Raw genomic sequence first — 279,542 nt, forward strand, 5'->3', positions numbered from 1 at the left:
TTCGTGCTTGAACACAGGGCCCCAGACAGGTCACAATGGACCCAGAGCCCAGATCTCTAAAAGCAACTGCAGAGAAAGGAGATGTTCCTGCCCGGGGACTTGCAGGGGTCTCCAGTGTGTGGGAGGCGGTGGAAGCACAGAACTGGGCTTTGCCGACTCTTAACCTGCAGTTTCACGAAGCCCCCATTCAGTGCCTCAGTTTCTCCTTCCCGAGTTCCAATATGCCTGTCTGCAGGAAAGCAGGTTAGCAGGGCTACTCTGCTCGCACATTTCCACCTTACCCCGAGCAGGTCCTCGAGGGTTTGCAGCTACTCACGCTTGCGTGCACGGGCGCAGACCCCGGCCCTCACCCGGCCTCTCCCTCCTGAATCCTCCGGCTCTGTCGGCCCCAGGTCCCTCTCGCCCACAGCGCTACCCCTAAAGGTGGTGTGTACCCTGGAGCGGGATTCTGGGGTGAAGTGGGGCGGAGAGGGCATCCAGGATTAAGACGTCGGGAAGCGCTTTCCCACCTCTGCTGGAGGTAGACACTGCGCAACCAAGCAGATCAGTTAGCTCTTCTCTGGAGACTTCAGGACCGCTTACGCGCCACCGCCGAGAGGCAGAGGAATGGACTGGATGACCTTCCTACACCCGCCATCCCCCCACTCTCACCCCGACTCCCTGGCGTTTTTCCCTCTCCTAAGGCTGCGTCACCCACGCCTCCTGCCGAGCTGGGTGGGTGTCTCAGCTCCCTCCAGGGCGGGTTTCAGGGAATGCAGTGGGGAGGGCAGAGCGGTTGCTACCTCCTAGGTTGCCCTTTCGCCGAATCTGGCACCTAGTTGTGCAAATGAGGCCGGGCTTTTTGCATTTCATGCTAATGAGCAGGTCCCTGAAGAAGTGCCTTTCTCTCCTGGCGGGAGTCCCTGCTCTCATTCCGGCTTACGCCAGCGCCAGTGTTGAACTCTCAGTGGTCTTCTGGGAGAGGGGACTATTTATTACAGTATGCCCTCAGAGTCTGACACCTTTTTCCCTCTGGGCAGTTGGCAGTCTGCCTAGTTGGCTTGCCCTTCCCAGACAAGATCAGGGAAAGAGGCCCCGCTCTAATCACCCCCTGCCCTTAACAAAATGAAGCCAAAGAGGCTTGCCCAGTCCAATGGTCAGGTTTCCTAAGGGTCAGCAGACCGCACACCTTTATCCATCACCATCCTCTAACCCCTACCTCTGGGTTGAACTTTTTTCTAGAACATACTCATAAAGGGGGGCAGGTAACATGCACCATCAGGGCAAAGCATCCCTGAGCTTGGGGCCACCTAAGGCATCCAGACTCCTCTGCAGGACACCAGGGGACTCTGACATCCCTATCAGAGATGCTCACTGTTGGTCTGAGTGCAGGAGGTAAGGAGGGAGGCAGGACCCACAAAGAAGGCAAAGGAAGCCGTGAAATCATCTTTAACTCCAAGCCTCAGCTCTGACATTACCTCCTCAGGGTGGCCTTCTTTCAGCAAGTATTTAGTTAAGTATTACAGTACCTACTAAGTGCCAAAGTGCTGAGGACACCGTACTGGGTCACGCCGGGGTCTGTAATCTCAGAGGACTTGGCCCAGCCTGGGTTTATGTCTCTATTTATGGCAATGAAATGGTTGTATTCCCCTCTAGGCTCTATGTTCCTTGAAGACAGAGGCTATGTCCATCTTGCTCATCAATTTGCCACATAGTAAGTAGGTGCTTAATAAATCTGTTAGATGAATAAATAATCTCAGGTAGACAAGGGGAATGGGAGGGGTAAGAAATTCCTTTCTCTGGGTCTCAGCAGGTCTGTGTCTAAAACCTCCTCTGATTTTAGAGGTGAACCCCCATATAGACCCTGCTCCACCAGCCCTTTCAGCCCACTCCCGTTTACCCCTCCCTCAAGTCTGGATGGCTCCCTCGGGAACTGAGAGAATCCTCCCGTTGGTGATGCTCTCTGCTCAGCAATGACACACTGTCCCATTTAGTCACCGCACAGCTTTGGGAGTTGGCGGCTGGGTGGGTGTTGAGAGCTGGGTAGTATTTTTTAGATAGGGAAACTGAGGCTCCAGGAAATGATGAAATTACTTAAGTGACTGCCCAAACTACGAGGCCCTGTCTCCAACGGCCCTGGCCCACAGCTCCTCCAGGACAGTCCTACCGGCACAACAAGGAGCGTACTCAAGAGGGACCAGAAAAGGGAAAGAGAGGCTGAAGACTTAAAACCCCACATTTGAGCAAGACTTATGCTCAGCTGTGCCCTCTTTAGAAAATGCAAGCACTTCTAAGAGAACTAACCCTTTGAGGCCCTAACTCTCCTCAGAACACATTTACCAACTCCCATCGTCAGGTGTGGGATTCCCTGATCGCTCAGTTGGGAAAGAATCCGCCTGCAATGCAGGAGACCCTGGTTCGATTCCTGGGTCAGGAAGATCCGCTGGAGAAGGGATAGGCTACCCACTGCAGGATTCTTGGGCTTCCCTTGTGGCTCAGATGGTAAAGAATCTGCCTGCAATGCAGGAGACCTGGGTTTGATCCGTGGTTTTGGAAGATCCGCTGGAGAAGGGAAAGGCTACCTACTCCAGTATTCTGGCCTGGAGAATTCCACGCATGGAGTCACAAAGAGTCAGACACAACTGAGCGACTTTCACTTCCACGTTCATTGTCAGCATGCCTGCTACCAGGGCAAGGAAAAGAGGTGAGACAGAGAAAGAAGACTGGCTGAAGGGGCGCTGTTGTTGCTAGCGAGTTACTCAGGTGTGTCCAACTCTTTGAGGACCCCATGGACTGTAGCCAGCCAGGCTTCTCCATCCATGGGATTTCCCAGGCAAGAATACTGGAGTGGGTGGCCATTTCCTTCTCCAGGGGATCTTCCCAAACCAGGGATCGAACCTGAGTCTCCTGCATTGCAAGTCGATCCTCTACTGCCTATCCACTGCAGAAGTCTGGATGGAGGGGCAGAAAACACCAAATGACTCTCCTTCATAGCTGGACTTCCTGGGGGGAGAGGAAGCCTTAGTAATCTTTATTGCATGCCAAAGACCCCAGAAAGAATGAGTTGTGTCAGATGCTTTCAGACCAGTTTTCTTACCCTCTCTGGGTCTTGAACATCTATGCGTATGAAGCAGAAGGTACCTACCTTGCCATCTCATTCATGAGGGTCAGTGGGACAACTGAGTTAAGAGGGCTTTGCAAACTGCCTGGACATTTTCAAAGCCACGCTGGGGCTGAAAAAAAAAGGCCACCTGGGCTTTACCATGCTCCACCCTCCCTCCTCGAGTTTCCTTTGTAGCTCAGTTGGTAAAGAATCCGCCTATAGTGCAGGAGACCCGGGTTTGATTCCTGGTGTGGGAAGATCCCCTGGAGAAGGAAATGGCAACCCACTCCAGTAATTCTTGCCTGAAGAATCCCATGGACTGTAGCCTGCCAGGCTCCTCTGTCCTTGGGGTCGCAAGAGTCAGTCATGACTTAGAGACTAAACCACCAACCACCACCCTCCCTCCTCATTGCACCTCAGACCAGGTTCTGCTTATCCAGACTTCCTGGCCAGGGTGAACAGGCTTCAGCCAGAAAGGGCTAGCTGACCTTGTTGGCTGGAGCCCTAATCCTCTCCAGATCGGCCGGTGGCTTGCCACCGGCCCATCTGCCCATACGCAGGTCCCAGTGACCATTTGTGGCTGTGATTAACGGTGTGCAAGGGGTGGCGATGGTCCTGAGCAGAACTTGAAGTGATTTACTTCAGTCTCCCAGCCCCTTCCAGCTCCACTCCTCCCCTCTGCTGACATCCCTACCAGCAGTGGCCCCATTCAGATCTTCTCTCTAGCAGCCTCTCCTGGCTCTCTACTGCTTGGCTCTGGGGCTACGAGGGTACCTAGGCTCATCAGACCCCCAAAGGGCTCAGGGTTGAGGTGCAGCCCCATTACTCTGTACTTGCCCTTCCCAAAGAACGCTTCTAGTCCCCTCTTCCTGAAGGAAAACTAGATGGGGCTTCCAGAACCTGTGAAGATGTGGGTGCCAAGGATGAATCTTGTGAGCATCTCCCAACACTGAGGGAACAGGAGATCACAGTCAGGCAGCGGTTGTCCCAGCAACAGGAAGTACTCAGGTTTGCAGGACTTCCAACCCAACTTTCCCTGGACTGACATATATGAAATCAGGGGGATGGACAATACGACTTCCTGTGGGAAGGCTGGGAGCTGGATAGATACCCCAAAAGAAATGTCCTTGGTCCTGATAAGAGCAGCTCCTATAATGGACCAGAAAATATACAAATTCCATGAAACATAAAAGCTCATATGAAGCATCCCACTTCCCCAGCTTAAAATTGGAGAAGACAATGGGAAGGACCAGAAAATACACAAATTCCATGAAAACTAAAAGCTCATATGAAGCATCCCAGCTTAAAATTGGAGGAAACAATGGGAAGAGAGGCAGCGACCTTTCTTAACCCTGTCTGAGGGCGAGGACTGGCCTTTCTCCTCTTGTGCAAGTCCACACCCCACCCCCATCCCTGGTGACCACTACCAGTCCCCTGACCTCAGCCTCACTCAGGTCGAAATGACCATAGAGGGGGCGGAGTCAGTCTGGTGTCCTTTGAAGGTAAAAGAGGAATCCAAGAATTCAGGGGGGTCATCTAGGGGCTCCCAGAAAAAGGGACCCTGGGCTGCTGGTTCCCATGCTGGAGCCCGAGGCCCCTCTCACAAGCAAGGCTGAGGCCCAGAGGTTACCGCGGGACGCTGTTAGGTTTATTCCAGGGTGAGCGGGTGCTCGGGGGGAGCAGCAGGGATGGCCGAGGTCACCTGTTGACATGGTGCCCAGGGGTGGCCAAAGGTTCTGCGGGGCCCTGCAGGGCCTGAATCTCTGGTTGGTTGGGAAGCTCCACCTTCTGCCCCAGCCCAAGGTAGGGGAGGCAGTCACTGATGGAGCAGTTTCCGTAGTTCGCAGGGCTCGGTGATGGGCATCGAGCAGGCCTGATTCTCACACACATAGGCGGTGGCCCGGTCTTCTATCCGCCGAAGGGTATTCAGGAAGGGCAGCTGGCGGGACAGGAAGCTCGAGGGGTCCCCATCAGCCAGAATCAGCACCTGGGAGAGCGGCAGAGAGAGTCACCCGGGGCCACCCAGACACCAGCAGGACCCACTGGTGGGTTTCTTCTCCAAGCCTTCAGAGGAGCCAGAGATACTGGGGAGCTGAGGAAGTGAGGGGAGGCTGAGAGTGGGGCTGGGCTCAGAGACCAAACCTTGTTAGGGATGTAGATGGAGTGGACACACTGCAACAGAGCCTTGGTATCCTTGGCCTGAGGGTCTCCACAGATCACAATCTAGCCAGAACAGAAAGGTTAACTCCAGTGACTGATGCCAAGAGGCTGGGTCCAGACCTAACAGGCCCTCCCCATCCTCCTGCCACCCACCCTATATGCCTAAGAAGAAATGGGGACTCAGCATCCCCCAGATCAGCGGCCAGGAGGCTGCATCAGATTCACTGCTCAGCAGGTGAGAGCACGCACACATACACACACACACAAATGAGAAGACACTACGTGGCAGGGTCATATGTGCATGGGACATGCACACGTGGGCAGAGACACCAGCACACATGCATAAGACTTGATACACTGGAAGACACACAAACACAGAGACAGCCGCACACAGGGAGACACAGTCATCACATATACACAGAGCAGATGCCCACAGAGAGGCAGACACCAGACACACACATACACACATAAACACACACACACAGAGGCACAGATACACCGGCAAACACACATATATAAGCAGGCAAGCCTAAACATGGGGCGTACACATACAACCAGGCAATCATGTACTGGTGAACACTCACCCCAGCACACACTGAAAGGCAGGCACACAGTCACACACCTCCAGAGCTACACAAATCCAGACGCACACACACAGCAACAACACACATAGGGACACACACCCAGAGGCACATACCTGCACACACTACACCGCTGACCCAACTATAGCGACACACAGAGGCATACAGACACACATTTCAGCAACCACAGGGATCCACGTTTAACCCTCTGCTCGGAGAACCCTCCTCATAGGAACTCACAAGGGCACCTGCTCGTGATGGAGACCTGCCTCAGACACATACAGACTCTTCTGCCTGAAAAAAAGCAGCCTTACAGACATTCCCTCGGAGACACACATCACACAGGGCTACACACTCGGGGATCTGAGCTCTGGGGACAGCCCCAGGAACTCCACTCCATGCCTCCATTGCAACCCCAGCTTCCCTTCCACCCTGGGTCCCAGGCCAAGGGCCCCACCTGCTTGAGGGTCTGCTGGTGGGCTGAGAGGGCGCGGACCATCTCAGGCAGTGCCACGGGCACACGGCGCATGCGCTCAGAGAAGGCGGTCAACAGGCACACACACTTGTCCATCCAGTCCTTGTGGCCCGTGAAACCGTGCAGCCGAAGCAGGTTGTGGGCCGACACGGAGTTGGCACTGGGCTCCGCACCATCCTGGTCTGCAGGGGACAGGGAGGGAGGGTCACTGGGTCCCAGGACCCTGGAACACGACTGCTGCCAGGATGGCAGGGGGATGGGGTGGAGGAGTCCCTGCCCACCAGTTCCTGCCCCAGGTCTGAGAATGAGTGCCAGGCCCAGCAGTGACTGGCCCTTTGCACCCTCACATGCATCCTCAACTCCACCTGCCCACACTGCGCTGTTGCTCCCCAGGGTCCTGCATCTCCCGACTGAAACCTCCACCCAGCCACCAACTGCCCTTCCTTCCGACTTCCTCACCTCCCACTTCTAATCCACTGTGAATCTGCAGGGTCTGTGACCAGAATAGATCCAACCTGGCCACTTCTCCCATCTTGTACTTCTGCCTTGTCTGGACCTTCGCCATCACTTGCCTGGACTGACCACCACTAATGGCTCCCTACCTAGCCTCCTTGTTTCCCCATCCCTTCTCTACTGTCGGTCAGAGTGACACTCTGAGATCTGCACCAGAGCAGATTGCAACCAACTCGAAACTCACCAGAGCCCTCTACTCCTTGCCACATTTGTAAGACCCTGCGGGGGTCCAGCCCCCCGGGCACCCTCCCCTCATGCTGGCCTCTGCCCCTCTGTCCTCCAGGACACAAGCTGCCCATTCAGAGCTTCTCAGGGGCTGCTCCTTCCACCTGAAATCCCTCTCCTGCTCCCGCAGGACCACATGGCTCTGTCTTGCCCTCCAGTCCTTGGTTAAATGACACCTGTACAGGTTTAATTTGACTTCCCTGCTGAGTTGGGCCCTACCGTTGTCCTGTCAGGGCCCGTTCAGTCATTCAGTTAACATTTATTGAGCACCTAATTACATACCAGATGTGCAGGAGATCCTGGGGGTACAGCAGTGACAACATTCTGACCCCAAGACACTTAAGTCTGGGTGCCGTTAACAGACTAGATGCATCAGGTGATGCTCAATGCCACTGAGAAAAGTCAGGAACGGGGTACACAGTGGGCAGCTCCTACTTCTCCACGGCACCCTCAATTTTAACTATGCATCTGTGTGTGCGATTTTGCTTTAAATAGTACCGTCTGTGCACTGGCTCCCTTACTACCTAGGAAGCCTTATGACAGTAGGGATGAAGCTGGCCTTGTTTAGTCTATCTAGGCATGTCAGTTACCGTCACTAAGCATGCTCACAGAACAGCTACATTAATCTCCGTGTCAACCATGTAAGGAAATGCCACCATTAGCTCCATTTAGCATATTAAGAATCTGAGGCTCTGAAATGTAAAGAGACCAGTTCAAAGTCACTCAGTGCTAAAGATGTAAGCCTAAGAGGGCCTGGGCCCTGTCCTTGCCAGCTCTTCACCACCACACTGCACTTACTCCTCCCCCAGGAAAAACCAAGCCCGATGGGGTCCAGTACCCCAGGCCAGCTCCACACCCTCACTGACCGTCCTTCAGACGCAGCGGCAGGCCAGCCCCCAGCTCGGCCTCACTGCAGAAGTAGCCGCCGCCCCGGGAGTCCCAGAAGAGCCTGTCCTGTGTGTCCTGCAGCCGCAGAGCCCACTCGAGCCATGCACTCTCCTGTGAGGCCTCGTATAAGTCCAGCAGGCCCCTCACCACGAAGGCGTAGTCCTCCAGGAAGCCCCAGCATGGCGGGTTGCTAGGGGGACAGGCATTGGGGACAGGCCAGGAAGAAAGGCACTTTCACAGAAGAGGCCCTTTTCACATGCTTTTATTTAACCCTCAAAACCTAGCTCTTGGGTAGGTCCTGTTAGCCCATTTCTCAGATGAGCAAATGGTCTCAAGGAGGGTAAGAGCTCACAGTGGGCAGCAAGCAGAACCAGGACTAGCACCTACCCAGAGGGGAGCAGAGGGGCAGAGAGAGGCCTGGGCTGCCTAGGGAGGCAGGCCTTCCCAGGTGGCCCGGTACCCTACCTGTGCTCCACAGTCCCACCAGCGCCTGCATAGCAGGTCCGCATCAGGCGGCCACTGGCCACGTCAAACATGTGCCGCTTCAGGAACTTGGCACCGTTGATGGCATAGCTGACCACCCTCTCCTGGCCCAGAACAGCCCCCGTCACAGCGAAGCCAGACACCATCAGTCCTGGAGAAAGGAGACACAGGGGGTTGTGATCCTGGCCGGGCCCCCCCCCGGGATGTCTATCCCAACCCCCCAAGCTCTGACATCTCCCTGGAGCAACAGGGCAAGTGCCTGAGTTTAAGCTCCAGAGAAAGGCAGGGCTGGGCTCCTGTCTCTGTGTGACCTTGGGTGGATTACTATAGGCTTCAGTTGGCTCATTTGTAAATTAAGGACAGTAAACCTGACAAAGAAAAAATTAATATTCACCAGGTGCCTGGCATACATAAGGGCCCTTGGGAAGGGGAATTCAATATATGGATCAGGCCTCAGACACACCACCTCACCGTTCCAGGCAGCCAGCATCTTGCTGTCCAAGTGTGGCTTCGGCCGATGTTTCCGGGCCTGGAAGAGCTTCTCGAGACCTGAATTGAGTAAGGTTCGTACGGCCTCCACGTCCAGGCCAAAGCGGGCGGCAGTCAGCTCCAGCGAATACCGGACGGTCAGCACGTTCTGGCCCTGCAGCTCCCCCTTGGGGTCCTGAGAAAGACAGCTCCTGTCCAAGGGAGTCCACCGGCCTGTGTGGTTTCAAGACCTCTCCTGTGATCTCAGCAGTCCTCACCTGACTGGGGCTGATGTTGCCAGCCTCCGTGAGTCCATAGTGCTTCATGAGGAGCTGGCCTGAGGTCAGAGGCTCAGTGGCACCCAGAACAGGCTCAGGGAGGAGATGCTGGACCTCTTTGACAGTCCACACGTAGAAGGCGCCCTCTTTGGGCCGCATACCCCGCTCCGGTGGGGAGTCTGCGTCCTCTGCACTATAGAAGCCTCCAGACTGTAGGGAGGGGAGACTTGGCTGGCCCCTCTCTTCAAGGCAGTGGAGGCCCCGAGCCCTCCCACAGCCAGACCCGCCTGCCTCAGTGGACACACACCCGGTGACTCAGGTTCCGAGCAACATACTGCAGGATACCTTTGGCAACTTCGGAGTAGAACTCGTCACCAGAGATCTGAGTAGGGAGGAAGGAGGCTATAAGCAGAGGTCTTTAGGTACGAGGTGGGCAGTAAGTGTTCTCCCACGGGGGCAAGGAGGGAGGCTGGATAGTGAACATGAGACTGAATCAGGGGTGAAGTTAAGGGGGAGCTATAGGTCACCAGGAAGGCCCTGGAAGGGGCAGCCAAGGGTAGGTGGACAGGCCGGGTCTCCGCTCAGGGCTGGGGTCAGGGGTCACCTGGAAGGCTTGTGAATAGGCCACCGTGAGCTGTGCCTGGTCATACAGCATCTTCTCAAAGTGGGGAACGTGCCACTGGCGGTCCGTGGAGTAGCGGTGGAAGCCCTGCGCCAGGAGGGACACAGGGCTGGAGGCGACCCCAGCCACTGCCCCCACCCCGCTACCGCCTGCCCCCCCACCTCACCTGCCCCACGTGGTCTCGGATACCCCCGTTGGCCATCATCTTCAGGGTATGCAAGGCCATCTGCTGGGCCCGAGAGCCATCCTGGGTTAGCCGGTGGCTGAGCCAGTAGGAGAACAGGAAACTCAGGATCACTGCGGACACCAAGAATACGCAGGTTAGAGAATAGGAAGGGCAGGGGGCCGAGATGTGGGTGATCAGGACTTTGGCCAGGTGAAGGTTAGGGGTTTACTCAATAGGCAGTCTCTCTGGATAGGCTAGGTCAACCCAGAGGACAGATGATAATCACCAAGGTCAGCATCAGAGAGAGTCCCTGCTAAGACCAAAAGTCAGAGCTTCACTAGATAGCTACTGACAGGCAGGATGGGGTTAGGCGGTCACTGGCCAGACAGGAGAGTGGGAAGTTAATAACCGAGACAGGAGTCAGAAGAGATCATTGACTAGGGTCGGCTTCGGAAGGCCAGGCCAGGGCTGGAGTGGGCATGGGGCAGGGGGCATCGACCTGGTGTGGGGAACTTGGGGGCCTCGGCAAAGCCACCATACTCCTCATCATAGCCCTCATCCAGCTGCTGGAAGCAGCGGCTGTTCATGGTGGCAGCGGAAGGTGGCAGCTGGCGGTCACCCATGCTGATCGCCGACCGAGCCAGCAGAGCCGTGGTGACCCGCTGACTGTTCTCTAGCAGGGTGCTCTTGTTCTGTTTCCACTGCGGGAGGCAGGGGCAGACCTGGAGGTCAGCATGGGGTGAGGGCCCCTTGCTTCCCTCACCCTTGACCCCGGCCCCCTCTATTCCCCAGTGCCTACCCACCTGGTCCCGTATCCTCATCAACACCGTGCGGAAGCCAACTCGGGTCAAGCCATCCTCAGGGGGAAAGTAGGTGCCCCCCACAAAGGGCTGTAGGTTGGGAGTCAACCACACACTCATGGGCCAGCCCCCACCACTGCTGGTGGCCTGGCAGAGAGAGGGCAAGGGTGAGGGGAGCAGCCCCATGTACACGGGCAACCACCCAACCAAGGGAAGACCACTCACCTGCACAAAGGTCATATACACCTTGTCCACGTCAGGCCGCTCCTCCCGGTCCACCTTCACGCTGACAAAGTCCTCACTGAGCAGGCGGCCAATCTCCTCATTCTGGAAGGACTCCTCTTCCATCATGTGGCACCAGTGGCAGGTGGAGTACCCCACTGGAATAGGGCCATGGGGGCCCGGGAGGACCAGTGGCTGGTCAGAGAGGGGCGGCCAAAGGACTCCAGCTGGGCCTATGATGCCCTAGCATCTAGTTTCCTGGAGGGCCCCAGGCCCAAAGGAGCCACCCCCTATCTACCACCACTCCCCTGCACCCATCCCTGGAATGGTGGATGCAGTACCTGAAAGAAAAATTGGCTTGTTTTCTTTCTTGGCCTTGTCGAAGGCTTCCTGTCCCCAGGGGTACCTAAGGCCAGTAGAGTGGGGCATCACTCACTAGCTCCGGAGGGGGCCAGTAAGAAGATTGAGGATCTAGCTGCCCAGGAGGGCATCAGGAGAGGACTCACCAGTCCACAGGGTTGTAGGCATGTTGCAGGAGGTATGGTGACTTCTCATTGATCAGGCGGTTGGGGACCTTCGGGGGCGTGGACTGAGAGCAGTTAGTCCGGCTCCCCTTCCCTCCAGCAGGCATGGACACTGAACTACTGACCGTCACACTTCGGTCCTTGTCCCGGGAGGAGCTACCCCTGGTGTAGGCAGGTAGGTCAGGCAAGTCAGACCAGGAGTCTCCACTGCTTCCACCTACACCCAGCCCAGAGGCCCACCTGACCACCGTGGAACTCTCCCAGAACCCCCTGCTCCCAGCCCAACCCACCTTTCTGAACCACGGGGGAGACCGTGGCCTTTGTGCTCCCCCTTGTGTTTTTGGGGGGGTGAAGAAAGGTGGTTCATTGGGGGCTCCCTGCCAGGTTAGTCTCCCCCAACCTCTCCGACCTGGTGGTGGGAACGATGATGACTGTGAAGTCAGGGCGAGTCACAATGGGTGGAATGGTCCTTCAGGCTCCATTCTCTCCCCTCACCGGGCCCCACCCAGGGTGACTGTGCTGGAGGTATTTCTGGCGTGCCTGCCTGGGTATATGATCTGGGCAGGAAGGCTGCTGGCTGCTGTGTGTAGGACTGGGCCAGATGAGGGGCAAGGAGAAGAAATTCATTTGGCATCAGGGACTCCCTCACTCAACATCCATCCAGTGGGCACTTCCGTGGGGCCAGGTCCTGTGCCAGACCCCCATGACCCTCAAAGAATCAGTAGCTGGCTCTGATCTCAGGGAGCTCAGCCTGGGAGGGCAGCATGGGCGGGGCAGGCCTAAGTAATGACAGGCCCTTGCAGCATCGAGGGCTGTGACAAGCCAGCCCAGGGTGCTGTTGGACAAGGACCCTTGGCCCAGCACTGGGGTTCAAGGAAGGCTTCCTGGAGATGGTGTCAGAACAGAGTTCCTGGGGCAAGCGAGCCCTGCAGCTGGAGGGGAGGGAGGGAGGAGAGGATTACTGTCTGAGCCCGGTCGGAGGAGCTGGCCCTAGTCTTGGGGGAAGGCAGGCATGGGGTGGGGAGGTGACCGGGCAGGCACAGGGGACCAGCGCCAGGACAACTGACCGCAGGGCTCCGCAGGCACCGGGTGCTGAAGCGTGCTCCTCTGCCGCCCGTACCTGTAGCTCAAGGCGAGGACTGGCCCGGCCCCGGGCAGCAGGAAGCCGCGGCGCCGGCACCGTAAGGCCCGCGCGCCCAGCATGGCGGCTGGTGGCGGTCGGCCCGGACGCTGCGGACAGGAAGGGAGGGCGGGAGGGGAGCTGCGACGGGCAGGCCCAGGCACCGAACCGGCCGCGGGAGTGTCTTCGCCGAAAAGGCCGGCAGCAGGCTGGTCTCTGAGCGCCGCTCGGTGGCCGATCACGGGACTGCAGACCGTATACTCGGGGCTTAGGCGGACACTGCTGCTGCTAAGTCGCTTCAGTCGTGTCCGACTCTGTGCGACCCCATAGACGGCAGCGCCTAGGAGGACACAGGTCTGTGCAAAAAACTGGGTGGACTCGATAGGACATAAATCAGGGCCTGCGGGGAGGTAACCCTCTTATGGAGAATATGGAGGCTGTGAGGATGCCAGGGCCGTGGAAAGCCAGAGCCTCCGGTCATTTTGTCCCAACTTTGTCCGTTTTACAAAGGAGAAATGAGGTGAGAGGCAAAAGGCGTGCCTTTTCCAGGCCATCCAAACTGGGAGCTTCGCCTTTGCTCTGCCCCCTCACCTGAAGGTCCTGCTCAAACCCCACCCCCTCAGGAAGCCTTCCCTGAATAATAATACTGAACCAACTTTCAGGTGTTATCAGGTATTCTATGAGTCTCATTTACTACCCTTAGTCAACATTTATTGAGTGCCCATGAGACAGTCTGCTAGGTACAACAGTGGGCAGAGAGAGACCAAGCCATCCCATCCTTGTGTTACTCACAGTCTGATGAGCAAGGCAAAAACTAATCCAACAGCTATACAGATTAATGTACAACCACCCACTGTGAGACGTGCCATGACTAGGTATCACAAGGGAAACTGGTCTGGTGGGAGAGAGGAGGGGGAGGGCCTTCCTAAGGAAATCACATTTGTGTAGCAGCCTTCGAAGAACAAGAGGATGCAATCTGGAAAGGGCTTGGGGGACTTGCTGGGGAAGCAGGGGAACAGATGTGCAAAGGCCCTGTGGCACAGCAGTGAGGCAGGGCTGAGGTGCTGCAGAAGCCAGCACAGAGAGGCGCCGATGAGGTGGTGATGTAGACAGGGAGGAGGGCAGAGGCCAGGTTTTGAACTGTGAGCAGGAGTTTGGTTACTGATGAGAGCAGAAGAAACCTGTGGAAGGGCTTTAGTCGAGGGAGTGACCTTGCATTTTCGAAAGGTCCCTCCAGCTTTCTGATGGTGAATGGACTGTAAAGAGGCATGAGTGGAAGCAGAAGGGTTCAAAGGCCATAGCAGGACCCAGAGGAGAGCTCTGGGAGGTCTGCACTATGCCAAGGTAGAGATGGAGGGAAGGTGGTAGACTTGAGGTCAGCAGAAAAGGAAACATCATCAGGATTGCCTATTGGGGGCGGTGTCAAGAGTGAAGTGCAGAATGGGGCTGGTACTGAGAAGGAAGGGGGGGCACTAGGAGATGGTCAGGTTGGGGGCTCAAGAGGTCCTATTTGGATGTGTTGGTTTGAGATGACCTAGAGATGTATGTATGAAGATGACAGGCTCAGGAATGCAGAGGAGGAGTTGGTGGGAACGAGGAAGCAGAGTGGGTGTTCAGTGCAGAGACGGTGTGGGCACAGAAGAGATCACCCAGGGTGACCGCAGGGAGAGGCTCGGGCTCATACTTGGCCTTGACGAACTCAAGACACAGAGGGTCGTGGGAAAACCAGGAGAGGGTGTTGTCTCAAAGGGACAGAGTGGCAGGGAGGGAGAGTCAGACTTCAGAGAAGCTGACTGGGATGGGACCAAAAAAGGTCCAGTAGCTTCAGCAACGTGGAAGCCATTGGTGGACATAGCAGATGTGTTCCAGGAGGTGAGGCTGACAGGAGCAGGCTCAGGAGGGAGGGGAAAGAGGACATAGAGATGATGGGCACTTGATGTGAGGGGAGAGATGGAAAGACACTCTCAAGAGGGATGAGATTAATTATGACAAATACCATGGGAAGGATTCAGCTGAGAGAAAGCTTTTGATGACCTGGAGGAGAGAGATCGCTGAGAAACTGGGATAGTGGGGTGATGGAAGTATCCGCAGGTGGGAGACCCTGGTGTGCATGCTTCCTGGAAGGAATGAGGTCAAGATCAGAGAACAGGAAGTCTGCCTTTAATGTGGAGGAATCTGGGATGATGACAAGCCCCAAAATGTGACCAGATGTGGGAGCAGCTGAGAGGTCAAGGGGTGGTGAGGTGAGGTCATCGTCTTGGATAGTGGAGTCATACAAGATTGAGCAAGATTTGGGTGAGAAGACCATGAGCCAAGGCTGGAGCATGGCAAGAATGAGGTGGAGCACAGCCCCCTGTGGGAGGAGGCAGGATGCCCAGTGGTTCTAACCTCCAAGGCGGGAGGGGTCTGCCAGGCAGAAGATGGTCCAGAGCAAGATAAGGAGCCAGATTACCAACTTCCTCTTGGTGGGAGGCAAAATAGCACCCCTTGGGAATCCTCACATAAGTGGTGTCCACAGGGAGAGCCAGTTAACAAGAGGAGACCCAGGTTGAGGAAGGGTGAAAGGTGGGTCAGTGACCAAGAAGGATGGAGATCTCCCAGATTTGTGCAGAAGACAGATGGGTCTGGGTACTGCCTGGCAAAACCAGGAATGACGGATGTAGCAGATTCATTCCTCAAGGTGAGTCTCTGAATTGGGTGGACCCTGGGCTGAATTGGACACTGGCCTGGGAGGAACCACACAACCACTTCATGAGTAAGGAACTCTTGTCCTCATCTGACAAATAAGGAAATGGAGGCACAGTCATAGAGAAGTTATTTACTCAAGGTCAAAGGGCATAACCACTTATTACAAGTGATTAAGTGGAAACCTTAGAGCAGCTTTGAACGCTGTCAGTCCCGCTCCTAAGCAGATGCTCTTGTCCACCCTGTCTGAAACAGCTACAGTAGGGCTGCCTCCCTCCAGAAAGCAAAGCAGCTCCTTTCCCCACCCCTACCTTAGGAAGAAGACCAGCACTGTATCCTCCCTCAACTTTGCTGTTTCTGGCCTATGGAAGGACATTTTACCTTAGGCCCCCAAAAGGCCTGAGGCCTGCAGGGCCAGCCCCTGAGCACTGAAGACCACACCAGTGCCCGTGGTTGGGGGGAGCATTGAGTAGAAAAAGAATGAGGGTGACTATGGTGGCCCTCAGGATAAGGTAATAGGTTCTGCTCCTCCCCCGGTTTCTGATCTACACCAGTGCCCTAGGAGGGGTCATGTTTGAAACTGAGTTTTTTGCCAGTCCTGGTGAAGAGAGGAGAGAAGAACCAGATTTAAGGTGGGTCAGTAAAACAAAGGATTGTGGGGACTCCTGGACCGGGCTTGCCCCTGTGGGTTCTGAGCTCCTGGAGACTGTGCACTTAGCAATTCTTGAGTCCCTCCCGAGATGAGCCCTGTGCTTTGTCCACAGCAGCCAGTCAATATTTGTGAATATTGGGGCCCAGCATGGGAGCTCAGAGCAGAGGAGCCAGGTCCCCTGACTTGGAATCCCAGCCCTACTCTGCCAGCTCTGTGACTTTAAGCATACTGCTTAACCTCTCTGAACCTCACCTATAAAGAAGGAGCAGGGCCAAGGGCTTTGCCCTTGGTCGAATGCTCTGCTGCTCCCATTTTTGTATTCTTAACCCAATTTTGAACAAGGGACCCCACATTTTTACTTTGCACTAATTATGTAGCTGGTCCTGAATGGGAGTAATATTATCTACCTCAGAATACTGATGCAAGGATTAAACGAAATAATCGGTCTAAGGTGCTTAGTACATAATGATTGTGCAAGGGAACAACTGCCTATTGTCCTTTGCTTCTAGATTATTCCCCACGCCTCTGTGTGATAAATGGATGAAATGATCGAATGACTGAGAGAGAGTCTCAGGAGCATGGACAAGCGAAGGTGCTAGGCTGAGGGGGCTGTATGGGAAGTGGGAGCGTTTTTGTGCCCCACATTGTGGAGCAGTCGTTTCCAGGGTAGCCAGTGATTCAAGCTGTGGTCCAGACCTGGCCGCCACGCCTGGCAAAAAGTCCACTTGGGGAGAGCTGAGGACAGGGATTCCAGTCTTTATTACGGGGCGTGGTCTCTGCCCCAGAGAAGTCTGCAGCTCCGGGAGCTGCAAAGCGTCTGCGGAAGGTGGGGGCAAAGTCCAGACCGGTCTCTGGGCGGAGTCTCAGCCTTCCTTCCTTCCCGGGGCGGGTCCTGGCGTGGAAGCTCCGCCCCGCCCCGCGCCAGGGGGCGGGGCCCAGTTGTTATTAGCTCAGGGAGGGGGCGGGGCATCGCGAGCACGCGCCGGCAGCCGGGGGCGGGGCTGTTGCTCAAAGGAAGGGGTTGGTATCCGTCAGAGGGGTCTGGTTGAGCGGTCCGGCGGAGCCCGAGGTGGGCAGCAGAGGCTGCGGCAGGCTCCCGGAGGGCGGCGGCGTGAAGGCGCGGGCTTGGGGGAAGACGCTGACCGAGGCAGGGAGGGTCACGCCGGCCGGCACGCTGCTGAGCGGGAGGGGCAGGGAGGCACTGTAGGTCATGGAGCCAAAGGGCGCCGCGATCGGCCCGCCGGCCGTCAGGCTCAACGCTGGGGATCCTGTGCGCATCTGGTTCAGAGTCCGGCTGCTTTGCTCGCCCCCGCCGAACGGGTTGGTGGGGGATGGAGTGCTGAGACCTGCGGAACGAGGGTGGGTTGGGGGACTTGGAGCGGGCCAAGGGGACATAGTCCTAAGTGGGGAGGGGGCTAGAGGGGGCAAAGTAGCAAGATCTCGGGTCTTAGAAATAGGAAAAAAAAAAAAAAAGAGCTAAGATTTTAAGGCAGGGGTTGGGCTCTGAAGGGAGAAACAGAAAGAGCAGGGGACCCTAGTATGGAGACCCAGTAGGGACAAGGGAGTGTCCTACCTGTTAGAAAGGGGTTCCGGGTCTTTACAGCCTGGGGCACCTTGACTAATGAGTCAAGGTTGACCAGGGAGGAGGCTGAGGGGCCCAGGAAGGACTCAGGAGTCCGGCGTGCTGGGGTGTCCCTGCTGGACGGGGCTAGTGCTTCCCCGAGTACATCCAGGTCAAAGGCATCTGGCTCCTTTGTGCCATTTTGCTTTACACTGGGGGTGTGGTCTCCAAACAGGTCCAGCTCTGGAATAGAAATGACAGGGCTTGTTGGTAGGGAGAGTGAGTGGTCACTCTGTGAGAGGAAGAAGGCTGAGGCCAGTGCTGGGGGCCCATCTTTCCCCACATTTGCAGTCATTCCCTGCCTCCTGCTTACCCACAGGACTGCTGGGCTTCCCAGAGGGCAGAGCCTGGGTGCATTCTAGCCCTTCCTTGGACTCTGTGGATACTGGAGGCTTGGCCAATGGGTCAAAGGTGGAAGAACCATCTAACGCTAGCCAAGGAGAAAAAGGAAGATGAGATGGGCTGGCAGAAAGGGCAAGCACTGGGCTGGTCCCTTTCCAGGCAAGTTGCCCTCTTAGCACAGGATCTCTTGCCCTTTGGCACTGGAGAGAGGGGGGCCCAGAAGTCCTCCAGCCCCTCACCCATACCCTTTGACCCTCCACTTACCAGGTGTGTTGAAGGTCTCTACCAGGTTCCCCCAGGGGTTGGCTCCATTGTTGGGGAGTTTGTGGGGGGTGGAGTTCTGTGCCCAGAAGTCTGTGGTTGGTGGTCCAGCAGGCAGCACTGGGGTCCGGCCCCAGGGCTCAGAGGAGGAGAGCACAGGAGGCAAGTCCCAGGGCTGGCTCTGGGACATGATACTTCCTGAAGGAACTGGAGACCAGGGGTCTGCCGAAGGCCCCCATGATGAGCCACTGGGCTCTGTGTTAGACCTGAGACCTGAAATGGGGATAGCACAGATGTGACCCCAAGCCACTCGGACCCCCAGTCCAGAGCCTTCCCAGTTACCTAGACCAATTTGGGAGGACAAGGGCCCATTTCACATATGGGATACAGACTCAGGACCACCCAGTGAGCTGAAGCCCATATTCAGCAAGTTCATCCTAGGATTCTGGACCTCCAGGCATGGGCAGCTCAGGCCGCATTCCCAGTCAGGGACAGGCTGGGCCAGGAAACTCAGGGTGACCAGAAGCAACAAGAGAACATTTCTGAGTTTCCCAAAAGCTGAGATCCTTAGAGGTGTCCCCTCCCTCACTCCAACTGCAAGGCACAGAGGAAGCTGAGGCTCAGAGAAGTGAATGACGTGCCTAATGGCCCTCAGCTGTGGGGAAGGAATGCCAGCAGGTGTCTGGGGGGAAGGGGCTCTCGGGGGCCAGCCTGGGAGCCCTTTGCAGCCCTGCATGCCCACCTGGGATGTCCCATGGGTCAGCAGAGCAGTGTGTGGAGGGCAGGGTTGAAGCTGATGCGAAGATGTCCACCAAGTCGAGGCTGGAGGACTGTTGGGGGGAGAGGCAGCCATGCTCAAGAGAAGGTGGGGCCCAGAGGAAGGGCAGGCCCTGACCTGTCATCCTCACTCCAGCTCATTCTTCTTTACTCGTTCCACAAACATCTATTAATGATCCCTTGGCTCTGCAGAGCGCTTTCCCGTTTATAAAATGTTTCCTCATCCGTTTAGTGTCTGATTTTCCTAACAACCTGCATTGTGATTAGGGAAGGTTGTTGGGGTTCCCATTTTACAGATGTGCTAGCTTGGGCTAAGAGGGCAATTGCCCAAGTCACACAGCCAGGGAGAGGGAGAGCTGGGATGGAAGGCAAGCCTGCCTGACCCCTTCCTTGGCTGTCCTGCCCCTCAGCCCATCAGTGGTAAGACACATTTTATGATAAGCCTACTTCCCTAAGCCCATGTCCGAAAGAAATTTGCCACCGTGAACATTGGCTGAAAGAGTACAGAGACATCCCAAGGGTAGCATGAGCAGTTTTGGAGGGTAGCCTTGCTACCAGCAGCTACACGCTCTTCCACCTTGGACAATATGTGTATGAGCCCAAGATGTTTTCAGTACCATATACCAGCGGCTACTCTCAGACTTGATCCACAGTATCACATGCTCCTAGAATGTCAGAGTTGGAACTGTCCAACTGGCACACTTGAATGGAGGAGGAAACTGAGGCAAGACAATGACATGCCCTGAGTTGTAAAGTAAATGGCAGCAAATACAGAATCCAAACCCGACATCTCACATCAGGATGTTTTGCATCCCACTTTGCCACCAGCTGAGTCACCAGCCCATGAAGGATGGGACCTCAGTCTGCTACATCCCCTCTACCCTTATTTTCACTGAATAAACATTAAATGGTGCTTACTATATACCAAGCACTGTTCTATACTCTTTATCAATATTTAACCCTCTACCTGAGACTCCTCTACCTGGCTGGTTTTCAGCTTCTCCTCTTCCTCTCTCTCTTCTCTTTCAGGCTCTCTGTCCCAACGACGATGGGCTCCAGCTCCAGCACCATTGGCCCCAGGTGAGTCATCTCCCTGCCAGGACCTCACCTCCTGCAGAAGGCACCAGAGTAATGAAAACTTGAGCTGCCCGTTCTAGACTTGAGGGGACCTGAGCTAGAGTCAAGAAGAGTGCAGGCTGGGAGGCGCCCTGAGGTCAGGGGCAGCAGGACCACCGCAGGGAGGTGGAAGAGACTGGTCAGTACCCGCGTAGCACCTCCACCAGCACCTCACCAGCACCGCCGCCAGCACCTCACCAGCACCTCACCAGCACCAGCATGGGTGGCTTAGCCTACTACCTTCTCCTGTTCCTGCCGGCTCAGGTGCAGAGCCAGCTGCAGTTGCAAGTCCTCATCTCTGTGGGAGGTTGGGGGGACCGGCTGCGAGGGAGGAAGAGAGGGGTGAACTGGGCCCAGTGCTCCTATCTGGGCCAAAAGGCAACATCGCCCTGTGCAGGAAAGCCCACCCTGAGTGGCTGTGGGCAGCCTGCCCCGAGACAGCAGTGTGAGTGTAGTCTGCTCCCTGCCTGGAGCTGGATCTGAGATGCAGTTTAAAAAGAAGAGTCATCCTCTCCTGGGACCCTGAGTGCTCCCCAGGCCCTGCTGTGTGAGTCCTGCCAGGTCTGCCTGGATCCACAGAGGCGATGGCAGAGAGGAGGCTGTCAGGTAGGCTGTCCCTGGACCCCCACAAGAATAGCTGATGGGGGCAGCATATTTCTGTATCTCCTAGGAAGGTGTCTGCCAGCACACTCACCCCCTCCCCTCCATGAGGTGATGGCAGGCCCATGTGACAAACAGGCACTGCCAACCCACCACGCACACACTACCCCTTCCAGGCCCAGTCAGAGAGGACCCCACTCCCAGGGTGAGGAGTCGGACCCCAATCCCAGTAACCCAGCCCAAGGGACACAGGCCCTATGCTGTCCTTGGGAGCAGGACTAGGGCTTTGGGGCCCAGAGTAGGGAAGCCCAAGAATCTAAGGTGTGAGGCATCCAGGCACCCATCCCTCCTCCAGTCCCCCTCACCCCATCCCCCAGGAGCCCCAGGAGGGGCCTCACCTTCTCAGCCTCCTCTCGGCTCATGGCCAAGGCTAGCTGTAGCTGCAGCTCCTCTTCTCCCGATGTCTGGGGCCGGGCCTGCTCCAGGTCTGAGGTGTAGCGGGGGGATGAGGAGGAGGCTGCAACGACCAGCCACCCATCGTGGCTTCTGTAACCATGCAGGTCTTCATGGGCTCCCCTACCGCCCCCCTTGCCAGGAAGCTAAAGCTCAGAGAGGGAAACTGAGGGGGAGAGCAGCAACTGGCAGACTCGGGCCCCAAGGGGTCAAGCAGTGTGCTTGGCACTTTCTGCAGGGCTTCCACTTCACCCCAATAAAAGATTCCAATCCTTCCTCTACAGAGGTGCAGCAGCTCTGAGGGGTACCTGGCCAAGGTCCTGCAGCAAGTTGAACCCAGGTCCCCTGATTCAAGTTCCTGGACTCTTCCAGCTGTGCCCCATCCAGCTCAGGGTCAAGTGTGGTGGGAGGGCAAGAGGTGGCACTCAGTCAAGGTCACAGCTCTCCAAGCCCTCAGCACATTGTTAAGGAAAGCCATTCTGAGTGCCCTCAGATCAGGGAAGTGCCCCTCTTCTCGGGGAGGAGAGTGGAGTAGGCAGCTGCCCCAGTTTTCAAGAGCAGTGCCCTTGAGCTGGGGGTTCAAGAGGAATGCGACTCTGCAGCACCGTGTGCTGCCTGTCTGAGCACAGGGTTGAGGGCACTCCTGGGCTTGGTCTCATTTAGTCCTCAAATTGGACAGTGGAGACAGATTAGTTCATCCCTACTTTAAAGATGAGGAAACTGAAGTTCAGAGAGCTGGCTGGCAGAGATCTCACGGCTTGGAAGGGGCAGAATAAGGACTGAGCCTATGCTTCTGCCTCCACCCCGCTACCAGGAGTTAACAGTAACAAACCTACAATAAATAACACTGTTGTTCACGTTGACTTGTTGGGCACCTGCTGTGTGCGGGCGTGTTACCCTCTTTATCTCACGGAATCTTCAGACCCTCCTCCAAGTGGGGGATTCTTATCTACAGCTGGGGCCACAGAGCTAGAGTCAGAACTCGGGCTGCCTCCCTGTCCCCAGCCATGCCCTGGACTCACAGTTGTAGGAGGATGGGGACCCACGGGCACGGCTGAAGCCCAGCTGCCCGCTGCCGATGCCCGTGCCCTCCAGTGCCATGCGCTCCTTGGTCTTGAGGGCATGGGTGCGCTCCTGCCGAAGGCGCTCTTCGTCCTTGAGCAGGGCCATCACCTGCTTGACCTTCTCGCGCACGTTCACGCCCTGGTCTTTGCCATCGCGGTCGACGTACTGGAAGTCTTTGAGTGTCTGGATGGTGTAGAGGTTCTCGCGGCACTGGTGGGCCACCCGCTCAGAGCCCGTCTTGAGCAGGTAATCCAGCAGCGTCAGCGCCTTGTACACGTGCCGCCAGTTCTTGCCACTGTCATTGAGCCGCCGCCACAGCATGCCCATGACCTCGGCAAAGGCCACCGTGTTGAAGGTCAGGTCGGCAATCTCGGACATGAGCGAGCTAGGTGGACCCCAGGGGTCATTGCTGGTGGCCTCGCGCACCTTGATCTCCGCCTCTGAATAGTTGTGCACGATGTTTTTCACCTGGCGCCGCAGCGCTGACGTCGTCATGGCCGAGGACTCGGAGACGGGCGGCCCCTGCCCCAGCCGGAGGTGGAGGGCCGAGGGCCACTGTCGCGAGGTCACGGTCTCCAAGGGTGCGCCGCTGTGCTCTCAGCAGGGCAGCTGTGTCCTTGGCTTCCACATGGGTCTGAGGAAGAGAGGGTCTGGAGCTCAGAGCTAATGGCCCACCTCGCTGGCCCTACTCAGCCAGCAAGGTGGGCCTGGCCCACCAGGCCTGGCCTGGGTGTCCCTGCTGCCAGGAACAGCCTTTGGCAGGCACTTATTTTTCTTATTTTACTTATTATTCAGGAGGTACTTTTATCTTTGTGTGCTTATTAGTCTTCACAATCACACCTACAAAGATATTATTTTTATTCAAAGATGGGGAACAAGTCGGAGAAGAATTAAATGACTTGTCCAAGATCACAGAGCTGGGGAATGCAGAGCCAGGATTAACCCAGGCAGATATGTTCCACAGCCTTTGGCCTTAGTCAGGGACACAAAAGTAAGCCCCAAGGAATGCCTGCTTGCTTTGCTTGTACCTTGCTAACTCTCCTGTTTCTGCTGGGATTGGGCTTAAGACTGATCCTTCCAGCTTCTCCATCCTCACTTTCCTCTGTTTTTATATCATTTATTTTTGTAGCTTGATTCATTCAACACCAATTTCCTGGGGACTTCTCTAAGCCAGGCACTATGGCAAGTGTAGAGTACAAGTCTTGGCCCACCCATGTCCTGTTGAGGGTACAGGCAATCACAGTCCAACATGGGAGGGCAGAGGAACACAGGAATACTCAAGCTAGGAAAATCAAGAGAGCTTTCCCAGAGAAGGTGATGATTGAGCTGAGATCTGAGATTCAAAGGGAAGAGTGAGGAGGAATGAGGCAGCAAGGCAAGGAAGGAGCATCTGGGGGAGGCTGCCTCCAAAAAGGACCCACTGTACACACTGAGGCCAGAGAGGGGTATGGCATGCCCACAGTCACCCGTAGGTGGCTTAGCTGGCACTAACACGTACAGATCAGGAGACAAATGCAGTACTTATTGTCAGCATCACCAGTTTTGTAATTAATTCACCTGATTGCTTTATTGTCTCAGTCCTACCTTCTCAGCCAAAATGAAATGACCTGAGGGCAAGGTCAGTCTGGGTTTCCCAAACCCCCAAGGCCCTGGGCCCATGACAGACCTCTGATCTCCCAGCTGAGGAACGGTTAGGGCCAGCCCACTGCCCTCCCCACAACCTCAGGACCAGGCCCGAGACAGAGGAAGTCTCTTCTAGGACCCCACCAGAAACCAAAACCCAAATCCCCTCCCCTTGCCACCACTGTCCCTCTGGAATGAACACACACACACACTATCACAATGGCTGGACCTGGCCTCCACCCAAACCCCTCAGCACCACCCATGGAGACTGTACTTCTCAACTCTTCCCTGGGACTCAGCAGGAGTTGGAAGATCCCCACCCCCACCCCACAACAAACAACTCTCCCTCCAGCCAGCCCTGCCAGCCTAAAACAAACCTCCCCTCCCCAACCAACCTCAACTCTCCAGCCAGCCCTGCCAACCTGGGCACCGTTCAAAGTCTTCGGAGTTTTCATCAGGACCAGTTGTGCTTGGGAGAGCCTGGGCCCAAAGCACAGGGCCCTGTGTGAGCACAGGCAGGACAGAAAGCATTGGCTGAGGATGGGCTTACCTTCAGTCTGCTGTCTTTCTATCCCAGCGACAGGCCTTCTTTGAGGATGCCCTGGCCAGCACTCGTTTAATGCCTGCCCTCCCCCTCACTAGTGACTCAAACCTGTCTTTACCTCCCCAACCTGTGGGCTGGCAGGTGGCAAGAGTCAAGATGAGAAATAATTGTGCCCTAGAGCCTGCCTGAGTACAAGCCTCTCCCAGGGCTGGCCACTGAAACCAGGAGAACCAGTCGGGCATCCTGACTGCACCAGGAGCCCTGGCCCTCCTGCTTGGCCGGGGGTAGTGGGAGGGGACCCTCTGTGTGGGCCCTGTGGCTCTGCTTGAACTTTCCTCCTAGGAGGTGGGAATGGACGCGCCTTCTCTGCACATTTCTGCCAGAGCGAGCGGGGCTAAGGGAGGAATCAGAAATACCAGGAGGCTCCACCCCCACTGAAGTTTGAGGGGAAGCGGTAGGGAAGAAGAGAAGGCAGGGTGAGGCCCAGGGAGCAAGAAAGGGAGGGGGAAGGAGAGGAAGGACCTCAGGAGGGGGTGGCTGGGAGGGCTGCCAGCAGTGTTACAAGCAAAGGGTTTTATCGAACACAGTATGCCCAGAAATAAAAGGGAGTGAAACAGAAACCCAGCAGCTGATAAGGTGGTGGCAGTAGCAGCGGCAGCAGCCAGGCAGCCTAGTATGGAGTTACCGCAGTGACCTTGAGCCAGACCCTGTCAGGTGGAAGGAAGGACACTGAGAAGCCCAGGCGGAGCAGCCAATTCAGAGATGGGGGGAGGCAGGAGGTCACAGGAGAAGGGCCAGCAGGGGGCAGGGCAGGCCACAGGGGCTAGAGCATCCGCTCTCTCCCGTGTCTGGGGTACCAAGAACTTTACAGGCAGACAGGAGCCTGCTCTTCTCAGGGCCCACAGCAGTGGGGGATCTGTCAGGACTAAGGAAGCAGATGGCATTCCCAGAGAGTGGATCCAGAGAGATGGAAAGAACCCAGATATGTTGAGTCATGTGCATGAGTTTGTCAAAGCCTGTGTGTGTCCCCATGGGCCAGCACCCCCTCCCGTCCTCTGCTGAGGCAGCCCCTTCCCACCAGGTGCCGCTTGAGTAGGGCAGGGAGTGGCAGTGCCCTAACCCTTGCTGCAGTGAGTGGAGTGAGTGCTAGCTCTAAGCTTAAGTCAGCCCAAAGGTAGATGTGTCCTGGGGGCACTGGAGTTGGGGGTGGGGGGATGTCCTGAGGCTAGAGCTGCAACAGAGGCTGAGAAGAAGCCGTGGAAGGAGTCTGTGGGGAATGCCACCCAAGATGTTGGTCCCGGGATGGGGAGCCAGCCCTGGGAGGCCCCCTTCCTGAGGAGGGGTGGGAGTAGGGGGCGATGCCTCCAGATTCCTCTGTTGTCACCCTGCCCTCTTCATCCTTCTCCCTCAGACCTGGAAGGGAGATTAAGCCCCCAGCTTTCCATACCAGGCACCACCAGAGCTTACCTCCAATGCAGCCTCCTTTGGCCCCAGCCCGTGGGCCACCGGCAGCCTCTGCAGTGACCCTCCAAGCCTGCGCAGCAGAAGGACGGCACAGCCTCGGGAGTATCCCCAGAGCCATCCACCACGGACCCTCGTCCCGAAGACCCACCGTCTCCCAGGAGGTGCAGACCCCTCAGAAGGGTGGCTCAGGGTCCACAGAAGGGGCTAATGCCCTGCCTCCCACCTACTTGTTTCCTGGACGCCTAACCGGCAGGCAGCACTCAGGAAGAAAGTTGCTCAGCTGGCCAGGCAGGTCTGCCTCAGCAGTAACAGGACACAGGAGGAAGCGCAGGGCGTGTTAACCCCTTCCTGCTGACCAGGCAGGCAGCACCTTCAGAGGTGGAAAGGCTGCCTGCCAGGGACAGATCTCGCGCCAGTGCTGGGGACTCACCCCCACTCTGCAGTGAGTTAACCCTTCTTCTGCCTCCTCAGGGGAAACTAGGGGTGGGGAGGGGAGGCTGCAACACCCACTCCCCCCCCACCCTTCCTCCTCTGGGCCAGGACCACCATTCCCTGGGGCTGGCCCTTTGGTGGGCTACTGCCTTGTTTGGTTTTCCGTCTGGTCCTTGCGGCCACCCTGAAGGAGGCATCAGGACTTTAGGCACAGCGCCCTCTCTGCATCTCTCACATGGGGTCAGGCTCAGAGTGCCCTGCTCTCTCCAAACCTGCCATATCTTGACTGGAGGACGCCTGAGGCCCATGAGGTCCTCATCAGAAGCATCAAATGCAAAACCAGGTGGGTAGGAGACGGTAGCCACTCTTCGGGTCTCCCCCCACCCCCTGTGCTGCATCAGCATTTAAGGCAGTGAGACCACCATTAGCAAAACTGTTCTTCAAACTCTGGGAGCCTGGAGCCCACTCTGCACAGGAAGCCTAGCTCAGATTGATTATTATTGACAGAGAAGAATTTACGGTGCTGAGTCTGAGCTGGAGCTGACAAGATGCTGCTTAGCAAGAGTCATCTCTCATCCACTTCATATTTCTCTGAGCAAGGGAGGGAGCAGAAAGTTAAGAGACTGTTTTTAAAGCAGAAAAAAAAAAAAAAAAAAGCTCAAAGAGGCCAGGTGGTTTGACATGAGGAGGGGATAAGCAGGCTAGAATCCAGAATAACCTCTGGCTGATGACAAAGGGATCTGGCCTTTAGGGTTTAAGAGTGCAGTATGATCCTCACAATCCTCGGGGCTTGGGATGAGGCCTTTGGACCCAGCAGAAGTGCGTGGACCTCAGGGACCCAGGTCCCATGGGGTCTGGTTCTCCTCCTAGTCGTACACTGTGTCACACGTGGTGATGACATTTTGGGAAGACCTGGCTCCAGGAAGCACACTCCCAAAAGTGTGAGCCAACGAAGGCCAGAGGCAGGGGCCACAAGCGGTGATGCTCTCTGCGCTGTCACCTCGCTTCACTCCTTGTCCTGCTGCCCACTTGCTCTTCCACCGCTCCTCCCGCACCGCCCCTTCCCCCCTCCTGCTGGATGGCTCCAGGAACTGAGGAGGGGATCTGAGGGCAGGCGGGACACAGGAGGACCACGAGCTGACTTCATCAAGACCTTAATTCAAGACACAGAGGCATAAGGGAGGTGGTAGGAACATAAGGTTCTTTATTGATTTGTTTGTTAAGCAGTTTCCTGGGAGGCAACTCAGGCATGTGGGTCAGGTGCTGAGACGCAAAGGCTCCTCAGCATTCTTTTGGGAGTTGAGTTCATCAGCCAGGGCCAGCAGGTCGGTCACCAGGGCATCCAGCAGCCCATAGACCTGGAACGATGGGGTGAACATCATAGGCAAAGGCTTGCTCTATGGAAAGCACCTGCACAGGGGAGCGTCCCCACCCTGAGCGACAGCTGAAGAGGGGAGAGAACTAAAGTTGTAGAGATAAAACTGAAGTTTCTGTACAACTTTTGTTTTTGCAAATAGTTTTGTTTTTTTAAACAGTCTGGGGTGGAATCCTGTACTGCCCCTTGGACATATGGGGACATAAGGTTCAAGGGGCGACTCCAGGGAGGCCCAGGGAGCAGTGCCCATTTAGTCCTTCCGGGTGACCCAATTCTACCCTGGCCACCTGGAGACCAACCTTCCTTTCAGTAAGATCGCAGATCCATGTACTGAAATGTCTCCAAGTCTGTACCCTCTAGTGAGGCTGTACCATATAAGCCTCAGTAAGTTGATTCTTAATTCCCAAGAGCTAAGTAAGAGTCTACTCCATGAGTCCTCAGAGCCCTATGATTTCTTTCTAGACCCCATGGACCTTCACAAATCTCAGTGATGTTATCAGAAGCAAATGGAGCTTTGGATTAAATGTGATCAAATGCACAATGCAATCCCAGTTACTCAGCTGTCCACACCAGAAGAAGACAAAGCATTGCCATTAGACTCCTTGACATATCTTACGTGGCTTTGTGGATCTCCCTTCCAAAACCAACAACAGTGACAAAAAGAACAGAACACAACATCTAGGTGAATCCCTAAGGACCTACTGCTTAAGAACATGCTTTATGATAAGTTCTCTCCAGTGTTTCAAAACCCTTACAGCTGCTGGGAATTCCCTCTACGTGGCGCTCACCCAAGGAAGAGATCTCTCAAGACACACCAAAGACGGAGAAGAAGAGGGAGCAACAGAAGGGAAAGGCTTTTGCTCTGCGCCCCCAGCATCTATTTCCAAAGAGCAGCCAGAATGATCTAAAGCATGAATCGGACCGTATTCCTCTGTTCAAAACAGTGTATCCTCACAATGGCCTGCAAAGCCCCACATGACCCAAGAGTCTCTCTCTTGGTGGACTCTCTGCCCTCTCTGCCTCTTCTTGGCCCACTCCCTCTTCTACCCACGCCATTCTCCTACATATCCACATGGCCACTCCTCACTTCTCTTCAAGTCTCTGTTCAGTGTCACCTTCCAGTGAGGCCCACCTACCCCCACCTGGGCTGTCCCTATCCCCTAGCCCTGGCTGCTCTCTTTTTCCCATAGTGCTCATCACCTAACATACCACGTTTGTTACTTATTCATGAGGTCTGTCTTGAATACTAGAATGCCCTTCACAAGGGCAGCTTTGCTTCCATCACAGATGCAGTAGGCACTTATTGTTTGTGGGATAAACAGAGTGAGCCAGGGAGTGAGGGAGCAGAGGTCGGTATGTAGGGCAGGTGTGAGTGACGGGAGGGCTGAGTGCCAGGTTCTTTCCCTCACCTCAGTGTGCAGCCTGTGGGTATATTTCTCCATGACCAGGGGATCTATGGGTTCCTGAGATGGGATGATGCTGTCAGGGGCAGGCTCGTCCAAGGAAAGCCTATCCCGACTTAAAGATTTTGCCGGCTTCTTGTCATCCTTTGTTTTATGCTTCTTGCTGTTTAAACGGTCCTGCTTGGAGAGACACAGGCATGCCCAGCCTTCAGTAGCTCCTGAGGGAGGTCCGGGACCTTTTCAAGAGCAGCTCTGAGGGGAGCAGGGGCATCACGCTGGAGTGACCGCCCACTTTCCGCAGCCCCTCCTAGCCCTTCCCCAGCCCCAACCCCAGGCCCAGAACGTGTGCCACATGCCTCTTTCCCAGGTGACAGCTTGGCTCCTTTTTTATCTTCTTTGTCTCTGATTCCAAACTGCTTCTTTTCCTGGGATGCCCCTTTCCGGTCCTCCTTTCCCACTTTCCCGGAAGTCACCTTCACTTCTGTGACAGGAGGTGATTTTCGATCTAAGGGAAGTGAATGGAAGACAAATAGCCTGTGGCCTAGCTGACCCCACAGGCAGGAGCTGGGATAGCAAAGGGCCCTGGGACAGCCGTGTTCAAGCTGTTTGAGAGAATCCCCACCAATGGGAGCAAGGCCCTGGGTCAAGTGCATGACTGTAGGGCACCGGGGAGGGGCCCAGGCTCTAGTCCCAACTCCACCATTCTACCACGTACAGGATGGCAAGTCATCTCGCCTCTCTGGGACTCCACCTGTAAAACATGGGGGCTGCACTAAGGTGATTGTTAATGTTGCTTCTAGGTCCCAACTGCTGGCAGCAGATAAAAAGCAAGAGGCCTACGCCATGGACCAACCTCACAGAGGTTCCACCAGAAGCACACAAATGGCTAAGGCACCACTGCCGCCGGGGCAGAGGGATGGGAAAGACTAGGCAGAGGTGCACAGTGTCTGACCTTGCTCTTCTGGCATGTCCAGGTAGAGGGTCTCCTTCTCAGGCAGGCCCAGCAGAGCCCTCAGCCACAGGGAATGGCTTACCAGGCTGTCAATCAGATCTCGCCACAGCTGCAAACTAGACAGCAAGACATATCGGAGAAAAGCCATCACCGCTCATTTGCCCTTGAATCTGTAGAGGCTTGGTCCTTCTCTTCTAAGACACTGGTACCAGGAACTGCTATGGAAAAATGCCTCTGTCCAGCCAGCATCTTCACTGGCCCCTGTGCAATAGCTGGGATAGGGATCGGGCTTTCCTTGGTGGCAGCCAAGAAAAAGTGGCCTGGGGATAAGTGGACTGGGCCTAGGTCAGTCTTGAATTAACTCCAGCTTGAAACCATTCCCACTCCAGCTTGGATCCATTCCCACTGGAGGGGCTAGACCTGCACAAGATTTGCAGGATGAAGCTCCTGGAAATGTGTTCTGAGGGCCTTGCAGAAGGGCCCCAAGCCTATCCAAGCAAGTTCTAAACAGGTGATGGGAAGGCTGGCAACGAACTGAGGCTTTTCATGGAACAGCCCCTCTTCTCACTGTCCTCTGCTATTTTACCTGGTCACGTATCTGCTCATCGAGAAGAAACAAGGAAAGAAGCGGGGAGAACATCAAGGTGCTCACTCTGATATGATTCCTTCCCAGAGGTTGGCCGGCACAGGGAAATAAGCTGTATGGGATGCTGTGGCAGCTGCCAGAGCATAAAGGGTCTGCAGAATTTTTCAGCAACCTGACCTCAAAGAGAGCTCAGCCCCCTTAAGTCCTGGGACTGCCTGCCCAGAACCCCTGGCCAGATGCCGCAAGGGGAAGGCATGGACGCAGTTTTCCTGGTGGGGGTACCTACCACATCTGGTACAGGAAGTCAGGGTGCAATGGCCGCGGTTCCTGGCACAGCTCCAGGGCTGCTTTGTTGAGCCTGATTAGGGCGTCTTCTCTCTGGTTCTCCTCAGGGAGTGCCATCACTGCCTGGCAGGTCAGAGGTACCATGGGCAACCAAGGATACCAAGGGTTCCCGCATCTTCTACCAACAGGTGTGGGGTAGTGAGGGCAGGGGGCCAGGAGGGGATGCAGCCATGGAGAGTCTGCCTGGGTGCCTTCTGTGGGAGTCTGTGCCCTCCCTTGGAAATCTGTACCCCATGAATCCCTTTCCAAGGGTCAGAGAAGGAGCTCCTCCTGCACCACAGTGGCCAAGGCACCCAAGATAAAGAGATGACTGAGAGATTGCTTTATCTGGGTCCTCAGAAGGTTGTTTCTCTGCCCATGGGGATGGAAGGGGCTGCAGAAGCATGGGCACCTGGCTGTGCCAGGGCTGGGAGGCACCTTTCTGAAGTCTTCCAGGCAGAGATTCCACTCTGGCAGGGGAAGGCCATCCAGTTCCCAGGGGCTCCTGATGCTCTCTGGATCCGGGCTCCCCTCCACCAGGATCTCCTCCATGATGCTCTTCCGCTGAGAATGCCTGACCCCTAGCCCAGTCTTCTGGGGCCCAACATGATCCTGGGAGTCCTTGAGGGCCTCAGTCTCCTGCCGGGGCAGTTGAGGGTCTAACGTTGGGCCCTTAAGGTGTGCAGAAGACTCGATCTTCACTGAGGTCTCCTCCGAGTAGGCTGGCGGGGTTGCAGCAGCCTGGGCCCTGGGGCTGAGGTGCCCCTCCTCGCCGGGCCGGGCCTCCTCAGCCTTGAGGGGCAGCATCATGTACTGGCGCCACAGACTGTGCAGATGTTGCACCACCTGGTGCTGGTAATGCAGCTGCAGCAGAGGCAAGGGGAGGCTTGTTGGGGCGGGGGGAGGCTGCGACATGAGGCACCCGGAGCCTGTGCCAGCCTGCTCTAGCTTCTGGTTCCCTCGAGGAGTGCTGATGGAGGAGGCAGGAGGAAGCTGGCAGGAGCTGCTGGGCTCACAGGGCTCCCCACTTCCCTTTCAACCTGAGCACCTCCAACTTAAGGCTTCTTATACATTTGGGCTTCCGAGGAAGATTGAGTTTGAATAAGAAGATTTTGAAGCTCTGTTATCACCTAGCATTCACTTATAGTAGCTAAGTCATCTTGGGCAAATTACTTAACCTCCCTGGGCCTCAGTTTCTTCCATGTAAAATGAAGATAGAAAAAGTACCCATCTCATAGGACTGCTGTGGAAAAACAGAGTTACTCAAGTTTCTCAGAACAGATCCTGGCACACAAAGGGTTTGCTATTACTTTCTCCCAGGGGAAGCACAAACATGGGCAGAGGCCAGCGCTGGGCCTGTACCTGAGGATTCCTATGGTGGAACAAGTCCTCCTCAGTGACAGAGGCATCCACAGGTGACTGTGTGCGCTCGGGGGTCAGGATCCCCCTCAGAAGCTCCTGCAGCATGTTCTCCACAATGGTGACTGCTTCATGGGAGGCCAGCTTGCTCTGGGGAAAGGGACCATGTTGCATCCTCAAGGGGAGGCAGAGCCCCAGAACTGTCTGCCTTCCTGTCGACAGAGTTCTTGCCATTGTCTGTCTGTCTGTCTGTCTCTCTCTCTCTCTCTCACACACACACACACACACACACACACACACACACACACACACACACACACACGTACTCTCCTGTTAACAGACTCAAACCCCCTGGTTCTCCCCAAAGATCCTTGTTCCCTGAAAGAGGCTGAAAGGATCCAGAGGAAGGGACAGACCCAGAAAAGTTGTTCTTTCACGAGGCCAAGAGGCCACACAGTCAGCATTTCCCCCAGATAAGGAGGAAGGGCAAGGCTCAGGGACCACCTTGTTGAGAGCATGACTTAGCCACATGGTCATTGTTATAGAAAATAGTGGAGAGGCATCTCATCAGAGAGGCTGGCCTGATAGTCAGCAGTAAAGCAGACGTTACATTTGTCAAAATCACCTTTGTTCACGAGGGGTTGAGCCCAGCTGAAGTAGCTGGCTTGTGTTTGGGGGCCACAGTGAATTAAAAAAAAGCACATCTTTCTGCAGAATCCCACAGAGCGCAGCACCAGATGGCCAGGCTGCAAACCTGATGGGCCAGCACATTCCCACTTCCCCCCTCACACTCCCTCCTGGTGCCTGGCTCACTAGTTAGCGTTCTGTCTGGTTTTGTCTGGTTTTGAAGTCTTGCAAGTTAAATGCACCTCCACTGGATAGTACCAGACAACAGTGTCTACACTTACGCAAGTACTTCCACTCAGTCTGCATTTTAAGGGCCAGTCTCATTTCTTTCTAATGAAGTAGGGCCACGCACGGTAGAGCTCAAAGCTGCCCCTTCTCTTGCCTGCTCACCTATGTTTTACATCACAAACCCCCATGTTTTACATCACAAACCCCTGAGCAGTGGTTTTGTTTTATTTTAAGAGTATCTGTTTTTTAAAAGTTCACCTCTAGGGCTGGAAGTAACAAGATCCCTGCAGGCAGTGCCAGGAAGAACACTATGTTAACCTAAGGAGTGTCCACAGGGGCTAAGATCTGGCGTCCCTTACCTCTAATAACTTCCTCTCATCCCGAAAAATGTCCTGGGCCAAGGAGACTGCATGGAGGTTGACCTGCAGGAGAGCACCTCCTAATAGGGTAGGGTGGGTTCCAAATTCCCAACACTCCCTGAAGATCCCAGCATTCAAAGATTTGAAGAAAAAGGTAAAGTTTTTAGTTTTTCCAGGCAGAATTACACCTGAGAGGGACAGAGACAGGTTTTTCACCAGGTGGGAACCGCTGAGCCCCAGGCCTGTGTGTGGAAAGTTAACTAAGCCTTGGTTAGGGTGACCGACTGTCCTGGCTTGTGAAGAACTGAGGGCGTTCTTGGGATGTGGGTCTCTAGCCTCAGGCCTGCGTATATGGGCAACTGTTTCTGCCCCTGGTGGCTCACTCGCGCGTTCTCAGGTGCTCTACCATTCCCCCAGCTGATGGGAACAGGAGACGGCACACTTCATGGAAGACATGGGATGGACAGGTGGGAAGAGGGGCTCACGCTTGCAGGGCCTGGGCATGAGCGAGACTTGGGCTGTAGGAGGGCTAAGTGGGCAGCTTCCCCCAGGTACCTTCCCGATTGTTGAAGTAAAACCTCTGCATCCTATTCCTCTTCAGGTCTTGGAAAGAGTCCCACTGTGACCGCCGCCGCCAGTCGTACCAAACGGCCACTGTGCCATTATTGACCACAGTCAGTTCTGAAGATGTTTTCTCCCCTTCTAGAGTTTCAAAGGTCAAGCGGACAGCAATTCCAACATGCCTCTGGGGAGAGAGGAGGTCTGAGAGATATCCTGGCCTAGGGTGAACAACTCAGCCCGGTTTGTCAGGACCTTCCTGGGTTTGGCACTGGAAGTCTCCTGCCCTGGGCTTCCAGGGCCTGGCCACTCTCAAACACATAGGCATCATACACCAAAAGTGGCTGTCTCTGCCATCAACAGTAAGAGGAGGAGATAAAACAGATTTTATATCTGATGAACATCTCTACTCCTTAACATCTGAAGAATAGTTTAAGTGGGCCTTAGGAAATATTACTATGAACTACACTGTGGAGGTGATGGAATTCCAGATGAGCTATTTCAAATCCTAAAAGATGCTGCTGCTAAAATGCTGTACTCGATATGCCAACAAATTTGGAAAAATTCAGCAGTGGCCATGGGACTGGAAAATGTGTTTTTATTCCAATCCCAAAGAAAGGCAATGCCGAAGAATATTCAAATTAGTGTACAACTGCACTCATTTCACATGCTAGCAAGGTAATGCTCAAAATCCTTCAAGCTAGGCTTCAGCAGTATGAGAATTTTCAAATGTACAAGTTGAGTTTAGAAAAGGCAGAGGAACCACAGATCAAATTGCTAACATTCTTGGGATCACAGAGAAAGTAAGGGAATTCCAGAAAAACATCTACTTCTGCCTCTTTGACTATGCAAAAGCCTTTGTGTGGATCACAACAAACTATGGAAAATTCTTAAAGAGATGGGAATATCAGACCACCTTACCTGTCTCCTGAGAAACCTGTATGCAGGTGAAGAAGCAACATTTAGAAATGAACATGGAACAATAGTGCAAGTTAAGTCACGTTAGTTGTGTACAACTCTGTGGGACCTGATGGACTGTAGTTTGCTAGATTCCTCTGTCCCTGGATTTTCCAGGCAAGAATACTGGAGTGGGTTGCCATTTCCTTCTCCAGAGGATCTTCCCAACCCAGGGGTTGAACCCAGGTCTCTTATGTCTCCTGCACTGGCAGGTGGGTTCTTTACCACTAGTGCCACCTGGGAAGTCCAGACTGGTTCCAAATTGTGAAAAGAGTATGGTAAGGCTATATATTGTCACCCTGCTTATTTAACTTCTATGCGGAGTACACCATGTGAAATGCTGGGCTGGATGACTCACAAGCTGGAATCAAGATTCCTGGGAGAAATATCAACAACCTCAGATATGCAGATACCACTCTAATGGCAGAAACAGAAGAGGAACTGAAGAGCCTCTTAATGAGGGTGAAAGAGGAGAGTGAAAAAGCTGGCTCAAAACTCAGCATTCAAAAAACTTTGAGATCATGGCATCTGTTTCCATCACTTCATGGCAAATAGAAGGGGGAAAAGTGGAAACTGACAAATTTTATTTTCTTGGGCTTCAAAGTCACTGTGGACAGTGACTGCAGCCATGAAATTAAGACACTTGCTCCTTGGAAGAAAAGCTATGATAAAACTAGACAGTGTATTAAAAAGCAGAGACATCACTTTGCTGACAAAGGTCTGTCTAGTCAAATCTATGGTTTTTACAGTATTGTTTTTACAGTAGTCATGTATGGATGTGAGAGTTGGACCATAAAGAAGGTTGAGCATCAAAGAATTGATGCTTTCAAACTGTGGTGCTGGAGAAGATTCTTGAGAGTCCCTTGGACTACAAGGGCATCCAACCAGTCAATCCTGAAGGAAATCAACCCTGAAATTCATTAGAAGGACTGATGTTGAAGCTGAAGCTCCAATACTTTGGCCACTTGATGCAAAGAGCTGACTCATTGGAAAAGACCCTGAGGCTGGGAAAGACTGAAGGTGAAGGAGAAGGGGGCGGTAAAGGATGAGATAGTTAGATAGCATCACAGACTCAATGGACACGAATCTGAGCAAACTCCTGGAGACAGTGAAGGGCAGCGAAGCCTGGAGTGCTGCAGTCCATGGGGTCACACACAACCTAGGGACTGAACAATAAACAATGACAAAGCCATTCCTGTTTGAGAAGGTTTGCTGATTTACATGCTTGGGGACTAGGTACAAACTGGGTGGCTTGTGACATTCTCTTTTCAGACTTGTGACTTTATTCTGGCTCAAGTTAATGTTGCTGTTAACATTTTCAAACATATGCTGAAGGCGAGATCAGATAAAAATGCAAATAGGAGAATATTCAGGCTCTTGTGACTGCCACAGTCACCTTGAGACTGCCTCACGAGGGAGGCCCTTCCAGCAGGTGGGTGAGGGTGAAGGCAGTTTTACCTTGTCCTCTGAATTACTGCCTCGGATCCAGCAGGCTGGCTTCCCACAGAACAGCAGAGAAGGGCCAAGAACAGGCATAGGAACCACATCAGGGTAATTGGCCAATAAGTCTCTGTAAGACAATCCAATGATGTATTTTTCCTAAGCCTGCCCCAGTCTTGCCACATGGAGCCCATGGAGATGGCTGCCAGAAAACGTGGAGATGTGCCCGGCTCTGCCCTCCAGCGGAGCATCATCAGCTCCATCCTGCTCCATTTCTGCAATGGGAGGTTCTTGGACATAAGAAGAGACTCTTCATGCAGAGGCACACAGCATCAGGGGAGTCTGGAGGGGCCCCATTTATGAGCAAAGGAATGTCTAGGAAAACCCCCTTAGGAGTTGGTTGCTGGAAGAGAGGAGATGGTGGTAGTACAGTAAGCACAGGCGTTCCTCCGAATGGGCTGGAGGAGGGGGTGACAGCCATGAGCAAGAGGCTGGGGTGGAGGCACTCAGGTTCCAGGAGGGAAGCCTGCCTTAGGATACTTGCAGGTGCTGGGGAAGCCACACTCTCCAACCGCTCTCCCTCAGGCCCAGGGCCCAACTCACAAGTGCACTGTGTCTTCAGAGGAGCTCTCCAAGCTCCTTTCAAACACTGAATAGTCTTCTACCGTAACAGTGGAGAAAGGCCGCCCTTTGCCCACCACCTCCAGGCCATCAATATCCTCAGAGAGACGGAGAAAGGAAAGGTTATTTGAGTGAAGACAGGCCCCATCCTGAGGGGCTTCAGACGAGGCACAGAGGCCTTACCAACCTGCTGGCTAAAATTCAGCTCTGCCATGATGCTCTGCAGCTCCTTGCGTCGGCAGGCCAGAAACAGACTCCGATCCCAGGTGTAGCGGTACCACGCATCCTTCTGGGATGGCAACCCTAGAGCAGGGTCCAAGAACCCCAAGCACAGGCTGCTGCCATGCCCCCTCCCTACCCATGTTCAAGGGCTCTGAGAGTACCCATCCCAGCACCACTGCTGGGAGAGCTGAAAACACAGCTTCCTCCTCCAGGCCCCACACCTACTGCCTCAGCAGCCCTTCACAGGACTCCGGCAAAACCAGCTTCCAGACCGTCAAATTTTTGGATTATAATAAAAATAACAATAGCAGCTACCTTTTATTGTGTTTAACAATGAGTCAGAACCTCTTAATACACACCATGTCTCATTTAACCCTCTCACAACCCCATGAATGGGAAGCTGAGGACCAGAGAGGTTAAATAACTCACTGGTGTTCACAAATTCAACACAGCTGGGACCTGAACCCAGGTGGGCTGGCAGCCTTTAAAGCAGTGCTGACCATTAAAAATACAATGCAAACAACAAATGCAAGCCATGAATATGTAATCAAAATTTTCCAGATGCCACATTTAAACAGGTAAAGAGAAACAGTAATATATTAACCCAGTATATTAAAAATACTATCATTTCAACATGTAATCAATATGAAAATTATTAATAAAATCTATTTTTCCAAACTGATCTTCAAAACCCAGTGTGTAGTTTACACTCACGGCACGTCTCAGCTCAGACCAGCCACATTCCAGGTGCTCAGCAGAGGAGGCTCAGCGCAGTTAAGGACAGTGACGCCCTAGAGCTGGGCCCCTCCCACCACTGCTCCCGTGGTCTTACTGGAGGGGACTGGACCACCACACCAGAACCCTGATCTCTTACCCCCAAGGCCAGTCTCCTTTACATCCCATTCCTCACCCATCTCTGCCTGGATGGACCAGGGCTTCTTGATCTGAGTGATTGGCTCCACGAGGCCATGCTGAGTTTTTGTCTTTGTCATTACCAGACCCGTCATTTCGTCTCCCACGTATTCCAGTTGACTCCAGAACCCACTGGTCAATTTGCAGCCCTGTCAATGGAGGACAGATGAGTCAGACTATCTGAGCACATTTGAGAGAGGCAGGTGGGAGGCCTGGGAAGACAAGAGCTCTACAGACTACAGTTGCTCCCTCTGGGGGATTCAGGCTGCCCTGAGAACAGAGAAGAAGCACAACTTTCTTATTTGCAGGCTGCCGTGTTATATGTTGACCTGGCCCCAGAGAGGGCAAGTTGGTCCAGGCACTGAGATACCAGAGCACATCATGATGCCCTGGGGAGACTGAAAGCTGGAGCCTCAGGTTTTAGGAGACAAAACCACAACAAAGACTATTCTAATAACGTAGTACCTGTGATATCTTTCTCCTCAAACTAACGGTGACCACCACAGGCCAAATTATTTATCTGGCCAGTCCCTGAATGACAAGTAATAGAACCAGTAATAGAATTTAGTAAAGACCTTGAGGGTTTAACAAAGCTTTGTACTGGATAGATTTTTTTTGTCCCCAGCTGTCCAGACCCCTCCCACAGGGTGCACTGTTCTTACCTTCCCATCAGACCGTGTTGCCAGCATTCGGTCAAGGAGCTCCCGTTCCTCCTGGATCTGTCTGTACGCCTCCCCTGTGTGCATCAGCAGCTCGCTGACTGGCTTCTTCAGCCGTTCTAAAGAGAGCCAAGAATGCAATCCCACCACCAAATCCAAACAAGTAGGGGCCTGAGCTCTCTGAACTGATTAGCTCCAGTCACTGGGCTGATTTCATGACCCACTAAGTACAGGAAGCAGTTGGGAGGACTCAGCATAAGCCTGAATCCAGGCTCTGTGGGTGAAGGGGGAGAAAAACACAGCAGCAGAGCCTCAGTGCTAGGTGAGGCCAAGCAGGCGTCCTGTCCACTCTGCTCACCACTGAGAGCTTCCTGCTGCTTCTTCCGAAGGGCTATGTTGCGCTGCCAGTTTTTCAGAAAGTTGTGCTGCACAGGCGGGACCCAGGGAGGATGTGCCTTCTCTTCTTTTGGGGCTTCCTGCTTTGGCTCTTCTTCAGTTGAGATGAGGGTCATCAGACAGGGTGGGGTGTGTATCAGCTCAGCCAGCTGAAAAGAGCAATGTGAGTGTGGAGGGCCAGGGAAGGTGTGGCAGCGGGGCTGAGCAGACTTCTCCAGGCCTAAATCCATGCTGTCCTCCCTTTCTGCCGAGTCCCTCCTCTCCAGGACCACAAGGTAGCAAGTGACAGAAAGCAAATCACAGAACCAGGGGCGCTGTCAGTCCCTTCCCACCCAGAACGGGAAGATTGTGGTCAACGTCCTTTCCTGTGTCTGTCCTCCTCCCAGCTGCAGTTGACACCCGCACCTGCTGCATGATGGCACCATTTTTATTGGCCCCCAGGCCTTTTAACACCTGAGAGATTCTCTGCCTGGAACCAGGAAGCTAAAGGAACTGAGAGAGAGAAGTGCTGCATGATGAGAAAGCTGGGAAGACCGTCTCTCCGTGTGGCCCTGGGAGCTGTGGGGAGCCACCTTCCTCCACCATGTGGACGGAGGAGGGGAAATAAAGCTGGGGTGCAGACAGCGGTGGCGGAGGGGGTGGGCTTAGTCTGAAGAGAGGCAGACACACTCTCGCCTTTGGGTTCCTCCAGGCTCTTGTCTCCTTATAGTGAATTCCTGACTTCTGCTGAAGCTAGCTTACGTAGGCTTCACTATTTGGGGGGAAGGGTCACTTATCACCTCAAATTCTGTAACCCCAGTCCTGCTGGACTCTGCCAGGTGGTAACACTGCCATGACCTCAGTGATTTCTCTCCCTCCGACGGCTCTGTACAAACCAACCTGGGTGTTCCCTCGAGCAATTGCAATTCTCTTAAAGTCCTGGAGACTCCCCAGGATGTGGTGGGGCAGGATCTGGTCACTGCCATGGAAGATGTCACCTGGTCCTGGAAGCAAAAAGAAGAGGCAGGAAGGCAAGCTATAGCCAGCTGGTGCTCCGACAGGGCCCCACATTCTCTCCAGGATGACTCATGAACTCTGATGCCAGTGCACACCAGAGTAGTCCAGGGGCTTTGTGGCCGCATCTGGAGTAGCAGGATGTGCTACTAAGTGTGAGACCTTCCTCCTATGATCCTTGGGTTTGGGTTTACGGATGATGTATCTCTGGGTAATTACATGTTTATCTTCTGTTTCAATAAGGCGAGGAAGATGTTGCTAAAAAGAAATGAGACAGAGATTTCACATGAGATCAAAGGGAGGGAAAAAGCCACCCTTCTCCTCTATCCTAATTCTTGGTGGAATTCCTGAAGGCAGACAAATTTGTTTCTCTAGATCTGTCCACATGTTCTGTTGAGGAAATGCCTTTGTAACAGCTATGAGACTTATTAACATCCTGGGGAAAAAATAAAAACTTCTCATGCCTCCAGATGGTTCAGGTGAGAAGTAGCTCACTTTCCCAGGAGAAGGATGGGGTTCTCCGTATCTGTAACTCATTTTCCCTTCTGTGAAAGGCAGATGGCCTCACGCGCCTCTATGGGAAGCACATGACTTCATACCTTCATTTCTCTGTGGTTCTGTATGAATCTTAGGAATGTTAATAGGACATAGTAAATTCCATTGGATGCAAAAGTGAACAGATTCGTGTTTGATGGATTCTTGCATGGAATCAGACATTCCCTCTGAGTAGGGAGGCATGGGACAGGCAATGGACATGGTTGACGTTCTAGACCACCCAGGTGGCAAGGAGAGGTTCCTGCAGCAAAGGATCCCTGGACTTCATCCTTACCTTCCTCAAGTCTTCCTTCTTAATGGCTAAGGCAAGAATGTCATCTCCTTGTAGCACATTGCTAACAGGTTCAGGTTCTTCCTGAATTGGGGGTGTGGGCTGTTCAGGCACCTTTGCCCGCTTCTTTTCTGAAGAGGAGCAGATAATACAAGTGTTTAAAAATAGATATTTTTATATTCCATGGTGGGGAGGGCGGCCAAAGCTGGACACCTGGATGGACAGCAGAGGCTGCCAAGGTGACCCGGGCAGCACTTTGCTGGGGTGACAGGAGTGCTGGGGTGATGGGAGCGCTGGGTGACGGGAGCGCTGGGGTGATGGGAGTGCTGGGGTGATGGGAACACTGGGGTGACGGGAGGGCTGGGGTGACGGGAGCGCTGCGGGGAGTGCTGCGAGGAGTGCTGGGTGATGGGAGCGCTGGGGTGACAGGGGTGCTGGGGTGACGGGTGTTCTGGGGTGACGGGAGTGCTGGGTGATGGGAGCGCTGGGGTGACAGGGGTGCTGGGGTGCTGGGGTGACGGGTTTCTGGGGTGACGGGAGTGCTGGGTGACGGGAGCGCTGGGGTGACGGGAGCGAGTGCTGGGGTGACGGCAGCGTGGGGTGACGGGAGCGCGGGGTGACGGGAGTTCTCTCTTGTAGGTCCACGCCCACCCCCCAAACGGTGGCTGAGGCTTTGTAGCTGAAACTGAGATCAGAAGTTCTTTCACTCTACGCTGTGCTACTTATAGCTGGACAGCCTTGAGTACATTTGGTCTCAGTTTTCTTTTGTAAAAAGAGAAAACTTGAACTAAATAAGTGGCTCCCAAACGTTAGTTAAATGTCTGCCTCAGAATCTCTTGGGAAGTTTTACAAATACAGCTTCCTAGCTCCTGACTCCCTAGGTGACTCTGATGCAGTGCTCTGGGACAACTAGACATTTTCTCAGTCTCCTCCCCGCAGTGATGGTACTGTCCATTCTTCTGGGTGAAGGCACTAGGTTTCCTAAGACACTGATAAAAATTTGGATGCCCTGGGAAAAGCAGAACATTCACCACTGGCCATTCACATCACATTCTTCCATTTAATAAATACTGTTAAAACATCTTCTCCTGAGAAATCTGTATGCAGGTCAAGAAGCAACAGTTAGAACTGGACATGGAACAACAGACTGGTTCCAAATAGGGAAAGGAGTACATCAAGCCTGTATATTGTCACCCTGCTTATTTAACTTATATGCAGAGTACATCATGTGAAATGCCAGGCTGAAGCACAAACTGGAATCAAGATTTCTGGGAGAAATATCAATAACCACAGATACGCAGATGACACCACCCTTATGGCAGAAAGCATAGAAGAACTAAACAGCTTCTTGATGAAAGTGAAAGAGGAAAGCAAAAAAGTTGACTGAAAACTCAACATTCAGAAATCTAAGATCATGCATCCGGTCCCATCATTTCATGGCAAATAGATGGGGAAACAATGGAAACAGTTTTATTTCTAGTTTTATTGGAAAGCCTCTTGGCTTTCTTTATTTTGGGGGGCTCCAAAATCACTGCAGATGTTGACTGCATCTGAGTGATTAAAAGACACTTGCTCCTTGGAAGAAAAGCTATGACCAACCTAGACAGCATATTAAAAAGCAGAGACATTGCTTTACCAACAAAGGTCCATCTAGTCAAAGCTATGGTTTTTCCAGTAGTCATGTATGGATGTGAGAGTTGGACTATAAAGAAAGCTGAGCGCCAAAGAATTGATGTTTTTGAACTGTGGTGCTGGAGAAGACTCTTGAGAGTACGTTGGACTGCAAGGAGATCCAACCAGTCCATCCTAAAGGAAATCAATCCTGAATATTCACTGGAAAGACTGATGCTGAAACTAAAGCTCCAATATTTTGGCCACCTGATGTGAAGAACCGACTCATTTGAAAAGACCCAGATGCTAGGAAAGTTTGAAGGCGGGAGGAGAAGGGGACAACAGAGGATGAGATGGTTACATGGCATCACCGACGCGATGGACATGAGTTTGAGTAGGCTCCGGGAGTTGGCGATGGACAGGGAGGCCTGGTGTGCCACAGTCCATGGGGTCGCAGAGTCAGACACGACTGAGTGACTGAACTGAACTGATACGCCGGCCACTGTGCTAGGCTTTGGGGATATAAGGCAAAGTCTTAAGCTTCAAAGAGCACATCCCTATGGGAGGCAAGACTGTGAAACAGACTCAACTAGGGTGACTGTGGGAGCATCTGGGGGCCTCAGTCCAGTGTGTGGAGTGGTCACGGAGGGCTTCCTCAGGAGGTAATTAACTGAGAGCTGAGGGATAATGAGAGGCAAGGGAAGGGAAGTGGAGGATAGGAATTCCCAAGAGCGCAGCATGACGAGGCCTAGAGGTGAGAAGGGATAGAGCACACATCTGACACTCAAAGCGTGTGTTTTCAAATAGCTGGAGGTGCAGGGAGGCGGGAAGTAGGAAGCAGTACTGGGACAGAGAAGTAGCAGCCATATCACGAAGAACTTAGTGAGCCACGTGAAGGGCTTCAGTTTGTACCTTGTGGGCCACAGGATGGCAAGGAGTGGATTAGTGGGTACAAGGATGAGCACAAGATCACTTAGGAGGCTACTGCAGAGGAAGTGATTAGGATACAGTTCCTGGCAAAGGAAAAAGTGGAGAGATCTGAACCTGTATCTCTCATGCGCCAGAGCGTAGGACTGAGGGTGCATGGCACAGAAGCAAGTTACTCCCCAGTGAGGACAACTCCCTGCCTTCCTTCTACAGAGGAGGCTTAACAGTCAAATGCATCTCTTTTTTCTGGCTGGTATCCTCTTGTGTGCTGCCCTCTGGTTCAGAAAGTTTTGAAATAAGAACCTACAATCAAGAGAAAAACCTAAAGCACTGCCTTTAAGGACTTTAAAACACAACTTGGTTTTGTCCATTGTTTCTCATGGTATTCTAATTTTTAAGAAGCAGTGTCATTAAAACATCAAGGTAGGTGTTTTGGTTACCATCATCAAACTACTTTTTAGAAAATGCCCACACACTCAGTGGCCATAAAAACCCAAGCCAGAATCAATTGAAATATATTAATAACTCTGAACTTTGCATATTGGCCAGAGTCCATCTCTGCAGCAACGGGGTCAGTAGACACTCAGGAGCACCTACCAGCCAAGCCACATGGACCTGCACACACAGACACACAAGGGGCAGAGTGGCTTGGCCACAGGTTCTGGTCCCGCCCCCAGCAGATGTGGAGCTCCGTCCACCTCTGCAGAAGGAAGGCCTGGAGTGTGCCGTCTCTCCTTCACCTCTCCCTTCTACCCAAAGTACCAAAGGTGGTGATAGCCCAAGAGAATTGGTACCAGCTGAAGACCTGCTTTTATAGATATTTTGGTATTATTTATATTCTCCAGAAAATTTGCTTCCTCTATCACTCTGGCTGGTTCTACATCTTCTCAGGAGATTAAGCATCTCCAGATAGGTGTTTTTTTTTAACTGTTCAGTTCAGTCGCTCAGTCGTGTCAAACTCTTTGCAACCCCATGAACCACAGCATGCCAGGCCTCCCTGTCCATCACCAACTCCCGGAGTCCACCCAAACCCATGTCCATTGAGTTGGAGATGCCATCCAGCCATCTCATCCTCTGTCATCCCCTTCTCCTCCTGCCCTCAATCTTTCCAAGCATCAGGGTCTTTTCAAATGAGTCAGCTCTTCATATCAGGTGGCCAAAGTATTGGAGTTTCAGCTTCAACATCACTCCTTCCAATAAACACCCAGGACTGATCTCCTTTAGGATGGACTGGCTGGATCTCCTTGCAGTCCAAGGGACTCTCAAGAGTCTTCTGCAGCACCACAGTTCAAAAGCATCAGTTCTTCGGCACTAGCTTTCTTTATATTCCAACCCTCACATCCATACGCTGGAAAAACCAAAGGCTTGACTAGACGGACCTTTGTTGACAAAGTAATGTCTCTGCTTTTTAATATGCTGTCTAGATTGGTCATAACTTTCCTTCCAAGGAGTAAGCATTTTTTTTTTTACTGATGGGTATATAATTACCATGTACCGATTTACAAACTTTCAACATTGCTAAAGATTTCTGAAGTAGAGTGTATGCTGTGCTATTGCAGACAGTCAGGGAATGGTGTGTTCTAGTTAATATTCATAGAAATATACATTTACATGTATACATTTTAAACTTCAATTCACCCTAGAGAATATGCATGTATAGCAAGTAACTTCTATGTACTACAAATTAGAGAAGATGGTATTAAAAGGTGAAGATATGGCTCCTTCTCTTGAGAAACTGAAAGCACCAGCAGACACACACACATACCAATCACAACATGAGAGCCTAAATCAGTGAGACAAACAATAGCTTCGGTTCCACAGCAAAGAAGGAACAGGTGGCTGTAGATGGTAAAGTTAGGACTCTAAGGAAAGTTTCGGAAGAGCAGCTACAGGGGTCAGAGGCAGCTTCACAGGTTAAGTTAGACCCTGAAGGTTCAGAAGCCTTCGCATAGGCAGAGCAGCAGAAGTATTTCGGGGGAGATCACGACCAGAGCAAAGGCGGAGGTGGGCTGAGCGTGGCATATGTGAGGCGCGGTGACACAGAAGGCCTGCGGGTGACATTGGGGATGAAAGGGAAACCAAGGCAGCACCTCTGTAAACTAAGTCTGGAGCGTCTGATCGTTCTCTGTCGGCAAGGAGGAGGTTTGGTTCAGAAGAGCGAGTTGATGAGAGCGGCACTTCAGAGACTCATTCGGCGAGGGTAGGCCAGGAAGACAGGAGAGGCAGAGACAAGCTGGGGCAGACAGGCAGGAAGGGCAGTCCTGTGGGGGTCATGCCAGCACCTGAAACGCGGTTTCCACGGGGTTGAAGCATGTCTCCTACTGAACCTGTGGAGGCCCAGCTGGTTCCAGTTCTTTGGTCCAGAAACCCAAGCTGAATGGGGGCTCCTGATAAGACACACAGCGGGCACTTCACCCATGTCCTGATAGCTGTGAGAGGATTAGAGACCAGCCCCCTTGTACAGGGAAGTCAGGTGACACCTCAGCTGAGCTAGCCCAGGCAGCGGGAAGCAAGGTTCTCAGGTGGGTAGGAGGTGCAAGGTTGGGAGAGGGGAAGGAAGGAGCTATGGAGGGAAAAGAAACCTGGGCTCTCAGTCTTTCTGCTTCCTGTTTCATCTAAATGCTATTCTTTATTAGTGTTGATTCAGGTCTTTGGGAAATTCTGACCTCACAGTTGCACTGGAGGAACCGAGGGGCTATCCATACCAAGGCTGAGCTTTAATTGATGGTGGAGAGGCATCTGGGAGTCTGGGAGATTTCCCAGTTTCTTAGCAACAAGAGCAAGGAGAAACCTAGAAGTCAAAAGGGCTCAGGTCCCTAAACAGGTTTTGCTTGCCTTTTGCTATAATTCAGATTGTGGAGAAACATAACAAAAGATTACAGTTGGTGATTAACTTTATTATATTGGAAGGGGTAGGAGGGAGTATGGCCCAACTACATTAGAGGCTTTTCCTCAGGTATTTAGAAGGGAAAAGTTACCTTACATGCTTTTTTTCTTTCCTCACCTTAATGCATATTCTTAAATCAAGGTCTGGCCACAGGACTGGAAAAGTCAGTTTTCATTCCAATCCCAAAGAAAGGCAATGCCAAAGAATGCTCAAACTACCACACAATTGCACTCTACTGTAATTTACCGCTAGTAAAGTAATGCTCAAAATTCTCCAAGCCAGGCTTCAGCAATACGTGAACCGTGAAAATTCAGATGTTCAAGCTGGTTTTAGAAAAGGCAGAGGAACCAGAGATCAAATTGCCAACCTCCGCTGGATCATTGAAAAAGCAAGAGAGTTCCAGAAAAACATCTATTTCTACTTTATTGACTATGCCAAAGCCTTTGACTATGTGGATCACAATAAACTGTGGAAAATTCTGAAAGAGATGGGAATACCAGACCACCTGACCTGCCTCTTGAGAAACCTGTATGCAGGTCAGGAAGCAACAGTTAGAACTGGACATGGAACAACAGACTGGCTCCAAATAGGGAAAGGAGTACATCAAGGCTGTATATTGTCACCCTGCTTAAAAATAGCTGTGAAAAGAAGAGAGGCGAAAAGCAAATGAGAAAAGGAAAGATATAAGCATCTGAATGCAGAGTTCCAAAGAATAGCAAGAAGAGATAAGAAAGCCTTCTTCAGTGATCAATGCAAAGAAATAGAGGAAAACAACAGAATGGGGAAGACTAGAGAACTTTTCAAGAAAATTAGAGATACCAAGGGAACATTTCATGCAAAGATGGGCTCGATTAAGGACAGAAATGGTATGGACCTAACAGAAGCAGAAGATATTAAGAAGAGGTGGCAAGAATACTTGGAAGAACTGTATAAAAAAGATCTTCACGACCCAGATAATCATGATTATGTGATCACTAATCTAGAGCCAGACATCTAGGAAAGTGGTCAAGTGGGCCTTAGAAAGCATCACTATGAACAAAGCTAGTAGAGGTGATGGAATTCCAGTTGAGTTGTTTCAAATCCTGAAAGATGATGCTGTGAAAGTGCTGCACTCACTATGCCAACAAATTTGGAAAACTCAGCAGTGGCCACAGGACTGGAAAAGCTCAGTTTTAATTCCAATCCCAAAGAAAGGCAATGCCAAAGAATGCTCAAACTACCACACAATTGCACTCATCTCACACACTAGTAAAGTAATGCTCAAAATTCTCCAAGCCAGGCTTCAGCAATATGTGAACCGTGAACTCCCTGATGTTCAAGCTGGTTTTAGAAAAGGCAGGGGAACCAGAGATCAAATTGCCAACATCTGCTGGATCACTGAAAAAGCAAGAGAGTTCCAGAAAAACATCTATTTCTGCTTTATTGACTATGCCAAAGCCTTTGACTGTGTGGATCACAATAAACTGTGGAAAATTCTGAAAGAGATGGGAATACCAGACCACTTGACCTGCCTCTTGAGAAACCTGTATGCAGGTCAGGAAGCAACAGTTAGAACTGGACATGGAACAACAGACTGGTTCCAAACAGGAAAAGGAGTGCGTCAAGGCTGTATATTGTCACCCTGCTTATTTAACTTATATGTAGAGTAGATCATGAGAAACGCTGGGCTGAAAGCAACACAAGCTGGAATCAAGATTTCCAGGAGAAATATCAATAACCTCAGATATGCAGATGAAACCACCCTTATGGCAGAAAGTGAAGAGGAGCTAAAAAGCCTCTTGATGAAAGTGAAAGAGGAGAGTGAAAAAGTTGGCTTAAAGCTCAACATTCAGAAAACGAAGATCATGGCATCCGGTCCCATCACTTCATGGGAAATAGATGGGGAAACAGTGGAAACAGTGTCAGACTTTATTTCTGGGGGCTCCAAAATCACTGCAGATGGTGACTGCAGTCATGAAATTAAAAGACGCTTACTCCTTGGAAGAAAAGTTATGACCAATCTAGATAGTATATTCAAAAGTAGAGACATTACTTTGCCAACTAAGGTCCATCTAGTCAAGGCTATGGTTTTTCCTGTGGTCATGTATGGATGTGAGAGTTGGACTGTGAAGAAGGCTGAGTGCCGAAGAATTGATGCTTTTGAACTGTGGTGTTGGAGAAGACTCTTGAGAGTCCCTTGGACTGCAAGGAGATCCAACCAGTCCATTCTGAAGGAGATCAGCCCTGGGATTTCTTTGGAGGGAACGATGCTAAAGCTGAAACCCCAGTACTCTGGCCATCTCATGAGAAGAGTTGACTCATTGGAAAAGACTCTAATGCTGGGAGGGATTGGGGGCAGGAGGAGAAGGGGATGACCGAGGATGAGATGGCTGGATGGCATCACGGACTCGATGGACATGAGTCTGAGTGAACTCCGGGAGATGGTGATGAACAGGGAGGCCTGGCGTGCTGCAATTCATGGGGTCACACGCAAAGAGTCGGACACGACTGAGCGACTGAATTGAACTGAAATCAAGGTCTAGTTTTTAAAATTATGTTTCTGACTTAAAATTTTTTTATTGAAATATAGTTGATTTACAATGTGGTGTTAGTTTCAGGTGTACAACACAGTGTTCAGTTATATGCACACACATATATATAATATATATAATCTATTTTTTTCAGATTCCTTTCCCTTATAACATATTATAAAATATTGAGTATAGTTCCTTGGGATATATAGTAGGCTCAAATGCTGTTCAACAAACAAAATTTCCTCTTACTAAAAATAAATATACAGTGAACAAAATCTGTCCTTGATTTGTTTACAGTAGAAAGTTCAAATCTGATATGATTCCCAGAAACTAGGTAAGCAGGAGGCAGTAACTAGGAAAGCCCTTGACTGCCCTTGGGAAAGAAGACAAGTTATTTTTCTCTTTCTTTCCTGTTAAAACGTGCTATTATGAAAGAGCATCTCAGTGTAGCCTAGAGTGGACTACTATGTTATAAAAAAGCATTAAAGAAAACCATTCTTTCCAGGCCTCCCAGGGAATCCTACTGACTCCAGGCTCGCCCCCTCTTCACACTGACCTTGTATATCATGATTTATGACTAGCAATTGTCAAGATAAAAATCATCTTTTTCAGAAAACTTTCCCCTCTAATTCTTACATGCAGAGTATATCGTGTGAAATGCTGGGCTGGATAAAGCTGGAATCAAGATTTTGAGGAGAAATATCAAGAACCTCAGATATGTAGATGATACCACCCTAATGGCAGAAAGTAAAGATGAACTAAAGAGCCTCTTGATGAAGGTGAAAGAGGGGAGTGAAAGAGCTGGCTTAAAACTCAACATTCAAAAAACTAAGATGATGGCATCTGGTCCCATCACTTCATGGCAAATAGATGGGGAAAAAATGGAAACAGTGACTGATGAAGACTTGAGAGTCCCTTGGACTGCAAGGAGATCAAATCAGTCAATCCTAAAGGAAATCAACCCTGAATATTCACTGGAAGGACTAATGCTGAAGCTGAAACTCCACTACTTTAGCCACCTGATGTGAAAAGCTGACTCACTGGAAAAGACCCTGATGCTGGGAAAGACTGAGAGGGCAGGAGGAAAAGGGGGCAACATAAGTTGAGATGCTTGGATGGCATCACCAACTCAACGGACATGAGTTTGAACAAACGCCAGGAGATAGTGAAGGATGGGAAGCCTGGAATGTTGCAGTCCATGGGGTCGCAAAGAGTCAGAAATGACTGAGCAACTGAACAACAAGGGCTGGCTCAGGTGCTCTGATCCCCCTTAATACCTATGGGCACTCATATTACAACCTTTATACTTGACTGGTTTCTCCACCTCGGTTTCCTGAGGACTGGGGTCCCGCAGTTACTACCAATAGTCCTGTTGCGCAGCACAGTGCCCACACCCAGCAGACCCTGGATAAATGCAAACAGCAAAAGAAGACTGAAGAGGAGGTGGGTTGTACATGGGAACATGTCCATGGCAGTCAGCCTGCTATCAAGGCACCCAGGGGTCCTCCCACTTGCAACCAGAGGAAGCAGAGGCCAGGAATCAGGCATGTCCAGTGACGTCTTCAGGGTAAACAAGCGGTTGGTTTAGTCTCTAAGTCCGACTTGCAACCCCATGGACTGTAGCCTTCCAGGCTCCTCTGCCCATGGGATTTTGCAGGCAAGAATACTTCAGTGGGTTGCCATTTCCTTCTCCATAAACAAGCAGAACAGGGGTTTAAACATGTGGCTAGAAAGGTCACATGGTGGGAAAGGTGGTCAAAAACAAAACTGGCCAAGTTAAGCATTTCTTCTGGTTTCCAGTAAGGCTCTTAGGTGACACCTCCCAGAGAATCCCACGAAGGTTATTGGTTTCACCATCTTAACAGGTTTCTTGCATTCTGTCCTGAGTTTCTTTTCCCAAGGACCCCATGTCCTGGCCCTTCTACTCTTAAACTCTTTCCTGGATCTTCTGCACCCCACCAAGGCAAAGGTCTCCACCTTCTACGTCCCAACCTAAGATACTGTTCTAAGTCTTCTATGTCTTCCTTCCCAAGGTCATCCCCCGGACAACTGATCCCTGAGACGTCTGTCTGTAGCCTGCTTCCTTTGTCCCCATCTTCAAGGCCCTGTGCCCTGTATCTCCCTTCCCTGAGGTTCTCTTGCCTTGTACACCATCCCCAGGGCCCCATCAAAGGTATGGGGCACGCCGTCCCCGTACCCCCTTCCGGCATGATCGTTACCTCCATCCTGGGGTCACCCCCATCCTCCAGGCCCCGTGTCGTGAATCCCAAGAACCCTTGCCCCTGTAAGGGCTTTCCTGAGCTCCCAAGGCAGCCAGCGCCAACCTTTCACGCTCTCTGGGGCCTCCAAGAATCTGTTTGTAGGTATTCTGAGGCGGGAATCCTTCTTTAAAGACTTCATGGTGCCGCCCGGACGGCGGAGAGCGTGGCCCAGAGCCGCGGGGACCGGGAAAAATAAGGCTGTACGGCAGCCCCCGCGACCCTGCGGGCGACCACCCGCCCGCCGGCAGCAGCCGGGGCGTCCATAGCAACCAGCGCCCCGCGCGAGGGCGCTCACCCACCGAACAGCTTGGGCGGAGACTGCTTGGAAGCCACCTTTTTCATGGTGCCGAACCTATACGCCCGCCGCCGGCCAGCTCCTTATGTGCCCTCCCCGAGAACGCCCCCAACCAGGACCGTGACGTCACATGCGGCGCCGGCGAGCGCCGAGACGTCACTAGCCAGACGGGCGGGGCGGAGCCAGGCCGGGAGGGAGGGTGGGGAGGGGGCGGGGGAAGAAAAGGAGGAGGCAATAAGTAACCACACCACGCCCCTCCCCGCCCTTTCCCGCTGCCCCTGCAGACGCCCACCGCCGCCTGCAGCCCGGCTCCCTCCGCGCTCCCGCTGTCTCTCGGCCCCGCCGCACTATCGCAGCCGGATCGATGATCCTTTCGCTCCGTGCTGAAAACCCCCGATGGCTTCTCGTGGACTTCAGTAGTCCAGTGGCCCCTGCCTGTCCTCTAACTTGCGCCTGGTGGCCTTCCCCACACACTACTTACCAGACAAGTCAAGTTTTACGCAGATTTGAGGACTTGGGGCTTTCTCACACTGTTTCTGTGCCTGGAGATGCTGCCCTTGACCCACCCCTACTCCCAATTTAAAGTAGCCCTTTCTATTGTCTCAGTTTTATAAATGTACCCAGTATATATTTTTTCCCTAATGCATTCTGGAATTACTGTGTTTAAGTGGTTGGCCGCTGTCTGTAAGAATATAAACGCAGTGAGAAGTGGGGCTGGCTTGTCCTTTGTCCCCATCCTAACTCAAAGTTTAGCAGATAGCAGTGGCTCAGAAACTGTGGAATAATGAAGGGGCTCTAGAGCAAGACAGAACCGGATTCCAGTCTTAGCTCTTCTTGTCTATTAGCTGTGTGATCTTAGGCCAGTCTCTTGACCTCTGTGAGCTATAGTTTTCTCAAGTAAGATGGTGGTCATAATACCTCCTATACAGGGTCACTGTAAGGATTAACTGACAGTATGCATTTAAACTGCCCTACACAGTACCCTCCATAAACTGTAGGGATGTCTCAGTCAACTCTCAAAATCATTCTGGGGTTGCGAGGAGATGATCTTTGTACCCATTTTACAGATGGAAAAACTGAGATCCACAGAAGAAGAGAACATAAAATCACTGAACCAACCAGAAGCACAATTCAGACCTGGTTCTCCCAAGGCTAAGCCTCTTCGGACATTTCTGAGCTTTGCTGCAGTCTGCCCCAGCAGAGGAAGAGCTAGGAAGAATGCCAGGTCAATGGATCAATCCCTGGGCTCCCTATGTGTTCTTCATTACTGGGACTCTTCCAGGGGCATGACTTCTTCTCCATGCCCCTCTAGACCTTTCCTCTGCTTATGATTGACACGTCCTCCATGGGCAGCTCCTCCTGTCCGGTTCTCTGAGGCCTAGGCACCAACCTTCTTCCAACCTCCAGGGAGTCCCCAGTTCAGTTTACTTTATGAACATTTACTAAATGTTTATGATACTCCCAGCTGGGGACTGTGTCATCTGGGTCTTCCAGGAAACAGACACAGATGGAGATAGGAGTGCAAGAGGTTTATTGTGAAGAGGGTAGGGGAGGAAGCAGGACCAGGCTGGGAGAGCCTCAGGCTGTGTTGCAGAGCTGACAAAGTCTTGGCCAACCCAGTGTGGACATCTGCGAAACGAATGTTCATTCAGAGGTTGTCGGCTAACTGCCTTCCTTGCAGGAGAACAGCAAGCTCTTTCTTGGAGGGAGATAGGAGGAGCTCACATCCACGGGTACCACTGGAACTCTGGGATATGAAGGAAAGTACACAACTCTTGTTCTTAGGAGCTCAGGGTCCACAACACAAGTACTTGTGAAACTGATCCATGTGCTCAGCTTCTGGAAGGTCCTGGGACTTTGGGAAGTTACACAGCTTGTGGTAGCCTGGCTGGGAGTGGAACAGAGGCCTGGGAGCTGTTCAGGGAGAGTAAAGTGTAGATTGAAGGAGAGGAGAAGAAGGGACATGGTCAGACAGGTACACAGCCTGGCAAGGCTCTGCCCCCAGCCCATGAGTGACACTGGGCAGGTGCCTCCCCGCTCTGTGCCTGCATATCACCATCCTCATCATAAAGTCATCAGGCAGATGTGAGCTGCTTAAACTTTAAAAACTCTGATCAAAGTTGGGAACCTTCTCTCCAAGAAATGTACATTTTATTTTTAAAATTGTGGTAAAACACATGTATTAAAAGTCACCATGTTAATGAACACAGTTCAGTGGCACTTAGTAGATTCACAATGTCGTGCAATCATCACCATTTTCTAGTTCCAGAACTTTTCCCTTGTCCCCAAAGAAACTCTATCCAGTCACTTCCCATTCCTCCCCATTCCCTACCCACTGGCAACCACTAATTTACTTTGTCTTTTTTATTTGCCTATTCTAGGTATTTCCTATTAATGGAATGGTAAAATATTTGGCCTTTCCTGTCTGCCGATTTTTCCTAGGCATAATGTTTTTAAAGTTCCATCAAAGTTGTGGCAATTCATTCCATTTTGTGGTTGGATAATATTTCATTGTATAGATATACCACATGTTGTTTATTCATTCATCTGCACACTTGGTTTTGCACATGATTTTTGCACTCAGTTCTAGAGATTCTCTAAAGTTCATTCACACGGCCCTGGTGTGGGGTGGACTGCGTTCAGGGTGCTTTAGAAACAGAGTTGGGTCCTCTGAAAGTGGGTTTCCAACTCTAATGTATGTACTCATGGGCTAAGGATTAATCACAACTTGGGAAAGGCAGGATATAAAAGCTAGGAGAGCCTTCTTAGGGGAGTAGTGTTTGAGGCAGGCAGGTCAGGGGGCAGGCATTCCACGGGAAGACACAGCAGGACCCAATCCCGAGGGGATAAAGCGCTCTTCAGGGAACAGTGTCATTTTAGCCACTGCAGTCTTCTCCTAGCACGGCAACTCTGAGCAACCTCCTCAAGCCTGGGGAGGATGAGGTGGCTGGGTCGACAGAGAATATGGCATCAATTGTCACCTCACAGCTGTTTATTTCCTTGAAGCCAGGTGCCAGACCTGTCCTCAGCTACTCTTTGCAGAGGCTAAACAGCCTTCCTAAATAATAGTCTGTTTTCTCCACAGGTTGCAGCATCCCTTTCTAGGGACCATCCCCCAAAGCCTGAGGCTGCAGGGGTCTGTCTGAAGCCCCTCGCATCAAGCTCAATCCCTTCAGGTCTGGCTCCTTCCTCCTAGTCCATCCTAATACTTGTCTTACTTCCGCATATACGCCTGGCCCTTTCCCTTATCATTGTTGTTGTTATTTAGTTGCTAAGTTGTGTCTGACTTTTTGCGACCCCATGGGCTATAGCCCGCCAGACTCCTGTGTCCATGGGATTTCCCAGGCTAGAAGATTGGAGAGAGATCTTCCCAACCCAGGGATCGAACCCGCATCTCCTGATTGGCAGGCAGATTCTTCACCACTGAGCCACACAGGAAACCCATCATCTGCATTGCCCTCCTCCTTACATCTGGCCATGTCCTCACACACCTGGCTCACTCTCACATCAGCCTTATTCTCCTTGAAATCTGGCTGACTCCTTAAATGACATATCACACCACTCCCCTACTTAGTAGAAACTTGCTCAGATAACACGCAGCAGGAATATTAAATACTCTTTGGCCCTGAAGTTGGGCCATAGCTGGACACTTTCCAGAATGAACTGACTTCAACCTCAGGAATGATGCTCAGACTCTGGGCACCACCTCAGGCTCAAACTGCTCTTCCCCTCTTCTGGGGAAGGACACAGGGTGAATGTTTTGCAGGCCACATAGAACAGGAATTTAGAGTAAAACGTGGGTTTACATCTCAACATTGCTCCATCCTAGGCTGTCCCTCTCCCCTTTAGGGTGGGACAGTGCCAGTCTCACAGTGTGGATCTCACAGTCTCATCCTCTAATGGCTCACCCCATTTTGCTCCTAGAATCCTTATCCCACCTTCTGTATGGTCTCTGTCTGCTCCCACTAAAGTATGAGGTCCAAGGGAGCAGCAGCTTCACCTCGCAGGTTCAGGGATGTATCCCAGTTCCTGGAGTGGTGTCTGGTATGTCAACAGAGGATAGGGGTAGGGGAAGCCTGGGGAAACTTCAGTGGGTTCATGGTAGCTGCCTTCCAATACCTGTGGGGCTGGAAGAGAACCTGGTTTCTCTGGTTTCTCAAAGGCAAAGCTGTAAACCACAATGACGCATCCCTGGGGGGTTAGCAGCACAATGTGCCTGAGAACCAGAGCGCCCTCCTGGTACGGAGACCCCAGGGCGAAAACCCTGGGACCATCTGCCTGGACTGCTGTTGAGGGCGTGTCCAAGATGGGTGGGTATCAAGTTCTGGGCTCTGGACCAAGGCTGTCTCCCAAAAGGAAGGCTCTCTGTCTGAGCTCCCCTCCTTTCTCCTTGTCCAATCAGGAGAAGGCTGCTTGCTGAGGCCCAGGGAACTGACTCCCATTGCGGCCTTCTTTCTCTAGACTGTGGGAGTAGTTGTGGAATTGCCCCCATTCCATCACTGAGGACACCATTCCAGGGGCACATGGCCTAGAGCTGGGGTGGCGGCAGATGATGTGGGAGAATGCTGAATTAACAGTCCCGAGTTCCTTTCTAACTGTGCGACCGAGGCACTGTGCCTCCCCTGAGTCTCATCTACTGTCTTTAACAGAAGGGGCTCAATAATGCCTTCATCAACTTCCCAGGATCAATGCAAGAGAAAAAACAAGTGGGTAAGTACCCTGAAAAGGGTACAGATGAAAGGGATTCAAGTTAAGGACCAGAACACTCAAATCCACTAGATAATTTCTCTCTTAGTGTGGTAAGCAACATAATGGCTTCCCAGAGATGTCCACATATCTTTGTTGGAAGCTGTGAATTTGTTATCTTATGAGACAAAAAGGACTCTGCAGATGTGAGTAAGGATTTTGAGACAGGGGGACTTTCATGAATTATCCAGATAGGCCCCATGGAATCACAAGTGTCCTTGTAAGAGGCAGGCAGGAGGGTCAGAGTCAGAGAAGGAGACGTGAAGATGAAAGGAGAGGTCAGAGTGATGTGGCCAGAAGCCAAGGAAGGCCACCATCCTTTGGAGCTGGAAAAGGCAGAGAACAGATTCTGTCCTAGAGCCTTCAGAGGAACACAGCTCTGCTCACATCTAATTTTAGCCATTTCAGACTTCTGACCTCCAGAGCTATCAGATAATCAATTTGCATTAACAGAGGAAAACAACACAATGGGACAGACTAGAGCTCTCTTCAGAAAATTGGAGATATGAAGGGAATATTTCATGCAAAAATGGGCACAAAAAGGACAGAAATGGCAAGGACCTAACAGAAGCAGAAGAGATTAAGAAGAGGTGGCAAGAATACACAGAAAAACTGTGCAAAAAAGGTCTTAATGAACTGGATAACCATGATAGTGTGGTCATTCATCTAGAGCCAGACATCCTGGAGTGTGAAGTCAAGGACGCATCATTTGCCGAACTATGAACAAAGCTAGTGGAGGTGATGGAATTCCAGTTGAGCTGTTTCAGATCCTAAAAGATGATGCTGTTAAAGTGCTGCACTCAATATGTCAGCAAATTTGGAAAACTCAGCAGTAGCCATAGGACTGGAAAAGGTCAGTTTTCATTCCAATCCCAAAGAAGGGCAATGCCAAAGAATGCTCAAACTAGTGTACAACTGTGATGCATTTCACATGCTAGCAAGGTAATGCTCAAAAGCCTTCAAGCTAAACTTCAACCGTATGTGAACTGAGAACTTCCAGATGTACACAAGCTGGAATTAGAAAAGGCAGATGAGCCAGAGATCAACTTGCTAACATCTGTTGGATCATAGAGAAAGCAAGGGAATTTCAGAAAAACATCTACTTCTGCTTCATTGACTATGTTAATGCTTTTGACTGTGTGGATCACAACAAACTCTGGAAAAATTTTCAAGAGATGGGAATGTGAGACCACCTTACCTGCCTCCTCAAAGACCTATATGCCGATCAAGAAGCAACGGAACTGGACATGGGACAACAGACTGGTTCCAAATTGGGAAAGGAGTATGTCAAGGCCATATATTGTCACCCTGGTTATTTAACTTGTATGCAGAGTACGTCATACAAAATGTTGGACTGTTTGAAGCACAAGCTGAAATCAAGATTGCTGAGACAAATATCAACAACCTCAGTTATGCAGATGATATCACCCTAATGGCAGAAAGTGAAGAGGAACTAAAGAGGCTCTTGATAAGGGTGAAAGAGGAGAGTGAAAAAGCTGGCTTAAAACTCAACATTCAAAAAACTAAGATGATGGCATCTGGTCCCATCACTTCATGGCAAATAGATGGGGAAATAACGGAAACAGTAGAAGATTTTATTTTCTTGGGGTCCAAAATCACTATAGATGGTGACTTCAGTCATGAAATTAAAAGACACTTGCTCCTTGGAAGAAAAGCTATGACAAACCCTAGACAGCGTATTAAAAAGCAGAGATATCACTTTGCTGACAAAGGTCCGTCTTAGTCAAAGCTATGGTTTTTCCAGTAGTCATGTATGGATGTGAGAGTTTGGACCATAAAGAAGGCTGAGTGCAGAAGAAGCAATACTTTCAAACTATGGTGTTGAAGAAGACTCTTGAGAGTCCCTTGGACAGCAAGGAGATCCAACCAGTCCATCCTAAAGGAAATCAACCCTGAATATTCATTAGAAGGACTGATGCTGAAACTAAAGTTCCAATACTTTGGCTACCTGATGCAAAGAGCTGACTCACTGGAAAAGACTCTGATGCTGGGAAAGATTGAGGGCAGGAGGAAAAGGGGGCATCAGAGAATAAGATGGCTGGATGGCATCACCAACTCAGGGGACATGAGTTTAAGAAAGCTCTAGGAGATAAGGAAGCTGGGCTGCTGTTCATGGGGCTGCAAAGAGTCAGACATGATTTAGTGATTGAATAACAGCAATAGTAAGTTAATATAGACAAAGTCATCTACACACTGTTTAAATCTGATTCTCTGACTTTTTTTCAATGTTCCTTCTCATTCAATGAAAGCATCTGTGGCTACCAAGTTAGCTCAGCCCTCCCATGTTATCGAAGTCTTCTAAGCTTTCTATGTATAATACTTTATGCATACTGACTTGTTTTATAAGATTGAGCTATAATTCACATAAAATTTTACATAAAATTCATCATTTAAAGTGTACAATTCAGTGGTTTTTACTATATTCACAAGAGTGTGCCACCATCATCACGATCTAGTTCTAGAACGTTTCCATCAAACCAAAAAGAAACCTGTATCCATCAGCAGTCACTCTCCACTCCCCTGCCTTCAGCCCCCAGGAAACACTCATCTGTTTTCTGTCTCTGGATTTGCCTATTCTGTACATTTTACATACAGGAAATCATACAATATGTGGCCTTTTGTGTCTGGCTTCTTTCACACAGCATATTTTCAGGGTTAAATCCACATAGCACGTGTAAGTATTTTATCTCTTTTCATGGGTACATAACATTTCACTGTAGTTACATACCAAGCTTTATTGATCCATTTATCAGCTGATGAGCGTCTGAATTATTTCCTTGTGGCTATTGTGAATAACATTGCTATGAACCTTTATTTGTGTACATGTTTTTGTGTGGACATATGTTCTCAACTCTCTGGGATATATACCTAGAAGTGGAATTGTTGGGTCACACAGTAACTCTCTATTTAACTTTTTGAGTAACTGCCAGACGGTTTTTCACAGCAGCTGCATGATTTTGCATTCCCACCAGCAGTGTGTGAGGGTTCTAGTTTTCCCATGTACTTGCCAACATTTTCCTTTTCTAAAATTTTAACTGCTTTAGTGAATGTGAAGTGGTATCTCATTATGGTTTTGATTTGTATATCCTTAATTGCTGATAACACTGGGCAGCTTTTAATGTGCTTATTGTCCATTTGTATATCTCCTTTGGAGAAATGTCTATTTACATCTTTTGCCCATTTTGGGGGGGGGGTGGGTAGGCTATGCTGTTTGTTTATTGCAGCATGTAAGCTTTCTCTAGTTGCTCAGGGGGGTCAGTTGCCCCTGACACGGGGGAATCTTAGCTCCCTGACCAGGGATCAGCTCTGTGTTCCCTGCATTGGAAGATGGACTCATAACCACTGGACAACCAGGGAAGTCCCCTCTGTCCACTTTTTCGGGTTGTCTTTTGGTTGTTGAGTTGTAGGACTTCTTGATATATTCCGGATATTAGACCCTTTTCAGATATATGGTTTGCAGATATTTTCTCCCATTCTGTAGGTTTTCTTTTCACTTTCTTTTAAAAATTTATGCTTATTTATTAAGTCTTAGTTGTGGCATGCGGGATCTTTGGTCTTAGTTGTGGCACACGGGATCTTCAGCTGTGGCATGTGAACGCTTAGCTGTAGCTTGTGGGATCTAGTTCCGTGACCAGGGATCAAACCCAGGCTCCTTGCTTTGGGAGGTCAGAGCCTTAGCCACTGGACCACCAGGGGAGTCCCTTTTTATTTTCTTGATCGTGTCCTCTGAGACACAAAATTTTTAAATTTTGATGAAATCCAGTTTATATCTTTTCTTTGGTTTGTTTCAGCTATGTGTTCCTAACTTCTTGAAAATTTACAAAAAACAAGTGAGGTAGAGATTATCTTTAGCACCCCCATTTTACAGATGAAGAAATTAGGGTACAGAAGAGGGAAGCACTGCCTGAGATCAAGCAGCTAACAGGTGGCAGAGCTGAACACACACGTTCATGCTCTGGGTCCCCAGGCGGGAAGACCTCACTGCTCCCCTGCTCAATCTCAGTTTGAGGAAGAGGATCCTTAATTATTCTTGGACCATCAAGACTTGCTCAAGATTAGGCTAGCCAGGCTGACAGTTTTCATGGTTCCATCTTTTATTGTTCATGAATTAATCTGAAGGGTAAGTGCGAGGGGAGGGGTCCTCAGGCAGGGCATGTCTACGGCAGCTTCCCCAGTACTGTGAAGCAGCCTCTGTGAGCCCAGGCCCTGCCCACCTTGCCCTCCATCGGGACTGCCAAGGCCTCAGACGGAGGATCTTGCCCCTCACTTTGGTCCTAATCAAAGTAAGAAAGTTCAGCCAAGAAAGTGAGGCCTATGTAAGCTGGTCAGGTTCAACGGCGGGGGGAAGTCCCATGCTGAGTCAGGGACAGCAGGAATGGAGGTAAGGAGACCCAAGGTCTCAGAGGAGTGAGCAGTGGGCACCAGGAACGACCTAATCCAGAGGCGGGGGCAAAGGAAAGATATGCTCTGGTGGAAGTGTCTCCCAGGTGTCAGAGCCTGGGAGGCAAGTAAGGACAGCGCCACCTGCATAGGTAGCCACCTGAGGAGTGGGGCCATTCCTGACTGACCTGCTGGGGGAGGGCAAGGAGCACTGGTCTGAGGAGTCACCTAATGAGGGGCCTTCCTTCTGCTCGAGTGACACTGCATGGAGGCGGTCAGTTTGCCCTGTGACCTACATCCACCTGAACGGTAGCAAGTTCTACACTGGGCCAGAGGGGATTTTCCAGAAACCCAGGGCTACCTACTGACAAGTTTCAGCATCACAAAGAAATGACAGGCATTCCTTCTGTCTTGTCAGGAATCAAGAATTCTTGCTTGGAACCTCTTTCCCTAGGGCTAGCATGCCCAAGGAGAAGGCAATGGCACCCCACTCCAGTACTCTTGCCTGGAAAATCCCATGGATGGAGAAGCCTGGTAGGCTGCAGTCCATGGGGTCACTAAGAGTCGGGTTCACTTTCACTTTCATGCATTGGAGAAGGAAATGGCAACCCACTCCAGTGTTCTTGCCTGGAGAATCCCAGGGACGGGGAAGCCTGGTGGGCTGCCGTCTATGGGGTCACACAGAGTCGGACACAACTGAAGTGACTTAGCAGCAGCATGCCCAAGGCCCTGTAAATCACAATGAAAACCCTAATAGTAATAACTACATTTGGCAAATGTGCATTTTGTGCCAGGAACTGCACTAGGCTCTTTCCATCCATCCATCCATCATCTCCAACCCTATTAAAACCCTGACTAAGGTGTGATCCCTGCTTGCCAAGGTGAGGAAATGGAAGCTCACAGACTGAGTGACTTAACTAAGGCCACCAGCTAGTAATGACACTGTCCCCTCACAGAGGCATTGCTGTGGCAGCCTCTCAGGCCATAGCCCAGGAGCCGGACTACCACCCAATCTTACCCCCACCCCCGAGGAAGTAGGAAGAAGGGGCTGCTGCTCAGGCTGGATATGAAACGGGGGCTGCCCCAATAAAAAGGGGCAGGGTTAATTGGTTTCAACAGACACAGTGGCCAAGGACCGTGGCCTCCTCTCACTTACTACTCAGAGAGCCCAGCACAGGGAGCAACCTCTGACACTGGCTGGTCCAGGGCTTCTGAAATATGTCTGAGCATCAGGTTCACTGGAGAGTGTTTAAAAATACAGATCCCTGGATACAGAGATTTGGATTCTATAGATCTTAGGGAAGCCTAAGAATGTGCGTGGAGCCTCTGGTATTTCTGATGCAGAGCCAGGTTTGACAGCCTGGGGCTGGTCCAATCCCTTCATTAAAGTCAAGAAAACGGATCTCAGTTGAGGGAAGTCTTACAGGTAAGAAGCAGAACAGTGGAGATTTGGTCCCAGGAAGACACACCCTCAACATTAGATGGGTCTCCTGGGAGGAGAAAAGCCAACTTGAAAGTTGACCATATCTCTGGAGCTTGGAACTGACAGAAAAAGTCCCAGGGCAGAAGATAGACTCGATATATAAATATTTGAATTTTCTAGAAAACTCACTTTCCAAAAAGCAAAATCTACGCAAGATAAAAAGGACAACATGGTGGAAGTAATACTTGCAGCAAATATGACAAAGAGTTAATATACTTGTAATTATTTATGTAACTATTTATTTACATTAACTATGTAAATATTTCAACCTGATCAGGAAATCATCAAGGCTAAATAAGCAACTGGCTAAATAGAAATAAGCAATGAGCTTAAATGTGCACAGAACACACTAGTCAGTAAACAAATATTAAATGGAGGGGCTTCTCTGGTGGTCCAGTGACTAAGACTCTGCACTGCAGATGCAGGGGCCTCAAGTCTGATCCCTGGTCACATGCCACAGCTAAGACCTAGTATAGCCAAAACATTTGTTTACAAACAAATACTGAATGGAGAACATTTGATCTGGCCAGAAAACTTTAAAATGTAAATTGAAACAAGGTACCATTATGACACATTAGACTATTTTTTAAACTATATTTGTATATATGTACATACATTGTAAATAGAATAGGATTTGGAAAGAGTTGTTTTCTGATTGCCTCTTAATATCTATTTTTACCACCCCCCCCTTTTTTTTTAATTAACCAAGCCCTTCTATTATGGGGAATGGTGAGGAAGCAGCAACATGCTTACTACCTGGAATGCAGACATGATGGCTGGAGCTCCAGAGACTACATTAGACCATGTGGAGACCTTAGGGATGGTTGCTATGAAACAAGGATACAGTGTATAGAGTTAGAAGCCTGGATTCTTCGTGAACAACAGCCTTGGGTCCACTAGGCTAGCCCTGAAATGTTTTGTCCAGACGTCTTCTCTGTGGAAGAAGAAGACAAGCTTAAGCTTAGGTTATTTTCTGCTATGTGCAGTTGAACCTAAACTTATCTGATACATGTATCAACCTCTGTAGAAGTAGAAAGGTGACTATACTATGGTAATGTTTACATTTATTATTATTATCGTTTTACATTTAGAATATATTCATGTATTATGTATGTAAGTATCTGTTTTGGAGCCTCAGTGAACTCAGCTTGCCTATCACCTCCTAGTGATGTGACCTGGGGCAGTCAATTTGAGCCTGTCTGCTCATCTGTAAAGTGGGCATGATAACAACAACATTTATCTCACTGGGTTGTTGTGGTGCTTAAATGAATTAATGCAGATAAAATTCTTGCACCATGCCTGGCTTACAGCTATTACTGTACTACATTATGCTATCACATTACGGCAGATCCAACCAGAAAAACCTAGGACATATTGTTGAGTAAAAGAAACAGGTTGCAAAGCTGGCACATGAGTATGATCCCTTTTGTGAAAAATTATTTTTATTTCTACATAGATATGTATATCAAGAGATGTCTCGTGGGATGGTTGGCCAAATGTTGTAGTGGTAATTCCTAGATAGTAGAAGTTTTGCTTTCTTCTATATGGTTGAAAAAAATCGTTATTATTTTTTGAGCAGGAAAATTTCTAAAAAAAAGAAAAGTCCCTTGGAAAACAATATAACAACTCATACCAAGAATCATTAAAGCATCCATACCCTTTGACCCAATCACTCTTGGGAATTGATCTGAGGAAATAATTCAAGTGCAGGAAGAAGCTATATCCATAAAACCATGTACTACAATATGATTTGTAATAGAGAAAAATGGGGAACCATTTAAATGACATATTAGGGTAATACTACAATTATTCGCTTACGGGAACACTGTGCAACAATTAAAATCAGTAAGAGGATGACCATGTAACCATATGGGAAAATGCTTATGACAGACTGAGAGGGAAAAGGAGCAGAATGCAAAGTTAGGTCTGTGTCAGGAGCACAACTAGGCGAGAGTCTTGGATGCATTTGCATGAGGACTGGGAGAGAACACAGACACAGCTGAGTTTGCTGGGACCACTGACTGTGGACATTTTTTTTTCACTTAAAATTCTGACTGTTTCTATACTGTTCTTTGTATAATTTTTAAAATTGGCTTTGGGACTTCCCTGGCAGTCCAATGGTTAAGACCTTGCGCTTCCAATACAGGGGTGCAGGTTCGATCCCTAGTCAGGGAACTAAGAAGCCACATGCCACGGGCCAAGAAAACAAAACAAAAATGGAAAAACTGGCTTCAAAAATCCCCTCAGGGAAAACAAAGGAAAGCAGGAAGAAGAAGAGAGGATGGAGAAGATGATTCTCCCAGAAGTGGGGTCTGGATGAGGAGTTCAGAGGCAATCTGAACACAAAGGCACAGTTTCAGCTGGGTCTTCTACCAGGGTGGAAGTGATCAGGTGGAACAAAACAGTTGCCCGAGTTAGGGAGACAGTACCTTAGCTGATACTAACGTCAGAATTAATAGTGCTCTCCAGACTGAAATCCTCTGGAAAAACTGATCATGCTTGCCATTGATGACCAGTGAGCTGGCAAGGGCGTGAACTGCCAGGCCTCCTGGAATGCGGTTTGGCACTGTGTATCCAAATGAAGGATGCGAATCTCCTTGGAATCAGCAATCCCACTCCTTGGGATTTAGCCTAAATGTAAGGAAATGATTGAGCCAGTGTATAAAAATATTTACACAAGACATTCATTATAAATGAATTCATTATAAAGTTTATAAAAGTAAAAAAGTAAACCTTCTGCTTCACTGAAAAGAAACTGGAAAGCTAACTTTGGGGATGACCATGCCGCGGTGCACTAAGAAGCTACACTAAAAATTGGGGTGTAGATATGAATTTGACAAAATGCCCACCACATCTGAGGGAGAATAAGAAGGCAACGAAAGCAAGGTGTATGTTATCCCCTTTTCGTAAGACTTTATTTAAAGATGTTCATTCGCATATAAGCATCTCTGCTAAGATACACACCAAGATCTAAAAGTAGTTAACCTCTGAATGGTGGGACTACAAATGGGGTCAAGCAGTACAGCCCAACTGTAATAAGCAGCCCCAAGTCTCCTGGTTTAAACAGAGAGTGTTACCACCCCCTCCTGCTCCTATTTGCTGTGGTTGGCCACTCCTCTGCCCAACATCTTCTCCACTCTAGGACCCAGGGGAATGCAAGGGCCTCTATTTTAACACTGCAGGTCTCTGTGGTGGAAGTGTTAGGGGAAGCACACTGGCCGAAACAGCCCTCCCTGGCCAGGCATCACAGTAACCGTTAGAATGAACTGTTCTATGACAGGAGGTCCTGGTAAGGACCGCGGAACTAATAAGCCACCACCAACTTCGAGAGTTCAGGAAAGGTCAAAAAGGGACACCGCATGTCCGACCACCTCCCAGAATCCTCCTCACTGGCATCCATCTTGGCTGAACAAGGCGTGCACTCAGGAAGGACTCTGAGTCAGAATGATTGGCTAAAGACAACCTGGACACTAATCCCATCACCATAAACCCCGAGACTGCATGCCACTGTGGCAGAGCAGTTCTCTGGGTTCCCTGCTGCTCTCCGCCTGGGTGCCCTTTCCCAATAAAACCTCTTGCTTCGTCAGCACATGTGTCTCCTCAGACAATTCATTTCTGAGTGTTAGACAAGAGCCCAGTTTCGGGCCCTGGAAGGGGTCCCCCTTCCTGCAACAGGAGGAGATGGTGGACCACCCACTGGCTCTTACAATCTGTGTTGGGCAAGTTTCCTGGCCCTTCCCAGGTTCAACAGAGCAGGAATATATACTCGTAAATATTTTGAACAATAAAACAAGTTACCATGTAAGTTATTTCATCCTTGTCTTAGCACATTCAGGCCGCTAAAACAAAAATACCATAGCCTGGGTAGCGTAAAGAACAAACGTTTATTTCTCATAGTTCTGAAGACTGGGAAGTCCAAGATCAAGGCGCCAGGAGATTTGGTGAGGGCTCGATTCCTGGTACATAGCCATCTGTCTTCCCTCCATGTCATCGCATGGTGGAAGAGGCCAGGGAGCTCTCTTTCATAAGCACATTAATCCCTTTCATGAGGGCTCTATCCTCATGACCTAATTACATCCCAAAGTGTTGTCCCTGAAGACCATGCCTCCAGGGATGAAGTTTCCACGTATGGATTCGGGAGGAACATGAACATTCAGTTTACAGCAATCCCATTACTTAAAAGTCCTTTCTTTGCAGGATGCAGTTCCTTTCCAGGAAGTGGATGGTCTCTCACAGATGGGACACGTGGGTTCTCCAGCAGGGAAAACACAGAAACTGAGACCAAGCACCAAGGCAGAGACGCCAGCTTTAAGCCTGCGGCAGAGGGGCCAGAGAGAGCTCAGGATTTTGGCTAGTTTAAGAGACAGGTCAGTTAACCTGACCCATGGTCAGAATAAAACGACAATGTGACAGAAAGTTCTAAATGTCCAGAAGTGTTACACCAGGTCTGCTACCTTACTGCTTATATGACTTGGGTCAACTTAGATGGCCTCTTCAAATGTCCCCATATATAAAATGCAAGTCAAAACAGCTGTCCGGCTTACCTTACTTGGTTGTCAATGAGGGTGCTGGTGCCTAAAGCTGCCAGCACTCCAGGTGGGGAAGGTTGGTCCTGCAAGCTGTAACCACACTCACACACACACACACCACATTTCTCTAACTCCTCTCATCACCTCATCATCCGAGTAGTTTGTTCACCCTTCTTATTTGTATCCAAATGCCTTTCAACAAGGCTTCCCTGGTGGCTCAGACAGTAAAGCGTCTGCCTGCAATGTGGGAGACCCGGGTTCGATCCCTGGGTCGGGAATATCCCCTGGAGAAGGCAATGGCAATCCAGCAGAAGCCTCCACATGCAGGAGGAGAACCCCTCTGATGAATGACCCTGAGAAGGCCTGGATGCAGAGGCAAGGACCGCACTCCACTTGGCCATGTCTGGAACTAGCCTCATTTCCCTTGTTTCTCCAGATCCCCAACTCTCATAATGGAAGGCAGGACAGGATGGGGTTTCTCAGCCTGGCCTGACTACTAGAGCCACGATTGAAAATGAGATTCCTGGCCTCCACCTTCTGGAGACTCTGATTCACATGGAGATGGGGGGGTGGGGGCTGAATCACAGAAAGTGATCTGTGCCATCCCCACTGGACTCCCATTCAGCCCCTTTGCACAGGCCTCGTGAGGTGCCCCCGCAGGGAGGGCCCAGGCACCTCAGGTGGCACGAGCCCTGGCAGCGGGGAGAAACCCGAGCGGGCCCAGGTTATCTGATGGCACACCTGCACTGGCCCCGTGCTCGCGTCTTGAATGTCACGATCAGGGGAAGGCTCTGGAAGAGGCTCCCGGGCAGAACGCACAGGTCGCTGTGCAAGCTATGCTGGGGTCTGAGGAGGTAGCAGGAAAAAGGCATTTCTCCTTTTCCGCTGTCAGTCCCTCAGAACCAAAGGCACCGCAGGCTTCCCCAGCTCCTCTGAACACATTCACTGATAGCCCTGGAGTTTCTCTCTTTATGTCTGTCAACATGGTGGTTAGTGCCTTGAGGGCTGGGTTAGTCTTACTCCTCTCTGCTCAGTGCTGGCACACAGTTAGTGCTTGCTGAATGTTTCATGAATAAAGGAGAGGTGGTAACACTTACCATGCTACCACAGGTCAAAAAAACCTGATACTCGCACCCACTAGGCACACGGGAAATGCATGTGCTCACCTCTGAGGGGTGGGGAAACCCCACCCCTAGTCACCCAGCTAGAGGCTGAGCTTTGCATGCCCTGATTTGCGAGGGTACTAAATTACCTTTGGCAACAGGGAACCCTTTGACATGATAAATTATTTGCCTCTTCACAGGAAATACCTTCCTCTCCACTAGCCTCCCCACACTGCATCGAATTATTAGGTTAAGAGTATCTGCCCTTAAAAAAAGAAAAGGAAAGCTTTTTTTTATGGACACATGCCAGTTATTGAATGTAGATGGAATGATAGTCAGAAATTTACATTTTGCAACTTCCAACCTAACTACTGATTTAGGCAAGGATAATCGATAAAAGCTAAGACCACAGCCACATGATGAGGTTCAGGAAGGAATCTCAGCTCTACACTGATCCTCAAGCCCCCAAATCAGGATCCTACACTCCACTGAAGCCCAGACAAAGGAGAGGACCACAGTTAAGACAGGCTCCAGACAGGCTTATTAGGTTATTTAAATAAAATCAGGTGACCATTTCTGCAGGTAAAAGGCCAGGGGAGAATTACCAGGCTCTGATCTTTCCTGAATTCTCCCCTCCCCTTTCCCTCTCAGCTCCCTGCATCTTCACTCTTTCAAGGGAAGGGCTGCAGTGGGGAGGGAGAAGCCTGGGGAGCACTCTGGAAGATCCGAGGCTCCTGACATCCATGCATACCCTGGCCGCCCAAAGAGTTGAGGCAAGTCTTGCTCTGATCTTTCCCATTGTTCTCAGAGTCCAGCAGGCTGCAGTGCTGGACACCCATGTCCTGTCCTGTCCTGTTGGGGCAGGAAGCCTGAGAGCTCTACTTCTCAGAATCTTCTGTCACCCAGGATTTGTTTAGAGTCTACTGATGAGAGGTACCCACAGAAACCACTGCCCCTTCTTTGGAGTAATGCTTCTCTGGCAGTGGTGGGTGCACTTGATGACAGTCCCCAGGCCAGAAAAGTCCTCCCATCCGCCTCACTGTAGCCATTCCCCTGGGGATGCCAGGGCTGGGCAGTGGTCAGAACCAGGACAGCACCTGCCAGTGGCGATGTCTGCAGTCACCCCAGCCCCCAAAGCCTACCTGCAGAGTCCTGGCTGCAGAACATGTGGCTCTCCTCCGGGGGCTATCCTCTGGGCACGGAAGAGGGGGTTCTCTGCTGCCAGGCCTCTTGGAGCCGAGATAGAAGGGACAGCAACAGAGAGTCCAGCACAGCCAGCCCCTCCCAGGAACACCGAAGACCCCTGCAACAAGAGGCCTGGCTGTGACTGCCCCCTCTTACTAGTTTCAATCCTCACCCTCTGCCAATGCCAAGGCCCTGGCACCAGAGGCCCTTCCTTGTCAATCTTTCTCACTTCTCTCTGGTCTGCAGATGTGTAGTCAGGGTTCCCTGGGGTACCTAACCACTGTCTCCACAACACACCTGTGATCCAGCAGCAACAGGCCCTGCTCCTGTAGCTCCTTCACCTCCTTGCTGGCTCCAAACAGGTCCCACAGGGTCAGCTGGGGCTCAAACTGCTGCCAATGCTGGGAAAACAAGAAGGGGCAGAGGTGCAGGAACCACAAGGTGGGGAGCGGGCAGGGGCTATTCTAGGCCACCCGCCTGGGGGTATAGTGAGGGGTGGCTCCAGTCCAGCACAGAGATCTTAGAAACTGACTATCACATACACCAGGACCAGGTCAATGGGTCAGCAGGGAGGTGGGCTCCTTCACTCCTATTCCACGTCCAAACCAAATCTGACTCCCCGCCAGGCCAGGTCTTCCTTTGCTCATTCCCCTCCCTGTTCTGGTCAGAGTATGGCCAACCCTAGTTGGAGCTCTCACTGGAAAAGACCCCGATGATGGAAAAGGTTGAAGGCAAAAGATGAAGGGGGTGGCAGAAGATGAGATGGTTAGATAGCATCACCAACTCAATAGACAACATGAATTTGAGCAAACTCCAGGAGATAGCAGAGGACAGAGGAGCCTGGCACGCTACAGTCCTTGGGGTTGGAGTCAGACGTGACTTAGCAACTCAACAACAAGTCCAGGTTCTATGGCTCTGATTTCATCTAGAGCAGTTCTGGGCTTCACTGATCTTTATTGCATTTACTATCTGGGCTTTTAGCTCTGCTTAAAAAACATTTGAAAATTCTTAATCTAGCCAATTCCCTTGGATGGCTGAGAAAGTTAATATTCAGAGGTGAAAGGATGTGTGCCTAAGGGTGCAGTAGATGGGGACTAGAGCCCAGGTCTCTGTAGCCCTGGTCGAGGGTTCTCACCATCGCCTTCCCACCCAGTGCTCCCACCCATCAGGTCTCAGCTAGACCAAGGCCCTACCTCTAGCTGCCAGTGCCAGAGGAATGGGAGGGTGTGTGTGTGTGTGTATAGAAGAGAGAGTGAGACAGAGTGATTCTTACCAGGTAAGACAGACCTCTTACCTGGTGAGTGATGCCCACGTCTGTGCGCAGCCCCATGGCCAAAACTTCCTCCAGCCTGAAAGAAAAACCAATAGGGGGTCTTGGAGAGGAGACTTATACTTCTCCCATTCTTCAGACTCTAGTTGGGATATGTGTATGGGGGATTTATGAGGATCACACAGCATGGGACAGGGTGGCGGAAGGGCAAGGCAGAAAACAAAGATGTGTAGGTGGGTGGTTCTCGGGGTACAGGGGAAGCCTGGGTGAAATGCCCTCAAGCGCTCACAGCTCCAGCTCACTCAGAGGGATGCGCCTCCGGGTGCCGTGACCAAACAGCATCACCTCCTTCATCCAGCTGTCAGGCTCTAGGGTCTGGATCCGAGCCTCTCGGGTGTGGCCCCCGGCCCCCTGGGGTATAAATTGCCCATGGGCCCCTGACAACATAAAAAGGTTAACAGCAGCTAACACTGTGTGTTTGCTAGATGTTAAGTCAGTGGTTCTCAAAGCGCGGCCTCTGGACCAACAGCATTTCATATGCTAGAAATGTAAATCCTCAGGCCCTGTCCAATTCCAGAAATTCCAGAATTTGGTTGGGATTCAGTTAGGTTTTAACAAGCGGTCCAAGTAATTCTGATGCATGCTAAAGATCAAGAACCACAGTGCCAGGTACTATCCCACGCGCCTCAAAACACATACGTAAGAGCTCTACAAAGTAGGTAGTACTTTTTGCCACACTTTACATATGAGGAAACAGAGGGCCGGGGAGGTTAAGTGGCGCAAGAGCACACAGCCATGACTCTGCTCTCCTGAGTCATCCCATCTGTGGTTCACGGCACTCACCAGGCCCAACGCCAAGGTACTGACCACACCGCCAGTAAGTCCAATTGTGGGTACTAAGCGCCCCCTGTCGGGAGGAAGGGAACAGTCAATGGAGAAGGAAGTAGGTGGGCCGATCCCTGTTCAGGTAAGAGGCACCTGGTTACAATGTCCCACCATCTCAGGCCTTGGAAGCACCCTTCTCCCCAAAGGGCCACAACTGCACTGTCACGCCTTAGCCCGCCCAGGCCCCACCTTCAGCTTTAGGACTTACATTCCGGGCAAAGTTGGAGACCTCATACTGGCGAAAGCCAGCCTCCCGCAGGACTGCCCGTCCCTCCTGGTACATCTCAGCAGCCAGTTCGGGGTCCGGGGCAGGAAGGGCACCCTGCTGCACCTGGGTGAAGAGTGTGGTGCCCCGCTCCAGGGACAGCTGGTAGAGGGACACGTGGTCATCACAGCAGCGCAGCAGTTCCTGCAGCTGCCTGAGCCACGGCCCCACCTGCTGTGCCGGCAGCCCTAGCATCAGGTCCACAGAAACACGCCCTGGGAAGAGGCGCTGGGCCTCCGCCAGGGTCTGCAGAGCGTCCCTGGCCGAGTGTGTCCTCCCCAGCAGCTGGAGCTCAGCGTCATCTAGAGACTGGAGAGAGAGAGGGTGGAGTAAAAGCATGCAGACCAGCTCAGAGGGAGACAGAAACACCTGGCTGGACTTACTGAAGACACAGATCCATGGGAAAACCCAGGACATGGCAGGGAGCCGGAAGGTGGATGGTCAAGCCAGTAGCAAGGGTACCATTCACTAAAGGGCTACCATGTGCAAAGCATTCTTAGGCAATATCTAATTTATGCCTGGAACCCTCCAACAATAGCTCCATTTTACAGATGACAAACTGGAGTTCATTAAGTAGCTGGCCCAAGGTCAAACAATGGTGAAGTCAGACCTGGAAATTAGGATTGTCCAACTCCAAAGCCAACAATCTTTTTTTGATTTTACTTTTTATTTTGAAATTTTCAAACTTATAGAGAAGTTGCAGTTAACATTTTTGCCACTTTTGCTTTGTCTCTCTCTAAATATGTGCCAAGTTGCTTCAGTTGTGTCCAAGTCTTTCCAACACTATGGACCGTAGCCAGTCAGGTTCCTCTGTCCATCGGATTCCCCAGGCAAGAATACTGGAGTGGGCTGCCATACCCTCCTCCAGGGGGTCTTCCTGACCCAAGGATCAAACTCGTGTCTCTTACATCTGCTGCATCGGCAGGCGAGTTCTCTACCACTAGCACCACCTCGGGAGCCCCCTCTCTAAATACACACACATATTATTATTACGTTGAATTTTTTGAGAGTAAGTTATAGACCATGCTGTCTAAAAGAACCATGTGGGATGGCAAAAATGTTCTGTAATTGCAGTGTCCAATATAATAGATACTAACCACATGTAGTTGTTTACATTTTAGAAGTTAATTAAATTTAAATACTCACATTCTAAGTGTTTCCTAGCATGAGGTCAGTGGCAACTATACTGGTCAGTGAAGATTCAGAACATTTTAGTAGAATATGGTAGCCACTGCTCACAGGCTAGTAGGCACTCGTAATATCGTTATCTAAATGTAAAAAACATTTCTTAAGAATAAGGACATTCCCTTACACAGCCACAATCTAATTACAGAGTTCAGGAAATGTAACATGGACACAATCCCCTTATCTAACACACAATCTTATTCAAAGTTGGCCAATTGTCCCTAAACATCTGTTGTAGTGATTTCCTCGTCCCACCCCAATTCAGTATTCAATCAGGGGTCACACATGCATGCAGCTGTCACTGTCTCTTTAGTCTCCTTTAGTTGAGATCCTCATCCTGCCTTTGTCATTTATGATACTGACATTTTTGAACAGTACAGGTCAGTTGTTTTAAAAACTGCCTCTTAGGGAATTCCCTGGCAGTCCAGCGGTTAGGACTTGGCGTTTTCACTGACAGGGGCCCAGGTTCAAAATCCCTGGTCAGAAAACTAAGACTCCACAAACTACACATTGTGGCCAAACCCCACCCCCTCCAAAATCTCTTAATTAGTCCTAGAGATCTCCTGTACATCACTGTGTTTATAGTCAGCAACACTGTACTGTACATTAAAAAGTTAACAGGGTAGATCGATCTCATGCTATCTGTTCTTATCCATACGTGTACAAAGTCTCTTAGGTGTCCTGATGTTTTCTCACAATTAGATTCAAGATATGTAAGTATTTGGAGGCCAGAAGAAATGGTATGTCCCTTTCAATATGTCCCATAATGAAAAAGCCCTGACCCCAAACTCTTTGGTAAGTGGTACACATACTTGAAATGGGTGTGTGTGGAGTCGGGGTGGGGATACTGGCTATAGAAATACCAAGGGCCAACCTGAGAGGAACACATTTCTCTCCCCACTTAAAACCCTTCAGTGACTCCCTTGTCACCACTAGGCAAAACTGCAAGTTTCCTAGTCTGGTGCTGAAGACTTCTGGGCCCCAGCTTGCAACTTTGTCCCCAGCCTCTCCAGTCACGAGGAATGGCTCAAAGGTCCTCCCAAACAGGCAAGCTCTTCCAAATCCGGTCTTTCCCCCTCAACACCCTCCTCTGATGGACTCCTCTTCCTTATTCAAACATCACCTTCTTCAGGAAGGTTTCCATGATTTTGTCAGACTGACATGCCCTTCAGGCCATACTCCTGAAAGCCTTTTGTAGAGACCCCATTCACAAGCAGACTTTATCATGCTGCAGTGATCTGACCACCTGTCTGCCTCCTTCTGTGTCTCCAGTCAGGTAGTAAATCTTTCAAGCATCTACTATGTGCCAGGAATTGTAGTGGCTGCTTGTAATACCGGGATGAACAAAAAGGCACGCATGATCCCTGCCTATTAGGGCTTGTAGTCTAGCATTCAAACAGACAAGTAGGTGTCATCACACACTTTTCAGTGCCTACAGGGCCCTGGCACAAAGGAGGAGCTCCACAAATATTTGCCCTATGAGTGAATGTGACTGGATGAGAGACATCCTGGATGTCCCAGGATAAGGTGGGTGAGATGGGTTACCTGGAGGCCAATGGACAGCCTGTTGACTCCTGCTGCCCCAAATGCTGCCAGCCTGGAGCCTGAGGCCGAAGTGGGGTTGGCCTCCAGTGTGACTTCAGAGTCTGCAGGCAGGTGAGTTGCCTGGGCCACTGCCTCCAGGACAGCTGCCACAGTATGGGGGCTGGCCAGACTGGGGGTACCCCCACCAAAGAACACAGACTCCACTCTAGGGAAAGAGAATGGAGATGAAGACATGGCGGAGCCCTCCAGGATGCCTGCAACCTGTTCCGCTGCCCTACACAATTCCCAAGACCCTGCCCCCAGTACCCACCGTCGCACTCCGCTGAGTCTCAGCAGCGTCTGAGCCTCGGTCACCAGACAGCGCCTCAGAGCAGCCTCGTCCACACCACGGGGGATGTACTTGTTGAAGTTGCAGTAACTACAGCGCTTCTCGCAGTAGGGCCACTGGGGGTAGGGGGCATGTGAACCGGATGAGAGGTGACCCTGGGCTGCCCCGGCCATTTCCAGGGTTCAGTCGCACACACCCCCATCCTGATTCCGCGGTCCGTCAACCTCTTAGCCACACAACTCTCCAAGGGGATTAGTAAGTCCACTTCAGTAGGAGAAAACTGAGGTTCAGAAGGGAAATCACTTGCCAAGGTCAACGAGATTGTGCACACCAGAGACTTCAGTTCTCCGGGCCAAGACCTTTCCCCGCCAGGGAACAGGTCCCAGACCTCGTCTCGGGCCGGTGAAGGACGGCAGGCGGGCCCGCGGCGTGACAAGCGCCACGGGGGCCCGCGGCCCTGCGCTCCCGCCACCCCGCCTCCCCTCCCCACTCACGTGGACGTAAAGCGCGGCGCGCCGGCTCCCGGGCGCAGGGCTCTGGGTGTTGGGTCCTCCCGCGTCCTCCGCGCGGCGGCGCCTCTGAGCCATCTTGGCGGCCTTCACCCAGCCGCGGGCCTGGGACCGCGGGAGGGCCATGGCGCCCGCTTGGCTGAGCGGCCCGTCGCGCGGGTCAGGACGCGAGCCCGAGAAGCCCGGGGTAGGGCTTACGGTGCGCGCAGAGCCGGGCGGGGCGGGGGTGGGGGTAGCGGAGCGGCCCCCCCGGCGGAGGGACTGGGGCTGCGTGGCCGCGCCCTTTGACGGAGCACCGCGCTAAGGGCTCGGGGGCGTAGCGCCACCTGCTGGGCACCGACGCCCTCACCGCAGCCGCCCTGCCGTCCTTTCTCTGGCGGCTGGAGGTGTAGTGGGGCAGCTCCGCACTTGGCACCACATCGCGAGCGAGTTCCTGGATCGATCCAGGACCTGTTAGTTCGTTCAGTAGGTTTCTTCACGTTTTATGTGCCTGGCTCAGAGTTTCGGCGCTGAGGACATCCAGATGCATAAGATTAGGGCGAAGTGCAGGTACACGAGACAGAGGAGACGTAAACCAACAAGCGACAACAGGCAACCGATTTAATTCAGCACCTCCTGGACGCCAGGCCAGTGTGCTTCGTGCTGTGAGGTTGGTCTGTTACAAGGGCTGTGGAATCAGTGGGGGAGGAGAGGGCACTTGGACTGAAGGCTGCAGGGGCAGAAAATCCCTGCTTGGTCAGGAGTGTAGGCTGTCACCAGGGTTGGGCCAACCCCAGGCATCTGCTGTGAGGAGAGTCAGAGATGATGTATGTGGGACAGATAGGGTTCAGAAGAAGGGCTGGACAATCAGACACCCGAAGAACTGTCCCAGGAAGTGGAAAGACCATGGGCTTTGGAATCAGGCAGCTGGGTTCTAATTCCAGCTGTGTAAATTTGGGCAAGACACTGAACTTACTGAGTTTTCCGTTTCAGCCTTTGTGAAGTGGGGCTAATGCCTGCTTGACTGTGTTCTTGGGAAGATTTCAACAGGAAATGTTGGATGTATCTGGATGTGGATGTGTCTGTATGTATACAGTGACTGGCACTCTAAACACCCTAAATTTATGTTCATTTTCTAAAAAGTAAAGATGAGGCTGCTGCTGCTGCTGGGAGCAAACAATGGGAGATAAGGCTTGCAAGCAGAAGGAACTTTTCCTTCTGTCTCTGAACTAGAAATCGACGTGCTTAGCTGTTTTTTATTTCTTGGCTCAAGCTACAGCTTGCTTTATCCTGCTTTAACTGCCCATTAAGGAAGCCCTGGTTTCACTGACTAAGAAAAAAGATAAAAATTGGTTTGGTTGGGAGGGATGGGGGGGTAGGGGGGTGTAGAATGATAGTTAAAGGGTATAGAGTTTATTTTTAAGAGGTGATGAACATTTTTTATGTTGACTTTGTAGATCAGTGCACATATCTGTGAATATACTAAAACCATTGAATGTAACACTTTAAATGGGTGAATTGGGTAGTAGGTGAATTATAACTCAATAAAGCTATTTAAAAAATACTTCTTGCTGCACTAATCTGGCAACAATGTGAAAAAGAAATGTGTGCTGATATCTAATTGTGTTAGATTAGATAACACCCTAATTGTGTTGATATCTCAAAGGGATGAGCGAGGATTAAATGAAGTAGATAATGCACACCAAAGTGCTTAGCACCATTGTTGACAAGGAATAGGAGTTTTAAAGTGCTTTGGGTCTCTTCCCTTCTCCATCCTGTAGCAGCTGCAAAGAGAGCACACCAGCAAGAGACCAGCCAAAGTAAACAGAGAAGCTCTTTATGCCAGATCATAGAGCAGACGTGGGGAATGTGGGAGAAGGGCAGGGAGGAAGGATCTTCTCCCTTTATTCACAGGTTTAGATGTTGCTCCATCTGCTCCCGAAGTTTGAATTTCTGGATCTAGAGGAAAGAGAAGGAAGTGAGAATTAGGCAAGCTAGCTAGGGTGTCCAAGCCCTGCTGGTTTGCCTGCGACTGAAGAGTTTCTCAGGCTAAAGCCAGGAAAGTTCAGGGCAAACCAGGATGAGCCGACAAACTTGTGACCCAGCTGCCAGCCTCTCAACAGACTCTGGCTCATCACTCTGGGAGGCTCAGGCAGGGCCACCTGACCTTCTGCACCTGGGCTCCAACTTCCCTGCCCCTCCCTAGTCTCCTTACATACCTTTCCTGAGACGGTGAGGGGGTAGTTTGTGACAAAAACGATGTACCGGGGAATCTTGAAGTGGGAGATCTGCAGGCCAGAGGGGGATAAAGCATGAGGTTGGGCAGGGTCACGGTGGGCAGTGGGCTGACAGGTTGGCAGGTAGAGGTTATTAGAGAACTGAGCAACACGGTGATGCTTGGGGTGAATTGAGGCTCCCACCTTCCCTTTGCAGAAAGCCTTGATCTCCTCTGCCGTGGTCTTCTCCCCTTCCTTGAGCCGAATGCAGGCACAGATTTCCTCCCCCATGCGGTCATCCTTCACTCCCACCACCTTCCAGAGTCAGAGACAGATATCAGACATCCCCATCTGTGTCCCCTGCTCTTGGGCTCTCACCTGGGCTGGGTGCCTCACCTGCACTTCCTGAACCTGTGGGTGTGTGTGAAAGAAGTCCTCGAGCTCGGCGGGGTAGATATTCTCGCCGCCACGGATGATCATATCCTTAGACCGGCCCACAATCTTGCAGAAGCCCTGCTCATCCATCGTGGCGATGTCTCTGCAAGGAAAGCCCAGGAGCGGCCTCTGACATCTGCCTCGTCCGGCTGGCTCACTCACTCTCTCCCAAACACTTAGGAAACACCTACTGTATGTCTTACGCGACTCTAGACTCTGGGACATATGTCACAAACAAGACATTACCTGGATCATACGGGAGGAACTATCTCACATAGAAGGCAGACCAAACTAAGTAAACCCATACCTATAGCATATTTCTCTCTCTCTCGCTCTCTCTCTAAACATATCTATGCATACACCTTTTGGGGCTGGCTTCTTACCATTCAGGTTTCAGCCCAAACATTTCCACCTGAGAGAAGCCTCCTCTGATCACCAAAGAGAAAAGAATCTCCCTTCTCCACCACAGCCACTCTCTCTCCTGTGATCCTGTCTTATTAGTTGTGTTTATGAATGTAGGAAATGATCTTGACTGTATCTGTCTCCCTCCATCAGACATGTGGGAAGTAATAGCAGGATCCTCCCCTTTGCTTTCCCCTGGACCACCAGTGTTTAGAACAGTACTAGCACATGGCGGGTGCATAATTAGAATTTGTTGAATTAAATGACTGCCTGAATCTAGGCTCAGATTTTGCAGGCACTACCCTAGGAGTTCTCATCTGTACTGTGTTTGGTCCTTCCAGGAGCCCTATTTGGAGAATATGATCATCCTCATTTTATACATTTTTGAAACTAAGTCTCCGAGATGTGAAGGGGCTATCTTGACAACTGGTTCTCCCAGTTCTAGTTCAGTGTTCCCAACTCAGCCTCAGGACCCCCAGCTTCCCCTTGGCAGCCGACCGCTCCACCCTGCCCTGCCTTCTCACCCCGTCCGGTACCACTTGTCCTGTCCAATTGCTTCCTCGGTCTTCCGGGGCTCACCCCAGTAGCCCAGCATGACGCAGTACCCTCGGATGCACAGCTCTCCAGGTGTGTGCAGCTCTGTCAGCGTCCCCGTCTCCATGTTCACAATCTGGGCCTGGGACCAGGCAGCTTCAGGCTGGGGCCTCCCACCCTCTCACTTCAGGATGAGGGGCCTCAGGAATGGGGAGAGCTTTGCCTTCTTTCCCCCTATAATGAAGCCCCCTGGCTCTGCCCATCCCCAAGGAATGGAGACGCAGGCTGAGTAGATCTTTCACCAGTTGGGTACCTGAGCTGGACATGAAAGAACAGCTGAGGCCCAAGTCAGGAGGTGCTGAGCAAACAGAGTGGGTGGGAGCTGCTCAGAGAAGGAGGCCAGAAGGGGGGCCAGGCCAGCTAAAGAATTATAAACTGTGCAGAAGGAAGGGAGTCTCCTCTTACTTCCCACTAAGCAGTAAATAAAGAAGCCAAAGAGGGTGGCAGAGCAGGGCCACGTGAACAGGAGAGGCGGCAGACAGGCAGAATCTGAAAGCCTGGTTGAGAAATGAGCCATAACTGTTGGGCAAGGAAAGCTTAGCGCCTGTGCCTCGTGTCTGCATCTGTGAAATGGGGAGAACCGCACCCGGCCTGTCTGCCTCACAGGCGGGCCTCTCAGTGAGTGACACATGGGAGGGACTGGTGTCAGTGCACACTCACTTTAGGGAGGAGAGAGGTTGGCCCCAGGGGAAGCACACTGGCAGTAATCCCAGAGGGGCAAGGTCCAAGGCGGGAGGGGAAACAAGGAATGCTGGCATAAGCACCAGCACTGTAGGCTGGGAATTTGAGAGTGAAAGGTGCTCTGGGTCAGTCTTCAAGATGCAAGGGACTCCCAGAGCGAGAAGCTATTTGGGAAACTGTTTATGCCAAGCACAAAGAGCAAATCTGCTGAAATGAGGTTGGAGGTGGAGGGGAGAAGGCTATGGGAGAGAAAGAGCTGTGTAGGAAAAATCTCTGTGCTCTGGCTCCTCTATGAGGCTGTTCTGGCTGCCCCAAAACAGACAGTGGGCTTGGCAAAAACACACCTCAGACAGGAAGGGAGGCTGCAGAGAAGTTCAGCTGGCAGCTGGCCACTGTTCCAGCTCTTCCCAGTTCAGGCCTCAGCCCACAGAGAAAGCCCCAGGCCAGGCCCAGGAAGACCTCGTGGCTGGGGGCTCTCAGTGTCTGGAGTGAGCTGTTTGGATCTCTTATTTGAAAGCAATAAATGTCCCAGGGGCCGCACCCAGGTGAGTGGTGGGGGGGGGGGGGTGTCTGGGGCCCACCTCTGTGTGAGGCATGACTCTGCCCACACTTTCTGCCTTCTGCTCCACAGTGTCCTCGGTGAAGTTCATGAAGGTCACGGGGCTGTTCTCTGTGGTTCCATAAGCCACCTAGAGGAGCCAGAAAGGGTGTTTGGAACAGAGCCTGGGGAGCAGAAGGATGGGGAAGTTACTTTGAGGGAAGGACCTGGGGTGGGGAGTGGGTTGTGGGGGATGGAAGCAGTTGAACAGTGGGAAAAGAGGCATATTTGGCAGAGGTCAGGGGTCAGGAGGCAAAGGCACTGGATATAGAATCAGACTAGCTCAGCTAGCAGGGGGCCCAGGTCTGAAATAAAATTGAGACCAGGGAAGCCATTCTCTTCCAGCCAGGCTCTCACTCTTCCCGGTTGCTTGCAACAACCACATGGTTTAGCCTGTGGCTCCCAGTTACCAACATCTCAGCTTCCCCACCCCATCCTCAGGCTGTCTTAACACCCCCTTCCTGATTTCAGGCTATAGCATCCCCTGCCCCTTCTTTCCAAGCTGAAGAATCCATAAATTTGATGAGAAAGCCAGCCCGCCTTGGCCCAGATGGGAGCTACACAGATACCAGCCACCTACCCCTACCCTGCCCCATCCACTAGAAACCCAGGATAAATGCCTGGTCTTGGGGTAGGGTGCCCCCCCCCCCTTCAAATTCTGGAAAGTTTCCTGTAAATTTGTTTTGCTCAAAATAAAAATACAGCCAACGCAAGGGTTTACAAAGCCAGTGGCACACACCCTAGCCCCCCTTCTAGTGGTTGGAACATCCTGAGCAACAGAAAACCAGCAGTCAGCCTTGGAGGAATACCACAAGACAGTGTTCTGGCCCAAGTATGACCCCCATCCAGAGGCAACGGCTGAAAGGGGCTTAGGAGACGGCAGGCTTCCGCACCTGAGTGCTGGATGAAGGGAGAGGGGCTGGTTAGGTTCCTTCCAGCCAGCAAATACACCAGACCTCTGTTCGTCCCGCAGCCCTACCCTACCCTCAATTTCCTCTGTGTTAGCGGGCATGAATCACGCATAGCTGGGGTCTGGCAAGACTTGGGGTCTGGTTCCTCCTCTCACCCCCCAACACAGACAAGAACTCCTACCAGTCAGCCCAGAGCTTGCCTTGGGGCCAGAGCTGTGACTCTTCCTGCCCACCCTCCTGTTTCCATCGTGGCTCAAGGAGACACACAGAGACCCAGTTGGCCGGGGTAGGCCAGCCCGCAGGACCTGGGGTCGTGAAGCCTGAGCTGTCGGGACCCAGCCCTCTCACCCACCCTTACAGTCCTGGGGCCACTGCCCAGGGGTGGCTTCTGCCAAGTACACCTTGGCGCCACTCTGGCCACCGCCCTGAGAGAACCACCCCCCACAAAGGGTCCTGACCACCGCAGGGTGGGGTGGGTATGAGGAGATGTGGACATTTTAGGGAGATTAAGGAGGGGGGAAGACAGCGCCACCGTGCCTGTGGTCTTTAGGAGTTTGCCGAGGCCTGTGGGTCATCCCCTCGCCCCAGTTCCCACTTTTCTGGTTGCCTTCAGTCGTGGCAAAGGGATACAGGGGGTGCAGGGGACAGAAAGCCAGCCTGAGGCTGGGAGAGAGAGGCCAGGGCCAGTCGAGGGCGGGGAGGAGCTCCACCTCTTGAGAGCAGCTGGAGCGGGGAGCCCGACTCCAGGGTGGCTCTCACGCTCCGCCGGCGCCGCACAAGAGCCCCATTAAAGCGCCGCCGGCCTGCGACCGCGGCGAGACTCGCGTCCGGCCGTCCGGCCCTGCTTCCTCCCTCGCTGCGTCCCGGGCACGCGGCCGAGGGCGTCTGGGGGGAGGCGTGGAGGCACGGACTTGAGCAAACAAATAAGTTCAGGGGCTGCCCCCCTCCCCGACTCGGGAGTAAACTCCGGGTCCTGGACACACCCATACCCTCCCCCGCCCCGGGCGGAGAGGAGGTCGGGGTGGGGAGGGAGCGGGGTCCGAGGGCAGGGAGACAGGGGCCCGAGCTAGGGGCCGCGTTTAGGGGACAGTGCGGCCCCCCGCAGAGTCCCCAGGGTGGGAGGGCCCTTCCCCGTGGAGGGCAGGGGCGCAGCTCTGGGCGGGAGGGAGTTAACCCGGTGGCCTCCGGCTCCACGTAGGAGCTGGCTCTGGCTGCCGGCTGCGGTCAGGGCCACCATATAAATAGGGCGGGAGACCGAGCGCCGAGGACTTGCCGCTGCCCCCTGCCTCGGCCCCAGACGTCCCGGCCATGGCCCGCCTGGTGCTCCTGCTCAGCCTCAGCCTGGGCCTCCTGGCCAGCCTGCTGCCTGCGCTGGCCGCCTGCCCCCAGAACTGCCACTGCCACAGCGACCTGCAGCACGTCATCTGCGACAAGGTGGGGCTGCAGAAGATCCCCAAGGTGTCGGAGAAGACCAAGCTGCTTAACCTACAGCGCAACAACTTCCCCGTGCTGGCAGCCAACTCATTCCGGGCCATGCCCAACCTCGTGTCGCTGCACCTGCAGCACTGTCAGATCCGCGAGGTGGCCGCTGGCGCCTTCCGAGGCCTCAAGCAGCTCATCTACCTGTACCTGTCCCATAACGACATCCGCGTGCTGCGTGCTGGTGCCTTTGACGACCTGACCGAGCTCACCTACCTCTACCTGGACCACAATAAGGTGACAGAGCTGCCCCGGGGGCTGCTCTCCCCTCTGGTCAACCTTTTCATCCTGCAGCTCAACAACAACAAGATCCGAGAGCTGCGCTCAGGCGCCTTCCAGGGCGCCAAGGACCTGCGCTGGCTCTACCTGTCGGAAAACTCACTCAGTTCCCTGCAGCCCGGTGCTCTGGACGACGTGGAAAACCTCGCCAAGTTCTACCTGGACAGGAACCAGCTGTCCAGCTACCCCTCAGCTGCTCTGAGCAAGCTGAGGGTGGTGGAGGAGCTGAAGCTGTCCCACAATCCCCTGAAAAGCATTCCCGACAATGCCTTCCAGTCCTTCGGCAGATACCTGGAGACGCTCTGGCTGGACAACACCAACCTGGAGAAGGTGAGCTCCTGGTTGTGGGGGCTGTGCCCTGGCTCCTTCTTCACTGACAGGAGGCCCAGGGATCCAGGGCCACAGCTGGGCACCATCCCCTCTCCCCTAAAATTGCCTCTTCCTGTGGCTGTCTCCAAGATGTGGAGCTCTGTCCTCATCTTATCACTGCTGCTGCTGCTAAGTCGCTTCAGTTGTGTCTGACTCTGTGCTACCCCATAGACAGCAGCCCACCAGGCTCCCCTGTCCTTGGGATTCTCCAGACAAGAATACTGGAGTGGGTTGCGATTTCCTTCTCCAATGCACGCATGCATGCTAAGTCGCTCCAGTCTTCTTGTCACATCCCCACCCCAAATCCTGCCCTGCTGTCCCTGTCCCTAGTCTCAGCCACTGCCCTCCTAGGATTCCTCCTTATAAACAGAGCCAAGCTATCCTGGCCCCACCAATGGCCCCCAGGAGGCATATCCAGGGCCCTCAACACCCCTGCTGTGCGCAGAAGCCACCTCTTCCTGTTGGGCCTTCCACCCCTCCTCTGCTGTTTTTTTCCTGCCTCCAGTAAACCTACCACCCCATAAAGGGAGGTTTGTTTATTGAGAAGCCTTCCAGAGGAGCTGGGCAAATCAGGCCCACAAAGAGACCCTGTTCCTGGTGGGGAGTGTGCATGAGTGCTAAGGTGGAGTAGGGGCCTGGGGAGTGAGCAGGGCGCACATAACTGAGGAAGACCGCCTCCATGCCTCCCAGAGGCCCTGGTGGATCCCCCACCCCACCCCCAGTCCACACACATACATTCCACTGCATTCTCAGGGCCATTTCAGCTGAGTGGGGACCATGGATGAGGGTCCTGCCCCAGGTTGCAGGCATGGCATCCATGGGTTCCATGAAGGGGAAAAGGCAAGAGCCACTCACTACTGTCAACCTTCAGCACAAGGACCCTAGGTGTCTCCTCCCCACAGGAAAGATTGGCCATGCCTCACTGTGCCCCAGACCACTCACTGCCCTTTGCCCACCCTGGTCACCAGACCCATCTCCTGACTTTGTCCTCCTCAGTACTTGGTCTCCTTTGATGCCCAGTGCCTGGCCAGATGCTGCTGCCTTGGGACAGGGTGGAATCCCTTCTTGGGACTAGAAAATTGCTCTGGCACAGAGGCTTCCCCAGGAGGTTGGGCCGGGAACAGGGTAAGGTGGGAAGACGGTCATCAGAGCAGTCTGATTACCAGGGAGCTTCACACCCTTCCCTGGACCGCAGGCACAGAAATGAGGGCAGAATCGTACCTGGATGGCAACCAGCCTTCGTCTGGGCGGACAGAGCCTGCCCGAGCCTGCCCTTCTTCAGCCCCGAACACTCCCCAGCTGAAGTCACAGTCCCCTGTGGCCCATTATTGCCAGCGTGGCCTTTCAGTGGGAAGTAGAGCGGGGAAGCAGGGGCTCATTTGGGGCAGGCGAGGCCAGGCAGGAACCGTGACGTCTGGGCCAAGATGTGGGCACCAATAGAATGTTTCCTCTGGAGCCAGCCAGCCTGGCCCAAGACTCCACCAAGGTGGCTCCACAAATAGTGCCTGGCAGGCAGTGAGGGAGTAGGGAGGACAAAGCTGGGGGACATACAGGACCCTGGGGCCTGTGGGGAGCCTGGGCCCACTGCCCATCCCACCAAACACTGACCAGCTTCACTCTGTGCCAGCTTGGGCCGCTGGGGCCAAACTCTGGCTGCCTCCCCAGTCCCAGTGTTTGCACAGGGAGCACGGTGCCAGAGGAAGAGGAGCTGGATGTGGCCCTGCAGCTACTGTTGACTCCCTAGTGCCACCCTGAGCAAGGGACTTAACCTTGCCCCGCAATCTACATATTGAAAAGTAAAACTACCTAGCTCCACAGACTGAATGGATTAGATCACTTGAGAAAACTGGGTCACGCTGTGAACCTGCTCCAGGTGCCACTGCCTGCACTCAGGGGTGGACCCTGCCCCATGGGAGCATAGAGCTGGGAGAGGCCAGACACTGAGACTGAGCTGCTCACTCACACCCACCCTGCTCCCCAGTTTTCTGACGGTGCCTTCCTGGGTGTGACCACGCTGAAACATGTCCATCTGGAGAACAACCGCCTGCACCAGCTGCCCTCCAACTTCCCCTTTGACAGCCTGGAGACCCTCACCCTCACCAACAACCCCTGGAAGTGTACCTGCCAGCTCCGGGGCCTTCGGAGGTGAGAGGGCCCCAGTAGTACCCCTAGAGGCCATCCTCGTGTGATGGAGTGGAGACATACTGACCCTGCCCTAAGACATCCTAGGCATATGTCCTAGATTTGCTCCCTAAGAGGTGTGGGACGCTGGGCATTCCCCCATTTGTAAAACGAAGATGACAGTTCCAGACTACCCTAAAGCAAAGTCACCCTGACCCCGTGGTTCACTGTCCTTACCCCCAATACTCTTACATCTCTTCCCCAACCCCAGCAACTCTCTGTCTCTCCAGGTGGCTGGAAGCTAAGACCTCTCGCCCTGATGCCACTTGTGCATCGCCCGCCAAGTTCAGGGGCCAGCACATTCGTGACACGGATGCCTTCCGCGGCTGCAAGTTCCCCACTAAGAGGTCCAAGAAAGCCGGCCGCCATTAAACAGGTGGGGTCCAGTGGGCATGGCCCCCATTCTCTCTCTGGAGGCTCTGGAATTGAGGAGGGTATCCCAAGATACTTCCATTTTTACAGGGAAAGGAGGGGAGGACTGGGGCTCCCTCCTCTAAGGGGGAAAACGATACTTCCTAGGACTCCCACCATTCTCTCCAAACATCGTCTAGACTGTTGCCGTCCTGACACCAGTCCTTGCCTCACCACAGGTCCTGACCCAGCCAGTCCTGGTGACTGGCCTCTGCCTTCTGCCGGAGAAACTACTGATCCTCTCACCTCTGACTCCCATCTTCTCTCAACACCCTCTGCTGATACATAGATCTGTTCACATCTAGACATGTCCTGGCAGGGTACCCGGGCACTCCAGCACAAACCCAGCTCCACTTGAGGCTGAGAGCTCCAGCATGCCTGGCCTCACGGCCACAGCTCCTCTCAGAGAAGCTGTTGCTAAGACCCCCAAGTCCTTTAGGACCAGAATAGGGTGACCATCAGGATGGCCACCCTTCCAGAATCCTTCTCTCGATTTCCCTTTCCCTGTCATTCGGAAACAAACATCAGATCCTTGCCCTACCCCTTGCTTCTAGGAAGGGTCTGAAGCCCCTACCCTCAACTCCGCCAGCCCCCACCTGCCAGGACACTGGTGCTTTGCCACACATCCTCCCATGCTGCATTTCTTCCCCAGATTTCTATAAATATAAATTTATGTATGTATAATATTTACTCCCCTGTCACCTGTCTTTGTGACTTGAGAGCTGTTGATGAGGTCAGACTGCAGTTTCTCACATCTGCTTTCTAGAATGAAGGCCAGCTGAAGGGTCTTCCTTGGAGACCCAGGCTGGACTCCTCGACACATCCAGCAATCTGTTCTTGCCCAGCCCTGGCCTGGCCCCCACCCCAGCCCCTGCCTCTGCTTACCACTAGCTCCTTCATGTTCAGCTTGTTGATGATGGCTCTGATCAGCTCTGGGGGTGCAGGAGACCCAGCAATCACACCTGAATCAGAGAGAGGGCTGACACAGCTCCCACCTTCTCCAGGTTCAGTAGACTCCCATTCACCTGTAGCCCTTTTTAGGAAATAACATTCCCTTTGCTTCCCGACCCTGGAACTTGTTTCTAGACCTGGCAGCTGTCCTTAGGCTGATGTCTAGGCAGCTGGTCTTAGGCTGATGTCTAGGGACACTGGGGATTTCCCTCCCTCCCACCCATGTTTAGTGGCCTTTTTGCCCCTAAATGAAAGATTGGGCACCTATGTAGCTCACTAGGCTAGTCCTGGCCTCACCACTCTTGGCCCCATCCCACCTCCACGTATGGTTGAGATGTCGTAACTGGAGAAGTCTGGTTGGTTCAGAACGTCCACGAACATTGTAGGGGTCCCATACAGGAAGGAGCCTCTGTATAAGGGAGGTGCATCTCAAAATCAGGCTTGGAAGTAGAGGGGAACTTCCTCCTCTCACCCACCAGACTCTAACCCTCTAGTAAGGGCCACAGCTGCACTGTGGGATATAAGCAGAAGCTCCTTGGAGGGAGGGACTGGTCTCCTGAGAATCTCCCACTACCCCATCTCCATTTCTCCTGATTGGAGGGTGGAGACGGCTTGGAAAGGAATCAGGGCCCAGGAGTGAGGAACAGGAGGATCTTATCGGCCCACAGATAGGGGCTCACTGATGCCCACCTTTCTCTGCTGATGGCTTCCAGCGTCTTCTTGCCCTCAAAGACTGGAGAGCACAGGATAAGGGTGACACCATGCATCAAGCTCACCATTGTGCCCCCCACAGAACCCAGGCAGTGGTACAGGGGGCTGGGCAGGACCACCCGCGACTCCTCTGGCGTCTGGAGATGGAAGCAGGAACTGGGTCTACTGTGGGGCCAGAAGCCCTGCTCCTCTAGCCAGAAGGGGGAACCCAGCAAGCCCCCACCCCTGCAGGGTGCCAGGAAGCCCTTGCTGGGCCAGCACCCCCTCACCTTCTGGTGCAGTCTCAGGCGCTGTCCTATCATGTTGGCGTTGTTGACAATGTTGTAATGGGAGAGCGTAGCCCCCTTGGGGCTGCCGGTTGTCCCCTGACAAGACAAGAAGCTGATAGCTTGGCCTCTTTCATCCCATCTCCTTCCCACCCTGGGCCACGGCAGGGAAGGGCACTGGACTGGAAGTCAGGAGATGGAGATTGTTGCCTTAGATCCACCTATTCACTCAGTACATATTTACAGAGATTTGCCTTGTGCCTGCACGGTGCCAGGTGTTAGGATTCAGAAATGTGGCAGAGAAGGTCCATTCTCAGGCCACTGATAAGGTGGCTCAGAGGCTCACCAGCAGATGGCCTCTCTGGGCCTCAGTTTCCCCATCTGCCAAATGAGGGGCTCTGACCTGTGGTGACTCAGCACATCTGCCCCTGTGCTTGGGGCAAGAGGGCCAGGGGAGAGGAGCATGTGACAAGGACTCTAGTTGCTGATGTTTTCCAGGGCAGAGGGGACAGCGAGGGCAGGCCCCAGGAGACGAGTGCTCTCCTGATCTCTGCCCTGATCTCTGCTGCCTCCTTGTTCTCAGGGGCAGGTCACAGGGTAGGCAGGTGTTAGCATGCCAGCCTGGGTTCAGGACCTGGAGATCTCTGCCGTACCGAGGTGAACTGGATGTTGATGGGGTCATGGCAGGACAGGAACTGCTGGGTGTGCCGGAGCCGGGTCAGATTTTGCTCTTGACTGCCAGCTGCCACCACCTCATCCAGGAGCAGCGTCCCTGGCAGATGGGCATCCACCGAGATGACTGTGGTCAGATCCGGAAGCCTGGCGGTGGGGAGCATGACAGGAGGGATGGCCCCCAGAGATGAGTAAGGAGTGAACGGCCCAAGATATGGGATGATGTACCCCTCCCGACCCGGGACACCCCCACCTCTGACTCTTCAAGGCCCCTGGCTGGGCCTTCTCCACCTCTGGACAGATCTGCTTCAGGATGTTGTAGTAATGCTGAGTCTTGAATTGCTTGGGAAATACAAGGGCTTTGCAGCCCACCTGTAGAAGGGCAGCCCCCCGCCACGGTCAGCAGGAAGCCCCAGCCTGGGAATGTGGTGGAGTCCTGACAGTTGCTCTCCCTCCCATACACTGACATCGAAATACACACAGCCGCCACCCCCAACACACACACTGGCCTGTCTGACCAACCATCCCCTCCTCCCGCCCACTGCCTGAAGAAGGACAGACTCAGGGTGTCACCTGTGCATGCCCCCACCCCTCTCAGCCTTCTGTGACAGCTGGAAGCCCCCTGTGCTAGGTACTAGCTGGCTTCCCCCACAGTACCCAAGGAATGCGCCCACCTTCTTGAGGGCATACTCCAGCTCCATAGCCTGGTACGCTGGATTCACAGATACCTGGTGGAGACAGTGAGGGTACGTCACGTGTCCTGGGCAGATGCTGTCCCACTTGCAGCCCCTCCACCCTCAGAGGCAGCACCCTGTACCTTCAGGCTTCCTTAGTGGGCTTCAGGAGAAAGCACTAGCTGGTCTGAAACCAGCCAGGCACTGGTGTGATTCTGGGGCCAAGGGTCCAGGGAGCTCCCCTGAATGATGCCCTCCCCCCTGCGTACCCAGCTATGCCAGGCAATCCCCTCCTCACCAGAATGATGCCAGCCTGGGCTGTGGCCAGCTGCATGAGTACCCATGCATAGGAGTTGGGCCCCCACATGCCCAGCCGGTCACCCTTGCGGAGGCCGATACTCAAGAGCCCAGAAGCAGCTTTATCCACCTGGAATAAACAGAAGGGGAACAGAAGAGTGAGATGTAGGTGAGCAGAAAGGAGCCCATGACTCTGACTTTAGCCTTTGGCCCAGGGGTTCACACCAGAACCACGTGGGAATGAGGGACAGGCAGATACGCAGGCCTGAGATCTGGAGGGGGATTTGGGGACATGCATAGTTACACAGTGTCCCAGGAACAACTGACGCAGGAGGCACCTGGACCACCTCTGCCTCAGCCCTGCCCCCCACTCCTGATATTCTCAGGCAGCCCCAGCATGCTGCCCCATAGCCGGGCACCACCCTTGCAGCTCCACCAAGCTTGGCACCTGGGGGCCAGCACCTGCCCACTTTGAAGGTTCAGAGTCAGGACCCACCTCCTCCTTGAGTTGGGCAAAGGTCAACCTGATGTTTTCATGGTGGACAACCAAGGCCTCCTGGTCTGGGATCCTCTGTGCTGTGGCATCCAGGCACTGCCCCACAGTCTTGTTACTAAGGTGCAATCCGACATGGCCCTGGACATAGCTGAAGCCTCCGACGGGCAAGGGGACGGTGTGATCCAGCTCTCCAGAACTGTGGGAAAAGGGGCTATGGGTTCAACTACACCAAGCCAGGCCTCCCTGGAACCAAAGGCTGGCACATCGTGCTAGGTTGCATACAACGTGTGCAGGAAACTCCAGAAACTGTCTGATCTGCCCCATTGCCAGGGACCCATTTAACTTAGGAGCTACTTTGCCCTTGGGAAATCAAAACCTGGAGGCTGACTTCTGTCCCTAATCGGAGAGAAGGTTCTTCTCCCCGCCCTTCTCCTCAGTTTCCACTGAGTGCCAAGCGTCTGGAGCCTTGGTATCCAAACCCTAGAAAGGGATACTAAGGTCAGTCATGCTGAGAGGTAGCCTGGGAGGGCTGGGAATGGCCTCATTCTAGACACCACCTCCTCCTGGTAAAAAGACCCCTGCGTATCTGTCAAAACCCACAGAATGATCTAACACAAGGACTAAACCCTGATGTAAACTTGGACCACAGTCAACAATAATGTACCATGCGTGCATGTTTGCTGAGTCGCTTCAGTCTAGCCTGACTCTTTGCGACCCTATGAACTGTAGCGTGCCAGGCTCCTCTGTCCGTGAGATTCTCCAGGCAAGAATACCGGAGTCAGTTGTTGCGCCCTCCCTCCAGGGATCTTCCTGACTCAGGGATTGAACCTGTGTCTCTTACACTGGTGGGCAGGTTCTTTACCACTAGCACCACCTGGGAAGTCAATAATGTCCCATACTAGTTCACTAATTGTAATGTACCATACTAATGCAGATGTTAATATTAGAGAAACAGTGCCAGGGATGGGTCAGGGGTGGGCCTAACGAACTCTATGTATGATCTACTCAGTTATTCTGTAACTAAAACTGTAATGAATTATTAAAACAATTATTATTTTTTTAATTTTAAAAAAAAGGTCCCCAGAAGTCTAAGTATCATAAGCTTAGGCCTGCTTATGCCCATTTGCCAGAGCTGGGTGACAGGTGCTGGGCTCCCATCCAGGCCCAGAGAAGTATATGACAGCTCTCAGACCCTGTTCTTATCTGAGAGGGCACGCTCCAGATCCAGGCTTTCCAGACCACCCCATCAGGGTGGTGTGGGCCCTGGGGACCCTTCCTGATGATTCAGTCCTACAGTTGCTGAGCTGAAAAGGCCAATCCTAACCGCCACTGATTGGCTGCTTCTGGCTTATGGGGGAGAATTTCAGGACAGAATAAAGTATGCAGGGCAGAGGGGAGCAAAATTGGGCTTCCCTATAAATGAGAGGAGACCTCACGTCACATGAGGGTGTGTCCCGGTGCAGGCTGATGGGTAGGTTGTCCTGACTTCAATAAAGATGAGTCACAAACTGGAGAGCTTGGGGCCTTTGGTCTCATCCCAGGTGTGCCGCTGGCTGGGTGGGAGATTGTCACAAACACCTTCGGTGTCCCTTGCCATGTGTCCTCAGCACATTTCTAGTTTCACTGATAGGGCAGTTTCTTGAGGTTCTGTCCTCAGTGACTCCCTCAAGTTTCTCCTTCTGTGGCTGGGCAGTTCTGGGAGGCATCAAGCCTGGAGGGCATGGGTAAGACCCTGGTTGCCCACAAACACCCCAAATTGACTTCTTGTCTCCTCTCCATATTCCCTCACTCCTGCTTCCCAAGATCACAAATAAACCACCTGCACTCACGTACTTGTTCTCAAGAAAATCCAAGTGAAGATATCTGTGTTTTCTCCTCTCTGGGCCTCACCTCCCCACCTATAAAGTCTGAGGACTTGGATCAGTGGTTATCCTCAAAGGGATGCTATCTAGATCACCTTCCTGGGCAATCTTCTCAAAGACTGTAGTGAGCCACCTAAGCCAGCTGGTTTCCTCAGGTGTGCTAGGACAGAAAACAGCCAGAAGTCACAGGCCTCTGAAGCCCTGCAAGCCCCCACATTCTACCACTCAGGCTGGCAGACCTAAATAACTACTGAGGTAGTTCCTCACAGTCGCCATAACACCCCTCAAAAGAGACTGTGTACCCACATCCTTCCCTCACAGGCATAATGTGGAGGGTGCCCATTTTTGCCCACTGGGAAACAGATGTGCTCCTTTCTTGGGTTTGCCAAAGTGATCAGTGTAAGAGCAAGTATGTAGAGAAAACCTGCTTAGGAAGAAAGTCAACACAGAGAGATGGAAAGGCAGACAAAGACAGAAACAGACAGGAAGACCCAGGATAGACTTAATCTTGAGCTTGTCGAGTGCCTAGATACAGTCTACCTGCCTCTGGACTTTTCACTGTCACCAGTCAATAAAGTCCCTCTTTGAATTTAAGCTATTTGGTGAGGGGAGAGAGGAGCTGAATTCCATTTACAACAACATGGATGAATCCAAAGGACATTATGCTTACGGGAAATAAGCCGGAAGCAGAAAGTCTAATGTTGCATGATCTTACTTATGTATGTAATCTAAAATGTGAACAAACATTTAAGCTGGTCTGAGTTGGGTTTCTGTTGCTTACAACTGGTGAATCCAAACTAAATACATCTTTTGCATTCAGTGGTTCACCACTGCCCTTGAAGCCTTGGCAAGCCACGTCCCAACAGCCCAGGATCTGGATTAGAAGGCAGAAAAACACAGACTTCAGCCAGTTCAATGGTCTTGTTGTCAACAAAGCATTAAAAATGGGGAGTGGGGGGATCTGTTTCACAACACGGATCCCCTTATTCTCAGAATGTGCCAGAGTCCTGTTTGGTGCGGAATATGATTTTCTACACACTCACTATGGTTTTCAGTGGCCTCTGGGAATGTCTAGCTGACAAATCAACAGGTTGAGGTATGTGCACCTCTCTGGTGGCTCAGACAGTAAAGAATCTGCCTGCAGTGTGGGAGACCTGGGTTCGATCCCTGGGTTGGGAAGATCCCCTGGAGGAGGGCATGGCAACCCACTCCAGTATTCTTGCCTGGAGAATCCCCCAGAGGAGCCTGGTGGGCTATAGTCCATGGGTTTGCAAAGAGTCAGACACAACTGAGGGACTAAGCACAGCTTCCCCAAATGTAGTTCAGAAGTGTATTATCTCCTTTATCTTCACGGCGGCTCTGATAGGTGGAATGACAGAGACTCCCAGTAGCCCCTTCTCCCTTAATAATACACCCTCAGATGTTTACCTGGCCATAGCCATGTGGAATAGACACCACATTTCCAAGCTTCCCCAGTAGGTGGTCTGGGTGAAGAATCAAGTCTGGCCAATAGGATTTAAGCAGAGGTTGTGTGTATGTGTGTGCACAGCTTCGGAGAAGAGCCCTTAAAGGCAAGCACATCTCTTTTTCTTTCCTGCTGGCTGGAATGCTGCCTGTGATAGTTCTCTTGGAGCACATGGTGAGCTCGGCATCACAGAGCAACAAGACAGACGGACATGGAGCCTGACAGCAGTCTGTACCACACCAGCCACACACTGGCCGTTTCCTAGAAAAACTCCCACCTACTAAAACCATGGTGAGAAGGGGTTTCTCTGATACACACTAAGCTAATTCTAAAAAACACAGGTGGGAGTTATGAACTCTCTTTGTACAGGTAAGGAAACTGAAGTGCAAAGAGGCCAAGTGGGCTGCCTAGCTGGTAAATAGCTGAACTTGAAGTGGAGAATAGAGAATCCAGTACCACTACCCCAGCATGATAGCCTTGCCTGCCCAATTTGGGGAGAAAGGATGGGATGGGTAATTCTCTTCTCTGGGCTCTGGATTTAGTCCTTATCTGATCACTAGAGATTGTCTAATCGCAATTTCATTTTTCCACAGTTGTTTACTAATTGAAACCAAGAAACTGGGACTGGGGTAGGACAAGGTTGACGTGAAAACAGGTTGCTCCTTCAAAAGACTGAAGAGTTCGAGAAACTCAAGTCAATGCATTGCTCATAAATTTAAGAACCACCCATCATTTCAAAAGCCCAAGTGCAAACACCACTGATTCTAGTCCTCTCCTTCCTCAAACACACCCAAAACACCTCAAGCAAGAAGGGCGGCCACTTCTTTTTCCATTCTTAAACAAAGTGGCAGATACCCCATTTAAACCTGAAAAAGAAAATAGATTTGGTTTTAGGAAAAGTTGTCTGTTTGTGGAAAGTTTAAGGAGCTGGAGCAGGACGCCAGGAGTCCCAGGTGCTCCCAACTCGAATAACTAGAGTAAGTCTTTAGCTACTTGGATTGGGTGTTATAAAATGCCAAGTGGGAGTAAGGCAGCTAGGCGGGAGCTGGGAGGGAACTGGAGACAAAGCACACCCCACCTAAAGGTGTGCACAGAGAATGGGCATGTGAGAATTCAGGCCTAGATCTGCTGCCAGATCTTATTTCATAAGACAGGTTAGGAAACAAGGATTATTTTAAAAAATAATTGTTTTGTTTGGCAACTAATGGGTCCACTGTTTTGTCTTCAGTGCCTCACAGGGCCTGGAATGTAAGAAGTGCTCAAATGAATAACCAAATGCATGAATGATAAATAATGCACATAACCCAATTAAAAAATAAGCAAAGGACTTGAATAGACATTTTTCCAAAGAAGACCTATGAATGGCCAACAAGCACATGAAATGTAAACTGAAACCACGATTAAATAGCACTTTGAGACCAGTCCTGGGTGTTCATTGGAAGGACTGATGCTGAGGCTGAAACTCCAATACTTTGGCCACCTCATGCGAAGAGTTGGCTCACTGGAAAAGACCCTGATGCTGGGAGGGATTGAGGGCAGGAGGAGAAGGGGACGACAGATGCTGAGATGGCTGGATGGCATCACTGACTCGATGCACATGAGTTTGGGTGGGCTCCAGGAGTTGGTGATGGACAGGGAGGCCTGGCGTGCTGCAATTCATGGCGTTGCAAGGAGTAGGACACGACTGAGCGACTGAACTGAACTGAACCGAACTGTACCCACAGGAAGGTATAAACAAAAAACAGCATAACAAATTTGGGGAGCATGTGGAGAAACTGGAACTCTTTTGCATTGCTGATGGGAATGTAAAATGGTGCAGCTGCTGTGGAAAACATTTTTGGTGGTTCTCCAAAGAGTTAAACACAGAGTTAACATTTGACCTGGCAATTGTACTCTTAGGCAGATACCCAAAAGAAGTGAAAACAAGTTTTCAAAGATTTGTACACAAATGTTTAGAGCAGTACTATCCACAATAGTCAAAAAGTGAAAAGAACCTAAATATCCAGCAATGCATAAGTGGATAAACAAAATGGGGAATATCTCTACAATGGAATATTATTTGACCATAAGAAGGAATGAAATACTGATACATGCTACAACATGGATGAACCTCGAAAATACTGTAGTAAGTGAAAGAAGCCAGACACAGAAAATCACATGTAGTATAATTCCATTTATGTCATGTTGAGGTTAGGCAAATCTGTAGAGACAAAAAGTAGAGTAAGTGGTTGCTTAGGGCAGAGGGGATGGGAGGATAGAGAGGTGATAGCTAAGGGTGTGACTTACACATATCCATAAACAATAAAAATGATTGTACACTTAAAAATAATGTACAAAATTCTATTCCTAGGTATACAGCCAAAAGAAATCATACATGTGTCCACCAAAAGACAGGATATTTGCATTTGTATCTCCAGTATGGAAACTACCTACTTAACAGTAGAATAGGTAAATAAATGGTGATGATTATTTACAATGTTATATAGCAATGAGAACAAATGAACTATGACTACACCCAAAGATATGAATGAAACTCATTAAAAACTGTTAAATGAAAGAAGCCAGAGAGGAAAAGGTGTATACTGTCTGATTCCATGTAAACGCACAAAACAGGCAAAACCATTTTCTACGCTGTTAGAAGTCGAGAGAGTGGCTAAGGAGGTTCTGGTTCTATGGGTGTGTTCAATTTATCAAAAATTTATCAAACAAGTCCGTAAAATATGTGTACTTTCCTGAACCTATGTTATATTTCAACACAAAGTTAATCAGCTGGCTCAGCGGTAAAGAACCCGCCTGCCAACGCAGAAGATGCTGGAGACCTAGTTTCGATCCCTGGGTTGGGAAGATCCCCTGGAGACGAAAATGGCAATCCATTCCAGGATTCTTGCCTGGGAACTTCCAAGGACAGAGGAGCCTGGTGGGCTACAGTCCGTGGGGTCACGAAGAGCCGAACACAATTGAGTGAGCACAATGGTGCACAATGAAGTTGAAAAGAAGAGCTCTCTAGAGCTTAAACCAGTGTTGACAGAAACGCAATTCATAAACTAAATTTAGCAACTGACTATGGTATTTACCATCCTGTCAGAAAGATAAAAGCAGCATGTATTGCTTCTGTGCAAAACACGTGCATACATTAATACTGGGCAAGCCAAGCAAACACATCTGTTTGTGATTTCCATCTTAGAAACTGCTCAAGAAAATAAATAAGCTCACTTTTGAATGTAGCAGTTTTCCTTTCTGAGAGTTCCAACAGATGAGAAAGCAGTTCTGTGTCCTCTGTGGAGTTCCTGTTACCCCGTGACTGCTGGCCCAGGCAACTGGTTTCCTACATGGATGCATGTTCCCTACATTCAGCAGAATAGAGCAGATCAGGACACACTGCTTACTATTTAGAATGTGGCTTACCGGAGGCAAAGCTTTGGCCTTGCTCCAGTGGGAAAACAGGATCCACCAAAGAATTGTCTACTTGCAGATATAATTTACAGGAATGTCTGTAGAGATGTTTAATGACAAGTGGGGAGTGTACTGATTCTGTTTATGAAAAAGATGGGCATGCTCAGTGAAGAAGGGCAGAGACGGGTAAATTTCCTGAAGGGCAGAGAACTTAAGAAAGTGAAAAAACAGTGAGCATGTCCCCTGTAATGCTGTCAGGCAAATCATCCCAAGTGTGCGTATCCCTGTCTTACAAATGGAGAAACGAGAGAGAAGTTAAGCAGCTTGTCCAAGATGCCACCATAAAAGGTGGTTTAAAAAAAGCCTCATTATTCAATCACAAACAGCTTTCCACAAAAAAGACAAGTGATATTGACACAGGAAACACAACAATAGCCCAATCTGCCACAAATGCACAGAAGAAAGAAGACAAGTGCCCAGTAAGCAAGATGTCCATGTCCCAGAGCAAAACAACCATGAGCGATCAGCAGAGATGGAACATATCAATAGTATGATGTCTGTGATTTATTTTCAAATGGTGACCAAAACTATGTGCGTGTGTGTTTATAAACGGTATCTATAAAAAGGATAATTTTTTATTAATGAGGCAAGAGATTCATTTTCTTCAGTTCCCCTACCTGGGTGGGTGCCAACCCTGGGCCTCTTTTGGTATGTACTGTTCTTTACGCTGCAGCCCATCCACAGCCTCATTTGAGGTTGTGCAGGACCGGGCAGCAGACCTGAAGCTAATGGCGCCACAGGCCCATGGAGAACCACCCCCATTTACTTCCCACCTTCCAGCCCTGAAGCACACACTGGCTCTTTTCCATGACTTACTTGTGCTATCTGATTCATCTTTGCTGCCTCTGAACCCATCTTTCCAGCTCACTTCTAGTACCAAGCACATTGGCTTTGCACGCTAACTCAGTCCCCTGGTTACAGTCACCTGTGCACTGCTGTTGGCCCTCCCCAGTGTAGCCTAGCCTTCCAGCAGTACCTGGTCCAAAAACACGGTCTGCTTAGCTCAGGGAACTTCTGTGAGCAACTGCAGCACTCTGTGACACTCCAAGGCAGATGACCAAAGTCAGGGCCAGAGGCTCTATAAGCACCAAGGATTACAGGTCCTGACAGGGTCAGGCAGAGACCACAGGCAGAGCTGGATGCTGAAGGAGCCGTGGAGGCAGGGATGACCACGCCACCTGAGTACATAGGTATGAGGATATACTTGGGAGAGAAGCAGTTTGTCTTGCCTCGTATTACATATTACTTGCTGGGTAGAGGTTTCTGGGATCTGGGCCAGGAGCTTGCAGGTGAACCCTGTCCCTATCAGAAGCTGGAATAACCCCAGGTCTTGCGCAAGTCCTCTTAATGCTTTCAGAAGCCACCAAGGAAGCATGGTGACTAGATGTGAGGGGTCCATGGACACAGGAACAGCCCCCACACTGAGGCCGACCACTGTTGCCCTGGGCAAGGTGCCATGCCAGCCACCAGCAAGAAAGCTTTAATAAATAGTCTGCTTCTGTTTGAAGTCATGGACTGGCTTCTGCTCCTCCCCTTACAGGCATCTGATGCCAGTCTGGTTCCTGCGCTCTAAGAAAAAAATAAATCATCAACAAAGCTAAAAGACAGCAACTGCCTGGGTTTACAAATTTCATTTTATATATAGGAGACAAAAGATTCACATTTAGCCTGTATTAAAGCGGAAAAAAAATCCCACAAATCAATAAGGACAAGTAATCTAACACAATAAATGGGCAAAGAATATGAATATTCACAGAATACATTTCAAAAGACACCCAATCTCACTGGTAATCAGGGAAATGTAAATCAACCCACAGTAAGAACACTTTAGCTTCCCCACCAGAGTGGCAAACACGTTCTCGTTCAGGAATACTTAGTATTCGTGAGGCTGTGGGGAAACAGCAGCTCTCAGCTGCTTCTGGTGATCATAGCAGCACAGCCTCTCCAGAGTAATTTCTAGAAAAGCTGAAAATGCCAACCCTCTAACGTGGGAATTGCACTGCTGGAGATGTTGTCATATAATGGATTTGTAAACATCAGGAAGAAAGAATTACCTATATCTATAGGTGTCGGTGTAAACAGATCTCAAAACATACTTTTGGGTGAAAACAGAAGGGCACCGTGATATAATTTTTGCAAAAATTATAAAAGCATAAGTATTGTTTATGGATAAAAAACAAAGAGCATGTATTGCTTGCTTGACATGATTCTAAGTGCTTTACAAATGATACGCTATTCTGTTTATGGATTCAGAGACATGTTAAAAGCAAAAAATGTGCTCTGACATGACGTACATTAAATTTATGACAGTAGTTCTCTGGTGAGGGGTGAGTAGGAGGAGGCTTACAAAACAGACATCAACTTGATCCATAATATTTATTTATAGTTTTGTGTAACAAGTATGGCTATATTTTGGAAAAGGCAATGGCACCCCACTCCAGTACTCTTGCCTGGAGAATCCCATGGACGGAGGAGCCTGGTAGGCTACAGTCCATGGGGTCGGGAAGACTTTCACTTTCACTTTCATGCATTGGAGAAGGAAATGGCAACCCACTCCAGTATTCTTGCCTACAGAATCCCAGGGATGGGGTAGCCTGGTGGGCTGATGTCTATGGGGTTGCACAGAGTCAGACATGACTGAAGCGACTTAGCAGCAGCCGCATGGCTATATTTTAATTTGAAGTGGTAGGTACACAGGTGCTTGTTATTTGATCATATGATCATGTTAAAAAATTTTTTTTCCATGTGAAGTTTTTAAGAAAAATAAATATAAGAGGCTTGATAATCTTCTAAGAAGGGTACTTCAATGTTCAAAAGATAGAACAACTTGCTGGCAGGGACAGAATGATCCACTGGACCCGTTGTATAAAGGGCTAGGACCAGATGAACTTGAATGCAAACAGGAAGGGCCCCCAAGCTGCCCGTGATGCTCATGCGGCATCCTCCTGGGCAAGCCTCAGTCCTCAGTCAATGTGCTCACCCTTGTGGGAGACACAGTTCCAGCTAAATGTGCAAGTAGCTCTAGCTCATGGCAAGTGAGGGGCAGGCTCTCCTCTTCCATCTCGCTTGCTCATCACCCCAAGATTCATTATTCAACCCAGCAGCCCCTGGACTGACCCACACACCATGGGGGCTGCATTCTTACAGGTGTAGAGGGGCTCCTTTCGCTATTTGCAGAAAGACACTAGGCTGGTGGTTGATCTGGGAATAGAGATGGCAGATGCTTGTGAAGGAGGGAACAACTTTTAACCTGTAATATGTATTTTACCCTGAAAGAAAGTTAAAATGTTTATGTACCCATGAAGATGAGTGCCACATTTACACCAGCTACAACATGCAACCTAGTGTTTAAGAAAATGAAGGTGCTGTTGTGACCGATAAAAATCCAGAGAGCACTAGTGAACGGTCATTTTCGTAATTGATGGCCATTTTACTGCACAGTGGCCACCAAGAGCACAAGAATGACTATAATGTTAAAAGGTCCTCAGCAAAAAATAGGAATTTCAACCTATCTCTTAAGGGAAAAACACCCTTCAAAATAGATCACAGACTTACATGTAAAACGTTACAACTGAAAACATTTAGAGGGACTTCCCTGGTGGTTCAGTGGTCAAGAATCTGCCTTCCAATGCAGGGGATGTGGATTTGAGCCCTGGTCAGGGAACTAAGGCCATGCACTACAACTGTTGAGCCAGTCTACCACAACTACAGAGAAGTCTGTGTGCCGCAATGAAAACCAACAGGCAGATTTCCCTGCTAGTACAGTGGATAGGAATCCTCCCCAATGCACGGGACACCAGTTCAATCCCTGGCTTAGGAAGAGCCCACATGCCACAGAGCTACTAAGTCTGTGCACCACAACTACTGAAGCCTGCGTGCTCTAGGACCCTCGAGCCACAACTACTGAGCTACACACCACAACTACTGAGCCCACATGTTGCAAATACTGAAGCTTGTGTGCCTAGAGCGTGCGCTCTGCAGCAAGAGAAACCACTGCAATAAGACGACGACGCATCGCAACCAACAGTAGCTCCCTCTCACCGCAACTAGAGAAAGCTCACGTACGGCAACAAAGCCCCAGTGCAGCCAAAAATAAGCAGACAAATTAATTAATTATTTTTTAAAATCTAGAGAAAAACATGGGAGAAAGGCTTCAGGATCTAGGGGTAGGCAATAAATTTTTAAACTTGACACTATATGCACCACCCATAAACTTAATCAACTAATTTCAGCAAAATTAAAAATTTCCGCTCTATGAAAGATCCTGTTAAAGAGGACGACAGGATGAGCTACAGAGTGGGAGAAAATATTGGCAAGCCACAAATCTGACAAAAGACTAGTATCCAGAATGCATAAAGAACTCTGGAAATTCAATAGTAAAAAACCAACAATTCAACTAGAAAGTGGGCAAAGACATAAAGAGATATGTCACCAAAAAGGATATACAAGTGGCAAATAAGCACATGAAAAGTTATTCAATATCATTCAGTTCAGTTCAGTCGCTCAGTCGTGTCCGACTCTTTGCGACCCCAGGAATCGCAGCACGCCAGGCCTCCCTGTCCATCACCAACTCCGGAGTTCACTCAGACTCACGTCCATCGAGTCAGTGATGCCATCCAGCCTTCTCATCCTTTGTTGTCCCCTTCTCCTCCTGCCCCCAATCCCTCCCAGTATCAGAGTCTTTTCCAATGAGTCAACTCTTCGCATGAGGTGGCCGAAGTACTGGAGTTGCAGCTTTAGCATCATTCCTTCCCAAGAAATCCCAGGGCTGATCTCCTTCAGAATGGACTGGTTGGATCTCCTTGCAGTCCAAGGGACTCTCAAGAGTCTTCTCCAACACCACAGTTCAAAAGCATCAATTCTTTGGCGCTCAGCCTTCTTCACAGTCCAACTCTCACATCCATACATGACCACTGGAAAAATCGTAGCCTTGACTAGATGGACCTTAGTTGGCAAAGTAATGTCTCTGCTTTTGAATATGCTATCTAGGTTGGTCATAACTTTCCTTCCAAGGAGTAAGCGTCTTTTAATTTCATGGCTGCAGTCACCATCTGCAGTGATTTTGGAGCCCCAAAAAATAAAGTCTGACACTGTTTCCCCTGTTTCCCCATCTATTTCCCATGAAGTGATGGGACCAGATGCCATGATCTTCATTTTCTGAATGTTGAGCTTTAAGCCAACTTTTTCACTAGCCATTAGGAAATGCATATTAAAAATACAATAAGATATCACTATACACCTATTGGAATGACAAAAATTAAAAACAGTGGCAACACCAAATACTGATAAGGATGCTAATCACTCATACATTGTTGGTGAGAATGTAAAATGCTACAGTCATCCTAGAAAACAGACAACTAAACACGCAACTACCATACAAGCCAGCAATTGAGCTGCTGACAATTATCCCAAAGAAATACATCTAGCTGGCCCCCTGTATCCACAGGTTCCATACGCAGATGTGGAACAGTAGATAGGGAGAGCTGACTGCACTATTGCCATGTTGTATAAAGGACCTGACCACCACAGATTTGGGGATTTGCGGGGGTCCTGGAACCAATCTCCTGGGGATACTGAGGAGAACTATAAGCAATTATGTTCCCAGAGAAATGAAGACTTATTTACAATCACACAAAACCCTGTACATGAATGCATATAGCAGCCTTATTTGAAAACACTGGAAACACCCCCAAACGTCCATCAGTGGGTGAATGGTTAAACCAGCTGTGCATCCATATCAAAGAATACTATTTAACGATTAAAAAAGGAACTACTGATACACAAAACAACCTGAATGAATCTCCAGAAATTATGCTGAGTGAAAAAACCAGTCTCAAAAGACTGTATACTGTATGACTCCATTACATAACCTCTTGAAATGACAAAATCCAATTAATGGAGAACAGAAAACAGACTGTGAGAGGCCCTAAGGAGGGGTGGAAGTGGGAAAGAAGTAGGCGTGGCTGTAACAGAGACACCTGAAGGATCCTTGTAGTGGTGACGCTGTATCAGTGTGAATATCCTGGCTGCGCTTCTGTACTACAGTTTTACGAGATGCTATCACTGGGGAAGCTATATGAGATCTGTTTGTGTTATTTCTTACCACTGCATGTGAATGTACAATTATCTCAAAATAAAATGTTTGATTAAAAAAAACAGTTCTCAGATGATAAAATATTGAGGACCGCAAAGTGAAACGGGGCTGCCCAGTTCAGTGGGCCTAGAAGTCACACTGTCTGCACCACTCTCTGCTGGGACAATCCCTGGGCACATTTGTTACACCTATTCTGAGGACCCCACTTCTCAGCCTACCTTTCTGTTGCTACACCCAAGAGGTGAAATATTGGGCACAGGAGATCATGTCCTTTTCCCCATGGTTATGAAGGAAAGCTAAACTGTTTAATGTATAACACACGCTTTCATGAATTTTTTTTTTCAAGATCAATAGTCACTTCTCCCCAAAGCAAGCCTTGGTTTTTGAGCAAAAGAAACTAGACACAAGAGTATACATTCTAAGATTCAAGAATAGACAAAATTAATCTACAAAGATTATAAATCAGAATAGTGATAATCTCTGGTTGGGGGTGGGAACTGACTGGAAAGAGGCACTAGAGAAATTTCTCGAGCTGTGCTGTCTCTACGACAGCCCAGTCACATGGGGCTCTGGAACACTTGAAGCATGACTAGTCTGAATTGAAGCATTCTGCAAGTGTTAAATACACACAAGATTCAGAAGACTTCATGAAATAAAGAATATTAAATACCTCCTTAGCAATTTTTACATGATTGATTGCATGTTGAAATGATACCTTGGCTCTACTAAGTTAAAGAAAATATATCATTAAACTTATTGCCTATTTCTTATTACTTTTTAAAATATGCCTACTGAAAAACATAACACTCCATATGTGGCTCACATTCTATTTCTACTGAATAGCAGTGTTTTATAGTTATGGACAAGTTTTATATCTTGGGGTGCTGAGTAATGGGTGTATACATTTGTTAATATTCATCAAACTGCACACTATGATTTATACATTTTATAGTTTTGGGGAAGTCCCATGATCTTTCCACCACCCAACATAACCTTCCTGATGGAGTCTACAGCTTAACAAAGAATACAGATTATAAAGAACCCCAAAGTGGTAAGAGCTACAACCAAGATTTTGAGCAGGGCACTCTATATTGGTGGAAGCTTCCATTTTTAACTCAAATAAAACTGATAGTGTATGTGTGTTTGTGTGTATGTAGAGAAAGTAAACAGGAAATTATTATTTGAGTCCAGTGAACTCAAGAAGACAGAGGGCATTTTCGAAAGCCTGAAATACTCAGGGACGGGAGGCATCTATGCTGCAGATTTTCCACTGGGCCACTGTTCCGAGCTACTGGGGAAAGCACACAGAAGCCAAGGGTGAAGGCTGATTCAGAACACTTGCCCTTGGTGGCATCACTAAGGTACATACATGGTTTGAAAAAGAAAGTGAAAGTGTTAGTCACTCAGTCATGCTCAACTCTTTGTGACTCCCATGGACTGTAGTCCACTAGTCTTCTCTGTCCATGGAAGTCTCCAGGCAAAAATACTGGAGTGGGTAGCCATTTCCTTCTCCAGGGTATCTTTCCAATCCCGGGATCAAACCAACATCTCTTGCATTGCAGGCAGATTTTTTACCATCTGAGCCACCAGGAAAACCCCACATACAAGGTTTAGATTTTTGCTTTCTAGGGTCAAATCCCTCAATGTTTTCTGTTCACTCACAGAGGGCTAGAGAAAACCAGAGAGTCCAGAGGTTAGGATGAGTTCGTAAGGGTTCAAGCACAATTAAGATTTCATATAAGTTTGAAGGCTTCGAACTTCGACCACAGCCCTCTTGGATTCGGGGATCCAAGCCTCAAAGCCCAGCCTCCCTAGAAATCACAAAATGTCCACAGAAATATTGTAAAGTGCTTCTAGTCCAAGTGGTCTATTCTACAAAGAAACCATGGTCCAGAGAGGTTGAGGGACTTGCCTAAAGCGATACTGAACTAAGCCATGCTAAGGCTGGGTTTGCTTTCCTGCCACCTGACTCCTAAACTGAAAAACACATACATGCCAATGAGAGTCACAGAACGTGCTTTCCAAACTGGAAAAACAGCTTGTTTATTTCTAAGGGAGAGGCACCTGGCAGAGTTAGTGGTACCCGTCATTTATCAGGACAGTCCGCTAGCAAAGGCCCCTTCAAGAGATGAAACTATATTCTGTACTTGGGTTTGTTCAGCATTTAATCGGGGGTGGGGGAAAGCAGCCCTTTATACTAACACTCAGCATAAGCATGGATAGGTCTGCCAACACAGAGCAGCCACAGCTTGGTTAAGCAGTTGCCTCTGCGAGAACTGTCTTCCTCCTACTCTCCAGGCAAGGCTCTAACGTGTGGACCTTGGGTCATTGTAGGAATGTGCAAAGCCACTGTTTCATAAGTATTATCTGTATCACAGTCTCATCAATGCTGTGGGTTGAAAATCTTAGTGCTAGGCTGTGGGTTATGGATTTTCTTATGTGACCTCCTTTAATTCTCACAACAAGTACAAAACAAAACTTACGCAAAACAAAAGTCTTAAGTTCAACTTGGTCCCAAAGCAAGAAAGTGATTCTTTTGAACTCAGATCTGTCTGGTTCCAAAGTCTTTGTAGATTGAATAAATAAATAATGTGGGGATGCTGGGAGGGCTTCATACCCAGGGTTTAAAGAGTTCAAGCACAGGCAAGGGTTTATACAAGTATATAGGCTTCATCCTTCAAACCACAGCTCTGTTACTGGAGGGATAAGACTCAAATTCCAACTTCTTTAGGAAGTCTAACCTAATCCCATTCCCACCTATCAGATTCTTCCCTGCTTTGATTGAGCACCCTTACTGCCTTGAATCAGTGGGTCTGTGATCCTTATCTGCAGATCCCTTTTAGGCAAAGAAGTATCTGGAAACAAGTTTACTTATCCTTGTATCCCCCACTGGGCCTCCACAGTAGATTGCATACCGATTGCATGTAAGGCAGGAGACTTAACTAAAACCATTGCGTACCATTCACTGATTACAATGTCCAGTGTCCAAGTTTATAGTTTATTTTCTATTATTACATTTAGACTGGAGTAATGAGTAGGGATATCATTTCTAATACTTTGTTAATCATCTTCGGTAGATTATGAGAAGAGCATATTTTTGTATATTGATTTCTACCCAAAATAATTCCTAGCTTAATATAATCCCCTGATACAGGGACATCATTTTATAGCCTCCACTACCAGTCCCACCTGATTACAGTCATCCCTCTGGAGGGTGTTCCATGAAGTCCACTCACACCCTTGCCCCAACCACCGGCCCTGAGTCACTGGAGGCACCCCGCCACCCCCACTGACGGTCACACCCAATTCTGAGAGGCTTGAGCCGTGGTTCTCTCTGTCTTCACCACCTCTGAGTGCTTCCAACACCCCAGATGCAGTTGCCTCTCAGGCAGCCCCAGGCCAGTTTTAGAGGTCTGAAGGAAACCTGCTTATCATAGGTTCACCAGGAATCAGCAAGGATTTTGTCCTCCAAGGGTGCCTGAAGCTCCAAATTAGATCATCTGCCTTCCCTGGGGAAGCAGGTATGTGGACAAGGGGAAGGAGTTGGTAGTTCAGGAGGTTTGGAGAGCAATGAACAGTTTCTTCTTTCCTTCTGGAAAAAAGACGCTGGACAGCCCTGACTTGGGTGAATAAGGGATTGTCCAGCAGATCCAAGGGCTAGACTTGGGCCTGGCAGAGGCTGACATCTTGGTAACTAGCCATGAGAGAGAACCAGAGGCAAGCAAGAGGACACTTTCTTGAGGGACTCCGCTCCTACCTTCAAATCACTTGAAATGTCTACACAGACCCCATCTGGAGGTTCTCAGGGACCGACCCTGCCCCCCAAACAAAGACTGAGAAGAGCAAGCCTTTGTCAGTACAGCAAGCAGCAGCGTTAGTGACAAACTCCACGTAGGCTCCGAGGTTAGGTAACGTACTTAAAGTCATGTAGCAAGTAGGCAGAGGAGCCAGGGCTATAACCCAAAGCAGTTTAGCTTCAAAGTTCTTGCTTTTTCCTAACAGGCCAAACTGGGGATCTGATAAGTAACAGGCATGGCGTGTTGGTCAGCAAGAAAGCAGTCTAGGGTTTCCCTGGTGGTCCAGTGGTTAAGAATCCGCCTTGAAATGCAGGGGACACGGGTTTGATCCCTGCTCCGGGAAGATTCCACATGCTATGGAGCAACTAAGCCTGTGCACCACATCTACTGAGCCTGTGTTCTAGACTCTGTGAACCGCAACTACTGAGCCCATGTGTTGCAACTACTGAAGCCCGTGAGCCTACAGCCCATGCTCTGGCCAATAAAAGAAGCCACCACAATGGGAAGCCTGGCACGCTGCAACTAGAGAGTAGCCGCCACTTGTGGCAACTAGAGAAAGCCAGTGTGCAGCAACGAAGACCCAGTACAAAAAATAAATAAACAAATCCTAGAAAGAAAGAAAGCAGGTTGTATGTGACCAGATCAGAAACAGCAAAGTACAGAAGTCCAGGAGCTTTTCACACCATGGCACCTAGAACTGTGAGTAGTAATCATGCTGACTTATCTTCTCCCTCACTGGACTACAACTTCCTGGAAGACTGAGTTTGCTGGCTTTTGTAACAACAGCATCCACCTTGGCTTGGCATGGTGTAAGCGCTCAGGAATATCTGTTGAATGCTTGAGACTCTTGAGGATTTCTTAAGGGCAAAGTAGGAACAAAATCAGGTTAAACCACCACAGTCAGTAGGTAACGCCTTAAGCACAAGGCAGTGGCAGGCATGGAAGGGAATTAGGCCAAATGCTAAGGCAATCTTTCTCTCCATGGATCTCCTCCTGACAGTCAGAATTTCTCTGAGGCCTGGTGCCCCTAATCCTCGATTGTAAGCCTGAGGCAGGCATGAGGTCTGCTTTATTTATGCATAAAGTCAAAGGTCAGGAAGGATGCCATGCGGTCAAAGGTGGCCTGACCTAGCATCGTGAAACATGTTCGCTTTGGAGAGTAAATAAGGAAAGCCCTCACAGTCTAAGGAGCATCCTGAAGACCAGAGGTGAGGCTTGGAGGCTACAAGCTAGCCATGGCAGAGCTTGCCTAGGGAGGCACCGGGGGGTAGTGAGTGACCAAGCTAGAGGAGAATTGTTTTCTTCATCAGAATCCCATCTGCTGACGCGCCTTGAGCCACTGGGTTTCCCCAGGCAATTAGGCCTGGTGACCCGAAAGCACGGCATATGCTTTCCATCTTCAGAAACCAGCATGTTCAAAACACTGTGATCTTGGAACTCCAGCCCAAGAAGAGTCTGCCGTCTCCCTCCAACTTCCCTCCTCCTCCTTTTGTTTTTTTAAACAAGCAGTTCTCTCAGACAAGAAACCTCTTCCGGCTTCTAGTCCCTTTTCCATGCCCAGGCCTACACTCCACCTGGTGTTCAAAGCTGTGTCCTGACCCCAGCCCTAGTATGTGGCCTAGCTGGGTGGCAGGGCAGACTCATCGGTGCCCAGGCCTCCCTCTGCTGGGTGCTGAAGGTAAAAGCCACCACTGACCACATCAGTGGGAGCCCAGTTCTGCTTCATCAACACAGTTTCACAACTGCAGACTTACACGGAGGTACCATTAACTTACTTCACTGTTGCAGAGCACATCCTCCACCTGCCAGCCCCCATCCTACCCTCTGCATTGAGGATAGAAGAAAACAGACCCAGTAGGTAGGAAGGAGCCAAGCAGTGTTAGCAGTTGGGGAGAAGAGCAGACACTGCAGAGCTTAGTGGCCTGGGGTGGACAATACGGGGTGGGAGGTCCCCAAGTTTATCAGTGAAAGGGGTCTAGCTCAGAGCCAGTGTCCTGGGGACTGAGCGCAGGCCTTGCCCTTGCCCCTCCCCCTCAGGACAGGCTGCTAGAGGCCCCACTTCTGGTCATCAGTGTGCCCACCAATGGAAGAGCCTAAAGCCCCGGACCAGAGCCCAGAGTCAGTGCAGGGTCCCTGACAGCCACCAGCTGCAGCCACCAGTCTGCGTGGGCAGGCCAGCATTTCCTGTTGCCTGAGTGCCAGGTGCGGGGGTACCTTCTCCTTGGCGTGCGCCACCCGGAGGTGGGGCAGCCGAGGACCTCCCAGCCTGAGCGCGATCGACCCCCAGAGAGGCTCTGAAGGATCCCCAAGACCCCCTCCCAGGGGACTGACCCGTCCCTCTCCTCCAGGGCCGCGTACCTGAGAGGACGGACGCCCCACAACCTCGCTTCCTGCCAAGACCGGGAGAGGCCGACCCGGGCCCCCAGCACCCTCGGGCTCCGGGCGCACAGCCTTGCGACGCGCAGCATCCCAACGTAGACAGCCATGGCTCGCGACGCCCGCGTCCCGGCCAGAGAAAACTTTTAAAGTGCGCCGAGGCGGGGCGAGCGCGGAGCGGGCGGGGAGGCGGGAGGGTCGCCTCTGCCTATGGGTTTCAGAGGACTCGGTGCCGGGCGGGCGGGGCGGAGCGAGGCGAGGCCGAGAGAGGCATGGAGGAAGAGCCTGTTCGCGGGCCACCTTCCCCTGGACCCGCAGCCCTCCCCCTCCTACCCCCACTCTCGAAGAATTGCCCTGGTTTCCCTCCGGATCGGGCGTCCACGGCCGCTGCCCAAGGCAGGTCTCCCTTCCCAACCACCCGGGGCCTGGGTTTGGAGGCGCAAGACTTTGTTGATTTCGTAGAGGGGCAGCCAGCTGCGCGGCGAGGTCAGACCCGGCCACCGCCCCCCGCCCTGACCCGGCCACCCCCCCTCTCCCGTCCGCGAGCCGTGTTGGCGCGGGGGGGGGGGTCACGTGTTGGCCTACCCCCCTGCCCGCCCCGGGTTGCAGGCCTGAAGCCAGGGGAGCCCGCGTTCCCAGCGATGCCAGCTGGAGGAGAGGGCCCGCGGCGGAGGGGAGGTAGCTGGGACAAAGGGTGCAGAGCCCCCGGCGGGCCCAAGTACTGGCTGAGGATAGATGTCAGCTTCAGAAGGGGCTCGGGTTGGTACCCCCACATCCCAAGCGTCAGTCTCCCATCTCTGCTCCCCGTGGCCTCGGGCATTGGAACCTGTGCCCCATGCTGTTCCAAAGTGTGAATGTAAAGTAAACCTCTCTCTCCAGGCCCTCCCTGAGGCCTTGGAGACCCAGATGCAGGTGCAGAATGCCCAGAAGATGAGTGGCCATCTCTGGACCTGGCGAGGCAAAGAGGCATTGGGCACCAAGGTGGCACATGTGCCAGGTCAGCACGTGTGCCAGATCCGCAGTGTCTCGGTGTAGCCATGACCCTTCCTCCGGAGGAGCGGGAGAACACTGGGGGAAAGGCCCTGGCAGGGTGACCTACCTGCTCCTGACCCAGAGGTGGGGATATACACTGGGCCAGGAAGAACTGGTGGCTGAGGGTGGGACTTGGCCTAAGACCTTTATTTTTAGTTGGGAACTTTGGCTCAATTGGGGTTGTGAGAAGGAGACTACACTGCTCCTCTTCATGATCCTGAGGGTGACTTCAGAACCCCCTGAAATCCTGGCTCCTGGAGAGGGTCCCCACGTTTCAGTGATATAGGGATGGTGCAGGAAGAAAGACAAAGGGGCACAGAGTATAATGAGCTGGACTTGCAAGGACATGTCTTCCTCACAGACTCACTCACAGACTCTGCTGGCTCAGCCCAAGGAATGTGGGGCCCTAGGGAGTATCCCAAGTCTGGGTACTAAGCCCTACTTGGCAGGCTCTGCTACTAGCTTGCTGGGTGACCCTGGGCAAGTCATTTCTCCTTTCTGGACCTGTGAAGTGGAGAGTAGCTAGTGACCTTGCAGGCCCTTGAAATTTCCTGGCTAGTCTGAGAGTCCTAGGGGGAAGGGTCGGATGAGTTCCTTCCTGAACTTTGCTCCAGCCTCCTCTTTGCATACACTGGGCTTTCCTGACTTCCCAGACAGATGTGGAATCACAGCCACCAATTTCAAGATGTACCTCCCCAGGCTAGACTCTTCAAGGATGTTATCTCTGCCCTCGCAATCAACCTACTGAGAATAGGAATGCCTTGGAAGGTGTCTCTATTTTTATGGATAAAGAAATTGAGACCCAGAGAGGTTCAGCTACTTGCCCAAGATCAAAGTGGGCACAACAAGCACTGGCCAAGGCTCTGTCTATACTCAGTGTGAGGCTTTGGGCAAGTCACAGGGCCTTTCCAGCCTCAGTCATCTTTAAAATGGGAATAATACCAGCCTCACCCAGAGGGCCAGGGTAGTCACTGAGTACAGTAACAGAGACAGTTTTCACTGTTGGGTAGTTTCTTCTTCCATCTTCTTCCTCCTGTGTCTACACTCTGACACCTTCCTCTGCATGAGGTTTATTGCAAACTTTTGAGGGGGAGGAGGAATTACTTTTCATCTCTGCAAAGCCTTGAGACCTGTGGTAGGCACGAGTTCCAAGGAAGGTGAGGAGGGTTGGGGGAAAGGAATACGGAAATGCCTGATGCAAGAGTTTCTGAGTCCAGGAAGCAAATCATGGTGATCAGAATTCTTCGGTCACATGGAGGGAGTAGTGAGCAAGGGAGCTGGGCACCTTGGTCATTGAGGCCCTCCAACTTTCTTCCTTTTTCCTTCAACCAGCTCAGTTCTTCATAGCTCCCCAAGGGGAGCTTTTTGCCTGATCCGAGCATATCTGCTTTGTGCTGCATGTGACTTGCATGATTTATGAAGCTTGTGATTTTGCTCATGCCATTGGCTGTCCTGAGAAAGCCCTATTCCTTCCTCTTTGTCAATTCCCTCCCCTTCCTGTGCTTCAAAATCGGTCTCACACTGTAAACACCATTTATTGATTAAAAAAAAAATTCTTAGCATCAACCTATGAAAAAGTCCAGAAGACTTAATTGAAGTTAGGAAATAGAATGTAAATGCTACAAACCTTGGAAGTCACTCTTGACAGCAGCTGAGAGGTAAGAAATAGGAGATGGAAGTGGAGGCAGATATTCTTACCTTATAAACTGAGGTGTCAGGGAATCCTGTTTATTGATAATGGAACATGAAATCAAGGAGTATGTCATTTAAAGTTACAAAGCAACAGTGTATGTACAAAAATAGCAATAAAACTATATTAGAAGGACTTGAGAAAAGATGAGAGTGAAAATTCTTACCTCTTAAACAGAAAATCAAGAAATGGCTGAATAAGTATATTGTTTAGAGATAAATAATAGAAGATAAAACAGAAACAATTACAATAATGCAGATGGTTCCCTTTGGACTTGAATAGACATTTCTCTAAAGAAGATGTATGAATGGCCAATAGGCACATGAAAAGGTACTAAACATCACTGGTCATTGCTGCTGCTGCTGCTGCTAAGTTGCTTCAGTCGTATTCAACTCTGTGTGACCCCATAGACAGCATTGCTGCTGCTGCTGCTGCTGCTAAGTCGTTTCAGTCGTGTCCAACTCTGTGTGACCCCATAGACGGCAGCCCACCAGGCTCTCCTGGGATTCTCCAGGCAAGAACACTGGAGTGGGTTGCCATTTCCTTCTCCAATGCGTGAAAGTAAAAAGTGAAAGTGAAGTTGCTCAGTTGTGTCAGACTCTTAGCGATCCCATGGGCTGCAGCCTACCAGGCTCCTCCATCCATGGGATTTTCCAGGTAAGAGTACTGGAGTGGGGTGCCATTGCCTTCTCTGATAGACGGCATTAGGGAAAAACAAATCAAAACCACAGTGAGTTACTGCCTCACATCCATTAGGATAGCTTCTATCAAAAAGCTAGAACAAGTTTTAGCATATAGGGAAATTGGAACAATCGCTGGTAGGATTGTAAAATGGTGCAGTGGATGTGGAAACCAGTATGGCAATTCCTCCAAAAATTAAGAACAATTACCACATAATCTAACAATTCTGCTTCTGGTGAAAAAGTGAAAGTGAAAGTCACTCAGTCCTGCCTGACTCTTTGTGAACCCACGGACTAAACAGTCCATGGAATTCTCCAGGCAAGGATACTGGAGTGGGTAGCCTTTCCCTTCTCCAGGGGATCTTCCCAACCTAGGAATCAACCCAGGTCTCCTGCATTGCAGGCGGATTCTTTACCAGCTGAGCCACAAGGGAAGCCCTCTACTTCTGGGTATGCACCCCAAATAATTGAAAGTAGGGACTCTAGAGAAGGAAATGGCAACCCACTCCAGTGTTCTTGCCTGGAGAATCCCAGGGATGGGGGAGCCTGGTGGGCTGCCACCTATGGGGTCGCACAGAGTTGGACATGACTGAAGCGACTTAGCAGCAGCAGCAGCAGCAGCAGCAGCAGCAGCAGCAGGGGCTCTAGAAGATGTTTCTACATTAGTATTTAGTGCAGCATTAGTCACGACAGCCAAAAGGCAGAAACACCCCCAAATGTCCATGGACGGGTGGATAAACAAACTGTGGTGTGTAAAACAGAACATTATTCAGCCTTATAAAGAAAGGAAATTCTGGGACTTCCCTGGTAGTCCAGTGGCTAAGATTCCGTGCTGTCAGCGCAGGAAGTCTGGGTTCGATCCCTGGCCAGGGAACTAGATCCCATATGCTGCAACTAGGAGTTCTCATGCTACAACTAAAAGATTCTGCAGGCTGCAATGAAGACCCAAGATTACACGTGCCACAAAGACCCAGCACAGCCAAATAAATACATAAGTAAATAAATATTTTTTTTAAAAAAAGGAAATTCTGATTCATGCTACCAGAATTATCCTTGTAGCAATATTTAAGGTATGCTAAGTATGATAACTGAAGTGTCCCTGGTGGTTCAGAGGTTAAGAACCTGCCTGTCAGTGCAGGAGATGCAGGTTTGATCCTGGGTTGGGAAGATCCCTTGGAGAAGGACATGGCAACCCACTCCAGTATTCTTGCCTGGAAAATCCCATGAACAGAGAAGCCTGGCAGGCTCTATGGTGTTGCAAAGAGTTGGACACAGCTTAATGACTGCACAACAAGTATGATAAGGACAATTACTTATGATTTCACTTACATAAGGAATCTACAGTAGTCAGATTCAATGAGACAGGAAGTAGAATGATGGTTGCCAGGGGCTGTGTGGAATGGGACGAAGGACTTATGGGTACTGGGTTTTAGTTTGGGAAGATGGAAAACTTCAGGAGATGGGTGGTGGTGATGGTTACACCAACAACTTGAATATACTACTACTTTTTGATAAAAAGCCTTTCTCTTTTTTTTCCTAAGACAGTGTACATGTTTTCTCTTAATAATTTTGTTGTTGTTGTTGTTAACAGCCCAAGGGAAGCATCCTGACTAGATCATTTACAGAGCCCAGCGTGTTTCCTGAGGTTCCCACTGAGTACCAAAGTGTTACATAGGTACTGTAGTTGGCCTCGGGAGAATCTGGCTCTGCTGCTTTCACTCTCAATGACCTTGAGCAAAGTTCTTTCCTCTGCTGTAGTTTTTCAAAGCTCTCTGTTGTAAATGACTGTTTCCAAGTAGTATATGAAAAATGTCTTTTTCAAAGAGATTTCTTCCCCATAAGACTGAGAAGGGAACCATCTAATGTGAGATGCAGCAATCATGAAGGAAAGGTGGGGGAAAAAGGAGAGACTACTGACAGCTACATAAAGAGGAAAGAGGAGGATGAGAAAGGAGTTTTAATCTTGAAAGAAAAGATGACAGTGACTTGATAAATCATGGTTATATTCTGCCAATCAGATCCAGTAGCCAATACCAAAAACAAGGCAAAGCAAACAAAAAACAGTTAGCAAGAACTGTGCTAAAAACAATGCTTCTGATTTTCAAACTGAAAGTGAAAATAAGGAACTCATTCTGAACTGCTGTATAAAGCAAAAATTATTTTGATCACAACTAATAGTTGATGGCAGACACAGACATTTGTGATCTTAGATAATCAGTATTTTCTTGCTGACAGCTCAGAATTGAAAAAACGAAAGAAACTGCAGTTCCAGCAGTTGCCAAAATTTGTGAAAGCTTTGCTTTCAAAAAGAATATAGGACAAAAATCTTTCTTTAGATGATGTAATTTTTAACTTTTCTTGGGTCAAAGTCAAGAGCTAAAGTTATCTGTTAAGCCTTGAGTAAGACCCAATATTATCAAACCAAATCTAATTTATCTTCTTCCACTCAATCATTGGTTCAACAGATATTCACTGACTGCCCATTCAGTTCAGTTTAGTTCAGTCGCTCAGTCGTGTCCGACTCTTTGCAACCCCATGAATTGCAGCACGCCAGGCCTCCCTGTCCATCACCAACTCCTGGAGTTCACTCAGACTCACGTCCATCGAGTCAGTGATGCCATCCAGACAACTCATGCTCTGTTGTCCCCTTCTCCTCCTGCCCCCAATCCCTCCAAGCATCAGGGTCTTTTTCCAATGAGTCAACTCTTCGCATGAGGTGGCCAAGGTATTGGAGTTTCAGCCTCAGCATCAGTCCTTCCAATGAACACCCAGGACTGGTTTCCTTTAGGATGGACTGGTTGGATCTCCTTGCAGTCCAAGGGACTCTCAAGAGTCTTCTCCAACACCACAGTTCAAAAGCATCAATTCTTTGGCGCTCAGCTTTCTTCACAGTCTTCACAGTCCAACTCTCACATCCATACAAGACCACTGGAAAAACCATAGCCTTGACTAGACGGACCTTTGTTGGCAAAGTAATGTCTCTGCTTTTGAATATGCTGTCTAGGTTGGTCATAACTTTCCTTCCAGGGAGTAAGTGTCTTTTAATTTCATGGCTGCAGTCACCATCTGCAGTGATTTTGGAGCCCCCCAAAATAAAGTCTGACACTGTTTCCCATTAGATACTGCCAAGTGTGGGCTCTCAGGCTGCAGATATGAATAAGACAGGGTTCTACCCCCAGGGAACTCACTGTCTAGTAGAGAACATCACCTCTGAAACTGATGGTGGTATGTGATATGGCCAGTGCCGTGAGAGAAGGGCGCAGGGGACAGGCACTACTCTAAGTGTGTCACCAAAGGTCACTGAGAGGTCTGAGCTGAGTGGGTAGTGTATTGGTTTGGAAATGGCAACCCACTCCAGTACTCTTGCTTAGAAAATTCCATGGATGGAGGAGCCTGGTGGGCTACAGTCCATGGGGTCGCAAAGAATCGGACACGACTGAGCGACTTCACTTTACTTTACTTCCTAATACTACTGGAATAAATTACCAAGTTTAATGGCTAAAAGCAACAGAAATTTATTCTCTTACAGCTCTGGAGGTCAGTCTGAAGTGAGTCTTATGGAGTAAAACCAAGGTGTTGGCAGGGCTAGTTCTTTCCGGATATTCCGGGAAGAATTGTTCCTTGTATCTTTCAGCTTCTGTTGGCTCCAGGCTTCACTCTCATCTCTGCCTCCTTAGTCACATTGCCTCGTTCCCTTCTATGTTCAGTCTCGCTCTGCCTTATAAGAACACTTGTGATTTCCTAAATAATCTCGCTGTCGCAAGATCTTTAATTTGATTATATCTGAAAAGTCTCATTTGCCATATAAGGTAGCATATTCACAGGTTCCAGGGATTAGGGCATGGATAACTTTGGGAGCCATTATGCAGCCCACCCCAGACAGGACTGGAAGGGGAAACTGTGGACGGTGGGATATAATAGGGGCAGAATCTATAAACAGGGGTATGGAGAAAATATATGTGAAGACAGGGAGCATGTACATTCTGGAAGTTGTTAGTATTGCTATGGGACTGCATTTTTGGGAGTCGTGGGAGGCAAGGCAGGGCCTATAAGAGAGGTAGGCAGAGTGTATAATGGTTATGGATTTTATTTCCAGCATGCTTTTAGCTAGCATGTGGTATGTGGTAGGTACTCAATATATCTTGAGTGATTTGAGTCAAACAAATGACTCAAATTATATTCTTAGCATGCCTACTATATATAGTAGGAGATATAAATAGAAAAAGAATCTCCATTTGGTGGTATTCAAACCCTATGACCAAGAAATGAGGCCTTTCAAGGCCTAGGCAGTATGTCAGGATGCTTCCAAATGCTGGTACCATGACCCAAGCTAATCCCTCTTCCACTCTCATTGGAGAGGCAGTATAATCCCTGATGGTTTCATCATGGCAGTTCCAGGCATCACACACAGACAGAATCAGCAGAGAAGCATAGCATAGCCTTTGATCAGCAAGGACAGCCTTTCTTTTGAGCTCTCCAGCAGACTCCCTGGGGTTCAATCATTGTTATCCCTGCCAACAATTCTAATGCAAAGGGCAAGGGGAAGCCATAGGGCATCAGTGGAAAGAGATCACTTTTGGTTGGGGTAATCAGACAAGGATTTCTGGAGGAGGTGGCATCTAGACTGGGCCTTGAAGGATGAAAAAATGATGGTAGTGGAGAGGAAGGAAGGGATATTTTAAGTTGAATGGCATGAGCAAGGAGGAGGAGGTGGGAACATGCAAGAGTTGGTTGGTTTTATAGGAATTATTTTTCAAGTGTCTTCTAGGGAAATTTGTCTGAGAACTTTGTGTATTTTTTCTAAATTAATCCTTATTGAAAACATAGCTTCCTCTATAGATGGAAATCTATGATGAGGAAATCCAGGATTGGAGAGATTATGTGATGTATCCAAAGTTGGCAGAACCAGGACTTGATCTCAACTTTGTCTCCAACCTATAGTGATTTTATTAATTCATTCATTATTTATTTATAGTAAACTTTTCTTCATTGTAATTTATTACAAAATTATAATACATGCACCTTGTAACAGATGTTCAAGGTAAGTAAGGTTAAAAATCTGGATTTCTATACCTTTCCCAAGCTCTTACACAACATGAAGATTTATGTAAAGGTCTTCCTTGGTGACTCAGATGGTAAAGAGTCCATCTACAATGCAGGAGACCCAGATTTGATACCTGGGTGGGGAGGATCCCCTGGAGAAAGGAATAGCAGCCCACTCCAGTATTCCTGCCTGGAGAATCCTATGGACAGAAGAGCCTGGCAGGCTACAGTCCATGGGGTCGCAAAGAGTCAGACATAACTGAGCAACTAAGCTAAGCACAGACATACGTAAATGTTTCTTCACCTCTCCCTTTATGTATTTTTCCCCAAAATGAAATCATGCTGGACAACTGATGAAATCTGAGTAAGGTCCATAGACTGATAATAGTATTGGTCAGCGCTAAATTGTTGATTTTTATAACTATCCTGTGCTTATATGAGTTCTACTTGTACCTGAGAGAGACACAAGTGATGTATTTATGGATAAAGGGTATCACATCGGCAACATACTCTTAAGTACTTCAGAAATATGTAGATGTTTCTGTAGTAAAATGTTAACAGTTGGAAAATTTGGGTGAAGGGTATCCAGGAATTCTTTCTTCTATCCTTGCAACTTTTCTGTAAGTCTGAAATAAGGTCAAAATTTTAAAATGCTATGCCATGACTCTAGTGACTTCCATTTTTTGCTTGAGCATATACAACAAATATTTTTTTCCAGGTCAGTACATGTAGTTCTATGCATTCTTTTTATTTTTATTTATTTTTTTTAAAATGCACTCTTTTTAATGACTGCATAATATTCCACAGTGAGGTTCCATTGTACAAATACATTCTAATTTGTTCAGCTCTCCCCTTTTGATGGATTTGACTATAAATACAATGTTAATTTTATATTAAGAACTGTATCTGTTTCTAGACTCTCTATGTTGTTCCACTGACACCTGCCCATGACAATGCTATACTGTTCTGAGTTTTCTTACAACACTAATATATGGTCGGGCAGAACCCGAATGAGTATTTTTTCATTTCATGAAGCGCTTTTGGCAATTCTCATGCATCTACCCTTTGATCTGAATTAGAATTTTTTCGTCTTAAAATGTTTTAGGGATTTCTAATTACAGTTGCTTTAAATTTGAAGTTTACTTTGGGACAGACTCATTTATAAGAACATAAACGTCTCTCTCTACACGTGGAAGTATTTAAAGCAAATCTATGTAAATAAGTAAACTATATAAACAAAGATCATGAGCCTTAAAAAGTACACTGGGGCCTCCAACCTTCAAGGGCACTCTGAGTCTGCCTTATTTTCCAATCCACCTCCGGCTGTGGGGCAACACATGAAAGCTGCCTCGGAAAGGTTCACGCCGCTGCATGGTGCCATTCAGCTCGTTCTTGTGTGTGTCTCTCTGTGGGTCCTTGACACACTTTCCCACTTTATTATCCCCATTTGACAGAAGGAGAAACAGAAGCTTGGAGAGCTGGAGCGACCTGCCAGGATTGTGCTGGACATAGCAGCAGCAGCAGCACTGGCCTGATGCCCAGGGAAGCCGCTGCCTCCTGTCCTGGGCCTGACCTTTGGCCTCTCAAGGGCTGTGCTACCTGTGGCAGTTGTTCAAACAGCCTCAATATCCTGGTACAAGATGGCACTTCATTTGATGGGATGCAGCACAAGGCCAGTCTCGTTCCCAGGGAAACAGCTGCCAACAGATGGCAGGCTTCACTTTCTCATGAAGCTGTGGGTTTCCAGCCTCAGAGAGTGAAGAAGTCTTTTTCAAAGTGAAAAGCTGCAATCAGTTCCTCACTCTGCTGCTGTGTGTGGCATCTCTGCCTGTCTGAATCTGACCCATTGTTCAAAGCCCAACTTAAATGTCACTTCCTCCCATGGAGACTTTTCTGATTTTATCCTTTCTCCCAGGTTCCCCTCTCTGACATACTAGGTATGATCATAGACCACCAGACTCCTCTGTCCACGGAATTCTCCAGGGAGTGTGTTGCCATTGCCTTCTCCAGGGGATCTTCCCAGCCTAGGGACTGAACCCAGGTCTCTCACATTGCAGGCAGATTCTTTACCATCTGAGCCACCAGAGAAGCCCAGGTATGACTCATCTTCCTCCAAATACACTCACTTGCTGTGACTGTCCTTAGAGTTAAATAGTTGACCTCTCTGAGCCTTAATTATTAATCCTTTTGTAAAGTGGAAATAATATCTGCCTTGTAAGGCAAAAGTTAAAAGAAATAATACATGTAATATACGTATAGTCCTAGACACACAGAATGCTCTTACATATGTTGGTCTGATGTTATCACACTCAAATGTACACCTACAGATTCACAGACAGATTTTACCTGTGTGTGTTAAGGCTCTTATTCTTTTTTCCTTCTATAATAATTATTTGTGTAGGTTCCCAGAGTAGGGGTAGAGAAATAGGGTGTAGTGAAAAGAAATAGGATTTGGAATTAAAAATTTGGGTCTTCCCCTCAAACATCTGTGTGACTGAGGTCAAGTTACTTCTCCCAAGTTACTTTCTTCATAAAAGAGAGCTAACAATAATGTGTTTCAGAGTTTCCTCATGTACATTATCAAACTAAGAACGGATGCTCAAAGGCTTTAGAGACTGCCAAGTGCTAATGCATTGTTACCCAATTGCCCTTGTCTGTTTCCCAGAAGCCCAGAGCACAGGGCCTTGTTGGGGATGAGAAGAGGTGCACATAATGATTGCTAAACGAGTAGGCCTTAGCATTGACTTCATTCAGTCTTTGTAGGTCCCCTCGGAGAGAAATTTTAATATGTCCATTTCAAAGATAAGCAAACTGAGATCTGCAGTGGGTAAAGTGCCTCATTCATTTATTCAACAGACCCCTGAATGAGCAATTACCTTGAATCAGATTCTGGGGAGGGATACAAAGACGAAATCCCTGCCATCCATCACAAGCCAGAGTGGAGGAAAGAGACATAAAGGAAAGTATAACACCAGGTGGATTATGAGTGATAGCCAGTATTTGTTGGGTACTTACTAAGTGCCAGACCCTGTCATATGTACTTTGCTCCTTCGGTCCTATCAGCCAGGGACCATTACTATGCACATTTCTCATGTATCCGTAGATTAATGGTGATTGCTTAAGGACTCATAAACCTCAGGGAAGTTTCCTGAAGGACTAGGAATTAACTAGACAGAGAAGGTGGTGGGGAAGGCAGGGCCATTTCTGGGGAGGGAAATGTGTGGAGACCATCTATTGGAAGCCTCCACAGCATCACAGGCAGGGGCCAGAGCTGGTCAGGAGGCTGCAGGAGCATGCTGGACTCAATGCAGAAGTGAGAGAGGCCCATATCCTACACGCAGCTATCTGAAGGGTTTTAAGCAAAGGAGAGACTTGGCTAAATGTTTAGAAAGATCAGCTGGGCAGCTGGGTTGGGGGTGGATGGGAGGGAGAGAGATTCAGAGTAGTAATTCAGGCTCAAGTTGATGGTAGCCTGGACAAGGGCTTGGGGCAGTGAGGAGATGAGAGAGGCAAAGTTTTCTGGAAGATGATAGTTTGGGGATTGTTAAATAAAGGACAAAGAGTAATTTTGAAGAACACTCAGTTTCTGCTCCTAATCCAAGATGGGGGAGATCTGGTGAGGTAAATTTTGGATGGAGCCAAGGTCTTCTGGCCCCCCAGTCTGTTCGCCTCCTGACAGTACCAGCGACGACTGCCTGGGAGCGCGCCCTCCGGGCACCAGGGAACGTGGCTGCTTTAACAGGCAGCGGAATTTGAAGCCTGAACCGCATTCCCCTCCTCCCCCGACCCCGCTCCTCCGCCTCCCCCTCCTCCGCTCCTCCCCGCGCGCTCCTCCGCGCCCCCTCCCCCCTCGCCGCCACCGGCGCTGGCGGCGACAGCGGGGCGCCATCCTGGGCGCCAGAGGGCGCTCCCTCACACGCTCAGACCCCTCTGGCCCAGCGCGTCTCAGTGGCCGCGGAAGGTGACGTGGACACGGAAGTGGTCGTCGTCGCGGTGGCACCGGTGGGAGCAGGGCGCGGGGCTTAGAGTGCGGCCAGCAGGCGGACGGGAGGCGGCGGTCTCGCACCTGCAGTGGCGGAGGGGGCAGGTGTTGTCGGTTGGGTGCGAGTCCGGTGAGCTGACGAGCGGCTTCTCAGCGCTTCCCTTGCCCGTCAGTACCCCGCAGCTGGGTCCCGTTTAGCCGGCGTCACCATGACCAAGGCCGGTAGCAAGGGCGGGAACCTCCGCGACAAGCTGGACGGCAACGAGCTGGACCTGAGCCTCAGCGACCTGAATGAGGTCCCGGTCAAGGAGCTGGTCAGTACAGTCCCGCAAGGCCCAGGCGCCCACCCGCGACTGGCGCTGACCCCTGCTGCGTAGGTCACCTCCTTTCCCATGCCTCAGTTTCCATGGCTTAGAACAGGTCGGGGGAGTGGGACTAAGTCCCCGGGGAGGCCGCGTCCGGCTCCAGTTTCTTCCTGGGATGTACACGTGTCACTTGGGCGCAATTCCAGATGGGAAGGAGCTGCTTGTCTGGCTATGGACTTTTTAAGGGTGAGGAGTGAATTTCGTCCGCCCCCACCCACCCCCATTCCTGAGGCTTTCACAGCGTTCAGCTCCGTGCACTACCCAAAGTGGGAGCTGTTGGAGCGTTTGCTGGATGTATTCGGAGAATGAATGAACAAATGAATGAATGACTCGGTCCGAGTAGGCCTCCGGGTACTCCTGGGTGTGGCCCAGAAGCTGACTTTTCTAGGAAGTCAGCAATCCCAGCTTGCGGCCCCAGCCCTGAGGCGTCCTTCCACGAAGAGAGTGAAATCTCACTGCTTGGTTGGCAAAGTTTTCCCAACTCTGAAACTGGCGGGAATATGCGCCTCTGTGGCTCACCCCTCCACCCACCTACTCTCACATCCCCAACTGGGAAACAAGCCTGAGGCCCCAGGGACATTACAAGACTAGTTTGTTGCCAAAGTGGAGTTGGATGGTATATCCCTGCTATGCCCACCTGGTTCCCTACCCACATCCCCCACCAGTAGCCTCACTTTGGATGACCTACACTTTCCTCACTGCCTTTAATGAATTACATTTACCTTTGGCACTTGGCCCAGTTTACCCTCCACCTTGGCTGTAATATGGAGGTTAGAATGGGGTTCCTAGTTCATCTATCAACTTCACTGTGTAATAGCTGAGTGCCCTTGGCAAGCTAGTTAACCTTTAAGCCTAGATTTCCTCATTTATAAAATGGTGATAATTGTTCCCATCTCATAGGATTGTTGGGAGAATTAAATAAGATTGTAATGTAAAATACATGGGAGGTAGCAAATACTGATGCATGTGGCTATTACTGAGGTGTTCTTCCCACTGTAATATCTCAAACGTTTTAGGTGGTCAAACCTCCTTCTTGGGACTTTCTCACATTTAGAAAGTGCGTGTTGGCCCCGTGTCCTTAACTGTATATTTGCCTTCTTCCCCATGTTTCAGCCTGGCCTTAGGACTGATGTCCCAAATCATTTACCCCAGGCATCTGGTTGGTGCAGCACCACCCCTCAGAGACAGAAGGGTCAGTTTTGCTGAATCTTTCCAGTCTGAACCCCATGGGAAAATAGGTGGGCTAGGAGAGCCTTCTTTTCACTCTGCATTCACTCATTCATTTAGTCACAAGGGTATGTTGAGTGCCTGGAAGGTTCTGAACTGGAGAATATGGAAATCACAAAGCTATATTACACAGAGTCTCTTTCCTGAAACCTAATAAGGATGGTGCTAGAGAGAATATTAAAAGTGCTATGGAGAATTTCTAAGAACCTGTTTTTTTTCTGGGATGTTTCACAGCCACATCCTTTCTCTTTACATTCTTCTCTTGGTCATGGTTGACTGGCTTAGGTTTCCTTTCATGTCTCCAGGAACATTATACTTTAGTATTTTTTTTTAACAAGGCCTTTTCTAGTTGTGGGAACTTTCTCTGGAAAATGCTTCATTAGCAGATGTCACTGAATTGTTCCATGTGTTGATCTGACATTTTTTTCTCATTCCCTTCCTAGGCTGCCCTCCCAAAGGCCACCATACTGGATCTGTCCTGCAATAAACTGACAACTCTACCGGTAAGGCTGGCAAGCAAGCATGATTTCTTCGAGAGCCCTGATGCTTCTCCTTCCTGTCGGGGGGTGGGGGGGGGGTCATGTCATAAAATATAATTTTAGGATAGGCCTGCAGGCAGGCTACCACTAAGTTGGAGTGTGTTGCAGGTAGAGTGGGGTGGTTTGTCTCAGTGGGAAGGGAAGCAAAGTAGAGACCTCATTCTTTAAGAACAGTGGGAAAACCAGGCCACTGAAAACTAAACTCAACAGGATATTGGCTGAACTGTTTATTGGGTTCATCTTTTTTTCAGCCTTATTTTATTCCTTTGAAAAACAGTTTACTTCCTTGTTGCAGCAGAGGAGGCTACAGGCTCTTTTGTAAGTTTCTTTGCATTCCAGAGAGAAAGCTTTTCGGAATGGTCTCCTTGTGCATGTTTCGATGGGGAACAGGAGAAAGTGTGTTTTTGTAGAACTATCATCATTAGCTTCCCAATACTTGAAATACAGTTTTGTTTAGCGCATCCAACCTAATACTTTTGACTCTCCTTGAACAACTTCTCCCAGTTCTCCTTTTGCTCCACTTGTGAATCACTCAGCCCTGCTCAGCCCCTCCTGGGTCCTGGTTGGTCTCTCCTCCATGACAGTGCTCCTTCACTGGCAGGCCTAAGTTGTCATTGTCGCCTTTTCTGCCCATTATTCTGGCTTTGTCACTGCTTGCCATACTCTTCTGGCTCTGGCTCAGGGATCAAGTCTCAGAAGTTGGCAGTTTCTTCACTGGATCATTAGTCCATTTCCATCTCAGTATTCTCCTGGGCCTCACTTATCATCTATAGCATCTTCTTGCAGCTCATCGAGATTTGTTTCTAACACTGGGAAAAAGCATCTGAGATTCCACTTCTTCCAGGAGTATTTTGTATCTAGTTAAAGAAGGGAAGCAAGTCCTTGCAGCCTGCTGCAACTTTCTCAGATTGTCACTTGGTACCACCAAGTGAGTTTTTCAGTTTGAATTTGTTCAGTTGTCATGTCTTCCCCTGAAGTGTAGATCCACTGGCATTTACAGGTTCCCAGAAAACACAAATCGGAGAGGGCAGTGGCAACCCACCCCAGTGCTCTTGCCTGGAGAATCCCAGGGACGGGGGAGCCTGGTGGGCTGCCGTCTATGGGGTCGCACAGAGTCGGGCACGACTGAAGCGACTTAGCAGCAGCAGAGAACAAATGGTGCATCGTTAACTGAGGTTGGACCATCACTTCAGATGAGTGCCGAGCAAAGACTTAATGACAAGAGGGATGTTTTTAACTGTGCCAAAGAGCCAGGATATGAGTAGGATGGGCCCCAGCCTGTTTAGTCAGTCATTCAGAGAATACTCCTTGAGCATGTGTACTCAGTAATGTGCTAGGTGCTGCAAAGAACAATGCAGAAGAAAACTGGGTACACAAAGAACAGGGGCTTTCCAGGTGGCACAGTGGTTTAGAATCCAGCTGCCAATGCAGGAGATGTAGGTTTGGTTGCTGGGTAGGGAAGATCCCCTAGAGTAGGAAATGGCAAGCCACTCCAGGATTCTTGCCTGGAGAATTCAATGGACAGAGGAGCTTGGAGGACTACAGTCCATGGGGTTGCAAAGAGTTGGATGCAGCTGCATGCATGCACACAAGGAGCCCTTGATCTTTTCAGAAAATTGGATGGTCACACCATGTTTGGGCAGCTTCTATGAAAGTTGAATACAGTGTGCTGTTGACGGCAGGTCAGAGAACTGGGGGTGGAGGAACCCACACTTACGTAATGGCTACTTCCAGCTCAGCCTTTTTGCACCTGCCTCACTGCTTACCACCAGCAGTGATGCTTGCTATCTCCATTTTCATTCAAGCTGGGATAGCTGGTACAAGATAGAGTTGGGATTTGTGCATAGGTGCCTCTGAGGTGGGGGCTCCCGGACTGAGCCCAAGGCTTAGGTGTTCTTTCTTTTTTGTCCTAGTCGGATTTCTGTGGCCTCACACACCTGGTGAAGCTGGACCTGAGTAAGAACAAACTGCGGCAGCTGCCAGCGGACTTTGGCCGCCTGGTCAACCTCCAGCACCTGGACCTCCTCAACAACAGGCTGGTCACCCTGCCTGTCAGCTTTGCTCAGCTCAAGGTAACGACTCCTGGGCCCGTGTTTCATAGCCAGGTGTGGCAGAGTGCTTGGGAACTGCGGGGATGTGGCTGCGAGAGAGGCCGACAGGCACACCACTCCGTTGCCACAGCCTCAGGTGGCTTTCCCTGTAAGTGGAGCACAGAGGACTTTCTTCCTGCTCATTTTGTTCTGCTTTGAGGGACTTTTCCTGTGTGCTTGGACTTACCAGCCACTCTGCCCCATCTCTTTAGAGCCTGAAGTGGCTGGACCTGAAGGATAACCCCCTGGATCCTGTCCTGGCCAAGGTGGCAGGGGACTGCTTGGATGAAAAGCAGTGTAAGCAGTGTGCCAACAAGGTAAGCAGGAGCTCCCCAGTGGTCTCTTCACACATTGCCCTGGGATCTGCCTCTTGTTTTTCTCTGCCAGGGCACCTGTAGCTGTGTTTTTTTTAAAACACAAGCGTCTCTAAAACATGTCTACTATGAGTCTATCAGGCAAAGGCACCTTTGTTTCTCTGTTTACTCTATAATCCTAGAACAGTGCTCTCTTCTGCTCTGCTGCCATGCTTCTGTTCTTAGAAACCAGGACCTGGCATGATCCAGCACTGTACTGTTGATATTTGTTCATATGGAGCAAAAAGGTTAGGGACTGTGACCTTTCTGAGTAAAGTTATTATAGGAATCTTGATAATAAAGATGTTGTTAATATTTGTAAGTTTATGGCTGGAAACAGACACATCTTGGGCAGACTTGGCATTTGATTTCAGTTGAGTCATCTGACATAGGAGAAAGGAACTAACTGGCAGCCTGGAAGGCAAACATTTCCAATAACCTTGAAGGGGCTTTACATTGCTTCTTAAGAACAGCACTGTACCCGCCTCTCAACGATTCTAGCTGTAGTCATTTTTTCCCTGCAGCTTTAGAACCTTGCTGCTGCTTCAGCTGAGCACCAGATGACTTGGCTATATGTTTAGGGGGTGTTGTGAACAAAAAAGGATTTAACTTTAAATGCTAGATTAATGTAAGTGAAATGTGTGTATGATGGGTTCTCCGTATGAATCTCAGGAGTAATGGCCTTTCTTTTCTTACCATTAGCTCAGGACTTCTTAGATAGTCTATATCACCCATTGTTACAAGAAACCAAATGCAACATCAGTGCATCCAAGAAGCCAAGGCAACAGTTTGCCCTCAATGGGGAACAGTACGAGTGATTAGTGAAGTCCTGTTCTGCAAACTGGGCTTTAAGGGTGATGTCTGTTCTGAAGACTAACAGTGGCCACCACTGACTGTTCTTTTGTCTTACGTGCTTTCCATGTTTCATCTGGTAATCCTCATAACCCTGGGAAGTAGGTGTTACTTTTGTATCTCTGACATGAGAAACTCTGAATGTGCAACATCTTTGATTTCTTTGCTTGGTTTCATCTCGTAATCCTCATGACCCTGGGAAGTAGGTGTTACTTTTGTATCTCTGACATGAGAAACTCTGAATGTGCAACATCTTTGATTTATCCATTTATTCATTCACCTAATAATGTATTAAACCAAAGAAGATGCTGATATTCTAGTTTTTTACCTACAAAAATAACTTTTATTGAGTGTAAAGGTCTTTAGTATTCACAGATATTCACCGACAGAGCTTCTGGGAGCATGGTGCATTGTGGATGTGGTGAGAAGCCATGTTCCTGGCCCCACTGCCCAGAGCTGTCTCCTGTCCACACCTCTAGGCATGTACAGGAGTGGTGTGGGCCAATCAGAAGGAGGTTACTTGTCTCCAGGAGTTAGCTTGGTCTTGGCAGCTGTGACCCTGTAGCTACATAGTAACTGATCTATTTGGTTCATAGTAAAGCACCTTTTAAACATAATTTGTTAGTTTAGTAGAAATCGTCAGCTGCTTAGTACCTGCTGTGGACTAGGATAGGTAGACAAAATCTACCCTCCAGAGGCTCCAGAGGAGCCTCTCCCATTTTGAACAGGCTGTGTGGTCAGATAACTAACTCCTCATGTATTGTAGCCAAGCTAAAAGGGACAGCTGTTAAACATGCCAGTTCCTTACTTATCCAGCTTTTATCCAACTAAAACCAACTTCATGATTGGTACTCATATAAAATTCATAGTTCAGAGTGAGACAGGGACTTGGGCCACACCTCTCCCCATCATGCTTGACCTTCCTCCAGATCCTGTAGCTCCTTGCTGAGCAGCCATTTTTAAGTAAGTGTGACTGTTCTGGAGAGGAGTCAGACGGTGCACTGTTGGTGCTGGTCCTGGGTTACTCAGGACAGGGTTCCTGTGGCTTTAAGCCAGGTTCCTGGAGGGAGCGGCTTTTGCAGGCCTGCCGTGAGCCGAGAGATGTAGCCATGTCTGAAGTTTCCATGAAGAAAGATGTTTACGTTTGAATACATATCTAGTATTCAGTAGTGAATAGCCTAGTGCATTCATGAAACAGATAGTTGAGACAATTTGCTGTCTTAATTTAGAATGCTTTAGGTTTTCTTCTCTTAATGCAGTCAAGAAGATAAGGTAAAAAAAGCAAGGGTTTAATGAGCCCATATAATGCCTTTCTCTGAGAACTCTCCTGCCGCTGTGCACTGGAAGTAAGAGGGACAAGCTCTGGCCTAGGCCTAGGAACTCAGGAGACCTGCACTCTCTGCTGGGCTACTTTCTAGCCACATGACATCAGAGCTTGGGTTTTCTTCCTTACCTTTACAGTAGGCATCCAGTCAGGTGTTCATCATACCTGTGCCTGGAATTAGCTAAACTCTGTGCTTAACTGCAGAGCTAAGGACAATAGTCCATACCCATTTACAGTCTAGGACTGAGATGGGTAAGAAAACTCCCCGTAAGTGGGAGGAGGGGAACCTGAGGCGGCCAAAGGAGGGGTCGGACAGGAAGACATCTTAGTGAAAGTGCTATCTCTGCACCACACAAAAGTTGCTGGGAGAATTGCAAGAAGTGATTGTTAATGGCAGAACTTTTTACAGGTTCCAACTGGTATTGTGTTTCACAAGCTTTTTTTCGTGAGCTTGAGTGAACTGGGCTCATGTTTCTTCTCTGACTGAGGCTGGTGCAGTGAGGACACAGGGTAGGATTCACTCTGTTAGCTGCTTCCAGGGCTCTGGTGATCTGGGCTGCTGCAGGGAGCAGTCTCTGAGATCCCCCGCGTGAAGACAGTTACCGGAGTGGTTCAGCGCCCTCCCCTCCCTTTGCAGGTGCTGCAGCACATGAAGGCCGTGCAAGCGGAGCAGGAGCGGGAGAGGCAGCGGCGACTGGAAACAGACCGAGGTAGGTCGTCACCCCTCCTCTAGTCATCTTCCCGGTCCTCCCCCCAGCTAGCTGGTTCTCATGCTTAAGGAGCTAGGATCCGGGAGAGGAGCCCTGCAGGGCAGTAGGGAATAGTGTGGTGGTAGATGGCAGCATCTCTCCAGTCCCAGCTTCCCCACTGAGACCCACAGCCATATTCAATAGCTTGTCTTTCTGTCTGCTTAGACGGTTAGTAGGTTATCTCAAATTAAGCATGGCTAAACCAGATCCCCTTTAGTACCTCCTGTTCCCCCATAATGGGAAATCACCATCCTCATTCAAGCCTGAAATTGGGAAAGTGTCCATGATTGCTTTCTTCTGTTACTCCCGTGTCCAGTCTGTGAGCTGTGGAACCTCCAGTGCTAGTCAAGTCTCCTTCCGATAGACTGCCACAGTGCCTCCTAGCACCATGCCCTGGCTCGTACTTGTGCCCCTTCCACACAGCAGCCAGGGAGATCTTTTTAAAACATAAATCAATTCTGCTACTATTTGGCTGAACCTCTCATGGCTTCCATTTGAACTCAGAATGAAATTCAAACTCAGTAACATGGCTGACAGGGCCTGCCATACCCCGGCCTACTTGCTTCTCTGTCCTTATACCACGTGCCAGGGAGAGAGTACAGTTACCCTCAGCCACACAAGCCTCTGTTGTTGCAAAACACACCAAGTACAGTATCATCTTAGGGGCTTTGCTTGATTTCCTTTTCCCTCAGATCTTTATGTGGCTGTCTACTGGCTTCATATGGTCCCCATCTCTGCTCAGATGTTGCCTTAGGTTAACCATAACCCTTTCAGAGCCACTCAAGCTAGAATTGCCAACCCACCTGCCACTCTCTATCATGTCCTTGATTATTTCCTTTATGGCACACATCACTATCTTTTTTGACTGTTTGTTCACTTGTTTATTGTTTGTCTCCTTCTCTAGAAAGCAGATGACTTAGGCAGTAGAGCCTGACTTTTCTTCACTGCTGTATCCACGCACTTAGAACAAGGCCCGGCACACAGCAGATGCTCTGTTGGTGGCTGACTTCTGAGCCCCCTTACTGGAGGACTCCCATGGTTAGAGGGACATGTGTAGTGCTGACTGTAGGCGGGCCCGAGATCAGAACCCCTGGGTTGTGACTGTCCCTTGTACATGCTGCCTGTGTTTACTGTGACTGCTGCTGCTTTTGCCTCTGGGTGGCACATGTTCTCCTAAGGCTGGGCAGAGTGTGTTCTTGGCATTCTTGGTGCCCATTTGGAACTTGGGAGTTTGTTTACAAAGCAGTGGGAAGCTACAGTGCTAACACTACTACCATTCAGATACTTGACAGTTCAAATAGGCTTTTGAGCCCTAACAGGACATTTAACCACCATCTGTGGCATTCTGGCTTTGGAAAAATGTACTTCAGTCTTTCAGATAACTTATTTGGAAATGCATTTTTAGAAACCAGTTATTTATAAGGTGGGTGTCGTATGTAAACATACTTGAGCTGTGGAATAAATCTGAATGTTATATAGACTCCTGAGTTGAAGTCTAGAGTACCCTCTGACAAGCTGTTAGTTTTACTTTTTCAGGAAAACATTTCCAACCTTTCTAACTCTGAACCTGAATACTCACTTTTTCATCCTGCCCTCCCATGCCACATTTCTTTCCAAAGCTTGGAAAGATGAGAGTCCCATGAAATCAACACCTCCCTTCTTTCCTCTGCTCATAGTTGAGTTGTGCAAGGCTGTGAATGGCTGTGAATCACAGTTCTAAAGGAGCACCAGACTCCTCACCCATACCTTTCTTATGCCCCTCTTGCTATGTCACCCTACTCTTTCTGCTGCCTGTGGCTAGGAACCCCTTAATAAGAATCCACTGGGCAAACCCTGAGAGCAGCTTATTGTATTTTAGGGAGGGCTTACTTCCCAGAGAACAGAAAGACATGTGATCCACCACATTAGGGGAAGGGAGCTGAATCCATATTAATTACTTGGGATAGCACACTGGAGGTTTGTGAGAGAAGCCACTTTGGGGTATACTTTCTTGTAGAGGCTGAGAAGAAGTGGGAGGCCAAGCAGCGAGCTAAGGAGGCTCAAGAGCGGGAACTGCGGAAGCGGGAGAAGGCAGAAGAGAAGGAGCGCCGGAGAAAGGAGTACGACGCCCTCAAAGCGGCCAAGCGGGAGCAGGAGAAGAAACCTAAGAAGGAAACAAATCAGGCCCCAAGTAGGTTTTTCTATCAGTTGCAGGGTTCCAGGAGGGGTGTGGTGAGAGAATGGCTTAGATTTCTAGGCGTAGCTGAGTGAGCGAGCGAGCGAACAAGCTTACAGACCTTGTCAGGTACAATACTCTAAAGTCTGGGAGTAACTTGGAGGATCCACTTACAGGGAATGGGAACCCTCCTAGTGCCCTGACTGGTTTGTTTTCCCAGTGTCACGTGTTTGGATCAGATGTGGCTGAGAACATTTCCCGAACAGGGAGTTGCACTTTTTGTAAAGGTTAGATTCTAAAATCACCCAGAAAGGTGAAGATCACTTGTGGTCACATGACTGTTAGAAGATCCTCCCATCGTCCAGCAAGTGACTGGGCTCCTGAGTGTGTGGTGCTGTCTCAGTGGTGCCAGCGTGGCCTGTGATTTTCTTTCCGAGTTGGACCAGATCACTCTTTAGTGAACACAGAATTACGTGGCCTGCATTCAGGAAGCCATGTCACGTAAAAAACACATGAGCGTTTTGCCTGAGTATGCCCTGTTGGATTTGTGTAGCAATGTGGCTCCATGTGTAAGTGAGGACTATATCTTCTGGGCCAAAAGGGGCCCCTGAGGGGAAGGCACCTGAACAGGGAAGCTCTGGGGAGGGGAGGCCTGTGCCTGTCCCTGCTTGCCCCGCACTGGCTATATTAATTGCAGAGAATTTCTTTATATATCAGAAAATGGCAATCACCTGTAATCCCATTTCCAGCATTAATCACTTTTGCCAATATGTGTGTCAGGCTATTTTATATATTAGAAGTATTTATAAATTTTGAACCTGTTTCCCCAAATGGGCAGCACTCTATCCATGCTTGACACCTCCTGATAAAGCCCTGCCCTTGGCCCTAGGGGCCTGGATCATTGGCATGTTCTGGAGGAGAACTTAGGACCCTGGGGACTGTATGCTACATGAGACATCTGCATGAATGAATCCGCTTTCAATCTACTCCCTGAGATCCAAGGGACAAAGTTCATGTTTCAGTCTCTGCATAGCAAAGTTTTTAAGAGCTCAAGTCTCCTTGTAATTGTGCTCTCCTGAGGGCCTGGGGAGTTTTCATCAGAGTGGAGGGGTGTGAGTGGATGTGCACGGAGGCGGCTAGCACTGACTAGAGCGCGCCTCTCCCTAACTGCCTGAACTCTGTCTACTGTGACTCTGCCCCTCCAGAATCTAAGTCCGGCTCTCGCCCCCGTAAGCCACCACCCCGGAAACACACTCGATCCTGGGCTGTGCTGAAGCTGCTGCTGCTGCTGCTGCTGTGTGTGGCTGGCGGGCTGGTTGCTTGTCGGGTGACCGAGCTGCAGCAGCAGCCGCTCTGCACCAGTGTGAACACCATCTACGACAATGCCGTCCGGGGCCTGCGCAGCCATGACATCCTCCAGTGGGTCCTGCAGACCGATTCTCAACAGTGAGCTTGTCCTCAACACCTGCTGCCTCCCAGCCTTGGAGCTTGGATTCCTATGGAATTGGGTTCTGCTGGACACAACCTCTTTTTAGTGTCAGACCTACCTGCCATCATCAAATGGCTGCCATTTGGTACCTGAGACCTCCTCTTTGTAACACTTCTTTGTTCCTCAGTCAGGGTTCCCTGGTGGAATAAGGAGAAATAGGAGGTGTGGACAGTTACCTGCATGCTTAAAAGAATAGGCTTGGGTTAGGGAGAGAGCCTTTTCTAGTTGTTATACAAAGCTGTGTAAAGGCAAGACGCGTTTCTACTAAAGGTCAGCTGTCACTACATTTATACTTTTGTATGTCACAGACCCTTTCTTTCATTCCTCCCTGGGGAGCCAGGGCAGGTCAGGAGGCAGTGTGTTATTGGGGACTAGGGGAACACCATACTTGGCAAATCTCATCTAAATTGCGGGGGAGGGGCATACCTACTTTTTAAGGATCTCAGACATTCAGATATTTTAACAGCCATACAAAATCTTGGGCTGTGACAGGACTTCCAGATTATCCAGTCCAATGTAACACTTGTAGACAGGGAGACTGAGGCTTTCCATGACTTGCCTATGGTCTTCCAGCTAGTTTGTGGGCAGAACTGGATTCCCACCCTGGTATCTTTTTTTCCCCATCATTTTACCTTCTTTATAATGTCCTGAGTAAACAAAACTTACACAAGAATTGGGTGTCTCTTGGCTGGAGTGTAGAATCTCTCATGGGAAACAGACTTATGACCTATAAATAGAAATCTCATAGCCACAAGGGTCTTGGGCAGCTCCTGCAGTCCTGCCACAACTTACGTGGCTTCTATAAAATGGGCACAGTCCAGGCTCCTGGCATCAGTTTGAGAGCATTAATCACTTGATTGCCAATAAACAAGAAGCTGGATCCTTGCAAAGCCACATTGTCTGTGACAGCCCTATTACATAATTGGTGTGACTCAATACCACATAGGCAACCTGAAAACTAAGCTTCATAGGAGACTTGATGTTTAGCATTGATCCTAGACATCATGGAGTTTAAAAGTGGCACATTAACCACTAGCATGAGCAAGGCAGCACTGTCCACTCCCTTTATCTGCCAGAGTAAGCATTTTCTTGCTCTGTGGCCTCCTTCACCTCTTTTCACTACATCAGAAATGGCCGTCATGGTGCTCATTCACAGAATACTCGTGATTGAAAGCTCCCTGCCTTTCCCCAGGGAGATTGAGAACCTGGCATGTTCAGAGACAGCGGGGTCCAGCTTGTCAGCACTAGTGGCCCATGGATAGCACTGACGCTTGTGACTGTCCCGATAATGGAAGAAAAGACGTATTCTTTTCTCCCTCAGGGAGAACTGCTGCGTAGGCCCACAGCTTACCCAGAATCACTATACATTCCTTTATTTTTCCTCTAAGCTCCAGAGCCAGTGGTACAAATGCTTTATTAAAATTAAACACAGGACATAAGATGAGATTAAGAGAATACAGACGTTGGCACAGTGACTGGATCCCTGTTCCTTGGCTGGGTGAGGGAGCTCCGGTAGGTCGGGGGAAGGCAAGAGCACGTCCAGCCTCGTCAGGCCACCAGCTGAGGGCAGTTCACTTGTGGCCTGGAGATTTGATGCTGGGGTACTTTTGGATTTCTACGATTATTAAATACATGTCTGAGTGGTCTGTCTTTGTTCCTTTGTATTTTTGAGGGCTGCCTGGGGTAAGGGCAGGGGCAGTTCATACATGGCAGTTGACTTGCTAGGAGAGGAAGGCATCTCGGCCTCCACCCCAGGTGGGCAGGTAGACACACTATCACAAATGGCAACACCAAGGAAAGCCTGCTGTGGGCAGGACCCAGGCTTGTGCTGCAGGAGGTGCTCCTCATTCCTACACTGTAGTCATGCTGCAACGGTGGAAACCAGCTTTTCATCCTTATCCTGAGGGCTGGCTTCAGTCTGCACTGTCTAAGGAGAGATCTGGCTGCAAAGCTGTCATCTGAAGGTAGATACGCCTGGACAGCTCTGGTCCAACACGGCGCGAGGTGGCTGTCACGCCTTCCCCACGGCGCACCTTTAAGTCTGCGAGCAAATTCTGGCGTTCTTGCTCAGAAAAACACCGCTTATAAGCCTGAAAGTAGTAAATGAGCTGTTAATACCACACCACCCACAGCCATTCTTCATCTACGAACAGAGGATAGGAAACTTGTGTTGGAGGATGAGAATCTGTCCTCCCTCCCTGATCAGTGTTGACTCTAATCTCAGACCCGCACTGTGGACTTAACAAGGCATTCCTGGGCCCTCACCAGTGCTGTCCATGGAAACTGGGAGTCCACCAAGGCCCACAGCACACTGGGCAGTGACCCCTGGAAGAGCATACCTGGATCAGGATCTGTGGGGAGGGATAGGCGTCCACAATGGCACTGGCCATCTCCAGGCTGACCCGGTTCAGCTGCTGAATCTGTCTCCTCCAGACCAGTGCAAGCCCCCTGCCAGAGTGGTCCACCTTGGCCCCTCCAGCCCAGTCACTCTCCAGGCAGAAGGAGAAACTAGTTTGATCTCGGAGCTTCCTGCAAACGGTGCAGTTGAGGAGCTAAAAGTCATGCATTTGTCTGCTGCACTTGTCCCTTTAACTAGGAACTTAAAAACCTTCCTCTGACCTTGGAAGAGGTGTGTACAATGTTCCACCCAGGCAATGCTAGTTGCTTAAAAAATAACTAGATTCCCTTAAAAACAACATTTACTCCTTTTCATTAAAAGAGAAGTTACCATATTCTTGCTTACACTGAGACTGGGCTCTATTTGGGGAGGCAGTGTGCACAGGCGTAGGCACGGGGGACTGGGTGTCAGGCAATTTAGAGTCTAGCTCTGGTTCTAATTTGCTCGGAACTTTGACAAGTCAGTCTCTTCAGGCCTCAGTTCCCTCAGGTATAAAATGCAGGACTCGACTGTCTTCTCAGGTCTCATTAATTTTAAGTCCTAACGATGAACAGCCCTTGAGCTAAGTAGGCTAAATTGTTTTACAAAAGCATGTTTCATTGTGACCTGATCTGCAATGAATCCTGGTAACTTGGCCCACTGATAACCCCGTACAAATCTGCAGAACATAAACTTACACCTAAGCGAAAGTGTTAGTCGTTCAGTTGTGTTGGACTCTTTTGCAACCCCATGAACTGTACCTCTGTCCATGGAATTCTCCAGGCAAGAATACTGGAGTGGATTGCCATTCCCTTGGCAGGGGATCTTCCCGACCCAGGCAGTGAACCCAGGTCTCCCACGCTACAGGCAGATTCTTTACCATCTGAGCCACCAGGCAATCCCTACACATATAAGCTAAAGGAGAACATTTTAAAGGGACCGTGCTTGAAGGCTCCTTCCAAGAATCCCCAGGGTTAAGTCAGCTGCTTCTGCCTCAAGCTTGAGCAACAACAGACTAGCAGCAGAGCTAGGGGAAGGAGACCTCTTCTCTGGGTACCAGAATCATTGTAAAGGACAAGGCCCAGCCACTGAGCCAGGGCTCGACGGGGGGCACTCACTTGAAGGGCGCTTCAGCCACGGCCTTTGTGAACGCGCATGCCAAGTCGGCCAGCTCTTTCCAGCTCTGCACAATTTGAGCCTGGGCTTCTGTGTGCAGCTGCAGATCTACCAGTGCCTAGAAACCCCAAAGCAGGATGGGCTGGAAGAGCATGGAGAGACCAGTCTGAAACTGTTCTCCTCTCACTGTTCACTGAAGCTACACCCCAATCCCTTGGCTCCCTGTTTAGCCCTTCTTTCCTACCTAGTGCCAGGGCAGAAAGTAGTGTCCAGCAGGCATTTTACTCTTTAGCAACTCAGGTTAGATGAGAGTGGGTGCCCACGCTGATTCAGGCAACAGTTCTTACCTCTTCCATAGCTACCCTGGTCGCCATGGGCACTGCGCTGGCCTCTGGTTGTTTCTGTTGCTTCTTCTTCTCCTTGGCCTGCTCTCTACTTGCCACTCTCTGTTTCCTTCTTAGAGGATTCGGAGCGCTGGAGCAGGGGAGGAAATCAAAAGTGTACCAGCTCCAGGCTGAGCTCAGGCAGAAGAGGTGTGAGAAGGCTGGACCAGAGAGTCATAAAGGGCTAGGAGGGATGCTGTTTTGCAGAGGGACCCAGATCTGGGATGAATAAATCCACCCCTGCTGGCCCAAGAGCTGCCCCTTTTAATACTAAGTCTTGAGGACAAATCCAAACCTGAAGTGCTTCTCTGGATCCACAATCACCAGGGACAGATCTTTCCCAGCTGTCCTCGCTGTGATGTCAGTCACAAAGCTCCGAAGTGTTTCCTTCCCTTCCTCAGTGCTGCCCAGACTTCCCTGCATGGAGGGGCAGAAAGGGCATGAATGTCTGCTCCCTAGAGCCAGCCCGCTGCCTGGCCTCAGCACCCACCCCTCTGGCTGTACCCACCTGCTTGAAGTGGTAGATCATGGACATAAACACCTCTGCCAGGAGCAGCACCAGAACCATGGGCTCCTCCACCCAGCCCTCCTCGCCATCCTGTTAAAGGGAACAGACCCCCGCAAAGGGAGGCAGGTCAGCAGGTGCTCAGCACCTGAGAGAAACCCAGGCCTTCTGGGTGAATGACTTCATCCCCATTGGCCTAGTCCATTCTGCAGTATCCTTTTTCTTCTGGAATGAAATCATAGTGGCAAGAAATAGTAACCCATGATTCCGTCCCTCCCAGTCCTCAATGGTTCAACCTTGGTGTACTGCACTTTAGTAGTGAATATGAAAGGTTAGTTGAAATAGGCTGAGAAGTAACTGCCAATATTCTACGCATTTGGAATTGGGGAATGGAGGGTAGGAAACTCTTCTGAAGAATCTGGAACTAATATGTAATCTGGGCTTTGAGGGTAAATGCGAAGTATGAGCTGAGCGGCTCTTGGAAAGGAATAGGTTTTGTGTGACAAAGATAAGAATCACCAAGGAAACTTCGGTCTGTGAGAGCACTTCTCTTTCACCACACTAAGGCATAGTCAAACAAAGCCAAGGTCACGTAACAGTCCATAATCCTACAGTGCAGCATTAACCAATCTGAAATGGCAGCACTACCCCAGATGGAGAAACTGAGTAAAGGCTGTTGTTATACACGGGATGGCGCTGTCCCTTGTAGTTTCCTTGCACCCTGCCCACACCTTGAAAAACAGCCCTTTATTAAACCCTCCTCAAGTTTATACTGAGTGTGCCATCTGCTTTCCAGGTAGGGCCTTGACTGAGATATAGCCTTTAGGATAAAAGCATACTTATCTTGTAAAACTGAAGGAGGAGGAGAGACAGCAGTCAGAAAACCCCTACCTCAGAGGGCCCAGCCCTTCTCCTCCACGTGAGGCTGCAAGGCACAGCCTGCGCCTCTATCACACAGCAACAATCCATGGACTGCAGGGCTCCAAGGAGCTGACCCCCACCTCCCATCTGTAAGAGCGCTGCAACAGATGGGAAAGGGACTGTCAGCGGGACCCAGAAAGCAGTTTACCCAGCAGGAGAGAAAGATAGATGTCGGTAGGACCTGGATCCAGCAGCACAACGATGTGCTTTAAGCACTCCTCTGGCCTCTGAGCTTTCAGCCTGTTAACCAGGGCTGTCTTCTTCTTCCTTTCCTGTTGCCTCTGGGTGCTCTCCTTCTGGCTTGCTCGTCCCCACTGCTGGCATCCCTGTGCACTGCTCTTCTGGACCTTCTGACTATACTTGCGTCTCTTCTGAGGCAGGGGCACCTCAGCATTTGTTTTGGTTATTGTCAAGCTGTTGCTCTGGACGGTGCAGGTAGTTTGGTAGGCTGGCAGCTGATGGCATGGATTGTCTACCACAGGGTCCTTGTTACTTGATGCATGCCTCTCTGAGGTACCACAGAGGGGAATATCACGGATCTTTGTAAATGGCTGTTTTTGCCAGTCACGTGTCACTCTTTCATTATTTTGATGATCCAAAACCCTTTCAAATGGGGAGCTGGATTTTTTAGGGCTCAGCTGTTTGTGAGTCAAAAACTTACAAATAAGCCTCTCAGCCAGGGGCATAAATTCCTCCTCATTCTCACTTCCACTGCTTAGCACACTGACTGGCTCTGTTTGTATGACAGTTTCAGCGGCCTCTGGAACAAGTGGTGGATCTTTCAATTTTGGTGACGGACAGGAGGCCTCAGAATCTGAGATGTCAACCACTACAATCTTCTCATCCTCCTGAGGCTGCCTCCTCTTTACTGAAGATGGTTTATTCTTCAGAAAAGCAAATGTTGGCAGCTCCTCAGAGTCACTCTCACTGGAATCCAGTGAGAGTGATGACTTCTTTACAGCCATCAGTATGTGCAATCAGGTTAATTCCCTGCAATGGAAAGAGAGATGAGACACAGGCTGTAGCAATGAATTCAGTCCAGTTGTCGTGCTCTATGGCCAAGCTTTATGGAAATAAATGATATACAGAGAAATGAAGAAACAGAGAAATAGGACGTGGTCCAATACGATGAATCTGGAACTCAGAACAGCTATGTCTGTAGTCTAACAGGAACCCTCCTCACATCCCTGTGAGGTATAAACAAAGTGGAGGTTACTATTAAAAAATGTGAATGAGCTAGGAACAAGACCCAATACTATCTCTTTACTGATCTCTGCATGTAAGATGGAGATTTCAAGAGTCATTCTTTTTTTTAACTGAGATAATCACTCACATACCATAAAATTCTGTCTTTTTACAATGTACACAATTCAGCAGTTTTCAGTATATTTGCAAGGTTGTATCACCATCACTACTATCTAATTCCAGAACACTTTCATCATCTCAAAAAGAAATCCCATAGCCATTAGGCAGTCAGTCCATTTCCCCTTCCCTGGAGTCCCTGGCAACCGTAAACCTACTCCTGTCTCTACAAATCTACTAGGTATTCTAGATAGTTCACAGAAATGGAGTCCTAAGTATGTGAACTCCGGTGACTTAGCATGTTTTCGAGGTTCACGCATGTTGTAGCATGTGTCAGGACTTCATTGCTTTCTATAGCTGAGTAGCACTTCACTCCATTTATGTGCCACATTTTGTCTATCCATTCACCTGGTGGACATTCTGTTTGATTCCATTTTTGACCATTACGAATGCTTCCATGAACATTCACCTCCTAGTTTTTGTGGGGATGCTTTCCGTTCTCTTACAGAAATATCTAGGGTCGCCATTGATGGGTGGTGCGCAAGACAATCTTAACATACTAACACTGCAGGATGAGCCATGTAACCTGTCCTGGCCATGCTTTTTCAGTAAAACAGGGATAGTCACATTACCTACTTTACAACGATGTGAGAAGGTAAAAAAAATTTTTTTTAGTAATTCATCTATAGAGCTTAGTACTATATCTGGCACGCAGGAAGTGCTCTATAAAGCTGAACGACTAGGGAGGGACCTCCCTATCCCCGCTCAGGCCTTGGTTAAAGTGTTAGTCACTCAGTCAGTCGTTTCTGACTCTTTGCGACCCCATGAACTGTGTAGCCTGCTAGGCTCCTCTGTCCATGGAATTCTCCAGGCAAGAATACTTGAGTAGGTGCCATTCCTTTCTCCAGGGGCTCTTCCGAACCCAGGGATCGAACTCGGTTCTCCTGCATCACGGGCAGTTTCTTTACCGTCTGAGGCGTCAACCTCGGTAACTGGCAAAATGCGGGTATCGGATAAGCAACGCCCTGCTGAGCTCGCTCCACGTCTCTCCCGCAGGCACACGGCGGACAGGTCGTCCACACGCGGCGGCAAAGGCCGCGGCCACCAAGCCCCAGCAGACCCTGGCTCAGGAAGTAGGCCCTGCGCCGCCGGCCCACCAGCAGCCCAGCAGCGCTCACCAGCAACTTGTCGCGCCACTCTTTCGTCTGCCACGCAGGACCCGGAAATAGATCTCCCGGTAGCGGAAGCACAACTCTAACACCGGAAGCGGGAGTACGTAAAACATGGCGTTGGCGGTGCTGGCGTGGAGGACCCGGACTTCTGGTAATCGGACGCCGTGGCCGTTGCGGGTCGAGGGGTAGAAGTGCAGTGGAGACCTTGCAGGGAGCCTGAGGGTGGAGGCGGTACCCCGTGGAGGAGCCTGGGGCAAGGAGGAGACTGGGGAAAATGTGCGGGGCAGTCGTTGATCACGTGACATCTGGGGCGTGGAGCACGTGACCTTACCTGGACTGGCTGGCTCTTACAGTTTCTCTTGCTGTTATTTGCGGCCTCCTCTATCTGGGTTTCTTTAGACCCCTTCATCTACAAAAATAGGTTGCTATCGTTGGCACATAGGCGCTCAAAAAGTTAATCCATTCGTTCAGTAGATTGTGGTCTGCATTTGTGCCAGACACTGGTAGTTGTTGAGGGTTGCTGAAGACAGTCTCTAGCCCCAGGAAAGTTACTTGTAATAGATAAACCAGTAAATAAGCACATAAATAAAATTGTGAATCATTACAGGTGCTGTGACCGAGAGGGAAAAATGTGTCTGTGTCTTTTCTTTTAGGTTGGGTAGTCAGGGAAGCCCTCTGAGGAGGTAACATATAAGTTAAGACCTTAAGGATGGTAGGAGGCCTGGTTTTGCAAGAGAGTGAGGGGCTAGAGAATGATTTGATCCAATTTTCCATTTTGAGGAGGAAGCTCTTGCTCCTCTGTGAGCTTAAAAGGAGTAGGAATAGAAATGAGGAAGGCAGATGGGAAGTAGTAGCAATAGACCTGATGAAAGATGGTTTAATCAGGATGTTGGTGTCAGTGAACTTGGAGGGGAATGGGTGGGTTTGAGATCTGTTTTGGAGATAGAATCCAGAGCTTGCTGATGGACTCCCTCCATACCTGAGGTTAGCAAAGGGAAGGAATCTACAATGACTCTTTGACTTCTGCCTGACCAGCTGTGTAGGTGATAGCATCATTTTCTTTGAGGAGGATGGGGTATAGGGTGAAGGGGAAAGATTTGTGAATGAGATAAGGTAGGTAAAGCCAAAGTCCAGTTTCTTAACTTTAGTGAGTGAACAAATGTAGAGGTGTTTAAAGGTAGGTAGATCCTGATGCTGGGCGTTTAATATGTTGTCTCTCTTAAGTCCTTATCTCTGGCCTTTTGTCCCAGCTAGTCTCTGTTCTAATTAAAACTTCAGAAACCTAGGTTTTAGAAACTATGAACTGACAGGCTCCAGGGTCGCACAGGGCTTCTCTAAAGACTCTGGCATGACCCTGATTAACACAGCTGTATCTGGAGACCTGAATGCAAGGATTCCCAATCCTGGGCTTGTCCTGGCAAGGGCTTGTGCCTAGCACAGGACTTCCATCCTGGTCAGCATGAATTTTAGTTCACTTTCCTTTTTAAAATAAATACCATTGAGCACTTTGGAATGAGTATGGAGAGGTCAGAGTAACAAGGGCATGGTTATCAATCAGTCTTCTCTATGCTTAATGGGCTTGCCAGACAAAGGGATCGGCCTTCTGAACTGCGCAGGGGCCTGTAGGAGCCACCCTCAGAGAGGCTGCCCTTTTTGTTTACAAGTATCTGGTGTGCTATGGATGGGTGGGTGGCTGAGAGAGTGGTGGGTGAGGTCAAAGCAGGAGCCTGTCTCTGGTGTTCTGTTGTTGGGCTGTGTGGTCTGGCCCCTGCACAGTGCATGGACTCCTGAGGGCGTAATGGTGAGAGGCTGAAACAGGCAGCTCTGTGGCGTCCTCTTGCTGGCTTCTGTTTCTGTGGTTTTGTTTCTCCTCAGTAGGACTGCATGTGTCAAAACCCAGGACACATGGTATTTTTTTTTTTTCCATGAGTATTTTACTCCCTCCCCCAAACCCTAGGCCGCACACACAACTCATGTAGCGCTTACACTGTGGACAATACAAGGACTTCAGACATTCCCTGAAAACCCACACAGTCACGTGGCATTTCTGCTCATACATCTTCACTTACCCTGAAAATGCCCCCTGCCGCCTCTCAGCTTAGCAAATGGCCCACTGAGGCAAAGAACGAGAATCTCCTGGGAAGCCTCTCTGTTTGAACAGCATTTCTGTTCTCTGTGCAGTTACAGCCCTGCTGAGCCCTCCTCAGGCTGCAGCTCTTGCTGTCAGATATGCATCCAAGAAGACAGGTGGCAGCTCCAAGAACCTTGGTGGAAAGTCTCCAGGCAAACGCTTTGGCATCAAGAAAATGGAGGGTAAGGGTATGGCCTGCCTTCCACTTCCCACTTAGCAACCTCCCTTGCTGCCCTGGTATTCCTCTGAAGAGCAGGCAAACCATACAGGTGCCTAGCCCTGTACTCTCCATGTTGCTTACCAGAACATTTAGTTCCAAATTAAAGAAGCAGATAAGACCTGAAGCAAGGTGGAGGGGCTGAGGATGAGCAAATAGGTGGGAACCTTGGCCATGTGACTAGAGTGGAGGTTCCCAGGGAGGGGTTGTGGGCTGCTTGTGTCAGACCCTCTGGGAGTTGGTCCTTTCCAGGGCCGGGTCTAGAGGCTGGTATGCAGCATTTGGGCCAGGAAAAGTGGGGGCTACTGTGTTTTCTTAGCAGCTTGCTGTCTGCCTCATTGTTGGCACCCAGAGGCAGTGCACTTGTGGACTTCTCTTCTAGGTCACTATGTTCATGCTGGCAACATCCTTGCTACTCAGCGCCACTTCCGCTGGCATCCAGGTGCCCATGTAAGTTGCTTTCTGCTTCCTTCCACCCCCACTTTTTCTTCACCTCTCCATGCTCCTGAGCACAGTAATTATAACAGTTGCATCTGTTGGGTGCATACCAAACGCCAAGCATCACGCTGATTCCTGGGCCTGCATTATCTTATTTCATCTTTACTCCCATCCTGAGGGTAGGTAGGTATCATCTGTATTTTATAGGTGGGATGCCAAAAACTTAGAAAGGGGCTCCTGGGGTAGCGACAGAGCTGGGATTTGAACCAGGTCTGCTGACTCCCAGGTCACTTTTTTGCCTAACCCCCATTTCTTGGAAGAGGAGATTTCTAGTGATTTAAGATAATTTTTTAATCTTGAGAAACTAATTTCAGTTTTTTCATTTTTAAGAATTCCTCCTTTGCATAAAGTTGTTATTAGGTCCCTGAAAGACAACTTGAATTTAATAAAATAGGATTCAGTATATGGGCCAGAAATTAGGTCCATACCAGGCAGGAATTTCAGCGTCAGCAAGTTGGTATCACTTGCTAAGGCAGGAAAGTTCTGTAACACAGATCTATGCTCTGTTCTTTACATTGTTTAAAATGTTAGTTTAGCTTCTTCTGTGCTCTATTCCCTCCTCCCTTCTTACCTCTGTTTTGGCAATTTCAGTAGGCACAGAAAGACTGATGGTAGCCTATAATTATTTCAGAAATGCTACTTTGTATGTGAATTGACTGTATGTGTAGTAACTTTTTTTTTTAAGAACTCGAGACATTCAGTATGTGGCTATGTTCATTTTTAGTTCTACTAAAATAACAACAACAGTAATAAAAACTAATATGTTTTGACCTGGGCAGTATTTTAAGCTCTTTCTGATTATTAATTTTAATTTCATTCTCAAGATGACCCTATGAAGTAGTTAATATTTATCCATATTTTACAGTTGAAAAAAGTGAGACACAGTGAAGTAAATTAACTTGCTCAGATCACACCGTAGTAAGTCGTAGTGCTGGGATTTGAACCAGAGTCTGTTCTTTTAATTTGAGAGATGCTGAATAATGCAGGACTGCCTGGATAAAACTTGCCACAAATCTAATCTCAAGTTCGATAAATGAAAAAAAGCTAAGATATGTATAGTTAATAATATGTATATATTTAATAAACAGTTTATTTTAATCTCTTCGCTCATATTTCTCACCTGAAAATCAGATTTAGACATAGTACGTACTTCACAAGGTGAGAATTAAGTGAGTTAATGTGTATAATAGTGGTTGGAATAGTGCTTACACACAGTAAGTATGACACAGTATTAGCTTTTATCATTGAGTGAGTGAGTGAAGTCTCTCAGTCGTGTCCGACTCTTTGCAACCCCATGGACTGTAGCCTACCAAGCTCCTCTGTCCATGGGATTTTCCAGGCAATAGTACTAGAGTGGATTGCCATTTCCTTCTCCAGGGGATCTTCCCGACCCAGGGATCGAACCTGGACGCTTTACCGTCTGAGCCACCAGGGAAGTCCCAACATTTATCATTACTTTTGTTTAATTAGTATATGCATTATTTATATAGCTTTGAGCCTAAACTTCACCATATAGATGAAAATGTTGCATCAAACTAGTGTTATGGTAAGCCTCCCAGAAGGAGGCTCCCAGGAGCAGTGATTAGACCTTTTCCTGGGCCTGGTTTGGGCATCTGTCCAGTGTGGCTTCTGGCTACCTGTACAGATAGAAGTCCAGGCATTACCCTCAGGGACTGAATAACCACTAGGATTGGCCATTACCAAGCCCACAGGGAAAGGGAGCCTTGGATGGAGCTTTCTGAACCCTCCCTTTCGGCCCCAGAGCCTGAATCTTTGTGAAGAATCTATCCTAGAGCCCTGGGATGGGCCCCCCTGGCTGTCCAACTGACTACTCCGTGTGTTGCAGGTGGGGCTGGGAAAGAAGAAATGCCTGTATGCCCTGGAGGAGGGGGTAGTCCGCTACACTAAGGAGGTCTACGTGCCCAATCCCAGCAACTCGGAGGCTGTGGATCTGGTCACCAGGCTGCCCGAAGGGGCTGTGCTCTACAAGACTTTTGTCCACGTGGTTCCTGCCAAGCCTGAGGGCACCTTCAAACTGGTAGCTATGCTTTGACCTCCTGGTTGAGGCCTTTGGAGGCCAGGTGACAGGAGAGGATGGTACCAGACGTCATCAAGAGTTGGAGTGATGACAAGGCCTCCCAGTGAAGGAGTCTGCTTGGCGGTGACTGCAGGAGACTCTGAAGTGACTGGTGGAAGCCCTTTGGGAGACGTGATCTGGGGCCAACAATAAAGTTAGCTAGTGTCAAGTTTCTGCTATTTGGGGACAAACCTGGATGGAGCGGCATATTGATCTGTTTATTCATGTTCTCAAGTGTACACAGGGGAATGAGAAGAGGGGACTCCAGAGGAAGGACTTTCCTTCTTCCACAAGGAAGAGGAGAGCTTGTACTTGAGGGTGTACAAGCTCCTGGATCCCACAGAAGTCAGGTTGCGGAAAGAGTGGGTAGGAGGGGCCAAGGGGCCAATAGAGAAACCCAGTGTGGTCCTGTTCTTTCCTGGATCCTTCCCCTCCTGGATCCCACAGAAGTCAGGCTGCGAAAGAGTGGGTAGGAGGGGCTAAAGGGCCAATAGAGAAACCCAGTGTGGTCCTGTTCTTTCCTGGAGCCACATTCAGAGGGAACTGGGGCAGTAACCCTAGAAATGGTCACGTGGCAGATCCCTTCCTGCCTGTGTGGGTCTAGGGCAGAGAGGCCCCATCTGGCCTGGAATACTGAGGTCCTTCCAGGGATGAGGAAGATACATCACTGGATACGATTCCAGGGATGAGACAGATTGGATGACAAATGAGCTGCTTTCTTCTCACCCAGAGACACACCACACTGGCATTGCTTTCTGATTCTTGGTGTATCAAAAACTGTAAACTACAGCAAAGAATCTGCCCTCAGTAATACTCATTCTGGTCCTAGAGTGGGCTGAGAGCAGGCCTTCATTGTCAACCCAAGACCTTTAAAATCTTGGCTTGAGTGGAAGGGTGAAGAAGGAAGTCTCAGTGGGGAGGGACAGTCATCCTGGGTATTAGAGGCAGGCGATGTTGGCTGCAGTCCCAGACAGAACTTGCACAGTTAGTGGCTTCTTCCCAAGGACTATTCTCTGCCCTGAAGGCAGGAGCTTCAGGGGTAGAGGGCAGAGAAGTCTTCATTCTGAAGGTCTGCTTTGGATTTGTCGCCTTGATTCTCAGGGCATGGCCCCAGATTTCCTACCTCCTGCAAAAGTGACCCAGGGTATGTTGAGGTCTTATGCTAAGGCCCAGCTGGAGGAGATTGCTGGGAGCATCTCCATAGGCTTGGTGCTGTCCCTGCCAGTACCTTGGAGAAGCAGGAAGGGGCAAGATGGAAGAAGTGCTCCCTCCTATAGTGTTTCCCTGAGCAAGCAGTTGGCTGCTTCCTGTGGTGGTTGAGCAGAGCCCTGGTTGGGTGATGGTGCAGATATGACCTTAGGGCCTCCTTATAGCTGGATGGCAGCTGGGAGAAGTAGAGCAAAGATATTACCCCTTTCCTGACAATCCCATCTGCACCCCCACCCACACACACTCCTATTCCTTCTTTGGCTTTTGCTTTCTGTATCTCCTTTCCTCCAGTGATGGTCCTTCCTGGAGACAAGTTGAATCTTAGAGCTCTTGTCTCCATGGAAACTTTTCCTGCCCAGGCTAAATCACTTACCTGGACTAGGATCTGCCATCCTTTACCAAAGAGGTGAAGTGGAACCTCTAGCCTCTAGCCAAATCCTAGGCTCTCTATCTGTGATCTTTCCTTGTCCCAGGGGCTCCTATTAGGCATTTACATACAATTAAAAAGTAATAAGGAAAAAATGCTGAGTTCTCCAGGGCACTCAAGGGTGGGAGGACTGAACATTAACCTCCCTGTGGGCCCAGAGCCAAAAGCACTGTGCAGTCAGTCAGCTGGAGCATCTGCTGCTGCTGGTCCTCTGGAACACTCAGTGGGACAGGGAAGCTGGCTCCCACAGGGGTAGCTGGTAGCTGCTTTGCAAGCCCACCACCCTGAGGATAGCCCTGTGACTGAGGGAGCCAGGCAGGCTTGCACAGCTGTTCTCCAGCTGCCATCTGGGCCCTTCCCACCAGGATGAACCTCAGATCAGAGAGCCACACACCCTTGTCTCCAAGAAGTCTCTCTACACTTCCTCCCCTCCTTCCTCTGGCCACTAGGTCCTGGCACACACTTCTCCCCCGCACCCCCCCCCCCCCCACACACACACAAATCCCAAGTGGCAGCCCCGAGGGTCCTATCTCACCTGCATCCCCTGGGCCTCGGCACCTTTCCACTGCCTGGACCTTGGTGGGGTGGTCCCATGGTGCTAAGGGGAGAGGTGTATCCTAGGAACCATGAAAGATGACTCAGAGTGAAGCTCAGGGTTTAGGGTCAGTGAGCAAGAGAGCAGAACCCAAACCTATTTTGTCCCCAGGCCCCTCCCCCCATCTTGTTCGTTCTCTTCCTCCACCAGTCCAAAGCACAAAGCCCAGACCCTCAGCATTTTGGAAATGCACTCAGGTATAAATTCTACTGTTTTCTAGCCACAAGCTCATTCATTCACAATTTGGCAGCCAGCTCTGATGACACTTGTGGGAAAGTCAGAGAATACCTGTCCTTACCTCTCCATCTTCTCTGTCTGATGTTCAGAGTTGGGGTTGGAACTGGGGAGGCTGCAGGTCCGAAGATGTCTTTTGCTTTTTGTACCCAGCATCCCATGTGGTGCCCCGTACTCGGGAAGAAGGCTGACAGCACAGTAGCCACCACCCGCAGAAGTTAGTTCTGGGCTTCCCCTTGGGAGCTAGGGAGAGTGTGGGCCTCCAACTGCTTGGAGAGCTGGGAGGACCATTGTTTTCACCAGCAGCTCCCAGTACAGGGTCCTGTTGCCAAAGTGGCTGGGGAGTGAGCTGGCCAGGATGTTGTTAACCTTTTCGACACTACTTCCTTGGCCCAGAGGGAACCCAGACTGGAAGATCAGTGTCCATAGAATAGACCCAGAGGCCCCGTCCATACTGAGCAGAGAGCGCGGATGCCCTTTTGTGGTGATTGGGGTAGGAGGCCCTGAAGGTAAGGGGTTAGTGGGTAGGCATGTTTACATATTGGTTGGGGCTCCAAAAGAATTGATGAGAGCAGGGGATGGGGCAGCTCTGGGGCTTTGTGGGTACAGCCACTCAGCAGGATGGTCATGATAAACACCAGCATGGGACTTCTCCCGCAGAGCCAACAGACATCGGGTTCAGCCTGGGGCTGGCCTGCACGAACCCATCTCACGTCCCCAGACTGTAATTCTACTCCAGAAGTTGGGTAGGAATGACCTGCTGGGACCAGGACCAGCTTCCCGTGCATGGGAAACTGGGGGTGGGTGGAGGCGGGGGGTGGGCAGGCAGCTCCCTTTCTGCCGCTGTGTCCATTTCCTATGGCAGAGATTTGTGAGGACAGAGCAGCTATATCCTGTCTTCCTTCAGCCCAGGAAAGGAGTAATGTGTGTAAGGGCGTTTACAGAGGACAGAATTGGAGGAGAAAGGGCTTGTGGCAGGGGCAGGCACCCTTAGAAATTCAGTCAGGGGAGGGAGGGCTCAAGCGTCTGAAGTTAGACTCCTGGCACCCAGCCTCTAGAACTCAGCAGGGAAGGGACCTCAGGGTTCATATACCAACTGTACACAGCATTCTTCCCAAGTGGCTTGCTCTTGGTGACCCTACAGATGAAGAGGCTGGACTTCTGGCCTCTGCTGGGGGGCCAAGGGTGCATCTGCTCCAACTCTGTGACTTGGGACAGCAAGAGGTACTCACCACTGGCCACAACTAAGGCTAGGAGACTGTTCTCCATGGTAACCTCTGCACGGGGAGCAGCTTGGCAGAGGCGTGCCAAGAAAGGGCACTTTCTTAAACAATCTTAGGGACAGCCACAAGACAGGCTTCCCCTGCACCCCGACAACCCACCATCCCCACAGGGCCAACCCCCAACCCAGGAACCCCGATCCAGAGGAACAGCTTCATTCAGAGCCAGCGTGTCTGTGAGCAGCCTTCTAGGTTCTCAGCTTCCGCCCCTGATCTGTACCATGCCAGGACCTAGGGTCCCATAGATGAAACTCTACTCTGCAGGCCTGGCAGCCATGAGGGTCCCTCAAAAACCTGCAGAAGGGGTTGGCAGGAACAGGCTAGGCTTCTGCTAACCTCAGAAGACAGCCAGGGCAGCTCCACTCACCCAGATCTATGCACCTCTCAGTTGGGATCACCTCCCAGCCCTACTCTGCCCCGCCCCCTGCTTCCCAGTGGCCCAGCTAACAGGGCGACAGATGCCAATTGGCTGTCCTCTGGTCTTTGCTTCCATCTCTAATGGAATAGAAGTGGCCATGATTGTCCTGGAAACCAGGCACAAAACAGAAAGACTTCCCAGTTTCTTTCCCTCCAAAGGGATTCTTGTGCAGCTCTGGGGGCCCTGCCACCTTCCCCCACCACACTTCCACCTGGCTGTTACCCTAATTTTGACGCCAGGGGTCCAACCAGGGGAATATTTCAAAGCCTCAAAAAGCTCAAGCCTTGGGGCTGAGCTATCCCTACAGAAGGATGAGGGTGGAGAACAGCCGGCCAGGAGTTTAGTCAGAGAAGCTGCACTCAAACTTGCCTCAGTGACCTGGGCAGGGGAGAGGACTGGGGAGGCCCTCCGAACCTGTCGGGAGTCATGAAGCCTACTCCTGGTCCCGCATTGCTTCTAACTCAAGGGGCCAAGACAAACCAGCCAGATCCGTGGATGTGGGGGACTTCTGGTTCTGCCAGCCTGCAAGTTAGAATTGCCAGGGGGAGCTCTGAACCCATACCAGTGTTGAGCTGCCGCCTCAGACTGGCTAACTCAGAACCCTCAGTTTGGATCGCCGTCCACTGAGCTAAGCTCAAAATGTTCACAGCAGGTGACGGGGTAACCCGGACTTGGTGTAATTGGACAGGAGTGGCAGGGGCTGAAACAGGACACGTCCCACCTAAGTTCCAAAAAATAAGACTCTTTAAACAGTTGTGCCAGTCCAACGACAGCATAGCCACAGCCTGGCCTGTGCGCCTTTAGCAGAGTCTAAATGCTGCTTGTCCCTGATACTCTATACTTAGTTATTACACGGTTTTTAATAGAGCTAAAGGTTGATGTATAACCAAACCTTTTAGAGAACCAAATCAGAGCTTCAGATGTTCACTAGGAGCCAGAAAAAAGCAATCATCTCAGCCGTTGAACCCAAACACTATTTCCTCGCAGCTCCTGCTGTGACCTTCTTCCTCTTTACCTGCCTTAGCAGCGTGAGAAGTGTACTGACAAGAGTGCCGTGGAGCCCTCCTGCCTGCTTCTGAAGCCTGCAGCCACCACCTGATAGCTTTGACTTTGGGTTCATTTCACTTTCCTGGCCTGCTAAACATTGCCTGCCTCAACGAGTTGTGAGGATTAAATGACGTACTCCACGCAAGGTCAGTGCAGTGGCTGAACAGACGGAAAATCCCACCACTGCCACTGGTGGGCAGTGGTGCCCTCTCCTGGCAGCTTTGAAAACTTGACATATGGCAGCCTGGGTTCAAACTGAGCCCTTTGTTTCCCAGGCTGAGCTGACTGGGCCAGCATGACTGGATAGGGTGATTTTAAAGGTTCTGAGAAGACTTCACCCTTCTTCCCACCTTAAGCTGTGAAGGACTGATACTGAGCCATGGCTGACAATGGCAGGAAAGTAGGAAGGGAGAAAGGGCTTGAGAATAGGGGGGAGGCTGGACCAACCTTTCCAATATGGCCCTCCTAGGTCCTAAGGCAGCGGCTAAGAACCCATGCAACTGCTGCTCCTGCTTCTGAAGGGGGCAGTGGTAGCCACCGGGTCCTGGCTGGAAGTGGCTGCCTCTGTTCTTGAGGTTGCCCATGCATATGGGCAGGAAACAGAGCAAAGGCTTCTGGGATGGGCCCTGGTGACGCCAAAGACGGAGAAGTCAGCCTCTGCCTTGGCCTGGCAGCAAGGGAGGAAGTGCTGGGTCAGGACCCTGAAGAACTGAACTGGCTCACCTGGTGGCCCACTGGGTGGCAATGAGGAAGTCTCTGAGCCTCTCTGGGCCTGTTTACCCCTCATAAAAGAGGGATCTGGATTATGGGTTCTTGTGTCCCTTCTGGCTCTTGGGTGGACTTTAAACTGTTCTCACTCTGGGGCAATTAAGACCCTCCACCTTCTGCCAAAGTACCAGCCAAAACTTTTAGAAGACAGCCCAGCAGTGCTGGCTCTCTGACACCCAGGAGGAAAAACACAGAGGCTCTGCTGAGAGAGAGAGAGATATATTTCTTCTGTTGCATATTTCAGGCTTCACACTGCGCTTCAGGCACAATGCTGCTCCAGGTTCTTCTGAGAGCCCTGGAGGAGTCTTCTTCCCATGTCGCTCCTGCGGGCTCACCACTCCAGGGCAGAAGCCCAGGCCCTGCTTGCAGTTCTGGGTACCTGGGAGACTGCAGTGGTCTCAGCAGGCCTGGTGCCCTGTCTTTCCCGTCAAGGGGCAGGGTGTGCTGGAAAGCCCTAGGGCCAGCCCCGCCCCCTCTTTTATGGTCCCCTGGCTACAAGAGGAGAGGCTGACCCATTAGAGCCCAGCTCTGCAGTGCTGCTCTGATCAGAGCCTGACGCAGCACTTGCAGCCCCACAGAGCCTCAGAGGTGAGCACCACAGGCCAAAGCTGGGCGGTGAGGCCCTAGAGAGTGAGGCAAGCCCAGCCTCCTCCAGAGCAGCAGCAGATGGGCTTGTCTGGCCCCTGCTCCCCAGAGCCTTGGCCCACTTCCTGGGGCTGCTCTGGGCCCTATTGCACATCTTTTGTTTCCAGTTCATTCCCCACCACCCATTTTTCTTAAAAAAAAAAAAAATTAGAGGAGAAGGTGAGGAAGCTGGAGCCCTTCTCCCCATGTTCCTGCTAACATCTGGTCCCCAGCAGAGCCATTTCAGTGGTAAATACTATGCCCACCTTCCCTGCCATCTGTGGGTTCTTGATGGCTGACATGGGTGTACAGCCTGGGCCTCTGGTTGTTGCCTGTGAGGGAGACAGCCCTCCGTCATCTGTAAGGTGCAATTTCCCGGGTCTTCCGTAGGCGCTGGCTGGCACCCTGCTACCTGAGTCGCCCATCTGCTTTGACAGGCCCCAGCTCCGATTTGGGGTCCGGGGACAGAGAGCTCCAGCTGGTCAGTCTGCAGAGCTCCAGGGAGGGACAGGCGGAGGGGCCCATGGCACACACTCCGGCCACAGACCAGAAGCTGCTTAGTTCCCCATCTGTCCAGGCCTCCAGCGCCGGGCCCGTGAGTTCTGCATGTAGTCGGGCAGCCTCCTCCGCGGGCTCTGGCTGAGGCAGGTTCAGGATGCCACTCAGGCCCTGGAAACTCTGTTCCATATATTCGTTGTGGGGTGGCCCAGCGTGCAGCCAGCTGGCATCATCTGGGGGTGCAGAGCAGGAGTAAGCATGCCCCACCCGAACGATCTCACGAAGGCCAGACCCTGGGAATCAGGTCTGGGCACCCCAGTCAGTCCTGTCCTAACTCTACCACTGAGTCGCCTCTTGCTGAGTGACTAGGCTAATCCACAGAACTTTCTGTGCTTGTAAAACTTTAGTTTTATAAAATCAAGACAGTAATCCCTTAATTCCTAACTTGAGGATTAAATAAAACAGTGGGTTCAAGGTACTTTAGGAAGTAGGGTTACTTTCTGATCATGGTCTGGTGTGTGTCGCCCATGCCCCTTTCCAACCCCCTCCAGTGGTCTCCAGAGCCCTCAGAAGCCTAGGACTCAGGCATTCAGGCTGCGGGCCCTGCTTACTCTGCCGGCCGTCCTTTCCACCGCCTTTGGCATCCGACTCCCCTCCACCCTCCATTCTACTCATGCACCAGACACCTGCTAACTGTGTTCCCTCAGTTTAGGATATCCTTCACTGTCAATAAAAATCAGCTCCTCCAAGACTCAGCTCCAATAGCACTTGCTGTCAGGCTTGCCTCCACCACCCCACCCTTCGTCTCCTCCATCAGACTGTGTGTGAGTCCTGGGAGAGCAGGGCTGCCTGTTCTGATCTGCCACAGCCACTGCCCTGCCCTGGACCCGGTCCTCTTCTGGGTTACCTCTGCTCTGACCCAGCTTCTCAGTGACGGGACATGGCGGGAGGAAGAAAACATCTACCTACTTACTGAACACCTACTGTGTACCAGCCACTTTTACCCAGATATTCACCACAATAGCCCCCAGAAGGCAGTCACTTGTACTGGGCCCCCTGCAGGAATCTACAGCCTACGCCCAGTTTAGAGTCTGTCTCCTAGCCTCAGCTATGTGACCTTCTCCACCTGGCTGCCAATGGACTGGGAAGATGACCACCATCAGATCTGCTGTCCTAAGAATGTGGAACTTGTGGATTGAGGAGCCCTGGTCAGTCTCCATTGCACTGAGAGGCCATGTATTGAGAAGCCTGAGGCTGATAGAGAGAGCAGGATGAGGGACAGGGTGGCCCCAGAGACAGAAAGCACATCTGAGTCCCAGTGGGACCTGAGTCATTTCCTGAGTTCTGTCGGGGAGAGGCCCACATTTTTCCAATAATTTCCCCCTTTCCCCTGGAGCAATCTGAGTGGATCTATGTTCCACGTACCCAGGAGGTCTCTAACAATTGTATTTCTCTTACTTTACATGTAATAAGACTGAGGCTCAGGAAGGCCAAGTAATTTGCCAAGAATAAAAGCCCAATTAAAGTGTCAGAGCTGTGTTCTAAAGCCAGGTCTGCCAGCCTGGGAAGCGTGATGCCAGAGTGCAGGGCTCTGGGATGGTCAAAGCCACAATCTGCTACCTTCCCCTACTCTGATGGTTAGCTTCTTGGGATCACCTGTCTGCATATCCTGCCTGACTCCTGGGTATCATTTGGGAACTAGATACTTACCTTTCCTGAGAGGTAGTTTGCGGTTGAAGGTCAAGGGCAGCACGAGGAAGCGGGTCTCACCCAGAGGTTCCCAGAACTGAAGCAGTCGAACAGTCCAGGCCCCTGGCCGCAAGGGCCGGCTCAGTGGGGGTTTGTACTGCGTGACCTCCGTCTCCGCGTCTACCGCGATGTCATAAGATGCGGCCACCACGTAGGTGGGGTCGATCCACACCACGGTGACTGTGAGGTTGGGGCCCCGGGCCCAGCGCTGCATGGCCACAGGCTCGTCCAGCGGCCCCAGCAACCCCCCAAAGTTCCGGAAGAGACGCTCTTTGGGGTCCCACTCGGTGCCAACCTGTAGGGAAGGAGGTAGCTGGGGAGGCGCCGAAGGAGAGTCCTCCTCTCTACCTGCTGCCCCCTCTAACTCCTGTGGGACATCAGGCCAGTCACTGTCTCTTTCTGGTCCTCAGTCTCCCCTCTGCAAAATTATGGGCTCAGACTGGGATTGTTAACATCTCTACAAGCTCTGAGATTCATTCCAGGCTCCTGTTCTGACCTGCTCTGAAGTGTTGGGGGCAGTAAGGCAGAAATGAGATTCGAAGTCCTGCCCAGAGACCGTCCCCACATGGAGCAAAGGCCTCCAAGAAAGAGACCAAGGAGACACTCAAAAGCCTAATCTTCCAGCCCGACTGGAATGTCCAACGCCTTACAGAAGATAATCCCTGAGTGTAGAATACAGGCTTGCGTTGTAGTGGAACCACAGTCCCCTCCCCACTGACTGCATGTCCTCTGTGCATCCCAAGGCTGCCATCACTGGGAAAGAAGACCCAGGAATCCAGTCCTGAAAGGCAACCCAATCCTCAGCCCTCCCTTAGTGTCTGTCCCTCTCTCCCCACTACCCTGAGTCTTGCTGGGGAACAGGAGAAGGCAAGGGGAGGACCTGTCCCACCTCCAAACTCTGGAGCCGGCTGGCCTGGTCACTGTGCCCCAACAGCTTCAGCGACCCCTGGGGCATCAGCCACATCTCAAGCGTCTCTGCCGGCCCCTGGGCTGAGGACTGCACCGCCTGCGTCACCAAGTAGCCCTGGAAATGGTCGTCATAGAAATACAGGTGCACGCTGGACGGCAAGCCCCTGGGCTCAAACCTAAGAAGGTTCCAGCAGGGAGAAAGGGAGATGCCATCAGCACACCCGACTTGGCCTGGAGTCCCAGGAAGGGGGCTCTGGGGGAGTCCCATCCCCAGGTGCTTTCTTTGCCCAGATCTCACACCCACAGATCCTATGTGCCTGGCTTTTGCCATCTTTGTTTTATTTGCATTTTTTCTCTGCCTCAGGCTGGGGGCTCCCTGGGAGAGGGGCTGTCTCTTTCTGATTGTCCTCCTTATAGGGCATTACATCCTGATAGTCTGCAAAATGTCAAAAGGAGGTCTCACCTGCAGAGTGGGTTGGCCAGGGGGGACGCAGCAGTGGTGATGTGGCGCAGGCTGAGGCGGGCAAAAGCGGTGTAAGCAGTGAGCATGGCATCGCTGAGCCCACTGGGGCCATCAGCCACGTCATAGGTATTCTCCCAGTAGGCCTTGAGGGCTGGGGTGCCGGGGGGGTAGCTGCCATATAGGTGGAAGTCCAGGATTTCCAGTACCTCCTGGTTCACAGTGGACTCAAACTTGCGGGCGAAGAAGGTGGGTCTGGAGACTTGCTGGAGTGGGAGAGGCAAGGAGGGTGAAGGGGTCTGGAGGTCCCAGAGAGCACAGCAGGGGAGGCGCCTTTTCCTAGCACTGCCTAGAGATCAGCTGCCAAGGGTTTTTCCTGCTGCTAGTTTAGCCCCTGCCCCCAGGGGCTGCTCCCGGTGAGGGTCCCCCAGATTATCTGGTTGGACCACCCAGGATTGTTTCTGACCCTAGAAAGCACCCAGCAAAAAGCTGGGGTGAGGCGCTATGAAGGCTCTGGATAGTGAGGCTCTATCAAGGGCCAGAGACTGGGGGTCCCGGGGAAGCACCTGCAGCCGTAGGAAGTCCTGCGGCTTGAAGTCGTTGGGCGAGCAGCCGCACCAGTCCACGATGTGCTTGTACTGGCACTTGCAGCCCAGCTTGCGGTTCCAGTTGGTGACCCGCAGGTTGTTGTCCACGAGGCTCTCGCAGGCTGGGCTGTTCTCCAGCACCGTGTGAAAGAAGGACTGCGGGTGGCAGGGCAGGGTGGAGGGTGAGCCATCGGACCCACCGCTTGCCCTCCCCCGCCTGGGGGCGGGCCCAGTCGCCCACCTCGGCTGGGAGCAGCGTGTACGTGTAGAACTGGCGTAGCTGGGCCACAAGCGGGTCGTCTGTGTACACCACATACTCCACAAAGCTGCGAGTCAGCACGAACCAGTCCGAGCCGCCGTCCACCACAATGCCTGCTGGGATCTGCCGCTCGCCCAGACGCCACATGTGCGAATCGCACTCATGGAAGAGCCGGTCCAGGCCCTGTTTCTTGATGAACCTGTGGGAGGCACACGGGCCTGGGGCTGAGGATTGTGCAGGGTGGAATCCAGGCTCTCATCTTTCCAGGAATCAGCACTGCACTCCTCAATCTGTGATTGGTTTGGAGGTTTTGCAAGCCAGGGCTGAGGCCACCAAGCCCCCTGTGTATAGGGCTTGTGGCGAGACCTCAGGACCAGGGCATCCTCCACCATCCCCTTACCTGGAGTTGTCCCGGCCATGAGACTTGAGGAAATTCTTGTCCCGGTTCTTGGACAGGAAAGCCACCAACTCCTCATTGGTCCTGGAGAGAAAATGGCATGTGCGTAGCGTGTATGAGAGTGCTCAGTCACCAGCCCAGAGCAGACAGATCCCTCCAGCACTCTTTATCTTCATTCCTTGGCCCCTTCTTTTCTTACTGAGAGCCATTCTGGCCAACTGACCTACTCCAGGTTGATGCTCTGGAGTGGTGAGTGTCTGAGGTCCCTGAGAAAGACCACCCCATCCTTCTTCCACCCCTTCCTGTCTGACCCAAGATCCTGGTTCAGACTTCTGGCTTCTTCTCCTCCCCATCTGTTATCCCTTGCAACCCGCATATCATCTTTCAACAATTCCTCTAAAACATTGCTGGGGCCAAGGAATCATGTTTGAGGTGTGCAGATCCCAGAATGAGGCTTTGGGGAGGGAAGAAGTCCGTCAGGACCCTGGAACCCCAAATCCTAGAGGAGGCCCACCTCCCATCTGCAGGGCTCAGAGCAGCACCCCACACCTTGTCGGGTAGTCAGTGGCACTGAGGTTGATGAAGAAGTCCCAGGCCCAGCCGGGCACCTCCAGCAGGTCCTGCATGCTCCGCAGATACATCCTCAGCAGGCTGGCCCCGCCCCAGATGGTGACCATGCGCCAGGGCGTTACCCGCACATTTTCATACTGCTGGGCCAGCTCCACTACCTCTCGGTGCAGGTAGTTGGAGCGCTGTGGGAGGTGGGGTGGTGGTGGTGGAAACTCAGCAGTGGAAGATGAATCCCCAGCATTATAACCTCCCTACCCGGCCCCACCCCAGGGTGGAGTGCAAGCGATATGAAACGGACAGAGCACGGGCTAGGGCTCCGGCTCTGAAGCAGCCCGTCACCTGGGGCTGGCTGCTCCCCCATGCCCTGCTCTCCTACCTCTGGGCCCCTGAGCAAGTCAGAGATACTGTCTGTCCATGACGGTCTGGTCTCTGCCCTCCCCACTCAGACGCCCTGTCTCCCTGGCCATAGCAGGTACCTCGTCCACATGGACATAGAAGAAGTGCTGCTTGTGGTACACAGCCTTGAGGAGACGCTTCAGCTGGCGGATGGCACGGCCATGAACCACCAGCATGTAGGCAATTCGTACTGGGGGGCCATCCATGGGCTGCTGGGCCCGGACCTCATCCCATGGGATGACAGGGCTCATCTTTCCTGAGAGCAGAGAACAGGGGCATCAGTAAGGTCCCGCCCCAGGTCACAGGGTGGAGGCAAGATGGGCAGAGGGAGCTGCCTGCCGTCCAAAGGAGGAACCCCAGACGTACAGCCTGATGCTCCCGGGCCCCAGGCCCACCTCTGCCACTTAGTGCCCTCATCACCAACTTGGGCAGCGAGGTGTGCCCTTCCGGGCTTTCACCCCTGAGAAACGGGGGCGGGATCCCTGCCCTCCCTCCTGGGCCACCACCTCTCTGCCTATGCTTGTCTCTTACCAGCCCGCTGGCAGTGCCGGGGCACAGCCTTGGGCATGAGGCTCCCGGCCTGGTGCAGGCACACCACGTTGGCGATCTCCTGCTGGCACTGCTTGGAGCTGGCCCGGGCCAGTGCAGATAGAGCATCCTTGCCAACGATCTCACATTTGGGTGTGAAGCTGTTGTCTGTGGGCTGGGGGGCGCCCTCCACACTCCCTGTGTCTCCATGTGGGAAGCCAGCCGCCCCAACCAGCGCTTCCTCAGCTGCTGCCCCGCTCAGGTTCTGGCGGCCTGGGGCCTCTGGGGGTGGGCTGGGGGGGATCCGCCGGCCAGTTCTGTGCCGGCTAGTTACTGCCCGTACCACCTTGGCCACGGGCACACCAGGGCTCTCGGCACGGCCCCGCCAGCGCGCATGCCTTCTGCCTGCGCTGCCCCGCCGCCCAGCTGAACTGTCTGTGTCCTTGGAGCCTTCACTAGGGTCGAGCGGCCGTGGCTTCTTCTGCCTTCCTTTCTGTAAAAGATAAGTAAACACTAGGACAGTCAGTCTCCTCCTGCTCCTTCAGCTTCTTGCTGGCTCAGGCCTAGAAGCCCCTGCCACCCTTTATCTAGAAAAATACTGTTCGCCTGAACATCCTGCACTTCTGCTGGGAGGTCTCTTGGACCAGCCAGCAGAGGAAATGTCACCCTCCCCCAAGGCACCATCGCATCCACATCCCCTCCATCACACAGATCACAGGGCACTGAGCCTCCTTTGGATTCAGATACCACTTTCTCTTTCCACAAATAGGAAGATGAATAAGAGAGAGATGCAGAGACCCTACAGACAAGAGTGTCCATCCAGCACTCCCACCGGGCTTCACTGGGACAAGATGATGCTCTTCAGAAGGAAAAAGCATTCTGCCATCTACAGTATTTCCACATGGGAGTGCTGAAGCTGCAACAGAGCAAAGGGGTCTTGCCTGGTGGAGAGGACAGAGGTGAAATCTGAGACCTCATTGCTGGTTGGGTTCTCTGGGAAGCAGAGACTAACAGTCAGAGTGCAGGGGACTCCCTGGGGGGTCACACTCTGGATGACGTAGCAGGAGCAGGCAGCTGCAGGGAAAGCCTTTCGATGGCCAAGCTGGCCTGACATCTGGGCAGAGGGGGAAGGAAGAGCTTCAGACAACAGCTTGGCTTGGAGAGGGCCTCGACCAGCTAGTGGGAAGCTCCAGGGCAAAGACGGCCTAGAGACGGAGGCCCTGGTCCTACTGCTGGGAGTGGCCGAGGAGGTGTCTGGCCATGGCTGGAAGGCTGAGGCAGGGTGTGAAGGCGCCTGCAGCTACAGGCTGGCGACTCATCGCTCCTTGTGGCAGGGTGGCTCTCCAAGGGAAAACGGAGATAAGGGAAAGCCTCCACCCCGCTTCTGCTCCTGCAGCCTCTTCTCAAACCTAGGAACCTCCCTAATGACTTGGCCACACTTGGAAGTGTGCATAGCCACACTTGTTCCAGCTTTCCCTGCCTGACCAAATTCCATCCATCTTTCAAGATCTAGCGGAGTCTCCATGTGTGAGACAGTCCCATTTGCCTCAGCGTGGGACATTCTTCTAGCTGACCAACTCCTTGGGAAGAGGCTGTTGTGTCAGCTCCATCTCCCCAGTGCCCAGTGGAATGGCTGGCATGTAGGGTGTCTGGCTGGTGTCTGCTGGATGAGGCACAGACTGGGCGGAGGAGTGAGGGGCTCCGCGTGACTGCTGTGGAGTCATCAGGGCTTCGCACTCAGCTCTATCACTCCCCACAGCCACCTACCCTCTCTGAGCAGGTTCCCTCAACTATCAAATACAGGAGGGAAGAGTGTCCAAGAGATGGAGCCTGAATACTGCAACTAGAAAGAGCTGTCCGCCCTCTCTCTCACCACTTGCTGTGTGAGTCCTCTTCCGGCCTGGCCTTCCAGCAGCAGGACTCACTGGACCACAGCCTCTGAAGCAGCCTCCCCGGGATGCCCCCTGGTGTTCCCCTGGTGTGGCCTCTGTGGCCACTCCTTATCAGTCTTCTTGGCTGACCCTGCCTTATCTCCCAAGGCCACTGTGGGGCCTTTCCTTGTCTGGGCTTTCCAGGTGACCTCTCTCAGTCCCAAATTTCCCTCTGTGGCCTAGAGGGGCTCCCTTGAACTTTCAGTTGTCTAACTGCCAGCCTCCTTGGTGCCTCTCTTGGGAGTCTGATAGACCTCTCAAGCCACAAATCCAAAAGTGAGCTCCTGATCTCCCCTCAGTCGGCTCCTTCTTCAGTTAATGACCAGTTAGCTGGTTCAGTTAAGGGCCAGTCCACCCTTCAAGTTGCTCAGGCCAAAAACACTGGGGCATCACTTGGACCCTCGTTTCCCTCATACTCCGTCATCAGTACACATGTTGGGGCTCCCTTCAAAGTACATCCAGAATTTGGTCACTTCTCACTGCTTCCATCATTACCTTCCCTGCCTGGAAGCCCTGTTCTTACTCTGGTTTCCTATGGTCCATTCTCAGCAGCCAGTGTTCCCTTTAAAATGAGTTCCATCTCCCTACTCCTCTGCTTGAAGCCACCCTCTGCTCTGAGGACAAAGCCCAAAGCCCTTACATGAACCCACAAAGGCAATGTGAGCTGTGTCTGGCAGACCCCCTCCCTTCTCAGACCTTATCTCCTACTAACCTCTCATGTGTACACTCCTCCAGTCTTAAAGTAATGGCTTTCTCAGTCCCCCTCCCTCCCACCTGGCATTCACTGTCCCCTGTACCTAGAATGTTCTCCCGTTGATGTCCCAACATCCCCTGCCTCCAGTTCCTTGCTCAGGTGGCATCTTCTCAAGTAGGCCGCCAAGGCCAAACTCCAGCTCCCCTCATCTTCCACTGTTTCTCCCACAGCACTTATGTATATGTGTAATGTTTATATAATGTATATACACATTATATATATAATGTATATACAGTGTATAATATAGATAATGTAATATGTATAAATGTATTTTTTAAAAATACTTATTTATTTGGCTGCACCGAGTCTTAGTTGTGGCATGCGGGATCTTTAGTTGCGGCACGAAATTCTTAGTTGCAGCACATGGGATCTAGTTCCCAAACCCTGGGCCCCCTGCATTGGAAGTCTTAGCCACTGGACCACCAGAGAAGTCCCTGTATAAATGTATTTATATTGTGCTACTCTATGTCTCTCTCCTTACAAGAATGCAATATCCATGAAGATAGAGCTTTTTGTTGTTTTTGTTCACTGATGTATTCCTAGAGCCCAGAAGAATGTCTGGCAATGGAAGACTCTCTCTCTCTCTCTATATATATATATATATACATATATATATGTATATATATATAACTTTTGGCCATGCCACACAGCTTGCAGGATCCTAGTTCTCAGACCAGGGATTGAACCCATGCCCTTGGCAGTGGAAGTGCAGAGTCCTAACCACTGGACCACCAAGGAATTCCCTCAGTAAATATTTGTTGAATGAATGAATGAAAAGCTCTTGGCACAGGCTCGGCATTCAGTAAAGGCTGTCATCCTTACTAATATTAATGAAAGGGGACTAGGAAACAGTCAAATGTGAAGTCAGGAGAGAAGCCAAGGCCTTCAGATACTTTGGACCACTGGGTCGAGTTTTCCCTGTCCTTCCCCTCCCTAGGACCACCGTCTCCTCCTCTGTCAGAGCATGGCAGATGCCTTAGGGCCAGAGCCCCAGCCCTATACCCTGGCACCCCAGCCTTCTGTGCCAGGCATCCAGCCAGCCCTCTGGTCTCTTGGGAGGTGCCCAGTGAGAACTGGGGATGTCTGTCTCCATCTGAGAAGAGACACCTGCAAGAGGGAGGGCAGAGTGGGGAGGAGGCAACAGGCTCTATTCTGTACCCATGTTGGGGAGGGCACCCTGCACTGGGAAGCCCCTAGGAAAGGTGGCTGCAGTCCCACTGAACTGAGTGTATGTGAACTGGTGATGTCGGACCTGGACACACACTGGGCAGCGAAGGACAGTCTCAAGCTGAGGTGGGTGGAGATGGCAAAGGAGCTGTGGGTTCTCAAGATGGAAGCCAGTATCCGTGAGTGAGGAAGCTGGTCAGGAGGGCAGGGCTTGGGGCACAGGGCCAGGCTTGCTGTGGTGGGGGAAGGATGTGGGAGGAGAGGGCACATTGGTGTCCTGCACTGCAGCAGGAGCTGGCTGACCCTGAGAAGGACAATCCCAGAGGGGCTGGGGGACCACAAGGCAGCAGTGAGGAACTGCGGGGAGCCCCTGGTAGGCAGCCAGCCCCTTCCCATTGCCTCATCCCAAGGATGTTTATATGTGCAGCAGCAGGGCCTCATACTTGCACCCTCACAGGAGCTGCCCAAAGTTGCCCCAAAGTCAGAGTTCCCTCTAATTACTGAGCACGGGGACTGGCCCTCTGACATCTGCCTGGATGCATTCTGGCCTCCGAGGCCCCCTCTCCTCACTGAGGAGGAATTCAAAGTCCTTTCCTGGCTCTGTAGCTTCTCCTTGGAATCCTTCTTTGAGTCCCAGAGACAGAGAACAGCAATGCTGATCCACCACCTTTGGACTTCTCAGACCGTGCTTAAAGTAAGCGGTGAAAACCATAAAATGGCTCTTTGGATGTTAATGGTCATCTCTGGTCTCCAACCCAGCCCTCACACAGGGCCAGAGTGTGCATCTTAAGTGCATGTCTCATTTCATCCTTGCTTAGACCCCTTTGGTTTCAGTGCTCTCCCACTGCACTTAGAATAAAACCCCAGCCCCTCACTTCAGGCTGCAGGATGTGCCCTGGACTAACTTCTTCCAGGGATCCCACCACACCCTCCTTCCCATTTCTTGAAAGGAGCCAGCTAAGCCCATTCTCCCCAGGGCCTTCTGCCTGAACTCTGCCTACTGCTTCCCTAGGCTGACTTTCAGCTCACAGGCCACTTCCTGCAGAAGCTGTCCCCAACCACCTATCTAAATTAGCCCTCTTGTTATTGAGTTTCCTTTTCACTGTCAGTCTCTCCTTGCAGACTGTCTGCTCACAAGGGCCGTGGCCTCATCATCTATTTTATTTATTTCTGTATCCCCAGTATTAGCACAGTGCCTAGTATGAAGTAGGACTTAATATTTGTTGAATGAATGAATGAATGAGTCCTTATTACCACTGTGCAGTAGTGAAATAATAATAAGATATTTACTGATGGTTTAGCATGTGCCAGCAACTCCTGCAAATACTTCGCAGGCATTACCAATGAGAGAGGTGATATTGCTCCCATCCTGGGGTGGGGGGCAGATACCATTGAGGACGCATGCGAAAGAAGTTAGGTAATTAGACAGTGGTCACACTATTCACCAGGAGCAGGGCTGGAATAGGACATAGGATGGTGAGGTGGGGTGGTCCACCTTATTTTGCTGCCTGGCTGCCCTGAGGTGGCTGCTGAAGGGCTCCAAGCACTAATGGCTGCTTGGACTACATAACCTTTAGGTTATCAAGGATCTTTATTCCATTCTGGTCCAGGGATTCCCCTATCTGGTTCTGCTAGGAAGCTGGAGGAGGAGGTGAGGAGGCAGGATCCCAAGCACTGCACCAGTTCCCCACCCCAGGCTGGAGGCACGGCAGCAGAGACCTTGAGGCCTGAACAATCTCTCAGCCCTTCCAGAGATTCACATAGCCATGTAGCAGAGGGTCTGAGAAGCCCTGGGTGCTTTGCCATGCCCCTCCCCAAAGTGGTCACCAGCCCCTACTCACATATATTCCAGGGTCAGAAGGCTCCTTAACTCCTTGCCAGCCCATTCCATGTTAGAATGTCTCATGTGCCCCCAAAATCATCTCTTCACCTTCCTGCTACTTACTGGACCACAGAGAACAAGCTCACTCCCTTCAGATGTCACAGTCAGCCTCCCCTGACCCCTAACCTCAGCTCCTTTTGGAGTTACGATCTCATGTGACTCTGTCCCAGCTCCCCTCACCATCCTAGTCTGTTGGATCTCCCCAAAAAAGGCCAAAGCAGAGATTCTCCCAATTTCCACACTAGGCCTTCCATACTGCCCAGATGCAGGAAGGAAAAATGGGTATCCGGGCTCCCTTGGCCTTCACCCTGCCAGGAGGAGAGGCCCAAGAGGATGGGGCAAGCAGAACAGACAGTCTGACTCAGAGTCCACCAAAACCCCGGGGTGGGGGCGGGGAAGCCCTGTCCTCTGGTCCACAGCTTAGCGTCAGGGTTTGACTTACCCTCTTCAACCTTCCAGGATGGTCTCAGACCCCCACTGGACCCTCCTGATCACACTGGGGGAGACATGTCTAATCCTCCAGGGAAAACCACATCAGCCAAGAGACTCTCAGAAGGAGGACCTGGGGACTAAGAAGGATAGGATCTGGCCCTGCTCCACGGCCTGGGGCTCTGCTAAACTAGCTGCTGCTGTCCCCATTCTCTTACGGTCAGAGAGGGCCAGTCCCCAAATCCCTAATGTCCTGAGGCCAATTCACCAGCTCAATTCCCCTGCCATCCTGTCCAGAAGACCCATGCAGGTGGTTCAGACCCCTGGTTGAAGAAGCCACGCCTCAGGGGCACTCCAGTTTTCTCTCTCGGGGTCTCCCTCCCTCTCCTCAGTTGCCAGACTGAGTTCCACCCCCAGACTCCACTTCTTAACTGGCCAGTGCCCCTCCGAGGGGCGGGTCGGCGCGATTGCCCGGGGTCCCTAGGCCCCATTCCTCTGCCCACGGCGCGCACACCCCCACCCCCTCCCAACTTCAGAAAGTTTGGCCTGGGGCTCCCCACCTCCAAGCCGGCTCGGGCCCAGCCGCGCCTCTTGGCCCGGCTCCCCGCCACCTGCGCCTGACCTTCACTGCTCGCGGGGCTGGAGACCACCCCACCAAGACCCGCTCCTCCCGGCCGGGGCCCCTGCCAGCCCGCGGCCCGTCCTCCGGGTCACGCACCGCCCCCGAGCTCGGGCCCCCGGCCCGCCTGGGAAACGGGCGCCAGGGGTCCGAGGCCCCGAGCCAGGCAGCCGCCCGTGCGCAACACGCAAGCGGCCCGTGCCCCACTTCCCCGGCGGGGGCCATCCGTTTCCCCGCCAGGACCCCGCGCGTCCCCGCGCCCGGCCTGCCCGCCTGCCCGCCCGGCCGTCGGAGCACCTCGCCCGGCTCGTCGTCCTCCAGGACGCTGAAGCTCCACACCACTAGGCCCTGCAGTAGCAGGATGGCCAGCGCCGTGGCGATCGCCAGCTTGTAGCGCCGCACCAGCTTCTGCACCCGCGCGCTCGCCACCATCTTCCTGCCCCGGACGCAGGGCGCGCGCCCAGCTCTGCAACCCGGCCGCGGGCGCGTGCACGGGCGCGGGCAGAACCGGCTTCTCCCGAGGGAGGCGGCCCTGGCGCGCGCCGGGGCGGGGCCGGGGGCGTGGCCCGCAGGCCCGAAACGCCGCGCCCCCGCGGGCCAGGGGCGGAGCCTGGGCCCGCAGAGCTAGCTGTCCCACCGGCCGCCGGCCTCTCGCGCGGTGGTTCCTTGCCTGTCTTCGTCAGTGCCCCAGCTCTTGCGTGCTCTCACCTCCTTCCGAACGGCAAGCCCATGGAACCAGAGTGCAGAGAGGGCTGTGGCCTCACCTCTCTGACTCGCCGCCTGGTGTGGGGTGTGGGGTGTGGGGTGTGGGGTGAAGGTGGGGTGGAGGAACTCAGCTTCGCCGAGACCAGCTCCCTCTCGGCCCTCGTGCACGCAGAGAATGCTAGAGCGCCCACAAACGCCGAGTTGGGAGCGATTGTGTAAGTGCCACAGCCCTTGCTTAAAAACCTTGGAAGCCTCACCTACGGGGCAAAGTCTAACTCCTTTGGCCTCTGAGGCCCTTCACGAAGCCTTGTTTCCTCTCTCCTCTCCCTCTTATCCTCAGACTTCTACTTGAGTCGTGGTTATTGAATTCTAGGGTGTGTCAGAATCATCCGCAGGATTTGATAAAATAGATAAGATAGATTGCTGGTCCCGCTCCCAGAGTTTCACAATTTTCAACAAGTTCCCAGATGATGCTGATTGCTAGTCTGAGAGCACACCTGGAGAACCACTAACCTTTGCACGTGCTGCTCCCCCGTGCTCGGCCCTAGCAGCCGCTCCTCTGCTTCACTTCCCCTTCTCCTCCGTGGCATCCTCCCAAGTGCTTCCCCGGCACAGGACAGCCCAACACTGCCCACATACCTGGTTGTAATTTCTCTGGAATCATGGCCTCTTTTTTGAATCCTTAGCTCGGCGATGGACACCCAGCAATGCTCAATGAATACTGTGAAAGAAAGAGCAAATGAAGCCCTACTTCCTGTTTCATCAGCTGATCCTAACATTTTTGGAAAGCCTGGCGTGTTCAAGCAGGGCATAGAAAAGGCCTGAACCCCTGCAGCGCTCCCCTGAACGTGTCAGGTCCACTGAGAGAGGGAAGGGGATAAGAAGCAGGGCATGCCCAGCATAACCAGGTCCGTGCCAGGTGGTGAAGCCAAGTTGCCTGAGAAAGAAATGATCAAAAGAGCAAAGCGAAGGTTGACGATTTATAATGAAGATTTTAAGAATCACTACACAGAGGTCTGGAAAAAGAGATGATAAAAAAAAAAAGCTTGAAGGCAATGATAAAAGGGTTTGGAAGTTGCCAGGAGATAAGCTTGGTGAGGAAATTCTGAATACAGGAGATGTAGTTATTTGATGGCACTTGCAGCAAGTAAAACCTTCTTTAATTATCTCCTGCCCCTTTGGTATTTGTAATTGTTGTACTCCTCACCATTAGTTAAGTGGGATAATTGTAAATAATGTTTCAGATGACAGGCTACTTAAAAGAAACTACCCTTCAAGATTTTGGAAAACCTCAGTTGGCCTACCAGCAATTGATACGTTAATTAAATATAGATCTGTGTGCTCATTCAATCAGGTCTCCCAGGGACTGTCTACCTGTCCATAGTCCCCCTGCACTCAACAATTAAAATAACTTTATTTGCCGCTGAGTTTTAAATGTATTTCTTTATTTTTGGCTGTGCTGGGTCTTCATTGCTGTGCTCAGGCTTTCTCTGCTTGTGGTGAGCGGGGGATATTCTTCGTTGCTGAGCGTGAGCTCTAGGGTTCTTGGGCCCAGTCGCTGTGGCTCACAGGCATAGCTGCCCCCTGGCATGCGGGATCTTCCCGGACCAGGAACTGAACCCTCATCCTCCACAGTGGCAAGTGCATTCTTACCCATTAGACCACCAGGGAAGTCCTATTTTCCACTGATTGTGCAAATGATATGTACTCATTATATAACATTTAAAATATAGAAAAAAAATAAGGAAAAAATAAAAGTCACCTGCAATCCCACTCCCTGAGACAATCGTCATTAGTATTTTGGTGCCGATCCCTTCCCCATCTCTTTACGTGTGTAGAATTTTCCATGAATGGCATCACATTGCACACACGGTTTTTAAATATAGAAACTTACTTTTAAGTATTTCTTTCCCCTTCCCCACTATGTTAACAGTCTGGTTTCCTTCCTACCTTCCTTCTTTCCTTTCTTCCTTCCACTTTTGTAGCAGTTTACACACACATACACACACACGTACACACACGCATGGGTTTTTTATTTGGGGGTGAGATGTGTCATTATATTTTAAAAGTTGAATCGTATTACATACACTTTGTATCTTGCTTTTCTCACTTGATCATAAACACATAGGAGAAATTTCCCCAGGACAGATGGGACAGGTCTAACCCATTTTTTTTTAATGGCTGCATAATATGCCACTCCTTTTTTGAATGAACATTTGCTTGATTTCCAGTTTTTGTGACTAACGCAAGTCTATAATAAATATGAAAAGCAAAAGTCAAAGTCCCTCAGTCATGTCAGACTCTTTGGGACCCCATGGCCTGTAGCCTGACAGGCTCCTCTGTCTTTGGAATTCTCCAGGCAAGAATATTGGAGTGGGTTGGCATTTCTTTCTCCAGGGGATCTTCCCGACCCAGGGGTTAAACCCCGGTCTCCCGAATTGCAGGAAGATTCTTTACCGTCTGAGCCACCAGGGAAGCCCCAAGAAAACCATCTGTTGATACAGCCTTTCCTTGGAGTGGGTAGCCATTCCCTTACATGGTTCCACACGAGTCCCTGTGCACTAATGTGTTCATTTCTGTTGTGGTGTTTCTAGAGGATCTTCCCAACTCAGGGATCAAACCTGGGTCTCCTGCATTGTAGGCAGACGCTTCACCGTCTGAGCCACCAGGGAAGTCGTAGTGTTTCCTAGGAATGGGATTACTGGGGAAAAGGGAATTTTAAATGCTGATAGCTATTTCCAGATTGATTTTCCAAAGAGTTGTGACAATTCACTTTTCCAACAGCACTGTATGAAAGTATGGTTTTCTGGCATCCCTTCCAACAGCAATTATTGTCACTTGAATTTTTGCTAATCTGATAGGTGAGAAGTGAGTGCCTTAGTTGTTTATTTGTGATTTTCTGCTGAGGAGTGTCTCAACTGGTTTCTTGACTGGATTTTCTTTTCCCAGAATTGCTTCTTCATAATCTTCATGAGTCTCTCTATTGCTATTGCACTGTTTGTTTTTTTCTTATCAATTTTAAGAGGTTTTCATCCTTTTGAAATTGAAAGTTTTCTTCAATTTATCACTGTATTTTGATTTTTTAAGATCTAAAAAGAGAAAACTTTTCTTGGAATCAGTTATGTTCCTCTTCTTTTAGAGCTTCTCACTTTCTCTTCAGGTTGGGTCTCTCTGGTTCTTGGTAAGATATACGGTCTCACATATTTTCTCCTACGATATTTTACATCTTACATTTAAGTCTTTAATCCATCTGAAATTTTTTTTTGTTTGTGGTATGGAGTAGAGGTGTCGAGTCCTGACTTCGCACTTATTCCTTTTCACTCTATCAGCACCCGTATAGATTTTACTGTTTTTTAATGGATTATTGGTAATTCCTTGGCAGTCCAGTAGTTAGTATTCCACACTTGCACTGCAGGGGCCCAGGGAAGTAAGATTCCACAAGATGTGCAATGTAGCCAAAAATATTGAAAAATAAAAAATAGGATAAATTGGTTATTGTGGTATAACATGCCTTGATCGATTTAGATTTGCCCATAAAAAATACAAGGTTCATTGCTTCCCACCGTCCCCTCTTCTATCAGGTTCCCCTATAACTTTCTCTGTGCATTTTGTTTCTTTTTTTGTAGAAAGTCTTGAAAGTACAAAATGACTTCTCAGAAAATCAGAGCAGGAAAGCAGTTTTAGTTTTAAACTGGGCTGCTTCTGTGATATGTCTTTTCTCATATGATGGCACTATCCTTAGACCTTAGCTTTAGGAGAAATATTATGATATGTGGATGCTGGATGTTTTTAACTTCAGCAGCTAGAGCTCAAACTTGGCTCAGGACCAGACCACAGGGAGGTCCCTGCAGTAACTTGTCTGGGCTACGCTTCCCAAGCATCTCCACGGGTCCTGTCTTCTTGCCTTTATCTAATTTCTACGTCTTTGTCCAGTTCTTTGGATTGACACTTGGGGGCTGTCTGTCTGCCGGACATGATCCTGGTTTTACCCCTAGATGCTACCTTTGGGACATCTTTGGCCAGCTCACACACAACCCAGCTCTGGATTCTTGGGCCTCTGCCAAGGTATTAAGTTCGAACGTCTATTGAAATAATCATATGTGTTTTTCTAATATGAGATGATGGTTGTTTTATTATTTTTTAATATTCATTTTTATTTATTTGGCTGCATCAGGGCTTCGTTGTGGCATGTGGGATCTAAGTCCCTGACCAGGGATAGAACCTGGGAGCAGAGTCTTAGCCACTGGGCCACCAGGGAAATCCCAAGATGATGGTTGTTTTAAAAATAACTTCCACATATTAAAGGATTTTTGCATCCCTTAGAGTAAATGTAACTCAATCCTAGTAGATTTTTTTAAAAATTGTAGTATAGGTTGAGTTTAACTTGCTAGTATTTTATTTAGAATTTTTACATCTATTTTATAATAGAGATTGACCTATACCAGAGGCTGCAAACTGGTGACCCATGGGACTTGTTTATGTGACCAGAGCAGTGTTTTGAAGCATTTCATTTTGAATTCTTGAATAAGGGGTACACACCCTCCTGTTCCTGTAGTTCCCACTTTTCCCTCTCATTTCACACATCAGTCAACTTCACCCAATTATATTCGGTTCTGGTGCTTATCAACACTTGAATTTGCAACCCCTGGTCTATGATTTTCTTTTCCAGACTTAAGAATTAGAGTTTATAACATAAATTGAGGCACATTATTTCTTTATTCTGTGTTTTGAAATAATTTATGCAACAATGGCACCCCACTCCAGTATTCTTGCCTGGAAAATCCATGGACCGAGGAGCCTGGTAGGCTGCAGTCCATGGGGTCGCAAAGAGTCGGACACGACTGAGCGACTTCACTTTCACTTTTCACTTGCATGCATTGGAGAAGGAAATGGCAACCCACTCCAGTGTTCTTGCCTGGAGAATCCCAGGGACGGGGGAGCCTGGTGGGCTGCCGTCTATGGGGTCGCACAGAGTCCAACACGACTGAAGCGACTTAGCAGCAGCAGCAGCAGGGATTGTTGTATAATAACAACAATAGACACTGCTGTCTCTTAACATTAGAAAAGTCTTGCCAACAAAAGCATAAAACCCAGGAGTCTTGTAGGGAGCTAATTCTTCAGTAACTTCTATTTTCTTTTTTCTTCTTGGTTATTGATCTATTCAGAATTTTGTACTTCTTTTTGCGGGGGTTAATATTGGAATTTATGAGTCTTTTTCTGAAGAAGAATTTAAATGCTCCGCTACATCTCTCTTAGTTTCCTTTCTCCATTATTTTGTATGTATTGCATGTCAACAGTATGGATTATTCCAAAATGAAAGGGTCATAGCTCTTTTAGTTTTCTAATTAGCCAGCTGAGAGCCCATATCCAGTATTATCTTTCTCTTTAGCCCTCTGAGTTGTCTAAAAAGCCTGTGGTGACCACGTGCAGTTCACAAAGGAGGTGTCGATTAGGCTCCTGGCTCCAAGCGGGGAAGTAGGAAAGCACTTTGGGTAGGACCTTCTACTCCTGCAAATCATGTTACTGCCACTTGGGGTCGCTGTAGGAAGCTGGTCTGTAATTAGAAGTCCTGATGGGGTTTTCCACATCCCTACCCAGGCCCTTGCGGCGTGTTCCTGCTGTCACTTCAGTCATGACGTACTCTTTTCGACCCTACGGACTGTAGTCCACCAGGCTCCTCTGTCTGTGGGATTCTCCAGGCAAGAATATTGGGGTGGGTTGTCAGGCCTTCCTGGAGGGGATCTTCCCCACCCAGGGATTGAACCCCAATCTCTTAATGCCTCCTGCATTGGGAGGTGGGTTCTTTACCACTAGCAACACCTGGGAAGACTTACCCAGGCCCCTAAGCCCAGACAGAAAGCCCATTACTTGGACTCCCAGGATTTAAGTATCAGTGCTCAGCTCTTTTACCCCCAAGCTCCATCTGCTAGTATGTTTCCATTGTGAGAAGCAGAAACTCTATCTCCAAGTGGGGTTAAACATTAACAAGAAGAAAGTGTAAAGCTCATGCTTTGACATAGCCATTATGCTCCAAACATAAAAAGGAGAGAAAAAGTTTCAAAATACATAAACAAGCTAAAAATAGGATAAACATCTCAGGAGACAAGAAGGAGAACCAACTGGTGGTAAGACCAAAGCCAAAGACCCGTGGGGGTAATGGGAGCTAAAATGTTGCTAAAATGTTGCTCTATCTAGAGGATAGAGCCAGACAAACTAGCCTGGTTTCCGGCTGAAACCAGGGATTGGAGTGAGGCCCCCTTACTTGTGAAAGGATGCTGAAATAAAAAAGGATAACCAACCAGCTCTCAGGAACTGTGGCCAAAACTGTAAGCCCGAGGAGGCAGCAGAGGAAAGATACCCCCATAACCAAGAACTGAGTCAACCCTGTGCCTGAATCTACAGGACCCCCAAATTAATGAAGAGCACAAGTTCACAGTGACCTTGTGTTCAAAAGTCATGTTCTGGACTAATCTTGTGGATATAACCATTAAACTAAATCCACAAGACAAGAAAGAAGAGAAATAGAGCACAAAGCAGAATCAAAACCTCCCAGCCATTATGAGCCCGTAAACCAAAATTCCAAAGCGCATAAACTCATGAAGAAATCAAATGCCAAAAAGGACAGCCAACTCAACAACCTAAGTATAAAATTATAGCTGAAAGTTACTTTTTGGACTAAACTTGCAAAGATTTGAAAATAAGGATGCTCAAATTCAGATGAAAATGAACATATAGATACAAAGTATAAGCAATTATAAACCTCAGAAATAAAAACGTAGTCATGAAATTTAAAAAATCTCAAAGATACGATGAGTTTTAGGCTGGATATAGTTGAAGATAAAATTCGTGAACTAGAAGATAGTTCTAAAGAATCTACACGGAATGCAGCAAGGGGAAATAAAGAGATTGAAAATAAAAGAGAGCAGTTCAATGAGCAGGAGGGTGAGACTCCAAAATATGTCCAATAGGACTTACAGAATAAAGAACAAAGAAAATGGCAGGGAAGTAATATTGAAGATATGATAGCTGAGATTATTCCAGATATAGAAAAAAGTACCCAGCCTGGTAATGTGTATCTTCCTAAGTGTGCTTAAGCAGGTCATATTTATTGCTATTAATTATGTATTTGGACTTTCTTTTACTGTTATGCTATATTTTCTGCTTACCATCCTTTTCTCCACTTTTTCCCTCCTTTTCTACCTACTGTTGAATTGGTAAAATCTCCTATTTTCTATTTCTCTCTGCAGTTCCAGGGTTGGCACAGTTTTTGTCAACTTATTTGATGCCTTCTGCTTAAAAAAAAAAAAAAAACAACTTCTTGTGTTTTAATCACCTCCTGTTCACTCCACTGGTGAGGGAAAGATTACTACTGTGGAGTTACAGGGATGGCTGAATACATGATACTCGATTCTGGGCAGTTTGTTAGTCACATATACTCACTGTCCAGGAGAGGAGGGCACAGCACACTCTGCAGGGCCATCTGGGGGTTATACTCAGAAACAGAGTGAACAGCCTGGCGAGGCGTGCATTATAGTATCAAAAGTGTGAGATGAACCCTGGTTTTCATGAGAGGCTGTTATTGGCTTATTTGAATAATCGTGCAGGTGAGAGGGAACTGAAGCCTACTTCTGGGTATTAAGCAGGACGTTATCCTGCTCCCCTTGATAAAGAGGGTTGTTTGACTAGGGACCTTACTGGAGGGAGCAGAGTGGGAAGGGAAACTTAGAGTTAGGCCATTGAAGGCCCTCTCAGTTTCACCAGGAATCAAGGCAGCACTTAATATTGGGTCTTAGTTTTAGCCCTAACACATTTTGCTCTTAATTTTCTTTTTAGTGCTATACAGATTGTTTACTGTAATCGCTAATAATTTAGAAAACAAGAATTAGAATTCTTTATTAATCCTGCTTTTATTTACCCTAAAGGTTTTCAGAGGTTTTTGCTATGATATTCATTGATCGTGGGCTTCTCTGGTGGCTCAGACAATAAAGAATTTGCCTGCGGATGCAGGAGACCAGGGTTTGATCCCAGGGTCAAGAAGATCCCCTGGAGAAGGGAATGGCATCCCACTCCAGCATTCTTGACTGGAGAATTCCATGGACAGAGGAGCCTGGCAGGCTACAGTCCGTCAAAGAGTGGGACATGACTGAGCGACTAACACTTTCACTTCTTTCAATGGTCATAGTCCGTATAGAACTTATATTTTGCTCCTTGTTGTGGAAAATAAATTTTCCCCCACTCAGTTCAGTTCAGTTCAGTCGCTCAGTCGTGTCCGACTCTTTGCGACCCCATGAATCACAGCACGCCAGGCCTCCCTGTCCATCACCAACTCCCGGAGTTCACTCAGACTCGCGTCCATCGAGTCAGTGATGCCGTCCAGCCATCTCATCCTCTGTCGTCCCCTTCTCCTCCTGCCCCCAATCCCTCCCAGCATCAAGGTCTTTTCCAATGAGTCAACTCTTCGCATGAGGTGGCCAAAGTACTGGAGTTTCAGCTTTAGCATCAGTCCTTCCAAAGATATCCCAGGGCTGATCTCCTTTAGGATGGACTGGTTGGATCTCCTTGCAGTCCAAGGGACTCTCAAGAGTCTTCTCCAGCAACACAGTTCAAAAGCATCAATTCTTCGGCGCTCACCCTTCTTCATAGTCCAACTCTCACATCCATACATGACTACTGGAAAAACCATAGCCTTGACTAGATGGACCTTAGTCCGCAAAGTAATGTCTCTGCTTTTTAATGTGCTATGTAGGTTGATCATAACTTTTCTTCCAAGGAGTAAGTGTCTTTTAATTTCATGGCTGCAGTCAACATCTGCAGTGATTTTGGAGCCCCCAAAAATAAAGTCTGACACTGTTTCCACTGTTGTTCCATCTATTTCCCATGGAGTGATGGGACCGGATGCCACGATCTTCGTTTTCTGAATGTTGAGCTTTAAGCCGACGTTTTCACTCTCCTCTTTCGCTTTCATCAAGAGGCTTTTTAGTTCCTCTTCACTTTCTGCCATAAGGGTGGTGTCATCTGCATATCTGAGGTTATTGATATTTCTCCCGGCAATCTTGATTCCAGCTTGTGTTTCTTCCAGTCCAGCGTTTCTCATGATGTACTCTGCATATAAGTTAAATAAGCAGGGTGACAATATACAGCCTTGACATACTCCTTTTCCTATTTGGAAAATAAAGTAATGCTCAAATTCTCCAAGCCAGGCTTCAGCAATACGTGAAACGTGAACTCCCTGATGTTCAAGCTGGTTTTAGAAAAGGCAGAGGAACCAGAGATCAAATTGCCAACATCCGCTGGATCATAGAAAAAGCAAGAGAGTTCCAGAAAAACATCTATTTCTGCTTTATTGACTATGCCAAAGCCTTTGACTGTGTGGATCACAATTTCCCCCACTGGTTCCCACTATTTCTTAATTTTATCTGGGATTATAAAGTCCATCATTTTTGTTTACAATAGCTAATATCTTTGAAAGAAAATAACTTTTTCTGAATCTTCAATTTGAAACTATTAAAAAAATTATTTAGAGTAATGTATATGCTTTAAGTTATATAGCTAAGTTATAACTTTAAGTTATAAGTTAGGTCTAATGTCCTTTACCAAAAAGATAATTTTTAAAAATTTATTTATTTGTTTGGCTGTGCCAGATCTTAGCTGCAGCATGTGGAATCTAGTACGCTTCTGTAGTTGCGGCACGTGAGCTCGGTAGCTATGACACTTGGGCTTAAATGCCCTGCAGCTTGTGGGACTGAACCGGTGTCCTCTGCACTGTATGGCTGATTGTTAACCACTGGACCACCTGGGAAGCCTGATGATTTTTAAAGTGGGTTAGGGACTTCAAAGTAAGACATATTTATTGCAACAAGCCAGTTGCAAAGTGTTTCCAAAGAGCCAGTGAGCTCCCTTTCTTTCCTTACTGCTCCCACCCCTCAGAATTAATCAGCCTTGACAATTTTCTTTTTTGTTCCTTCTACATCTTTCTCTCTGCTCACACAAATAGTCAGATGCAAACCCTTTAGTAAGTTCCCCCTCTTTATTTTGAAATGAGATGATAGCTAATTGATTAGAAACTGCTATGATAGTAACTACTTTCTCATGTGTGTGTGCGTGCGTTTGTCTGCGCTCTGTTGTGTCCCGTTCTCTGCAACCCCATGGACTGTGACCCACCAGACTCCTCTGTCCATGGGATTTTCCAGGCCAGGATACTGGACTGGGCTTCAGATACTGGACTATCTTTCTCCAGAGGATCTTCCCGACCCAGGGATCAAACCTATGTCTCTTGCATCTCCTGTGTTGGCAGGGAGATTCTTTTACCACGGTGCTACCTTACTTTAGCATAGATGAACCATCATTAACTTGTTATTGGACATATAGGCCATTGCTAATTATTTTGCCACTATACTTCTTGCTACAAGAAGCATCATAGTTCATATATCCTTACATACTGGTGTCTTTATTTTTAGATTTCCAAGATTGTGTCGAGTGTATACACTTTAATTTTTTCAAGATATTGCCAAAAAAGATGCTAGATTCACATTGTCACTTTTTCTGGGAGAATGTATGAAAGTTTTCCCCCTAAACCTCTAAGAAGGTGCTTCAAGCTGGATTTTTTTCTCATTTATGAATTTTTCCAGCTGATGTTTTTTCCCTGTGTCCTAGCATACATTTTCAAGAAGAATACATTTATTCAAGAAGAGTACTTGGAAGGGATTATTTTTTAAACAAAGTCTGCACCTGAGGTCTTTTTGTTACCTTCATCATGAATGACAACATGGCTTTTCCTTTAGGTTTTTCTAGATCAGTATATTTCAAACTATGGTCACAATCCACTCAAGTTAGTAGACTGTCAGTGCATTTTTAAAATATATAAAATGACCCAGACAAGGATAGAAGACATTAAAGTGCATTGAATGTAGTAAAGATAATTATCATGTATCATGAACATCCAGAAATCCGAGTGAGAAAATTAAAGTTTTATATCCTTTATGCTGTTAAAATATTGTATATATTATTTATGTATGTTAACAATAAAATGTATTTCTAACCAATTGAGGTTAAAAATTGACATTTACTTCTCTAGATGTTGTGAGAAATTTGAAATCATTTTAATTTAGGCTATTTGTTTTTACTGCCCATTTGTCTGCAAGACCCTTATTTATCACCCCTCTCCCCAGTTTAAGTTTGTTTAAAAAAAATTTTTAAGGGCGTATTACTTTAAAAAACAAGCAAGCAGACAACAGAACTGAGGATATGAACTAAGAGTTAGATCTCCTCCTTCAGTTTCCTGTTTTAAGGGTGTGTTTGTGTGTCTGTGTTCCAGAAACTTTCTTAACTTTTTCTACTTGGAGAATTCCACCACAGTGTGTCTGAATGTGGTCCTCTTTTCATGGACTTAGCTCAGGACTCGGAACATACTCTCAATTCCAACTGAGTTCTTTCTGTGCGCTAGAAACGTTTCCTCTTCCTGTGTCTTTGATGACTGCTTTTGCTGTATCCTTTTCCCCCTGGAATTCCTGTTATTCCCAGGTATATCCCCTGTGTCTAACTACCTGTCTCTTCCTTTCCATCTCTTTACCGTTTCACCCGTGACCATGTTCACTTCATTTTCTCCAGTGTCTTGTCTGCCATTTACAGCGCTCATCGTGGGTTTTAACCCAGCTACTGTGGTTTCTGTCTCTGCTGTATTTCCTGCTCTCAGATTTCTGCCTCTTTATTATGATCTTTTCTACTTTCTCGATCTTTTCCAGAGTCTCCTGGAATCTTATTGAGAATCTGAATCAGATACTCAGATGTTTTTTTAAAAATCTTGTGCAACAGTAAATATTTTTGGTTCCCCCCCCCCCCCCGGGGAGGCAGCTTCCTCAGAACCTTGGGGAGGGGGGATGTTTAACTTTTGAGCTGCAGAATCTTCCCAGATCTTATGAGGTTTCCCTGCCTCATCCTTACAGAGGAAATTCTGTCTGCCCAGGGTGACTGTGAAGGTGGAATCCTGATTTCTCTGATTTCATTTTTCCATGTGGGAAGATATGAGAAGTGGGAGTGGCAGGGGTAGGGGACAATGTCTTCCACTCATTCTCAGAGAAATCAGATGAGTGGATGTGGCTCAGCTCCTTCTCAGAATGTTTCCTGGGCTGCTGTTTGTCTGGCAATAATTGGCTTGGCCCTGAAGCAGGCAATGTGTCAGGGCCTGCTGGCAAAGCCTAGTTCAGGTGTGAATGAGTAGGGAGCCCATTTGCCTAAGGTACTAGCACCACATTCTCCAGTCTCTCATCAGTGAGAAACTTGACCATTTCATATCCACTTGCCTAGTTCCTAACCTTTTCCTCAAATGACCTTGTACTCAGGAGAAGGAGATACTACCTTTTTTTTTTTTCCCTATAAACAAGGGACTCATGTTATGTGGAAGAGTTCTTGTATGAATCTTTCCCAGAGGACCATTCAGGCTCAGGTTAAAGGAATGGAGGAAACTGACAGGGAACACAATGGGAATGATTATTTCAGATGTCATAAGCCAGAGGAATAGGGAAAGCAGGAGTTGAGCTCCCACTGCTGGAGACTCAGTGCCTCCTCCATTGATAGATTTTTAGAAAAGGGGAAAAATTGAAAAAAAAATTTTTATCACTTTTAAATTCTCAAGAAGACATAACTGCTGCAAATAAGTTAGTGAAAGGCGTTAGGGAATTTCCTGTAGGGTGCTGGCATGCTTCTCTACTTCATGGAGCCACCAGCTTGCTTCTCAGGGCTTCTGCGAGGCTGAGCCCAGGTGTGACCAGCCAGGCACCCAGAGTGCACTGGGGTGGTATGAAAGCTGCAGGGATGCACTCTCACCCCATCATCCCTAGGTCACTTGGCCTCCAGCCCTTGCCTGCTGAGTGGAGGAGACTTTCCGGGCAGCCGGCATCTCTTATTCTGGTCTGCTCTGATTTTAAAAGGTTTCCTCTTCCCCTTTGATTTCTGACTGTGAAAACAAAGAGTCATCTTCTGTGCTTTTAGCATTTGATTAATTACCATAGAGAGGCTAAAACAGCTAAAGCCATTCCCAGGTCATCAAGTGTCCCTGGAGTTTGTACACCAGAGGAAATGATGCAGGCGAAGAGTACTTCATGACAGAAAGGCCGGACCAGGGCTGTAACGAGGTGGCATGGAGGCTTGGAGGCCTTGGGAAACCTTGATGGCAGGACCTGAAAGCATTGCCTTCTGAAAAGTAGAAGCAGTTGAGTTGGACACTTGACGTCACCTCTGTGCCAAGGCTGATTGCTATTCTTGGCAAAACACAAGAGGGCATATGAGTTACATGAATGACCAGCAAGTTCCCATTCATTTTTCCTGGGGAGGCCCCTCAAGTCAGTGACCAAGCCATGCCCAGAGGTGAAGTAAGTGGTCTGCTTCCAAACGTTAATGTGGTTCATATGCCCGCAGATCAGGACACCTCGGCGCTGAGGAAGCTCACAGGCTTGGCCCTGTCTTTACTCTGACTGAGCAAAGGAAACTGGCTTGGATTTGGCATGGCTTGATTTTGACCAGACTGCTGATGCTCTCACAGAGCAATCTTCATGCCTAATGACTGTCACTAGAAAATGTCCTGATGTTGGAGAATTCTGTCTGGGATGGCTGGGGCTAAGTGCTAGACAATACTGCTGTGGGGTCTCCCCTGAGGATGTAAATAATTCCACCATCAGGCAGGCTGGGAAGAGCCAGATCCTGTCATGGAATACCAGAGCCTCAGAGATAGGCTTAAAGCTGGGAGAGGGAAACCTCTTCTCTCTGGGGTGGACGGTTGTCGGACCTGGACTCCAAGTAGGGAGGATATTCAGCATTCAACTTCCAGTGAATTTTAATTGAATACTAACATCCTAAAAGTTGGGATACGGTGGCAAACAAAGCCCTTGTATTCATGGGGTTTACAGTCTACCAAGGGCTTTCCCTGTAGCTCAGTTGGTAAAGAATCTGCTTGCAATATAGGAGACCTGGGTTCAATTCCTGGGTTGGGAAGATTCCCTGGAGAAGGAAATGGCAACCCACTCCAGTATTCTTGCTTGGAAAATCTCATGGACAGAGGAGCCTAGCAGGCTACAGTTCGTGAGGTCACAAGAGTTGGACACAACTTAGCGACTAAACCAAAAACCAAACCACAGTCTACCGAAGAGAGATATATAATAAACGAGAACTAGTCAGATAGTGATACGTGTTATGAAGGCCATAAAAGAGGCTGAGGTTTTGTGGGGACTGGGGCCCCTAGTAGATGGGCTGGGGCCTCTAGTAGATGGTTCATTCAGAGAAGACCTCTTGGAGCAACGCTAGGATCACTAGATGAGAAGACACCAGCCAGCCAACAAAGATCCTGAAGCTAAGTGTCCCAGGATGAGCAAAAGTCCTGCAGCAGAAGTGAGCCAGCTATGTTCCTGGAACAGAATGAAGGCTCAAGGGGCTGCAGGTTGATGAGCAAGGAGAGGAATGAGTTGGAGTGGTGGCCAAGGCCGAGCCGTGCACCCAAGGGCAGCTGCCCTGCCAGTGCCAGGCATGAGGAGAGCTGGCTTGAGGGAGGCTGGGAGCAGGCTGTGGCAAAACAGGCAGTGGGTGGGTAGAGAGCAGAGCAGCAGTAGAGGCAGGAGGCCAGGTGAGGCAGCAAGGAGCACAGGATGGCATAAGGATCCCTGGGGATCCCCGTGCAATGTCTGAGGAGGCTGGACCTTCTGTAGTTGAGTGGGACGGGAACTGGAGTTCCTGAGACTTGCGTGGACCATTTGTGGACCCAGGCTCTTGAGGCCAGTGCATGCTGACAACACAGTTTTGACCACAGCATCCTCATGCAGCTGGGTGTCCTGGCTGAGCTGTGAAATTGGTGGCTTGGGAACTCTGTGGGCTCTGTCTGGAAGGATACACACGGGGGTATGGGCTTTTGTGCTGAAGGAGAATGCAGGAGGGTTTCTTGGCTTCACTTTTTTCCCCCATTCAAGCTACAGAGTTTCTTGAGCATCTATTATTTGCTGAATATTCTTTTGAGCAATAAAGATACAATGGTGAATGAAACAGGCCAAAAAAAATCCCTGCCCTCATGGAATACACACATACGCACAGGAAAATAGAAAAGAGGGAGAAAGTGAGGGGGAAGGAGAGGGGAGGGAATGGAGTGGCCGCGTGTCCTGGCCAAGTAGAAGGAATTGATCTGGGACCTTGGTGGAGACAGATGCAGGGCCATAGCTCAGCAATGTGAGGAGACTCCCGGACACCTGTCTGCGTCTCTGAAGTCCAGGTGACAGGACATGGTGTGGAGCTATGGATGTCACTGTCCCGCTGCTCCTGCATCCCCTGGTCTCAGCTTTCACGGCCTGAGGGCTCTGGGTCCCCCAGCAAAGACTAGCTGACTGAGGGCATCAGGAGAGGCCTCAGGCACCGCAGAGCTCCAGAAGCCGTGTCGTTCTGGGCACCCTGCGGAGGAGGCCTCAGAGAGAGGCTTGTCCTTGGGCGCAGAGAGGCTGAGGCCCCTCTTTCAGAAACTCTAGGGAAGGGTGGCCAAGCCTCCGAGGTGCTGCCGGCCAGGGCAAAGGACTTCTGTGGTTTGGGTGTTAGTGATGGTGCGGCCTCATTTGTACCCACAGGCTTTTGAGGCCAGGGGCTGGGGACTGAGAGATGCGGATGCCCCTTCAAACCAGGATTCTCTAAACACTTGCTAATTGTAGACAGAGAGAAACAGATGCTCTGCTAATAAAATCTGTGCATCTATTTCTTTATGTTAAAAAAGGAGGGATTTATTGCATGTTATTTTTTACACGCTCTTTTCTGAACCATTCAGACAATTTATTGGGAGGCATGTTAAACTGTTTAAATATTAAACAACAAAATAAATCTCTCCTTCTGGGTAAGCAGTCTTCCTCTGATGTGATTTGGTTTCACAATTTCAGCTGACTGCAGCAGCCAGCTTCAGGGAGGCACATCAGAGTTGCCAGCTGGTTTGGAGTTGGTGCCATGCCTGTGGCTGCACCTTGTAATGTTTGTAGAAATACTCAGTAGAAACTGTTTGGGCCTGATGAACAGTATTTTAAAATTTGATATCCAAAAATTAAAAAAAAATAAATTTAAAATTAAAAAAAAATTTTATTTAAAAAATTAAAAAAATTAAATTTGATATCCAAGGGCATTTCCCAGAGAAGGGATAATTTACACCTTGCCTCTTATGTGAGAAGGCACTTGTCAAAAACTGGGGTAACCGGCACCACCTTTCTGATTAATGCCAATAGCTTACCCCCAGGGAACTGCCATGAGTTTGACTCTACCAAAAGATGTTTGGGTTACACTAAAAAATAATTAGTGCTGGTTTAAGCTAAAGGTAAGTATAACCCTTCAAATTTGAAAGTCTGGGAAAGTAAGACTGTATCATTAGACAATCTACCCTACAGATTGTCCAGAAAATTTACTGGAGCCTCCAGAAAAATTTACTCCTTTTTCCATTGAGCACAACCCTATGAGCTTCGGAAAGCTCACTCTCTCTGGTTTCTCCTCTCCACCCTCTGCCCTCAACCAGTCTCAGGGTCATTTTATCTATCTGCTTCTGAATTTTTCTGTCAATGGTAGCGGAGGTCTTTTGTGTGTAAGGGAAAGGGTTTTAGTTCCCACCAAGGGAAATATTGACCAAACAGTTCTTTCTCCTATTAAAACGGATCATTTCTTCAAGCATAACCTCACTGGTTATTCTGCTAACAAAGCATTTGTCACTTCTCCTACCAAAATACTTTCTTTTAGATCCTAGCTTAGCTTGGAGCCTAAAGATGGGAAGGGGCAGTACCCTTCCTTAGAGGGTAGGAGGAGAAGATCCCAACCTGCTGAGTGACCTCACTGTCCTAAAGGGAGGCAGGTTACCTGGAAAGGTAATGAGCAGCCTGTTTGAAAGTGTTCAGTGGAGACTGATTAATTACCTCTTGGTGAGAACCTGGACAAAACAACCTCTCAACTCTGTCTTAGAAGTATAAACCTAGGGAAATTTTTCTGGGCTATTTGTTTCCAAAAATAACTTTGTCACTTTAGTGGACATCTGCTATTCTGGCCGTCGAGCTCCCTCTGGCTTGGGGAAGGATTGGCAGCATCCCAGCCCCTAGTGGTGGAGGGTGGGAGGAAGGCGAGTTCTCACTGATCACATTAACACCATACAAAATTTTCACACTTTGTGCCCCTCCCGCGTGTCCATCCACATGCCTTTTCCCCAGACTTCCTTTTTCCTAATCTTCCAATGTTTCTCCTTCAAGGTCCCTGACCACTTGCCACTACCCTTGAATCCATGTACATTCTTACTTCAGGTCTTTCTCTGTACACAAAGTGGACTGACTACTAGATTTGCCCCTGAAGCTGAGAGTGCTCCTCCCTGGATGGTCCTTCCAAGACCATCCCTGCGTGCACCTATAGGGCAGCAGTAGTCCATTTCACCCACATAACAAGTCAACTCACCCATGAACCAAACTTGGTTTTTCCCTCCTGGGGGGTTTTATCCCAGCCTCTATCCCAAGGTGGCATCTATGTGCTAAGTCACTTCAGTCATGTCCAACTCTTTATGACCCTGTGGATGGTAGCCTGCTAGGCTCGTCTCTCCATGGGATTCTCCAGGGAAAAATACTGGAGTGGATTGCCATGCCCTCTCCAGGGAAGGTGGCATCCATAGATGTGATCTAAGGAGGCACAACTCAGCAGCGGCTGATGAAAGAGGGGTTAGATTGGGGCACTAAATGGGAGAAAGGATGAAGACTCCCCTTCAGGTCTGACCTCTGCCATTCCTTCCAGGATAAGATATAGTTTTTAGTTGACTGGGTGGGAGGCAGTTTCAGATGTTTGCCTTTCCTTTGCCTCATTATCATGGCCCTTACCCTATGCGCCAAGGAAGTAGTGCAAGGATTCTGCCAACCCTCAGCTGTGCCTCTTCCAATTACAGATTAAGAGACCAAGAAAATAACTATAGGTGGATCTATGGACATAGAGTACCCACTGTAAAGCTGGCCATGGGCTAGGACTACACTCATTACATGACCCGGTATGTCCCCACTCTAACAAGGGCCATGGTGATTCTTCAGATCTCTGGGTATCAATGTCAACTTGGACTCTGTGTCCAATAGTTCTTGAAAGAGGTCTGGGTCATTCTCTTTCCCTAGTACGTGATCACTCAAGTAATCACCCAAGACTTTCCTGGGGAGGACCTGGGGGAAACTTACCCTGCACATTTGCCAGCAGATAAAGGTCCTTCTTTGTTCAGCAGGTTCCAGGTATTACCTTAAGCTGGGAGCTAGACAAGGGATTATGGCTTTTTATTGGGGTGGCTGATTTTTTTTTTAAATAAGGAGTACATCAAGGCTGTATATTGTCACCCTGCTTATTTAACTTTTATGCAGAATACATCATGAGAAACGCTGGGTTGGAAGAAGCACAGGCTGGAATCAAAATTGCCAAGAGAAATATCAATAACCTCAGATATGCAGATGACACCACCCTTATGGCAGAAAGTGAAGAGGAACTAAAAAGCCTCTTGATGAAAGTAAAAGAGGAGAGTGAAAAAGTTGGCTTAAAGCTCAACATTCAGAAAACGAAGATCATGGCATCTGGTCCCATCACTTCATGGGAAATAGATGGGCAAACAGTGGAAACAGTGTCAGACTTTATTTTTGGGGGCTCCAAAATCACTGCAGATGGTGATTGCAGCCATGAAATTAAAAGACGCTTACTCCTTGGAAGGAAAGTTATGACCAACCTAGATAGTATATTCAAAAGCAGAGACATTACTTTGCCAACAAAGGTCCGTCTAGTCAAGGCTATGGTTTTTCCAGTGGTCACGTAAGGATGTGAGAGTTGAACTGTGAAGAAAGCTGAGTGCAGAAGAAGTGATGTTTTTGAACTGTGTTGTTGGAGAAGACTCTTGAGAGTCCCTTGGACTGCAAGGAGATCCAACCAGTCCATCCTAAAGGAGATCAGTCCTGGGTGTTCATTGGAAGGAATGATGCTAAAGCTGAAACTCCAATACTTTGGCCACCTGATGCGAAGTTGACTCATTGGAAAAGACCCTGATGCTGGGAGGGATTGGGGGCAGGAGGAGAGGGGACGACAGAGGATGAGATGGCTGGATGGCATCACCAACTTGATGGACATGAGTTTGGGTGGACTCCGGGAGTTGGTGATGGACAGGGAGGCCTGGCGTGCTGTGATTCATGGGGTCGCAAAGAGTCGGACGCGACTGAGCGACTGAAGGGAACTGAACTGAAGGAGCACTATTTCCGGCTGTATGTGTCGAACACCGTGTCCTATTAACTGTTTCCATGGCTCTCCTACTGATTTTCTGTCCTTACTCCTCTTTATGAGAATCATAGCCACTTCTGACAGGTAAGTGCTACCCCCTGGCCTCTATTCTTCTGGGGATTCCTCTTATCCCCATTATTATCAGGGAGCACTGATCTGTAAGGGGCATCTCCCAACCCCCAGCCCTGGCCTATGGAGAATACAACTGGAGTGAGCTTCTCAGCGATGCTCGTGTTCTTTCTACCAGCTTGGCTAAGAGAATCCGGTGTGCTCTCCCAGAGGACACAGTCAGCTGGGGAGTCTGCAAGCCCTCCACAGGATAACCCCATCTAGCAGGCCCTCCTGTTTGAGCCATTTGATCCCTTCTTCTACCACCACTGTGGCAGATTGGGCTTTTTAACTTCATGGGCCATTGTTATTCGCAGGCTTCAAAGAGCTAGCCTAGCACTTCTCCTGGGGCTCTTGCCAGGGAGTGAAGTCCTGTATCATAGGAGAGTGCTCCATGTTAATAAATTCTCTCTAATCAAACTTTGTTTTCTGCCTCCTTGGTCTTTATCCTCAGGGTCCATTTCCGTATTTTCTCTCTGACTCCTATCAGTGCATACTGTCAAGTTCTTACAACTCTTCCTTCGTTGGATGTTATTGTGACTTGACTCTAGTTCTTCGACTGGTGGCCTGGAAGGGGATGTTTCCTGTCTTACAAAGCAGAGGCTCCCACATCACTTTCAAGCAAGACGGTAGTTTAGCCCTCAGCAGGGAGGAAAGGGCATTTCTGCAGGTCTAGAGGGTTCAGTGGAATCTGGAGGTTTAAGGTTTTCAAGTGCATTGACCCAGATGTTCCCATCCCAAGTCTCACTTGTCTTGGCAGAGCAGACTTGTCTTCACTGAGACGACACTCTCCTGAGCTCCATTCCGCTTAGAGTTATGTTCCGGGCCCGACCCTCCAGCTGCAGAAGATGAGAGTGTCTGTGTGTGCTGCCAAGGAGACTTCCATGCTTTGCCTTAAACTGGATTAAGCATCCTCAAGCTTTCATTGTCTTTCTTCAAGCATTGATAACCTCAGCCGTGTGATTCCACAGCCTTTATGTTGCGACTTCTCTTGAACCCTTCAAATGCTGGGAATTTGCCTCCGCCAGTACCTTCTCTTCCACCAGTCTCCCATCCCAGTACATCCCCAGTGAAGTCTGACCAATTGCACCACTTCACTTCTAGCTTCAAACTCCTGTGTTTAGAGTCTGCTCCCTAAAATCACTGCTAGTCCCAATTGTCATAGGTCTGGGTCCCTAGAAATAGATTCTGTGGTAGAGATTTTCATGCCAGAAATTTATCAGGGTGTGGTTTTAGGAAGATAATGTTAAGAGGGTAAATGAAGCAGGACTGAGCAGGAGGAGGTGACCTGCAATGCAGTTGTCCCAGAGGCTGCAGCTGGTCCCACAGAAGCTCTGGGGCTGAGGCGGCCCGGCAGAGTCATCTTAGATTTAGGGAAGAGGACTTGGCCTTTGCACCACTGTACTAACCAGTCACTGGGAGGCCATGTAACCTTGAGAGAGACAGAGGATAGTATTTGGAGGGGAATAAATAGAGGCTGAGCATTTACTAAAACGACACGATGCCTGAAGAATTCAGCTGCAAGCCTTCACAGTCAGTCCTCCCAGCAGCTGGGGGGATGAAGTGCTCTGGTCCTGACAGGGCGAGAGAGAGGTCGTGCCTCCAGGGTCCATCACCCCGAGGGAGAGGTTGACCCTGCAGAAAGCAGAAAGGAGATGAAGAATCTATCCACGATCTATGAATCTAAGCGCAAATAGTAAAGGCTTACTGTCTTTTTAAAAACAAGATGCTAGGATTAAATTGGTGGATTGGAAAATTTATTAATAAAAGAGGTTTCTGTATAAATGAATGATGATTCTTCTCTTTTGGACTGCAGTGCTACCTGAATATGGAGTGAGAATTACTTATGGAAATATTTACAAGCTTATACTGCAGTGTAATTGGTGCTTGTTTGAGCACTTCATTAATATTTAATTTTGCATCATTTCTTGGACTAATTTATTGGCATGTTTTCAGCATTCTACTGAGAAGCTTAACATAAATCACATGAATAATAAATGACATGAGAGCTTTTTGTATTTCCTTTCTGAGCAATCATTTAAAGATAATTTTCTATGACAGGCATTCAATGTCCTATTGAAGATAAGACTTGCTAAATGTCTGCTTCAGAGACCAACAGGAAATACAATGTGATTTTAATTATATTCATGTCTTGAATTTTGATGCAATGCTTTCTGTTATTAACTTTTGTGAAGGATACCTCTTCAAAAAGTGTTTTTAGTCACCTATGGAAAAAACATGCGTGCTCAGACAAGTACTTGAAGCTAAAAACAAAGTATAGAAGCAAGGTTATCAGATGAAGCAAAAAGTTTCCTCATGGGAAACCAGGCCAGGACATGTTCATCAGAGTGACAAGGACCTAAATTCTCTGGCTGTCTGTTGGCAAGTTGTCATGCTCCATCTACATCCTGAAAAACCACTAACTTAGCTCATTAAACAAGTCACATTTACCATAAGCAATTCAAAAGATTTATGTGGAAGAAGCAAAATATAAACCACCGAAAGTGAAGTCACTCAGTCATGTCCAACTCTTTGCGACCCCATGGACTGTAGCCTGCCAGGCTCCTCCGTCCATGGGATTCTCCAGGCAAGAGTACTGGAGCGGGTTGCCATTTCCTTCTCCAGGGGATCTTCCCGTTCTAGGATCGAACCCAGGTCTCCTGCATTGCAGGCAGATGCTTTAACCTCTGAGCCACCTGGGGAACCACTGAAAGCACCTCTTTAAATGCATATCAAATTGAGAGTTAACCTAAAAATTTTCAAAATAAATGCCAGTGTCCCTCAGTAACTGTTGAGGGGTTGGTTCCCAGGCCTGCCCCCAATACCAGAATCCAGGGGTGCTCATGTCCCATAGTGGGCCCTGTCACCATGGTTCCACATCATGTGTACTGTGGACATATTTATTGGAAAACAAATTTGTGCATAGTGGATCCATGCAGTTCAAACCTGTGTTGTTTAAGGGTCAACTGGAACAACCTTAAAATAGTTTAAAACTTAAAAGCAGTTTCAGCAAAGCACATTTGTTGTTGTGGTACAGTTGCTCTATTGTTTCCAACTCTTTGCAACCCCATGGACCACAGCACGCCAAGCTTCTCTGTCCTTCACCATCTCCCAGAGTTTGCTCACACTCAAGCCATTGAGTTAGTGATACCACTCAACCATCTCTTCCTCTATTGCCCACTTCTCCTCCTGCCCTCAGTCTTTCCCAGCATCAGGGTTTTTTCCAATGAGTCGGCTCATCATATCAGGTGGCCAAAGTATTGGAGCTTCAGCTTCAGCATCAGTTCTTCCGATGAATATTCAGTGTTGATTTTCTTTAGGATTGACTGGTTCGATCTCCTTGCAGTCCAAGGGACTCTCAAGAGTCTTCTCCAGCACCATAGTATGAAAGCATCAATTCTTCAGTGCTCAGCCTTCTTTATTGTCCAGCTCTCACATCTGTACATGACTACGGGGAAAACCATAGCTTTGACTAGACAGACCTTTGTCCCCAAAATGATGATTCTGCTTTTTTAATACTCTGTCTAGGTTTGTCATAACTTTTCTTCCAAGGAGCAAGCATCTTTTAATTTTGTGGCTGCAGTAGCTGTTCACAGTGATTTTGTAGCCCAAAAGAATAAAGTCTGTCACTGTTTCTAAATTTTCCCCATCTATTTGCCATGAAGTGATGGGACTGGATGCCATGATCTTAGTTTTTTAAATGTTGAGTTTTAAGCCAGCTTTTTCACTCTCCTCTTTCACCTTCATCAAGAGTCTCTTTTGTTCTTCTTCACTTTCTACCTTTAGGGTGATGTCATCTGCATATCTGAGGTTGTTGATATTTCTCTTAGCAGTCTTGATTCCACTTTGAGCTTCATCCAGCCTGGCATTTCACATGATGTACTTTGCATAGAAGTTAAATAAGCAAGGTGACAATATAAAGCCTTGACGTACTCAATTTTGAACCAGTTCGTTGTTCCATGTCTGGTTCTAACTGTTGCTTCCTGACTTGCACACAGGTTTCTCAGGAGGCAGGTAAGGTGGTCTGGTATTCCCATCTCTTTAAGAATTTTCCACAGTTTGTTGGGATCCACACAGTCAAAGGCTTTAGCATAGTCAATGAAGCAGAAGTAGATGTTTCTCTAGAATATCCTTGCTTTTCTATGATCCAGGGGATGTTGGCAGTTTGATACAGAGATATACTTAGTACATTAAGAACCACTATTTCCATCATATATCTCCTAGGCAGACCACTTCAAACCCCAGTTCCAGACATCCATGCATAAGAAAATGACCACCACAAGGCCTGGTGGTCCAGTGGTTAAGAATCCACCTTGCAATGCAGGGGACACAAGTTTGATTGCTGGTCTGGGAAGATTCCACAGGCATGGACCAACTAAGCCCACGTGTCACAACTATGGAGACCGCTCCCCCTAGAGCCTGTGGTCTGCAACAAAAGAAGCCACCACGATGAGAAGCCCATGCTCTGCAGCTAGAGAGCAGCCCCCGCTCTCCGCAGCTAAAGAAAGGCCTCTCGTAGAAGCAAAGACCTGGTGCAGCCAGAAATAACAAATAATATTAAAAAAAGAAAATAGCCTTGTGCTTCAGCAGGACTGTTTGCCTGGATGAGCCAACAGTGACTGAGCCAAAAGCTAATTCAGTCAGAAGTCACCATATTGTGGATGGTAACTGAACAACCCAATGAAAGCCTCTGTCTATGAAAAGGTCAAAGGTGAGAAGCAGAGAGACAACAAGAGGTGCTTGGGAAGACTATGAGGGACCCAGGAAGGGGAAGAGAAGCCGAGCTAGATCCCAGTATCTGCTTTCATTTCCTGGCAGTAGCCGCATAATGCCCCTTCCTCCAATATTACTTGAATTTGCAGAACCACGTCTCCCTGCAGCCAGAAAACTTGAACGCAAACATTGCCTGGTCCCCCAGCCACTCCCCGAAGATGGCAGCTTAGCTGGGCAGGACTCATCTCAGGAGCCTCGGTAGCTCCAAGGGTGCAGCGGGCTCATTTCTAAATGTGCACCCACCATCTGTTGGATGATTCACGCCTGGCTGAATGCAAAGTCAGGGCTCCATTTGGGTCTTTGGACTTGAATTCATCCCAAAATCAAAGGTGTCGAGTGTAGTGGCCTTAAAATTCTGGAATCCTTTTGGGAAATGAGGACCTTGTACAATCTCTTGACATGCCTCTCATTTTCTTAAAAATGTGAAGAAGGTTCTGAGAAACCCCTTGAGACAATGACTTCCCCACACGGGCTTGGTCTGTCTGGACTAGAGGCTGGGCACCCTTGGGCAGCCCCTATTCATACCCTTCCCTTCCTAGACCAGCTTTCTTCCTTCCTTGTCTCCTTCCTCCCTCCTTTGCTTTTATTTTCCCCCATTGTTAAGCTTTAGATGCAGAAATTTGAGTTAATCATACACTGCCGTTCATGCACCCTATGATCATTATTCCGTGCCAGCCCCGTTTTCTGTTTTTAATCATCTGTGTATTCTCTTTTATCTACTTTTCCCTTGGTAACTTACCACTGCCTGCCCTGCCCCCGCCCCATTTCTGCCATAGCAAATAGTCTTGGAAGTGAATTTTTTTTTTGAAGTATAGTTGATTTACAATATTGTGTTAATTTCAAGTGTACCGCAAAATGATTCAAATGTATGTGTACATGTATACACACGTTTGGTTACTGTAAGATATTGAATATAGTTCTTTGTCGTTATTCAGTCCCAAGTCATGTCCAGCTCTTTACAACTCCATGGACTGCAGCACGCCAGGCCTCCCTCTCCCCCACCATCTCCCAGAGTCTGTCCAAGTTCATATCTATTGAATCGGTGATGCCTTTGTTTGGCATCAAACAAAGTTTGTTTTATGTCTGTGAGTGTGTTTATATTTTGTATACCGATTAATTTGCATTAAATTCCACATATAAATGACATCCTGTTATATTTGTCTTTCTCTGTCATCACTTAGCATGATATTCTCTAGGGTCCGTCTATGTTGCCGCAAATGGTAACATTTCATTCTTTTCTATAGTTGAGTAATATTCCATCATATATCTATAAGCATCTTCTTAAACAGATCAACTGTTGATGGGCACTTGGGCTGTTTCCATGTCTTGGCCGTTGTAAAGAGTGCCACTATGAACACTGGGGTGTATGTATTTTGAATTCGAGCTTTTGTATTCTCCAGGTATAGACCCAGGAGTGGGATTGCTAGATCATATATCTAAGTTTAGTTTTTTAAGGAACCTCCATACTGTCCACCTCATGCGAAGAGTTGACTCATTGGAAAAGACTCTGATGCTGGGAGGGATTGGGGGCAGGAGGAGAAGGGGACGACAGAGGACGAGATGGCGGGATGGCATCACTGACTTGATGGACATGAGTCTGAGTGAACTCCGGGAGTTGGTGATGGACAGGGAGGCCTGGAGTGCTGCGATTCATGGGGTCGCAAAGAGTCGGACACGACTGAGCGACTGAACTGAACTGAACTGATACTGTTCTCCACAGTGGCTATGCCAGTTTACACTCCCACCAATAGTGGAGGGTTCCCTTTTCCCCATACCCTCTCCAGCATTTATTACTTGCAGACTTTGATAATGTCAGAATGGTGTGAGGTGATACCTCACTGTGGTTTTAATTTCCTAATAATTAACAAAGTTGAGCATCTTTTCATATGCCTGTTGACTAGGTGTTTGTCTTCTTTGGAGAAGTGTCTGTTTACGTCTTCTAACCATTTTTTGATTGGGTTGTTTGTTTTTTTGATATTGAGCTGTATGTGCTGTTTATATATTTTAGAAATGAATCCCTTGTCAGTTGCATTATTTGCAAATATCTTCTTTCAGTCCATAGGGTTTTTTTTTGTAATGGAGGGCATATGGTTTATTGAGCTGTGCCTTAGTACAGGTACTGGGGCTTTCTTGTGGTCTTCTTTCTCTAACTGAGTAACCACTGTACTCTCTATTTTTGGCTGTGCTGGTCTCCGTTGCTGCGCACAGACTTTCTCTAGTTGCGCCGAGTGGGTGCTCCTCTCCAGCTGCCGTGCTCAGGCTTCCCATTGAAGTGGCTCTCCTTGTTGCAATATGCAGTCTCTAGAGCGTGGGCTCAGTAGCTGTGTGCACAGGCTTAGTTGTCCTGTGGCATGTGGAATCTTCCCGAACCAGGGATTGAACCCATGTCCCCTGCCTTGGCAGGTGAATTCTTAACCAGTGGACCACCAAGAAAGCTCCATGGTGCTCTTAATGTATAAAGCCCGGAGGTTCTGCCAGTTTCTCTGGAGCAATGACACCAGTGAGTTGACAGCTAAGTGGATGTTGTACACAAGCTCATCATCTGTCATCTTCACGTGGCCAATAACCACTGCTAGACACAGCACCCTCTTCATCTGGAACTTGACTGTGGGCATCATCAACGCTGGCCACCATATTCTCACTGTGGGTCAGCAAGGGAGGAACTTGCCAGCCTTATTCAGGTCTGGACCCAGGATTCATGGGATCTTCTTGATCAGAGCCTCTGAAGCCAAAGATGCATGATACTTTTGGCAAGCTTCTTGACCACCAGAGAAGTCTTTGGTTTTGGATGGGATTTTAAATGGGATTTTTTTTCTATTTTTAATATCTCACTGTTAGTATAAGTAAGTGCAACAGATATCTGTATATTAATCTTATATCCTGCTACCTTGCTAAATTTATTGGTTCCAATAGTTTTGTGCAAGGTGGTGACTGACCGGGTCATGGTGAAGCAGTTAGTTCAGCTTTGTCTTATCAGTATGTTGTGTGAGTGAGGCTGGGGAGCCAAACTCTCCACTAAGGTGGGAGATTCCCCTAGATGGGAAGAGTGTTGAGCCCCAACCACAAAAAAAAAACCCTTGTAAGTCCCAGTGAGAAGGTTAAGGAGGTCATCTTGAGGTACAACCCAGGTTTGGGGGTCACCTTGAGCTCCACCCCTTGGAGGGGTTGGGAACGAAATCTCAATTAGCAAAGAGGGAGAGGGGAAAGTCTTCTCAGGGCGGAAGCAGAGGCTGCAGTGGACTTTGGCCTACACATGAACAAGGGCAGGGGAGGCAGCAAGGGTGGGCAGAGGGGCCGGGTATGTGCGGTACCTCTTGGCATGCCCATGGCCGGTCGTTCACCCCCACATCAACAGACATCTGCTGTGGGGTCTGCTCCTGGTGAGGCCGCAATGGGCAGTGAGACAAACCCTGAGGAGATAACGGGGTGCCCAGCAGGTGGGGCAACAAGCCTTTTCTTAAAGCAGCAGAAGCCAGCGGCCCTGCCTCTCTCCAGACACAGATTTCACTCGTGCAGAGAAGTCTCCTTAAAAGAAAGATTGGCGTTTCCAGTATTTTATGGAATTTGATCTTTTAATAACTAAAGCGACCTTTTTTGTGACTTGAAGGGACTGGAGAAAGGATGACCAGACTCGTCAGAGTTGGTTTTCAGCCAAGGTGGGAAGAGCTAGTGTGGGAGGATTGAAAGGCAGTGGGAAACCACAGTTAAGCTGCTTTAGAATGACTGTTCGTTAGGAGCCCTGCTTGTTCAGCTTAACAGGGACAGTTAAATATTTCTCTGTGGCAAGGATGAGGCTGCGGGGTCAAAATCCACCAGGGCTCTTGGAGACAGCGCACTGAGCCAGCCGCTCCCTACAAGACAACCCAACTCCACATAACAGAGATTAGGCGAGGGAACTACACTTTCAACTAGAAAATGTACAGAAGGAAGGAGGGACGTGAGAACCTGCCTGTGCTACCTGGAGGCAAACCCAGCTGGAGAGCATGCAGCTCTCCGAGATTAAGACAAACCACTCAGCTCATGAAAGCTGAACGGCATCATCACCTCAGTAAGATCAAGGCGCTGCTGGGAGCAGCATCTCTAAGTGCCAGACACCACAGAGAACTTACCTGGTAGAGGACAGCCCTAAATCCAGGCCGCTGCGTGGTACTTAACTTTCTTCTCTGCTAAAGGTAGTTTGGGTTGGATTTCTGTGGCTTTCAACCGAAAGCGACCCCAGCATATGGATGAAGTGAGTGGAATCCGTCCAGGAGCCCCTGAGCTGAAGCTGTGGGTGACTGTCTTCCATTACAATATCGGAGGGTATTCATGCTCAGGGTCCACCAAGTGGCCATATGGGATTGAGGGGTTGAGCATATCCTGGCCACCTCTTCTGAGGTTGTGAACAATCAATTTGTCCTGCTTCCTATTAATGGAATGGGGAGGGGGTAGACATGGCATGGTAAGGGACACAATATAATTTCTACTTTCTAGGCGAAAGTGGAGGAAAAATATCTTAAATCTAAAATCTTCCATTTTAAAATCCATGTACAATAGGTGGAGCACAGATTTTTAAGACAGTGAAATTATTCTGTATAGAACATAATGTTGGATCCGTGTCTTTATACATTCATCAAAACCCATAGAATGTATGACAAAGAGTGAACCCTAATGTAAATAATGTGAACCTTTCAGTGAATAATGATGCATCAATTTTTGGATCAGTTGTGACAAATATCCCTGATAATGTGAGATACTAACAACAGGGAAAATGCAGGTGTGGGGAGTGAGCAGGGCATGTGAGGACTTCCTGTACTTTCCCTTGAATGTTACTATAAATCTAAAACTGCTCTAAAAATAATTTATTAATTAATTAAAATAAAACAAATCTATTAATACAGGTCATATTTCTAGTCTTTTCCAATTAAAAATTATATTGCATAACTACATTTGTATTTTCTGCAAAGAAAATCTTTTGGCACACACACAAAAATTATGTAAGCCCCAATTTTATCACGTTTAAAATTAGTTATATATATACAAGCTTTAACTGACACAAACCCCCGGACTTATGCATTAAGATTCTTCCAAAGTTTATACAAGTGCTCGTTTCCACAGTTTCAACAATTCAATTACTTGTCTTAGAAAAATACCAGAGCCACCAACAAATAAGCTGTTTGAGAGCTCTGAGAAACGAATTTACCTACATGTTCCTGTCTCTGGGCAATCAGTCTCCTTCCCCAAGACAACATTCTTTGCCAAATAAGTCTTGATTCCAACTTGGAAGCAAGGGACTTTTGTAAATATGCACAAATACTTCCGGGAATCGTTCAGTGCCCCAGCTTATGAGTGCAGGATGCTTGTCACAGTTCCTAGATCTCTGTGAGTGGCTTCACCTCACTCTCACCCCCATTTGTCTTCAGTCTACATTCCAAGGCCCCTTCCGCCAGGCAGGCAGCAGGGCTCCCGCTGCAGAGGGGGGCAGCCTCGCTCCCTTCTTTGTCAGCATGCCTATGCCCCTCATGCCCTGCACTGGCACCTTCTCCTTCTGGGAGATGGTCTCCTGCCCGCTGTCACCAGCCCAAACCACATCAACCTTCCTCACACCTAACATTTTGTTCTAAGAGCCCCATTTCAGTGTTTCCCCAGCCTTGTCCATACATGGCTTGCCAGCCTCCCTGCAAGCCATTTGGGCCCACACAGTTCTGCTGCTACTAAAATAGCTCTCTTCCAGCAATGCAATGGGGCAGAGAATGTACTTTTATGAGAAAAATCTGCACAGCTACTTCCCTGTATCCCTATGAAGCTCTTCCTTTCTGGAGTCAAAGTCCTTGATCTCAGGCTCCTCCCCGAGGTACCAGGCATTGAGGTCGCAGTGCTGCCTCACATGTGCCCACCCCTGGACTGTGGACACTTTTCCTCCATCGTGGTCTGGGAGACTACAAGGCATCCTGGTTCCCTCATGGGCTCTAGAGTCAGACAGTCTGGGTCCTGATCCTGGGACTCCCCAGGTGGAGCTGAATAACCTTGGACAAACTCCAGAACCTCTCTGAGACTCCAGTTTTTATCCTTAAAGTGAGGATGAAACACACCTACCACCTAAGATTGCAAGGAACATGCAATCACAAGGCCTGGCTCCTGCCGACAACTGGGAGTCATAGTATAGTCTTTATGTTCTGACTTGTCCCTGAAGAGAGTGAGAGACTCCCCTCCCAATGTCACCTTGCTGGGCTGAGGGCTGGGCAAGGCTGAGCTGTACCTGGCCCTGAACTGCCCCAGTTCAAGGCTGCCCCTTCTCACAGCCAAGGACAGGACAGCCACCTGGGGAACCGAGGACTCGAGGACAAGGGCTTCGTCGGAATGCTGCTGTCGTGTGCATGGTTTGCCATTCATTCTCGGGGCGGGAGCAGAGAAGCACAGCAGGACCAGAGCTGCGTGGTCTTGTCCTCTCTGCAAGCTGAGGTTGGGCTGAGACCCCCCTGAGCATGGCCATACATCTGGGTCGGTAATGCCCTCTTCCTGCCACATCAGTGGATTTTGGACAAGGGAGCAGTGATTGCAGAGGATTTAATGAATGCCACCTCGACATGCCCCACCTTGGGCTCTTCGCAGATACTGTCCCCTCTATCTGAGCCCTCTTCCAGGCACATTTTCACATGAACTGTGCGCCCAGATGCCTGCACCTAATAAACTACTACTCCTCCCTTAATTCTTACTTAAAATGTCACTTCCCCAGGGCCTAACATAGCGTCTGGCTAGTGGCAGGTCTGACCTGCTTTCCCTTGATGTGGGTTGGGTGTTAATACTGTTTTGGCCCGTTAGAGGAGTGGTGAGAATTGTGAGGAAAATGGTAGGGCATGAATGCCAGGCCCAGGACATGCCTGACGCCCCCCTCAGCCACCACATACCTGACCCCACCCACGTGCTTAGCCAGTTTCCATCAGTGTCAGCAGCTCCTGTTCCTCCTAGTCTGAATTCCTCAGATTTGGGCCCTTGCTCAGGCACCCGCTCTTACAAAACTCTGGAATTTTGGTGCATTAAATGACAGAAAAATCCCTGAAAAGAAACTGACTGATTTGACCACATGAAACTGTGAAACTTCTGAAGGGTAAAGAAACGATAGGCAAAGTTAAAGGCAATCACAACCTGGGAGAAATATCTGCCACTAGTACAGGGCATAAAAGATAACAGAGATACAAAAGTTCAGCCAATATTTATTGGGGGCTGACCGTTTTCTGGGCGCTGGGGGATGGAGCAGCAGCTTGGTCAGTGGCCTGTGCGTGCGCTGCACTCTTGCGAGTGTGGTGGTACATGGGCCTGGATGGAAGGCGGGTCAGAGGGAACCACATCTGGAGAGAATACCAGGTGGACAAAGCTTGGCACACAGGAGGAGCTGGGAGCGGGGTGGTGTGGCTAGACCACAGACAGCAAGGAGACACGGCCGGGAGGCGAGGGTGGGGATGTGCACAGGGCCAGACCACCTGGGCCTTGTAGACCTTTCTTTATTTAATTTTTTTATACTTTATTCTAAGAGCCACAGGAAACTATGGATGGATTTTAAGTAGGGGCCGCAAGGTTGGACTTGCCTTTTCCAAGCTCACTCTGGCTGGTAGATGGAAGAATGGTTGAGAAGGGGGTAAGGACAGATGTGGGGAGACTGACAGGACACGTGGCTATCGTATGTGGTCAGGAGAGGGACAGTGAGGGCTCAGAGTGGGAGCGGACAGTCTACAGGTGACCGTGTCTAACTGTAGCTGGCCGTCAGTGCCCTGGAAGCCCAAGAGCCAGCATCACCCTTCAGGCCACTCCCAGACCCTGGCCGTCAGAGACACCCTGACATAATCAATGTTTGTTGTTTTTAGCTGTTAAGTATGGGGGTAATTTTTAATGCAGCAGTGGATAACTAACACACCAATAACTATTGTTTTATTCCATTTTTTCATTTTGCAAATATTCCTTGAGCAGGCACTCTTTCAAAAGAGAAATCATACTAAAGAATCTGAAGCAAAAAGCAAAGATAGTGTTTAGAATACAATCTGATTTTTGTAAAAATGTGTATGTGTGTAATGGCATATGTTTAGAAGAATATGTATAAATATCCTTCTAAATGTTTATTTCTTTCCACTTTAAATTTTCCTATATTATCTGAATTTCATTACGGGAGTATTCCATTTAGGGATATAAAAGCATCTTAATATACCCTCCTAGGAGAGTTGTAAGACAGTGTGTTCAAAGTCATGCTCTGACATACACGCCAGTTGGCTGTAGGATCTGTTAAAATGCTGAGCTTGATTCGCTAGGTTTCTATTGGTGCCTGAGATCCTACATTCTTCTAACAAGCTCCAGGGGATACAGAGGCAGCTGGTCCAAGGACTATATACCCTGAGCAGCCAGACGCTAAAGTAACCCTGGATGTAGAGTTCAGGGCTCAGGGTTCAAATCCTGACTCTGCCCCAATTTATAGTTCAGCCTTGGGAAAAACACACATCTGGCCTGGTCTTTGTTTTCTCTTTTGAGGAAGCAGGTGGACTAGGGGTCTGTCATTGCTAGGACCCCCTCCCTTCACACTGAGCCCTCTCTGGGTGATGAAATTGGCCTGGAGACTAGCTTTTCAAGCAACAGCCTACCCCTCTTCATGTGAGATGCGCTGCTGGTGTTGGGAAGGGTCCCTGCTGTGGCCCTCTCCGAGTCTCTGTCCCTTCACGTCTCTACAGTCCCTCTCTCTTCCAGGTGATGGCAGTAGAGGACAACGAGTCCCACAGGGCAGCGGCCAGCAAAGGAGAGAGTCAAGTGGGGATTTGCCCTCGTCCTCTCGGTTACAAGGAGAACTGTGCCAGTTCTAATTCACGTGTTTTATTTGTTTAGGGTTAGGCTCCAGCTTTTTTTTTTTTTTCCAGGAAGATATAAAGTATTATTCTAAGTGGAAGAATTCAGGACTAAAAATAGAAGCCCTGCAGAGATCTCACCTGGCACCTGATCTGCACGTCATCGAGGACCTGCAGAGGAGGGTGTGGACACATGCTGAGCTGGCCTGAATGCCAGGCTGGGGCTGGGGGCAGGGAGTTTATTTTTGCAACCTGGCCTCATAATTGTGGGGGTTATCACCCCATTTTACATATATGGAAGCAGATTCAGTGAAGTCAGCATGGGGACCACTGTCCCTCGGCTTATTAAGTGGCAGAACTGAGACCCTTCTCATACAACCCTATGTGTCCCTTGTGCGTGCATGCTAAGTCACTCCAGTTGTGTCCAGCTCTTTGCAACCCCACGGACCATAGCCTACCAGCCTCCTCTGTCCATGGGATTCTCCAGGCAAGAATACTGGAGTGGTTGCCATGCCCTGCTCCAGGGGGTCTTCCCCATCCAGGGATCGAACCCACATCTCTTGTGTCTCCCACTCTGGCAGAGGGATTCTTTACTACTAGCGCCACCTGGGAAGCCCATGCCTCTCTTGGATGAAACAATTTTCATTTTCTGGCCCATTCTCATTTTCTTTCCCCATTTACAGAGAGAAGGGTTTGTTTGTTTCCTTGAGGTTAAACCCATCAGAATGTAGTAAAGTGACCCGGGATGACAATGGGCCATGTTGCCTGGGACAGCTGGCCCAGACCCCATGTCACAGATGATGCATGTGCTAAACCGCATCAAAGGCGATGGTAGTGGCAAAACTTTGGATTCACTGAGACTGAGAAACTAGTTCAGTCTTGCTTTCTTCTCTCTCTCTGTTTTTTGGCCTTGCTGTGCAGCATACTTTGGCCATCTGATGCAAAGAGCTGACTCACTGGAAAAAGACCCTGATGCTGGGAGGGATTGAGGGCAGGAGGAGAAGGGGATGACAGAGGATGAGATGGTTGGATGGCATCACTGACTCGATGAACATGGGTTTGAGTGAACTCCGGGAGTTGGTGATGGACAGGGAGGCCTGGTGTGCTGCAGTTCTTGGGGTCGCAAAGAGTCGGACACAACCGAGCGACTGAACTGAACTGAGCAGCACACAAGATCTTAGCTCCCCAACCAGGGATCAAACTCGTGCTTCTTGCATTGGGAGTGCAGAGTTCGAACCCCTGGACTGCCAGGGAATTCCAGAGTCCTTTTGTTTTTCAATGATTCCCTCCACGCAGGCACCCTGGCCTCCTCAATGTTCCTCCAGCACTCCAGACCTGCTCCTACCTTGGGGCTTTGGCACCTCTTGTTCCCTCTCCTTAGGTATTTCCTTGATATCAAAAAAGCTCACTTAATTGCCTCCTTCAAGTCTTTGCTCAAATAACTCTTCAAGCGGCCACCCTGGCCTCCCAAGTTACGGCTGTATCCACTCTGCCCCCCACACCCTTCCCCCTCCCCTTGTCTTATTTTTTCCACATCACTCATCACTCTCTAGCATGCTATATAATTGATTATGCATTATGCTATTTATTTATATGCCTACTACTCTGCTAACTTTTGTTATATGTCTATGGAATTCTCTAGGCCAGAACACTGGAGTGGGTAGCCTTTCCCTTCTCTAGGGTATCTTTCCAACCCAGGGATCGAATCCAGGTCTCCCGCATTGCAGGCGGATTCTTTATCAGCTGAGCCACAAGAGGAAGCCCTATATGTTGAGTAGTGATTTTCAGCTGAATGTTGAATGAGTTACCCTGATAGCTACATGTCAAACACATGCTGACCTATGAGGGAAAGAAAGAAAGAAAGTATAAAGTGAAGTCGCTCAGTCGTGTCCAACTCTTTGAGACCCCTTGGACACCAGGCTCCTCTGTCCATGGGATTTTCTAGGCAAGACTACTGGAGTGGATTGCCATTTCCTTCTCCAGGGAACTTCCCGACCCAGGGATCGAACCTAGGTCTCCCACATTGTAGACAGACGCTTTACCATCTGAGCCACCAGGGAAGTCTTATGAGGGAACTATTACCCAACAGGACAGGGTAATATTACCCCATAGGACAGGTAACTAATATGTGAACTTCATACATGGACACACAGGTGACGTATGAGGGGCGTGTGACCCACCACGTCAGGCACGAATCCACGTGACAGAACCTTGATGGAAATGTGTAATGAACAAATAGACACATGCCAACCAAGTGACAAGGGGTAAAAGATGTGCGATGGGAACGTGAGGGCACAGGCTGAGCGAACTGAAGGGCAGGTGACCGAGTGGGTGGTACAGGCACATGGAAGGAGAGGCTTGTCACAACCCCATAGAAATACCACTGCCCGGAACTCTCAGGCCTTCTTCGCTACAATGCAGAGGTCTCTTTGCATAAACAGGTGCTCCTTGAAAGCAAACAACTTTTGCTTTCCCTACAAAAAGCAGAATTCCTTCCAGAAATATCCTTGTGCCTGGACTCGCCCCAGAGTTCAGAGATACTTTTTGGTTTTTTGTCCTGAGCCCCTTTGCCAATCTGGTGAATTCTCTGGACCCCCCTTCTCAGAATAATGCACCAATGCACCTTAAATGTATGCCATAAAGGACATTGGAACAAAGGACACAAATCGTATTAAAATGCAATAACTAAAACTGTGATAAAATATGTACTTTTCAATAAAAATACTAAATAATAATAGTCTAATAATGATTCCAATCTTAAAGTCTTCTGAGTATAAATGATATTTCAAGATACTTGCAATGACCATAAGGTGATATACAATATCTGATTCTATGTGGCAAATCCACAGGTATTGCTGGTTGCCATGGCTTGCTGCCGACGTTCGTAATAAAGGAAATGCCAGATTTCAGTTAGAGGTTTGTGAAAATCAAGACGTAATCCTTTTCCCATTTCAGTTCACAGGCTTCCTGAATTCTGTCCAGGAAGCTACTGGGGGTCCACAGACCTCACGTTTCAAACCTGCCTTCCAGCCACACTACAGAACTGAACAGTCCATCCTGGCTACAGAAATTCAGCTTTAAGACTCTTTTCCATAAAGGAGGTAAAATGTACAAAAATTGAGTGAAGAAGAACAGCAGAGCATCAGGGCTTGATTTTGGTTGACCTGGAAGGAGTGAGAAAGAGAAGATCTCCATCACCAGCCAGGTGTTTTGCCACCTGCTCAAGGAGGGTATGGACCCTGCTCACTGCAGGAGGCCAGAGCCAAGTGGGGTGTCCTCCCCTTCGTGGCCAGGACTGGAAGCGCCCCCAATAGGAGAGAGAGCTGGAGTGACTCCATGAGCCTTGTGGGTCTACCCCAGGCATCCTGGTGGAGCGGGCACCAAATAAGAGCTGAAAAGGAGGAGAAGGCCCAATGAGGAATGTAATCAGTAGCCAGCATGCAGGTTGTGTCCAGGGCCTCTGAGGAGCCTGGTGGGAACAGGTAGATTGTTGCCACTGAGGAGTTCTGAAGGACTGTTAGGAACCCTTGAAATTCAACTCATCAGATTCTCACAGTTTATTCTTGGGATGCTAAAGGCTCCCTAGAGCGTTCTTCTGTGACTGAGACTCTGACTACCCTTGGAGTCCTGAGGCTTCCCAGACAAAGGAGAGTTAAGGAATGGATCCCTTGAGAGTTAAGGAATGGATCCCTTTCCATTTTAGATGTGAGGGGTAGATACATGGAAAACAGATTTGATGATAGCACGCTCTGGCTTTTCTAGGGTACTTCTTATCTCAAAGATTCTGTTCCATCATCAGAATACATGTCCCAGTTTGGGGTATGGGAAGTAGAGTGACCATACAGGGATCAGGGTGACATTTTGGAGGCAGGGGACATTTTTTTTTCTATTTAGAAACTTTTGCTAAAAGTACAGGGCTTCTGAACTGCATCTGGTGGTCCAGAATTGGGCAGAGTTGACTTATAGAAATGACTAGTACTCTGAATTAGAAAAGCACCTTGATGAATATGTTTGTTCATGGAAGATAAGACCTCCAAGGAATGGAATATCTTGGATAAATGGAGTTAAAATGATTTTCAGAGGGGCTGCAGGTTGGAGTTTGGGAACACAAGGAGAGGAAAAGAAGCCCAGCCTCAGGCAGGGCCCAGGGAAATAACAGGTGCGGTATTCCTGAGGTGGGAGGGCTACACAATTGAGGTCAGGATGATTACCACACGTCATGTACACAAGTGAGATGTGACCCCTTGGGCAGGTTCTGCAGACGGTGGGGCTGGGACCTGCCTAGAAATTGCCTTTTGTCCTGGGAAGCCACTGATGTACCATTGGACTGTGGGAGACTCAGAGGATACCAGAGGACAATGCAAAGAGCCAGCTCATTAGAAAAGACCCTGATGCTGGGAAAGATCGAAGGCAAGAGGAGAAGGGGACCACAGAGGATGAGATGGTTGGATAGTATCGCCGACTCAATGGACATGAGTTTGAGCAAATTCCAGGAGATGGTGAAGGACAGTGAAGCCTGGCGTGCTGCAATCCATGGGGTCATAAAGAGTCAGACACTGAGAGAATGAACAACAAGTAACTCTAAGGGGTTCTCAACAGCTTGTTCCCTGCAGCCACTTCTTCCTGAATAATTGCTACTTCTTCCCTATGTGACTGACTCATGGATTATAAAACCTGCCTTCAGTGTAGCAGGTCGCTGGGTTCTAATTAACACTGTGGTTCAAGAGCCAGGTTCTTGCTTGGCTACAGACACCATCTTGCTACACATTTCCATCCAGGCTATTGAGGCATCTGTTTAGCAGTGACCACTCTGTTACCCACATAAATCACATGGCCCAGGAGAACCCCAAACTCCCACAGACCTGCCAAAGCCCATTCCCCTTCTCTGTTATCCCAAACCTCCAGGGAAATCCACACACACACAACTTTGTCAGAGATGCTTGGGATGTGGGAAGCAGGAATGAGGGCTGTGACTAGCGTGGGGTGAGAGAACAAGAAGAAATGGTCAACTTCAGGACCTAAAGGAGCTGGCAAGGGGTTGTGCAACTCAACAGAAAGGGCATCTGGGCCTCCCCCTTCAAACCATCCCATTTTATATTAAAGGTAAGGGTGACTTCAAAAGGCTGGAAGGCTTGGCGAACCCATGGGTGGCCAACAGTTGGGTGGGTATCTGATCTCCCTTGAGCCTTGGCTAGGAGGAGATCTATTAGCTCGGCTGAATCTGAATCCTGCACGAGTATTCTGCAAAGAGGTGAAGACTCCCTTCTACCCTGTCTCCCCTGCGTGCTAGTTCAGCACAAACAGTGTAGTGTTCCTTTAGCTTTCCCCTGTACCAAGTCTGGCTTTGTTCTTCTCACTCTCAATTTCCTGTGCCAACCCCCAGGTCCCAGGTCTCCAGTTATGTTTTTGATGGTCTATTTTTATCTTTTCCTTTCTGTTTTGTGGATAGGAAGAGGTTTGGATATATTTCCCTCCAACTGAGGCCACTGGGAATCTCCCCTGGGTGTTGGAAATGCCACATGGCACCACCATTGCAGCCTAGCCACCCACTAACCTTAGACTTAGGGAAGTCATAGTTTTTGTGTGTTTTTTTTTTTCCAGAATTTGTTTCTTCATCTGTAAAGTGAGGGAGTTGGTCTAGCAGTCTATTCTGGGTTCTCTGGGTCGCATGTGACAATAAACCAGCTCATACTAGCTTGAACAAAATGTGAGATGTACAGCTATTGATTGCCAAAGAAGGTAGAGTAGACAGGCAATGGGAAGGCAGCGGGACCTCAGGAACAAATGGAGTCAGGCATACCCAGAGAACTCTGGGTTCTCTGGGTTCTGCAGGCATCTGATGGGCCTCAGCACCCTGTCTCTTGTCTCCATTTGCCTCTGAGTATTGACCTCTTTTTCACGCAACCAGGTTTTGTAACAGTGAAGAGTAACCCTGATTCCATATTGGATCTATCCCTTTGGTCCTGACCTTTGTGCTCTGTTGCCTGTGCTTACTCATGCTGGCTGTGCACCTTTGTAAAAGAATGCTGCCTACAGCCTGAAACACGCATGATAGCCCATTCTCAAGGCTTTGACCTTTCAAGGCATAACACTTTCCCATTCATATAGAGATTAAAAAATTGCAGACAGAAAATAACAACTGTCTTGTTGGTGGTTTATAGAAACAATTGTGATCAGACCCATGTAAACAGCTGCAAGAACAAAGGATTCAGGCACATAGAAGTCTGCAACCTGCTCCCCTTTAAGTATAAAAGAAGGCTGAATTCTAACTTGGGGAAGAAGGTTCTTTGGGATACTAGTCTACCACTTTTTGGTCTACTGGCTTTCCTAATAAAATCCATATTTCTTGCCCTAACAACTCATCTCTCAATTTACTGACCTGTCCTGTGATGACTTGTATGAGCTTGAACTTGGTAAACAGTTTCTTCACGTAGTGACTAACAAGGGTCCCAAAAGCTCTAGTTTCTCCATCTAGCAGCTTTCTTAACTGAGCAATCTAGATATTATAGACAGACTCCCTGAGTTCATATCCAAAATTCTCATGGAAGGGCTCTCATAGGCCTAAATTGGATCAGTGCCCACCCCTGAACCAGTCATCTGTGGCCAAAGAGATAGACCACTGTGAAAAATGGCTGCTCCCCAGTCCCACAGTCATTATGGGAGGAGCAGTTTCCTTAGAGACAGTTCTGAGAAAATCTAGGGGACGAAGTATATGGGGGAAAATGTGTAGTATAACAAGTTTGGAGTTTAATTGTTAATCAAAGTTCTGCTGTTGCCCTGTCAAAATACAAAATAGTCTTCTTGAGCTTCTAATCAAAGTTCTTAACATCCTTTGTTCTGAAAAAATGTTGGCAGGAAACTAAAGCAAGTTTTGAATAAATTATTGGTCAAATCTCAGCTAACACAATTGAACATTCTCAAGTGGATATTATTAAAATATAATCCTGCTGGTAAGATTCTAGGAAGATGATGGAGTAGGAATTAATAGGAAGGTATCTCCTTACTTAGACAATAATTGCACTGGCAGAATCTGTCTGATATAACTATTTTGGAGCTCTGGAATCTATTAATGGCTTGCTACTTCCAGGAAGGCTCAGACAGTAAATTATAGTTAATTTCAGTCAGTTTCACCTATTAGCACAGTAGCAGGTGCCCATCCCCCATCCTCAGCCAGGTGGCAGGCAGCTGTGTCCACGTTCCTGGAGCAGTGTGCAAATAGCTTGCAGGAACCAGAGTGGGCCTAAAGGACCCTGTCTACCAAAAACCAGGAATTTGCGCTTTAACTGCTGATTTCTGCTTCTGACCTTAGAGGTATAGAGATGAGGCCAGCCATTGTTGTTGCTCTCCTTTCTCCCCTCCCAGTAACCCAAAACCTATCAAAACTAAATCTTGAAGAAACAGAACATCTGAATAGATCTATGACTAGTAAGGGGATTGAATCAGTTATCAAAAATCTTCCAACAAAGAAAGCCACAGTCCTGGTGGCTTCACTGGTGAATTCTACCAAATATTTTAAGAAAACCAATACCAATCCTTCTCAAAATTTTCCAAAACACTGAAGAAAAGGGTAAACTTTCTGTGCTTAAATGACTATTCTATGAAGCCAGAATTACTTGATAACAACGCCAGACCAAAAAGCCTACAAGAAAACTATAGATCAATATCTTTTTATGGACACTGATGCAAAAATTCTCAACAAAATAGTAGCAAACCTAACTGAGTGGTATATTAAATAAGTTATACATTTTGATCAAGTGGGATTTATTACTGAAAGCAAGGATACTTCACATATGCAAACTGATCAATGTAATACACTACACTTGTTGAACGAAAGGAAAAAACAATCATCTTTATTGATACAGAAAAAGAATTTGACAAAAGTCAACACCGTTTCACCATAAAAGCACTCATCAAACAAGAAAAGGTAACCACCTCAACACAATGAAAAGCTATGTATTAAAAACCCACAGGAAACATCATAGTCAATGGCATAAGACCAAAAGCTTCTCCTCTAAGATCAGGAACAAGGCAAGAATGCCTGCTTTTGTCCCTTCTATTCAACGTAGTATTGGAAGTTCTAACCAGAGCAATTAGGCAAGAAAAAGAAATAAAAATCACCTGAACTGAAAGGAAGAATTGAAAACATCTCTGTTCACAAATGACATGATGTTACATGATTTTTGTTTGTTTGTTAAGTCTCTAAATCATGTCCAACTCTTTGCAACCCCATGGAATGCAGCACGCCAGGCTTCCTTGTCCTTTACTATCTCCCAGAGTTTTCTCAAACTCATGTCCATGGAGTTGGTGATGCCATCCAACCATCTCATCCTCTGTCTCTCCCTTCTTCTCCTGCCTTCAATCTTTCCCAGCATCAGAGTCATTTCTAATGAGTTGGTGGCCAAAGTGTTGGAGCTTCAGCTTCACCACCAGTCCTTCCAATGAATATTAAGGGTTGATTTCCTTTAGGATTAACTGGTTTGATCTCCTTGCTGTCCAGGGACTCTCAAGAGTCTTCTCCAGCACCACAGTTCAAAAGCACCAATTCTTTGCCTCTCAGACTTCTTTATGGTCCAATTCTCACATCCGTACATGACCACTGGAAAAACCCATAGCTTTGACTATATGGACCATATTTGGCAAGGTGATGTCTCTGCGTTCTTTTTAATATGCTGTCTAGATTTGTTATAGTTTTTCTTCCAAGGAGCAAGTATCTTTTACTTTTGTGGCTATAGTCACTGTCCGCAGTGATTTTGTAGCCCAAGAAATTAAAATCTGCCACTGTTTCCACTTTTTCCCCATCTATTTGCCATGAAGTGATGGGACTGGATGCCACGATCTTAGTTTTTTGAATGATGAGTTTTAAGCCAGCTTTTTTCACTCTCTTCTTTCACCTTCATCAAGAAGCTCTTTAGTTCCTGTTGGCTTTCTGCCATTAGGGTAGTGTCATCTGCATATCTGAGTTTATTGATATTTCTCCCAACAATCTCAATTCCAGCTTGAGCTTCATCCGCCCCAACATTTTGCATGACGTACTCTGCATAGAATTTAACTAAGCAGAATGACAATATATAGCCTTGATGTACTCCTTTCCCAATTTTGAACCAGTTCATTTTTTGATGTCTGGTTCTAACTGCTGCTTCTTAACTTGCATACAGGTTTCTCAAAAGGCAGGTAAGGTTGTCTGGTATTTCTATCTCTTTAAGAATTTTCCACAGTTTGTTGTGATCCACACAGTCAAAGGCTTTAGCATAGTCAATGAAGCAGAAGTAGATGTTTTTCTGGAATTTCCTTGCTTTTTCTATGATCCAACAGATGTTGGCAATTTGATCTCTGGTTCTTCTGCCTTTTCTAAATCTAGCTTGTTCATCTGGAAGTTCTTGGTTCACGTACTGTTGAAGCCTAGCTTGAAGGATCTTGAGCATTACCTTGCTAGCATGTTTAGTGAGTGCAACTCTACAGCAATTGGAACATTCTTTGGCATTGCCTTTCTTTGGGATTGGAATGAAAACTGACATTTTTCAGTCTTGTGGCAATTGCTGAGTTTTCCAAATTTGCTGATTTGATTTATATGTGGAGAACCCCAAATATTCCACAAAAAAAAATAATGTTAAAATTAATAAATGAATTTGTTGTTGAAAACAATGAAAGTCGTTCAGTCACCAGGCTCCTCTGTCCATGGAATTCTCCAGGCAAGCATACTGGACTGGGTAACCATTCCCTTCTCCAGGGGATCTTCTTGACCTAGGGATCAAACCCAGGTCTCCTGCACTGCAGGTGAATTCCTTACTGTCTGAGCCACCAGGGAAAGGCCCATCAGAGTTTGGAGCAGAGAAAGGTATTGTAAGAGCCAAGCAAGAAGAATGGGGCAGCTCATGCTCATAAGACCCAAATTCCCTGATGGTTTTGGGGGAAAAGTTTTTATAGGCAAAATTTGGGGAGAGGTCTGCAGGGTGTAACCTTCTTCTGATTGGTTGGTGGTGAGGTAAGAGAGTGGTGTTCCAGAAATCTTGCTTCTGTTTCCAGCCAGTCTGGGGTCCATGTGCTTATACTCTAAACTTATCATCCCCACCTGGGTGGGGGCCTCAGGTCCTATAGAAGAGCTCAGAGATATGTATCAGATAGTTATGTATCTTTCTTGGCAGGAACTGGGACCCTGCCACACTGTCCCACTATTGATTCTTTCTGCATTCCCTCATTCCTCTAATTAGTAGCTGTTTGGATATGCCATTTGGAACCCCAAAGGAACTCAGGGACGATCTAGAAGATTGAATTCTTCTTCCCCCAAACAAGAAATGGTGTGTGTTGGGGTCTCCAGGGACAGACAGAAAGGCTCTTGTACCTGGGAGGGCACCATAGGGTCTTGCTTGGTTTCAAATTCAAAGTAGCAAAGTAGCAGGATACAAAGTCAGCACACGAAAATAAGCTACATTTCTATATACCACCAATGAAAAAAATGAAAAGGAAATCATAAAAATAATCCCACTTACAATAATATCAAAAATATGAAAATACTTAGAAATTAACCAAAGAGGTGAAAGAGATGTATAATGAAAACTACAAAACATTGCAGAGAGAAACTAAAGAAAATAAATGGAAACACATCTCACGAAGATTTAATAAAATTAAGATGTCAGTCCTACCCAGAGCAAGCTATAGATTCAATGTAATCCCTTTCAAAATCCCAAATATTTTTTTTCAGAAAAGAAAAACCTCTTAGGATACTAAGAGATTTACATGGAATCTCAAGAGACATTTACATGGAATCTCAAGAGACTCCAAATAACCAAATGATCTTGAAAAACAAAAGTAAAGCTGGAGGACTCGCACTGCCTGGTTTCAAAACTTGCTACAAAGCTATAGAAATCAAAGCAGTGTGACAATGGCATAAAAACAGATATATGGACTAGAATAGAGAGTCCAGAAATATACCCTCCCATATATGATCAAATGATTTTTGATAAGGGAATTCAGGCCCTTCAATGGAGGAAAGGGCAATCTTTTAATAAATGGTGCTGAGAAAACTGGATATTTACATACCAAAGAGTGAAGTTTGACCCTTACCTAACATCATGTACAAAAATGAACTCAAAATGGATCAAAGACCTAAATGTAAGACCTAAAAATATTTTTTAAAAGCCATAGGGAAAAACGTTTACAAATGATTTCTTGGATATAACACTAAAGATACAGATAACAAAAGGAAAAATAGGCACACTGGACTTCATGAAACAAAAACTTTATGCATCCAAAGACAACAGCAATAGAGTAATAAGGACTCACTGAATGGAAGGAAATATTTTAAAATCATGTATCTGATACGAGATTAATATTCAGAATATATATTATGGAACTCCTAAAGGTGAACAACAAAAAAGCAAAAAACTTTCTTTTAAAACGAGCAAAGGACTTAAATACATGTTTCTCCAAAGAAGAGGTACAAATAAACCGTAAACGTGCGAAAAGACGCTCAGCATCACTCATCATTAAGAAAATGGAAATCGAAACTCCTGAGAAGTGCTAGCTTACTCCCATTACAACAGCTACTATAAAAAAATCAGAAAATAAGTGTTGGTACAGATGCATGCTTGGTCACTCAGCCGTGTTCAACTCTTGCATGTTCAACTCTTTGCGACCCTTTGGACTATAGCCCTCCAGGCTTCTCTGTCCGTGGGATTTTCAGGCAAGAATACTGGAGTGGCTTGTCATTTCCTTCTCCAGGTGAGGATACGGAGACATTGAAACCCTAGTACACTGTTGGTAGAAATGTTAAATGGTGCAGCTGCTGTGGAAAACTACAGCAGTTCCTTTAAAAACTAAAAACAGCATTGCCATACAATTCAGCAATTCCACCTGTGGGTATACACCCCAAAGAACTGAAAGTAATGCGTTGAAGAGACCATGTGTACACCCATACTCATAGAAGCATTATTCATGATAGCTAAAATGTAGAAGCAATTCATGTGTCTATAAACAGATGAATGGATAAACAAAATGTGGTATGTACAGATGATGGAATATTACCCACCTTAAAAAGGAAAGAAAATCTGACATATGCTACAACATGGACGAAACTTGAGGACGTTATGTGAAGTGATATAAGCCAGATCCAAAAGGCAAATAAATATTATAGATTCCACTTACATGAGGTACTTACAAGAGTCAAAATCATAGCAACAGAAAGTGGAATAGTGGTTGCCAGGGGCTAGGCGGAAGGGAGAGAGAATGGAGAATTATTATTTAATGATAGTTTTATAAGGTGAAAGGAGTTCTGGAGATGGGTGGTGGCGATGGTTCCACAAAATCATGAATGAATTTGATACCACTGAGCTGTTCACTTAAAAATGGTTAGGATGGTAAATTTTACGGAATGTTTTATTTTACCATAACAACAAAAAAAAAATTGAAAATAAATTGGAAAAACAAACCAAGACAGCAGCAAAAACAACCAACTGCATAAGCAAGCTGGGTAGAATATCAGAGGTGGAAAACCAAGATTTACTTAGAAAATCCCCTGGTGGTCCAGTGGTTAGGATTCTAGGACTTGATACTTTCACTGCCCTGACCCATGTTTTAATTCAGAAGTCATCAAACCAAGGTTTATGAGCCAAAACCTGCCAGTTGAGTTTTTGTAAATAAATTTTGAAAGTGAAAGTCGCTCAGTTGTGTCCAACTCTTTGCGATCCCATGGACTATACAGTTCATGCCCCAGGCCAGGATACTGGAGTGGGTAGCCTTTTCCTTCTCCAGGGCATCTTCCCAACCCAGGGATCAAACCCACCAGGTCTCCTGCATTGCAGGCAGATTCTTTACCAGCTGAGCCACAAGAGAAGACCAAGAATACTGGAGTGGGTAGCCTATCCCCTCTCCAACGGATCTTCCCTACCCAGGAATTGAACCAGGGTCTCCTGCATTGCAGGCAGATTCTTTACCAACTGAGCTATCAGGGAAGCGCAAGTAAAGTTTATGTCTTGTAAATAAAATTTATGTCAGCATATATATTACATATGTGTGTGTGCATGCTAAGCCACTTCAGTCATGTCCGACTCTTTGTGACCCCATGGCCTGTAGCCCATCAGGATCCTCTGCCCATGGGATTCTCCAGGCAAGAATATTGGAGTAGGTTGCCATGCCCACCTCCAGGGGATCTTCCTGACCCAGGGATCAAACCCACATCTCTTATGTCTCCTGATTGGCAATTGAGTTCTTTACCACTAGTGCCACCTGGGAAGCCCATGTGTGTGTGTGTGTGTGTGTGTGTGTGTGTGTGTAATATACTTCTGCCCAAAGGCATCCAACTAATGTTTCCTTCCTTTAGTCTCTATGTCTCTATGTGAGCAAGAGCCACACACTTGGCTTAAAGTCATGGTCCGGTGTGAAGGAGGGAGAAGATTTATCCAACTTTGCATTTATCACTGCAATAAAGCATCAACAAATTACCTGCTTTCTACGCCCAAATTGGGGTTTTCCAGCGGTGCTAGTGATAAAGAATCTGCCTGTCAATGCAAAAAATACAGGAGACATGGGTTCGATCCCCTGGTCTGGAAGATCCCCTGGAAGAGGAAATGGAAACCCACTCCAGTATTCTTGTCTGGGAAATCCTATGGACAGAGGAGCCTGGTGTGCTATAGTCCATGGGGTCACAAAGAGTCAGACATGACTTAGAGACTGAACGACGACAACACCCAAATTATTGCTGATTAAATAAACCGCAAACTGTAAAAAGCAATAAGCTGTGCTTTGTATCGGGCCCTGCATGCATAAACTGAAGCTGAGTTTGACCAGGTAAACTTTAACAACGCAAAAAACTCTTGAAGCTGGAGGCAGGAAACGTGTTTTGTAAAATCTTTTTGTTTTGAAATCATATATTCATAGGAAACTGCCAAGATAGTACAAAGAGGTCCCAAGCTCCTTTTGCCCAGTTTCCTCCAATGATTGCTTCTTATGTAATGCCAGTGTTTACTATCTTACATACAGTATCAAAATCAGGAAACTGACATTGGTACAATGTGTGTGTATAATTCTATGTCATTTCATCACTTGTGTAGATTTGTGCAACCACCACTGCAGTTAAGATACAGAACTTGTCTATCACCACAAAGGTCCCCTGCTAGTCCTTTGTAATCATACCCGCTCCCTCCCTCACATCACTGATTCCTGGTCCTCAAAAATGTGTTCTTCATCTCTTGAAGAGACTGAGTTTTAAATTCAGCTTCTGACCCTGTCAGTTGTATGACCTTGGACAGGTCACTTTTCTTTGATCATCACCTAAGACAAGGTTAGATTAATGAGCAGTTCTCTCAAAATTCCAGTGTTTATGAAAACAAGGTTTTATGGTGAAACAAACTAGGGGCAGTCGGCTTGAATGGAAGGTGGCTTCTTTGCTGTCAATTCTCAGCCCTTAAAATGCTAAGGTGAATCATGAATCGTATAGAGTGAGATTTATATGCAGCATTTTCCAAATTTATTTCAACACAGAATGCCACTCTCTTTCAAAAATACCTTCTAGAACTAGGGGTTTTTTTCAGGGATTGTACTTTGAGATATGATGTTTCTGAGGGTCTGAGGTGCTTTCCAGGTGAGAATGTCTGGGCTATGACTTCTGTCAAAGTGTTAGTCGCTCAGTCATGTCCAACTCTTTTTCTGTGGGATTGGAATGAAATCTGACCTTTTCCAGTGGCCATTGCTGAATTTTCCAAATTTGCTGATTTGCTGTTATATGTAGAAAACCCCAAAAATTCCACCAAAAAATGTTAAAATTAATAAACAAATGTGTTGTTGGAAAAAGGGAAAGTCGCTCATCAGGCTCCTTTGTCCTTGGAATTCTCCAGGAGCACTGGAATGGGTAGCCACGCCTTCCTCCAGGGGCTCTCCCCTGGCCCAGGGACTGAACTGGAATCTCCTGCATGGCAGGCAGACTCCTTACCATCTGAGCCACTAGAACTCCCTGTAGGGGCTGAATTGTGCCCCTGCCAAAGATATCTCCACTGGGAAGCTCAGAATGTGACCTCATGTAGAATAAAGGTCTTAGAGAGGAAATTCAGGTGAGGATTTTGAGATGAGATCATGCTGGATTAGGGTGAACGGTAAATTCCAGTGAAAAATATCCTGTAAGAGACAGGGAAGAAGAACACACCAACACAGAAGGAAAAGCTGTGTGAAGACGAGGGTAAAGATTGCAGGTCAGCTATAAGCTAAGGACTGCCAAGGATTGCCCACAGCCCCCAGAAGCCACAGTGGGGCACGGATTCTTCCTCAGAGCCTCCAGAAGAAACTAACCCTGCTAAAACCTTGATTTCAGACTTTTGGCTTCCAGAACTGTAAAAGAATTAATTTTCATTGTTTGAAGCCATCCAGGTTGTAGTTATTTGTTCTGACAGCCCTAGGAAATGCAGACAAACTTTGTTAAGCATTTTGGGGATACTGAGAACTCCCTTGTGGTCCAGTGACAATCCTCTTTTCAATGCAGGGAACTTGGGTTTGATCCCTATCAGGGAAATAAGATCCCACCTGCTTCAGGGCAACTAAGCCCATGTACTTTGGAGCGTCCACACCACAACTAGAAAGGAGCTCAAGTGCCGCAACTAAGAGTGTATACAGCCAAAATAATAATAATAAATTTAATAAATACATATTAAAAAAAGAATTGGGGATATTGAAGCCAAGAGGTGTCTCCTTTGCGTGTCTTGAGACGCCAAGCTCCTTCCCCACTGAGCGCCTTCACGCATGCTGGCCCCCCTCCCGTGGGCACTCTTTTCCACGCTCTCCCATGCCAGTCTACCTGTCTTTCTTCTGGCAGTAGGTCAGTGTTGCCTCCTTACGGGGGCCATGCCTGACCTCCCCGTCTAAAGCAGCTGCCACCCCCTCTTCTCTAACGCTGTGTGTGTGCTCTTTCTTCCCAGCACTGAGCCCACTGGGTAACCACAGGTGCACCTGTCGGGTTGTTAGATGAGCATCTGTTTTCCATGAGGGCAGAAATGGTGTCCTGTCTGTAGGCCCTTTACCCAGGCCCTGGGGCCATGCCTGACACAGGAGCGGTGCTCACTGTGTATTTATTGAAAAAAGAAAGAATGGAAAGAAGGGAGAGAGAAAGAACGCCACAACTCCTCGTGGAGTGAGACCCTGGGATCACACAGATGGCACTGGGGGGCATTTGCAGGACGGGGGCAGCTGCTTCCTAGATGTTTCTCCTGCAGGACCTTTTGGGCATTTCTTCCAAGGTGGCAGGTAAGCCCGCCCTGAGGCATTGTTTTAGACTGGATGGGACCTGCCCTGAGGAGCTTCAGCACAGAGAGGGGAAACAGACTGTAAACACAGAAGCACATAAATAAGGCAATTTCCAGCACAGGGCCAAAGCATGAAGAAAATAAAACTGACTAGTGTGAAAGAGAGGCCCTGAGAGGTGGGGGCTACCATCTGCAGGTGGTCGGGGGTGCTTCTTTAAGGAAGTAACAGTTGAACTGGAACTAGAATGAGGAAAGTTGGTGGCCTTGTGATGTTCTGGAGAGAAGTCAGTACAGAGGGATGGGTTCCCAGCAGGAAAGCACCACAGACCCTGAGCCAGATCGATTTGGGACAGTTGAGGCTCAGAGAAAAGGTCACCAGTGCTGGAATGCTGTGAGCAAGGAGGAGACCAGAGGAGCCGCATCCTGCAGTCCACAGCCGGGGCTGGAGTCTATTTCATGGGCAATTCATGCAATCGTCAGAGGCCTTTAGGCAGGGGAGTAACTTATTTATCCTTATTTATGCTTTAGAAGGACTTTCGTGGTGGCTCAGACGGCAAAGTGTCCGTCTACGATGCCGGAGACCTGGATTCGATCCCTGGGTTGGGAAGTTCCCTGGAGAAGAAAATGGCAACCCACTCCAGTACTCTTGCCTAGAAAATCCCATGGACAGAGGAGCCTGGTGCCCATGGGCTCGCAAAGAGTCACTTGGCTACAGTAAACAGGATGAATTGCAGCGGGTGAGACGGAGATCAGTTAGGATGTCAGTAGGACTCTCTAGGTTAGACTTGGTGGTGACCTTGCCTAGGGCTGCAGTGGAGAAAGGGAGAGAAGGGGCATGGATCTCTTCTGCAGGCAGGATGAGGGGGTAAAGGAAAGAGAGAAATTAGGATAATTCAACCTTCTAAGATGGCAGAGTAGAAAGACATGTGCTTACCTTCTCCTGTGAGAACACCAAAATCGCAACTAGCTGCTGAACAACCATCAGCAGAAGAAGGTTGGATCCCACCAAAAAAGAAGATACCCCACATCAAAGGGCAAATGAAAGCCCCCAAAAGACGGCAAGAGGGGTGAAATCACATTTAGAATCAAACCTCAGACCTACCAGAGACGCTTAGGGGGTACAAACAGAACCTTGTGCATACCAGGACCCAGGGAAAGGAGCAGTGACCCCGCACGAGACTGAGCCAGACCTGCCTGTGAGTGGCTGAATGTCTCCTGCGGAGGCACGGGTCAGCAGTGGCCTGACGCAGGAACAGAGGCTCTGGCTGCAGCAGACCTGGGTGGCACCGTGTGTGGCGAAAGTCCTCTGGGAGGAGGTCGCCAATAGCCCCACCACAGAGCTGCCAAGCAGACGACCCACCAACTGAAGAACAATTATACCAAAGAAGTTCTGGCACTGTTGCAGAAGTTCAAGGCCCACAACAGATTTCCCAACCTGGGGATCCAGAACAGGGACTGAGAACCCCCAGGGAATTTGACTTTGAAGGCCAGTGGGATTTGACTACAAAACTTCCAAAGTACTGGGGGAAAAGACTCTTAGAGGGCCCAAGAAAACCTTGTGCATACCAGGACCTCACAAGAGCCTGAGCCAGACTTGCCTGTGAGGGTCTAGGAGTTGCCGACGAGGCGTGGATTGACAGTGGCCTGCCATGGGGTCAGAGGCACTGAATACAGTAGTGCTGGGAGCTGTGGCAAGTTGGCATAAGTCCTTTAGAAGGAGGTGGCCATTACTGACATTAGTCCTACCATAGGTTGGCCTCAGGCCAAACTACAGGGAGGGAACACAGCCCCACCCATCAGCAGAATATTGGATTAAAGATTTACTGACTATGGCTGGCTCACCAAAGCAAGACTTCTCCCCACAGCCAGTCCCTCCCATCAGGAAGCTTCTACAAGCCATTTATTCTCATCCATCAGAGGGCAGACAGAATGAAACCACAATCACAGAAAACTATCCAAACTGATCACTTGGATTACAGCTTTGTCTAACTCAGTGAAACTATGAGCCATGCTGTGTAGGGCCACCCAAGACAGACGGGTCATTGTGGAAAGTTCTGACAAAGCGTGGTCCACTGGAGAAGGGAAAGGCAAACCACTTCAGTATTCTTGCCTTGAGAACCCCATGAACAGTATGAAAAGGCAAAAGGATAGGACACCGAAAGATGAGCCCCCCAGGTCGGTAGGCGCTGAATATGCTAGTGCAGAAGAGCAGATAAATAGTTCCAGAAGGAATGAAGAGGCTGTACCAAAGTGAAAACCATAATCCAGTTGTAGATGTGCCTGGTGGTGAAAGTAAAGTCCGATTCTGTAACAATATTGCATAGGAACCTGGAATGTTAGGTCCCTGAGTCAAGGTAAATTGGAAGTGGTCAAACAGGAGATGGCAAGAATGAACACTGACATTTTAGATGACCATTATATCTACTACTGGGGGCAAGAATCACTTAGAAGAAATGAAGTAGCCCTGATAGTCAACAAAACAGTCTGAAATGCGGTATTTGGTTGCAATCTCAAAAACGACAGAATCATCTGTTTCCAAGGCAAACCATTCAATATCATGGTAATTCAAGTCTATGCCCCAACCACTAAGGCCAAAGAAGCTGAAGTTGAATAGTTCTACGAAGACCTACAAGACCTTCTAGAACTAATACAAAAAAAGATATCCTTTTCATCATAGGGGACTGGAATGCAAAAGTAGGAAGTCAAGAGATAACTGGAGTAACAGGCAAGTTTGGCCTTGGAGTACAAAATGAAGCAAGACAATGGCTAACAGAGTTTTGCCAAGAGAACAAACACCCTCTTACAACAACACAAGAGACGGCTCTACACGTGAACATCACCAGATGGCCAATACTGAAGTCAGACTGATCATATCCTTTGCAACCGAAGATGGAGAAGCTCTATACAGTCAGCAAAAACAAGACTAGGAGATGACTGTGGCTCAGATCATTAACTCCTTACTGCAAAATTCAGACTTAAATTGAAGAAAGTAAGGAAAACCACTAGGCCATTGAGGTATGACCTAAATTAAATACCTTACAATTATACAGTGGAAGTGACGAATAGACTCAAGGGATTAGATTTGACAGAGTGCCTGAAGAACTACGGACAGAGGTTCGTAACATTGTACAGGAGGTGGTGATCAAAACCATCTCAAGAAAAAGAAATGAGGAGCCCAAAAAATAAACTACCGCACAATTGCACTCATCTCACACGCTAGTAAACTAATGCTCAAAATTCTCCAAGCCAGGCTTCAGCAATACGTGAACCGTGAACTTCCTGATGTTCAAGCTGGTTTTCGAAAAGGCAGAGGAACCAGAGATCAAATTGCCAACATCTGCTGGATCATGGGAAAAGCAAGAGAGTTCCAGAAAAACACCTATTTCTGCTTTACTGATTATGCCAAAGCCTTTGACTATGTGGATCACGATAAACTGTGGAAAATTCTGAGAGAGATGGGAATACCAGACCACCTGACCTGCCTCTTGAGAAATCTGTATGCAGGTCAGGAAGCAACAGTTAGAACTGCACATGGAACAACAGACTGGTTCCAAATAGGAAGAGGAGTACGTCAAGGCTGTATATTGTCACCCTGCTTATTTAACTTCTGTGCAGAGTACATCATGAGAAACGCTGGACTGGAAGAAACACAAGCTGGAATCAAGATTGCGGGGAGAAATACCAATAACCTCAGATATGCAGATGACACCACCCTTATGGCAGAAAGTGAAGAGGAGCTAAAAAGCCTCTTGATGAAAGTGAAAGAGGAGAGTGAAAAAGTTGGCTTAAAGCTCAACATTCAGAAAACGAAGATCATGGCATCCGGTCCCGTCACTTCATGGGAAATAGATGGGCAAACAGTGGAAACAGTGTCAGACTACAGAATGTAATGGGATACAAATCTTGCCTCTACTACTTCATTCTACATTTAAAAGAAATTCGTTAAGTACTTATTGTAAGTCCATCACACATTAGGTCAGGAATCAGCAAACTATGGTTCAAAGGCAAATCTATCCCACATACAAATACTTTTGTAAGTAAAGTAAAGTATTTACTTTTGTAAGTAAAGTATTATTGTAACACACACACACACACAAAGAAAAAAATGAAAAAAGGCAAAACGGCTGTCTGAGGAGGCCTTACAAATAGCTGAGAAAAGAAGAGAAGCTAAAGGCAAAGGAGAAAAGGAAAGATTAACCCATCTGAATGCAGCGTTCCAAAGAATAGCAACAAGAGATAAGAAAGTCTTCCTCAGTGATCCATGCAAAGAAATAGAGGAAAACAATAGAATGGGACAGACTAGCAATCTCTTCAAGAAAATTAGAGATACCAAGGGAATATTTCATGCAAAGATGGGCACAATAAAGGACAGAAATGATATGGACCTAACAGAAGCAGAAGAGATTAAGAGAGGTGGCAAGAATACACAGAAGAACTATTCAAAAAAGATGTTAATGACTGGATAACCACAATGATGTGATTACTCACATAGAGCCAGACATCTAGAGTGTGAAGTCAAGGGGGCCACAGGAAGCGTCACTGTGAACAAAGCTAGTGGAGGTGATGGAATTCCAGCTGAGCTAGTTCAAATCCTAAAAGATTGTGTGTAAGATGCTGTGTAAGTGCTGCGCTCAATATGCCAGCAAATTTGGAAAACTCAGCAGTGGCCAGGACTGGAAAGGGTTAGTTGCATTCCAATCCCAAAGAAAGGCAATGCCAAAGAATGTTCCAAAGACCCCACAGTTGTACTTATTTCACATGCTAGCAACGTAATTCTCAAAATTCTCCAAGCTAGGCTTCAACAGTATGTGAAGCAAGAATTTTCAGATATTCAAACTGGATTTAGAAAAGGCAGAAGAACCAGAGATCAAATTGCCAACATCCACTGGATCATAGAAAAAGCAAGAGAATTTCAGAAAAACATCTACTTTTGCTTCATTGATGACACAACTTTTGACTGTGTGGATCCCAACAAACTACGGAAAATTCTTAAAGTGATGGGAATACCAGACCACTTTACCTGCCTCCTGAGAAACCTGTATGCAAGTCAAGAAGCAACAGTTAGAACCAGACATGGAACAACAGACCGGTTCAAATTGGAAAAGGAGTGGGTCAAGGCTGTGTATTGTCACCCTGCTTATTTAGCTTATATGCAGAGTCATGCAAAATGCCAGGCTGGATGAAGCACAAGCTGGAATCAAGATTGTGGGGGGAAATATCAGTAACCTCAGATACGCAGATGACACTACAAAGTGAAGAGGCACTAAAGAGCCTCTTGATGAAGGTGAAAGAGGAGAGTGAAAATGCTGGCTTAAAACTCAACATTCAAAAAACTAAGATCATGGCATCCAATCCCATCACTTCATGGCAAATAGATGGGGAAAAATGGAAACAGAGATAGACTTTATTTTCTTGGCCTCCAAAACCACTGGAGATGGTGACTGCAGCCATGAAACTAAAAGACACTTGCTCCTTGGAAGAAAAGTTATCACCAACCTAGACAGCACATTAAAAAGCAAAGACATTACTTTGCCAACTAAAGTCCACATAGTTAAAGCTATGGTTTTTCCAGCAATCATGTATGGATGTGAGAGTTGGACCATAAAGAAGGCTGAGTGCTGAAGAATTGATGATTTTGAACTGTGGTGTTGGAAAAGACAAACACCCGATGTTGGGAAAGATTGAAGGCAAGATAAGAAGGGGACAACAGAAGACGAGATGGTTGGATGGCATCTCCAACTCAATGGACATGAGTTTGAGCAAGCTTCAGGAGATGGTGAAGGGCAGGGAAGCCTGGCATGCTGCAGTCTATGGGGTCGCAAAGAGTCGGACACCACCGAGTGAACAATAACAAGGATAATTCAGTTCTTGGGCTGAAAAGCAGGCTGGTGGGTAGTACCACCCCGCCTTTTTATGATGGGACAACTTGGGAAGGACTGGCTTTGGGGTGGGTGGAGGGGAGTTAGAACCTAGTTTGGACTATGAAATGCATTCAAGTGGAGATGCTGCTGCTGTTGTTTAGCCTCTCAGTTGTCTGACTCTGTGACCCCATGGACTGCAGCACACCAGGCTCCCCTGTCCTTCACCATCTTTTGGAGTTTGCTCAAACTCATGTCCATTGAGTCAGTGATGCCATCCAACCATCTCATCCTCTGTCATCCCTTTCCCCTCCTGCCTTCAATCTTTCCCAGCATCAGGGTCTTTTCTAATGAGTCAGCTCTTCACATCAGGTGGCCAAACTATTGGAGCTTTAGCTTCAGACTCAGTCCTTCCAATGAATATTCAGAGTTGATTTCCTTTAGGATGGACTGGTTTGATCTCCTTGCACTCCAAGGCACTTTCAAGAGTCTTCTCCAGCAGCACAGTACAAAAGATCAATTTTTCGGTGCTCAGACTTCCCTAGTAGAGTGGAGATGTTAGGTAGTTAAATATGTAAATCTAGATCTCCGAGGAGAAATCTCAGTCAGAGATAAAGATTTGTAATTCATCAGACAACAGATGAAGACTATGAAGCCACTGCAGTGACTGAGACCCATAACAAGTGTGAGTGAAGGTGAAGACAAGAGGCCCAAAGACAGAACCTTGAGCCAACTGCCATTCAGAGTTGGTGGAGGAGAAGGAAAGTGAAGGAACCTGAAAAGGAGCAGAGGTGAACAGGATGAAAACCAAGGAAGGTGGCATCAGAGAAATCCAGAGAAAAAGCTTCTTCAAGGAGAGGTGGCTAAATGTGCCAAACGCCCAGAGATGAGTAACTGAGGCTCAAGAATTGACCTTTGACTCTGGCAAGATGTAGGTGATATGGACAAGAACCATTTCATGTAATGATGGGGACAAAGGGCTGGTTGAAGCAAGAGAAATTGAGAACAAGAGGGATGAGAGGATCAAGGGAGGGTTTCTCAAAGAAGGGTCATAGGACACAGTGATGCACAGGTGATCATAATAAAGGTCCAATAATGAGGGAGAAACAGCTGATGCAGGAGTGGCTACGGGAGCAACGTCCTGAGAAGCTCTGAGGAGGGCAGAATCAGCTGGAGGTGTGGGATGCAGTTTCCACTGTAATCAAAGGTGGTGGTGGGAGCAGAGGCAGAATCGGGTGGTTCTTGTGTGATTGCATCCATTATTTTCCTCTGGAGTGTTTGGTGCCATCAGCACCTGAAACTGAGGTTTCAAGGGTGGGAGATTAGAGTAGAATTAGTCATCTCAAGAAGTAAAGCTTCTATGGTGTTGAGGTTTGTAGTTTTGATTTTGAGGTGAGTCCAGTCACAAAGGTATACTGGTTCTTGAGCACAAGTTGGATCCAGTCAGGATTTGGGATTATTCCAGGTGAGTACAATAGTACCAGCTTCCCTGGTAGCTCAGACAGTAAAGCGTCTGCCTACAATGTGGGAGACCAGGGTTTGATCCCTGGGTCGGGAAGATCCTCTGGAGAAGGAAATGGCAATCCACTCCAGTATTCATGCCTGGAAAATCCCATGGACAGAGGAGCCTGGTAGGCTACAGTCCATGGGGTCTCAAGGAGTCAGACACGACTGAGCGACTTCACTTTCACAATGGATACAGAAAAGGACAAAGGAGGGATCCAGGACTTCAAGCTGGGTAAGCACAGTGAGGATGTAGCTGACGGTTCTGCAAGGAGCTAAGGCTGATGGCTCACAGGTCTCGGGAGGCTCAGAGATCCCTAGTGTGGGGTAATACAGTACCTGAGCTGGAGGAATAGGAGGATCAGGAAATGGGAGGGTTGAAGTTACTAGGGATGACAAGATCAGGTGTGCCCATTTGAAGCTGTGGCCGAGGTGTGGTTGGGAAGAAAGGTATGGTTGGAATCAAGGAGAGCCTCTGAAAACTCTTTGCTTCCCTTGTGGCTCAGCTGATAAAGAATCCACCTGCAATGCAGGAGACCTGAGTTCGATCCTTGGGTTGGGAAGATCCCAACCCAAGGGAAGGGAAGGCCACCCACTCCACTATTCTGGCCTGGAGAATTCCATGGACTATACAGTCTATGGGATTGCAAAGAGTCAGACACGACTGAGTGACTTTCACATTCTGAAATATCTTAGCTTCTCAGCCCCTCCCAACCTGGGAGTCAGAGAGCAACCTCCTAGCAGGACAGGAAGGGATACATCTCTCTATTGTGCAAACAGAGGCTGAGACTTGGAGATGCTGGATGCTGAAGCTAAAAAGTCAGAAGCTGGAGGTCTGACTCTGAGTGCTAGGCTGAGGGAGCATCCTTGGTGTCGTCCCTCCTCTTAGCTTCCGCAGCAGCCGAGCCCCTGGCTCCCCCTCCCAACTCCCACCTGCTCCCTGCCTCACAGCCTTTCCTACATTCCCCAGTCCTCTGGAGAATCTCTGCTGACAGAAGGGCAAGTCCACAGCCACAAAGCACCTTCTTGGAGCAAACCAGGCTGCACGCATCACTGAAAAATGTTTGTGGAAGACTTTCATGTTTGTTTGCTCACTCACTTGTTCACTTAATCATTCATTCACATACTAAGTGGTTCCACCTTTTGGTTATTTTTCATTAGGTGTGAGCTGCTAAACCAGCACAAGGGATGAATACTCAATCACTGTGAAACTGCTCACCCCCCCAACCCACCAGCCAGACGTCCAACATATAGAGTGCCCATCACAGTCCTGCATAGGTGTAACAAACAGGCATCTTATGTCCTCACGTTTGACAAGTCCCATGTCCGTCACTCACCTATTTCCTGGGTCCCATACATGTCATGTGTGTGCTGTGTCGGAATCCTTCGAGCCTCTTCCTCATAGCAGGGTCAATGATACATGAATTGCCATCTATCAAAGTTCACATGATGCGTCTTTATTAACTTTTAAGGTCGCCTTTATATTGCATTAAAGAGATCTTTTTAAAATTTGTGAAAGTCATGCTTACTCATTGCAGAAAATGTAAACAATGACAAAGCGTACAAAATTAAAATCCTCCCTTAAAATTGACTACTTCCATTCCTCTATCCCACAGTGCAGACCACTGTTAAAAGTGTGGCCAAGGTGGCTTAATTCTTATCCTTCAGTATCTTTTCTATACATTGCAAAGGGGAAAATATATATAATAATTATACGGTGTAGTATATGTTTACAAGTTGAGGTGATAGACTATTGTTCCGCAACTTGCCTTTTCTCTATAACAATAAATGAAAGACATCCTGCCAGGTCGGTTCTTCAGATCCACTTCATTCTTTTTAAAGGCTGCAGAGCATTCTCAGTATGGAGGGCCTGGTATGTTTAACAGGCTCCTATCAGCAGACATTAAAGGTATTTTCAATTATCCCCAGCTACAATGCTGATGGACATCTCTCTGAACTCTTTTAAATGAGCATTTCTGAAGGATCATTCCTAGAAGTGGAATTGCTGGGTCAAGGGCATTTTAAATTTTCATGGGTACCAGGCATAGTGTCAGAGTGCATAGCACCAGACACACAGTAGGGTCTTCGTAAATATCTGTGTAGTGAATGGCTACTGCTGGATTGCCCTCCGGGAAGAACACACCATTTCCACTCCCACCAACAGCAGAGAGGCAGAGTACTGACAATTTCTGCTACTCGACCCCAGCCAGGCTGGGCTTCAGGATAACCACTATTCTCTAGGCCACTCTGCTGCTGCTGGGAAGGACTTAAAGCCGCTACATCACCTTCAATGAAAAGCAGGCATCCTGGTAGGGGATGACCTCCTCTTCCAGGTCTGCAAAGCCCATGGCTTAACATCCTCCCACTGGGGCGAGTATTTACCACAGGGAGGGCAACCATCTGGTACTTCTCTAACGGGTGCTTTCCACGTTTACACAAAGCACCTCCATGTCTTCCTTCTGCTCCCCTGAGCCACCCCTGAAACGGAAGGGAGACTTCCTGTGACTGGGCTCACTCTAGCACCAGCTCCAGAGCTATGTTGCCTCTAACTGCTCTTCCTCTGGGTCCCTGTCTCCAGCAGGAACAGCCCCTATCCCTAGCATCTTTGGGGCTGGCTGTGCCATCTCCCTGCCCCTGTCACCTGTCTAGGACCTGGGGCCCCAAGAAAGGCTATTTTTGGGAGAGGCCTGCAGAAAGAATCCCTACCAGCACACCAGGACTGGTCCTACATCCAACCCCCCAGGAACACTGGCCAGCACTGCTTCTGTGCCCTCTGCCTGGAGCAGTGCCAAGGCAGGGTCCTGGTGGAGGAGCTCAGGCCTGCCTGAGCCCCTGAGATGCTGGCACAGGGGTGTCTCTCACACTGCATGTCCCATGCCAGCCCCCACAGGGATAATGACGCCCTGTGAAGACTGTCTCCCACGCTGCAGTGGTGACCGCCTCTCCTGAGGGGTTAAGCCCGCAGATGAGGCTGAGTGGTGGTGCCCAGAACCCCGTGGGACTGGAGGAGAAGGGCAGATCTCTCTCCTCTCCTCCCTCCCGAGATTCCAGGGTAGAGCAGATCAAGGCCTCCAAGACCCTGCCCCACAGATGACCAGCTCCCCTACTCACCTCTGCATCGCCCCATCGCCACCCCCATAATGACACAGTCAGAACTGAGCTCTAAGTGTCCCAGGAGAAAGCAGGAGGACGGGATGAGGAAGCACACGGTGGTCATTCCCCATCTCTAGTCCCTGTCCGGACTCTTTGGCACCCAAAGACCTCAAGGAACCAGAGGTCAAAACATCTGCCGAGATCCTCTCCTGCCGGGTAACCATCTGATGTGCTGTTCTTCCAGGCTCATCGATGGTGGGATTTTTCAGGCACAGTGACCTCCAGTCCCCCCTGCCCCCTCCACACACACACACACAACCATGTACCCCAGCAATGTCTGAGCTCACCTCCCCCACAGTCAGAGGCAGACTCTCAGCAACAATCAACTGAAATTTAGTGAGAACGTGTTGGGGGTAGGGGGAGGACAATGGGGTCTTCTCTATTCAGGTAGAATGGGAGACAGCTGAAGCACTCCCATCTCGCAGGGTGCACTGGTGTCCTCCCAAACATCTCAGAGCTGGCTGTCCAGGCCACACTGGCACCCCAGGGTGCAGCCTCCTCCACTGCTCAGAGTAGCCCATTCCACTGCTGGGCACCTCCAACTGTTCACATTTTCCTCCTGGCAGCCTCTAACTAACAATGTGAGGTGAGGGGCGGCACGTCACTCCAGAACAGCCTTTAAGACAAGAGAAGCAACTGGCGTGGAACGAGGGTAGAAAAGCAATAAATTAAAGCCAAAAACTGGCAGAGGTGTGGCAGGATGGGCGAGGGTGCTCCAGGGCTCCTGAGAGTCTCTGGCTTGACCCAGGAGGCACTGGGGAGGCGGCTGATGACAGGGTTCCAGGCAGGAGGTGGATCAGAAGGTGGAGCTGTCGATGCCTCTTCGCACCCCTGCATATTCTTCAGGCCTGAAGCTGTAGGGAGGGGGCGGCTCCAAGGGAGGCAGACCCAGAACAGGCTTCAGAATAATCTGCAGGGAAAGGAGGAGACACAGTGACTTCTTAGGGCAGGCCACTGGTCATCGCCACCCGTGTGCTGGTGGAGGCAGGTTTACCAGGGAGAGGAGTGACCCCACACTGGTGGCAGAGCCCGCCCCAGGGCCCAGAGACACGGCGTAAGGACACTCATCACTGCCCCAGTCGCTCTAAAACTCAGAAAAGGGAGGTACAGACAGCTGAGGGGCAGAGCAGGGGTTGTGATGGATACCCACCTCACTGTAGGGGGGCGGGGGCTCAGAAATGGGTGCTGTGACCCTCTCTACAGGAGCAATGGGGGGCTGTTCCGGGAGCGCTGTTGGGGCCTCCTGCTCTGACTTTCTGCAGCTGAGATACAAGTGCTTAGTCACGCCGCAGATGCACAGGAGGGGTATAATAATCAGGAAGATGATGACAAAAATCCTGGGGTAAGGAACCACCAACATCAGGCCAAGCCTCCAGTCACCATACCACCCTCCCTCCCTTGACCCAGCCCCACCCTTCACAGCAGGAAGTCCAGTCCAGTCCTGTGTGGGCCAGACCCATTGGAGGACTGTGCCCAGAACAACTGGCCCAGGGCTCACCTTAAGGGGCCAGAGAAGAATTCATACCGCTCCGGCTGGTACTCTTGGCAGCAGCTGCTCCCACAGCATCCATTAGGGCAGGTGCTGGGAGTGGGATGGGATAGAGGCTCTTGGTATCAAGGCGGGGGCAGGGGAGGAGGGCAGAAGGATCCTAGCTTCCCTAAAACCCACCATGTGCTCAGGGCACAAGCCACACCTTTGGCAGAGCAGGGTTACAGGCCCCTCTGGGCTTAGTGGGAGGAACCTGGGGCTGGGATCGGGACCTGGGTTTCAGGTTCAGCTCAATACTGGCCTTGTGCACTCCTGCCAAGGTGCATTCCTTACTGGGCCTCACTTTCCTCATCTATCAGATGGCTGTAATGAATGTCCTGCTGACCTTACTGGGCCTCACTTTCCTCATCTATCAGATGGCTGTAATGAATGTCCTGCTGACCTTACTGGGCCTCACTTTCCTCATCTATAAGATGGCTGTAATGAATGTCCTGCTGACCTTACTGGACAGGCATGGGATTGAGTGTTGTAGTGGTCACAGCATCACTCTAAAGAGATGCAGGGGGAAAGGGACAGCGGGGAGGGTCCAGGAGCAAACTCTAAAAGTGAATGGCGAGATGATGGGGCCCACAGAACAGGAGGCAAGAGGGACTCAGTGTTCCTGAAACGTCCAGGGCTGACTCGGTAGAAACACTTTGCTGCCCAGAGATCGCCCCCCTCAGCCCCTCCTCATTGTGGGGAGTGACCCCCAAGTGTGAAACTGCCCATGTGTTGGCTGGTGGAAGGAGCAAGGGGGTAGAAGAGTGGACTCCCCTTCTCTGGGTCGGGGGGGATGGTTTCTGGCTAGAAGGGGAGTGGGTGAGGATGATGAAGGCAGGCAGGGCAGGATTTGGGGTGTCTCCTCCCAACAATGGAAGTTACAGCCCAAACCCCAGACTTACAAGAAGAGACCACATGTAGCTGCAGCCTGTGGAAGAGAAAAAGCAAGGTTTGGGTCATAAACGGCAGGCCAGGGTTTCCACCCAGATGCCACCCAGGTACCTCACAGCCCCGAGGATCAGCATTTTCCCTCAAGCCTGCTTTCCAACTCACTCCACATGTCCCCTGGGTCAACAGGTGCAGCCCTAGCTGCCGCCTGGCGGCCCCCGCTCTCCTTCCTCTTCTCGTCACACCTCCTACCACATTCGCTCACCCCTAGGTCTGTAAGCTCACACCACTAACCCACCCTTCCAACCCACCACCATCACAGCCCCCCACCGAAGTCCCTCCCAACACCTTGGCAAGTGCCTATCCCACAAATCCGATCACCAGAAACCTTGCAGGAAGCTCCCCTCAGTGGCTCCCTGGGTCCCAGACACCATGACCAACCCACCACCCACTGGGAGTTCCCCAGCTACAGGGGCAGACCCTTGTCCCTGAGCCTTCAGGGCCCACTGAACTTCCAGTCATCCTTCAAACCCAGACTGGGCTTTCCTGGCTCTGAGAAGTGCTGGACCCTCCTCTCCAGAAACAGCTCCCCCCTCCCTCTCTCTTCTGCACTAGTTCTGGCCATGTGGAGGCTATCATTATAGAATTTCACCTGATTAACATAAAAATATGTGTATAAGCCCTGCTTGGAGTGCTCTCTCCCCAGGAATCTGAGAGGCTGGCTCCAGCACCTTCTCTGCATCTTACTTAAAATTACATCTACTCTCACAAAGCACTTCTCTCCTAACTGTGCTTACTTTCTCTGCATAGCTCCTGTCAACATCTAACATACTACGTATTTTACTCTATCTTGCTGTTTGTCTCCTCAGTAGAAAACTCCACCAGGGAAGGGATTTTTGTCTGTTGAAAACCAATACTCAGGATTTTGGCAGAATGAAAGAACATTCATTGACAACCTGGTTTCATTTCATCCTGGTTGCTCCCAGGCAGTCGGGGGAGGAAGGGAAGCAGGCAGAGGAACACAGCTAAAGTGTTCCTGTCACCCCACCCCAGCCTCCAGGGGGATAAAAAAACCACAGCTCAAGAATAAGAAGCCAACTTTTTTTATGAGACCACCACCATATCTCTTTCTTTGGGGATCCGGGGAGGGTCATGCAGCATATCGGGATCTTAGTTCCCCGACCAGGGATTGAACCTGTGCCCCCTGCAGTGGAAGTGGGAAGTCTTAACTACTGGACCACCAGGGAAATCCCAAGACCACGATATCTTTATATCTTGAAATAACAGTTCTCTCGCTAACGACAACAATAAAGCTTAGAACACCAACAACAGCCAATAACGGTTGGGCTGACCCCCCTTTTCTGTGCTCAGTCCCCTGTGCACACCTCCTTCTTGAAAGCCTTGGCCAGTAGGGTCAGGAGCAGGAATGAACCCCTGTAGGTTGGCCCAGAGAGGGTGAGGTGACTGCAGAGTTGGGGACAGCCCAAGGGGTCCAGGCACTCAGCATACCCACTTCCCTTCATCCCAGCCCCTGTGCCTCCCTCTCTCCTGGCCCCCAACTGAGAAAAAGCCAGTAGATTTAACGAATTAATCTTGAGCTCCTGTTTGGAGGAGCAGGGGATCCTCTCCCAGATTATCTCCCCCTCACCCACTTCTTAAACAGGGGGTGATCTTGGCTGAGGTGGTATCAAACATTGGGGTGATTCTGGGTAACTTCCACTTAACTTACATGTGGACCGAGGGCATTAACAGCCTGCCCCATGGAATTGTTGGGAGAAGTCAACAAAAGGATGCACAGCCTAGTGCTGGCACAAACCCACTGCAGGCGGTGGAGGAGTAGCAGGGCTTTGGGGGTGAAGTCGGCCGGCACAGTCAGTGAACGTTGTGGGGAGCTGGCCTGGCCCTTCCCTCAGACTCTCACAGAGGTCAAAAATCCATATTCCAGAGCCATGTCAGTTTCCAGGATAATCTCCCATCTCAGAACCAGATAGACTGCCCTTCCCCCAGGCTGCGGGGAGAGAGGAAATGTGGGGGTGTTGACCTCCTGCCTTACCCTTGGAAATCACGGATTTCGAGATCATCCCAGCCTTGGGTCAGGCAGCCAGATCAAATCCTATCACCCGCTAGAATCCTACCCCCACTCCAAACAGGGAAGAGGGAGCCTCCTTTTCTCCAGAGCACAAGCACAGATAACACAGTCCCAGAGAGGGCCAGGACTTCCCCCAAGGTCACCCAGCACTGGCAAGAACGGAGCTGGGGAGACAAGCTGGCGAGACGTCCAGATCTCAGTCCAGACCTCAGGTCCCGGCTTTCTGACGCTGCGGGAAGGAGCGAGAAGGGCAAGTCAAGGCTAATTGGGGGTCAAAGACCCCAGTCTCCGAGAGGCGCTAGATGTCAGACAGCGGTGTGCGGGAATAGGTCCTACGACACAGTACCCCACTAGGTGAAAGAACCCAGACCTTCTCAGGACCTCCCTCCGCGTCCTCTACCTATTACCTCCCCGGCGAAAAAGAGAAAGGAGTTGCTAACTGCCTGTGGTCACGAGGAGATCCTGACAATGGAAGGTGGTGATCGGAAGTCAGAAGCAAGCCCCTGACCCACAAGGAGTCTGAAAATTCCAGTTTTACCTCCCAAGCGCTCACCTGTTGGAGGCCGGCCAGCAGGCCAAGCAGCAAGAGGCTGGCGACCCAGGTGTCAGACATTTTTGCCTGGGGGCCACTGAGCTTCCGCGTGTAGGGGCAGGAGGAGAGAGGCGGGGCCGCGACCTCTCCCACGACTCTCCACCTATAGGGCCCCACCTCGGGCTGGAGGCGGAGCTGATGCACCCGGCAGAGCCCAACCTGGGAAAAGGAGGGGGAAGGGGAGGGGGAAGAAGTTTGGATTGGGAAATGGGAGTTAGAAAAGATTATCTGATTTTAAATATATACATATAGTGGTGTCAGTTCAAGACTGCTGAGCTACCCTTTCCCAACCCCTAACTGCTCCACCCTCTAAGTGGTCCAAGCTTGAGATGGAGAGGGGTGCAGCCCGAGCGAGCTGGACCACTGGAAGTCCCTTCCCACATGGACTTCTGAGGGGCAGAGGAAGAGCGGAAGCGAAGGCCTCGTAGTGGAGTCAGGGGATTATAACGGAGGGAGGTGCCACTTTTTGTTTGGTTTTGTTTTGCCGAGAAGAGAGGGAGGGGCGGCCTGCTTGATTTCTGGGGAAGGAGAACCGGGAGTAGGGCACTGGTACAGTCTTGCCCCGCCCTCACCGTCCTGGAAATCCAGGAAGGAGGCGTTGGTACATTTCCTCCATTTGACTACGGGGGAAATTGAGGCCCCAGGATTCTGAGACTAGTCCCTGAGTCCGCAGAGCTGAGTCCGCAGAGCCAGGCGAGCCGGGGCGCGGGCGAGCAGGCCCACTCAGATTCCCAGAAAGATCCCCCGAGGCCTCGGTCCCGGCCTGCAGGGGCTAGATTCCGATCCGCCGGCGCGCCCAGCCCTGAGGAGCGTTGTGCTTTCCGGATCCGGCCGGCAGGTGGCAGCATCGCTCAACGCGGGATTTCCCCCCGGAGCCAGGCGGAGCGGGGCGGGGAGCTGGGCTGGGTCTCCCCCGAACTCTCTCCCCGGGGGACCAGGCTGGAGGGTGGGGTGGGAGACCGTCTCGGTGGGCGATCAGCACAGGGGAAAGCCAGACGCCCAAACACAGATGAGACGTAAGGAAACCTTGCGGGAGTTGGAGAGATGGAGCCCGGACACTTGGGGTAGGGGCGAAATGGAGATGGTCGTCGGGGTGCTGTTCTAGACCTGGGGAAACGGGGAGGGATCCTGGAGAGGGTCAGTTCTTAGGTGTTTAGAAGTTCCTGCTGTGTCCCAAGTCTGACTTCGCCCCTGAAAACTAGCCCCCACCTAGTAGGAAAGGACAGCCACCCTCCTTTGGCTTTCTCTTTCTCTCCATGCTCTCTCCTTATCTCTGTTTCTCGTCCCTCCCAGTCCAGTCATCTCTGTCTTCTGTTTAACCCCTCCTTGCTTTGCCACGTTTCTCCCCGTCTCTGTCTCCATGCAGTTTCTCTCCATTCCTACATGTTCCCTGCTTTCCCATCTGTTTCTCCTCTTTGTTAATCTCTGCCTGTCTTCGTGGAGGAGTCTGTTTTTCTGTTTCCATCGCCCTTGTCCCTGGTTCGCTCCTGCGTCTTGTGTCTCACTGCCTCTCCTGATCTCTCTCGGTGTATCTCTCTCTCCTTGGTCTCTTTCTCTGTCTCTGCTTCTCATTACCTGTTGGCCCCTAAGGACAGAATCTTCCAGTCTCTGATCCAAGTGGAATTGGGGTCTGGCCCCAGAGAATGCCTTCTCTATTTGCAGTTCCTGTTGACTGATCTTGGAGAAGGGAATGGGGAGTGGGGTGTGGAGCAGCATGTCTTTCCTCCCCCCAACCCCCAGTAGTTGGCTATGGACTTAGCCCATTCCTCTGCCGGAGGAGACCTAGTGCAGAGGGTTCTGGAGCCTTCTCCCCCCAGCACCCACGCTGCTTCCTTAGTGAGTTGTTGCTGACTTGGGCTTCCAGGACACTGTTCCTCCAACACCCAAGACCTGAGGTATCTGCCTGGAACCTCCTGCCCCTCTGCCCAGGCCTGGAGCCTGACAGAGGTGTAGCCTTTCGGGTAGAGGAAGATGGGTGAGCTTAGGGAGAAGGGTATCCTAGGGAGTGGAATGAGGATGCTAAGAAGGGCATGCAGGAGCTTCAGGGGTAGATGTACGAGGCTGAAAAGGTGAAGGGACCAGGCAGGTTGGCACCCTGAGGAGAAGCAGGAGGGCAGGATGATGGCATTGCTTCCCTCTGGCGTCCACTGACACAGATGTAGGACTGCCAGAAAAAAATACAGGATGCCAGTTACATTTGAATTCCAGATAAACATTGAATAACATTTTAGCATAAATAAATATGTCCCATGCAATATTTGGGACATACTTAAACTAAAATTTAGTTGTTGCTCTTTCAGCCATCTTGGACCCTATGAAGGCCTGCTGGGAACGGACTTCTAAAACGACAAATATGTCTGGAAGGTTGTGGTCCAAGGCAATTTTTGCTGGCTATAAACGGGGTCTACGGAACCAAAGGGAACACACGGCTCTCCTGAAAACTGAAGGTATATATGCTCGAGATGAAACTGAATTCTATTTAGGCAAGAGATGTGCTTATGTGTACAAAGCAAAGAACAACACAGTAACTCCTGGTGGAAAACCTAACAAAACCAGAGTAATCTGGGGAAAGATCACTCGAGCTCATGGAAACAGTGGCATGGTTCATGCCAAATTCCAAAGCAACCTTCCTGCTAAGGCCATTGGACACAGAATTCATGTGATGCTGTACCCTTCGAGAATTTAAACTTCTTGAAAATAAATAAAAGTGTGGATTTGTTACAAAATAAAATAAAATAAAATTTAGTTGTTATCTGAAATTCTAATTTAACTGACTGTCCTGTATTTTTATTTCTTAAATCCAGCAACCTTACCCACATCCCTGGTATACTGTAGGAGAATATCTACTCTACTCCCTGCCCCGCATCTCCCCAGTGGGAAAGTGAGGCTCCTGGGCAGGGTCTAGAGGGCCTCTGGAATCTGCTTCTGGATCCCCAGTGTTTTTTCATGACATCAGACTTCCTTTCTATGCTCCTTCTGGCAGATGGGGATGGGCTGAGCAGCCTGGAGGTGGGCGGTCCCAGCTCAGGCCAAGAACACCAAGCCCTGTTGTCAGCATGCATCGCGGCTCCAAGGGCCCCAGCGTTCCTGGTGGGTGAGGTCGCTTGGGGGTGGAAGCACAGTGGGGCCCCAGACTGAGCAGACAGGGGCCTGGTCTTGTCTAGAGGCAGGAGGGTCGTGGACAACGACAACCCCTTCTGTCCAACACTCTGGCAGTGGGTGGGCAGTGCGCATATGTGTGTGCACGTGTGCTCAGACATACAGGGACACGAGGGCAGGGAGGCCCAGAAGCCTCACGCAGACAGTGCGTCCTTCTGGAGCCCATGCCAGATTCCGTCTGGGGTTTCCCAAGAGCAGCACAGTTGCAGTGTCTTACTACTGGCTCGAGCCTCCCTGGCGCATTTGCTAAAGAAGGAGCTGATTGTGCGCCCAACAAGGGCCTAGCTTGAAGGGCCTCGGAGGTCAGCTGGGCCACCCGCTCTCTTCTCAGAGAAGGCAGCTGAAGACCGGAGGGGTAGAAAGGCCAAGTCACAGGGGACGCTGGGGCTGAGTCAGCACCCAACTGCGCAGGTCTTAAGACCCCGCACCCAGTGGCGCCTCAGGGGCGGCACACACGTCAGGCCTGGGGGGCCCCTGCTAAGGCTGGAGGAACTCTCTGGGAGCTGCAGTGGGAGGCCTTGTGCAGCCTGGCTCAGCCAGGCCCCAGGCAGGCCCTGGGTAAGAGGCAAGAGCCAGACTGAGCTCTGTTCCTCTCACCTCCCTCCCCACATACTGTGGTGGACACTGATCCCCATAAATGACATGGCCTTGGGCAGGGATCTTTCTTTCAGAAATACCCAGAATGCTCTCCCCTAACCCAGCTCTTCAAAGAAAAGTTATGACCAACCTAGACAGCATATTAAAAAGCAGGGACGTTACTTTGCCAACAAAGGTCCATCTAGTCAAAGCTATGGTTTTTCCAGTAGTCATGTATGGATGTGAGAGTTGAACTATAAAGAAAGCTGAGCGCCAAAGAATTGATGCTTTTGAACTGTGGTGTTGGAGAAGACTCTTGAGATGAGAGTCCCTTGGACTGCAAGGAGATCCAACCAGTCCATCCTAAAGGAGATCAGTCCTGAATCCTAAAGGAGATCAGTCCTGAATATTCATTGGAAGGACTGATGCTGAAGCTGAAACTCCAATACTTTGGCCACCTGATGCGAACAACTGACTCATTGGAAAAGACCCTGATGCTGGGAAAGATTGAAGGCGGGAGGAGAAGGGGACAACAGAGGATGAGATGGTTGGATGGCATCACCGACTCGATGGAATGAGTTTGAGTGAACTCCGGGAGTTGGCGATGGACAGGGAGGTCTGGTGTGCTGCAGTCCGTGGAGTCACAAAGAGTCGGACACAACTGAGCAACTGAACTGAACAGAACTGAATCCAGCTCTGCCTGTAGGGACAGTATTAACGTGTTAATAAGTGTGCCACTTAGCGTGTGCTGTGTGACTTTAGTCAAGAAACCAAACTTCTCTGTGCCTTTCTACTCTTATCTGTGAACGGGGTGTGGGGGCGGATAACAGTACCTCCTTTGTCACCTAGGGTCGCTGTGAGGATAAAATCAGCCACTCAGTATCTGGCATACAGTAATGGTAAATAAACGTTACCTTGATAGGGAATTCCCTGGCGGTCTAGCAGCTAACGGATCTGCACTCCCAATACAGGGGGCCTGGGTTCGATCCCTGGTCTGGGAACTAGATCCCACGGGCCACAACTAAGACCTTATGCAGTCAAATAAATAAAAATAAATATTTAAAAAATTTTCCTTAATAACAATATGCTACAATAGCCAAGACATGGAAGTAATCTAAGTGTCTATCGATAGATGAATGGATAAGGAAGAGGTGGTATTATCAGCTATAAAAAAAAGAATGAAATAATGTCATTTGCAGCATGATAGATGGACCTAGAGATTATCACACTGAATCAGACAGAGAAGGATAAATTATATGTGAGCTCTAAAAAAATGATACAAGTGAACTTATTTACAAAACAGAAATAGACTCACAGAAAACAACTTTATGGTTACCAAAAGGATAGTACAGGTTGGGGGCAGGGGAGAGAGATAAACAGGAGTCTGGGATACATGCTACTGTGTATAAACTAGGCAAACAAAAACCTATTGTATAGCCCAAGGAACTATACTCAATATCTTGAAATAACCTGTGATGGAAAAGAATCTGAAAAAGAATATATATAAGTCACTTTGCTGTACACTTGGAACTAACATAACATTGTAAATTAGCTATCAGTCAGTAAGTATGTGAGTTGCTCAGTCGTGTCAGACTGTTTGTGACCCCGTGGACTATATGTAGCCTGCCAGGCTTCTCCGTCCATGGAATTCTCCAGGCAAGAATCCTGGAGTGAGTGGGTAGCCATTACTTCTTCAGGGGATCTTCCTGATGCAGGGATCTAACCTGGGTCTCCTGCACTACAGGCAGATTCTTTGCTGTCTGAGCCACCAGGGAAGCCCTGTAAATTAACTATACTTCAATTTAAAAAACACAAAAATAATAATAATCAAGAAATATTTCTTTCCTGGTAAAGGGGTCCAGAGCTTTTTGTCTCCGTTTCATATGGAGACAGAATGAGGTGCTAAGAGATTAAGGGTATTGTTTCCCTCAGAATTGTTCTAAGCCCTTCTAGACTGGCCAGCCACCGAAGTCTAGCTCCACTTCCCACTGCTCCCTACTCACTAGCCCCCTCTGCCGTCCATTAAGTGCTTTGGGCCCCACCCCAGGGCCAACATCAGAGGGAGGCCTGGTGTTGACGGCTCCTGGCTCCTGGAGGGCCATAGGGGTGTGGCAGTGGTACTGGGTCCAGGAATCTGAGAATTCCCTCTTTCTGGTTTGTTTCCCATTTCTGCTCCCCCAGCTGCCCACTGAGCATTGCCTGGGCTCCCCTCACCCTCATGGGGACTGTGCTCATCCCTGACTGCCCCCGTCCACTGTGGCTCCCCGAGGCCATCAGGGATGTCCTCAAGGCCTCCAGCCTGACCTCCTCCTTGCCCCTGGTGGGGTATGTCACTCTCTCATTCCCTAACTTCTAGAGGCTCCCACTTCTGCCTAAATAAAGTCCTACCTCCAGGAGACCTTGGGTCCTTCATAATTAGCCCCATCTGTCCTCGTGGCGTGTCACTCTCCCTGTCCTGCCCACATGCCTTCCACCCACATGCCCAACCCTTTCTGCTTCTCTCCTTTCCTCTGCACCTAGTACACCTGCCCCATGCCTCCCTGAAACCTAACAAATTCTCATCCATCCTTCAAGGCTCAGATCAAATACCACCTCCTCCAGAAAGCCTTCCTGGACTTGGATCTTCCTGCAATGAAGTAGTGATCCCCTTCCTGCTTACCCCTCCCCGAGCCTTTCTCTGGGCCTTTCTGACGCACTTGGCCATTCTCCCTTGAAGATGTGTGTACATGTCCTAATGTTCCCACCAGGCTCCGAGGGCCAGCCCAGTTCTGATTCAGCTTTCGTTTCCCATGGTGCTTTGTTCCAAGTAAACAATGGCTCTGTTGTCACTGAGTTGAAGCTGGTTGGGGGCCTCCTAGGGTCAGGGGCCAGATTTCTCCAAGGGGATAGGGAATGAATTACCAGAGTCCTTAATGGGGGGCTCTTGGTTGCAGAGGTTATTCCAGACTGACCAGGTTTCCCATCTCCACAGACTGTGTGGTTTGGGGAATCCACCTCTTCTGCTTTCTGCCCCCTCCCCAAGTATACACACACCCCTTCACCTTGTGTAAATGAGCTGGCTCCCCAGGGATTGAGCAATTCCTACGGGGCGCGCCGCAAGGAATGCTTGGCTCCCTGTCCACCTTCCAGGACATACAGGATGCTTGCTGGGTTGCCAATAGGAATTCTTGGCAATGAGATCAGGGTCTGAGTCTCCTTCCCAGCATTTCTTTGAAAACTAAAGCCCACTGGCCCATCACTCATTCTCAGGGTGACGGGTCTGGCTGTGGGAAGATAATGTCTTTAATTGACCCTGGGCTGAGCCACCAACCTGCGCGCCAGGAGGATGGAGAGGGGAGTGCCACCTGACGATTATCGGTGCAGGGAGCTTATTATCCTAACGAGCAGGTTGGAGGAGCTCAACTAATGCTCACCTTCCCAGAGTCTTAGCAGAGACAAAAACTGCATTTGGCAGCCTTTATCCTTCCAAAGTGTAGGTTTCTGGGGCACAGCCAGCGGTGGGACGGGAAACACCTCCAAGAGGTGGGTGGTGGGAAGGTCAGAGGAAAGAAGGCTAAGCTACTGCGCTTTGGCTGTCTTGGGTGGCAGAGGGAGCGTGGCCACTAAGACTCAGATGGGAAGAACTTAACTTAGGTTAAGGGTCTTCAGAGCCCTCCAGCCCTGGTTCCCTGCTTCTGGGGCTCCTTCTCCCCAATCCTGCCCCTCCTCCCAGCAGCTCCTCTTCTCCCATCCCCACCCTTGATGCTGTCTCTTAGAGATAAGACCCTGTAGTCAGAGAGAAGAAAGGGGTTGAGAAACTCCTAGGGCCCCCACTTTGTAGCTCTGCTCTTGGCCCCTTAAGAGAGGGTTCTTTTGCACCCTGCTTGTTGCTACCTCTGCTCACATCCAAATGTTACAAGGGATTGTGGTTAGACTTCAGAAGAACTTCCCAATCCCAAACAAGTGGGGGGTTCCAGGTGGCCATTAGAAAGAGTAGCCCCTCTGTGAGTTGGGCATTTTGAGGCAACAGCTTCTAAAGGGTCTGGGGACTGAGAATAAAATGCAGAGAAGACACAGCTTGGGACACCCCTGAAACTGATCACCAGTTAGGGACCTGGGAGTTAGCAGAGGGGCGGGGAAGCGAGGTGGGCAGAGATCACATTCTTCCGCAGATCATAGCTCCTTTAAGCGGCCACATCATCTGGCCCCTAGCCGAGGACAGACTTGGCTGGAGTTGTGTGCACGCACGCGTGGGTGGGCGCATGCAGTGTGTGTCTGCATGCGTGTACATGCGTGAGTGCACACCACCCAGCCTCTCGTACGGATGCGGCAGCCCCCTCTCAGCACCCCCGGCTTCCTTATCACCAGGCCAGCCTTTAGGGGGCTGCCTCCAGGATCCCCTCACCCCAGTGGCCCTGTTAGCACCTCCTCCCTCCCTTGTTAGCGCCTCACAGCCCCTCTTCCTCCTCAGCCCCTGCTGTCCCCAGAGAGAGGCCAGTGGCTTGCAGCCCAGTTCTCCTCTTCCAACTCTGCTTCAGCTGCTATTTTCTGAAGCTTTGTTCTGCTTTCTAGCCCTGGAACCCCTGCCCTCTTCATCCTCCTTCATCTATTCATCTGAATAAGCCAGCCTGGGGTAAGGGGTGAAGTTGGTGCCCCTACAATCTAACGCACATTCCTCTTCCAGGCTGAGGCACAAAGCAAGCTCCTCCGGCAGCCTCTCCTGCCTAGAGGATGGGAGGCGGCGAGTCTGGGAGGGAACCTGTTCTAGGTGCCAAGGCCGGGTCCTGGTGCCAGCTGTGCCACACTCACCTGGACACATAGCCACCCTCTTTGCAGCTGTAGGGCAGGGAGAAGGTTGGTAGGGGAGAGGGATGGGGTAGAAGTGTCTCCTGCCCACCCCTCCAGGACGGCTGTGCCCAGCCTCAGCCTGGGCTGCCGAGTGGGACAGGGTGGTCCTGTGCCTGGGGCCAGGCTGTCAGCCTGCCAGCACTGCAGGTTTCCTCTACTGAAGGGCCCCTTCCTGGCCAGCTTTGATGTGTCTGCGAGGTTAGTGAAGGATGTTTGGCTTCAGGGCGGGGTGCCAGGATAAACTCCCTCTGCCTGCTGGGCCAAACCACTGCCTGCTCAGCGCCCAGCTCAGGGCCTGCCTCCCCCAGCCCAGGCCTGGCTTACCCCAAACCCGGTGCTGCCCTGCTCACTTGGGGGTGGGCACGGAGTTGCCGTGGTTACTGCTAGTGGGGAGAGGCCCTGAGGTCATTGGATGCCCTGTCTCAGAGGCTGGCACTGGGGTGTCTACCTGCCTGCTAGGTGACCAGGCGCCTGGTGCAGGTGGGGTTGAGAGGCCGGAACCCAGCTGCTAGGAGGGGTGGGCGTGAGTTACAGTACAAGGGAGGGGCGTCCACGTGGCGCTGCCTGCACAGGCTGCAGCTTTTCCAGATGTGCTGCGGCCCCAGATGTAAGGATGACTCAGCCTGGAATGGGAAGGGGTGGGCGGTCCACTGAGGGGGTGTCGCGCAGAGGGAAGTGAGGGCCCCCCCACCTGAGCAACTGCCAGCTGCTGCTCCCCTGCCTCTGGAACCCCCAGCTCCCTGAAGCCTGAGGGCCAGTGAAGTGGTAGCGGCCAGGAGCTGCCCAAGTTTGCAGCCCTCATTTCCCACTGTGTGCAGATAGGGAGAGGGGAGGGGAGGCCTCAAAGCAAGGGGCCCAGATAGGAGGTCACCCATGGCCTGGAGGGAGAGAACCTGAACGTGGGGGCAGTAAGCCTGGAGGGAAGCATGCAGGGGAGGGGAAGGGGATAGAGATGCGGGCAAGGAGAAGCTCAGGACTGAAGCGTTAGAATCTCTCAGGTTCCCTTGGTGGGAATGTGGAGCTGAAAGGAGGGTATGGGTGCAGAGGATTCATGTGTGTGTGTGTGTGTGTGTGCATGTGTGCATGTGTGTATGTGTGCATGTGTGTATGTGTGGGACATACATTCAGGGGGACACGCGGGGAACTGGTATCTTGTGGTGAATGTCTTGTGTGTGACTCATAAGCTGTGTTATGAGCTGGGTTGTAGAAGGTTATGTGTGTGGTGGGCACGGTGGACTGTCGGGATATGGTCTCCGTGGTCTGTGTGATAGGGAAAGAATGTACAGACAGCATCTGTGTAGTGACTGGTGGGGTGGAGGGGAGATGGCGCACATTTAACTGAAGCCACGTATGCCTTTCAGTGCTGAGGGTGGGTCCCCCAGACCTGGGGAGTCAACAGGTGTCCAGGCACGTTCGGCCAGGGCTCCAGAGTTCTGGGGCTTCCTTCACCTCCTCCAGCCTCCCCACTTCATGGGGGCCTTTTGGGGAGTTTTCAGAAGTCTCAGAGCCTCCGTTTCTCCCGCTGAGCCTGGCCTACATGGTCTGCTCTTGCGGGGTAGCTGAGAGGCAGCTGAACTGGTGATGGGAGAGGGTGGCCAGCACCCTGCGGGCTGCAGTGCGAGGACCAGGTGTGCGGTTCAGGCTGGAAGCTGCTCCATGCACCGCTCCCCCCAGCTCTGCTGAGCTGCCGTCCTGGCCTCCTATCTGGCCTCCAGGAGCGTCTGCTGGCCAGGCCTCTGGGTGCTCCCTGGAGAGCCCCACCTGTGCCAGTCACGCATGCCAGGGTAAACAGGGCACTAAGTGTCTGGGCTGGTGCCGGCCGCAGGCTGGGCACTGCTTCCCTCACTGTGGCTTAAGTTTCCTCCTCCAGCTAAATGACAGGTCTGAGGCTCCAGGCCTCATAAACAGTGTTTTCTGGGCAGGTGGGGTCAGAGGGACCTGGTACACAGACAGATAATCAAGTTTAATAGGGGGACGAGTTGCCACCTCTAGGAGGGCTGTTGGAACCCTGGCCGGGTGTGCCTGGACACCTCTGGCACCTCTCAGGCAGCAGTGGCGTAATTATGCGTTACTTCCCAACACACACACACACACACACACACACACACGCGCGCGCGCGCGCACGCACACACACACACGCACGCACACCCACACACGCCCAAGCCCTCTGCTCCACCAGGTCTTCAGCACAGTTCTTGGCATCTACTTCCCTTGTGGACGCAAATATCCCCTCAGAGGTGACTGGGACTCAGTCAGCTCATCTCACGTTGTCCTGCTCCCTCTTTACAATCCCTGAGTGAAGCCCAGAGAGGGTGAGTCCTTTGTACTACGTCGCCCGTGTGAGATGTGGACTTGGATGTGAACGTGGCCCTCCATGGCAGAACCACTCCGCCCAACCCCTGGGTCATCGTGCCCCCTCCTCTGGGGATCCCAGCCGAAGCCAGCTCTTTTCCTGACTTCGCAGCATCTCCACTTCCTCCCGCCTCCCCTAGCCCCTTTCTTCTCAGCTCCTGTCTCCCAGCTTCTCTGGGCACAGACCAAGTGAGAAGGGATCACTTACTTCTCTGCCATCTCTCCTGGCAATTGAGGGGGAGGAGGAGCCTCAGCCCCGATGATGCCCCCTGAGGGGGCTGGGTCTCTGCAGGAGGGGAGCAGGCTCCAGGGGGCAGAGGAGAGGGGACATGGAGGCAGCATGGAGGAGCAGAAGGAAAGTCCCTCTTCTGAGGCAGGCTGCAGGCCCTTCACCCCCACCTTGGAAGCAGAGGAGAGGGGCTGAGGAACCAGGGGTGGGCAAGGGTCCAGACAGGGGCCTGGACACCCTCCGGGCAGAGATGAGGCTCCCTCCCTTCCTGTGCCTTTCTCCGGCCCTGTGCGCATCTCTCTCTTCTCTCCTGCCTTTTTCCTCCCTCCCCTCTCTACTCCTTGAGGGGAGCCGGCCCCAGTGTCTAGAGCCAGTTCCCAGAGTGGACGGTGGCTTTGCTCAGGGGAGTTCTTGTCCTCAGCCCGTGGTCTCCCAAGAGCCGTGTCCAGCTCCTCCTTTTTTGGCCCAGGCTCTTCCTGAGACCCGCCTCTGTGTCTGAGCCACTGAGCCACTCTTGCCTGTCAGGTGATGTGTATGTGACTGCTCCCCAGGCAGTCAGGGAGTGAGGGCAATGCTGGCCGTGTCTGTCTGTCTGTCTGTCTCTCTATCTCTCAGTCTCCCCGTCAGTCTCTCTCTCTGTCAATCACTCGCTCCCTCTCTCCCTGGGAAGGCAGCGCTCGGAGGCTGGAGCCTGGGGTCCAGGACAGTCTAGATCTATGCCACTGCTTGCATATAATTCTTAGCAGCGCCCCAGAGCACCCTGATTTGGACTACAAATTATGTTTTCATGGCCCCATCAGGGTTGAAGAATCCCACAGCCTCTCCACCTGTTTCTACCTCCTGGGAGAGCTGTGTAACCTGCTTGGGCCTTGCCCAAGGATAAGAAGGCCAGAGAGCAAAGCGAGGAGCTGTATGAATAGCCCGTTTTAGGGGGAGGCCCCCCAGCACTGGGTAGGGCAGATCTGCTTGCTGGAGAGGGAGGAAGGAGAGCTGTGGTTGCCCCCAAGCAGCATGTAATTTAGGATTTATTTTGGGGCATTCTCTCCAGCTCCGGGTGGGGCTGAGGTTAATTTAAGGAGTGAGGGTTGGATGGGGAGGAAGAGAGGGAAGCCCTCCCTCTGGGCCTGGCAGGGAAGAGGGTCCTTTCTGAGAAGCCCACTGTCCTCTGTCCCTGGGTCCCTCTGTCACACAGAGGCCCCCCGAAGTCACTTCTGTACCCGCCTTGTCCAGCAGCCGACGGTTGTTTGCCGTCTTCTCCAAGGCCTGGGGCTTCAGGTCATGGGTCCCAGCGCTCCTCCCACCATCAGGCACTAGAAGCAGCTAAGGGTTGAGGGAAGTGACGTTGGCAGGGCAGGGACGCTGTTGGAGGGTCCTTGGGCTGGGGGAGGAGCAGCAGTTCCTTGCTGGGAGGTGTCTGAGCCACATCAGCTCTTCCTCTCAAATATCCCATTCTCTGTCCTCCCCGGAGCTCCCAGCCTGATGGAGGAGATGCAGCTCTGCCCTCAGGAACCCTGGGTCTCAGGGCAGGCAGGACACAGGCTCTTCTTTCCAAGAGTGACCAGCCATTGTTTTCTTCACAACCTCTATCACGATCTTAATTTTTAGCCTTTATTTGTTTACGAGTTTATATTTTGTGTTTCTTCTTGAAACTTAAACTCTGTGATGGCAGGTACTTTATCTAGTCCCTCAAAGTATCTTCAACATTTGCCTAGCAGAATAAGAGCTCAGTAAGTATTTCTCAAGTGAATGAGTGAAAGAACAGGAAAACAGTGCCTGAATAGAAAGCCCTGGGTCAAGAGGCAGCAGCGGACAAAGTGTGAGGCCTTCTCCCTTGGTATTCCAGGCTGTTCACCTTGTAGCCTCCTGCCCACTCTGCCCTACTGTCTGGGGCCACCAGCCACCTGATCTATTGGCTGCCACCCAAATGTTGAGCCCCCCTTTCTACCTTCATGCCCTTTCTCACCACATTCCTTCCTGCTGCAATCCTTCTGGCTCCCATTTTCACTTGACCAAATCCTGCTAGTCTTTCAAGGTCCTGGCCAGAGTCACCTCCTACATGAAGTCTGCCTGGATATCTCTGCTGGATCTAACACAGGTTGTTCTCTGTACCTCTCCCGTCACTGCATGTGTTGGCCAGGGTCATTGCTTCTTCCTGCTTTAGACCTGAGGGCCAGGCTTATCTGGAGCTTTCCTGTGAGCTCAATTGGAAAAGGCAGTGAGCTGCCCCAGGGGCCAGAGGGAGGTGTGTGCTCCTCTCTGCCCCAGCTTCTAAGAGCTCTGGGTAATTCTCTGGTGAGAAGTATATGTGATGGTTGTTGTTCTTGGGGGTAGGGTGTCATTTCAGGAGCCAGGAAGGGCAACCAAAACCTGAGTGGGCTGAGGCTGTCGTGAAGTTTCCCTTAGAAGGATGTTCAGGTGCCTTCTGGTCAGAGAGAAAGAGTGAGATGAAGGAAGGCACATGGGGAAGGGTTGAGGGGGCGCTGAGGCTGGGGGAGGCTGGTGGTCAGAGAGGCAGAAGCCTCTTGGTTCCTAAGCCACACGTCCCTTCTCAGGTCTCGCCTCTGTGACCACTGAAGTTTTTAGCCATGTGTCCTTCAGGAAGCCCCTCGGGGGCTTGGGCAGCCCCTGATTCTCCTGGTCTCCCTCCTGCCTCTGGTTGCTCTTTCTCCAGCTCCTTCGTAGGCTCTGCCTTCTGTGTCTCCCCTCGGGTCTGGGCCTGGCCTCTTCTCACACATTTTCTCCAGGGGCCCTCCGCAGGTCTAGCTCCCTAGACGCCATCCCCCTTGGTTCCCTACAGGTATTTCACAGTCCACCGGCATGAACCAGCTCTTATCCTTCTGCCGGTAGCTCACATCTCTGTCAACCTGGCCATCTCTTTCCATGCCACTGCCATTAGCTGGGGTCTGCTGACTGTCACCTCCCCCCTGGACCTCTGTGGCAGCCTTCTAGTGGCCACCCCACCTCCACTCTGACCACTTTCCAACCAGTCCTCAATACTTGTCTAGAAAGTCTGGTCATGTCCTCCTACATTCCCTTCACCCTCAGCACTCTGGCAGCTCCCCGTCCATGACCTGTGACTGCAGTGTCTACAGTCCTGTGGGTTCTGCACTTGGCTTGTTCCTACTACTTACCGGTCGCTTTGCAGGAGCTGTTCCTCTGCTTGCAACTCCTGGTTGCAACTTTCCTTCCCTCCTGGTTATCACTGACTCTGGGAAGTCTTCCCTGATATTCTTCTCACAGGTCTTGGGTCAGAAGTCTCCTTCCAGGGGCTTCCAGAGCCTTATTTCCCGCATCTCAGAACTCATCACATTGAATAACACTTCGCTTTACTTCTAGAAGCTCCGCTAGAGTGGAGACCATAACTGCCCACAACGCCTTGTACCTGCATAGTTCCATAGGTGGAACATTCATTCAGGGGAGACTTACAGGGCGAGAAGGAAGGAAACACAGGTTGCCCACTGCCCCCCACCACCCTGCACCAGATACTGGGCTGGCCTCTGAAGCCATGAGCGGGGAGAGGTTCTGGGACATGGGGATGGAGCAGGAGGCCTTGGTTAAGGTTGTTGGGATGCTGGCTCTGGGGTCAGATAGGAGGCTGCCCCTCACCTGTGCTGATTGCCTTGTGAAAGTTGGTCTCCTGAGAGACACAGAGAATCAGCAGAGATTCTGGGGGTGGGAGAAGGCATCTGCCCTCCAGGGTGGACCAAGCCTCCCTGCTGGCACCCACCAGCATTTTCCGTGGCCAAACAAACTGGTCGCTAATAGATATGACCATTATCTCACCCAGTTCATGGCCAGACCCGGGGGAAGATGCTGCTGCCTGGGGTCTGCAGAGAGCCTCAAGTGGAGATCTTTGAGAACCTGTTTCTACCTTGAAAATTCAGACATTTGACTTCTTACCCCATACTATGTCCTTGTTTGTTTTAATATCAAAATAATGCTTTAAATCACTTACCATTGGGGAAACATTGGACATTCAGCCTGAGCTCTTCTTGCCCTCTTCCTAGGTTTAGAAAGAGCGCAGGACTGGCAGCCACCAGCCTGGGTCTTGGTCCTGCTCGGCATACACGTGTGGTGAGCCGGCAATGCCTCAGCTTAAGACAGTGGCCACCATTAAATGGAGCAGCGGGTGTGAAGACTTAATGATTCACGCATGGAACCCTAGATGCCAGGCTGGCCGCCTCCTCAGGGACTGTAGAAGCAGGAGGGAGCAGCCAGCCTGGCCCCACCCAGCTTCCTGGGAGCAGCCTGGGGGTTGGGGGTCCAGGCAGTGGCCGCCCCCTCCCAGGCTAGGGGACAGGGTGAGCTCACCCTCTGGCCCAGGGAGAGCAAGCGGGAAGGAGAATAATTAACATGCCAGAGGTTAGGATGTGAAGTTACAGTGGAAAGAATGAAGGCCCAGCGCTGTCGGCTGCTGCTTCTCCCGCCCCGCTGTCTCTGCCAAGCCCACATTTGATTTTTATTTCGGGGCCGCCAGCACAGCACTTGGGAGGGGGTGGAGAAGCCTCACTCCTGCTCGCCCTGCCACGTCTGGAGCTGGGGCCCTGCTCGGGGGAGGGGGCTCCTGGGACCCAGAAGAAGGGCCTGGAAGCTCAGAGCCCAGGACCAGGCCAGCCTCAAACATCAGGCACAAGGAAAGGGTGGCGTGTGTGGCAAGAGTGGGAGGAGAGGCAGGGATGAAGACCCCCGAAGGATGAAGGACATTCCTTCCTGTTCTCATTGGCCTTTGCTCCTTCGCGTCACTCATTGGAAGCTGAGGAAGAGAAAGATCATCCAGCCTCTAGGCTGCCCTCCTGCTTTTGTCCTCCACCTTGACTCTGGGGACCTCTGATGTCCATTGGTGTGTGCATATACACGGAAGGGATCCAGTTCCAATCTTTCCCCTCATGACTTGCTGTGTGACCTTGGGGAAGTCACTGTCCCTCTCTGGACCTTGGTCTCATCTGTGAAATGGGAGGTAAATAAGATTACTGGTTTAAAACTGGGCTCTAAAGAGGTGTCTAGAGGGCTGGGCCCTGCCTTGCCAGGCCACCCTCTCCTGCACGTCTCTTATCTGCCCTTCCAGGGACTCAGGAAGTGGGGGCAGCTGCTGGCCCGTCCCCTAAAGAGCCCTGAGCCCCCTCTTCCTGCAGACAGGAGCCGCCGCTGGGGCCAACTCACACTGTCCTGCTCTCAGCTTTCTCCACCGCCCGTAATGCACTCCAGATGGTTTCTCCATCCAAGAGCCGAGGCAGCAGATTCCAGAGGGAAAGTGGTTGGGCTCCTCTCTGGACTCCTCTTTCCATCAGGCTGGAGAGAGGGGGCCGGGGCCAGGGACTGGGGCGGCTGGAAAAACGGAGTGGGAGCAGCGCTAGCTCTATGAGAAGGTGGATATGGGGAGATCCCAGGCATCTTACAGCTGAACAAGGTGCTGGGGACGGAAGGAGAGACCATGGGCTGTGCTGAGATGGGGGCATGGCCCACAGCGTGTCGGTGATGCCAGCAAAGCTCTTCCCCTGACTGGGCAGCCCACCAGGGAGCTGCGTGGGGGCTCCAAACCCTGGAGAGGAAGGCTCGTCAGCTTTCCCAGTGTTGAGGAAAGAGCATCATTCAATGAGCCAGACACCTGGGTTCAATCCTGCCTTGGCCACTTCAAGGCTCTGTGACTGGACTTCTTGGAGCCTCAGGTTCCTCACCTGTAACATGGGGATGGCTAATGCTGGCCTTGGGGTGGTCATGAAGATGACACATATAATGGACAGGAAGGCCGCCCACGTCTCAGGTGTTCAGGAAATGCTCTGAGCAAAGAGCTCCCTTAGAATAAAGCCCTGCGTGGGGAGAAAGCCTGTCCTCAAACCCCTCCTGCCGCAGCATCGCAGTGGTTCCCTCAGGACTCCAGGAGGGCTTGAAATTACCCCTTGGAGACGGTTCTGTGAACAGCCCTGGGAGAGAGGGCGCTATGGGCCTGAGGCTGAGCCCGAGCCCAGTGCTTGCCTCCTTCCAGGCCCCAGCCCCCTCCGCCTCAGACTCAGGAGTAGCCCTGGGCCTGGAGAGCCACGTTGACGCAGAGGGGGTGAGAAGGGGGGCAGTTTGTCCCCAGCCAGGCCCCGCCTGCTCCTCGCCTCCCCTGCCAGGACAGCCTCTCAGCCAGGCTCACCCTCTCCGCCTCAGCTGTACCAAGGGGAGTGCTTCGATTTTTCCACCGTAAGAGCCAAGAGCAGCGAAATGAGAAAGAAAGCCAGCCTGGGGCTGAAGTCCCCCTGCCTGCCCCCGTGGTACATGGGGGATGGGGGAGAGCGAGGCCCCAGCTCCTTCCCTACACCCACTGCCACCCTCCACCCAGGACACCAGCCTGCTCTAGGACCCCAGGGGCAAAGGATTTAGCTGGGAAGGGGAGGAGAAGCCCCTCACTTCCCCACTCCCACCATGAGCCAGAGAGTCTGTGGCTCCCCACCCCTTGTCCTGGAAAAGAAAGAGCAGAGAGGCTGCCTCCTGATTTCCCCACGCTGAGCATGGCGGGTGGGGTGGGCGGGGAGTGGGGTGTCAGAGGGGAAGGGACAGAATCCCTAGTCTTAGCTGCTCCCCTTCTAGACCAAGAGAGGAGACCTCTAGGCCCCTCCTGCCTAATAATCCCCCTCCCTACCCAGCCCCTGCCCTCTCATTGAGCTCCTTCTGCCCAGCAAGCTCCCCCCTTCACTGAGCCTCCTCGCCACTAAACTCCCTCCTCTCACTGGGTTGCAATCCCCGCACCACATCCCATTCCTGCTTCAGTCTCTTCCCGCCAGGCTGCCCCTTCTGTAGTGACCTCATCTCCGGTTACTCCAGGAAACCACAGCCCCGCAGAGATGCAGGCGGCGTCCCACCTGCCCTGACTACACCTGGTGGTGTCACCTCCAGTCCAAAGCCCACCCTCCCCAGGCTAAAGGCTCCCTTTCCTGCCCCTGCCTGCCAACCCTCTGTCCTCTCCGTACTGCCCACACCTCCCGCTTGGCAGCCTCTTTTCCAGCTGCCCACAAATGCACCCTAGTATCTCTTCCCTCCCTCCACTCCCGAACCCCTGAATCACCTTGACTCTCTCCTCTTTCCGGCTGCACTTCTTATAAGAGCTTCTTCCATTCACCCCTCAGCCTACTCACACTGGCTTCCAACTGAGACCCTGCAGAGGGCCACAAACAGAAACAAGGACAAAGTAGACCAGCCTCACTACATCGAGATGATTTTCCTGTATTTGGCCTTTGGAAGGAGATGAAATCCTCTGTGGAAGACATAACATCCACCAGAACCAGACCAGGACCTGTCACACTCAAGGTCCGCTTTTCAATAAAATATTGCTTCCTCTTCTTCCTTCTGTTTTTCTTCCTCCCCCACTTCCCCCTTCTCCTTTTTTCTCCTTTCTCTTCCCTACGTTTCAAGAACAGTTCAGTCCAGAAGCCTTTAGATGGGCCAAGCAAGGTAGGCATCCCTAGGGCCGGGAGTGGAGAAGGAGGCAGTGGCCCAGCACAGGGTTTGGGAGCTTGGTGAAGTAAGGAGAGTGTCTCCAATGGGGAACAGTCAGAGCAGAGAGAGAGAATCAGTCAAGGCTCAGTCATGCAGGCAGATAGGCAGCCCCAGCGTCAGAGCTCCAACAGAGAAACGAGAGTGTCTAAGCCGGACGGCAGCCTGGTCAAGAGAAGCAGGATGTCCATGGAGGGTGGAGCTCAGTAAGGCAGACTGGACTCCGAGGGGGTGAACAACGTATCTGACCAGGGCAAGGGCCAGGCACTGGCAAGTAGAGTCACGGTACTGAGAAGGTCATCCCTGGAGAGGTGGGGCAGGGCATCCACTAGGGAGCTTGGGAGGGTGTCAGAGCCTGTTGGGGTGAAGAGCACATCCGTGTGGGAGGAAGGGGGCTGGGGGTGACCCGAGGCAGGGGCTCAGAGCCCAGGAGGACTGAGCAGGGATCTGGGTAGGGTGGAGAGCAGTGGCAACAGAATATTGGTTACCCACAAGTAAGACTGACCCAATAAATGATTTTTTGAGAGAATTAACTAGGTTTCTCACTGTTGGCAAAAAGTGTTATGACTATGGAAAGAGAAAAAAACAGAATGAACCCCGTGGTGTTGTACTGGAATTGGAGGTATGAGTGAGCACTTACGATTTTCAAAATAAATAAACATAGAAATAAATGTTACTGTAGGTGTGTGTGTGTAGATGTCTACATTGTGCATATACGTGTTAATGCATGTACACTTGTGTATTGCTGTTCAGTCACTCCGTCATGTCCAATCTCTGCGACCCCATGGACTGCAGCACACCAGGCTTCCCTGTCCTTCACACTGTCGTTTTCGCTGAGTCACGTCTGACTCTTTGCGACCCCCTGGACTACAGCCCCACCAGGCTTCTCTGTCCAGGGGATTTCCGAGGCAATAATACTGGAGTAGGTTGCCATTTCCTTCTCCAGGGGAATCTTCATATGTATATATATATATACACACACACATATTTGTTTCCCAGCTTCATTCACTGAGAGGGCCTGGAACAGCTATAGCTTAATGATAGTGAGCATAACTAGCACCCGCATCTTGATTTCTAAATACCATTGTCTACTAGAAGGAACCAGGGCTCCTTGGAGAAATGGCTAATTACAGAATTTGGGTGGGGAAATTACAAGATAAGCCTGGATCATCTTATGCCAGAAGGTTAAGAAGTATACTCAGAAATGATTAACAGAGTTCTCATAAGACCCAGCAATCCCATTCTGAAGTATACCCAACGGAAGACAGGCCCATGCAAACACTCGCACCTGGGACCTGCCTGTTGATCCAGTGGTTGAGAATCTGCCTGCCGGTGCAGGGAACGTGGGTTAGATCCCTGGTCCGGGAAGATTCCACATGCCGCAGAGCAAGAAGCCTGTGTTCTGCAACAAGAGAGGCCACTGTGATGAGAAGCCCACGCACAGTAATGAAGACTCAGAACAGCCAATAAATAAATTTTTTAAAACTTGTACCTGAAAAAAAAAAAAAAAACTTGTACCTGGATATTAATAGCAATATCATTCACAATAGCCAAAAGATGGAAACAACCCAAATGCCCATCAACTGATGAACAAGGTTTTTAAAATGTAGTATATCCATACAAGGGGGGCTTCAGGTAGCACAGTGGTAAAGAATCTGCCTGCCAGTGCAGGAGATGCAAGAGAGGCTGGTTCAATCCCCTGGAGGCGAAAATGGCAACCACCTACAGTATTCTTGCCTGGAGAATCCCATGGACAAAGAGCCTGGGAGGCTACAGTCAGTCCAAGGGATCACAGAGAGTTGGACAAGACTGAGTGACTGGGCCACACACTCATCTATTCAATGGCACATGAGTCAGCCATAGAAAAGAATGAAATACTTGTGCATGCTGCAACTTGGATGAGCCTCAAAAACATTATGCTAGGTTAAAGAAGCCGGTCACAGAGACCACATATTGTACGACTGCATTCATTGGAAAATCCAGAATAGGCAAATATACAGAGACACAAAGTAGAATAATGGTTGCTAAGGGCTGAAGTGGGGATGGGAGAATATGGGGATGATAGGTAAAGGTTATGAGGTTTACCTTTTTTTTCCAAAAGGGTTACTTTTGAGATGATGAAAATGTTCTAAAATTGACTGCAGTGATGGTGGAACATATCTGTGAACACACTAAAACTCATTAAATTTTGCACTTAAAATGAGTGAATTGTATGGTATGTAAATTATGCCTTAATAAAACTGTCAGTTTAGGAAGTACTCAAAGAATGATGGAGACATCAAAAGCATACAGAAGCCAGTGGAAGTGACTTCCATTGGCTGGATATGAATAATTTGAGCATCAAAGTAAATTATATTATACTAATGGATTATAACTTATTGAATAAAATAAGAATCCATGACCCATACTGACATTAAAAACATAAATACATGGGAAGTTTGTGGAGGAATGGGATATTTACATATTCTCAAAGCATGTAACCACAAAATACTTAGTTACAATGGGGAAAAAAGAGAAAAAAAAGTAACTTTACAGGTGGTACAGTAGAGAAGCCTGGCAGACACAAATTTAATCAAATGATCAAAGGGACGATCAATACTGAGACAAATTAAAATCTTGCATCACCTGTGAGGATGAAATTAGAGAGACACAGCATCACTTCTGTGATATTCTTGCACAAACACATAGCCTGAATCTACTCATGAGGAAACTTTGGACAAGCCCAAATTGACAGGCAGTCTACAAAACAGTTGGCCTATAAACTGCAAAAGCGTCATTAAGGTGAAGAAAGGATTGAAGAAATGTTCCATATTGAAAGAGACTGGAGACGCCTGAGCGACAACGTTCAGCTCAGCTCAGGCGCTCAGTCGTGTCCGACTCTGAGACCCCATGGGCCGCAGCATGCCAGGCCTCCCTGTCCATCACCAACTCCCAGAGTCCACCCAGACCTGTGTCCATCGAGTTGCTGATACCATCCAGCCATCTCATCCTCTGTCGTCCCCTTCTCCTCCTGCCCCCAATCCCTCCCAGCATCAGGGTCTTTTTCAATGAGTCAGCTCTTCTCATCAGGTGGCCAAAGTACTGGATTTTCAGCTTCAGCATCAGTCCTTCCAATGAACCCCCAGGACTGATCTCCTTTAGAATGGACTGACTGGATCTCCTCACAGTCCAAGGGACTCTCAAGAGTCTTCTCCAACACCACAGTTCAAAAGCATCAATTCTTCGGCACTCAGCTTTCTTTATAGTACAACTCTCACATCCATACATGACCACTGGAAAACATAGCCTTGACTAGACGAACCTTTGTTGGCAAAGTAACGTCTCTGCTTTTTAATATGCTGTCTAGGTTGGTCATAACTTTCCTTCCAAAGAGTAAGCATCTTTTAATTTCATGGCTGCAATCACCATCTTCAGTGATTTTGGAGCCCAGAAAAATAAAGTCAGCCACTGTTTCCACTATTTCCCCATCTATCTGCCATGAAGTGATGGGACTGGATGCCATGATCTTCATTTTCTGAATGTTGAGCTTTAAGCCAACTTTTTCACTCTCCTCTTTCACTTTCATCAAGAGGCTTTTTAGTTCCTCTTCACTTTCTGCCATAAGGGTGGTGTCATCTGCATATCTGAGGTTATTGATATTTCTCCTGGCAATCTTGATTCCAGCTTCTGCTTCATCCAGTCCAGCGTTTCTCATGATGTACTCTGCATATAAGTTAAATAAGCAGGGTGACAATATACAGCCTTGACGTACTCCTTTTCCTATTTGGAACCAGTCCGTTGTTACAAGTCCAGTTCTAATTGTTGCTTCCTGACCTGCATACAGATTCCTCAGCAGGTAGGTCAGGTGGTCTGGTATTCCCATCTCTTTCAGAATTTTCCACAGTTTATTGTGATCCATGCAGTCAGAGGCTTTGGCATAGTCAACAGAGCAGAAATAGGTGTTTTTCTGGAACGCTCTCGCTGTTTCGATGATCCGGCGGATGTTGGCAGTTTGGTCTCTGGTTCCTCTGCCTTTTGTAATGTGATTCTATACTAGATCCTTTTGCTATAATATCATTGGGCCCACCGGTGAAACTTGAATTGAGTCTGGATTAGAGGGTGGGAATGCGCTAATATTAATCTCCTGATTTTTATGGTGGTATTGTATGTAGTATCTAGGAGGACATCGTGGTTCATAGGAATTACACATTGAAGTGTTTGGGAGATGATGGCAACTTACTCTCAGATCAGTCAAATAAAAAGATTCTTTGTACTATATTTGTGATCTTTCTATGAGTTTGAGATTACTCCAAATTAATAAAACTTAGTGATCATGTATGTGAAGAAACTGAACTAATGAATGCCTGAAATCTAAGATAAAAGCAGATCTTAAAAAAAAAAAAAAGCAGATCTTAGAAAATACAGCTTCATAGGAGATCGAGATATTGAAGTTATCAGGCAGTTTTAAAATACTGTGATTACTCTGTATTATAAAACAGATAAAAAGCTAGATAGTTATGAGGGAATTGGAATAAATAAAGAGTAAAGAATCAAGCGGAATCTTAGAATGAAAAAATATGTAATAATTGAAATTAAGAATTTACTACATAGATCTAAAGGTAGACGAGATGGAGCAGGAGAGAAGATGAGTGAATTGGAAAATAGATCAGTAGGAAATAACCTAGACGGAGGCAGAGACAGACATGAAAGATGGAGAACACAGAAAATAACATTAATGTTATACGTGACACAATGAAAATGTCTAACATATACGTTTCTGGGGTCCACAAAGGAGAGGAAAGAGAGAATGAAGTAGAATCAATATTACTGGACAAAATTTTTCTGTATGTGACGGAAGAATCAAGCTCAACAGGGTAATTACAAAGAAATTATACCTATGGAGATCGTCGTTAAATTGCTGAAAAATTTTAAATCTTAAGATAGTTTTAAAAGAGAAAAATCTTTAAAACACCAAGAGAAGAAAGGTACATTACTTCGAAGAAACAACCTTAAGACTGACAAAGTGAAGTCCTACAGATGAAAATTATAAAATCTTAGTGTGTTCGGAATGTATTTTGAATGGATGAGCCTAGAAGTATATTAGACATTGTGGAAGACGAGACAAGGAAACTTGAAGATATATGAAGGCATATCAACAGAACGTTTCTGAAAGGAAGCACTGGGAGAAAATGAATAAAGGAAGCACGCTGAAAATTAAGACAACCATAGGGACCTAGGGGAAGCTATTGAGCACGCTAACATACTCGTAGTTGGAGTCTAGAAATAGAGGGGAAAGCAGAATAATAGTGACTAAAAATTTTCTAAAGTTGACAAAATCCGGAAACCCAAAGATCCAAGAATCTCACCACCACCCATAAAGACACGAAACAGATAGTGAAGTTCATTGTGATCAAATTGTTGAAAATCTATGACAGTGAGAGAATCTTTAAAAAAGCCGGAGAGTAAAAGGGACATTACACTCTGAAACACAAAGGTAAAGTTATCAGAGACTTGCTGTCTCTGATAATTATCTCCTCCTTGCTGTCAGAGACTATACAATCAGAAGGCAATAGAATATAATTGTTAAAGTTGTGGGGAGAATGGGACTATCAACAGGTCTCTAAAGTCAGTGAAATTTTCCTTAAAGTAAAGGTGAAATTTTTCTACATGCACACACAAAAAGTGAGAGAATTCATCGTCAGTTGACCTACACCATAAAAAATGTTACAAAATTTTTTTTACAGTCAGAAGGAACATGCTAGATGGAAATTTGGATTTACACAAAGGAATGAATAGGACTAGAAGTGGAGAATATGCAGATAAATAAGAACTATACTTTTTTCATTTAAAAATTGCTTAGAGTAAAAAGAATAACAGTGTATCATGGGCTGTAACATGTGTGTGTGTTCATTCACTCAGTCATGTACAACTATTTGCGACCCGGTGGATTGTAGCCTGCCAGACTCTTCTGTCCATGGAATCTTCCCAGCAAGAATGTTGGAGCGGGTTGCTGTGCCCTCCTCCAGGGGATTTCCCCAACCCAGGCAGGGATCGAACCTGCGTCTCCTGCACCTTCTGCATTGCAGGCAGTTTCTTGGCCACCAAGAAGAAAGAGGAAGCCAAGAAGAAAGGTTTCCCTGACGGGGAATTGAACCTGGGCCGTGGTGGTGAGAACACCAAATACTAACCAGTAGACCACCAGGGAGCATCAAATAAAATGCATAATAACAATGACACATAGTATTGGAAAGAGAAATGGGACTAAACTATTTTGCATTTCTAACTTTTACATGAAGTGATGTAATGTTATTTGAAAGAAAACCGTGATAGGTTCAGTTCAGTTCAGTCGCTCAGTCGTGTCCAACTCTTTGCAACCCCATGAATCGCAGCACGCCAGGCCTCCCTGTCCATCACCAACTCCCGGAGTTTACCCAAACTCATGTCCATCGAGTCGATGATGCCGTCCAGTCATCTCATCCTCTGTTGTCCCCTTCTCCTCCTGCCCCCAATCCCTCCCAGCATCAAGGTCTTTTCCAATGAGTCAACTCTTCGCATGAGGTGGCCAAAGTATTGGAGTTTCAGCTTTAACACCAGTCCTTCCAATGAACACCCAGGACTGATCTCCTTTAGGATGGACTGGTTGGATCTCCTTGCAGTCCAAGGGACTCTCAAGAGTCTTCTCCAACACCACAGTTCAAAAGCATCAATTCTTTGGTGCTCAGCTTTCTTCACAGTCCAACTCTCACATCCATACATGACCACAGGAAAAACCATAGCCTTGACTAGAGGGACCTTTGTTGGCAAAGTAATGTCTCTGCTTTTGAATATGCTATCTAGGTTGGTCATAACTTTTCTTCCAAGGAGTAAGCATCTTTTCATTTCATGGCTGCAATCACCATCTGCAGTGATTTTGGAGCCCCCCAAAATAAAGTCTGACACTGTTTCCACTGTTTGCCCATCTATTTCCCATGTAGTGATGGGAACAGATGCCATGATCTTCGATTTCTGAATGTTGAGCTTTAAGCCAACTTTTTCACTCTCCTCTTTCACTTTCATCAAGAGGCTTTTTAGTACCTCTTCACTTTCTGCCATAAGGGTGGTGTCATCTGCATATCTGAGGTTATTGATATTTCTCCTGGCACTCTTCATTCCAGCTTGTGCTTCTTCCAGCCCAGCATTTCTCATCATGTACTCTGCATAGAAGTTAAATAAGCAGGGTGACAATAGACAGCCTTGACGTACTCCTTTTCCTATTTGGAACCAGTCTGTTGTTCCATGTCCAGTTCTAACTGTTGCTTCCTGACCTGCATACAGGTTTCTCAAGAGGCAGGTCTGGTGGTCTGGTATTCCCATCTCTTTAAGAATTTTCCACAGTTTTTTGTGGTCCACACAGTCAAAGGCTTTGGCATAGTCAATAAAGCAGAAATAGATGTTTTTCTGGAACTCTCTTGCTTTTTTGATGATCCAGCAGATGTTGGCAATTTGATCTCTGTGATAGGTTCAAGATTCGTATTTTAAACTTTAGAGAATGGGTCAGCAAATTTTTTCTGTAAAAAGTCAAACAGTAAATATGTTAGATGTTAAGGCCACAGAGTCTCTGTCACAACTAATAGCTCTGCTGTTGTAACATGCAAGGAGCCTAGACAATGAGCAAAGGGGTGAGCACAATTGTGTTCCGATAAAATTTTTAAAATACTTTTTGATTTATTTGGTTGTGCCAGGTTTTAGTTGCCACATGCAGGATCTCTAGCTAAGACACAAGAACTCTTGGTTGTGGCATGTGAGGTCTAGTTCCCCAGCCAGGGATCAAATCCCAGTCTCCTGCATGGGGAGCGTGGTCTTAGCCATTGGGCCGCCAGGAAGTCCCCAATAAAATTTTATTTGTAGACCCTGAAATCTGAATTTCAAACTATTTTCTTATATCACAACATGTTGTTCTTTTGAATTTTTTCAACCTATAAAAAACATAGAAACCATTCTAAACAAACCTCCCAGGCAAAGAAATTCCTAATAATTTACATAGATACCTGTGAAGGAGGTGGACATAACTTTTCAGTCCTTAAATGTGGGCTAAGTATAGTGACTTCATTCTAAGGGATGAGAAGTAATTTTAGAGAAGCCTGACAAACACTACCCAAACCAGGTGATCAAGGTCAAAGGTCAGCATCAATAGTGATATGTTGACTGTATACACCCGTTATATGATATGATGAAAATGCCACTTTACCTCTGGTCTTCCTTCAAAAAACCTATAACGCCAGTCAAAGCATAAGGAAAAACATCAGAAAAATCCTAACAGAGGAATAGTATAGAAACTATCTGACTGATACTCCTCAAAACTGTCAAGGTCATTTAAAAAAAAGTCTGAGAAAGTGTAATAGCTCAGAGGAGCCTGAGAAAAGATGATGATTAAATGCAATGTGGTAATCTAGATGGGATTCTGGAACAGAAAAAGGACATTATGTACAATGTAAGTGACGGATGAATAGATAAACAAAATGTGGTTTATACAGGCAATTGAATATTATTCACTCTTTAAAAAGAGGGAAATTCTCACATATGATGCAACATGGATGAAACTTGAGGGCATTATGCTAAGTGAAACAAACCAGTCACAAAAAGGCAAATACTCTGTTATTCCATTCATATGAGATATCTAGAGTAATCAAATTCGTAGAAACAGAAAGTAAAATGGTGGTTGCCATGGATTGAGGAAGGGGAAACTGGGAGGCTGTTCTTTAATGGGTAGAGAGTCAGTTTTGCAAGATGAAAAGAATTCTGGAGATTGGTTGTACAATGATGTCAATATAGTTAACACTACGAAACTGAATAGTTTAAAATGGTTAAGATGGTTAATTTCGGGTTATGTGTATTTTACCACAATTTTTTAAAACTAAAGAAATCTTAATAAAGCACAAACTTTAGTTAAGAATAATGTATTATTAATTATTCATTAATATTAAAAATGAACCATACTAACACAAGATGCGAATAATAGGGAAAGATGAGCACAGGATATATGAAAACTTGTACTCTGTACAATCTTCTGTAAGTCTAAAAATATTCTAAAAAATAACATTAGTTATTTTGAAAAATTATTTCAAGGGCCATAAAAAACAGGCCATGGACCATGTGCTGACCCTTATCCTAAAGCGACCACTAAAAATACGTGAAAGGAGTACAGGTATTAGGACTTTGCAGAGATAGAATGGATATTTTAAAAGTTAACTTTTTAAAAGGCAGGAAAAGAGGAAATGAAGAATACCTGGGACTAATAGAAAACAAATAGAAAAATGGTACATTTAGACCCAAACATACCAATAATTATATCAAATGTAAATGATCTAAATACTCAAAGACAGAGATTATCAAACTGGATTAAAAAAAAAGGAAGACCCCAATATATGCTATCTTTAAGACTGATACTCTATTATATTTCCATAGAAATGATGTAAACTCAAAGAGAATGAAATGACATATGTGTAATGGACACATTTAACGTTTTTTCCAGTTAATGTAAGTAATTCAGCATCTCAGCTCTCTTTCTAAACAAAAAAGGAGTTTACCGTATTTTACCTAACAAATACACGCTCCATTCTCCCCAATATTTTGTATTTTGTAGAAGCGTAATTCTAAAAAGTATTTCCACAAATCTGTTTTTATTATTAGTCTTGAAACTTTGGTCATTGTTACGTGGCAGCCTGGATGGGAAGGGAGTGTGTATCTATGGCTGAGTCACTCTACTGTGCACCTGAAGCTATCATGACATTGTCAATTGGCTATGCTCCAATGTAAAACAAACAGTGTTTTTAAAGGATTTTTTTAAAAAAAGAAATAAATTTTGAATTACATAAAAATATCATATGTGAAGTACTGTAGAAGTACTATAAAATAACTGGCAACCTGCTAAAAAAAAATAGTGAAAACATCCTTTAAAAACTGATTATGATTCCAGTCCAACTTGTAGCTTGGAAGTTGTAACTCCATACTTAACAAGAATGGAAAAGCTAAACTAACCAAAAAAACTCAACACTCCCTTTGGATCCATCATGGAGCAGACTCCTACCCCCAAACTGGAGAGCAGATAAGACAGGAGACAGGTACAGGAAATTATGACTTCCCTAGCAGAAACCTCTGTAGGAACAGGTGCCAAGGCAGGAAAACCTAAGCTGTAATTGACCAATTTCAGGAGCACTGCTTGTAGGACTATTACCGTATATCACCTCATCACCATATTACTAAAGGCCTATTTTACTGCAGTTCCTCTTACCCAACACATCACATCTGGCCATTAAGAAAAAATTCCAAGGCATTCTAAAAGGCAGGAAACAGTCTGAAGACACAGAGCAGGCATCAGACTCTGATATGGTAGAGCTGTTGAAATTATCAGACCAAGAATTTAAAACAGCTATGCTTAATATGCTGTGATGGTTAATTTAATGTGTCAGTTAGGTTGAGCTAGAGATGCCTAGGTAGTCAATAAAACATTGTTTTGGAGTGTGTCTGAGGGTTTCTGGAACAGATTAGCATTTGATTCAGTTGACTGACTAAAGAAGATTTGCTGCCGCCAGAGTAGGTAGGCATCATCCAATCTGTTGAGGGCATGACCAGAACAAAGGGCAGCTTCTCTCTCTTACTGAGCTGAGATGTCCGTCTTCTCCTGTCCTTGGACACTGGAGTTCTTGGTTCTTAGGCCCTTGGACTCCGAGACTCTCGCCTATAGCCCCCCGCTCCATCGTCAAGCTTTCAGCCTCAGACTGGGAGTTACACCACTGATTCCCCTAATTCTCAGGACTCTGGACTCAGACTGAATTATATTAATACCACTGGCTCTCCTGGTTCTCCAGACTGCAGACAGTAGATTGTAGGACTCCTTGGTTTCCATAACCATGTGAACCAATTCCTATAATGTTTCCTCATATATCTATCTTTCTCTATCCATCCTATTGATTCTACATTTTTTTTTTGGGGGGGTCACAGAACTCTGACTACTTATGCTAAGGGTTCTAATGGATCAAGTAGATGGCACGCAGCAACTGATGGACAATGTAAGCATAGGAATTCTGAGGAAAAAAATAAAAGAAATATTAAGAATCAAAAACACTGTAACATAAATGGAGAATGCTTTTGATAAGCTCATTAGCAGGCTAGACATAGCTGAGGGAAAAAAATCTCTAACTTGAAGATGGCAATAGAAACTTCTAAAATGAAAACACAAAGAGAAAAAAACTGGGGGAAAAAACAGAATAGAATATCTAAGAACTATAGGGTAACTACAAGGGTGTAATATATTTGTAACAATACCAGAAGGGTAAGAAAAGAGAAAAGAAACGAAGAAATATTTGAAGCAGTAATGACTGAGAATTTTTCCTTTAATTAACGTGAGACACCAAGCCACATATACAAGAAGCTCAGAGAACACCAAGAAGAACAGGTGTCAGAAAAAAAGTATGCCTAGGTATATTACATTCAACCTACAGAAAATCAAAGATAAAGAGGAAATCTTGAAAGAAGTCAGAGGAAAAGAACACTTTACCTACAGAGGAGCAAAGATAAGAATGAAAATAATCTGACTTCTCCTCAGAAACCATACATGCAAGAAGAGAGTGGTGTGAAATATTTGAAGTGTTGAGAAAAAACACATTAAATCTAGAATTCTGTAACCTGAGAAACTATCTTTCAAAAGTGCAGAAGAGACTTCCCTGGTGGTCCAGTGGTTGAGAATCTGCCTTCCAGTGCAGGGACACAGGTTTGATCCCTGGTTGGGGAGCTAGGATCCCACTTGCCATACTAAGATCCCACACGCTGTGGAGCAGCTAAGCCTGTGTGTGGCAGCTACTGAAGTCTGCGTGCTCTGGAGCTCATGAGCCATAACCAGAGAGTCTGTGCGCTGCAACGAAAGATCCCACATGCCACAGTGAAAGATCCCACACGACACGACGAAGATCCTGCCTGCTACAACTAAAACCAGATGCAGCCAAATACATACATACATACATACATACATACATACATACATACATATATGTATATATATCTCAAAGTACAGAAAAGATAAAGACTTTCTCAGGAAAATGAAAAATGAGGGAATTTATTGCTAGTAGATCTGCCTTGCAAGAAATGTTAAAAGTCCTTCAGAAAAAAGGAAAATAATATAGGTCAGAGCATTGGAGAAAGAATAAGTGAAGGTAAAGTTAAAATTCTTATTTTTCTTTCTTTTTGCCACACTTTGCAGCATGGGGGATCTTAGTTCCTCAACTATGAATTGAACCCGTGCCCCTTGCCTTGGGAGCATGGAATCAACCACTGGACCTCTAGGGCAATCCCTTATTTTTCTTACTTAATCTAACATATAACAGTTTGTTAAAAATAATAATGACAACAGTGTATTTGATTATATATGCCTATGTATGTGTATGTATCTACCTTATATACATGTTTATGTGTAAGTGACATGAATGACAGCAATAAGGCAAAGAACATAAGGGAAGAGATAGGTTTATTTTGTTATTATAAGGCACTCACACTACTTGTGAAGCTCATAGTGTTATTTGAAAGTGGACTTGGATAAGCTATAAGTGTATGTTGCGAACCGTAAGGCAATAACTTAAAACAAAGAAGTATTATTAACATTCTAAGAAGGGAAAGAAAAATGAAACCATATAAAATGCTCAACTAAAAGTACAAAAAGCTATGTATAAAATAGACAACCAAAAAGGACCTACCCTACAGCACAGGAAACTCTACTGAATATTTTGTAATAACCTATATGGGAACAAGAATGTATATAAGTATATGTACAACTGAATCACTATGCTGTACACTCGAAACTAACACAACATTGTTATTCAGCTGGACTGCAGTAAAATTTTTGTAAGTACAACAGATATTAAAGCAAAAATTTTTTAATTTTAAAAAAATACAAAAGGCATAAAAATGATGCAAGACAAAAGTAGGAACAAAGAACAAGGACAGTGAATATGAAATAGAAAGTATGGTAGATATTAATCCAATCATATCAATAATCATTTTAAACATCAAAATCTAAATACATCAAAGACAGAGATTATCAGAGTGGATCAAAAAATGACCCAACTATATGTCATCTACAAGAAACCCACTTTATCATTATTTTTTTTAATTTAAAATTTTTATTTTTCGTATTTATTTACTTTTGGCTATACCAAGCCCTCGCCACCGCCCAGTCTTTTCTCCAGTTGCAGAGAGCAGGGCCACCCTCCAGCTGTGGCATGCAGGCTTCCCACTGTGGTGGCCTGTCCCACTGGGGACCAGAGGCTCCAGACCGTGCAGGCTTCAGAAGCTTGTGGGCTCAGTAGCTGCGGTTCTGGGGCTCTAAAGCACAGCCTCAGTAGTTGTGGCGCGCAGGCCCAGCTGCTCCGGGGCATGCAGAATCCTCCCAGACCAGGAACAAAAACCTTCGTCTCTTGCACTGGCAGGTGGCCTGCCCCCCACCACCACTGAGCCACCAGGGAAGCCCAAGAAATCCACTTTAAATATAAAGATACATTATAGAGGGAAAGCAAATAGATGGGGATAGAGACATCATCTTGTGCTAAGTTGCTTCAGCTGTGTCCTACTCTTTGTGCCGCTAGGGACTGTAGCCCACCAGGCTCCTCTGTCCGTGGGATTCTCCAGGCAAGAATACTGGAGTGGGTTGCCATTTTCTACTCCAAGACACATCATGTTACTGCTACTCAAAAGGAATAGTAGCTATATTATTTTCAGAAAGCAGACTTCAAACAAAGAAAATTATCAGGGATAAATAGGGGCATTACACGATAATACCACAGCCAATTCTCCAAGAAATATAACGATTCTTTTATTTTCTTTATTTTTTTTAAAGTTAATTAATTTTTTTGTGTTTGTGTTTTGGTTGCGCTTGGTCTTTGTTGCTGCGTGCGGGCCTTCTCTAGCTGCAGAGAGCAGGGGCTGCTCTGTAGCTGCGGTGCGGGGCTTCTCACTGTGGTGGCTTCCCTTTGTTGCGGAGCGCAGGCTCTAGGACACGAGGGTTTCAGCAGCTGTGGCACACAGGGTTAGTTGCTCCACCAAATGTGGAATCTTCCTGGACCAGGTATCAAAACCATGTCCCATGCTTTAACAGGCAGATTCTTATTCTTATCGGCAGACCACCAGAGCAGTCTAACAATTCTTAATGTGTATGCACCTAACAAGAGAGCATCAAAATTCATGAGACAAAACTGATAGAACTCTACGAAGAAGCAGATGAGCTACTATTATAGTTGGAGACTTCAACATCCTCCTATCAAAAATGGATAGATTCTGCATGCACTCAGTAGAGACATAGCTGAACTCAACAGCACCATCAGTCAACTGGATATCAGTGATATCTATTGACTATTTCATCCAATAGCAGCAGAATACACATTCTTCTCAAGCTCACATAGAATATTCATCAATATAGACCTCATTTTGGGTGATACATCTTTAAAAAATTAAAAAGAAAAGAATTAACACAATGTTTGCTCTTGGATTGCAATGGAATTAAATTAGAAATCAATAACAGAAAGAGAGCTGGAAAATCCCAAACTAAACAACACATTTATAAATTGCACATGGGTCAAATAAGAAATTGCAAGAGATTTTAAAATGTCTTAAACTAAGTGAAAAAGAAAATATAACTTAAAATTTGTGGGATGCAAAAAAATCAGTGCTTAGAGGTAAATTAGCAACATTGAATCTCATATATTGGAAAAGAAGAAAGATGTAAAATCAGTAACTAAGCTTTGGCCTTAAAAAACTAGAAAAAATGAGAAGCAAATTAATTCCAGTGTAGGTAGATGAAAATAAATTAGAAAAATTAAAGCAGAAATAAATAAAATTGAAAATAGGAAGTCATTAGAGAAAGTCAACAAAACCAGAAGTTGGTTCTTTGAAAAGATCAATAAAACCAATCAGCACCTAGCCAGGCTAACTAAGAAAAAAGAGAGACACACAAATTACTAATATCAGAAATGAAAAAGAATATCACTATAGACTCCATGTACATTAAAAGAATAATAAAGAAATACGATGGACAACTCTATGCCAACAAATTTGATAACTTCAGTGAGGTGGACCAATTCCTCGAAAGACACATCTGACAAAATTCACACACGGAAAAATAGACTGTTTGAATAGTCCTATCTCTATTAAAGAAATTGAGTCAATAATTAAAAATCTTCCCAGAGAAAAAGCATCAGGCCCAATGGGCTCACTGGTGACTTCTACCAAGAATTTAAGGGAAAAATTATATCCATTTTCTATAATCTCTTCCCAAAGGTAGGAGCAAAAGAAGCACTTTTTATCTCATTCTATGAGGCCAGCATTACCCTAAAAGCAAAACCAGACAAAAGCATTACAGGAAAAGTATATATCAATATCTTTCATAAACATGTATACAAAAATCCTCAGCAAAAGATCAATGAATCAAATCTAACAATGTATAAAAGTAATTGTGTACCATGACCAAAAGGAATTTATTCCAGGTTTGCGAAGCTTGTTCAATATTTGAAATCAAGTTAATGTAATCCATCACATCAACAAGTTAAAAAACAAAAAATCATAAGATCATATCAATGCATACAGAAAAAACATTTGACAAAATTCAACACCCATCCATGATGAATATTCTCAACAAATTAGAAATAAAGGGGAATTCCTCCTTTTGATAAAGCACAGCAACAAAAACTGACAGCTAACATCATACTAAATGATAAGAAATTTGAAGCTTTCCTTCTACAATCAGGAATGAGGCAAGGATATTCCCTCTCACTACTGTTTTTAAGCAAGAGTGGTGAAGTGGTGAAGTCTTAGCCAATGCAAAAAGACAAGAAAAGGAAGTAAAAGGTATACGGACTGAATGGGAAGAAAGAAATAAAATCTTGTTCACAGATGACGTGATCATCCATGCAGGAAATTTGAATGAATCAACCAAAAAAAATTTCCTGAAACTAATAAAAGATTATAGCAAGGTTGCAGGACACATCATTACTAAACAAAAGTTAATCACTGTCCTACATACCAGTAATGAACAAGTGGAATTTGAAATATCCTATATATTAGCACCATAATAACTAAATAGTAAGGCATAAGTCTAACAAAATATGTACCAAATCTACATGAGGAAAATGACAAAGCTCTTATGAAAGAAACCAAAGTAGGACTAAATTAATGGAGTGCTATTCCATGCTCATGGATAGGAAGACTCAGTATTGATGAAGTCAGTTCTTCCCAACTTGACCTGTGGATTCAAAGCAATTCCAATCAAAATCTCAGCAAATTATTTTGGGGACATCAACAAACTAACTGTCAAGTTTAGATGGAAAAGCAGAAAAGCTAGAATTGGCAATACAACAGTGAAGGAGAAGACCATAGATGATTAACACTGTCCAACTCGAAGACTGACAATGAAGCTAAAGTAATGAAAACAGTGTAGTATCAGTGAAAGCATAGACAGTTAGATCAATGAAACAGACTAGAGTCCAGAAATAGATCCAGATGTATGTAGCCAAATGATCTTTGACAAAATAATAAAGGCAATACAATGTAGCAAAGGTAAACTTTTCAGCAAATGATGCTGGAACAATTGGACATCCACATGAAATTAAGTGCTTCTGTACACAGACCAAAAGTTAACTAAAAATAAATCACAGACTTAAGTATAGGGTGAAAAACTCTAAAACTCCTAAAAGATAACATAACAGATAACCTTGGATATAGTGATGACTTTTTACATACACCAAAGGCATGATTCATGAAAGAAAGACTTGATGAGCTGGACTTCAATAAATTAAAATTTTCTGCTATGCAAAAGATACTGTCAAGAGAGTGAGAATGCAAGCCACAGATGGAGAGAAAATATTTGCAAAAGATATATTTGATGAAGGACTCTTACTCAATATATAGAGCTTAAAACTCAACAATAAAATGAGCAATCTAATTTTAAGATGGACCAAAGATCTGAACAGCTATCTCACTAAAGAAAATATATAGAAATATATTCTTCTTCACTTTCTGCCATAAGGGTGGTGTCATCTGCATATCTGAGGTTATTGATATTTCTCCTGGCACTCTTCATTCCAGCTTGTGTTTCTTCCAGTCCAGCGTTTCTCATGATGTACTCTGCATAGAAGTTAAATAAGCAGGGTGACAATAGACAGCCTTGACGTACTCCTTTTCCTATTTGGAATCAGTCTGTTGTTCCATGTTCAGTTCTAACTGTTGCTTCCTGACCTGCATACAGGTTTCTCAAGAGGCAGGTCAGGTGGTCTGGTATGCCCATCTCTTTCAGAATTTTCCACAGTTTATTGTGATCCACACAGTCAAAGGCTTTGGCATAGTCAATAAAGCAGAAATAGATGTTTTTCTGGAACTCTCTTGCTTTTTCGATGATCTGGTGGATGTTGGCAATTTGATCTCTGGTTCCTCTGCCTTTTCTAAGACCAGCTTGAACATCTGGAAGTTCACGGTTCATGTATTGCTGAAGGCTGGCTTGGAGAATTAAAATGGCCGAAATCCAAAACACTGACAGCATCAGTGAGGGTGTGGAGCAAGAACATTCATTGTTGGTAGGAATGAAAAATGGTATAGCTAATAGACAAGACAATTTGGTGGTTTCTTCCAAATCTACACATACTCTTACCATATGATCCAGCAATTGCGCTTCTTGACATTTACCCAAATGATTGAAAACTTATGTTTACACAAAAGCCTGAACATGAATGTTTATAGAAGTTTTAGTCATAGTTGTCAAAAGTTGAAAGGAATCAAGATGTCCTTCAGTAGCTAAACAAACTGTGGTACATCTGAATAATGTACTACAGTTTATTACTCAGCGCTAAAAAGAAATTAACTATCACACCATGAAAAAACATGCAGGGACCTTATATTATTAAATGAAAAAAGTCACTCTGAAAAAGCTCATACTGATTTCAGCTACATAACATTCTGGAAAAGGAGAAACGATTGAATCAGTTAAAAAAAAAATTCAGTTGTCCCCAAAAAGAGAAAGGGAGATGGAACACAGGGCATTTTTTTTGGCAGTTGAATTATTTTTTAGGATGCTTTTTTGCATTATTAAAACATCAAAGAAAGGTATAATCCAAGCTTTATAAAATTCTTTCAGAGAATAAAGTGAAAATCAAAACAAAACACTTCCTATTTTTTTGGATGAGGGCAGCATAATCTTGATATTAAGACCACACTAGGATAGGATACAGAAAAGATAACTACAGAACAATTTCTATAAATATATATATATATATCCTAAACAATATAATAGTAATCAAGTAGTAATAATGCATCATGACAAATTTGAATTTATTCCAGGAATGCAAAGTTGGCTTCACATTTGAAAACCAATTATGTAATTTATCACATTAAAAGCATAAAAGAATAAAGTCATATTTCAATAGATGTGGAAAAAGCATTCAATAAAAATTTAACATTTATTTGTGATAAAAAATTTTACCAAACTAGGAATAAAGGAGAATTTTCTTAATATAATAATATCAAATAGAATAATCTACAGCAGATTTCACACTTAATGGTCAAGTATTGAAAACAATCTCCTTGAAACTGGAGCAAATTGAGGATATCTACCATTATCATTTCTATTTAATGTTGTATTTAATATTGTCCTAGCCAGGACAGTAAGGCAAGAAAAAATAAAAGATATAAGGTTGCATATAACAAAGATATAACAAAACCTGTAACTATTTACTGGTAGCATGATTATGCATGACTTAGATTAGGAAACTAAAAAGTAATCTACAGATATGGTATTAAGAATAAATTTAGCAAGGTTACTGGAAACAAAGTCAATATACAAAAATCAACTGTATTTTTATAAGCTGACAGTAAGCAATTAAAAATGAAAAAATCAACAATACACTTTAAAATAAAAAAATAGAAATAAATCTGACAAAGTATAGTCATTATTCTACACATTAAACTGCAGAATATTACTGAGAGGAAAAGAGGACTTAAGAAGTTGACATATACTGTATTGATAGATCAGTAGTAACAGTATTGTAAAGTGATCAGTTTTCCCCCAATTGATCTATAGGTTCAGTTCAACTGCAATAAAACTTCATACACTGTTGGTAGGAATGTAAAATGGTGCAATCTCTTTGGAAAATAGTGTGGTAGTTCCTCCAAAGGAGAACAATAGTGTTACCATGTGACCCACCAATTCTAACACTAGGTATATACGCAAGGGAAATGAAACCACGTCCACACAAAAATTTGCGCATGGATGTTCACAATGGCACTATTCATGATAGCCCAAATATTGAAATGACTCAATAACCATTAGCTCATAAATGGAGAAATAAAATGTATTTTCATCCATACAAAGAAATAGCATTCATCCGTAAAACAGAATGAAGTACCGATACATGCTACAACATATAAGTGGATGAACTTTGCAAACATTATGCTAAATGGAGGAAGCAAGTCACAAAAGACAACCTATTTCACACTTATGTGAACTATCAGAATAGGCAAGTCTACATATAAAGACAGAAAATGGAATTAATGATTTTCTAAGGTTGGGAGTGGGGAGTTGGGGGAGGAATGACTGCTAATGGGCACAGGGTTTTACTTAGAGGGTGATAAAAATGTTCTAAGATTGGCTGTGGTGAGTGTTACACAACTCTCTGAATATACTAAGGTCCATTGAATTATCCACTTATTTGTGGGTGATTTGTATGTATGTGACTCAGTTAAAAATTTCCGAACTTTTCTGGCTTTGGTGGAAATTGACATGACTCTAACAATTATATGGAAATGCAAAAGGCCAAAAATAATAGCGTTAATCACTCAGTTGTGTCTGACTCTTTGCGACACCCATGGACTGTGGCCCACCAGGCTCCTCTGTCCATGGAATTCTCCAGGCAAGAATACTGGAGTGGGTTGCCATTTCCCTTCTCCAGGGAATCTTCCTGACCCAGAGATCAAACTAAGGTCTCCGGCACTGCAGGTGGATTCCAGAGCCACCAGGAAATCTAGGAATAGCAAAGCTGATCTTATAGATAATAAAGAAGTACAAAAGTTGAAAGACTTAAACTAATATTAGTAAGATTTATTAAAGTTACAATAATTAAAGCAGTTAGTATCGGCAAACTTGCAGACAAATAGACCAACGGAACACAATGAAGAGTTTAGAAACAGATCCACACCTATATAGTCCACTGGTATAATGTGGTAACCAATAAATTTAATTAGGAAATTTTTACCCCTGTGGGAAAAAATGAACTTTGACTTCTACCTCACTAATATAAAAATTAATCCTAGATAGATCATTAATCCAAATGCAAAGGAGAATAGAAATATGGCTTCAAAATTCTAAAGGAAAGTCATTTGTCACCTAGCATTCTATACCCTGAAAAATTATCAGTCAAGTATGAGGATAAATTAAACATATTTTCAATACTCAAAGTTTCAGAAATTGTATCCATTTTGCACAACTTTTCAAAAACTTATTGGAGGATATGCTCCAAGAAACAAGAGAATAAAACAAGAAAGAGGAAGACAAGGACTTTAGGAAATGAGGGAATAAGATATAGGAAAGAAGCAAAGTGTTCTGACAAAATGTGCCCTAGAGAAGGGAATGGCAAATCACTTCAGCATGTTTGCCTTGAGAACCCCATCAGTTCAGTTCAGTTCAGTCGCTCAGTTGTGTCTGACTCTTTGCAACCCCATGAATCGCAGCACGCCAGGCCTCCCTGTCCATCACCAACTCTCGGAGTTCACTCAGACTCATGTCCATGGAGTCAGTGATGCCATCCAGTCTTCTCATCCTCTGTCGTCCCCTTTTCCTCCTGCCCCCAATCCCCCCCAGCATCAGAGTCTTTTCCAATGAGTCAGCTCTTCGCATGAGGTGGCCAAAGTACTGGAGCTTCAACTTTATCATCATTCCTTCCAAAGAAATCCCAGGGTTGATCTCCTTCAGAATGGACTGGTTGGATCTCCTTGCAGTCCAAGAGACTCTCAAGAGTCTTCTCCAACTCCACAGTTCAAAAGCATCAATTCTTCGGTGCTCAGCCTTCTTCACAGTCCAACTCTCACATCCATACATGACCACTGGAAAAACCATAGCCTTGACTAGACAGACTTTAGTCGGCAAAGTAATGTCTCTGCTTTTCAACATGCTATCTAGGTTGGTCATAACTTTTCTTCCAAGGAGTAAGCATCTTTTAATTTCATGGCTGCAGTCACCATCTGCAGTGATTTTGGAGCCCAAAAAAATAAAGTCTGACACTGTTTCCACTGTTTCCCCATCAATTTCCCATGAAGTGATGGGACCGGATGCCATGATCTTCATTTTCTGAATGTTGAGAACCCCATGAACAGGATGGAAAAGCAAAAAGATATGACACTGAAAGATGAACCCTCCAGGTCAGTAGGTGGCCAATACATAACTGAAGAAAAGTGGAGAAATAGCTCCAGAAGTATTGAAGAGGCTGAGCCAAAGCAGAAACAGTGCCCAGTTGTGGAGTATCTGGTGGTGAAAGTAAAGTGTGATATGTAAAGAACAATATTGCATAGGAACCTGGAATGTTAGGTCCCTGAATCAAAGTAAATTGAAAGTAGTCAAACAGGAGATGGCAAGAGTAAGCATCAACGTTTTAGGAGTCAGTGAACTAAAATGGACAAGAATGGGCAAATGTAATTCAGGTGACCATTATGTCTACTACTGTGGGCAAAAATCCCTTAGAAGAAATGCAGTAGCCCTCATAGTCAACAACAAAGTCTGAAATGCAGTACTTGTGTGCAATCTCAAAAATTACAGAATGATCTCTGTTTTCAAGGCAAACCTTTCAGTATCACAGTAATCCAAGTCCATGCCCCAACCACTAAGACCAAAGAAGCTGAACAGCTCTATGAAGACCTACAAGACCTTCCAGAACTAACACCCCAAAACGATGTCCTTTTCATCACAGGCGACTGGAATGCAAAAGTAAGAAGTCAAGAGATCCCTGGAGTAACAGGCAAGTTTGGCCTTGGAGTACAAAAGGAAGCAGAACAACAGCTAACAGAGTTTTGCCAAAAGAATGCGCTGGTCATAGCAAACACCCTCTTCCAACAACGCAAGAGAGGACTCTACACATGGACATCACCAGGTGATCAATACCAGAATCAGATTGATTGTATTATTTGCAGCCTAAGATGGAGAAGCTTTATACAGCAAAAAAAAAAAAAAAAAAAAAAAAAGACCGGCAGCTGACTGTGGCTCCAGATTATAAACTCCTTATTGCAAAATTCAGACTTAAATTGAAGTACTTAGGAAAAACAACTAGGGCATTCAGGTATGACCAAAATAAAATCCTTTATGATTATACAGTAGAAGTGACAAATAGATTCAAAGGATTAGATCTGATAGACAGAGTGCCTGAAGAACTATGGATGGAGCTTCTTAACATTGTACAGGAGGCAGTGATCAAAAGCATCCCCAAGAAAAAGAAATGCAAAAAGTAAAATGCTTGTTTGAGGAGGACTTACGAAGAGCTGAGAAAAGAAGAGACGCAAAAGGCAAAGGAGAAAAAGAAATATATATCCATCTGAACACAGAGTTCCAGAGAATAGCAAGGAGAGATAAGAAAACCTTCTTAAGTGAACAATGCAAAGAAATAGAGAAAAACAATAGAATGGGAAAGACTAGAGATTTATTCAAGAAAATTGGAGATATCAAGGGAATATTTAATTCAATAAGGCACAATAAAGGACAGAAATGGTAAGGATCTAATAGAAGCAGAAGTGATTAAGAAGAGGTGGCAAGAATACACTGAAGAACTATATAAGAAAGGCCTTAATGACTGCATAACCACGATGGTGGGGTCACTCACACAGAGCCAGACATCCTGGAGTGTGAAGTCAAGTAGGTCTTAGGAAGCATCACTACAAACAAAGCTAGTGGAAGTGATGGAATTCCAGCTGAGCTATTTCAAATCCTAAAAGATGATGCTGTTAAAGTGCTGCACTCAATATGCCAACAATTTTGGAAAACTCATCAGTGGCCACAGGACCGGAAAAGGTCAGTTTTCACTCCAATCACAAAGAAGAGCAATGCTAAAGAATATTCAAACTACCACACAATTGCACTTATTTTATATGTCAGCAAAGTAATACTCAAAATGCTTCAAGCTAGACTTCAACAGTATGTGAACCGAGAACTTCTAGACGTACAAACTGGATTTAGAAAAGGCAGAGGAATCAGCGATCAAATTGCCAATATCCGTTGGATCACAGAAAAAGCAAAAGAATTCCAGAAAAACACCTACTTCTGCTTCATTGACTATGCTAAAGCCTACCACTGTGTAGATCTCAACAAACTGTGGAAAATTCTGAAAGAGATGGGAATACCAGACCACCTTACCTGCCTCCTGAGAAATCTGTATGCAGGTCAAGAAGCAACAGTTAGAACTGGACATGGAACAATGGACTGATTCAAAATTGGGAAAGGGGTTCATCAAGGCTATATATTGTCATCCTGCTTATTTAACTTATATGCAGAATACATCACGTGAAATGCCAGGATGGATGAAGCACAAGCTGGAATCTAGCTTGCTGGAAGAAATATAAATAACCTCAGATATACAGATGACACCACCCTTATGGAAGAAAGCGAAGAACTAAAGAGCCTCTTGATGAAGGTGAAATAGGAGACTGAAAAAGCTGGCTTAAAACTCAACATTCAAAAAACTAAGATCATGGCATCTGGTCCCATCACTTTATTGCAAATAGATGGGGAAACAATGGAAACAGCAACAGACTTTCTTTTCTTGGGCTTCAAAGTCACTGTGGATGGTGAAATTAAAAGACACTTGCTCCTTGGAAGAAAAGCTATGACAAACCTAGACAGTGTATTAAAAGCAGAGACATCACTTTGCCAACAAAGGGCCATATAATCAAAGCTATGGTTTTTCCAATAGTCATGTGTGGATGTGAGAGTTGGACAGTAAAAAAGGCTGCATGCTGAAAAACTGATGCCTTTGAACTGTGGTGCTGGAGAAGACTCCAGCCAATTCTAAAGGAAAACAATCCTGAATAGTCATTGGAAGGAAGGACTGATGCTGAAACTGAAGCTCCAACACTTTGGCCACCTGATGCAAAGAGTTGACTCATTGGAAAAGATCCTGATGCTGGGAAAGATTGAAGGCAGAGGAGAAGTGTATGGCAGAGGATGAGATGGTTGGATGGCATCACCGACTCAATGGACATGAGTTTGAGCAAGCTCTGGGAGTTCGTGAAGGACAGGGAACTCTGCAGTCCATGGGGTCGCAAAGAGTCAGACACGACTGAGCAACTGAATGACGATGAAGGTGGATGGTGAAAAGAGATTCCAGAGTAAGAGCTGTTCACTGGGGCTAGAGCACAATTACTCAGGGTCAGGGTGGGTGAAAGGCCCGCAGAAGAGATTGCATCAAAAAGCAGAAACTGACATGACATCTGATGTGCCTGATTGTCTTGACAGGGAATTTGGACAATGGGTTGAAATAGTGATCATTACCTAGAAAAGTAAATGAGCCTCAGCAACAACAAAATAAGATTAACTCCAAGAGAATAAAAAGAAAAGGTGTGTACATTACACACCTCAGACACCAATAACAAGTGCACAATCATAATAGAGTAAACACTGACCTGAAATTAACATTTAACCTACTGAGAAATTACTGGGACTGAAAGTGTGACAGAATGATAGAGGTGAGGAGTTGAAAAAAATTAAATCCTCATCTTCCGTATCGGGAAGTCAAAAGAGAATACCCAAAACTGAAAAATCAAGAACTGGCAACAAAATTTGTTATTTAGAGATATGGAGAATCTCTCAAAAATATCAGCTGATTGAGCTGAAAAATCACTGGCTCTGGGGTGCAGGAAATTAAGTGTGAGAGGTACAGGACTGCTGCTTTTCTTTACACACCTTGTAAATTTTTTGCGTCTTAAATCATGTACATAGACATCTTTGTTAAAACTTAAAACCACATCTAAAAACCTCCATGTGAACAGCAAAAGAAAAAGAAATCTTCTGGAAGAAAACAATGGAGAATAACGAAAGAAAATAAGTTCGTGACCTTGAAATCAGGCAAAGAAGCTTCATTGTATCTGTATTTTTGGTTGTGCTGGATCTTTGTTGCTGCACAGGCTTTCTCTACTTGGGGCAGCAGGGGCTACTCTTCCTTGTGGTGCAGGCCTCTCTTTACAGCGGCCTCTCTTGTTGCAGAGCCCAGGCTCTAGATGCACAGGCTCAGCAGTTGCAGCTCATGGGCTCCAGAGCGTGGGCTCAGTGATTGTGACAGGCTTAGTTGCTCCACTACATGTCAGATCTTCCTGTCCAGGGATCACACCCGTGTCCTCGCATTGGCAGGCGATTCCTAGCCACAGTACCACCGGGGAAGTCCCTGGGCAAAGAACTCTTAACACACTCACATAATTAGCCACAGGAAAAGATTAATAAATTGTACTTCAGTGAAATTAAAGACTTTACTTATCAAAAGACAGCCCTGAGTGAAAAGGCAAGCCACAGAGGGAAAAATATCTTCAATGCATGTACCTGACTAAAGTCGTATATCCAGAATATATTAAAATTATCCTACAAAATAAGAGGAAAAGCCAAGTCAATTTTTTTAAATATGTATAAACATTTCCCATGCTTTTCATAACAGAAAATATACAAATATAAAATAAGTGCCTGAAAAAAGTATTCAACATAGTTAGAGAAATTTAAGTGAACACCACAATGATATAACACTACACATTCACCAGAATGACTAAAATTAAAAAGACTGACAATACTAAGTGTTGACAATGATGCGGCCACTGGAACTCTCATACTGTAAATTTGTACGATCATTTACTATTAAAGCTAAACATATGCACTTCCCATAATCTATCTAACTTGAGTTCCACTCTTGAGTACATATTCAACAGAAGTGTACATATATGCATCAAAAGGGCATTGTAAGAGCTCCCACTTGCAGAATCTGGACTATTTGAGCACCAAAATAGATACTAATCTTAATACTGATTATAAAGAAAGAAAGACAAAGTTTTTCCATTGAGTAGAATGACAAAAGGAAAGATAGAATTAGCTCATCAACATTTGGCAACTATCATAATATGAGATATTTCATCTAAGCAATATCGATGGATGCTAAAATTAATAGGCCCAAGTTGCATGAAGGATAGGACTTTACACTGTATTTTACAAAGTACCTTCCATCAAAAACATTAAGTACAATGGGAAAAGAAGTACCTTTACAGTACATAAATGTGGTAGACGCTATCTTAATTAAAAGATCAAAATGAACAAAATTGGTAATGGGACAAATAGAAACTGCATCACCTGGTAAGATACAGCGAGGCTATAGCATCTCTGCTGTAATTTTCCTGCCCAAAATGCATACCTTGAATTTAATCATGAGAAAACATCAGACAAACCCAAATTGAGAGATACTCTACAAAATCACTGGCCCATACGCTTCAAAATTTACAAAGTCAAGATTGCCAAGGAAGGACTATTTTCAATATGGTCTCCTTCCAAATTGAAAGAGACTAAAGAGGCATATTGAAAAGCAGAGACATTACTTTGCCAACAAAGGTCCGTCTAGTCAAGGCTATGGTTTTTCCAGTGGTCATGTATGGATGTGAGAGTTGGACTGTGAAGAAAGCTGAGAGCCAAAGAATTGATGCTTTTGAACTGTGGTGTTGGAGAAGACTCCTGAGAGCCCCTTTGGACTGCAAGGAGGTCCAACCAGTCCATTCTGAAGGAGATCAGCCCTGAGATTACTTTGGAAGGAATGATGCTAAAGCTGAAGCTCCAGTAATTTGGCCACCTCATGCGAGGAGTTGACTCATTGGAAAAGACTCTGATGCTGGGCGGGATTGGGGGCAGGAGGAGAAGGGGATGACCGAGGATGAGATGGCTGGATGGCATCACGGACTCGGTGGACGTGAGCCTGAGTGAACTCCAGGAGATGGTGATCAACAGGGAAGCCTGGCGTGCTGTGATTCATGGGGTCGCAAAGAGTCGGACACGACTGAGCTGAACTGAAAGAGGCATGGCAACACTTGACACTAAACCAGGTTTTTTTGCTACAACTAACTTTATTAGAACAAATGGTGAAACATGAATAAATTATAGTAATACATCTGCAATTTTTATGGTTCCTTTGTGAGTATTTAGGAGAATGTCATTGTAGGATTTAAACTAAAGTTTTCATGGATGGTGGGGACAATCGTGTCAGCAATTTACCCACAAATGCTTCAGGAAAAGAAAAGTTCTTTGCACTAGTCTTGGAACTTTTCTGTAAATTTGAAATGATTTCCAAGTAAGAAGAAAAAATGGTGACAAAAAACTTATCAATATTATGTGTATGGAAAGAGTGCGTGCGTGTCTATAGGCCACCAGCTAAGGGGTGGAATTTTTGGACATGCATTGTTTTTCCCTTCCCTCGCATTCATTCCTCCTCCCTCCAGAAACAGCATCCAGATTTTATTTTCGGGACCTGCCCCTTCCCAACTCTCGGTTTATGTGTCACTGGTGTGGGCATGTGCCCAGGTCAACAAGCACATTTCATCTTGGCCACAGTCATTGCTTTAGGGAAAGACTCAAGTTAGTTTAATATGGGTCAACACTGTGATTTTTTTTTTTTTCTGAAACTATTGTGAAACAGGTTCTGTTTTTCTCTTGGGGTTGCTTAGTTTTTAGAAAATAAACCTGGAACTGCCTGAGACTCCACTACATGGAGCCAGACGGTCCAGAGGGGGTAAAATCCTTTTCAAAGAAAAGCAAAAGTAAGAGACAGAGAAACTGAGTCTTTTTAATAATATTTTAGCCCACAGATCCAGCTGTACTTTGGCTTTTTGGTTAAATAATCCAAATATATTTAATTTTCTGCATAAGCCGCTTTGAGTTAAGTTGTTGGCACTTGCAACTGAAAGATTCATGACTAATGTTAGGAAATTCCTAATTCAGCGGGAGGGGAGTTTGTGGGTGGGGGAGGGGAAGAGAGTTGTAGCTGACAGTCAGACATGGCAGGGCCTCTGGGTGTCAGGATTCAGTAGGAATCTTGGTGCCCTCAGGGAAACCTGAAGATACTTTTGGAGAAGTGGTGCAAGCAGGTGGCATGGACACAATGACCGTGCAGTAGTCACTAGGCTTATCCCCAGTCAACCCCACCTCATAAAAGCTTGCTCCCCACTCAGAGCCCAGTAGTCACACCCTTGGCACAGCCCTAACCAGAAACATCTGCAGGCCCAGAAATGCCTGTATCCCCACTTCCGATGCCTTGGTCACTGTGCCTTGCATTTCTTCACACTGCCTCTGTTTATAAAGCACCCTGCCTCCAGTTTGTGCAACTGAGCATCAGGACAACTTTACAAGGTAGGCAGGACTGAAATCATTCCCATTTCACAGATATGGAAAGTAAGGCTCAGAAAGGGAAAGCAACCCTCCCAAAGTCACACTGTTCAGTGGGAGAGCCACTAGGAGACAGGGTTCCTCTCTCCAAGTCCAGATCTCTCTAAGCTCTGAAATTTCTGAGAAGGGCCTGAGGGATTGGAGGGTGTGGTGGAAGACAGAATCTCTCCCTTTGGATTTTGGGACTGGCCCTTGAGTGAATGAGGAGGTGGTCTGGCTTTCAGGGGCATGTGAGCGCTCAGGAGAGGAGAATGGGATGGGAAGTCTGTCAGGGGTCAGGATGCTGGTTGGGACAGGGTAGGGGCCCCTCACAGAGGATATTCAATCCCCAGGGAAGATCCAAGGACAGCCTGATGTCATGCTTTGGATGGGGCTCTGGGGACTCAGGAATAGAGGGCTCCTCCCACACATAAGGAGTTTGCTGTTGAGGGGAAGAGCCTTACAAAGGAAACAGAAAACTAACAGCATGAATACAGTTAATAGTCATCACATAAATACCTAATATTCCTTATTCCAGGGACAGCTTTAAAGTCTCACGAAAAAATCTGTCATTAGCCCCATTTTAGAACCGGGGAAACTGAAGCACGTAGAAGAGTAAGCTGCCCAGAGTCACACAGCTGGGAAAAGGAGCCCTTAGGATTTGAACTGGAAGTCTGAGCCCAGAGCCCAAATTCTCAAGAGCTCCGCTTACCTTTAGCATATTCACTGAGCACTCGGGGGCCAGGCCCTGTGCTGGGAGCCAGGACCAAGATGACAGGCCAGGGCACCCTTGTAGGGTGCCCTGGGAGAGGAGGCCCAGCCAGGCTGGGCTTGGGCTTTGGTAGGGGAAGTGTGGGTCCTCTGGGAGAACCCTGATGGTGGAACTCGAGGTTCCCAAGGTGAGTCTTGTCAGGATGAGGAATCCTGACACAAAAGTAGACGTGCAACGGTGGAGAGGAGGATGCTCCGGACAGAGAGGGGCGCTGGCACCACGACCTCCGAGTGACTCAGCGCCCCCAAAGCCCTGTAATGGCAGCAGGGTGATGGAAGCTCCAGCAGGGGGAGGGGAGCGGGGCGACTTGGAGGGCGGTGGGCGCCAGTTTCAGAAATGTGCTCGAGAGAAAGGGGGCCCTGGGTTCCGGCAGGGAAAGTCCCGGATTGTAGCGGTTCCGAGGAAAATCAGTCTGTGGAAGTGACAGAGGACAGTGACCGGCCAGGAAGGGCGCAAGTGGCAGAGGTGTGTGTGTCTGAGCGACCGGAGACATCCTCGCAGGACGGTCACACTCCGGAAGAGTTGGGGGCGGGGGTGGGAGCTGGGGCGGGGCTGGCTGGGCTGCCTTCGCGCGGAGCCCGACCCACCGGCCTGGGTTCCAGGAAGGCGGCTGGGGGCTCGGGTCCTGCCCAGGCGAAGGGGTACTGCGCTGGGGGCAGAGCCAGGTGAAAGGAGCCTGCACGGTGTGGAAGGCCATTCTGGCCTCTAGGGGAAGCAGTTGGACGTGGTAGGGAGAAAAGTAGAGAGGGAGGCTCTGCAAAGCTGGCGAGGCAGGCGAAGAGAGAGCAGCTCCGATGCGGACTGTGGACAGAGATTTTAGAGCCGGGAGGACTCCGAGCCCAAGGCGTTGGCCGTTTGCAATGGGGGTTAAAAGCCCCGGGGCTGTCGGATTTTAGTTTGAAGCCGATGTTGCCACTTCCTAGCAATGCATCAGAAGGCAGGTTACTGCAGCTGTCCCAAGCTCAGTTTTCTCATCTGCACAAGTGGAGCTAATACATGTCCTATGGTGTGTTTCACCTGGCCCCGTGAAGGTTGAGGCAATGTGAGAGTAGGGGCCTGGTACTCACTAAGTCCCAAGTAAACTGTAGCCCTTATTATTCTGTAGTTTAGGTTATTTGGCAGACATTTAATTGTTCAGGAAAGAGCCTTTCTGGAGACATAAAAAGACTTGGATTCTGGTCCCAGCCCCTCCCTCACAAGCTGGCAGCTTTGGAGAAAAATTCCCTGGGCTTCTAGGTCCTGTCCCTACACTGGGAACACGAATACCTCCCACACGGGACCTAAGGTGGAGCAGACAGAACTGAGTAGGAGCAGCAGCTTGTGACCCACTGGGAGAGGCTGTGCTGGAGGGTCAGTCTAGCTGGCACATGGGCCTGCACTGGACAGGCAGGGCTGCCAGATCTTAGCCTCCCGCCCCCCACCATGGATTCCCTTTAGGGATTTCTTTATCTGCTGTGGAATGCAGCCATGTTAGGCAGTTGGGAAAAATGTTTCTCACACTCTTAGTATCAGCAATCCCTTAATGGGTGTCGAGCTCATACACCAACCACCAAGTTTAAGCAAATGTTAAAAGTACACTGTATTTCTAAAATAATAAAAATGTAACTTTGCAAAAGTAATGTGAAGGATAGCTGTTTTTCATATCA

At 48.7% G+C, this 279,542-nt stretch overlaps 12 protein-coding genes and 2 long non-coding RNA genes across 46 annotated transcripts; 6 read left to right on the forward strand and 8 right to left on the reverse strand.

The window, feature by feature from the left end:
* Positions 1 to 4,708: 4,708 nt before the first annotated feature.
* SPATA20 (spermatogenesis associated 20) lies at positions 4,709 to 12,798 on the reverse strand. Of its 2 annotated transcripts, none has more exons than XM_069543113.1 (16): positions 12,608 to 12,798; positions 11,470 to 11,649; positions 11,305 to 11,369; positions 10,967 to 11,121; positions 10,745 to 10,888; positions 10,441 to 10,642; positions 9,942 to 10,072; positions 9,758 to 9,862; positions 9,461 to 9,535; positions 9,154 to 9,363; positions 8,879 to 9,071; positions 8,390 to 8,558; positions 7,903 to 8,114; positions 6,281 to 6,480; positions 5,225 to 5,305; positions 4,709 to 5,069 (listed from the first exon to the last, which is right to left on the reverse strand). In XM_069543113.1, exons 1-16 carry the CDS (start codon positions 12,688 to 12,690, stop codon positions 4,899 to 4,901), a joined length of 2,376 nt encoding a protein of 791 aa, XP_069399214.1. In that variant the 5' UTR covers positions 12,691 to 12,798; the 3' UTR covers positions 4,709 to 4,898. The 2 variants fall into 2 exon arrangements, with proteins under 2 accessions (XP_069399214.1, XP_069399215.1); XM_069543114.1 differs by having other exon boundaries at positions 12,555 to 12,719.
* Positions 12,799 to 16,684: 3,886 nt separating this feature from the next.
* EPN3 (epsin 3) lies at positions 16,685 to 26,548 on the reverse strand. Of its 7 annotated transcripts, none has more exons than XM_069543125.1 (10): positions 25,814 to 26,548; positions 22,137 to 22,813; positions 21,060 to 21,178; positions 20,302 to 20,382; positions 19,928 to 20,056; positions 18,911 to 18,998; positions 18,172 to 18,441; positions 17,879 to 17,995; positions 17,518 to 17,748; positions 16,685 to 17,290 (listed from the first exon to the last, which is right to left on the reverse strand). In XM_069543125.1, exons 2-10 carry the CDS (start codon positions 22,672 to 22,674, stop codon positions 16,953 to 16,955), a joined length of 1,911 nt encoding a protein of 636 aa, XP_069399226.1. In that variant the 5' UTR covers positions 22,675 to 22,813; positions 25,814 to 26,548; the 3' UTR covers positions 16,685 to 16,952. The 7 variants fall into 7 exon arrangements, with proteins under 7 accessions (XP_069399226.1, XP_069399224.1, XP_069399225.1 ...); XM_069543123.1 differs by having other exon boundaries at positions 19,913 to 20,056; positions 25,814 to 26,117; XM_069543124.1 differs by lacking the exon at positions 25,814 to 26,548 and adding an exon at positions 24,353 to 25,037 and having other exon boundaries at positions 19,913 to 20,056.
* On the forward strand, positions 16,897 to 21,977 carry LOC138415054 (uncharacterized). The gene is made up of 3 exons (XR_011247067.1): positions 16,897 to 17,303; positions 19,975 to 20,025; positions 21,399 to 21,977. It is a non-coding gene; the product is annotated as an uncharacterized lncRNA (long non-coding RNA).
* Positions 26,549 to 27,426: 878 nt separating the features above from the next.
* On the reverse strand, positions 27,427 to 51,694 carry MYCBPAP (MYCBP associated protein). 9 transcript variants are annotated; one of them, XR_011247065.1, is made up of 20 exons: positions 51,302 to 51,637; positions 41,043 to 41,170; positions 40,312 to 40,471; positions 40,100 to 40,203; positions 39,183 to 39,369; positions 38,828 to 38,943; positions 38,164 to 38,314; positions 37,219 to 37,334; positions 37,014 to 37,129; positions 36,429 to 36,540; positions 34,011 to 34,200; positions 33,456 to 33,643; positions 32,245 to 32,391; positions 31,321 to 31,746; positions 30,845 to 30,966; positions 29,973 to 30,190; positions 29,736 to 29,771; positions 29,377 to 29,525; positions 29,027 to 29,197; positions 27,427 to 27,600 (listed from the first exon to the last, which is right to left on the reverse strand). XR_011247065.1 is itself a non-coding variant. In XM_069543116.1 (20 exons), exons 1-20 carry the CDS (start codon positions 51,578 to 51,580, stop codon positions 27,499 to 27,501), a joined length of 2,880 nt encoding a protein of 959 aa, XP_069399217.1. In that variant the 5' UTR covers positions 51,581 to 51,694; the 3' UTR covers positions 27,427 to 27,498. The 9 variants fall into 9 exon arrangements, 7 of the variants coding, with proteins under 7 accessions (XP_069399217.1, XP_069399222.1, XP_069399216.1 ...); XM_069543116.1 differs by having other exon boundaries at positions 29,973 to 30,088; positions 51,538 to 51,694; XM_069543121.1 differs by having other exon boundaries at positions 29,973 to 30,088; positions 40,433 to 40,471; positions 51,538 to 51,637.
* Positions 51,695 to 53,047: 1,353 nt separating this feature from the next.
* RSAD1 (radical S-adenosyl methionine domain containing 1) lies at positions 53,048 to 75,311 on the reverse strand. 12 transcript variants are annotated; one of them, XR_011247073.1, is made up of 12 exons: positions 74,953 to 75,281; positions 74,441 to 74,574; positions 74,131 to 74,335; positions 71,344 to 71,709; positions 71,094 to 71,157; positions 70,553 to 70,687; positions 70,275 to 70,329; positions 69,278 to 69,381; positions 68,938 to 69,098; positions 64,609 to 64,794; positions 62,920 to 63,097; positions 53,048 to 53,447 (listed from the first exon to the last, which is right to left on the reverse strand). XR_011247073.1 is itself a non-coding variant. In XM_069543133.1 (10 exons), exons 1-9 carry the CDS (start codon positions 75,091 to 75,093, stop codon positions 68,981 to 68,983), a joined length of 1,335 nt encoding a protein of 444 aa, XP_069399234.1. In that variant the 5' UTR covers positions 75,094 to 75,281; the 3' UTR covers positions 53,048 to 53,447; positions 68,938 to 68,980. The 12 variants fall into 12 exon arrangements, 2 of the variants coding, with proteins under 2 accessions (XP_069399234.1, XP_069399233.1); XR_011247074.1 differs by having other exon boundaries at positions 64,593 to 64,794; XR_011247069.1 differs by having other exon boundaries at positions 70,540 to 70,687.
* Positions 75,312 to 76,762: 1,451 nt separating this feature from the next.
* On the reverse strand, positions 76,763 to 109,174 carry ACSF2 (acyl-CoA synthetase family member 2). The gene is made up of 16 exons (XM_069543131.1): positions 108,599 to 109,174; positions 89,570 to 89,765; positions 89,075 to 89,203; positions 88,777 to 88,830; positions 88,356 to 88,474; positions 88,084 to 88,249; positions 87,434 to 87,529; positions 87,144 to 87,301; positions 86,771 to 86,862; positions 86,388 to 86,464; positions 79,856 to 79,963; positions 78,524 to 78,675; positions 77,559 to 77,700; positions 77,367 to 77,477; positions 77,166 to 77,234; positions 76,763 to 76,905 (listed from the first exon to the last, which is right to left on the reverse strand). Exons 1-16 carry the CDS (start codon positions 108,724 to 108,726, stop codon positions 76,855 to 76,857), a joined length of 1,848 nt encoding a protein of 615 aa, XP_069399232.1. The 5' UTR covers positions 108,727 to 109,174; the 3' UTR covers positions 76,763 to 76,854.
* Positions 81,499 to 96,120, forward strand: CHAD (chondroadherin). Of its 2 annotated transcripts, none has more exons than XM_069543135.1 (4): positions 81,499 to 82,871; positions 84,892 to 85,055; positions 85,322 to 85,467; positions 85,682 to 86,192. In XM_069543135.1, the coding sequence occupies exons 1-3, from the start codon at positions 82,092 to 82,094 to the stop codon at positions 85,461 to 85,463; spliced, it is 1,086 nt and encodes a 361-aa protein (XP_069399236.1). In that variant the 5' UTR covers positions 81,499 to 82,091; the 3' UTR covers positions 85,464 to 85,467; positions 85,682 to 86,192. The 2 variants fall into 2 exon arrangements, with proteins under 2 accessions (XP_069399236.1, XP_069399237.1); XM_069543136.1 differs by lacking the exon at positions 85,682 to 86,192 and adding an exon at positions 93,490 to 96,120 and having other exon boundaries at positions 81,807 to 82,871.
* An 11,780-nt stretch (positions 109,175 to 120,954) lies between the features above and the next one.
* On the forward strand, positions 120,955 to 133,832 carry LRRC59 (leucine rich repeat containing 59). The gene is made up of 7 exons (XM_069543143.1): positions 120,955 to 121,357; positions 123,079 to 123,138; positions 125,088 to 125,246; positions 125,477 to 125,581; positions 128,431 to 128,503; positions 130,539 to 130,712; positions 131,903 to 133,832. The coding sequence occupies exons 1-7, from the start codon at positions 121,253 to 121,255 to the stop codon at positions 132,145 to 132,147; spliced, it is 921 nt and encodes a 306-aa protein (XP_069399244.1). The 5' UTR covers positions 120,955 to 121,252; the 3' UTR covers positions 132,148 to 133,832.
* Positions 133,582 to 140,026, reverse strand: EME1 (essential meiotic structure-specific endonuclease 1). 2 transcript variants are annotated; one of them, XM_069543141.1, is made up of 9 exons: positions 139,969 to 140,026; positions 137,670 to 138,478; positions 137,459 to 137,586; positions 136,571 to 136,660; positions 136,358 to 136,479; positions 136,027 to 136,153; positions 135,682 to 135,797; positions 134,526 to 134,715; positions 133,582 to 134,276 (listed from the first exon to the last, which is right to left on the reverse strand). In XM_069543141.1, the coding sequence occupies exons 2-9, from the start codon at positions 138,451 to 138,453 to the stop codon at positions 134,100 to 134,102; spliced, it is 1,734 nt and encodes a 577-aa protein (XP_069399242.1). In that variant the 5' UTR covers positions 138,454 to 138,478; positions 139,969 to 140,026; the 3' UTR covers positions 133,582 to 134,099. The 2 variants fall into 2 exon arrangements, with proteins under 2 accessions (XP_069399242.1, XP_069399241.1); XM_069543140.1 differs by having other exon boundaries at positions 139,759 to 140,011.
* Positions 139,847 to 145,054, forward strand: MRPL27 (mitochondrial ribosomal protein L27). Its single transcript, XM_069543144.1, has 4 exons — positions 139,847 to 140,113; positions 142,144 to 142,275; positions 142,693 to 142,760; positions 144,655 to 145,054. The coding sequence occupies exons 1-4, from the start codon at positions 140,074 to 140,076 to the stop codon at positions 144,859 to 144,861; spliced, it is 447 nt and encodes a 148-aa protein (XP_069399245.1). The 5' UTR covers positions 139,847 to 140,073; the 3' UTR covers positions 144,862 to 145,054.
* A 6,012-nt stretch (positions 145,055 to 151,066) lies between these two features.
* Positions 151,067 to 165,165, reverse strand: XYLT2 (xylosyltransferase 2). 3 transcript variants are annotated; one of them, XM_069543138.1, is made up of 11 exons: positions 164,920 to 165,165; positions 157,844 to 158,333; positions 157,393 to 157,568; positions 156,896 to 157,098; positions 156,350 to 156,430; positions 155,932 to 156,148; positions 155,670 to 155,846; positions 155,107 to 155,157; positions 154,624 to 154,758; positions 153,696 to 154,029; positions 151,067 to 152,218 (listed from the first exon to the last, which is right to left on the reverse strand). In XM_069543138.1, the coding sequence occupies exons 1-11, from the start codon at positions 165,052 to 165,054 to the stop codon at positions 151,896 to 151,898; spliced, it is 2,322 nt and encodes a 773-aa protein (XP_069399239.1). In that variant the 5' UTR covers positions 165,055 to 165,165; the 3' UTR covers positions 151,067 to 151,895. The 3 variants fall into 3 exon arrangements, with proteins under 3 accessions (XP_069399239.1, XP_069399238.1, XP_069399240.1); XM_069543137.1 differs by having other exon boundaries at positions 154,624 to 154,819; positions 155,107 to 155,369; XM_069543139.1 differs by lacking the exon at positions 154,624 to 154,758.
* A 1-nt stretch (position 165,166) lies between these two features.
* LOC138415062 (uncharacterized) lies at positions 165,167 to 166,754 on the forward strand. Its single transcript, XR_011247078.1, has 2 exons — positions 165,167 to 165,542; positions 166,014 to 166,754. It is a non-coding gene; the product is annotated as an uncharacterized lncRNA (long non-coding RNA).
* Positions 166,755 to 225,329: 58,575 nt separating this feature from the next.
* On the reverse strand, positions 225,330 to 245,652 carry TMEM92 (transmembrane protein 92). 2 transcript variants are annotated; one of them, XM_069603677.1, is made up of 7 exons: positions 245,208 to 245,652; positions 244,384 to 244,634; positions 230,071 to 230,268; positions 227,443 to 227,468; positions 226,511 to 226,594; positions 226,163 to 226,349; positions 225,330 to 225,922 (listed from the first exon to the last, which is right to left on the reverse strand). In XM_069603677.1, exons 3-7 carry the CDS (start codon positions 230,128 to 230,130, stop codon positions 225,809 to 225,811), a joined length of 471 nt encoding a protein of 156 aa, XP_069459778.1. In that variant the 5' UTR covers positions 230,131 to 230,268; positions 244,384 to 244,634; positions 245,208 to 245,652; the 3' UTR covers positions 225,330 to 225,808. The 2 variants fall into 2 exon arrangements, with proteins under 2 accessions (XP_069459778.1, XP_069459777.1); XM_069603676.1 differs by lacking the exons at positions 244,384 to 244,634; positions 245,208 to 245,652 and having other exon boundaries at positions 230,071 to 230,524.
* LOC138447559 (large ribosomal subunit protein eL33-like) lies at positions 230,965 to 232,874 on the forward strand. 2 transcript variants are annotated; one of them, XM_069603678.1, is made up of 2 exons: positions 230,965 to 231,173; positions 232,410 to 232,874. In XM_069603678.1, the coding sequence occupies exons 1-2, from the start codon at positions 231,119 to 231,121 to the stop codon at positions 232,793 to 232,795; spliced, it is 441 nt and encodes a 146-aa protein (XP_069459779.1). In that variant the 5' UTR covers positions 230,965 to 231,118; the 3' UTR covers positions 232,796 to 232,874. The 2 variants fall into 2 exon arrangements, with proteins under 2 accessions (XP_069459779.1, XP_069459780.1); XM_069603679.1 differs by having other exon boundaries at positions 231,104 to 231,125.
* Positions 245,653 to 279,542: the final 33,890 nt, after the last annotated feature.

This window comes from Ovis canadensis, chromosome 11 (genome assembly GCF_042477335.2).
Source record: "Ovis canadensis isolate MfBH-ARS-UI-01 breed Bighorn chromosome 11, ARS-UI_OviCan_v2, whole genome shotgun sequence".
In the NCBI taxonomy this organism is placed as follows: domain Eukaryota; kingdom Metazoa; phylum Chordata; class Mammalia; order Artiodactyla; family Bovidae; genus Ovis; species Ovis canadensis.

Excerpts from the sequence above, each read along its gene's own strand:
- SPATA20 (XM_069543113.1), bottom strand. The coding sequence starts at position 12,690 with ATGCTGGGCGCGCGGGCCTTACGGTGCCGGCGCCGCGGCTTCCTGCTG. Across the intron at positions 9,364-9,460 it reads CTCGGAACCTGAGTCACCGG|TCTGGAGGCTTCTATAGTGC; the intron begins GTGTGTGTCCAC and ends CCCTCCCTACAG. Across the intron at positions 8,115-8,389 it reads GGTGGGACTGTGGAGCACAG|CAACCCGCCATGCTGGGGCT; the intron begins GTAGGGTACCGG and ends CTGTCCCCCTAG.
- ACSF2 (XM_069543131.1), bottom strand. The coding sequence starts at position 108,726 with ATGGCTGTCTACGTTGGGATGCTGCGCGTCGCAAGGCTGTGCGCCCGG. Across the intron at positions 87,302-87,433 it reads GCCTGAGACTGCACCAGAAG|ACGCCAGAGGAGTCGCGGGT; the intron begins GTGAGGGGGTGC and ends TTCCATCTCCAG. Across the intron at positions 77,478-77,558 it reads CACAGGTTCAGGAAGTGCAG|GTGGTGGGAGTGAAGGATGA; the intron begins GTGAGGCACCCA and ends TGACTCTGGAAG.
- XYLT2 (XM_069543137.1), bottom strand. The coding sequence starts at position 165,054 with ATGGTGGCGAGCGCGCGGGTGCAGAAGCTGGTGCGGCGCTACAAGCTG. Across the intron at positions 156,149-156,349 it reads CATGGCCGGGACAACTCCAG|GTTCATCAAGAAACAGGGCC; the intron begins GTAAGGGGATGG and ends TGCCTCCCACAG. Across the intron at positions 154,030-154,623 it reads GCCGGCTCCAGAGTTTGGAG|GTTGGCACCGAGTGGGACCC; the intron begins GTGGGACAGGTC and ends CCTTCCCTACAG.
- EPN3 (XM_069543123.1), bottom strand. The coding sequence starts at position 22,674 with ATGACGACGTCAGCGCTGCGGCGCCAGGTGAAAAACATCGTGCACAAC. Across the intron at positions 17,996-18,171 it reads AGAGACCTTCAACACACCTG|CGTTAGATGGTTCTTCCACC; the intron begins GTAAGTGGAGGG and ends CTCCTTGGCTAG. Across the intron at positions 17,291-17,517 it reads CCGGAACCCCTTTCTAACAG|GTCTCAGCACTCCATCCCCC; the intron begins GTAGGACACTCC and ends CTCGTTCCGCAG.
- EME1 (XM_069543141.1), bottom strand. The coding sequence starts at position 138,453 with ATGGCTGTAAAGAAGTCATCACTCTCACTGGATTCCAGTGAGAGTGAC. Across the intron at positions 136,154-136,357 it reads GATCCAGAGAAGCACTTCAG|CGCTCCGAATCCTCTAAGAA; the intron begins GTTTGGATTTGT and ends CCCCTGCTCCAG. Across the intron at positions 134,716-135,681 it reads GTGGCTGAAGCGCCCTTCAA|GAAGCTCCGAGATCAAACTA; the intron begins GTGAGTGCCCCC and ends CACCGTTTGCAG.
- MRPL27 (XM_069543144.1), top strand. The coding sequence starts at position 140,074 with ATGGCGTTGGCGGTGCTGGCGTGGAGGACCCGGACTTCTG. Across the intron at positions 140,114-142,143 it reads GTGGAGGACCCGGACTTCTG|TTACAGCCCTGCTGAGCCCT; the intron begins GTAATCGGACGC and ends TTCTCTGTGCAG. Across the intron at positions 142,276-142,692 it reads TGGCATCAAGAAAATGGAGG|GTCACTATGTTCATGCTGGC; the intron begins GTAAGGGTATGG and ends CTTCTCTTCTAG.
- CHAD (XM_069543135.1), top strand. The coding sequence starts at position 82,092 with ATGGCCCGCCTGGTGCTCCTGCTCAGCCTCAGCCTGGGCCTCCTGGCC. Across the intron at positions 82,872-84,891 it reads ACAACACCAACCTGGAGAAG|TTTTCTGACGGTGCCTTCCT; the intron begins GTGAGCTCCTGG and ends CCTGCTCCCCAG. Across the intron at positions 85,056-85,321 it reads CAGCTCCGGGGCCTTCGGAG|GTGGCTGGAAGCTAAGACCT; the intron begins GTGAGAGGGCCC and ends CTGTCTCTCCAG.
- TMEM92 (XM_069603677.1), bottom strand. The coding sequence starts at position 230,130 with ATGTCTGACACCTGGGTCGCCAGCCTCTTGCTGCTTGGCCTGCTGGCC. Across the intron at positions 227,469-230,070 it reads TGCTGGCCGGCCTCCAACAG|GCTGCAGCTACATGTGGTCT; the intron begins GTGAGCGCTTGG and ends TCTCTTCCACAG. Across the intron at positions 226,595-227,442 it reads GCTACATGTGGTCTCTTCTT|CACCTGCCCTAATGGATGCT; the intron begins GTAAGTCTGGGG and ends TCCCACTCCCAG.
- RSAD1 (XM_069543133.1), bottom strand. The coding sequence starts at position 75,093 with ATGGCCCTCCCGCGGTCCCAGGCCCGCGGCTGGGTGAAGGCCGCCAAG. Across the intron at positions 74,575-74,952 it reads GCGCCGCGCTTTACGTCCAC|TGGCCCTACTGCGAGAAGCG; the intron begins GTGAGTGGGGAG and ends CCCTACCCCCAG. Across the intron at positions 69,382-70,274 it reads ACGTGGGCATCACTCACCAG|CATTGGCAGCAGTTTGAGCC; the intron begins GTAAGAGGTCTG and ends TTGTTTTCCCAG.
- MYCBPAP (XM_069543115.1), bottom strand. The coding sequence starts at position 51,377 with ATGAAGTCTTTAAAGAAGGATTCCCGCCTCAGAATACCTACAAACAGA. Across the intron at positions 41,171-51,301 it reads GGCCCCAGAGAGCGTGAAAG|AAAAGAAGCGGGCAAAGGTG; the intron begins GTTGGCGCTGGC and ends GCTCCTCTTCAG. Across the intron at positions 32,392-33,455 it reads ATGAGAGGAAGTTATTAGAG|AGCAAGCTGGCCTCCCATGA; the intron begins GTAAGGGACGCC and ends CCCTTTCCCCAG.
- LRRC59 (XM_069543143.1), top strand. The coding sequence starts at position 121,253 with ATGACCAAGGCCGGTAGCAAGGGCGGGAACCTCCGCGACAAGCTGGAC. Across the intron at positions 121,358-123,078 it reads AGGTCCCGGTCAAGGAGCTG|GCTGCCCTCCCAAAGGCCAC; the intron begins GTCAGTACAGTC and ends TTCCCTTCCTAG. Across the intron at positions 125,582-128,430 it reads GTAAGCAGTGTGCCAACAAG|GTGCTGCAGCACATGAAGGC; the intron begins GTAAGCAGGAGC and ends CTCCCTTTGCAG.
- LOC138447559 (XM_069603678.1), top strand. The coding sequence starts at position 231,119 with ATGAGACGTAAGGAAACCTTGCGGGAGTTGGAGAGATGGAGCCCGGAC. Across the intron at positions 231,174-232,409 it reads ATGGAGCCCGGACACTTGGG|CCATCTTGGACCCTATGAAG; the intron begins GTAGGGGCGAAA and ends TTGCTCTTTCAG.